This window comes from Manacus vitellinus, unplaced genomic scaffold (genome assembly GCF_001715985.3).
Source record: "Manacus vitellinus isolate BGI_N305 unplaced genomic scaffold, ASM171598v3 scaffold_6_pilon, whole genome shotgun sequence".
NCBI lineage: Eukaryota > Metazoa > Chordata > Aves > Passeriformes > Pipridae > Manacus > Manacus vitellinus.
The window spans coordinates 38,352,803-38,634,638 of NW_021940750.1; the positions used below are offsets into that span (position 1 = coordinate 38,352,803).

The 281,836-nt window shown below is 46.6% G+C and overlaps 5 protein-coding genes and 1 pseudogene across 6 annotated transcripts; 4 read left to right on the forward strand and 2 right to left on the reverse strand.

Moving 5' to 3' along the window:
• Positions 1-14,329: 14,329 nt before the first annotated feature.
• Positions 14,330-135,133, forward strand: RTN1 (reticulon 1). 2 transcript variants are annotated; one of them, XM_008922195.3, is made up of 9 exons: positions 14,330-14,888; positions 81,752-82,489; positions 87,024-87,806; positions 130,088-130,295; positions 131,109-131,247; positions 132,128-132,197; positions 132,583-132,629; positions 132,720-132,778; positions 134,301-135,133. In XM_008922195.3, the coding sequence occupies exons 1-9, from the start codon at positions 14,699-14,701 to the stop codon at positions 134,341-134,343; spliced, it is 2,277 nt and encodes a 758-aa protein (XP_008920443.3). In that variant the 5' UTR covers positions 14,330-14,698; the 3' UTR covers positions 134,344-135,133. The 2 variants fall into 2 exon arrangements, with proteins under 2 accessions (XP_008920443.3, XP_008920445.1); XM_008922197.3 differs by lacking the exons at positions 14,330-14,888; positions 81,752-82,489; positions 87,024-87,806 and adding an exon at positions 118,284-118,699.
• A 10,157-nt stretch (positions 135,134-145,290) lies between these two features.
• LOC112841296 lies at positions 145,291-162,675 on the forward strand (annotated as a pseudogene).
• Positions 162,676-164,772: 2,097 nt separating this feature from the next.
• Positions 164,773-169,613, reverse strand: JKAMP (JNK1/MAPK8 associated membrane protein). The gene is made up of 6 exons (XM_008922198.3): positions 169,466-169,613; positions 168,740-168,894; positions 167,295-167,501; positions 166,395-166,576; positions 165,646-165,722; positions 164,773-165,344 (listed from the first exon to the last, which is right to left on the reverse strand). Exons 2-6 carry the CDS (start codon positions 168,799-168,801, stop codon positions 165,126-165,128), a joined length of 747 nt encoding a protein of 248 aa, XP_008920446.1. The 5' UTR covers positions 168,802-168,894; positions 169,466-169,613; the 3' UTR covers positions 164,773-165,125.
• Positions 169,614-170,697: 1,084 nt separating this feature from the next.
• On the forward strand, positions 170,698-172,986 carry L3HYPDH (trans-L-3-hydroxyproline dehydratase). The gene is made up of 4 exons (XM_008922205.3): positions 170,698-171,024; positions 171,305-171,427; positions 171,986-172,123; positions 172,488-172,986. The coding sequence occupies exons 1-4, from the start codon at positions 170,791-170,793 to the stop codon at positions 172,611-172,613; spliced, it is 621 nt and encodes a 206-aa protein (XP_008920453.1). The 5' UTR covers positions 170,698-170,790; the 3' UTR covers positions 172,614-172,986.
• A 2,004-nt stretch (positions 172,987-174,990) lies between these two features.
• On the forward strand, positions 174,991-177,958 carry GPR135 (G protein-coupled receptor 135). The gene is given in 6 exon segments (XM_029964155.1): positions 174,991-175,434; positions 175,436-175,477; positions 175,479-175,575; positions 175,607-175,665; positions 175,667-176,347; positions 176,349-177,958. Coding segments are annotated over 6 exon segments (1,449 nt in total). The 3' UTR covers positions 176,475-177,958.
• A 9,151-nt stretch (positions 177,959-187,109) lies between these two features.
• Positions 187,110-242,659, reverse strand: DAAM1 (dishevelled associated activator of morphogenesis 1). Its single transcript, XM_018082842.2, is given in 26 exon segments — positions 187,110-189,982; positions 190,592-190,762; positions 193,450-193,581; positions 194,214-194,274; positions 196,734-196,841; positions 197,442-197,610; positions 197,853-197,941; positions 199,829-199,935; positions 200,709-200,793; positions 206,011-206,114; positions 207,497-207,526; positions 211,710-211,817; positions 211,932-212,089; positions 212,092-212,230; positions 212,553-212,740; positions 213,075-213,133; positions 213,504-213,642; positions 213,768-213,885; positions 214,213-214,279; positions 214,695-214,798; positions 214,916-215,026; positions 215,481-215,814; positions 217,603-217,697; positions 219,487-219,558; positions 229,343-229,432; positions 242,477-242,659. Coding segments are annotated over 26 exon segments (3,231 nt in total). The 3' UTR covers positions 187,110-189,772.
• Positions 242,660-281,836: the final 39,177 nt, after the last annotated feature.

A 281,836-nucleotide genomic window follows, 5' to 3' on the forward strand; every position in this document is an offset into this window, starting at 1 on the left:
ATGAAATTGTAGTGCAGGTCCAGAACAAACAAAAGGAAATATTTCTTCAAGCAGCCTATAATTACATTGTGGAACTCACTGCTACAGGATGCCATGGAAGCTGAAAGCATAAACGAATTAAAAATGTGATTAGGCAAATTTATGGATATACCTCCATAAAAGGCTGTTAAATGAAGGATGTGCTTCCAACGTCTGACTCAGGAAATCTTTCAGTAAAGATTGCAGGAAATCTGCAAGGATATATTAAGGAAGGAGGGTAGAGGATTTTCAGTCCTTGTGAAAGAGAGTATTTTTGCTCCTGGTCTCCCTGTGTGCACTTTCTCTAAGCAGCTGCAACTGGATCTTCTCAGAGATGGGATCCTGAACAATCCTTTGGCTTGACTCATTATGACTCTTTGTAATTCTTACTTTATTTCCTTTCTCTTTTCCCTTTATCTCTCTTCAGTTTTTATAACCAAATCGTTGGGTTAATAAGGCTCACAGTAGTGCAGCTGCTGGCTGACCAGACTTCACAACCCCTTTTGGCTCCTGGGAGTGTTGGACAGCTTATTTGTGTCTTGTCTTAAAGCTCAGCACCTGGAAAAAGCAAGGAGGGTTTCTAATTAGCTCTGGGGTATGTGACCTTTGGAATTCATTTTCCTTGATGCATCTTGGAAAGGCTTTTGAAGACACTGCTAGTGTGGGCAGTTGTCTGAGACACACCACAGACTGAAGGTACAATTCTGATTACTGGAGATGACTGCAGTAGGGCACAGGGACAACAGTTGGTGAATTGAGCTAGACTGAAAAAATCTATATCAGAGCTACTCTCCATTAATGAATTTCCATCATCTAAAAGAGCAATTCAAGGCACAATTAAAACAATGTGTGAGTGATCCAGCTCTGGAACAGGATGCAAACACCATCTTGGGGGGGGGGAAGAGCATCTAGGAAATGGAATCTGGAAATTAGTTTTAAAAAATTACCTCTCTCTTGTAAACCAATACTTCTGGAAATTGCTTTGCCCTTCCTCTTCCCTATATTCTTATTCTCAATGGGAGGTAGAAATGTAAGTAGGTACATAGAAAACCAGAGTTTAAGTGAACAGCAGCAGGAAAATGAAATTACAGTGGCACATTGAAAAGAAAACAGGGATGTATTTGATCTACATATACAGAGGCATTATGTCATGAAGTCTCTTAATTTAACCATAGTAAAAGCACATCTCTGACACTGCAGCTAGTTTCAGAAAACTGTTATGCATAAAACCTGAACAAATTGCACAAAGTTTAAAACCTACAGCAAAATGAAAACAGAGAGTGACTTTTGGGAAGCTATGAATACATCAGAAAAGGAAACACCAGAGAGGGGGAAAAGTTGTTTAAACTAAAGTACACTGTTGGCACAAGAACAAATGGCTGTAAACTGGCCGTGAATAAATTTAAGATGGAAATTAGAAGAATTTGTGAGGAGTGAGTTTTTGTAACAGCTTTTCAGTAGAAACAAGAGGGACAGAACACTCTACCTCGTTTTAAAATGACAGTGAATAGTTTATATGATACTGTTTCCTGAAATAGAAAAGTACTGTCTGGCAAGCCAGGAAGTCCCTTATATCATTGTTTTAAGCAATTCTGCATTATAAGATGAAGGTAGATTTGAGAACATAAACATTTGAAGGGCAGAAAGAGAATTACTTTCTTGAGAAAATTCCTGAGACTGGTTATGGAGACTCAAAGAAACTCATGGACGACTCACCATTTGGGTTGTCTAAAATAAGCCTGAATAAAGCAGCAATCCAGGTACTTTCAAGATGTGCCGGTTAATGAACAAGGCAGTCTTGAATGTCACTCTTCAACATGAGCCATGCCACAGGGCCTTGGAGGTATGGTACACAGGGAGGTGGATTCTCTGAAAGTTGCAGAAAAGGAGGAAATAGTGGTCAAAAGTCACGAATGTTGGGCTGGGGATTCCTACTTGCTCACCTCAGCTTGTAGGCAAGTGCTGTTAGGTTTCTGTGTTGTTGGTGTGAGCAGAGTCTGCATCCTGGGAATAAGCATGCAGGAGGCACACTTGTCATGTGGAGGGTTCTCAGGGACCCTGAACAACCTGGTCTAGTGGAATGTGTCCCTGCCCATGGCAAGGGTTTGAAAATGGATGATCTTTAAGGTACCTTCCAATCCAAACCATTCTGTGATTCTATGATTTCAAAAGGAGCTTCAGGACCAGCATTTCCAGCTACATCATTAAAAATGTCATGGAAGAACCTCAGATTCTGAGACCAGGTGGCCTCAGAAAAGTTCATAAAACTAAGGCACTAGCCATGAAAGTCAGCACCTGAAAGATCAGATCTCAGGTATAAAGATTGTCCAGCGCAGACTACAGAATTAGTTTCTAATTTTAATTTTATCTTTAAACAGCTTAATAGTTCTCTCTGAAGATGACTTATTTGGTTGTTTCTTTTTTAATATTAAGTTGCTATTTAATTTCGTGTTTCACTTTGGGAAAATACAATGTTGGAAATGCTCAACAATCCCTTCTTCCCTTTCTTAGGCACACAGAAGGGTCTCCTGTCACCTGAATGACAAACACAGCAGTGGGTTTCTATTTAGAGCTGCTGGAACATGTTTTCCAGATCAATGGTGAAAATGATGGTATGGAGACTGGAACATGTGGAAGATACAGTAGGGTGGAAGAACAGGTTGAAATGTTTTTCTCTGACAAGAACAGTCACTGGTGCTTAGATTTAATGCATTTTTAAAATAGCGTCCTGGATCCTTTGCAGTGGATCACTGTGGCACCAGGGACAAGGCATGTTTTAGAAAGTGTCATTACCACACAAACAGGTAATGGCTTCACAGTGATGTTTTTGGTGAACTAGAACACAGCTTTAACAGAAGATGAAGATACAAATTCTATCTTCATTGATGGTATGTTTGCGTGGAAAATAAGCCAAAGTTAAAGTAGACATTTCTGGGAAATTAAGCTCTCCAAATGAGTTTTCTGATTTTAATTAAAAAGTTTTGACTCTTTACATTTTAAGACTCGTTGCCATGCATATCAGTACAAGCTCCTTTCACTTTTCTCAGAGATGTTTTTTAATCTCCCCCTTGGAAACTTGCATTCCTTGATTAAATAAATATGCACTGGGAGCATTTAGTATCCGACCATGCCCACTTACACAACAGATGTCAAGCAGTTACCCTTTCTTCTTAATACAAAATCAAATTGCTAAAAGCATTGAAATTCTGGGCTCTGTCCAAGAGCAGCAGATGAATAATTAAAGTAAAAAAGACTTCAGGTTCTCACATTTCTTTTTCATGATCTCACTGGAAGTAACTTTCAATACTGAGAATACCAGAGCTGGACAAAGCCCTGACAGCAATACTTTCAGCACTGAAAATATAAGTTCAGAATCATGAATTACCTCCTACTGATTCTGCTGAACTGCTTCAACTGGGAGCTGGAAATGCAAATCCAGAATCCAAACCGCTATTTTGAGATAGTGTCATTTAAAATGTTTAACTTTCACAGAAGTGATTATTTTAATCAAAACTATTTCAAAACTTCTTTTATATAGAACAGGGAACATTTAAAGATGCAGCAAACCCCCTCCCCATGTATTCACCACTAATGAGCACAAAGGCAAATAACCTAGGAGTTTATCACAGCTGCAAGAAGGAAATGCTAAGAAAATTCTGAGAAGTCAGAAAAACCGAGAATCACAAATGGTTCCTCCCTGTTTCTACAAGTCAAACCTCAAGCAGCCTCTTCTCAGCTTTTTAGTTTTCAACTCTATATTGAATCATATGGTCACTTACTATGTGTTCATGTCATTTTGATCTCATCACCGCTGGCTGGAAAGGCAGGCTTCCCAGGATTCCACCCTTTTACAGAAGCTTCTTTACCTTCTGTACATGACATGGAGGAAGGAATCAATTGTGGTTTCCAGGTTAATTTTTTCCAGAAAGAGCTTGTGAAACCTGTTCTACTAACAGCTGAACAGAGACACTGCTGACCTGGAATGCTTCCTTTTAGCATCACAATCCTCCTTCCATTTGGAGTTATCCTTGCTCATGCTGCCCTGGGAGCCCAAATATCTCACTTCCCCCCCTCCCCTAGAGCCCATCTCCAGTTTTCTTTGCTGATTGAGGTCCTAGACCTCACAAAACTTCTGCTGCCTGGGGTAGATGACAGGATTGTGAGAACATGTGGTCTTTCCAGCACTTGAAGGCAGGGTAATCCTTAGGGAAGGGTTGGTAAGACTTCCAAGTGTAAAGCACAGAATATATTCAACTCATTCCACTTGCTTGAATTTTTCTTGCCAACTCCCCAAACTGTGTGAAGGTCAAAAGCTCATTTCCTCTTACAGAATCTTTCACTGGCTCTGATCTGCCTCTGTTTTCTTATCTATTCCTCTGCGGTGTTCAGCTGTAATGAGCTGATAAGCATTCAGATAAAGAAATTACAGTGAATGGGTTGTTGTTTTTTCCTTTTTGGACAGGTTCTTTATGCCTTACTCTGGAAAACCTTCCCTGTAACGTTGCCTGTGAGTCGTCACAGAGATGAGCTGTAATCTGTAGTTCTGTTTTCATAAAGCTAATGTTAAAGGGCAAAGGTTGTATGTTGATGCAAACTCTGAGCTTTGTAAGGCAGCGATTCATCTCAGCATTTTAAGGAAGATAACAATTTTCTCACAATCCACCAGAGGGCCCTGGATCTGATTTCACCTTTTTTTTTTTTTTTATTTTTTTTTGGCCGAGAATGACTTTAATTATACAATGGAGCTGTTCATGTAAAACCAGCAGAGCCCTGCTTTCAGTTCAGGTTTAATTTTTTTGTAGAAGTCCAGTTACATTAAGAAAAGAACATGCCACAAGTTATAAAAACAAGTAATCAGACGTATTTACTCCTCTACTGACTCCACTGCAAAGGGCAGAGAATAAAAATTGATGATTTTAGGGGTTATTTTTATCAGGGATTAATCCTGCTTGGTTTTGCTTTTTCAGCACTGACATCAGCTAGAGTTTGGGGAATGTAGCCTTGTGTTCATCACAGACATTTAGTTCACAAAATAAAGCCACAGATGACTAGAGCTGGTGAGAATTTGCAGGTTGTTCTCTCCAATTTGAATAATAAGATATACAGAATGCACTACAAAGTGATTTTGAAATGTAAAGCAATAATGTTCCCTTTGAAGGGCTGATATCAAGTGCTAAATGATATATCAATTGGATGCAAAACCAAATCCCAACCCTGCAACTATTATACAAAAACAGATTCTTTGAAGTCAATGGGACTAATTACAAATGTAAAATAGAGCCTGGTTGTATGGCACTCTTGTTAACTGGAGTTTAATTTTACGAATTTAATAAAAAATAGATTGAAGTTCTCAGAACAACTTTAGCTTGGCTTCACACTGACAAAACACAAATCCTGCCTGACTCAGACATCTGTGAGTCTCCAGCATCCAAATCCCTCAGGACTGTGTTTGACTTTGCACTGCAGGGCTTTGCAATTCTCATGTCATAGATGGGGGATGGGGGCACTGACTAGGAAAGGGTTGTGTTCAGTATTACAGCCTAACTGTTCACTATTATAACACCCAACCTTCAGGAAGGTAGAGCCAGCTCCAAAGGGCAGCTGGACTCATCCATTATTTATTGTCTATTTTGAGGCAGAGCAGGCATGCTCAGGGTTGACAGGCAATGGCAACAGGCAATGGCGTCTTGCTCAGGTAACTTCTCATATGAAATAAATAAGTGAATAGTTAGAAATGGGGAGTTCTGAGCCTGATTTGGATTTATGGATTGGCCCCAGTGGCTGCTGTAAAGGAGTTCTTGGTTCTCATTTGTATACAAGGCAAGAAAATTAGGTCTGTGCTATAAAAATGGAAGAAAAGGCAAGTATGTTGCTCATTAAGGGAATATGAGTCTCAGCTATCAAGGTTACACTGAGGCAGCTATTGCACTGTTCAGTTTTATTATATTCAAACTTATCTGTCCTAAAACCACTGAGATTAGATTTGATCTCTCAGGTTACCTATGGGCACGGTATCTTTAAATGAACCAATGGCATGCACACAGATATCCTCATAGCAATCTCAGAAGCCTTGATTACCCTCAGGTGACAATTGCTTAGAGGTATCTCTGGGCACAAAGCATTGTTTTTATCTAACATGTGTTCCCTATCACTGCAATTTTGTCAATATTTTCATATTACAGCAGTTCTGGGTCCTAGGGATGGTGGATGTGCCGCCCAGTTACACTAAAAGCAGTAATCTCTTGTTGGTTTTAGAAGTGATTGTAGGTTTTATCTCCATAGGCTGAGTCTCTGATACCCTCTGTGCCACGACAAATTACAAATGAAAACCATTTCTGTTTCCTCCAGCTCACAAGCTGTAATCTTCAGTATCTCTGAGTTTCCGGAGATGTGCTAATGGTACATAATCAACACTCAGAGCCTGATAAAGGCATGTATCAGCATAAATCAGGGCTCAAAAGCCAACCCCTAATGGACTTGCTGAGGAGCTGTGTAAGTGCACAGAGCACTCTGTGCACAAATGCCTTCTGATGTAATGCAAGGGAATAAGAATTCATAAAAAAAGACCCTGTTTCTGCATCTCTGGCTGTACCTTTTGGGTGCCAACCTAACTATCTGATGATGGATACAATTCTGGCTAGACCTTTGCCTCACTTTCTTCAGCTTCTCCTGGAAGAAAATTTGTGGATGTTTTTATTGTAGTTATTTTTGGTTTACTTTCACTGTTTTACCAGTATCAAACCATATAAACTTCTGGTCACTGTGTGATCTGTTCAGAGCTCACACAGACTCTCTTGTCTCATACTTTCTTTTCAGCTGGATCATTAACAGTGAAATTAAGTAGCACCAGACCCGTTGGTGCCAGTGTGAATATTTTTCTCAGCGATGCCTGGCCTCTGAAACTGCTCTGCCAGAGCTTAAAGAAGCAGCTGGGAATCTCTACAGGACAAATTCTAATGCTTCTTTTTTTAATAACCCTGGGCTGGGCTCCCAGGACAAGCACTGTAAAAACAGAAAAATATTACTGTTTTGAAGATGCTCATGAACAACACTTGCAATAGCATACAGACCTTGCTGCCACATAGAGGATACACTTGCAAATAATATCTTAAGGTAAAATCATGGATTCGGATTCAGATTCCTGGTCCAGCATCCTCCAGGAGAAGGAGTCACTTCAATAGACATATATTCTAGAGGCGACTACAGAGCCTTTCAGACACTTGGATGGCAATCCAGCTACCAAGCACTGCTGAAACTAGGCCACTACTGATGTCTTTCATATACAGAGCTCCCACCTACTCACCTGTCTACTCTGCTCAGCTGTCCTTCTCTACAGAGAGGTTGAAGCTGGGAGGAAGGGGGAGATGGCCATGTTCATCAGAGGCCCATTGGGTTCCTCCTGTCTGACACCTGCTAAATACCCACCCCATGGCTGTGCCGGATCACGTGTGCAATAGTTTTGCTGTTTAAGCTCCTGTCACCAGATTTCCTTGTAAAACTCCCTTTTCAGAGAAACAGAGGTAATCCTCACTGCTCCTAGAGCGGCTGTTGATGTGGAGGGGGATGAAGGACAGAGCAGTCAGTCAGGCTTACCCAGGAAAAGCACCACCTTTAATCACATTTCATTACAACTGGAGGGCTAGAGATGCTGAAAGCTCTCTCATGATGTGGGAATTAAAGGGCCAGGCAGGGACTTTGTACATTGCCAGGGGAACCTCAGAGCAATGAACTGTCTGTTAAAAACCGAGGGTGTGAGCTTGGAAAGTGAAGGGGGGGTAAATTACACAATATGCAGTAAAAATGCTCCTATTTAGAGTCTGGCATTTTTGAAATTGCACTTACTAAAGGCCCCACTTGAACCAGTCTCCCCATTTTACAGCATGTGGTAAGAGGTGAGACTCTCCAGGAGATCATTTTCCAGGGCTGCAGTTTTGGACAGCGTACCTGTCTCATCTCTGCAGCCATTCATTATGAAGAAGAGTACACTCCACACTGTCTGGGAAGGCTGTGATTACACCTGTACTCAAACTTCTGTCTTTCCTGGACTTTCCTGCCACTTTCCTGGCACTGGGATGCTTGTGCTTTCAGGACCAAAGTGGGGTCTAAGACCCAATGGGTGGTGCAGCAATTTACTCCAGGTTACAAATCTGTGCTGGGATAGGAGCCTGTGTGGTGGGTCCCAGGAGTGCTGTGGGGGAGGTGGGGAGGTGGATGATGCCTTGAAGCTCAGCAGGAGGTTGGGGTACGTGTTTCCAAACAGGACTGAAGCACTGGCCTTGGCAGTTGTAGCAGTGGGAGGAGTAGAGGACAAGGACCTTGGAGAGGTTGCCCTGCCCTGTTTCATTGCCAGAGCTTGTGAGGATGGAGAGGGAGAAGGTGTGAAAACATAAGGTCCGAGGGACTCTCTCAGAAGGACCACTATGCAAGGGTTGCTTGGTGGATTGAAAGACGATGGATGGCCTTTGCTGTGGGGAAAGGTCACCTTTTGTCTCATGTAATTTGCCTCTCTGTAGTGACAGCTTTGAGTAGTTTGGCTTTCCCAGGAGGAGTCATTACTCTCATCAGGTTTCCAACCTTTCTTTTGGGAGACCCAGTATCACTCTGTGCCTTATAGGGCAAGCATGTGCCTGATTTGCCCCAGAGCATGGCTCCTGGGGTTCCTACCTGTGCCAAAATGGGGTCTGATCGCATGCTCTGGAAGGGAAGTCACGCACACTGGCCAGCCCAGTGCTGCCATACTCTCCCAGAGGTTTGCCTGTTTGAGGGAGAGGATGTGAGACACATGGAAAGCAGGTGGTCTGCAGTACACATATGGTGAATTGAAAACCAGGCTGTAGCTGCTACAGTGCTGAAGTCTTTTCTGTGGGGTAGTGGAGGTTGTTTTACTTATCTTCATTTTACTATTTATGTCAGAAACCTCTTTTTTTTTTCTCCTTTGCTCTTTCCTATTGCAATTCATTTATTCTAAAACCTCAAGAATAAATCCTCAAGGAAGAGGAGATGATTTTTTCTATTGCTGAATTGTTGATATACCCTGTCAGGTTCTATGCTCTTTGCTGGTAATGTTACATCTAAGACCACAAATCCCCTCGAGGTTCAAAGTCACTCTGACCCAGCAGCATGCAGCAGCCCAAAACACAAAGGGCTATAATGGAAAGGGAAGCAATTTGTGTGTCTATGTTTTCAGACTTCATACACTCAGAGGCTTATAATGTCCAAAGGGTAGATCAAGATAATTAAATACCAATGAGCAGAGATAGATGAGCCCTGCACAAGTCAGTTTGCTGCATAATACAATACAAACTACCAGGAGCTTTTGTAAATGCATTGAAAATGTGTAATGAAAATAGAAAGAATTCAGCTTTTCCCTTATGCTGAGTATTACTTAAACTCACACCTGTCTTAAGTACGTATTTGATTAAATCTTCATCCAGCCTGATTTTCCTGTGATAATCTTTAAAACCCCTGTAAAGTAACTTCATACATGACAGCCCAGGTTACACCAAGTTTAGAGGTTTCTGTGCAACAAAATCTATTAATCAAGCTTTTCGAGTATTTTTCTTGTTCCTGTTTCCCCCCTCATCCTGGCAAACCAAAGCTTTGCTATCAGAAATGTATGTACCATGCCTGTGACGGTCAGTAGGAGCTCAGGATTTGTATCCAAGGCTTGAAATCAGACCTCTAATTTCCCACCTGATGTTATGTGGAGGAGAACAGAGTTGATCGTATTGCGTGAGACTGTTCCAGGTCACCTGAGGACTGTTCAGGAACTGGTAAAATAAAGTCCTGGGTTGAGATACAATGTATATCCCTAAAGCAAAAAGCTTTCTTTTCTTTCTTTATTTACTTACAATCATAGAATCATTAAGGTTGGAAAAGACCTCCAAAGTTTTTAAGTCCAATCTTTGGCTGATCAAGGTCAACCAGACCACAGCACTAAGTGCCACGTCCAGTCTTTCCTTAAACACCTCCAGGAGTGCTGACTCCACCCCTTCCTGGGCAGCCCATTCCAATGCTTGACAGCCCTTTCTGTGAAGAAATTCTTCCTGATGTCCAACCTGAACCTACCCTGATACAGCTTGAGGCCGTTTCCTCTTGTCCTGTCCCTTGTTCCCTGGGAGCAGAGCTCAACCCCCACCTGGCTCCATCCTCCTGTCAGGGAGTTGTAAAGTGAGAAGGTCCACCCAAGCCTTCTTTTTTCCAGGCTGGACACCACCAGCTCCCTCAACTGCTCCTCATGTGACTCACTCTCCAGACCTTTCTCCAGCTCCATTGCTCTTCTCTGGACAAATTCCAGCACCTCCATGTCTCTCCTGTTATGAGGGGCCCAAAACTGAACCCAGGATTTGAGGTGCAGCCTCACCACTGCCAAGTACAGAGGGACAATCACTTCCCTGGTCCTGCTGGCCACACTATTTTTGATAAAGGGCAGGATGCCACTGGCCTTCTTGGCCACATGGGCACACACTGCTGGCTCCTGCTTGTCCCCATTTCTATTCAATAAGCAGAGCATACAGCCCACACTCTTTCTTCTTTTACTGTAGTAACACTGTCTGCGTTAGTGCCAGCAGCCCTCAGACCATGATAACCTTTTTGGTCTGCAGAAATGAATCATTCCTAGCTGGTGTGCACACATTCTGATGATGCTGCATTATCAGAAGACCTTTGTGGTCACATATTGCTCACACAAGCAAAGCTGTCAGGGGCTCAGTGCTCTTACAGGCCTTCTCCTGAGCACTTCAGTCCATTGCCCACTCGCACAAATAGTATCACAGGGAGCTCCAGAGAGGGATGGACACAAAAGAAAACTAGAAAATCTGACCAAGGATGTGTATTCAGATCTATGGGAAGACATATTTTTGAAAAAATATTGTATTGTGTATTATTAACATAATAGGAACTTCGAAGTCATCAGAATCTTACCAGAATCGTCATCAGATGCATGACATGGTACATGTCAAAGGAGGAACTATGAATTAGGAAAATTAATCTCTTTTGCTCATGAGGTGAGCCCTAGGTATGGGATTTGGCAACACAAACATGATGAGTGAAACCATTGCTACTGATTTGCAGCAAATATGTCCTACCTTGAAATAAAGAAAATCCAATGAACCTGGGCATATTCTTCATTTTGAGGGTGGTGAGGCCCTGACACACATTGCCCAGAGAAGCTGGGGCTGCCCCACCCCTGGAAGTGTTCAAGGCCAGGTTGGACAGGGCTTGGAGTAACCTGGTCTAGTGGAAGATGTCTGTGCTCATGGCAGGGGGGTTGGAACTAAGTGGTCTTTATGGTCCCTTCCAACCCAAACCATTCTATGTCGAGCTTTTCAATGTTAGTTTTACTGTTGGACTCAATGATCTTAAGGGTCTTTTCCAATCTAAATGATTCTGTGATTCTGTATAAGGTAGGTTGTGCACACTGGAGGGGAATATTTTCACCATTGGTTCCCAAATATGCCAAATAATGTGCTTTATGTTTGAGTTACAGGAGAGTCAGAATTCACAATCAGGGGTTCAGTGGAGCTGCATGGGTTAGGTAGTTTTTTCCATAGTGGTACCCTAGATCAAAAAACCTTGAAACTATTATCAAAGATATGTTTTCTAGATATCTCTGGTATTTTTGGAACATGGATTACCTGGAATTAACACACAAGTAAAGATGAATTTGATAGACCATGCTGTGTGACACTTGCCTCTGTAATTATTTTAACAAAGCAGTAGGTAAATAGAAAATTTTCTGGTAATCAGAGAATCATTTAGATTGGAAAAGGCCTTTAAGATCAATTAGTCCAACTGATAATGAAACAGTGCCAAGCCCATCACTAAACCGTGTTCCTAAGTGCCACATCTACACGTCTTTTACATCTCTCTGGGGATGGCGACTCAATCACTTCCCTCAGCAGACTGTTCCAATGCCTGGCCACTCATTCCATGAAGAATTTTTTCCTAATATCCAATCTGAACCTTCCCTGGTGCAACTGGAGACCATTTCCTCCTGTCTTCTCACTGTTACCTGGGAGAAGAGACCAATCCCAACCTTGCTCCACCCTCCTTTCAGGGAGTTGTAGAGTGGGAGAAGGTCCCTCCCTGAGCGTCCTTTATTCAGGCTGAGCCCCTGCGGCTTCCTCAGCTGCTCCTCACAAGCCTTGTGCTCTAGACCCTTCACTTTCTGTTGCCATCTTCACCCTGTAGATATCCATTTTCAGACAAGATTTTTGGTCTAGCCCCGATGGTCTTGCATGCTGTGTTAAAGCACATGTTGCTCTGAAAGTAAAATTACCTATATAATAATGCTGATTTTAAAAGGGGTGCAAAGCATAGAAAAGTTGGTTTGATGTTGTTTTTCAGTAATTAATCACACTAGGAAGCTTAAAACAAGAAGGAAGTTATTGGTTGTTAGACCCACACTATCTGTTGAGATGTACCTCAAGTACTAACTCACCAATCCATACTTCTGAACATACTTCTGATATACTCCTGAAGGGATTTGTCGTAACAATATAGAAAAAGTCATGTGATTTCCCCTTTTAAAGCCAGATCTTGCTGGTTGTAGCCTACAGATCCTCCACAGTAGAATCGTACCATGCAACACAGGCAGAATAATGTCCTAGTCTCTAAAATCACCCTTGTTGCTTAGAGCTTGAGACAGCAAGGTTCATCTGAATTCACAGCATTCACTCCACTTCTAATGTGGTTTGGCTAACCTGGAGCATGTTGCTCCACTTGCACCTTTGGCTGCAGACCTCCAGAAGGACATTCCCATCCCTGGTCCCCTCCCTGGGTTGAGGAGCCCACATTTGAAGGGCCCTGGTGAGCTGGGACTGAACAGCATGGACTAAAAGGCTGAGAGAATTGGGATTGTTCATCCTGGAGAGGAGAAGGCTTTGGGGTGACCTAATTGTGGCCTTCCAGCACCTGAAGGGAACCCACGGGAAAGATGGAGAGGGACTTTTTACAAGGTCATGGAGTGATAGAACAAGGGGGGATGTTCTTAAACTGAGAGTAGTTTTATTGGATTTTAGGATGAAATTCTTTACTGTGAGGGTGGTAAGGCACTGGCACAGGTTGTCCAGAGAAGTCATGGATGCCCCATCCCTGGAAGTGTTCAAGGCCAGGCTGGATAGGGCTTTAAGCAACCTGGTCTAGCAGAAGGTGTCCCTTCCCATGGCAAGGGGGTTGGAACTAGATGGTCTCTTATGTCCCTTCCAATCCAAATCATTCTATGATCCTCTAATTCTATGACTCAGGCAGCAGCAGGACAGCTCCCAAAAATAGATTCTGGACTGGAGTGAGGACAAGGATGACAATTCCCTGTGAAGATAACACAAATGCAAATGCTCAGGGCTTCTTCTGAGGCTTTTCACCTTGCATTTTGGGCTTACCCTGGATTTCCTCCCCTCTTGCCTGGAAGAAGTGGAAACACGTTAAGTTTTCAAACCCAGGCACAAGCTTGCTGGAGCTGTAGAGGGTCTGATGCCTGCCTAGGGAGGCTGTGACATAAAGATCTCAGCTGGAGTTCTGCTGCTGCAGTGAGTAGCTGGGAGTGAAGTCTGGCTGGGGCAATTACTGTCCACTTTGTAGCTTAACCTGTCACACGGCATGAGAGAGGTCCTTCTACAAGGCAGAGTTAGTTTCTTTGACCTGTCAGTGCCAGAGCTCTGTGCAATGCAGGAATGATCCCATATCATTTACCTGAGTCCGTTTTCCCATGTGTAAAAGGATAGCAAGAAAACTTGTTTCTAGTTCACCTCAGAAGTGGCACAGATTCTGCCCTGTGCTTTCACCTTTCCTGTTTCTCATGCTGCTGCTGCTGCTTTCACTAACAGCCAGGATCCCTGACATTTCCCATCGCCTTGGTGAGCACGCATTTCCTCCGTGAGAGAGTAAGCAAATACAATGGCACAACAGAAAGAAAAAGACAAGAGAAAAAAAAAAAAAGGCACACAGGCACCTGCTGTGAGTTTATTTTGACAAGTGTCATTTAGATGCAATAAGCTGTGATCATGTCTCCGGCGGGGCTGCAAACAGAGAGGAGCCAACAGGGTAAACAAACCCAGGAGCAGAGCGCGGCTTCCCTCGCTGGGTCGGGGCTGGCCGAGACGGGCAGGAATGGGGTGATTGTAGGGTGCTCTTCGCTGAGGGCTGTGTGCCCTCTCCGCCGAGCCCGGCGGTGCAGGAGGAGCCGGCGGCTCTCCCGGCGGGCGCGTTGCCGTGCCCGGCTGCGGCGCCTGCGGGATGCTCTGGAGCGGGAGGGATGCGGAGGAGGGGGATGCGCGCCGAGAGGGGGGCGGCAGGAGAGGAGAGGGAGGCGTGTGCCCGCCTGGAAGGGGGACATTTCTTCCCTTATCCACACAAGCCGATGCGTACCCTGCCGAAGCAGTTAAACGGGGGAGAGCAGCAGCCCGGCTGGCAGATTCCTGCCCTGTGATATGCCAGCCACAGGGTGACGCAAGGGCTGGAAGGCTCCAACTAACAAGCCATTTTCACCTGCGTAATAAGCGCTAGTGGAGATACAGCAACAGCAACAGCAGCAGCAGCGGCAGCGGCGGCTCCCGGTCCCCGCAGCCGGCCACACTCCAGCGCGGCCGCAGCACCGTCGAGCCCGGCGGCCACCGCAGCTCCTTCGGTGGCTCCCGCTGCGTCCCGAGAGCCGGAGATCAGCGGCCGCCTTGCAGGCAGCATGTCAGCCCCGCCGGACCCCCAGGACCTGCTGCTGGCGGGCACTGGCGGGCACTGGGCTGCGGACGGGGCGGACCAGTACGCAACTGGGGCTCCGCTTCGGGATGGCGACGGGGCTCAGCAGCGGGAACATCTGGTTTTTGGCTCCGCCAGGGAACACCCGCCCGTTACCATGGCGACTGCATCCCCAGGTAAAAGGCGAGGGGTACCCAGAGATGCTCAACAAAGGGGCCCTGGCAACAGCATCTCTTGGTTGTCTCGTTTCTATCCCTTCCTATGTTCTTCTCCCAGCCTGGCTGCTTGGAAACATTACTAAGGAGTTAGTGAGAGCATGTAGGAAAACAGAAAATAACGAGGAATTGCGGCCTTTGCAAATAGTTATTTTTTGCTGATGTGGGGGAGGGGTGATGCAGGAGCCAGCCAAGTTCCCTAAAGCTCTTTGCAGTTTGTTAGGCATGGGACACCCAGATTTCAGTCAAATGTTGGAGGCCATTTGATTTCACTTGATTTGATGTGGCTCTGTCCTCGTTTGTCGTACACCTGTTCACACCTGGAGTGACAGATCTCAGCGGAGTTACTTCAGCCATTCCCCCTGCACCTGGAATTCCTGCGTGGCCTCTTACGTTATTTCAGCATGCAGCTTTTAATGGAGTGCCTATTCTGAAGTGTTTGTACATTTTCTGCATGCTTTTGAGACTTGTTCATTTAATTGTGGACTTTTTGGTTGCTGTGTTTTCCTCCTTTTGGCTTTTGAGGTGTGTTTGGCTTCAGTTGCATTTAGTTGAGGGTCTGCAGGTTCACTAATTTTCAGTTTACTTTTGGGAAGTGTTCGATTTCCCTTGGTTTAGGGTTCCTTTCTTTAGTAGTTGTATTGGTAGCAGGTATACCTCTATTAATGAACCCAAGAAGGCTTCAGCTTCCCGTAGCTCCTGGTAGAAATGCTTGGGGGAAAATGACTCTCTTTCCTTCTTGGTGCCACTTTCTTACTTTCTTTTCCGTTGCTGTCTGTCAGAGAACCCAAATAGCCAAATAACCCAGCCCTGAGGGAGCTGATGCATCCCATCTAGATTCCTCTTCACTGGGAAGTAGATGTTTCCATTATACAGCCTGAAGCATTAAACTTGTCTTGAGTAAGTTGAGGGTCAGGGCTTGGGATGGGAATCGATCTCTGTTATGCAATAGCTGCAGGAGCATTAGGAACTGCGTTTTTGGGCTGAGTCCCTTCTAATCCCCTCAGTCAATCAGCACAAAGAGTAGCTGGCCAGAAACAGCACAGCCTGAGTGTCCACATGTGCCATTCTGCTGATGCCCACATGTATGGCTTTCCAGGGTCTGAGTGTGCATCGGTGCATGTGTGTGCTCTCAACATGGATGTTTCCCTGGTGCTTTTCTGTCTGCTTGATGTGACTGAGTTGAGTAGTAAAATGGGATCTAACGCCCATCAGCTGATGTGGGAAATGTTTTGCTGTTTTGTAGCTTTGGGCAGGCAGCTAATCTGCTGATGTGCTGCTCATTCGCTGAGCTGAGTGTTAGGTTGTGAAACGTGACTTTCTACTGGAGAGAGAGGCAGATGGCTGGCAATGTGAGGCTGTTTGACAGTGTGCAAAGAGGGGCAGGACTGGGGGCTCCAGGTAGGGTTACCTCAAGAGTATAATGACACAAAGAAGGGGGAAAAGAATCTTGTGAGATTTTTTTGTTCACCGATGGATGAAAATATGGCCATGCTGAATCTTAGCATACAGAACAAAGAGGGGTGGTCTCTTAAATTGTGTAGATCCCCATCAAATGGAATCACTGTGGTACTGCTTACATTTAATGAAGGCTTCTTCAGGCTTAATCTGATCTGTAGACCAACACTTATAAAATGCAGATTGGACAGGCAGAAAGAAAGAGAAGAAAAAGAAAAAGGAAAAAGAAAGAAAGAAAGAAGAAAGAAGAAAGAAGAAAGAAGAAAGAAGAAAGAAGAAAGAAAGAAGAGAGAAAGAGAAGCAAAGAAAATTTCCAGCTTTTGCAATCCTCTGCAAAGGGGGTTTAGACATGTTTGCATGTGTCAAACTGTGTCAAGCAGGAGGTAAAGTGAGCAATACAGACCTTTATTGGTGTTTGCTGGCCGTGGGTTGTCAGACTGTCAAATTAGCGATATCATAAGACTAGTAATGTGCTTTAAACATTTCCCATTTTGTTCTCCCTGTTCAATAAAGGACTGTTGTGTGGCTGTGTGCATGTCTAGCCAACCATGGCAGACAGAGCAGCATCCCCACCAGTGCAGTCCTGCGCACGCAGTCTCTGTCTCTGTTTGTGGCTGTAGCATCTGTATTTCTGTTCCACACCACGCAGAGACCTACAGCTCCTGCTCCCTTCACCCAGGGAAGTAAATAATTTCTCTGTTCTCTCTGTGTGACTAAGTATTCATAAGTTTCTGGATAAGAAGACTGTAATATTGCTGAACATCTAAACCTGTCAAGTTTTTCAGAAAACTCTCTAATTCTCCTGCTTGGAAAGGGATTCCTGCCTGTTTCTAAGCTGTAGGAATGGACCCAGCAGGAGATACCCAACTCCAGCTTTTTATGACACTGACACAGGCTGCCATAAACTCGAGCACTCCTTGTACAATGGGCCATCTGGGGACACTTGAGACAATGAGCAATCCATCCAAACAAGAGTGAGCTGGACAGAATGTTTTTCAGGTAGCTTCCCAGCACATTCCATATCTTCCTCCACACCTATCAGACCAGTCTTATTTTGTGAAAAATATGGTTATGCTTTCTGAGGCAAGAGCAGGGTTTGGAGTCTGAGAGGTTCTCCCAGCATGAAAATACCTGAAAGTAAATGGTGGGAATTTATCACAGGTTGTACAGAAATTTTCTTATACAACCTAAAAATTTGCAAACTTTCCCTGATCTTGGCTTTTGTTTTAAGCTTGAAAACCAGCCAGGGATTGTTGAAAGGTTCAGGAATATTTTCAAGCTGGCTGTGGGCCCAGCTTTGAGCCAAGCTGGCTTTGTGTCAAAACCTTGTGAGTGGTTTCTGAATGATGAAAAGCAATGGATTTCACTCCCCATTCTCTGGATCAACCAAAATCGGCAATGACTGAGACTGCAGGAAAAAATTCCCATGAAGAGTGGAAAGCTCAGAGGTTTCTCAAGCAAAGTCAGGGCAATGAGAAGTTGCAGACCCCACATTGGCTTCTCCTCCTGCAGAGATCCAATGAAGATAATTCCAGTAGCTTCTAGGCAGGGACAAAGCTGTTTCTCTTGCCCTTATACTTGGCCCCTGGATTTTACTGAAAATGTTTCTCTCCCTTAAATGTGGAGTTTTTCTCCTTCCCAAAAATTAATTTGGTTCGGGATTGAGAGGAGATTGCAGGGAGCTCTTGCAAGGACTGGTGAGTGAAGTGGTCCTGAAAGGCTGGTGAGCAGTTGCATGTTAGTGAAGAGAGCCCCATGCCACCCAACACACCATCTGGTCATAGATTCTGTTATTTCATTTTTATTCATCAACAGTGATTAAAATCCCTTGACAAGAATTATTTTCAAAAATATTACACAGGCTACCAGGAATTCCCCAAGATAAATACATATGGTTTCCTCCAGAGAAGTGGCAAAATGTAAGAACAGACTGTACCTCCATGGTGCAAGGTGTGCTTAGGGGAAAAAAGAGTGGGAATAGGGCAGAAAGTCATAAAAATGACGATTCCTGTGGAAGGATCTCGGAAGCTGTGGGCAGTGTTGTGCATTGGTGGGGTTCTGTGAAGTGATTTAGGCAGTGGTGTTATGCCCCTATGTTCATGTAGGTGAGATTGAGATTGCTGCCAGTGAACCCTGCCTGCTGATATTCACTCCAGGATGCTCTTTGCCATCAGACAGGCCGTAGCAGTCGGGACATCCCTGACAATCCTGTCTCATTTCCAGCTGCCCAAAGGAGAGGTGGCCAGTGTCACAGGGGATGGCATCAATAACTGGGACACTTCTACAGGGACACAATGGAATGGCAAATATGGCCTATGGGAACCCTTCTGGAATAGCAGCCACGTCCCCTGGGGTGCCTCAGTGGCACAAAAGTCCTGTGCTTATGGGACTGAACAGCACCCATGTGGTATGTGCCAGTGAGGAGAGGCGGAAAGGAGGGACTAGAAGCTGCTTGGATGAGGCAGATGAGTTGAGGAACAGCCCCTGCCTGCTGAGGAGCAGTGAGAACCAGATCCCTGGAGTGTTTCATTCCCTGATGGACATAAATACAGCACCCAAGACCATGTGCAAACTTGGCTCTTGCTGATCCATGTCAAGGACAGACTCTCTAGGCTCAGTGCTTTTAGTAAAGACATTTAAAAAGCATCTCTCTAATTTGTAGAAGTTGAGTTTGAAGGCATGTGCTGTGTAGCTTCATGCTCTCACCATGAGCTAACCCACCAACCCTCTGCCCACACGGGATTGCGCTGAGGTGCTCCTGGCAAAAGACTGTGTTTGCACTGATAAAACAATCACCTGTAAATATCAGTTTATTGTTTCTCTCCTGTTACTGGAGAGGGAGAGTTACTGACACCTTTACACCACAGCATAAAAGAAGTTTTTGATGGTTTTGAGGCAGATGAGAGTTCAATGGTTCATCTAGGTGGAGAGAAGGGAGTATGAACATGTATGTCTGCACCACTTGGGTTTGGCACTGACACTTTTTGGGATGTCAGATCATGAACAAACAGCAGGTTCCCCAAGGTAACTGGCTCTTTGTGGCCTTCCCACCCCTTTCCCTTTCCAGGTACTGTGCTTTGTCAAGGGCTCCACTCCCTGAGCATCCATGGCAATGTACTGCTCAACGCCACGTGCACTGTAAAGGCCACAGTCCAAACCCTGATTTTTTCATGTTGCTGTAGAAAATCTAGATCTGGTGGATTCGCTGGCATGTCACAGGGGAGCCTCAGCAGATGTTTGGAAATATATCCTCAGCTGCTAGGCAATCTTGCTCAGATTTAGCCAACTGAGGCCAGATTCAGTCTCACTTTGGAAGAGTATCTATTCAAGCCAATTCTATTATTGACATTTTAGTCCTTTCTGATTTAGGGAATTGAATTTATTTTTTCTCTGCTCCCTGGATTAGTCACTCAGACGTTCTGATCTACTGGTTTTGAGTGAAGGTGACAGAGATTGTTTGATGGAGGCCCTTTGCATTCCCCAGGGCTTTGTAAGTGCAAGCAGATTTTGCAGAGAGAGAGAGAGGAACACAGCGGATTTTTCTTGGATCTTTCTGGTTTTGTAATCCTCATGAAGCTTGACAAGGTGGCCAAAGCCCACAGTCAGCCATCAAAAAAAAAAAAAAATTCCTATTGAAATACCATCCTCTATTTCATAAAAAAAAAATTCCTATTGAAATACCATCCTCTATTCCCACTTGAGTAAAGTAGGAGCAACAGCTGCTGTTGAGCTCCTCCAGCAAGTGCTCTGCATCTGAGGGTGCACTCAGAGGTGCATAAAAACTCCTGGTTTTAAATCTGTGCAGCAATGTAGTCCTCAACTCCATACAGATCAAAATGCAGCTGGTTTTGCCCTGTTCCCAACAGGAATGCAGGTAGCTCCATCCCTGCTTTGGCTTTCACACTGATGAGTTCTCTTCAGCCTTCAGGGCTGCAAATAGGTTGAGGATGATGATGAGGCAGATGAAAGAGCAAAGTAGTACCAGGGAGGGTGATTCACCTGCCTTATTTTAATCTTCATCACTCAGTAATGAGATGTTTTATTTATAGGCAAGAAACTGAGGAGGACAGGTTGGGGAGGAGAACAGCTTGGAGGGGAGAGGCTTTGGATGTCCCAGTTGTGGCAAGCATTGGGTTTGGCATGTTGCGGTATTTTCTGGGCTGTGAATCTCCCCTGGGCTTGGTGGTTCATTATATCTCACTGGTCTAAGGGTCCTGGGAGGCACATCTGCCTCCTTTTTAGTGCTGCTCTGGAAATGCCATTCAATGACATGTTTTATGCCTTATTTTTATGCCTTATTTTTCCCCCCAAAGCTGCAGTGTGCAGTACATGTACACTCAGCACGTGCTCTCTATCTGTCTGCAGATGGTGATCCCAGCAAATGTGTGTTGCCTCTGTCTCAGCCCTCCCAGAAAAGTTTGGGCAGATCCCACAGGTCTGTTTATCATGTCCTCAGAGACTGTCCCACAAAACAGTGCCAGCCCAGTTGTGTGGCCTGGATTGGCCCGTGATGCTCAGGACTAGTGTTAGGCTCTGCTTTAAGCCCTGAGACCTGATTTGGCCCCAAGACCTAATTATTTTGTTTACCTGTGTTTTAGCTCAAAATTCCTGAAATATTCAAGGAGTTGTGCCAGAGATCCACATCATCAACAGGGAATGGAGACTTTTAAATGGGTGACTTCTTAGGAATTTGCCTCACTTTCCCTCCTGAGTAGTCAGTACCTCTAAAATGGGCCAAGTACATACTAAGCTTTTTCATTTTTAATACAGCAGTTATGTCCTTGTGTCTGTTTTTCATGTTCTATTCTTACTGCGGGATCAAGACTGCTTAAAAAATTCTGAGTGTTCTTGTTGTTGGGCTGTTGTTGTCTTTTGCAAAAGAAAAGGCAGCCCTCACACCGTTTCAAGTAATGAAGCATTATTTGTTATTAGTTTTCTAATTTAGGAAAAGTAAATGTATGTGCTTCTGTAGACTTGGCATGATTCAGCACTCAGGAACACACCCTACATTTAGTGTTCTTGTTCTTTTAAGACACTTCTGATTTAGGATCAACCTATTCCTCCAAGAATCCTCCTATCTCCAACAAACAGTGAGAGTAAATTCTTGGCACTCACTTGCAAAACAGGATTCGAAATAGAGGGGACCTTAATCCCCTTTTTCAGTCCTCTTTGTTTCAATCAAGTATTTAAGATCCTAATTATATGGAACATAAGCACATTCTTAACTGCTATTAAAAATTAGGATGCTCTTAAGCATATGCATAAAGGTGAGCATATGTTTTGCTGAATTTAGGGGTAAATGAATTAGAAGATATATCATGGATAAATTGGCTTTATTACCCATTAGACTAAACTGCTTCAGGTCACTTGTCTGTAAAATGAAGGCACCAGCTCTTACCTACCTCATTACAGCACTGTAAAAAATAACATTTAAATACATTGAAAACTTAGAGTGAAAGTCTTTATAATGTTGCTGTTGTTTATTTTGATCCATTGTATGCGTCCCGGTGAGAATAAAAATTGTTGGAAATGACTACAGCCTTCATAAGCCTGTCTCTTTCAAATATTGAGATGTTATCTCAATATTTGTCTTTATACTTTAATATTCCTAAAGAGTGGGCTTTTCCATCTTTATTTAAATAACAGCTGATAAAAGAGGTATTTGAATCTTTCTTTCACTGCTGTAATGAGTCGCCTGCCCTTGATACAGCCTGTAACAGTCATGAGATCTTGTGTTGGAAAAGGTGGATGGTTCTTCAGAGATTATTTCAACACAATTGCCACTATCTGCTGCAGCATTCCCAACATGTCCTTTGAACAGGGTGACTCCCATCCTGGATGCAGTGCTGCAGTGGGGTGTTTGCCTGGGTACAGGTGAGGATGGAGCAGGGGAGGATTCTCATCAAAGGATGGTTTCTGCACGGGGGTGACTCTGCAGACCCTCAGAGTTATGTCATCTCGAGGCTTTACTGTGCCATTCAGGACGTGAATTATGGCTTACTTTTTCAGCAGTGCTGAATTTATTAACTGCAGCTGATTTATTGTTTGTAAAAAGACATAGAAGGGCTTGTTAACTGCAGCCAGTAAAAAGCAAATGTATGGGTCAGCCTTGTCAGGCTGGAAATCTTCCTCCTGCCAGCCCCTGGGGATCTTGTGCTTGTCTCTGAGGTTTTTTTCTGTGCAAATATCACTCCATGTCTCGGGTGCACATGTGGGTGCCCCTGGGTGAGCCCCGTGGCTGAGGAGGAGGAAACACAACACAGCACCAGGGCACAGTGTCTGGCCACTGCTTTGTATCCCAAACACAGCCTGGGGTGCTGTCCCTCACCCCGTGGAAGCACATTCCAAAGCCACAAATGCAGAAGTTACAGATCTGAACGACATCCCCAGCTTTGCCTGCACTGCGCCAGTCACTGGCTGCACGACCAAACAGCCTGAAAATCCTCACCCCTTAAAATCCTCACCCCAGGCAGTCTCTGCAGCACAGCTGTCTGGAGAAGAGCTGCAGACAGCCCGAGCCATCAGAGTTTGTGCTGATGTTCTTCAGCTGAGCCTGATCCCCTCCACACTGCTCCCAAGAGCACTCAGGGGCATCTGTAAAAGCACTGCTGGAGAGACAGGCTGCATTTATGGGTTGTGATCAGCAAGGGAGTTCTGCCATTTACAGGCCTAATCCCATCCCCTAAGTAGGAGGTAGCAAGGCTGGTGCAGGGGGGATGCCCATGCACACCACAAACAGCATTTTGTATGTCAGGGGGGTGGGGAGTCCCTCACCCCATGTAGGTCCTGATGCACACATAACCAGCAGAGCAGCTTTGCTTGGAAATTATTTATCCCTGGCAGGGCAGAGGGCTGGATCCAGAGCACAGCCTAAAAGTTGCTCTAAATCTGCCACCACTGTGCAAGTGTTCACTCGTATTCGGGTCAGCTGCATCCTTCTCCCTGCGTGAAGAACACGCACCAAGGCCACGTCCAGAGTGGGAGGTGAAAACCTGCAACCAGCAGACCTGGGGAGCAGTGTCTCATCTCTCCTCTCATCTCCTGAGCAGCATTCCATGTGCTTTGTTGGGAGGGGGCAATGAGGTTTCACAGGCACCATCTCTCCACTGACTACTGGAGCATGGAGGGCTCTGAATTCCAATCAGTCTTAATTAGGCCTTTCCCTTGTTGTCCTTGATGTGGAGGCTAAATAGATGCATTTGCTGCTCGTGTGCGTAGGAAACGTTTTGCATTGCAGGATATTTTCATTCCTGTTGACTTCAGCAGTGAAGCACGATGCAACATGCTGGAAATTAAATGTGCACTTCAGCTGAACTGGAAGCTGAACTGCTCCATGCAGGTGTAGCTGTGTGATAGGAGCAGCAATCATTTGTTATTTGCCCACTGTAGTAAAAAGGGAAATGTCTCCTGCTGCCCCTGAGAAAAGTTATAAAAATGTGTATCTCAATTTTTTAATCTTCTGGCTAGCGCTCATCTTTCTCTTAGGATGTACCATGTTTGCCATTTTGATGGGTTGGGTTTTTTTTCCTTTTTATTACAAAAGTTTATAGCTTTGGTAAACATCATTGACCAAATGCTCTAAACTGCAGTACTGCTGTGCACTAAACTTTAATTGAGGCAGTTGCCTTTGATGTAGGGCTGACCTAAAGCTGAGGCTGACTCCTCTCTTTTGCAGCTTTTGCAGTTCTTTATAAAGAGACATAATGCAGTATTTACATAGTTGCTGATTTCTCTACTGCTCTAGCAAATGATCACTGGGGTTGAATCTAGAATTGATTTCTCAGAAACTTCCTGGTTATCCTGAAAGTCTGTGTTTATAATCTGTGATTCTCAGACTGTAATTAGTTTGCAGGAAAGGTGTTGGGCCCAAAGGTGAAGCTCCAAGATGATGTGTGAGAGTGAGAAGTCCCAGAGGAGTCATCTCCTCTGAACACATTGTTTATGAAAAAAAAAAAAGAGGGGGTTGGATTCTCTGGGCAGTAACTCTGCTTATGAATTTAATTAAATCCTTGTAGCAAAATGGCTGTAAGTGACATCTTTTGTTTCTGGCAAGATAGGATTTCTGGAGATCCTGAGTAGTTAGTACCTAATTCTCTATGTAAAAAGTTTCATGTGTGTTTAATGTGTGTATATTTCACACAGAACTGAAAAGTCAAGCAAACAGTTAATTGATCACATGGACAGATGTGGAGTCCCTGAGTAAAACCTGGTTTATTTTTTCATAGGAACCCTGCTTTTGAAAATGCATACTTACCTCTGCTGCTGCCAGGAGAAAGGACCGAATTTTCTGAAATTTAAATTTTTTTTAGAAACTTGTCATCAGACCAAAAAAAATGTTTCTGCAAGAGATACACAGATTAAAATAATATTAATAAAAATATATTTTCAAATTATTCTGAAATCAACTCATATGTTTCACCTCATTTGGCTGGCACCAAAGTGTTTAGAAATGTATCTTGCCTACATTTGCTTTTATAGCAGCACATTTATTCCAAATACACATAAATTCCATTTTAAAAGCACTAATTCTGGCCTGCGAGGTCCTTTATTCTATTTTAGAATTGCCATGTCATGTACATTTTTTTGGTTGTTGTTTTTTTTTTCCTATCCTAAAAAATACTGCTGGAGATTAGGGCGGATTATCTGAGCAGTTATCATAGTAAAAGCCAGTTGCCATTTTGGGAGTCCTTTTTTTCTTGAAAGTCCTTTTGACATTAGCCTTTATAATCCAGTGTCTGTGTAGTAGAAGTTCAGGTCAGAGCTAAGGAGACAGGCCTGGGGATTTATGCTCTGTGAAATATATGCAACCTCCTTCCACTTTGAACGTGCTAAACAGACCATGTATAATCCCTGGAATATTTGGTAGATTTGCCAGGCCTGGAAGATGGCATTTGTAATATTTGTCTAGCTACATGTATTTTTACATGGTTGTCCATCCCTATGCCATCCAAACTCTATTCAAAAGTAATGTGAGGAGAAGGGGGCTGAACAAAGAGTGAGAAGAAAATGTATCATTCCCAGCAGGAGATTTTAGAGTTTGGGTTTCTTTTTTTCCCCCCTCCTTTCTCTCTGCCCTTGCTTTTTAATGAATTGTTCTTCTAACCTACTTTAAAATGAGCTTCTAGCATGCTGGATGTTTTGCAGATGAATCACACTGTGCAATGCACTTATGCATATCTGCTGTGCAAGTACATTGTCAGCCTGTATTTGATAACCTACCAGTAAGCAGGACTTTTTTTTTTTTTATGGAAGCATGGGATACTAGCATCATTCTCCAAGTGAGAATAATGCAACCACTGTTAATAAATCAGCCCGGGTCCGAGGATGTCTCACCACTTTTGCTGCATCCTTGATTAGCATTATCCTCAGAGGTATAAATTAAAGAGGAAAATATATAATCTGGGAAGGTTTCCAGCATCATCTTTTGAAAATGAGAGCTCAGTGCTTTGCTGAGATTTCTTTGGTGGAGGAATGCTAATAGCAATGCTGAAGATGTGCTCTGATTGCACCCTAAAGAGCAGGAAGACGCACAGAACAGCTTCATTTTTTTTTTCCTTTGTCATCAAGATAATTTCTGATGTGATCTGCACTGGATGAACTGTTTCTACACTGCTCTGTGAATTGATCCCAGAAGTGCAGCTTCAGTCGCTCCTTCTTCTACTACTTGTTCCCTTAGTCTGATGTCTGCATAAAATCTGGTGCCTGTTTTCCCACCTCAGCCTGCAGATAACTGGCTGCAGCTGTCAGCAGAGAGTGGACACAGTCACTCTGAGATACTGGCCAGAGCCTGAGCTTCAGCAACCAGGATTTCAGGAATTTCTTCTGACTGTTCCATCACAGCCGGATGGTAACTCCCGACACCTCCCTCCCCACAAGGGAAGAAAAATGTGCTGCAGATTGTGCTGATTTGCAAAAAATATTTCACAGGGAAGGTTTGATTTTAGCAATGTTCCAGCTGTGCTAAATGAGCAGAAAAGGGATTTTTCAGCATATAAGCAACGTGCTGGAAATGGAACTGCCACATCTTCCAGCACTTTCTTAGTCCTCAGTTTTCCCCTTCCCTGCCCATAACCCACTTGGGTCTTTGGCATTTACTGGAACTAGTAGTTTGTTGTACTTGGAGTCTTGCTTCATAATGTCTGTGTGTTTCTATTTTCTTTTTCTTGGCCAGCTCTCTGCCAACATCTCCCTTTGCTTTCCAAGAGTCAGTGAAAAGCACAGAATGCAAGACTAAGCTCTTGTTCCTCAGGTTGCATTTTGGGGAGGTGTAAGAAACCTTTATTACTGCTTTGTTGATAGGACAACTAGTCCACAGTGGAGTGAAAAGTCTTATAAATAGTCCCCAAAAGCTGCATTTGAACTAGGTCTGGTTCTGCTGAGGCCCAGGCAGTGCCAGGCTGCTCCAAAAGGGGTTTCAGCTTCACCATCAGTGACTCAGTTTGGGGGGCCTCTCAGGCTGAGACTCCAAAAAGTCATTCCTCTCTCCTGAAAAAATGTAGGGCAGCTATTTTTATTTAGGTTCCTGAAGACAGTTAATTTTTTTCTGCATGTTTTCACTTTTAAATTCTTATTAAGAATCCTTAGTTATGTTTTGCAAAGGCATTCACCCTTCCAGCTCAGCAACACAGAGGGGATACCATGTGTCATTTGCCATCTCTACTGACATTGCTAAATTTGCTGCAGCAACGTGTTTCAACATTTCCAAATGTTTTTCCTGTGGAGCTTTCTCTTCCATAGAAAGGTTTTCTGTTTCCCCCTGATTTGAGATGAAAAGAAAATTGAAAATAATATGAAATTTTCCCACAGGACAGAATGTTTTTTTGCAATAGCTCCACTTCCAGCTAATGTCAGGAAAAACACAAACCACTGCAATCAGTAGGCTTAATTTCAACTCTGCATTTATGACTTATTCTTTGACATTGCTGTCTGAAGAGTAACAACATAAATACTCCTAGCTTGAAAATGCTCTTTAAAACTGAGAGCTAGTGCACCAACAAGTAGGATTTGTGGGCACCTATTTAATGCAGTCAACAGGAGTGTGACCTTGGTTCTCTGTCACTGGTGAAAATGAAATTGCCTCCTGGTCCAGCCCATCTAACAGCTGCTGAACTATAACACCAAGCAGGTTCTTCTCTATGGCAGATGACTTTGCCACTTCTATGGTGAAGAAGGCATGAAGACAACAGTTCCCCAAGCCAGCAGCTGCCCAGCATCCTTGGATTTAAATAATTAGCATAGAATCATAAATCATAGAATGGTTTGGGTTGGAAGGAGTATTAAAGATCATCTAGTTCCAACAGTCCTGTTGTAAGCAGGGACACGTTCCACTAGATGAGGTTGCTCAAAGCCCCATCCAACGTGGTCTTGAACACTTCCAGGGATAGGGAGTCCACAGCTTCTCTGGACAACCTGTTCCAGTGACTTTACCATAAGAATTTCATTCCAAGATTTAATCTAATGCTGCCCTCTATCAGTTTGAAGCCATTCCCCCTTGTCCTGTCACTCCAGGCCCTTGTGAAAAGTCCCTCTCCAGCTCTCTTGGAGCCCCTTTAGGCACTAGACAGGGCACTAAGGTCTCACCAGAGCCTTCCCTTCTCCAGGCTGAACAATCCCAACTCCCTCAGCCTGTCTGCAAAGCAGAGGTGCTCCAGACCTGTGATCCACTTAGTGGCTCTCCTCTGGATTCGTTCAAACAGGTCAACACCATTACATAGTGCTCCCTCCCTTACTTACAAGTATGACTTGCCTGTCAAGGCTAAACAAGGGAAGGAAAGTTTGTGAAGACAGCAAATCAGACTCTTTCTTCCTAGTTTCTATACGAGACAATTTCTTTTTGAAAAGCCCTCCCTTTCTCTCTTTGTGTGAGCAGGAAAGCAATGGAGGTCCTCCATGCTTAGGAAGCAGAGTCTAGAGGCCATTAGGTTCCCCTTCCCCACCCTGAACTTGGAGCTGCAGTGAGAAATGCACCCTCAGACTTTCTGTGCTGCATGTTTTAACCAGCTTTTCAGGAAAAAAAATAGCCTGTTCCAGAAGTTTTCAATCCATTTCAGACCCATTAAGCTGGATGGCAGCAACTGCCAGAGCAGGAAAGATCCAAAGTTTACCAGTAATCTTCTGCTCCTGCCTGCACTCAGCACCAGGTGTCCCAAGCTTTTGTAGCTTTTAGGAATGGAAAAGCCAGATGTGAGCAAAGCACCATGTTGTCTGCAGAGTTGCTTGCTCAGATTTCTGGTGACAACTGCCCTGCAGTGCCAGGTACAAGGCCATCTTTGAGAAGATAAGTTAGAGGAGTTGGTTTCTTACCTTGTCCAACATAAAGTTGATAGGGAAAAGGGTGTTTTCTCCTGTTGCTTGGTGAAACTGGCAGGAGAAATGAGCTACACTAAAAGTCAGTGCAGGTAGAAGGATAAAATCGTATAAATTGCACAGGAGTGTCAAACTGTAAAGGAGAAGTCAGGATAGAGAGAAAAATGAATAGCGAGAAAAATGAATAGCAAGAAAAAGAAATCCAAACTCCTCTCAGGAATTTGCATTTCTCAAGCAATGGATTTCTCATAAATTTATGAAGGGAATTAGGTAATTTGATGCTTACAGTGGCAGGGGGTTAAGCTTATAAACTCTGCAGGTGCCTTTTGGTCCACATCTCCCGCGCTCATGAGCTCTGGAGACGGACTTTGCCTGCAAAACCATCTCCCTCCACCTTTTGTTCAGTTGGAGCTATTAACATAATTGTTCTTAAAAATGCCTTTGAATGCATTTTAGTTTTTCAGTTACTTCTTTTATTCAGCTGGAAGGGCATGAAATCCCCATTCTTCAAGGCAGAGATAAATCTGTTCAACCTTTCACCATGTGAGTAGTACCTGGAGGAGTTCTGTGCCACAGCAGGACCTGGTGCGCTGGCTTCACTTTCCAGACCCTTGGAGATTGGCTGACCTCTCCCAAGTTCTACCTCTAGCACTGGGAAACTACAAGGAATACCATGAAAAATCAGAGTGATCTTGGCCATCTGTATAAATATTCTGAATAAATAGGAAGAGGTTATGCAGGGACAGGGCATCTCATCAGGAAGAGCAATTTCAAAAACACATGATGGGAAACCCCAGACGAGTCCATCAGAGAAGGACTGAGGTTTTGAGGGACACAAGTCAAATTCAAGCCACCATGGGCTGCAAATTTTGTGCTGTTTTGCTGTTGGTAAACAGCAGGTGCCACACTGAGATATGGTGCTGGGTGTTTTGTGTGCATGATGCAGCAAACGGTCTGGGGAGGAGCGTGGTGTCCAGTCTGGAGCACAGCGCCTCAGGAGAAATGCAGAAAGCCCAAAGGAGGGTGACCAGAGTGATCAGATGTCTGGGAAATACGATCTAAGAGAGAAGATTGAAAGAACTGGGCTTGTTTAAGCTAAAAGAGAGAATTGCTGAGGCAGAGCAGTCTGTGAGTACGTTAAGTACATGAAAGCCCAAGCGAAGAGCCTGAGTTAATGTGATGTCCAGGAATGAGTGTGGCTTCAGTTGCAACATAAGAGATCCAAACTGATCATTTGGAAAAAACTCTGAGAGAATGTGGACGTGTAGGACAGAGAAACACAGGTTGCTGGGGGGTGGGTGGCTGCAGCTCCTTTGCTGGAGTGGGCAGTGCAGAGTGGCATCACTCAGATGGCATAGGAAGTGATGCTGCTGCCCAGGGCCAGCAGTGGAACTAAGTGATGTCTTTCAGGCCTTTCTGGCCCTATTTTTGGTGAGTCTATAAGGTGGGAGGAAGGATGGCAGCAGGAAATACGCTGATACCTTCTTTTCTCGTCTTTGTTTGGTTCAAACCAGCATCTTCATTTCTTACCCTTTGAAAGTGCACATCAACCATGAGACACAGAAAAGTAGTAATGGCTGATATTTTTGTGTTTCAGTGTCTTTTGGTGGTAATTTTTTTAAAAGAAAAATAGTTTTTTGTTTGTTTTGCAGGAAAAGCCCTGCTTTCCTTGGGAGGGATTGAATTGCCTCCTGCAGACAAACATAAACACAGCATTCAGTGGCTAATGTTGGACAAACAGAGCAATTTTCAGCTCTAAGATAAATGACTAATAATGAGGATTTTTAAAGAAATGCGGGCTTGGCATGGAGAAATTATAAAAGATGAAGTGTGCAGTGATACTTGGAGATTAAGAGCATAGTGCCTGCATCCAAGGAAGGAGGAAAGGGAAAAAGATACAGCAAGTACAGGCTTATTAAATTGATTTAATTAATATTGTTAAGAACATTAAGGTGAAAGGAAAATGGAAAAAGTGCATCATTGATTTATAAATGTGCACTGTGAAGACAAACTTGATACTTTACTTCAGTAAGACATTGTTTGTTTTTTGACTGGGTTTCAGTGAAGTGTAAAACCCAGTACTACTTGGAGCACCTCTGCTATGGAGACAGGCTGAGAGTTGGGGCTGTTAAGCCTGGAGAAGAGAAGACTCTGGGGTGACCTCATTGTGGCCTTCCAGTACTTAATGGGAGCTTATATAAAAGAGGGATAGTGACTTTTTACATGGGTAGATAGTGATAGGACAAGGGGGAATGGTTTTAAACTAGAAGAGGAGAGATTTAGATTAGATGTGAGGAAGAAATTCTTCCCTGTGGGGGTGGTGAGGCCCTGGCACAGGTTGCCAGAGAAGCCGTGGATGCCCCATCCCTGGAATTGTTCAAGGCCAGGCTGGATGGGGCTTGGAGCAACCTGGACTAGTGGAAGGTGTCCCTGTCCATGGCAGGGGGATAGGAACTGGATGAGGTTTAAGGTCCCATGGAAAATTGCTGGCTGAGCTGGAGAAGATGGAGGGCAATACATATGATGTGTTGCCTACAGAGCAGACAGTTTGTGCTGGAAGGAAAATGCTTGGGCAGTGTGGGAACTGCTGGTGGGGTGCTCAGTCAGTCTTGGGGTCTGTTTTATTAAATACTTTTGTAAAATATTTTTGTGAGAACTCTGTGTTTATTGCAGTGTATCCTCTCTAGAATGAGGTTGTGTATGCTTGTACAAGTGCTGGTTCAGCTTCTGCTTTGACCTTGGGATCATCACTGGTGCTCACACTGCTTATGCACAGAGTCACTATTGCCCTCTGACGAAACAGTGAAAGCAATAAGAATGACTTCAGAGAAAAAGAACTGAAATGTTAGGTACTTGACATTTGGTTTTGATGTTTTTGATTTGCTTTGAAACAGTTTTAATTCAATAAAAAACAAGAAAAGAAAAAAAAGTCCAGTTTCATAGAAATTACTTTTTCCAGACAATTCTCTTAAGTAAAATTTTCCATGCCCCTCAGAGGGTAAAGAAATAACCAATGAACCTCGTTTTGAGAAATATAGCACCTCTTCCCAGCTGTGTTAATATCAGTGAGCAAACAGCACTTCCTCAGACTAGCTCAGGAGCCAAATTTGGAAATGATTCCCTTTATATTTGGGATCCATGGACTGCTCATGAATATTTGAAATGTGAGCTGTACTGCTTCATTGTAGCTTCTTCTATGAGTCACATGGTTATTTAATGAGGATCCTTGATTGGAGGCATGAGCAAACACATCTTTTATACATACTTGACTGTGCCAATTTCAGGGCTTATTTTCTCTTGGTGCTGATACATACACGTTTGTCATTGGCCCTGGCAAACCTTTTTTTGCCAAAAAACCATTTCTCAAGTATCGAGGAAAAATGATACATGGATTTAACAAATATAAAAAACATTTAAATCTGTAATAGAGTCATAGAATCACAGAAATATTTAGGTTGGAAAAGCCCTCTAAGATCATTGAGTCCAACCTTTAACCTGGCACTTCCAAGCCCACTGCGAAACCATGTCCCCAAGTGCCACATCCACATGGTTTTTAAATCCCTGCAGGAATGATGGCTCAACCACTTCCCTATCATCCCCTCTGTACCAAAATTAAGAACATAACACTGAGATTCACTTGTGAGAAACATTTGGGTGGCAGCAGTGTATGTGTCCACCTGTGGGAATTTTATTAGGTGAAGTCAGAACCCTCTTCAGAAACATCTGATTAATTTGCTTTCTGTAAGTTGGGAGCTTGGGTTTTTTTGCAATTCTTGTGTATTTAGGTTTCATTAGGGTGGCTGTAATTCCCTCCTCAGAACAAGAGTGGGTGTTGCAGCTCCAGTATAGCTGCTCCAAGGCCATATCTCCTGCTGATCTCTGGGTCTCATCCTGCATGCAGCATTAATAGGGAATCACAAGGTCCACAAAAGGTCCCCATAGAATCACAGAAAGGCTCAAGTTGGAAGGGACCTCAAAAGTCATTTAGTTCCAACCCTCCTGTGAGGAGTCAGGTAGCTTTGCCATTTGCAACACACTGCTTGTGCAACAGTTTTTCATGGAAGTTTGTTTATTAAGTTTGGGAAAATAGAAGACTTTATCTTTCCTGAAGATCTCATTACAGCATTCAGCTACAACAGACTCCAGAAGAGCCTTCCCTGAAGTACCTTTTCACTGGATTTAAAGCTCTGTTTCATGAATATAAAACATGACATATGTGATCTTCCCTCTGCCTAGCAGCAAAGGCTGCTGCTGATGCAAGACAGTCAGTGAACTGCTGGATTGAAAAATAATCTTCATTTTTTACACTGTAAAGGTCAGTACAGCTGCACCAGTCCACGATACCTGACCTACATGATTGCAGAAGTTATAGATTTTTTTTCATGTGGTACAAAAAGGAGAGATTATCTATTTGGAAAGTGAATCCAGAGGTACAATACACTCATTTTCTGTTCCAGCAATGAATCCACCACTCCAAACATTGATGATTACTTCTCAGTTCGAGTGAATGTTGTAAATGCATCTTGGTGGCATGGTTACTTCCAAAATTCCTCGGTCTGTGGTCCTTGGTGTTGGTTTAAATTATTAACAAACTGTCCTTTCAAACGCAGCTGCCAAGTCAGCCACAATCCCTTGAACCCACAAACATAACAAAAAAGCAAATTCTTTCCAAAAACACAGTAGTGTTTGTTGAATAGATTCTGCTCATTGACTGAAGGGATGACAGATTAAGTAAGAAGAAAAGCGAAAGAAATAACAGGCTTGGAAATCTGAAGCTGGGCATGGATAAACAAGAGGGGATCATGGCAGTTCTTTGAGTATGCAGAAAACATGCATTTGGGAAGGAAAGATGGAGGATGGTTAGGAAAACATCTGGAAGGAGTGGTGCCAGATGGTTGTTTCCTTTTTGATTGGACTAGTATTTTTCTCATAAAATATGAAGACCCAATTTTCATGTTTTTCAATATTTACAGATCTCAGTCTGTATGTAAGAAGGAAAATAAGGTCACAAATAGAACTCTTTGCATGCTTAAAATAATCTGGATATTCTGTGCTTTGCTGACTCAACCTAAATGGACTGAGATTTTGAAGTGCTGGGAACATCTAAAATCCCTTTCCAGTTCCTGGCATCTGAGAATGCTACACCCCTATTACAGAAAGGATTTTATTTAGAGAGGCAAACCGAGGGCACTCATGATTAGAAAATTTTAGCTTATGTTCCTGCCACAATAAAATCTTGCTGAGCTGGTATCAGGGTGGCATTGACTGGAATCAGCTTTCTTAGTTTCTGCTTGGTGGTGGTGGGGCAGTTGTTACTTGAGAGATTTGGGACCCTCAAAGATGTTTTCAGCTGCAAACATACACTTTCCCCCATCAACCACCATGAAAAGCCAAGGACAAAATCCATTTTTAAATAGATCCCTAGATTTTTGTTATGTGGCTTTGAGGCAACATTGTTTTCCACAATTAGAAGGGAACATATCCATTTTATATAACCTTGGATAGCTACGATAAACAATGATTATATTTTCTACAGAATGTTTCAGTTTTCTTTCACAAATCAGTGGTTTTAAACTTATAAGTCATGCTGTTGAAGTGGTGTTGAACTGTGAGTATTTTTTCATTTCATTGTATGCAAGACTGAGAAAAACATCCATCCAGTTTGAAATTCAAATGCTGGGATTTGAGTGGGGCTAATAGTTAGCATCATTATACCATGGAGAAAAATCACGATTTTTGAGGAATTTAGAGAAGTTATTGTGTGATTTTCCACCTGGGACCTTTCGCTGGGGATTTCTCAAAGATATCCTGAGGATGCTCCAACTGAGCCATCACCATGTGGTGTTCCCAGCCAGATGGACATCACCTCTGTAAATCGAGATGCTACCACATCTCAGGGCCCCCCAGGTGCAACACCACCTGCTGAGAGCCTCATATTCTGGGGAGCTGAGGAGGGGATGTGGCACAGTTGTGGGTGTGTTATATCTGGGCCAGCTCCAGGTCCTGTTTCAGCCCTGAGTCCCCCTCCTGTCACATAACTTGTCCTGCTCTGTGGCATGTCCCTGGTGCCACGGGGGTCACTGAAAGAAGGCCAAAAATCTGTCTTATGGGCCACTGAAAGCAAATAACAGCCTATTCAAGCAGTGAATAGCATTAAAAATTTTTAGGGTCTTTCTCAAGGTTTTAGTGGACTTTATTAATTTAAAATTCATTAAAACTTTGCTAGCATGATCTGAATAATGCATTTATTCCTGCAGACATACATGGGTACTTTGCAAACATGTGGTGCAATTGTTTTGCCAGGATGATGTGCAAAGGTTCTGGTGATCAGTAATATGAGCTGGAGTGAGCAGTGTGGACTCAGCAAGAGCCAGGGATTTGAAAGAAGAGATTATTCCCTCTGTTCAGCCAAAGGTGGATAGAAGGAAAAGAATTGGGCAACCTAAGATAGCTTTGAAATACCTCTGCTTTGAGCAAGGGTTGGACTGGAGACCTCCAGAGGTCCCCTCCAGCCTGATTTTTCCTGTGATTCTGACATTTAAGACTCTATTATATCACTGTTTTCTCTGCTGTGCTTCTACCTACTATTCCTGACCACTTCCACCTGTTTTCCCATTATAAATATAAAGGTAATTAGGGCTATTTTAAAAGTTAGCTACTGGCCCTTGAGGGCAATTCTGCACCAACAAAGGGCTTGGGTTGCTTCTCAAACTCAGCTGTGTGTCTTATTGCTCTGCTGAGTAAGGCTCTTCTCTCTTTTTGGTTCACAGGCTGAATAACGAAATAAAAATATATGTATTTCTGCAGGTCTGCCTGAGACAAGGAATTTTCATTTACATCAGAAAAACAACAACAACAACAACAAAAACAAACAAAAAAAAGTTGTTTTTATTAAATCCCAGGTGTTCAATTTTCCCCTTGCCAATTCCTTTCACTTTACTTTGGAAACTACTTATTATTTCTATGAAAAGTCAGCTTGGGCAAAAGACACTGCACATAAATTGCAGTGCAGTCTGCCACAACCACTGTGCAGCAAATTCTTTTTCCTTAGCTAAAATTACTGTCTGAATTTGGCAGAAAATTCTAAACATTGGGGTCGATCAAGCGTGAGCTTTCCACCAAATGACTTATCAAGCCCCCAGATCCCACCCATCTTCAATTCTGGCAGAGCAGCAGGGAAATCCTGTACCCCTAATTTGTGCTACAAACTCCATTTTTAACAGGGTAAAGCAGAGATTTGCACTGGTGAAGCTGCTACTGGCTTCAAGGAGGAGCAAGCTGGTATGGAGTGTTTTTTCTTGTTTTATAGCAGTGAAAGGTTGGACTGAAGCCAGGGAAAAAGGTGAAAGTGCAGTGGTGAGTTTGCTGTGAGGTGATTCGACGGGGCAACTGGAATGGGGACAGGCACCCCTTCTGTGCATGTCTTTTTTCCTGTCCTTCTCCCTCTTTTCCCCATCCTCAGAGAAGAGGAATGGTTTCCTCTTGGAACTGGCACTCTTTGCCAGCAGCATTTTGTGCTGATGGGTGGTGATAACAGAATAAGGGCAAGGCAGTGACAAAAGTGCTGATGTTTGCTCATGTGCTGTGCTATCAGCTCACAGGTGGAAAACTCGATTAACACCTGAGAAGTCTTGATTCCTCCAGAGGAAAAAGTGTTTGGCCACGAATCTGCCCTCTCCGAATGTTACTCCGTTTGCCCTGTTGTGGGATCCAGCTCACACCAGCTGGTTTGGACCAAGGCAAAGGGAGGATAGCAAGAGTGTCTGCCACATCTCTCCTGCTGTGGCTTGGCTTGTTTATATTCCTGGTTTAATTTCCATGAGCCACTTCTCCTGCTGTTCTGCTCACTGTGCGGTTGTTACAACATTTTAACAAGGGAGGACAGAAAAGAAAAAGGAGCACCATTATCTATTCAGCTAGTAGCTGCTTGCATTGAGGGTAGTTAAGAGGGATGAGAGCGCTGCAGATGATGTGGAGACACAAGCAGGATCTCCAGGTAGAGAAAGAACAGGAAAGTGGTAAGAGAGATGCTGTAGGAAGTTGAAACCAGGCAGTAGCAAGCAGTGCCCTATGGATGAGCCACCTCTCCATGCATCCTGGGCAGTGCCATGCTCTGTGGAGGGGCCATCCTGGCCTTGTGAGCTGGGCTTCTGCAGTGCTCTGCCCATCTGCACAAAATAAGCCTCTCAGCAGGACTGAGCAGCTGAGGCTTAGTGCTGTGGGGATGCTGTGCACTGCTGGGGGGATGCAGGGCATTCTTGGGCAGAGCAGATGTGCCCAAGGACAAGGCAGACACTTGCCACCATTCAGTTTGCAAAAGGTGAGTGTGTTTGAGGAGGCAGTCAGTCTCCAGGTTGTGGTAACTGCTCTGCAGAAGGCTTGGGAAACTACAGGAAACTCATCAGGACGTCCTGTTATGGAGGATTGCATGGAGATTGTAGGTCAAGTGGAGGATGGGAATGGCACACAAAGGTTTGTAGGACAGAGGGATTAAGGTATTGACAGAAACCTCCGTTGTGCTTTGCTGTTGGTTTATAGAAACTATGAAGTGTGCAGCCCTGCTGAATAACATTTCATTCTTGAGTGCAGTTTTCCAGAAGTCAAGCTGTGCCCCCGAGCCTTGGTTTCTGAAGTACCCTAATACAGTTTGCCCCAAATATAATCTGCTGTGCCATTTATCTGCACAAAATAGAGTATTTTATAATGGCAGAAACCCCAGCAACCCTTAATTGGATGGAGTGGATGAACACATGTATTTGAATCCTGAACAAAATATGAAGCCTATTGTTAAGCTCTAAATGTGTTTTGAAAGGAGGTTTATATAAAGCAGAAATATTTACCACAGACATTTACTACCTCTTTTTGCACAAATCTGCCTCTCTGTTGTTCCTTTAAAAAATCTCTGCTGGAGTTCCTCCAGTAAGACCAATGACATCCATAACATCTCTGCCACCCCCACATGGGCTGTGTCTTTCCCTGAGTACCAAGGGTGACATGTGGGGTGGCAGACTCAGACCCTTGGTCACTGTAAGCCAGCAGAGCTCCACTGAGGTCTCATCTCTGGTTTTTTGAGTTCAGGTGGACCATGGACTTGCAAAGGCCTATTCCAAAACCTTATCCTTGGGAAGAGTGAATCTGATCCCTTACAGTTTGCACTCTGTTGAATTTTCCCTGCTACATTCCTATCTTGATTTTTCCAAGAAGATACTGGGCAATTGCTTGGAAGGCTTCCCCCCCCCCCCGCCCTTGTGTTTTCTTTGGATTGCAGGCATGGAAAACTGCGTACACAATATGCCAAATAATTTTATTAATTTCACACTGTTTACAAGTTACTCTGCCTCCTGACCCTCCGCAGCAGCCGATTAAGCTGGGGTTGACCTTTCTCTAATCTTCAAATTGAGAAATTTGTCAGCTATATCCCTTAGTTACGAAACTGGGATTATTCCAGAGAGGATAAAATCTGAAGGCCATCAACTGCTCTGGCTGAGCTCCTCGCAGGCTGGGAGCAGGAATACATTTCCCCCCACTGTAAAATTAGCTGGATGCACTGTGGGAGAGTGTACACAGTCTATTTTAAATGTTACGTTCAAGGCAGGATTTCTTTGTTTACATTCTGAGTAGGAAAACAAAGCTCCTGTCACCATGCTCTGTTACTGTAGGAGTTAATATGTGCTTTGCTATCCAGGCCATTTCCAAGGATATGTGATGTTTGCAGGTCATCCCTCGCATCCAAGCGTGTCCTACTTGCAAGCAACCTTGCAGTTCTGCTTCTGCTGGGGACTGTAACTTCATCAGGCTCATTTTTATATCCCTTCCTCCCCTGAGCACCAGCTGAAGATCCCTTCATTTGCTCCTGTAGCTCCCCACATACAGTCACAGGGGCCCCATCAGTGCTTTCCTGCTGGAAGAGCCCCAGTGTCAGACAGGACTCTTCTCCACCAGCCCGTCACAGCCGAACCCTCCCAACACCACGACAGTGTGTCTGAGATGCCTCCCGCTCCCCTCCCTTCCATCTGTCTCCTGGGAAAAAGCACAAAGAGCATCGTTATCTGCTGTGACAGGCAGGGTTATGCAGAGGAGAGCTCCTCCTGGAAAGCAGATGGGACCAGTTGAGAGTGGACAGGAAGATGTGCTAAATAAATCTGGACCGGGTGGTGCGTTGGGCAGGTGATGGGGAGAACATCATGTATACCAGGAATGGAAAGGTAACCACCATCCACAGGCTTGATTTTTGGCTGTTATAAACCGGTAAAACTCCTGTGTAAGAGACCTGGGAACCCGAGAACATTGTTGTGTACATTGTATTTACTGTCCTCTCTACTGAAGGATAAAAAAACTCCAGATCCCCCTGTATGATGCTGTTTCCCTTGTGGGAGTGGCTCCAGCTGAATACTCATGCTGCTCAGCAGCATGACAGGATTTACTCTCCAACACTGAATGCTGTTTTTGTGGCCTCTCTGGCCCACCCAGGCAGGCATCTGGGGCTCAAGAAATAGTTAAATGTATCTTCAAGACAAGCTAGGAAAAATAAATGGCCCTTGAGGCCTATGAGCAAGTTTCAGAAATATTTCTGCTGCTTTCTTTGGTCTGCTCGAAAGAGGAATTAGCTGCTGTTTTTGTGTTTGGTTTGGAAATAAAGTGTGGAAAGGTGCCTCTTCCAGAAGACATTGAACTATGCAAGAAGACTCAAGCTGGGATACTGAAATTGAGAGCAAAACCCCACTCCAACAGTCAGAGCTGCACTCCCGGAGAAGAGTCTCTTTTCCCAACCTTCTCCCCTGTCCCTGCTCTTATGTTAAACTAGGGAGAGTCCCAGGTTGGCACATGGCAGTGCCTTGTACCATGCACAAGGTCACTGCCCTGGTAATCTTCACGGGCATTAAAAAATATCCCTGTAAATACGGCAAGGGAATATTTTCTCCATCCATAATGGGGAAAGATCCTGGAGGTCTTGGAAAAACATGGTATATTTGCTATAACTTTGTCTTACCATTTCCCACAAAAGTTTTCATGTTCTTTGCAGCCAGAAGCCCAAATCTCCAGGTACCTGTTGCTCAGAAAATAAAAATTCTTTCATTTAGGGCTGTTGAAAGCAACAGAGACACAGTGCAGGACAGGGAGAGGGAAAGGGGTTAGAAACCCCTGTCAGGAAGGGGGACAACCTTCCTGGAACAATTTCCATGTCATTGGACAGCAACTTGTTTTGTGTTTGGAATGAAAACAAAAAAGCTTCAACCCAAGAAAAACTCAAAGTGCACCCTGGAACAGTTGCTTTTATATTCTATGTTATTAGGTTCTTATCTCCATTCACGTGTACAGAGAAGGACAACAGAGCTGGGGAAGGGTCTGGAGCACAAGTCTGACAAGGATCAGCTGAGGGATCTTGGGGATGTTTAGTCTGGAGGAAAGAAAACTTGGGGGGCACCTCATTCCTCCCTACAGCTACCTGACAGGAAGGTGTAGCCAGGTGGGGGTTGGTCTCTCCTCTCAGGTAACAGCGACAGGATGAGAGGAAATGGCCTCAAGTTGTGCCATAAGGGGGGACAGGGGGAAGGTTAGATTGGATATTAGGAAAAATGACCACCCAGTGCCTAAGGGTGTTCAGGCACTGGAATAGGCTGCCCAGGGAATTGTTGTAAATGCCGTCCCTGGAAGCGTTCAAAAAAAGACGTGGATGTGGCACTTGGGGATGTGGTTTAGTGGTGAACATGCTGGTGCTGGGTTAACAGTATGACCCAATGATCTTAGAGGTCTTTTCCAACCTTAACAATCCTATGATTCGATGCCTGTTAGACTGTGAGCACCTGGTAACAGCCATTATGTGTCTGACTGCCCGTTCTGTGTCTGACTGCCTCTCCATCACTGGGATGCACAAGTAGGATACTGCAACAAGCAGACCTCAAAGGTCTGTTGGGGTTTAGCCCTTAATGCCCTGACCTGCTCTGAAGCCTATAGAAACCCCTCAGCCTTCTGCTTGTGTCTCACTTTATAAATAGCCAGGCATCTTAAGGCAAACAGGGAAACCCTGCTGGGATGCTGCTATTTTCGCAGTCCTTTGGATTTGAAGCAGTTGCTTTGCAGTTCACCTTTAAAAAGACAAAAATTCTCCTGAGCCTGAGGTCAGGCTGGCCCTTGGACACACTCAGGAGCCCTGACTGGTGTTGATCATGAAAATCTTTAAGAAAGACAAACATGGTCCAGGGTTGCAGTTCTCTGTGTGAATGGATCTGGTCCCCTCTCAAAGCACAGACAGGGACATAGGCACCTGCCTGTATAGATGAGCCTGCAGTGTTGGCCCCTAACATTTATTCCCTATGCACTGCTCCTGTTAAAGCTACTGGGAAGCTCTTAAGAACATTTTAAAATACCTTTTCAAAAGGAGGCTATTTTAAATCAATTGTCTTTCATTGTCTCTTAACATTCAGCGTAAAGGGATGTAGATAGGAAGGGACTTGTCCCCGTGGGGTTGTAATCCTGCTGACTTTAAAATATGCCCATTGTAAGTTTGCCATGAATCGGGGGAGTTATGTGAAACAAAGACTTCATCAAACACAAAATCAGAACAGCTGATCATATAACAGAGGGAGGAGGTTTTTTTTCAACTCTTTTCAATAGAGAAGGTGTAATTTCCAGGAGCAGTTCTGCCAGTTCCTCTGCAACCTGCAAGGAGCCGAACAGATGTATTAAAAAAGAGAACAGTGGAAGCACATTGCACACTTTTGTTGTGGTTTCGCCCTCATGATGCCCTTTGACCACCACTCTTATTGAGGTGGTGGTTTCGTTGCAGCTCAGGGGACCGCACAGCAGGGCTGGGCTTCGTGGTCCCTGCGCTGCTTCCCTCCTCTCTCCTCACCCCACGCGGCGTCTGTGCAGGTGGCAGGCCCTGACTGCTGACTCTGTGTGGGCTGGGGTTTTCCAGGGATGTCTGAGGTGTCTAACTAGCAGCTTTTTCTAGGCAGCTGAGCATGCCAGGCACTTTATCCACCTTCCCAGTGGCAAACACCCTCAGCTGGTCTCTCTTGGGATGGGAAGGGAAGGTTCAGTGGGTCAAATCTGACCCACCACCACCCAGCCCAGGTCTGAGAGGACAGGAAAATTGCTGGACTGTTTACAGCTGGTGAGTGGGTATGTCAGACATGAGTACAAAGGCTTTTTGGGCTGTACCACACAGGGGATTTTGTGCTCTTGGGAGAGCACCCTCCATGGGCAATGCTGCAGGGAAGTAAAGCCTCCATTTACCCATCAGGAGAGATCAGCCTAGCAGGCTTGCATGCCTCAGTGATACACAGGGATGACCTCTGTATCTCCAGCTTGTGCAATATTTATGCAGCTGATCTGGTAAATGGCATGGGTTTTACTCTTTGTTAGGTGGATGAGTGCCCATCAGCTGTCCCAGCCACCACAGTCCCTCCAGAGAGTTCTGTGGCTGCCTAAAGAGAGATTGTGAAGCATCACTTCAACAGCCCTGTGCATATTAATTAGGTTGCAGAGAGCTCTCACACAAATAAATGCTGGTTTGGGAACACAGAGGTTAGCAATGCTCAGGCTTGATAAAAGCTGTGGGGGCAAAGACACAAGTGTTGGCTGAAACTGTACAGTGAGTCTGTTTAACCACCAAGGAAGGAGGGATCCGTGATGAAAAATGACAGATCCTCCCTAAAGCCTAGAAAATACCTGAGGAAAGAGGGAAATATGGCAAGGAGGACAAAACCTGAGCCCTTTGCCTCCAAGCCATGATCTGCAGCAAGACTGGGGTGTCCCCTGGGAGCCCAAGGCATTGCAGCCCTGCCGTCTGCCCTGCAGGGAGGAGGCAGGGGAGGAAGAGGAGAAAAAGAAGGAGGAGGAGGAAGAAATCTCCAAGGCCTTCTCTACAATGTAGTGGGAGGTGTGGGGAGGCCCTTCTCAGAGGGGATGTCCCCAAAAGGTCTCTTTTTGCCGATGCAACGTGCTTCTTGTGCTTCCCCTTTCCTGTGCCGCACTGAAGCCCCAGTTCCATGCTAATGCTCCATCACAGCCTGCTTTCTGTGTCAGCATCAGCAGAGATTTAATCTTTGCCCCGTGCCAAATGTGGATGTGTGGGAGAGCCCCTGCCTTCCCTTGCTGGGCAGGCACTGAACTGCTAATTAGGAGCCCAGGCTGAGGCTGTCAGGACCACCCCAAGGAGGAATTTGGAGACATGCCTTGCATTGATTCTGGTGCTGTTAAAAACAGTAAGTACTTGAGCCTAACACAAGGTACCTGTCCGCATCTTAATCTTGGAGCTGGGTGTCTTACTGTTGCCTCTCCCCCTCTTCCAAAATTTCCCTCTTTGCCTTTCCAGCATTTTGCAGGCTGCACCAAGCATGTTTAAATCCAGCTTTCACCTGTGGAAAAACTCTTTAGGTTATTAGTTGGTGAGCAAAGTGACACACAGAGACCATGCCCCCTCCGAATAACATCTTTTAATGGTGCACTATTAAAGGGAAGGCAAGGAAGCATGCTGGATTTCCACTTTTGTTTGTTACTATTCACCTATGGGAACTACAGGCCATGAACCAGTTAGTGCACAGGCATTTCTCCATTTTTTGCAGCCTGGTTTCACATGACAGCTACAGCACAGATAATGCTGCTACAATAACAATTTTTTAGAATGTATTGGATTCCAAACGTGCTTGGTAGTGACTTCTCTGGCAGAAGGAAGAGCCCCTTTACAGCAGTATATGGACAAATTATGTTGGAGCAAGCAGAGCCCTCTGAACCAGAACCCTTATGCAATTATGTGTGTTTTTTTGACTCCAGATCCTAAGAATGTCTCTCTTGAATAGCATGTTTCTTGCTAGTTCGTTCATCTGTGAATATCCCTGGCAGGTAGCATATAAATAGCTCTGAGACACAAGTGATCCACGAGTTCTTTTCAAAATACAGCATTGAGTCATTTTAAAGCCTCCTACTGTAGCTCTTTTAAAGATTAACTCATTATATTAAGTGTAAGATTTATGCTTGAAAAAGAATGAGAAAATCCTGGCTTAAGTTGTTCTTCCAACAAAGTACCTTGTTTAAAAACCAATAAAGAATAAAATCCCATGGGAGCTGGCCAGTGCAGTGAGCAGGAGACATCTGCCCGTCCCTGCAGTGGGTTGGCTGTTCATCACCAAGAGACTACACTGCTTTCTAGAGCCAGGAATAGAAATCACCGTTCCTTATTCCCAGGAGCGCTTTGCCATGTAGGGCAGAGCAATCCAGCTGGTTCCCCCCAGCCATTCTCTCTGCCTGACCCCAGGCACCCTTCAGCTTTCAGTAATTAGGGCAGAATTAGGGCAAGATCCCCGGGGATGGAGGCTGCTGGAGCAGGGCTTGCACAGAGGGCAGACATCATCTATATATTGAGCTGAGCCTCCTTTCCCACCTGGAAATTTTTCCAAAGAGAATTAGGGGATTTGATACACTTCTACAGGCCTGGTGTCCCAGCAGGTTGTAGCAACAGCTCTGCACCTGGATATCTGAAAATACCAGATGTGTCTACAGTTCATGTTCAGATAAACACCTGCTGTCAGTGCACTGGGGATCCAGAGCTTCCACTGCCACAGGCTGAAACACCAAAGTAAGCAGGAAAACAAAAAAGATCATTTCTGTAGTGCCATTGGCCACGGAGCAGAGAGGAACAACACAATGTGACTGGTGCTGACTGCACACATGTGGTGAATAACATATTGCACTCAAACAGGAGAGCTCCTAAACAGACCAAAACACAGTGTCCTGCTACGGAAACAGACCAAGAGGCTTCTTCACTTGTGCAAAATACCATTGCACTGCCCATGCACAAGTAGTTAAGGGCAGTTTCACATGTTAATTTTTTGTATGGGTATACCCCAGCACAGTTTTCGAGGGCTGTGTCAGGATTTACTTTCCCATTAAATTAGACCAACATTCTTTTTTTCTTTTTTTTCTTTTTTTTTTTTGAGGTGGGGGGTGCAGGTCTGAGACTGTCTGTAAATCTGTAAATATGTGACCAGATTAAACCTGCGAAGGGAGTTTTAATAGAATACCTGGGTGGAATTTTCCTTTCTTTTATCATCAAAACATGCCTGACTGCCCTGCCCAGAGCTTCTATCTCCTTTGCTAGATGCTCTGTGCACATGTATATTGGAATTAGTATTGTGCCTTCAGTCCATTTTCCTGCAACGTGGCATCAGAATTCTGCCCTCGGCGTGAAGCGCGGCAGTGGCTTGTCCCCCCTGCGGGGTCAAAGGAACACAGGCATATCCTGTCAGCCATAAACATCTGACACGTCTCTCAAGGGTTAAGGTGAAAATTAAAAATAGCCATTTGACGCCTGAGACTTCTGATGCATCTTTAGCTTGTGGTTCTGCTGGCAGGAGCTGTGTGAGTCACACAGGTCATCAGCATCCCGCAGTTTCCCAACGCACTTTTAGAGGTACTTCTTGGGACACTCCTGTCATTGCTCTTTCACTGCCACATCTGCTGTAAGCCAGGGGCCACAGAGCAGCAAGATGCAAAGGTGGTTGATTCCCACAGGGACACAGTTTACTTGGGGCTCTTGGGCTGGGACTGACACTGCAAGTGGGATTAATCTGCTGAAGATCAGACGCCCTGTGCTGTGTTACAGGTAGACAATGAGATGCTAAAGCCTGTAGTCCTAATGGCTGCTGATGTTATGATAAAGTAATATATCAAAGTAAAAACTGTTCCTTCTTTAAAACCAAGTGAATAGATTTGCATCCATCTATTATTGAAAAGGCAATAAGCAATATGCTGCGCCAGGGCTCTTACAGAGACATCCTAATGCATTAGTGCATTGCTCCTTGGCTCGGGAGGTTACAAAACTTGAAATCATAGTTACCTCCCTGGAGAGTTCAGGTATCTGGGGGGGCTGAAAATCCGTTGGGAATTCAGTGTGGGCACTCTGGATACAGCAGAGTTGAGATGGAGATTCAGGTGGAGGAGCACGTGGCCTTCTCCATTCACTGCAGCATTTCAATGTGAAGAGAGAAAAAAAAAGAAAGCAGAGCTAAAGATCAGTTGCATTTCATGGATGGAGGATTACTGGTGGAAGGAAATGGTCCTTCATGGATTTAAATGAGAATTAAAAATTGCATCAATTCATCTGACATCCTGCAGAACTCACACTTAAATATTCCATCTTACAGTGCTATGGCAAGGTCAAATTCACTCTGTGAGTAATTATCTTGGAAGGAAGAGTGTGTTTCTGTGCATGTCCATATTTAAAAGGGATGGGAAATAGAAGAATCCTTTTCATTTCTTCCTAGATTTTGGTATATTTGAAATAAGAAACTCCCCCTATTTTGTATGGTTCTTCAACATTTCTATATGGATCCTAATTCACACGTGCCACCTCTTCCCATAGCGGGTGTGGAAGCATCAAGGCCAACTGAATAAAGAGATGGAGAAATTAAGTAGGGTGCCCATAGTCACACAGCTCTCCCAAAATGAGACACAGAATGAGAGTTTGCTGCCTTGCTTCATGTGCAGGCTGCCTGACCCCATCCCTATCTTCTGCACCACACACCAGTATGAAAACACACGGAGACTTTTCTTTATCAAGTCCTCTTCTGCTCTATGGCTCAAAGCAGGAAATTATTTCACAGAGCTTCTTTTAATCTCCTTTGACAACTTTTTTGTTTAAAAATAAAATGGTTATGACAGTGGGATAAAGCAGCACTCACAAGTGTTTGCTTGAGTTCTGATCAAGTGCTAGGTGGGTCATCCAGCCCCCAGTGCACCAGTATGAAAGTGATGCCTTTCTTCTCTTTGTACATGGCTATTCCTTGGTAATGGGGGTATTTTTATTCATAATATGCTGCTGGTTATTCTCATCATCAGCTGAAGGAGACGACATAATGTGAGTTAATTGCTTAGTTCCACAGCGCCTAATGAGTGGTGTATATATTCCAAACTAACAATTTGCCACAGCTCCACAGGAGAGAGTATTAAGTGTTTGGTGACAACATGCAAATAATGAACATATTTATAGAAAGCAGAACTGAGGGACAATAAAAAGGCCCAGGTTTCTGGATAATTTATTCAGAACTAGCAATACGATAGTAAAGGAGACCCAGATTAAAAACCCAGATACGCCATTTGGGAACTCAAATGGAATTCCTAGCTTTTTAAAAAAAGTTCAAGCCTTTCACAGGTCCTATTGAAAGCAGTGGGAGGACATCTGTGAAAGATGTGGCTGTTCAGTGTCTGCTTAAAAACAATCCAGCCTTTTTGTCTGGCACTGGTGATACAGTTCCCTACAAAGTAAGTTTCTTGCCAACAGGGTTTCAGCAAGGCAGTGCTTGATTCTTACTTCCAGCCCTCAGAAAACCATGGATCTCAGGTGAGCACACTCAGAAAATGTCTGTCTTATTATCAAATCTAGCTTATAACATCAATCAAGGTCAAGGCACTATTGAGACTGATACTCTGTGGATATGTAATAAGAGAGATCCTTCCTCAGAGGTGCACAGATCCAAAATAGCAAATGCTCCCAATTACACTGACATGACTTCTTTGTGTTCCCCATTTTTCCTTTGCTTGCTGCCTCTGTCTTTTCAGACTGTAGTCATTTGGGGCAAGACTATCTTCTTTTCTCAGTTTCCAGCACATAGGAATATAAATCACTATTGGGGCTCCTAGAGTTTATTGAAATTCAAATAATTATTAATAATAATAGTGCACTATAGTTAATGGATTGTGTTCTTGTGTGCAAGGGCATGTGTTTTTACAGACCTAAGGTACCATTGCACCAGATGTGCACCAGAGAGGCAGAAGACATTTTTTAAGAGCATTTTTCTTTGGAAGGTATGTCTTGAAAGTCAGACTTGAACCTATTTTGAACCTATTTTGAGCAGCCTGAGCTTATGTATTCTAAGAACAGTATTGTGTGCAGACAATGCATGAGACAATAAACCCACCTGCAATCCACAGTGACTGAGCATGAGTGGGGAGCAGTTGTATCTCCCCACGTAGATCAGCACCAGCAGCTGCTACTGCTCCACCTCTGCTTTTAGCGAGCACAACAGAGCCTTTGAAGAGCTCTTGAAATTCCCATGTTGCTTTTTAGGAGACAGGCAAGGCTTTCTAAGCTGACTTTTTCAAAGGGCATCTCATTGTAATTGTCTGCTAAATCTAAGTTATTAGAGGTATCAGTGACCCCTTGACACAGTGATCAAAGGACGTTAGCCACACTTGATGGCAACGACAGCCACCGACTTCAAGCAGAAGGATAAATGAATTAGTTGGGTGATTGGTTTCTTTCTTTCTCTGAAACACCCGAGCCAGAATCAATCCTTATAGTTGCAAGGTTTAGCGTGCTAAATTCCCTTGGCATTACTAACTCGCTTTTTCTTTCCCTTCCCTTAAAAAAAAAAGAAAAATCCCCAGGCAGATACAGCTAATGCTGTGTCGCATCCCACGCGCTCGTGTTGCTCCTGCAGTCTGTTGCTTTTTCGGATTCACACACACATTTGCATTTGCAAGCGCCACTATTGCTTTGCAGTAAACACTGCTCATGGCTCTCTCCTAAGAGAATACAGATGTCTTCCTCTGTGCATTTATTTTTAGGTTTTTCAGCCCATTGCTGCCTACGTTGGACTTTCTTTGCTTTTTGTCCTCATCACAGATATTGCGTTTTGTGGTGAGGACACTGATGGGGAGTGAGATACTTATCTTCAAAAAAAACCCCCAAGTTTTAATTTCATTCTTCTGATTCCATTAGGTCCCCATGAACAGGTCTGTGCTCTGAGCACTCTTTCCATATAGCTAACCCTGTCTCCATCAGCCATGTGCTCTTTGATTGCACATGGTATGTGCAGGTATTTGCTGGCCTTTGGGAGCTGAATAAGAAAAGGATTTTATTTGTTCCATAGTTGAAATGAAAAAAAAAAAAAAAAGAGAAAAGACATTCAGCTTATTATTTTTTTAGCAAAGGAAGGAACAATCTAGATGAAGGAAGGGGTCAAACTGATGTTGTTGGGGAAGAAATGATGGGTGAATCCTGATCACACTGAAGGCTGGTGGAGTTTCTAGCAAGTGCAATGATCAGGAATCATCCTGTGAAATGTTGCTGCAAGTTCATTGACATCTGGAAAAGGGTGCATGGATTAGTTAATGTGTTTACTCTCCCTTACCCTTCAGCCCAATCTTTATGTTATTGTAACAGCTCAAACTTGGCTGTCAGAGCTGTTTGCCAGAGTCAGAACTGTGCAGCAGCCATGGTGGCCTGAGGATACATGAGGCAGAACTGGTAAGGAGAGATATCAACTTCTAATGGACCAGCTAATATTGGTTGGGAAAACAGACATGCTCCCAGGCACAAGTGCTCCCTCATGTCTCCTCCTGTTTGCCAGGGGCTCTCTTCAGCATCATGGGCATTCAGAACGAAGATTTGCATCTTCAGGGCACAAAGTTCCTGCTGACCAGGATAAAGGACCAGCTCCTCAAGCTCAGCTAAGGCAGAGTGATTGTTAAAAGTGAGCAATTCTGTTGCATTCCTGGGGAGAAACCTTTTTTTTTTTCCCACATGGTTGCCCAAATCAGGACACTAATCAGGTTCAGCTGGCTATTGGGAGCAGACTCACAAGCTGCCTGTTCTGCTGCAATAAAGGAAAGGAGAGGTTCTTTTAGCAGTCAGTAGGCTTTTGCTAGTCCTTCTATGACAGATGTGTGGGAACTGTATTTTCCTTAATCCCACTAGTGTGCCTTCATGGAGGATTGGAGTTATCAGGAAACAGTGGAAAGTCTAGCAAAATAGTAAAAACAAGAGCATTATAAAAAAGCCAGCTGAGTGATGGCATTGTGTGTAGCCTGATGTATACTTGAAGAGAGTTATAAATACATGTTTATGAATGTATCAGCATAATGACTGCTGAATGAGAGACACGAGCAAGGAGAAGATCAAGCCAAAAGATGGGTGCACAGTGGAGGCACTCAAGGACATGGGTTTCACACATAAGACATTTGCAGAAAGGGGAAGAGAGAGAGAGAGAGAGAAAAATACATCCCTATTACAATATTATTTTGCTGTGTTCAAACACAGGCAACCTCCAGTGAAAGCTCTGTCAACCCATTAGGGTTGTATGTGGCCTGGTCACTACATAGGAAGTGGTTTTCTACCCTGTGAATGAAAACACCCTGTGATACACTCTGCTATGCCCTGTGTGCTCACTGATTCCAGCAGTACCAGGGGACATGCAGAATCATGAGGGTAAACTGGAAAGTGATTTGATTTTTGATGCTCTTTCACCCTTTTGTCTATTTTATAACCTTGATGTGCAGGAGAGGAGCTCCTGTAGGAGGAGACCAGGATGACTATGATGTCCAGTACCAGGACTGTATCAAGGAGAGTTAGATTGACCTGTAATGCAGTGAGATTTTATTTGGAAAATACTTATTGTCACTACCAAAGGCCAGTGTTTTCTACCCTGCACAGGCAGTGACTCAGCTGGTCTCATGCATGTGGAAGATCAGGGGCTAAAAAGGGATTGGATTTAGCATGACCTGCTGTTTCAGCTGTCAGCTGGTACACATGGTTTCCATAAGCTCACAACTCATCAAAACATGTGCCTGCAACTGAGCAGAGGATTCACATCTGATCTGTCACTGGGTTGTTAAGTTTGCAAATGGGGATGCTATTGAGGTAACGTGGTTTTGGATGAAGATTTATTACAGAACAAGAGCTGAAACTACCAAAAATGGGGAGCTGAGGTTTTCAATGCATTACTTGTGAATGCATCTGCTGACAGCCAAATACTTTAGCAGATACACTGATCCACTTCATCGCTTGCTGAGACAAAGCAGAGTGGGTTCACCTGCCTTGAGTGGTCCTGTCCTACATACCTCCCTTACAGCACATTGTACCTCAGCAACACACTCAGTATAGACTAACACCTTCGTGTCTTAAATCTTGGAAGCTTTTGCCAGTGCATTTGAAATACCAAAGTCAGGGTTCCGTCCCAACCCTAAGCTTTCTTATGACCTGGACTGTGCAGAAGAAATCAGCCCCATTCCCCTGCACTGGAGCATCAGCACTCCCATTTCTGCTGCACTTGGAGGGTGGACTCCAGGTCCCACAGGAAGGGACAGTAGTAGCAAGGACAGGGCTCTGGGCTGGTCCAAGCCACGCAAAACTGTGCTGCCTTCTGCATTTACCAGGATGAGTAGCTTCTTTAATGCCTGAAATGACTGATTACAAATCTCACTATTTCCCCCTAACAATTACAGAAGAACGGGAATGTCAAAGCTAAAACTTGGAAACTAAAAAAGCATCCTAGATCCTTTCCCAGCATCCCGCCCTCGCCCCCCTTTTCTTAAGTGGTATTGAGGATTATCACATGTGGTTACACATTAATTTCCCCTCACCCTGAGGTTTTTAGCAATTAATTAGTCAGGGATTTGAGGGAAAAGATGTCTGAAACTGTTGAATATTGGCTTGATGGTCCACAAATGTGCCCTATTTTGTTGTAGGTGCTGTTCTAAAAGCCTAAAAAAAAAGATCTTTTAACAATAAAAAAAATCCATAAATCCATGACATAATTTTTGGCTTTAATTTTATGTATCTTTATTCAGTGACCATGGGTAGGGAGGATATGGCAAGCTAACACATGGTTAGCAAGAACACCAGTGCTAATGCCAGCAGGTTGTGCAGAGCCTCCTCCACACAGCCAAAGGTGATTCAAGTACTTCTCGTTCTTACACTGCTTTTTCCTCAACACATCTCTCAGACAAAGCACTTCTGTAACCCCCAGCATGGCTCCAAAATTGCTCAGAGCTGAAGAGTATGAGATCTGCTTCATTCAGCGCCCAAGATCAAAACCATCCAGGTTGTTAACACCATCCTCTGAGCCACATAACAACCTGCTGGGTCAGCCAGAGCCTTTTAAAGCTGCTGGTTCCTAACAAGCTTTGTAAAACCTTTGACTGCTTTGAGATCTGTAGGTGAATTGTGCAATACAGAGGCTCGTTTATTTACTAGAGTCTCCCACCAAAACCCTTATCTCAAGGAGAGGAAAAATCACTGGGATTTCTTGACTCAGAGGGGAAACTCATCTGTGAGCCTAAGGTGTGCCCTGACATTATGGGTATCTACAGAGAGAGCTTTCAAAGCATAGCTGCAGGTTTTTTTCAGCCCAGTATATGCTTTGCTGAGATATTCCTTATCTTTTTGAAGATACCTTCCCTTCTTTCTCCATCCCTCTCCTTTCTCTGTGCTAAAAATGGCTGTAGAGCATCTTTATCCCCAATAAAGCTCTCGCTGGAGGAGCGTTTCCAACTTTACGGGCTTCCCTTCTTATTTCTGCCTTCAGACACCAGCTCACAGCAGTGCGACGAGTGGGTGCTAATTATGGAGAACTACATTCGACAACAGAGCCTCACTGCTGGTGAATACAGAGAAATTGCTCATTAGAGCAGCATGGTATTTAGTCAGATTGGCTTCCCTAGATATTAACATTCCGGCATTAATGCAGGCTGGCAGTGTAGTACTAGAATAAAAATGATCTCAAGATAATGTGTGCAGAAGGACTTGTAAAACTGTTGGCCGGCCTGTGAGGTTTGCAAGGCATTTCTGCTGGGGGCTCCCACATGCTGCTCCAGGAAAAAAAAATCTTTAGATTTCAGCAACTTGCATATACAATTTCTTGGGTGTTTGGGGGTTTTTTCCCCCCTCACAGGGCATGGTGCATCATGCATATGAATTATTTCACTGGAATGAAACACGCTGTGCTTGATTATTTTCCCAAACATCCAACTTTTCACCACATTGTTTGGTGTGACAGTGCTGTGTCCATGATGCAGGTGACATGTATCTCTGTTTGATGGCTCTCTGTGCACAGCAAAGGTGTGTGTGACACTGAAGCCACCCTGGAAAATGCACTGGTTTTACCCGTTGCACAGAATAACATGATAAAGGAAGCTCAGCCAAAGCTCTTGCTTGAACTCAAAAACGTCCTGAGAGCTTTAGGTGCCTTTTTTAGTTCAGGGAGGCTGTGTGTTGGCAGAAAACTTTAGCACCAAGGTTTTCCTGTGCAGTTTTATAAGCAGCAAACACCAAGGCTGCGTTTTCAGTTCAGAGGTGCCTGTGCTTGGACATGGCTCCCTCATCCTTTGCTTGGTTTTGCAGAGCTGTCCACACTCTAAAGCTGTGTGGGGAGAGCCAGCAGCTCTGCTGGGTGCATGGACTGGTGCCTGTGCCTGTGCAGCTGTGGGAGCTGCTGCTGCTGGACCCATAGCCACAGGGAATTCCTTGATCCATGTCCTGCCTTCTTCCACCTCTGAGCTTACAACAGCAATAGCTGCTCCACTGGGCTAATGTAAGCAATAGAAACATACACAGAGAGGACATAAGGACATAGCTGTTCAGTGGCCAGCAGTGCTCATCCTGCCACACATACACCAGAATTTCCTCTCCTACAACCCTCTGGTCTCCCCTTTGATTTGAACACCAGCTTTTGCTAATTAGCTCAGCTTTATCTAATTAGCACCCAAATAGGAGTACCTCTCTTGGCTGCCTCTGCACTTGCAAAGAGCCCAGAGCTAAGGATTTATGTGGAGAAGCAGGGGAGAGCTCTTCTCTGGAGTTTGTGTGGTGTGTCCTCACCTTTGTGCACTGGGAAGATGTGTGAGTGTGTTCTTGCACTGGTGTTACTCTGTTGGCTGATGTAGAAGCTGGACATCACCTACACTAAAATGTCACTGTGCCAGCCAACCTATTTCTTTTCTGTGAATTTACTGTGTCTGGGATTTTTTTTCTTTTTTATAATGGTCATGGTATTTTGCCTGTAGTTTGCCTTGGGAAATAGAGTGTGTCCTACATCCACATCTATTTTAAGACTCTGCTCTGTTGCTTGTTACCAGCTGGGGACATGGCTAGAAGGAGCAATGGTTTCATGTAATAAGAGGAAGCACTGCATATTTCTAGGAGCCTATAACTATGAGATGCTAAATACATTTATAACCCAGGATATCATGCTCTTACTGGTAGTACTCATTTCATCTGTCTTTAGTATTTTAAAAGTTGGCATTCTGGTTTAACTTAATGGAATAAGATCTATTTACAGACAATGGAGAATAAGGCACACCCAGAAAGCAAATTATTCTGTCTCTAATATTTGTATTACATTAAGAAGAATATCCTTTTTCCTTTGTGTTAGTTCTGCTCAGAATTATTTGTGTTTAGGGAGGTCAGTAGAGATTACATTAACTTAATGATAAGAAAAACTCCATTTGCTTAGTGCAGAACTGGGATTTACCCATTTAGGTGGTTCATGTACACTTGATGAATCTGCCTCTCTGTCTGCATGTTGCTGGATGCTTATGTTTGTGGGTAGAAAATGTTGTTTCAGCCCAAAGTGTATCTGCATAGTTTCCTGTGTGAAGGGGAGACAGGAGTGAGCCCCGGTTCTCTGCAGTAGATGATGGATATCTGCAGTACAGACAATTGACCTTTATCATGCTATAAGGGTCTGTGTGGGGCCCATAATTAGTGCTGGAACTGCTCAAATCCTCCTGATTAATGTAACCAAAGCAAGTTGTTTAATGGTGGTGTTGCACACCCATGTTCATGTATGTGCTCAGTAAAGGTTGCCATGTGTGAAGAACTCATGCAGAGCAAATCAGTCCTGCTCTTACTGACAAAGTGCTTGGAGGATACAGTCCTTACTGATGGAAATCTATTAATGTCAGTGTTCTGTCCAGGTTAAAATAGCGAAGGGTCACAGGCATTTTCTTCAAAATTAAAACAGCCAGACAGAAACACTGTTTGTCAGAAAAGCACGAGGATGAATTTCTGCTGGGTGGAAGCAAAAAAAGATTTGAGAGCAGGAATGCTTACTCTTTTCTTTCAAAAGCTTTGAAAATGCCTTTCTTAATATTTCACATCCTGTGTTCATGCCTATGAGAAAAGGCTTTAAAAAAATCCAAAAGAACAAAAACCAAAAACACCAACAAAAACTCTATGGCCAGAGATGGGACAAGAGGAATCCCAGGGCAAGCACTCAGTGGTGTTTCTGAATTGTTTTTATTTTTTTAGTGCTGTAGCCTGGGTGAAAAAGGCACATAAAGGCGAGCAGGTACTTAGTAAACCTGGCAAAAGCTGCTTCATGTTTTGTTCATGGGGGTGGGTTTGTTCACGTTTCTTTCACGGGTGGTTTTCTCTGCAGTGCTTGTTTTTTTGTTAAACACCTCTTTGCTTCACGGAGCTTCACGGTTGGTGGCTCAGAGCTGACTGTGGGAAACTGCAGTGTGCGATTGCTGCTCCAGTGCAAAGCCTGAAGGTCAAAAACGGCCCCCTCTTCCCTTGCTCCTAGTTCACCTGAGTATTTGGTAGCCCTGGTAGCCCCAGCTGTTCCTCTGCCTGCACTGGCAGACAGGAAAAACCTGTTTTCCTGGATTTAAGCCAGTGCACTGGACACAGTGGGGAAGGATCATACTAGTTTTTGTGAGCTTGTCCTGGTGAATTAAGAGGATAGAGGCTAGAGAGGAGTGTTAGGAGTGGATTTGGACCAGATAGGATGATTTGGAGGGGAGAAAGCCAAATTTTTTTTATTGGTGTTCTCCTGTGCTGCAGGTTGCAAGTTAAAGTAACATCTCTGTGTTTATCCAGCGTTCATGTATTATTACTGGGTAACACTTGGTGCTCTGAATGGTCTTTCACTGTGTTCAGTGATTCTCCTGTTCTTCTTCTTTAGGGAGGCCCAAAACTACTTGTAAACCTGTAGCTCACCTCTGAGACTGAAGGGGAGGAGAACTCTCTCAGTCAGAGTTTTCCATCCACTTTCATCTAATATTTAAGACACAGCATAAAAGTTACAGTTTATGCAGCAGTACTGGGGAGTGAATTTTGTATTGATTTTAAAATTAGTCATTTTTTAGCTTGGTGTTTTATGCATCAGAAAATGGCCTTAGCTTCATTAAGAATGTGGTATATTATTAATATACATCATTAATTTATTCTTGGCACCAGGCTAGTAAAAGCACTTAAAACATTGCCCTGTCCTTAAAGCTGGACAAGTGAGATATTCATAAACGTGATGGGGAGTAAAGACATTTCAGAACAGAGCTGTTGGTCCCACCCATGCTTTCTTCAAACACCTCTTCCTTTGGGGGTCACCTGCACCTCCAACTGCATCTGCACAACAGTGGAGGTACTGAACTTGCCATCTAAAAAGCTGCAAGTCCAACTTTGGCACCCAAGCCATTGGCACACAGGTTGCACACCCCAAATAGTTGATGAAGCAGCTGATTTGGGTTGAAGAAAAGGGATGGGCTGGGAATCTGCCCTTGCCTAGGACATCAGTGCCTTATCCTCATTTTTGGGAGGTCTGGGTACAACCTGCACCACATAAGGGTAAGTGCAGGAGCCTGCATGCAGCCAAATTGGAGATGAAGAGTACTAGTGCTTCAGGCACACCTCCAAGGCAAAGGACCCAATTTCAGTCCCTGCTCATATACTGGTTTATTTATAAGCTATTAAAGATGTATAAAGTGATTTTTTGAGCAGGCAGTGGAGCCTGTGCCTCATGCTTCCAAGTGCATGGTCTGACTGACTGGTTTCTATGTGGGGGTTTTTTGTGTTAGATTCTCCCATACTGGACATTGTTGTTTCTTGATTGGCATAAAAATTGAACCTTTGTATGGTATGGTTTAGCTAAAGTGATGATCAACACAACAAATAGTTGTGAGTTGTTTTGTTGTGGTTTTTTTTTTTAATCAGTAAGGAAATGCATCCTGGTAATTCACCAGCCTTTCCGTGCAGGGTGACACTTCCCACCAGAGTTGCTGCTAGCTGAATTCTTGCTAACTGGACATAGTTCTGTCACCCCTGCCAGCTTTGTGGACAAGTGGCACTTGCTAATTTAAAGGCACTTTTGGTCCAACTCTTTCTTGCAAAAGAGCAGCAATTTCAGCAGTAGGTGAATATTGATAGAATGGCTTGCATTGGAAGGGACATTAAAGACCATCCAGTTCCAGACTCCCCTGCCATGGGCAGGGATACCTTCCACTAAACCAGGTTGCTCCAAGCCCTGTCCAACACGGCCTGCAACACTCCCAAGGATGGGGCATCCACAATTTCTCTGGGCAACCTGTGCCAGGGCCTCACCACCCTCATGGTCAAGAATTTTTTTCCTATTATCTATTCCTCTGCTCTAAAACTGTTTTCCTTCTTACAGCCTGGTTGCTTATGGAATCCTGAAATGAAGTTCTTTGTCCTTGGTCTGCAAATGCAATTAGAAGGAAAATGTAGACAGAGGACCTGCTGCATCTGAAGAGTGTACTCATTCTTCTCTGGGAGGAGTGTATTTTACACACGTGTGATACTGTAGCAAGACTAGCTTTAAAAAGCAAAACAAACAACCAAAACCTCAAAGCACTTCATGGGCATCATGATTCATCCAAGAGGTCTGTTGTTGTACAGATATTGAGGAGTGACATCTGAGTTGGACTGATGGGGCTTTCAGCTATCCCGTCCTTCTTGGTGTCAGTTCAAGAAATACGACATCATGACAGATGGCATTGTTCTAAAGCTTGAATGTGTTGTGCAAAACACTGAGAAGCCCTGAAGCTTAGAAAAGGCATTTTTTAAATTGGTCTTTTAAAGTCCCTTTAGTCTGCTGCAGGATCCTTATCATCTCTTACAGCTGGACATGTGACACATGGAAGCGCTGTGGATGTGCCTTTGGGAGCAGACAATGAGAGTTCATTTTAAGCTCTTGGATATATGAGGGTGTACGAGGCAAAGGCGTATTATCATCATGTGGCTTTATTGTTGTAAAAGCAATTGTAGTAAAAGTTACGGTAATCCCTGGTGTTCTGCTTCAAAGCCCCTTGAAGTTTGCATAATGGCTCTGTTGAATGTTGAATTTTAGCAGCCTTTGAGTCGATTTTTCCCATTGTATGACGGTACTGATCAAACCTGCTGCTCCAAAGCTATCTTCAGAAATCCCTCTCGCTGCACTCTCCCTATTCCCCAGGCAGTTACAAACACTGGCACAACCAGCATTTAGAAAGTTTTCTTAGATCTACTGATGAAAAGGACTCTCTAAGAGCTAGATATTATTCTGCCATCACATGTCAGGTTAGTGGGTTACAAAGTCTGTGCTACAGTGAGGAGCTTGTTGCCTTGAATGTCTGCATGAACCCATTTATCTCCACTTTTAAGCTATGGTGATGGAGCTTTCCTTTGGAGGGGGAAACTATTATGATCACACTTTGACCAAGCTCAGTAAACGCTTCTCCATTGCTGCTCCTTTGTCTAAATGCAAAAGTAATGCCCTAGAAGCAATTTTTAGATTTTAAAACCTTCTTTTTTGAAGACCTTGGGTCTGTTCTAAACATGGTGCTGTGCAAACACAGCAGTGTTTGCTGTGGCTGTCAGGAGTCACCTGCTGAGTGCACACCGGTGAAGGGACACATGGTAGACACCCATTTTTTAGGAGGAGCCGTGACTTGAGACATCCATTCACTTCCTTGACACCTCAGTGTGGCTTTGGGCAGGTCATTTTAATTTTCAATCTCATGATTTCTCACCTGTAAAACGGGAAGAGGAAGCACTCTCCTGGGCTGGCCCTGGGTGGGGTCATTCTCTCCAGCAAAGATGATCTGCCCAGTGGCTGCCGCACTGGAGACTTGCTGGTTGGAGACTGTCCCTGCTCTGCCATGCCTGCAGTGCTCCATGGCTTAGGAAAAAGGGGATACAAACCTGTAGCACTGCCTTGTAGAGTTGTGAATTTCCACTCTCTGTACTGTGTGGTGCCTGAGTTGTTTGTGTGCATCCTGATGGAGAGCTTTGCTGTTTGTGTCTCCTTCACTGAGCAGCAGGTTGTTAGATTTTTTTTTTTTTTAACTGTCTGTCTTGCTGGTGTTGCCAGTCACTTGGTGACACCTAAAAATGCATTTTCTAATTTAATTGTTCTGACAAACCCCATTACTGGCTGACTGGGGAGCTTCCACTCTGCAGTTAGAGATGCAGCATCGATTCACTGCGGGTCTTCCTGAGACAGAATTTAAAAAGCAGTGAGCCTCTGCCCACAAAGAGCAATGCCTCTCCTTATTTAATAATGTCTATGGGAAAATTCCCAGCACTTGGCACAGTCTTCCTGTCTGCCTGTGTACTGTTTGGATAATTCCAAAGGGGTTTGTAGCTGGAATGTGTCTTTATACCAGTTCTAGGATAAGTTCTGTAGAAACTTGTTAATTCCTCCCCTGGTTTGTTCCTATGGGGGATGGAGGTGACCTGACTGAAAGCTTTATTTAAGTTGAAACAATTCAAACTGGCTTTGTTGAACTTTCAGTTAAGTCTAAAGTATGTGAACAGCAGCAAAACTGGGATATCATTCCTAAAAAACACTATAGGTGAAAATGCAGTTCGTATCAGACCTGGACTCAGTTGGCTGCAATCAGGCAGCTGGATGTGGAGAGCAGTTTAGGTACATGAGGAATGGTCTGTGGTCAGCTAAATATTTTGCTGAGCCCCTACAGAAACACACAAACCTATAGCATTTGCTTTTCTGTGTTAGAGAGCTACTGTTTAGGTAGCTCTGCATGAAATGTATCTCCAATCTGTCTGCACTGCAAGCAGAGGCTATGGAGACTAATGGGCTGCTTTGGAGGACAGTATAGATTGAGATGATACTGTGAGTAGCTTTTTATTTACAGCTTCTCACAGCACAGCAGACAGCATGTAATTAGGGCAATTAAGGAAAGAGAGGACACCTTGTCGATCAGCAAATCAGAAAGGCAAAAAAATACATGTCTGATGGGATCTAAAAGAGATGTTGCTCTTGGAGAGGGAAGCAGGATATATTTGCATCTTGCCTTCATTATGGATGGAGGAGAAAATACTGCACTAATGGGAAGTTACTGAACAGCCACTGACTGAAGATTTTTAAATGGAGCTGGGAAGACAATTGGCCAAAGAGATTTTTGGGAATAGGGAAAGCTGAATTTGAACCCACTCTGGAATACAGAAGACAGAAAGGACTGGGGAATAAAGCAAACATGGTGGTGGTACTTGTAAATAAGGTAAATCAAGCAGGATTAACCTACAGCTGAACAGAGTGAGTGTTCTGACAACCCACAGAGGGAGGTCACAAATTTGCTCTGAATTTTTGCAGGTGATTCCTATCTCAGTCTTGTCCATTACCTTGTGAAGAAAGAAGAGCTGTCTCTGCTCTGGAGGCAGCTCTCATGGGTTCACATCCCAGGGGCTGTGTTGCTGTGTTTAGCTGGTCTGAAGCTCCTGCATTGAGCAGGCCAGTATTTGAGCAGCTGCTTCTGTAGATTTGTTTTTTGTTTAGAACTTGTCATCTCCTGAGGTGATCTTGAACACAAGGACCCATGGATGCCTTGGAGCATGAGGTTAGCGAAAAACATGTTGATCAGCCTGGGGATCTCTGGAGCAAGAGGGCAGTGAAAATGGCAAAAAAAATGTTTTTATTGAGGATTGCTAGGTGAAGAACTAGCCAGAGGGCTGAGATAACCTAAGGGCAAGAAAATTCTCTGGGTGGGCTTGGAACTGGAGAAGGAAGAGCCTGAGTAGGATTGATTTATAGGCAGCAAAGACCTTGTTATAGCTTGTGAGTCACAGCTTTCTCTATTTGCTATGGCTTAGCAAACCATGAGCTTGTATTCTGGCTATTTCTGTGTTTTGTGTTAAACATGTAATTAAGAGGTCTGAGTAAGAACTTGTGGGCTCTGCAAAAGTAAGCAAGTTGGTGCAGATCAAGTCTATAGGGATGGAAACTCCAGCACAAAGGCTGGAAGAGAGAGCAGAGCCAGGGCAGCACAGGCTGAGAACTGCAACACATATCCAGACATGGGATGCCACAAAACACTGAAGGTTTCTGGGATCTGAGCATTTAACCTGTCCTCAGTTAAATAATCATGATGGGGAAAATGGGCTTCAATTCCATGAAGTGCTGAAATCCAGGGATGGTTATAAAATAGGCAGCACACAGAAGGTGAGGGAACTGGGAGAGGGAGCTTATGGTGCTCAGCAGAGCTGAGGGACCTGGTTTCTAACTGCCTGTGACCTGGATCTCATCAGGCTGCTGAGGTGACTCTCCTGGAGGTGGATCAGGCTGCTTTTGCACCTCCTGAGGTTTGGATCCCACAGTTTGTTGGTCATGGTACCATGCTGGAGGTGGGAGACTCCAGCCAGCTGCAGTTGGTTTGGAGCTGGATATGGACTGGGGCTCTTGTCATGGGTGCTGGTGAAATACTCCTTAATATGACAGTTTATCCTGAGGTGTATTTAACAAAACATGGCTGTGAATGTTACACTGATCCCCTTTGTCCTCTGGAAGTGAGATAGAAGGGAGCAGGGGTGGGGGAATGGATGGGCTCCCTGGATCCCCTGGCATGCAGTGATGGTGACAGAAGGCAGTGAATGTCCCCCTTAAACCCTGGGGTGGTGTGTGGGTGCATGCAGCTCATGCATGTGGGTTTGAGGGGCAGGGGCCAGGCAGGCAGCCCCTGCTGCTGCCTCCGTGCTGTGTCCTCCTGGCCTGAGAGCCAGCGAAGGCAACTCCTCCTCCGCATGCCTGGGGAGGTGATGCTGGGGTCGCTGGGCTTTTCCCTGCAAATTAGGCTTGTGGCTTTGTCAGAAATGACATCATTTGTTAGGCAGATTTCTTCATTAGGAAGCTTTCTAATCTCAAGCATGAGCGACACAGAAACCCTCCCCACCCCCTGGGCACCAGGGAAGCCGAGCTGCACAGCCAGTCTCTGCAGTACTCTGGGCTTATTTATCATTCATGGCATCATGTTTGTTTTATGACAAATGAACTTAATCATGATTTTCACAGTGGAATACACGGAAAAATACGCAGGATAGACATAGCTGCAGGTATAGAAAACCAAACTTAATTTAGAAAGGATATACAGCAGCAGTCTAAGCAGCTGAAGAATTGAATTAATCTAATAAAAAGACTCAGCTATATATAATTCTTCATGCTGAAACAATAGCCCCATGAGACAGGATGGTGCTCAGGTTCTGCATTAAACTTTTTTCTTGTGTGCTTAATGCTCAACCAAATCATTATTTATTGCTGAAAAGTGCATTTGGGTGTTGGGAATATGTTTTTTTTTTCCTCCCCAGTATTTCAAAGGGGAGGAGGTTAGGAATTGCTGATCATTTATTAATGCTCTGTTCCATTGTGGTCTTAATCTCCAACAGATGGTCCAGGATGCTCTGGCTAAAATTCAGTGTGAGCATGCTGACTTTACACAGGGCTTTCCATTTCAAGTATGGTGAGGCAGAGACTGGACAAAGGCACTGAGTGTGGTGGTCATCCTCAAATGTGATTCCAGCAATTTTAGAGACTGGGAGTTAATCCCTCTATTTCAGAGAGAAAAGGATGTGCATGTAGGTGTGGGTGCACACATACACACATGTACATATGGATGTGTTTTGAAGGTTTTGATTCTTTGACATGGTATTTACTGTGTGGCCACGCTCACTGATAAACTGTTTTCTTGACCCTGGCAGTGCTTTATGCTTCCAATTTCAGCATCATTTCTGACTCTTATCAGTACTTTTCTTCCTCTCATGATACCAGAGCAGAAATTATGATGGTTGAATCAGGAAGAACAATGCTTCAGAAACTAACTCACTGCTATCAGTGGATTTTTGTGCTACTTCAGCCAACTGAGATAATGGTGTGAGCTGTCTACGCTGCACAAAAATGCATTTCTGTGTGTAGAAACATCATTAAAGAGTGGCTTAAAGTACATAGCACTAAAGAAACATTTAGGATAAAAAATAGAAGAAACATCCCAGAGTGTGGTACCAGGCATCCTAGACTCTTGATGAGATTTAGTGTCCAAGGGTGGAGAGCTTTCCTTGGGAGAATAGTGACAGTAATTTCTTCAGTCTGGCAAAACGAGAGCTCCAAGGGAATGATTGCTTCCTATAAATATTTTCAAGGGGCAAGAGCTGATGCTGACAAAATAACTAATGGATGTAGCTTGGTGATGAATAAATTTAGTCTGGAAATTTAGGAAACTCCTAAATATCATAGAAGTCCATGTTGTGGAAAAATTTTCTAATCAGTGTAAGGAACCAAAAGTCAAATTGCTTTTTAAGACAGAGGTTGATGTCCTGAAAAGGGCCCTGTGACACTGTTTGTCACTGGGGAAGGGGATGGCTCTACCTAGTGGTCCCAATGTTGCCCACTTATATCTTCAAACTTTGCTGAAAACTGGTTCCATTGCCCATGAAGTGTCCTTAAAATGAGTTGGAAAGCAGCAGCCTCCAAAAGTCTGACTCCTTGGTTTAAAGGTGTTGTAACTGGAGACAAATAAGATGGCCTTGTCTCATCTGTAGACCCCAAAAAGTGCAGTTGAGAAGAAGGTCATGGAGATGCCAGTCGTGGTGGGGCTGGAGAAGGCAGGAGCTTAGCTTAGAGTGTATCACCTTGGGGTATGTCAGCCCTTTCACATCTGGGAGGCATTTACCCCACTTCCATTAGCCCATTAGAAAAGCTATCTTGCCATCTCCTGCCAAGTACTGATAGGAAATAGGTTTATTTTTGAGGGCTGAAGTGCTGATGAGCAGAAGGGACTTTCAGCCATTTCTAAGGCTGGCAACAAGCCTCAGATCTGAGATATCCATCTCCTTCTTTGGGAGGCTGTGTTTGAAACTCTGCAGCCTCTGCCATATCTCAGACCTTCTTAAGGTTTTTGTTCCTGCATTGCCCCTGCTCTGCATGGCTTTGTATGGCAGAGGAGTACCACGGGAGAGACTGATTCCCACCTGGACAGTTGTGCATTCTCCACTTTTTGCATGTGCCTGAGCAGTAGAATTCATTAAGAAAATGTGCTTCCAACCATCAAACTGCACTTCTGCATCTTCTCAGCCTCTGCTGCTAAGCCACAGCCCTGTCTGGAAGTTCAGCACTGCTGCTGCTGCATTTCCACCCAGCTTCACCCTCCTGCCTTCTCCCTGCATCTCTGGTATCCTCTTCTGGCCACGGGACACAGCCCAGCCTGCAATCTCATTAGAGCCATCTCTGCTGCAGTCTGGCCCTCTGGGGCTCCAATCCCAGGGACTTTGGGAATGGACCAGAATTGGGAAACCTACCAGTGCTTTTGAGCAAGAATCTGTACCTTCAGATCGTACATCAATTTAATGAGTATAAACTATTCAGGCACTCACACTCTGATGCACATTACTGATATTTTTAGCATCTGGACTCTCAGGAGGATGCATCTCTGTCAGCCTAGCTGCTGTAAGGCAGTTGAGTAAAGCTGGATTGCAGATGGACAAAAGTTTTGTTTTTACTTCTCATGAAAGTGATGTCATCTTATAAAATTCACCAGGGTCCTTCATACACTTCCAGGTGAACAAGGCTGCACAATTTAGATAATCAATAAAATATAACAGCCAAAAAGAAGGAACATAGAAAAAGGATAGTTGGAAGACTGTTGCATGAATCCTGTCAAACCTTGTTTAGCTCCTGTGTCTTGGCTCATGGCTGTCCCCAGCCACCGCCCAGGGAGGGGGACAGATGTTTTCCAAAGCAGGCTGAATGCACTCTATGGTCCAATGGCATGTGGCTGGGGAAGGGGGTCTGGGGGAAAAGGTGGGTAGAAATGGCTTTGTGCATCTCCACTACTTCATGTGGAGTCACGAGAGCGACTCAACTGGAGTTAGATCAGCCTTGAGGCAAGGCTAAGTTATGTCAGACTTTAGCAGCCCTAAGGGGAACAAACTGGAGCTGATGTTTCCTCAGACTCAGTCCTTGCCTTCCTTATTGTCCTACCCAAGAAGGAATCAGTGCTTTATACAAACTTCTGGGTTCTTGCTCCTGTAACTGGTTAAATCGTCCTCAGCTGATGCTTATAGTGAGGGGCAGAGCAGCTGTAATGTGCAGGAACAGACATAACAGCTCATTTGACTGATTCAAGCACATAGATGACACTGGGGGAAGGTTCAGTCTTAAATCAGCACAGTTCTGCCTTAAGCTAATCCTCTCCCTGCCCAGTGTTTCCCACTGAAAGCCATGTTAGCCAGCAATATCCCAGCCCTGCTGATGAGCAGCACAGAGCAAAGCATCCTTCCTCCCTGCTGCCTCCAGCAGTGTGCCTGCTCCAGCCAAGGTCTCTACACCTGATGTGGAGGAAAATTAGCATCAGTCTGGTGCTGCTGAACCTGTCTCAGGCTGTTATCCAGCAGACTGACGTGGCTGCTTTGGTCCAGGCAGCAGGACCTACATGTGTTCACTGTGCCTTCATGCACATGTACCTCATGCTCTTTGCTGCTCCAGACTGGAAAAGCTCCTTTCCTGCAGGAAGACAGGTAAAATGCCTGAGGAGGCAGGTAAAATTCCATGCAGGGAGGCCACCACCTCCTCATTCACTCCCAAACATCCTCCTCTTCGGGGCTGTGTGCTCATCTGAGAATAGCTCCTTGCCACAGCCTCCTCCGCAGGAACAGACTTATTTATTCATAGGCGTTGGGTTTGCTCTGATAGTCTCTCTGCATTTATTCTAAAAAGAGATTTGCCTTGTGCCTGGGAAGTGCCTGGCCCTTCCTCCAAAATGAAAGTGAGAAAAGCTCCTAGTGTGTTTTTGTACATGGTTAAAAATAGTGTCCTAGAAATGTATGATGGATAAATATGAATGAGGGAAGTGTAGATCAAATGTAGTAACCTTCAGAGTGTACATATGGACAGGTATGTGTGTCCTAGAGCTTCTAAAATTTCTTCTGTTCTCTTCTCACCCATTTCATATTCCAGTTTCTCCTTTCTTCTCTATCTCTCTTGTCCTTTGTTTCCATGGCTTTGCTTTAATTCTTCTGCATCACTCTTCTTTCATTTAACTCTCACTCTGCTCTGCCTATTTCTCTCCCTCCACATCACTGTCCTTCTCCCCCTCTGCTTTCCATCCTGCTCCTCCACACCTCATCTTTGTCCTCCCTCCTAACACCTCTTCCTGTTCTTAGCCAGTGCTCCCTGTTCTTACTTTCGTCTCTGCATCTTTTTCTCTTCATTTCTCAGCTGTTTCCTTCTCATCATCACACCCAAAATCTGTTGGGTTGCCTTGTCCGGGTAGCCTCTGGGGTAGGCAAGTGAAAAAGATCTCTAGTGCAGTTTAGCCACTTGATACAGAGGTGGGAAAAAACTACATGTGAAGTTAAAAGCTGACTTGAGAACTAGCTGAAACACGCAGAGACTGGGTAAACTGGGCTGGGGGATGAAACATGTAATTAGAATGGAAAAGCCATTTCTGCTTTCCCCCTTGAAGACTAGGCTGACCTAGGTCTGCAGCTTGGGTGAGACCCACCTGGAGATACCCTGAGGCAGGTCTGGGCAGGAGATAGGGACTCTTGATCCCCAAAGACAGAGGCCTGGCCTGGGTTGCCAGCATAGCCTTTGGCTTGGGAGCAGGAATGGCAGCCAAGGGAGGCATTTCATTGCATCCTGGATGTGCAGTCAGAAATATCTCACTGGAATGGCTGTTTACACTTGTCAACTTGGTCAAAAGCTGGCATAAAATCCTTAAGCCTGTATCTGATGTATTTAACTGGATGAAAACTTTAGAGCTGAAGAGTCGTCCCATATGTTGTGAGTACCTTACAGTGACAGACCTGAATGTTTATCCACATAAATACCCTTTCACACTACAAAACAGTGTTAAATGGCTCCAGGGTAAGTGGATTCGAGCCAGTGATGGTATAAATAGCCTGCTGGAAATGCTCTTCATGCAGTCTCCCATCCTCAACTTCCCTCATATCTCCCATTTCCAGTTTTTAAGGGAGAAAAGTCATGGTTTGGGTTGGAAAGGGACCCTGAAGAACATCTAGTCCCAACCCCAATGTTGGTTTATTGTCTTTGGGATATTTCAGGACAGTCTGGGAACTGTGTGGATCTCTGAAGCTGGTTTTGTGTTACAACCCTGTGGCCGATGTGAGCATCTGCTGGGCAGTAAGAAAAGCAGCACCTGAGCTATGTGGCATTTGGATAAGAAGACATGATATTTTAAACTTCTTGAAATTCCTAATTTATTGTGGAAAGCCATTGCCTAATAATTAGTTGTATTTAACTACTGAAAGCCAGTTTTCCTCTTGAAAAAAATTAGTGGAAGAATGTAGTGGCTTGTGTTTTGGAGCAGAGTACAGCATGGTCCTTCCTCAATTTCTGTCCATCCTCAACCCTGAACAGACTTAATTCCATGTTTGCTAAGGAATGTGCACTGTTCTAGCATTCAACATTAAGAAAAAAAGGTTGATTGTTCTTTTTAGTGAAAAGGAAGCGTTCAGAAAGGTTCACTGAAAAATTTAATGTCTGCAGGGTCATACTCTAAATTCTTGTGAACAAAGGAGGGGAAAGGGGGTCAGTTTTTCCTTGTTTGCTTGGGCTAATAAAAATGCCCATTGCCTGCTTTTAAATTAAAGAGTATTTTGTTCATTCACTTCTGGAAAATGCATAAGCAAGTTGCTGTGAAGAGGCAGCTTTAAACAGCAGCTGCTTTGGACAAGCTGGGCCTATTGGAAGTGGGGTTCTCTCTGCTTTTGGCCCTCCACAGCTCAGCCCCACAACTGATAATGCTGAGGAAAGACAGGACACTGCCTGGATCACCTGCTATTGGGAGCAAGGGGAATGGAAATCTGTGCAGGCAAAGATGGCTTTTATGTCTCCTGCACAACTCCTTCCAATAGATGGGATTTGGGGACAGTGATTTATATTAATACTCAATAGGATGTTACCATAGCAACTATATAATGTGGTGAATAATTTCATGGGCTTAAATCCAGAACACTGGGAGATAAGATGGGTCTGAGCATCATTTAGGGCTTTGGTCATGAGGGTTCTATGCTGGCCTGATTGGTCTTGGGGAGAAGTTAGGGTAGAAGATAAAAGGTGCTTCTCTGGCTCTGAAGGGAGCTGCAGCCTGTTGGGTGCAGCTGAGGTGGGGTAGGGAAAATTAAGGACACCCTCCTTATGCACCATGTTGCACGTGCTGCCATGAGGGACTCTGATGCACAGCATTTCCCTTTTACATTAAGAGTTTGCTGTAAACCAGATCTGACATTTAGCTTCAGGTCAAATTAAATTGATTTGACCTAGAATGATTTTTATTGGTTTGTTTTTGTTTCACGTAAAAAAAAAAAATCGTTAAAAAAAAAATCTGTTGCAGCTCAGTTCCAAGAAGAATTACTTCCCTTTAATTTTCTCTCTTGCCAGACTGAAGAGTCTCTTATTTGACCAGTTTTCATCTGTAGTGCTAATTTACAAGAAGCAAAATGGGGCTGTCTGCAGTGGTGCCAGAAAAAGGCATCTGGAACCACCTCAAAGGGCAGAACTGGAGTTCATTCCCTGCTAAGGCCCATCCAGATGTAACAGGCAGATGGTATATGGGCACCCCTGTGCTCCCTGTTCCACTCCTCTGCCCTTTTCCATCAAAAAATACACCTTGACATGCAGCCTAATTTTATATCTTAATTCAAGCCATTTTTTCTCCCATCCTCTAAGACTGTGACTAATTCCTTCCTTTTTCTTTTACCAGTACCTTGAGAGTATTTATAGACTGTGATCCTGTTCTCCCCTTCCCTTCCCCCTTCCATACAATATAAATTTATCTCTGTTGTTCCCTCCTCCAGGCTGGTCCCAGGTGTCCTGTCCTCTAGTACTTGTGCCATCAGCATCTTCTGTAGCTTCTCTGCATTTTTCTATGCTTTTCTTAACTGAGTGAAATAAACCACACAAATACCTGGCTCCTGGTTTTCCTGTGCCAGAGGACAAGGAACAGATAAATAGCAGGAGTCTCTTCTCCCTGCCCTGTCCATCTCTGTGTGGAACCTTCTTTGTTTTCTATTGCAGGGTTAGTTCATGAGCTCTTACTTATTTCATTTCTGTTTGTGGGATGCCTGTTGCCTCCTTTAGTGTCCTGATGGGTGTTCAGTCATGCCCAGTCTGCAGCACTCAACATACACTTGCACTCTGAGCCTCTGCCAAAGGGAATATTCTGCATTCCTGAGGAAAGACTTATCCACTCATGCATTTACACTACCCTGGCTGAGATTTTTAATGCAATGAACGATTAGCCAATACCTAATACTGCATGTGAAGACTTCACTCCATGACATCTTAGTGTCTTAATTCTCTTGTTATCACTTTATCCATTTGAATGATGTACTGCATGTATGTTATGAGTTGGTTACCAGAGAGAACTGAATGCCAAAATTACAAGAGAAAGTGAAGTTTCCCACACTCACTATTTTTCCTTTGTTTCCTAATGCCAAGATTATAGCCATGAAGGCTATTAGTTTTAATTAATTTTTTTTTAAGCACAAGACAGAGAGGCTGGACATGACCTGGCCATGTGCACTGGCAGCCCAGAAAGCCAACTGGGCTGCATCAGAAGCAGTGTGGGCAGCAGGCCAAAAGAGGGGATTCTGCCCCTCTACTCCACTCTTGTGAGACCCCACCTGGAGTGCTGCATTCAGCACAGGAAGGACATGGACCTGCTGGAGCAAGTCCAGAGTGGGACCACAAAGCTGCTCAGAGGGCTGGAGCACCTCTGCTATGGAGACAGGCTGAGAAGGTTGGGATTGTTCAGCCTGGTGATTGTTCGGGGTGACCTAATTGCAGCTTTTCAGTACCTAAGGGGGCTACAGGAGAGCTGGAGAGGGACTATTTACAAGGGAATGGAGTGACAGGACAAGAGGGAATGGCTTCAAACTGACAGAGAGCAGGGTTAGATTAGATGCTAGGGAAAAATTCTTTACTGTCGGGGTGGTGAGGCCCTGGCACAGGTTGCCCAGAGAAGCTGTGGCTGCCCCATCCCTGGAAGTGTTCCAGGCCAGGCTGGATGGGACTTGGAACAAGCTGGTCTAGTGGAAGTTGTCCCTGCCCATGACGGGGTGCTGGAAGTAGATGATCATTGAGGTCCCTTTCCACCCAAAACGTTCTCTGATTCTAATGCTTAATCTTACCTAGTAGCAGTGAGCTTCTGAATACCCTCTGGCTCACAGTGGTAGACTCTAAAAATGAGCTTTTCCCAGAAGACACATTGCTTCCCTTGCCCTCAGGTTTTCTGGATGTCCTCTTCTCTCTCTTTGAAAGCACTGCAGAAAAACTGCTTGCCATATTTTTGTATTCCCTTTGGACATTTTTATGATTGTGGCACAAACGTGTGGGTGAATCATCAATATCTGCAGAGATGTCCTGTCCAGAACTTGTCCTATAACCTGTTCTCTTCTCAGCTGAAGTGCAATACCTGCTGTATCTGCTGGGATGGAAGGGTTTTTGTTAGTCATCACAGCCGCAAATCTGACCGTAGCTGTCTCCCAAAAGTAGCTCCTGCTAAAATCTGAAGCAGGAGAGTTGCTGTGGAGGTCATGTATTTATCCTGTCTCCTCAAGCAGGAGCCCCTTTACTGATAATATTTGAGATTTACTTCTGTAACTGCTCTTAAAAACCTTCAGTTGTTTAGGATCTGAAACCTCCCTGGGCTGAACAGGAAACTATTTCAGTGCTTTCTGCCTCTTCTCAGGTCAGGGTGGCAGCAGGGTGTTTCTCTGGGGGAAGGGACATTCTTTGGTGGAAAACAGACCTCCCTGTGACTGAAAATCTAAGTTTTCATTGCAGCTTTTCCTAGAAATCTTCCAGCAGATGTGGGTGAGGCAGTTGTGTGCAATAACCTCTTCACAGGTACTTCAGCAGCACTGTCGGCACACTGATGGGGAAGAACAAGGGGAGAAATCTCTGCTCCTGCCTTTCCCTGCAGCTTCCACAGTTGCCAGCACCTGACCCTTCTCCTGCAGCAGAGGCTCAGGGAAAGCTGCACGAGGCGTCACGATCTGTGTAATCATTCCCAGCTTTTCCAACACCAGACTGTGCTGCTGAATGCAGAGAGAGGCTCCTGACGGAGAGGTTGGTCCTGGCGCTGCTGTCGAGCTGCTGCCCCCCTCCTGCTTTAATTGCACACAGTAATTCCAGCAAATAGGTGGTTTGGCTCAAGGTTGCTCCACCACAACCTCAGAAGCTTTCAGGAGTGCAGCCTCTGCTGTCTTTAAACCTGCAGAACACTGTGATTTAGCCACCAACTCTGACTGCAGGGAGCTGGGTCAGCCTGCAAACAGCACTGGCGGGACTTTGCTGTGGCTTTCCTCCGCTCTTCCAGAGAAGCAGTGATCAGCAGCTGCCTGCCCTAGAGCAAAGCAATGCCCCTATCCCTGCCCTGCTGGCTGCAAGAGAGGGCCAGAGCCAAAGATACCCATATCCTAGGTTTCCTTATCCCAGGAAGCAGTGGGTGAGTCTGCAGTATCCTCAGGTTATCCAGGAGTGAAGAGCCTGTGAGTGACATTCAAGGTGTCTGTGAAAGGTGCTCAAGGACAAGCCAGCCTGTTGACCAGGCCCAAGCTCAGGTCCCACAGCACCCTTGGAAGCCTTCAAGCTTTGCAAATGAAAAGAAATGGAGTGCTGCCAAGTAAGAAAGGAGCAGGAGCACCTCCTTTCAGGGAGGGTGACAGTCAAACTAACCTATGTCAAAACATCTTTAATATCTTAATTATGCCTCCACTTGGAGCACAGACTTAAAAATTTCTGGCTGCTTTCCTGGGTGGATGAATAGTTTTGGTGTCATGTATTCACAGTCAGGAAATGGAAGGGTTTGTAGTTGTATTGGTTCTTCACTAAGCTAGAGTGAGGGGTGGGATAAATCTCAAAAAATGTCCTTCAGGGAAATTAGATGTCTGGGGAGGATTTTTTCTGTCTGGCTTGGAGTAAACTCATATTTTATAGGAGAAGAGAGATAGTGTCAGGTAAAGAAAGGAGATACCTTGAAGGCAAGAACATTTATAGCATTAGTTATAGCACATATGGCCCAATCCTCCTTAAGCAGAAGATGGAGACAGGAGGTTGATGCTGATTTATGACTGCAGTGGCCCTGCCCCACATTCTGCACTACTTTGAGAGGTTTAAGTTTAACATACTTTTGAAAACTCTTTGATTGACTTTCTTATGCATCCTTAGTGCCACCACCTTCTAGAAATAGAGAAATCACTTAACGTGCAAGGAAACCACATTAGTGCTTGGATCAGAGTTTGCTTCCTCACCCGCCTCAGCAGAACCTCCCCATTTTTCTTTTTTTTTCCATTATGCCTTTTCTGATGTTATGTATTCCGGATCCTACTTGATGCCATACTGGGTCTTCTCTCCTGATGTTTCTGTTGCTGCCAGTAGACACCAGGAGCCAGCATACCTGTTCCTCTGGTCTTTCTGGAGCAGGTCTTTCATGGAGCAGGTCTTTCTGGAGCAGGGGAAACCTTGGGTGAAAAGAGAGTTGGTTAGATGGTGATTTTTTGAGCTCTGTCTGTGCCTGCGTCAGCCTCGCTCCGATGTGTGCCCTCTGACCTAGATATCCCTGCTGTCCCTTGGGCATTAGATTTGATCCTGATTTATGGCCAGCAATGCCTTGCCCTCAGGCTGTATTTGTTGGCTCCCAGGGCCTCGTATTTCCTTCCCTGGCGACAGTTTTATGCAGGTGTAACTCTTGTGCCTTTGGTGGAGTCACTTCTGATTTACCCCAGCCTGCAGTGCCTGACAGCTGGTCTTCTCCCTGAATTACTGTGCCTGACACATTACTGTAGGTGTTATGCATTGTCACAAAATTAATTTTCCTCTCGAGAGCCCTCAGTGATTTCAGCTGAACTTCATTGCAATTGTTGCTCTGTCTCCCTGGAAGATTCATGTCGCTGGAGTGGCTTCAACCCTGGGGGATGGGGAGCCAAGATCAAGTGCAAGACAACCCTTTCTGCCTTTTTCCTCAGTTTTTAATAGCTGGGTTTCCATGTGGTCAGGTATAAGTAACCTAGAGAAAACTCAGCAGTCCCTCCAGATTGTATCAGATTCTTACTAAAATACTCGTATTTCAGCAAAAGTCTTTCTCCAACACTGGATTTTACCTCCCTGTGAAAGAGCCTGAAGCTGTAGGGCAATGATTTCTGTCCTGGGTTTATCACAGCATCAAAAGCAGCTGGCATTGGCATTTCTCCCTTTTCCAGGCCGATTTGGAATCTGCAGCCGCATGGCTGGAGATTGACCTACAGCAATTGTGAGAAGCTGAATTTATAAGTGACTGGGACCTAGCAAAGGTGGGGCTGGATGGGCCAAAGGTGCCTGTGGCAGGGCTCTGGGATGGAGCCTGGCCAGGAGAGAGGGTGCTTCTGCAGCTGAGATTGGAGGACAACCTGGTCTGAGTTCAGACTGCTTTGGAGCAGTCTGGGGTTAAAAGCAGTGAGCAGCTGAAGTTCCTGAATCATGCTGGAAAGGGGATTTAGGTGTTTTAGAACTTAAAGATGAATGAGACTTAGTCAAACACATATAGATTTTGTGAGATTGGTGTCTAGTGCTCTAAGGGGAGCTGGGCCCCATTTCAAGTCATTGCAAAGCATGATTTAGATGCTAATTCACTTAGTGCTTGGAGGAGTTTTTTGGGACTTGGAGTTTTATCATTCCAGGGAAAATGTCCCTACGGTGAAATAAGAATGAATTAATCTTATAAGTGGGCTTTAATTATCCTTAGGAAATTGCATTTGCTGATGTTTTAGGTAGTATCTTAGTGTCACTGAACCCTACTGACTAGCCATTTTACTATCACCAGAGTAGAAACCTTTTTTTTCCTGAACCAGGTTTTTGTGAAAGCTCACTAAATGATATTTGTCTCCTTTCTTTTGATAATGTCACACATCTGGCAGGAGCACTTGCAACTTTGTGCATCTTTCAAACTGTTCTCGTACTCCCCTCAAGGCTCCTTTTAAAATGTTCCGGATTTTTCATGCTGTCCAGGGTACTGTGGAGGGCTGTCACGGCCCTTATACCAGGGTTTCACTGCCAGAGCAAATTGGAGACCATTTATTGAAGCAGAAAGCCTGCAGGGCATGTGAGGGTGGGAAGTGTCGAATCATTTACTATGGGTTCACTTTGCACACTGGCTGGTTGGCTTTGGGGCACCTGCTGAGCATCCCCTGCCAGATGCCGTGAGCTCTGTTGGATGTCCATGGGAGCTGAGGATATTCAGCATCACCAAACCAAGCCCTGCTCCTCTGTTTGACTTGGCCTGGTCTGGGTGCACCATGACACCCGCAGTGGCTACTCAGTAGCAGCAAAAAGGTGGACCCTGGTATCTTTTTGGAGAGGCACTGACAGGGAGACAACAGATGATGTGGTGCAGAATCCCTGACAAAAGAGAAGATGCCAGGATGGCAGTGCCGGCAGCACAATGTGTCCTGCGCTCCCCAGAGTGGATCTGTCTTAATCTTATTAAAAGCTCAACAGTGTATCCTGCACATCTCTCCCACAGACAGGGCCGTAGCACTCCTCAGCAGAGCCAGGACCTGATCCATGCCTGCCCAGCTGCTGGAAAAAACCAGAGCTGGCTGGTGCAACAGGACAAACCTTGGGAAGCCACAGGGAAGAACCGAGCTTTGATGTAACATGATGGTGACCTGCCACCTGCTGATGGGGTGTCAACCAGGCAAACCTGTCTCAACCAGGCAAACTGGAACTCCCAAAAGGGTTAGGGCCTCCAGGAACTGGATCCTGAAAGGAATTTGTCCCCTGCTCCAGCCTCTGTGCTTACGAGGAGGTGGGGAGTTGATAAAGGATACTCACCCCCAGCAGGCAAGCTTTTTGGGGCTGGGATCTCAGTTGATCCCCATTCCCCCATACATTTAGCCCATGGAGGACTGAAATTCCTGGAACTGGAAGCTGCAATGCCTGTTTACAATAGACAGCTAAAGATGTGGAGAAGTGATAGAACTCCAGCTGGGGCTGGAGGCTGTAGTAACTCATATCCTCTGCAAAATGACCTGGGAGAGGGGTTTTACATGCATCAAAGCTTATAATTAACTTGTTTGAGTTTAGGACTTGCTTCCATCTCGGGGGAAGGGGGGGGGGAATCAGAAGCCACTACAATGAAGTCAATGGAGTAATCAGGTTGTCAATACTGTTAAGTATGGTTTTTTCCACCCTGTCCTTTTGCCCTCCTACCTGTGCAGGAGGCAGAACCTGCCTTTCTGCATGGCAGCGTTTCCTCTGGTTGCTGCAGGATCTCGAAGGGAAGGCTGAATAACTTGCACAGCTGATGCACTGACTCACTCCTGTCCCCAGGAGCTAAGCTCAGACTGTCAGCTGCTCGGAGACAGCGGGACGCAGCCTTCCTGCTGCTCTGAGTTTCCCCAACACATCCAGGACCCATGCAGAGAACCAGGGGGAAGTAATAACAGAATAGGAGCATGTATCCTTCTGATACATCCGTTTTTCTCACAGCATCTATTGTGCAAATGAATCCAAAAATTACTCTCGGGGTATGGCCATTCACGTTTGCCAGTGTGAGATTTGTGGACTTATACCTTTTCTGCAGTCAGGATTATGAGAATTCTGGAGGAAAAGAAGTTGCTATCCTGTAAAGTGGGTTTGGAAATCCTGAGCTAAAACAAAAGAGCACCATCTCCTGGCAGCTGGGAATAGCTGGCACTGCTTCCAGGGATGCCTGGAACTGCCTGGTGCAGTTCTCCTGCAGGCAGCTTGCTGCTCTCTGCGTCTAAACCTTGAGCATCTGGAGGTGGGGTAGCTCAGGGCTGACAGCTGGCTCTGGACACTGAGAAAGGCTAATCCAAGGGACACTGGGAGCTGATCTAGTGGTGTTATACACAGCACAGTGATGCCTCTGCTTGGCATGGAAGTTCTCTACTGTTTGGGTTTCAAGCTCTACTTTAGTTAATGTACAAGTGCTCAAGTACTATTGAGTTTGGCATGGATATTGAAGTGTTTTGGGTTAGGAAAATCATGAAGAAGGGTCTTTGCAGAATTGAGAGCATGGCTCCCGAGTGGTTATCAATGGGGGTAACCAACCTATTTCGAAGTATTGTGTGATTTGGGCTGGGGCTGAGAGATGCCTCTGCCCCTTGTGCAAGATGCCCTTGCTGCTACCAGGAAGGTACTAGCAAAAGACACTTGGAAATCTGTGGAGCATTCATGAGGTTTGAGTTGGACTTGAAATCAAGCAGAGAGGAAAAACCAGCTTGGTCTGGTTCCAAGAAAACAGAGTGTGCTTTGAATTTGGAGACAGGCTTGGGACTGCTAGTCCCCCTGTGAACCATGAAGAGATGTGTAAAAGTGATAAAACACTGAACATCTGTATAAAGATGTATATGGACAGAGATAAGAACACAGTAAGGCAACATAATATAAGTTTTGAAGAGGAAGGTGGCTGAAGTGGGACAGTAAAAAGAAACAATGAGACATCATGTAACAGGGTCAAAAGAACAAAAAAAAGTCTTTCCTAAGACTAAGTTAGGAATAAAAAGAGATAAGCTTTTCACAAAGAGCATAGGATTTTAACTAGTGGCTGATGACAAAATTATAAATTTGGTACAAAAAAGGCAGGACTGTCTAATGGCTACTTTTGTTGTGTATTTGGAAGAAAGCAGGAAGATGCATTTACATGATGGTCATGGGTGAATGACAAAAATGAAGGAGAGGTTGGAATGTAAAACTGATGGTGTGGGGCAGAGAAACATATCTCTGCTGGTCATCAGAGAGGGCTCCCAGCTGTGGTTTGGTCTCCAGATACAGATGTTTAGGTGGTGTTAAGGTCTGGGCAGTGGGACTCCCCTGCATCGCTGTCAGGTGCAATGGGATGCCCTGATGGCTTCCACAGCCTTGCTGCGAAATCAGCCTGTCTAGGCAATTAGAAAATAAAAAGCTTGCCAAAATGCCCCACCACCTCCTTGAGCCTTTAAGAGAATATAGGACATATTTTTAAGAGTCAGGTTTCAGTCTCAGTGCTGAAAGTTAGTTACTGCATATCCCTGAGTTCTGGGAGTCTTGGATCAGAGCAAAGTTGCTGTGCTGGAAAATTCTCGTCACTCAGCTTTGGCTTCTTTGTTGTCTAAGATCTCTGGGTGACATCTAAAGGGCTGAGGTACTGGAGGTGACACCAGCATGAGAGACCCTCTAGCATCATTTAGGGTCAGGCAAACAACAGTACTCCCCTTTTTTATGCTTTTTACTGTCTCTAGCATGAATTAACACAGGTCAGGGGCTGTCCAAATGGGTCAAGGCAGACCTTGCTGCCAGGAGGCTGTGATGTGTATGGACAGAGGAGAGACCTGGGGAGACCCTGCTTCTGGGAGCTGGCAGCCCTGCTGCCCTGGGGTAGCTGGTGATGGCTCCTGAGGCTCAATATCCAAAGCAAAAGTCAGAGCCAACTCTTTAAAAGACTTACAGGAATTTGCTGGAAGCAGCTTGCTCCCGCTATTCTGCTTTTGTCTGAAAAGGTCGCTGAAACCTTGATTCCTCCAGTTGCAACCAAAGAGCTTTTCTCTTCTCAGCACAGCTCCAGGCTGTAAAAATGGCATCGTCTAATTAAAGACTATTTCCCTCTCTCCTCTTCTGAAAAATTAATGATTTTGACCAAATCACTGACACGCAATAAATATTGAACCTCGCATTGCAGGGCTGCCAGCTGTTCTGGGGAACTGAAATTTCATGTCACAGGATCACAGAAATATTTCATGTCATAGAATCATTGAATGGTTTGGGTTGGAAGGGACTTTAAATATCATCTCCTTCCAACCCTCCTGCCACTGTCAGGGACAACTTCCACTAGACCAGGTTGCTCAAATGTCCTTCTGTGTCAGTCTTGTCTGTGCCATTGAAGTTCAACAGGTTAACCTGAAAACAGGTTATTTTACTGAAAGTTGAACACAATATTCTGAAGTGATCAATTTTAATAAGACTAACACAGTTGGGAAAAAAGAAATTAAATTAGCTCTTTTTCTTGTCTGTGATCCTCAGCTAACTTTTTGTTTCTTCTTCCAGCGTGCTGCAGCAGTTCACCTTGCCTTAATCCAAACTGGTTTTCAGCTGGATTTCTTAAATTAAGAGTTACTCTGCTTGAAACAAATGATTTCTAAATTATTTCCTGTGTCAATTGCTGAATAGCTCTAAACCCAGTGCTGTAGCAGAGGATTGCTGGAGCATTCACTTAATCTGAGGAAACAAAACAGTCATTTTCCAATATTTTTTTTTTCTTTACAGCTGATGAAAACACATGTAACTTGCTGAGCATCTCAGCTGTGCTCTAGTGATTGAATCAGAGCCATTACTTCTTAGTTGGTCGCAGGAAGTGAAATTATTTCCCGAGGGCTCGTGTTACAAGAAAGCAGGATTGCTGCTCTCAGGAGCTGAATAGCTTTCCTTTACCTGAATTGGCAGGCAAGTTTTTTGGGCAGTTCTGAGTGAAATCCAGATTAAAAAAAGCCCAGCTCCTTGTAACAAGGGTAAATTCAGACCTGATACTGTCATCCGTTACCAGTGCTATTCAGGGCTTCTCCTTCCCACGGATATTGAACCAAATAAACTAAAAGTCAGAGAGGGCATTGCTTAATCACCAGGCTCTGAATACACTATTCTTCAGCAAAAACCTGCTCAGCTATTACAGGTTTCCATGTCTTTAATAGGCAGCCTAATAGCTGATAGATTCACGCTTCCCAAATGAGGCAGTTTTACCAATGGCTTTAAATCATTCCCAGTGGAAATAGAGAGTTGCATTAAATCCTATTAATTAGGCAATTTCAGCTGTCTGCAGTGCTTTTGACTCTGCTGTTGCCTTGAGACCAGGAATCCCCATATGTCCTGCTAATGTGAACCCTCTCTCTGCTCAAACGTGCTCACACCCCTGTAAGTTTGTCTCCTCCTGAATCCCAGTAGGAAATGCATTTTCTGGTTTCAGCAGTATTTGCAAAACCACTGCAGGAAAAAAAAAAGGTTCACGGCTGACAGTGATTCCATTTTAAATCAGCTCTTGTGTTAACATTTGCTACAACACTGGGTCTGTACTATTTAAAAGTGTAATGCTTTTGTTGTCTATTTCAGGGTTATTTTTTTTTTCCTGCTGATGAATAGCCCAGAGAATAGGATGATATTTTCCCAGCCTCTGTTTATCACCGGAGCTCTTCTGCGAGCTCTTCTGACTAGCTATAATTCCTGCTATGAAGCACCTGACACAAATGCATCAGAAACCCTTTCACTGCTCTATTGATCAGCATCGCTAAGAGCTGTAAATGCTTGTGCATCTGGCTCACATATACTGCGGACAAAGCGCAAATATAAGCTGCAAAGAGCATCTATGAATATTGGTCTGACAGCAGCTTCAATCTCCTTTGACTCTGTGCTCCCTCTTTGCTAGCAAGAGTGGGATGGTTGTAAAACTGGGTTTTTGCTCACTGATGGTGTTGTGACAGTGTGTTTCTCATGAGCAGGAAAGTATTCCACAGCCATCTTGAGCTGGTCCATAGCCACTCAGGGTCTGTGGGACTTTTCTAGTGAATTCAGTGGGCTTTGGATCAGGTTCAGCAGGCACTGAGGAAGCATCTAATGAAAGAGCAACCCTGAAACCCCGTGATTTAGACAGCCACTCACCCAGCACAAATAGTAAATTACAAACAGCAGATACTGGCAGCAACAGGCACGAATAGTCTGTAGTCAGCAATTCACAGCCTGAGATTTGTTGGCGTAAACAATGCATCAGATAATTCCAGCTAACCAACACATTTGTGAAAATCCAAGCCTGTTTATGGATAATTTTCAAAAGGGCAAGTTCAGCAAGAAAAGCATTTGTGAGGAAAAGAACCTCTCCCTTTTGGCTTGCTGATAATTTAGAAATGTGTCTTAGGTATCAGCTGTCCTTGAGAGGCACGGGATGACCTCACATAAGACCTGGGTGTTGGGCAGCCCAGTTTATCCCATATTCTGCTTTGGTTTCCCTGTGGTTTTCCTCTTGGGCTTCATTCTCAAGTAGCTTTGCTGTTGGGACTGAGTCATTTGAAGCAGTGAGGATGAGAGTTGCCCGCAGCAAGTTACAGAAGGATCTTGCAGCCCTGAGTGAGCTGGCAGCATAATAGAAGGTGAAATTTAGAGTAGGTAAAGTTATATAGATAGAGAGGGAAGAATAAGTCCCAAATTCACATGTATAGGAAAAATCCCTGCAGTGACCCTCTCCACTCTGAGGCAAGATCTTGCCTTGATGATAAATGTTTCTATGAAAAGTTCTATGCAGTGCTACACAGTAGGGAGAACACACAGCTGAAGGCTGGGAATGACTGGGAATGGTGATGATGATTTTTCACTTGCTAGCTGCAGTTCCCCTCATTCTGTGCTCTCCCGTGGCAAAGGAAGCTGCCACGAATCCCTGGGCTCTCAGGGTGTGGGGATGGAGCTGCTGTCAGCATCCTGTGTGCAGGAGCAGATGAGCAGTGAGGGCTGGTGGGGGACAAGCAGTACCCAAAGCCAGTGAGGGTGGGGACACAGGATCAGGGAGCACAGGTAGGCTGAAAAGCAAGGTGTGGCACTTCTGGGTTGCTTTTCCCTTATGCTACCGGGTTTCCCCATGTAAAAGGGGGAACATGCTGTTCCCACCTCAAAGGAGGCCCAGGGAAGAGAAGTTGCTTGCACATCATCGCAACAATGCAAAAATGACGAGGGAAATGGTCACTCTGCCTTTGTGCAGGGCTTGGGATGTGCATGTCAAATCCAGTGAGGCTGTGCAGTAAAACAAAGCCTGCAGCTACAGCCTGAACAGTGTTATGGGAGAATAAACTGCTTCAGGGCTCACTAAATGAGCTGCGTGTGCCTAATGCATGCAGAACTGTGGGAAAAGGCAGTGTGATGGTGTCTGGAGACAGTATCATCCTGTGTGTGGAAAGAGAAAGCAAGTACCCAAATGCAAGTAGCTCAGAAGCTTTCACGCTGGCATTTCCCAGCTTCTGGCTTTGCAACTGCAGCAATGTCCCCTTTAATATATACTGTGAAGTTTGCACTGGGGGGGGCAGTTTGCCACTGTGAAGTTTGCACTGTGTGTGGCAGCCCAGGACACGGCACATGTGGAGCAGGTCAGGAGCACCCCATCCCTTGCAGGTGATGAGGAGAGGTCAGAGAAAGCCAGCCAGCCCCTGTGTTGCAGGGTGCATCAGCACACAAGGGGTTAACAGGCTACGCCCTCCTGCAGGCACCAACTCCTGCAGACACTGGCTTTGTTCCTTCTCATCCCGTTCCCTCAGCCCCTATAAAGATCTGTCTTCCCGCCTCCCTCATGGGGAATCTTGCTGTTCCTGTTGTTGAGCTGTGCTTTGTATGAATGCTGCAAAGCGAGAGTGGCCATTGCTTCTAATTTAATTAGTGTTATCCCCAGGAACTGAAAGCGTGACAGAGGGAATTAGAGGCAGTGTATGAAAATGATGCATGGGTGTGGGTTGAGGTTTAACCACCTTCATGCCAGCATGGTTTGTAGATGATGCACACAGGGTGCAGCTTTCTGAACATGTGGAAATCACTAAATTAGGTTGTTTAGTCTCTGCCTTGGTGTTTTACAAATTTAGGTCGGCTACTCCTAAAAGAGAAAATGAAATCTAAATCTGCCTACCAACTTTCCCTCTTGATTTCTGTCCAGCAGATTTTTTTTCTAAATGAAAAGTTTCCTTAGGATGAAACTCCTCCAATGCTTTGTATTTAAAATATATTTTAAAAAATAGTTTTTGTATTAGATATTATATTTCTTTCAAGGATTAGCTCAGTTGGTAAGAGCATGGTTCTAATAACACCGGGTAGCGGGATTGACCCTTGTATGGGCCATTCACTTCATAATTGGGCTCAATGATCGTCGTGGGTCCCTTCCAGCTCAGAATATTCTGTTAGAATAGAATATAATATTGGATGCTGAGCCCCTGAGCTGGATTGTGGGGGAGGCTGTGAGATTGCCATCACTGGAAGTTTTTATTCACAAGCTGGGAAAACATTGGCCGGGAATGTTAGTAACTATCAGGATCATTTATGGCTATTTTAAGATAGACCAGCAGCTGGAAGCCTTGTCTGACAGATTGTACTACTATGTTGCCCAAAGGTATAAAAAGAGACAGTCCCAAAGAGCTTGCAAGCGAAGCCAAGTCTGGCGCACAGACCAAATATAAAATCAGCAGGGGGTTTGCAGAAAACTGGATGCATGCAGGCACTTGTCTCTTACTGTGCCTCGTTTTTGTGTCTTTGCTTTAGGTGCCACAGCCTCATCTCACCTCTTTGACTATGGCTCCACTGCCAACGGGGGCGACAACTCCTTCTACACCTCTCTGATCTCCGATGTCCACTACACGACCCCACGGGACTCCACCTATTACATGGGCATTTATCAGCAGGAAAACACTCCCATTCCCTGCTCAGGCAGCACAGAGGGGTTTAACACTCTGGGGCATCCTGTTCAAGATGTGACTGGGTTTGAGTCCCGTGGCTTGTTTAGCTCAGATTCGGGAATAGAGATGACTCCTGCAGAGTCTACTGAAGTCGATAAAACCTTAGCAGATCCCATGAAAGTAGAAGGTTATAAATACATGGACATGAGTAGATCAGAAGAAATAAAATACCAAGACAAGCATGACTCTGACTCAGAAGATGAGGGCCCAGGCCTTATCGAGAAGTACCGGGGAGTACCCGCTGGGTCCACCCACACTGCTGAACCTCAGCGGACAGCGCCAGAGGGCACGAAGGCAGCCAAAGAGCAAGACCCTCTTGAAGACAGAAAGTCTGGAGATCAGCACGGTGCCTCTGTGGTTACAGCCCCTGTCAAGATCACACTCACTGAGACAGAAAGCGCCAGGGAAGCTGCCAGCAAAGAGTCCAGCCCCACTCATCCAGAGACTGGTCTGAAGCCGAACCGTGAGGTGGTACCAACGGTGACGGTGTCAGAGCCAGAAGATGAGAGCCCAGGGTCTGTCACACCACCATCCTCTGGCACAGGTAATGCTGATGCTGGGACAGGGCACTGGTTTTTTGCTATTCAGAAAGTGGTTGCAGTTGTAGCCCTGCACACTGGAGAATTACTATGGGTTTGTGGTGGGTGTAAGGGAGTGTGGTAGGACGTTAATGAGACTCCATGGCTCAGGTGTTTCTGCTCTGCTTGGGCACCACTTTATGTTGCTGAACTGAAAGGGAATGCAAACGGAGTCACCCATCACCAACACACCGCTCAGGATGAGCTGCCCTTGCTGTATAGAAAGAGATCCAAGATTGCTGACCCCAGTCTCCCCAGAGGTCTCTCCTCAAAGGGAAGTTGTGTACTGGTGTGTACCTCTGGGAGTGTCTTCATCTAGGCAACATCTTGAGCTAGATCCTGATGATGTGGGGGTCTCTTGGTCACCCTGGCTGTCCAGGCTCCCCAAGGGAAATGAGGTGTGTGGGATCAGGGCAGTGCAAGTGTCTGGGTTCATTTTCTAAAAATTTTAATGGCTGACTTGCCACCTCTTTGCTCTTGCAGAGAGTAAGGTTACATTGTTAAATATAAGTACTGTTTTCATGTGAAAGTGCTGCTTTTAGGAAGTGCTGAGGAGGGAAATGCTGTCACCTCATTTACAAAGGGGACTGGAGGGAAAAAGGGCCAGTCTCTTTTAAAGGCTCATAATTTCTGTTGGAGGGGCACCAAAGTCCCATGTTTATACCTTCTCTTATTGTCTGATTACTGCAGTAGTACATAACATCTATTCCTCATTTTCCCTGTTATACACTGCTAAAATATGTAAGTAGTATATTTTAAAACATCATAAAGTTCTGTGACAGGAAGCAGAGTTTTCAAACTGGAAATTAAATTTCAGCATCTTGGATCAAAATCCTTTGACAATGAGCACTTGACATTTGACAATGGACATTCCCGAGCTGAAATTTTCATTGTTTTGATGACATCTAGGAGCATTTAAAAAACTCAGTTAGAATTTCATTAAATTAACAGTCTGGGATTTCTACCCAGAGAGGAAATCCCTACCCTCAGAGAATTATTTAGTTCCTTAGTGTGCATTTCTACACTTTCACACACGAAAAGGAGATAGAAGGACCCACCACAGCTGTGAGTTTATCCTGCCTGTATCAGCCAGAAACTTTAGATAATGCATAGATTCCAGAGTCCCATTTTTCTTTTATTTGACTGGGTGACATCACACACTACTCCTGAGACACGCCGTTTTTTATCAATTATTTATTTTGCACTTCAAGGTAATTAAGGACTTCAGGCACTGACTGTTATTTATTCAGTTTTTGGCAACCCTTCAAGGCTGCCTTTGGGACACTTGATAAATGTATCCCAGCAAAATAGCTGAACAGTCCGTGGCAGAGCCTCAGGGCTGCTGCCTTTCTGGGAGGCACTGGTGTGGCCGGCATAATTGACAGCACGGAAATGTCCCTCTCCATGGGCAAAGATCCCCAGCACTGCCCAAACAGCCCTGGGAGGTCCCACTGCCTCGTACTGGGATGCTGGAAAGCCAGAAGCACTGTTTATCCATCGCATTAAGGAAAGAAGCAGGCGTCTTCTTCTAAGGGCTGGCTCCCAAGGGGTGTTTCCTCTGGAAATCCCCCCTTTCTCACAGCCTGGGATGTGCTGCGCCCAGACTCCGCACTCAAAAGCGAGGGAGAAATTCAAAACCTGCCCTCGCTATTCCCACCCAGTGACCCAGCAAAGTCGCCGCTCCTCGGTGCCCCTCAAGCATTCTGGCAAAGCCCCCGGCTACCCCCTGCTGGGATCAAGACTTCTGAAAACTTTTTGCTTCTAATTACTGGCCGTCATCTTTCTGGGGAAGGAAGACGCGGCTCTGTTCCTGCGCTGCGCTGGCGCTGAAAGGCCGCGGGTATTTATACGCTTGCCCGTGCCAGCAGTAAATGTGACACCCTGCTGCTGGCCACAAAGGGCTGTTTTATTCACAAGGTAAATGCCATGGCTGAGAGTTACGGACTGCCAGCACAGGCAGGAGCGGGGTGAAGCCCAGGGACGGCGCGTTGCTGCGCTACGAGGGCTGGAAGTCACATGTCTGTTTGGACGTGTGCCGGATTAAGTCATCGCTCAGGGAGAAAATGCTCCTGTGCCGGGATGAGAGAGAGCAGCGCGGCTCATGCGGCTTCCCGCAGCCAGAGGAGAAGGATGCACAAGCTCCCAGTGCAACAGAAACTTCCCAGCATCCAGACAGGAGTGCATTGTTACAGCTCTGACACCTTAATCCCATCCACAGCCATTCTCTGGGGTGCAGACGGACTTTTTTGTGCAAGAGAGATGTGCTCCAAGAGGGCTGTTTTGTTGGAGGAGCTGCAGATATGACAACAATATGTGCTTGAAATTATTGATGACGTGTATTGCTAGATACACAAACCAAAATTGCTTGGAGGGGTTGTAGGGAGGATGTTTTTCTTGCCCATCTCCCAACAAGACGTGATGACACGGGTGTGCCATCATCAAAACCTCCCCCTTTACCTGAATCATCTTGAGGAAGGCATAGGATTAGGAAGAAATCAGCTATACTACTGCCATGAGAAATTAAGTCAGGAAGTATCCAGAAATAATGGTTTTCATAGAATCACAGAGTGTTTTGAATTGGAAGGGAACCACAGGGATCATTGAGTCCAACTCTTGGCCCTGCACAGGACAGCCCCAAGAATCACACCATGTGCCTGAGAATGTTGTCCAAAATCTTCTTGAACTCTGTCAGCCTTGGTGCTGTTTTATCCCAGGTCGGATCTAATAAAGTCTCTTTCCCACCCTCTGTTTTAAAGGAGCTTCCAGATGTAGCCAGGGCAGCTGGATGGGCTTAGGGGGCTGATGCCAGTGGCTGCAAAGCAAGGCTGGGCTGAAGGCAACTACCCACTAGGAGCCAGGGGCAGTTCAGCTCAGGGATCCCCATCTGTAAACAAGGGGCTGGAAACCTTCCTCCACTCTGCTGGGGTACCCAGCTGTGTGGATGCAGGCAGTGTCCTGCCATGGGCCTCTTCACCAAGCATCTGCAGGAGGAAACTTGGGGGTCTATTCTCCTGATGGCTTTCTTGACACACCACAATCTGCAATGCCACTTAGTGAGTGCCATCACATTAACAATGACTTAAAATCAGAGAATGAGCACCCAGGAATCCAAGGGGCAAATTTACACATGTCCTTGATTGGGGAAATTCAGCCTTTTTTTCCCCTGCAAAGAGAGGGTCTCGTGTGTGGATAGCAGGGATCTCTGGCTCAGGAAAGTGCAAGATGGAAATGGGTGATCAGGAGGTGGCAGTGGCCAGGTGACATCAGGGAATGGGTGTAAAACTGCTGCCATGGTCCCCTCTGGGCACAGACAGGCTCAGGTGGCCTGCCTGGCCTTACAGTCAATGCACCAGGTGCAGTCTGGGTTCTGGGGCTGGCTGATGCTCTGTGAATGACCAAGGAAAGCCTGTTCCCCAATGGAGTAACTCAAGACAGCTGCTGATACACCCCATGCTGCCTCTGTCACTGCTTACTGTGAACACTTTACGGGCAAATTCACTTCCTTTCTTATTTCATTACAGAATCTCACATGGTAAAGGGATATACAAGGAGATATATCCCTTCCAGAACAGGATGTGGGCTCCTTGCTAATCCCGGGTGACCACCCAGACCTTTCACTTGCTCATTTTCACTCTCTGATTATATCTTCTTCCAGAGTGAGCCAGAAAATGTAGACTACATTGTTGGTTTTCTTTGTTTTGAATTTTGGGTGACAAGTTAGCAATTATCTTGGTTAACGTAGTTCACAATTATATTAAGAGTTATGGTAAAAAAATTAAGTTTCATTCTTGCACCCAACCAAGCTAAAAATTCACCACGCACACCCTGGGAAAAAAAAAAACCAAACAAAATAAACCCCACGAACCCCAAACCCAAACAACAACAACAAAACAAACAAAAAACCCAGAAACAAACAAAAAAGCCACCAAGACCAAAACCAAACCACAACTGAGAAAAGTTTTTGACCTGGAACTTTCCACACCTGAAAGCTAAATAAAAATAGCTTTTTTAAATAGACAAAGCTATTAGTAACTACACATGGTTTGTTAGGATCAGCAGTGCCAGGAACCCACGAGCCCTGTGTGTGTGTTTGTCCCCAGAGCAGATCTGTATCAGTATCCCCAGAACAGAAAATGTGATGCTTTCATATGTGCCATGAGCCCATGTTCCTCATGACTGGTGATTTTCCTGGTGAAAACTATGTTGCTGAGCCACTGGTCAAGTAGTGACCAGCACTGCCAGGTACCTCAGCCTTTTCCTCAGTAAATGATGTTAATGATACTTCTTTTATAAAGAGTACATGCATGGGAAAACTCTGTAAGGACAAGCTGTTATTACTGTAAGTCATCCCAGATGGGTAGATTTTGTGCCTGTGTTACAGCCCTGCTAGAGGGAAATACGCTGGTGTGAAATCTATTGTGTTTGTTCCCTAAGCAGACAGAAAACATGATTCTTAATTTTTCTTCCTTTTCCCCCCCTACTTTTTTTTCCTGGTGGCAGAACCGTCCGGCTCAGAGTCGCAGGGCAAAGGCAGCCTGTCGGAGGATGAGCTCATCAGTGCCATCAAGGAAGCAAAGAGCTTTTCCTTTGAGACCTCAGAGGCACAGAGGTCTCCAGCCCTCCCCACCGAGAAGAGAGACCAGCGGGCCAAACCCGGGCGCCCCGCGGGCTCCTCACACGGGGATAACGAGGCCAGCAGCGCCGAGTCGGGGGACTCGGAGATCGAGCTGGTCTCAGAGGACCCCCTGGCTGCCGAGGAGGTGCTGCACTCCAACTACATGACCTTCAGCCACATTGGAGGGCCCCCTCCATCGCCCGCCTCCCCCTCCATCCAGTACAGCATCCTGCGGGAGGAGCGGGAGGCTGAGCTCGACAGCGAGCTCATCATCGAGTCCTGCGACGCCTCCTCGGCCTCTGAAGAGAGCCCAAAGAGGGAGCAGGACTCCCCTCTGATGAAGCCCAAGGTCATGGACATTATCAAGGAAGAGAACAGCTCGCGCACCGACGCCTCAGACTATGAAGCCAGTAAAATGACAGAGAACAGGATGAACAGGGAAAACCTGGCAGAGTCCTCGTCCTACCTGAAAAGCTCCTTTGTTGCACCAAAAATAGGTGCTGAGCCCCCGACCTCTGCCGTCAGCACCGAGGAGCTGAAGGAAAGAGTAATCCTGAAGAAACCCATCGAAGAAACTGTTGTTAACCAAAGTAAAGTGTCTTCCAAGGACTTTGGCAAAAGAAGTCCCTTGGCTTCGTTCCTACTGCCATTTTTAAATAAGCAGAAAGGTAAATCCAGATGTTTATGTTGGTTTTTGCAGTGCTGATTAGAAGGGAGAGGAGGGAGAAGTGCCTGTTCCTTGCAGGGGAGATGCTAGTAGTGCTGAGCAGGGGGAGTTGCTGGCATTGGATATCCTCAGCTGAAAGCTGGGTATGCCTGTAACAAATATATCATTCCTGACCTGGCCATTCTCTCAGGGAAAGAAAAAGGAACCAGCAACAATAAATTTTAGGCTTAAGAAAATAGATACAGGATCGTGCAGGAACCACAGTAGGATAAGGCTGATTCATATATCAGACATCTGGAGGACAAAGAGGAACAAATCCTGCCTTGTCCCAGGGAAGGAGTGCAGTCAGGGAGGTGGTGCTGCACCTCTCAGAATTGTGAGGTTAATGATTTTCAGGATACATTTAGGAAAAGAGAAAGATTTGGAGGAGGAGAGGAGTTGAGTTTGATGGGTCTGGGTTTTTATGGAAGTGTTCAAGGCCAGGTTGGATGGAACTTTGAGCAACCTGGTCTAGTGGAAGGTGTCCATGCCCATGGAAAGGGATTTGGAACTAGATATTTAAGGTCCCTTCTGACCCAAACCATTCTGTGATTCTATGACTCTGAAGCTGGTGCAGCTTAAATGAATCTCTCTCATGGTAGCTGACACCCTCCATCCTTAATATAACAAGGGTTTTTGCATATGCTTCCAGTGCAGGGGGATGAGTGGCTCCTCCCAGCTCTGAGTTCCTTAGGGAGCATCCTGTGCACCCCTCTGAGAACCCCTTCCCTAATCAGCACTGGGCAGGACACTTTCCTGGTACTCAAATGAGCTTGAGTACCCACAGGATCCCTTCAAAGCCAGTGCAGAGCCAGCCAGGTCCAGGCTTGCTGTGCCAGGCACTGTGGTCTAACAGGAACCACCAAACCAAACCACCAGGTTTTAGTCTGAGCTGAACCCTGAGGACTAAGGGGCAGCACATGGTCACTGCACAGTGACACTGCCGGGGGTCCCTGCAGCCTGTAACGGGCTTAGTTCACAAAGCACACAAGAGAAAAAGGTACTTTATTCTTTGCAAGACGTCAGCTTTAAGTTGCCAGAACCTCTGTGTGCCTCTGGCTGTCTAGGCTGGTGTGGAAGGGAGGGACACTGGGCTGCCCCATGCCTGCCCCTCTGTTTTCTCCCCAGCTGGGCTGAAGGGCAGAGACTGTCCATGGCTCTTGTCAGGTGTTGTTTTTGCAACTCAGAGAGCTGCTGCTTCCTTGCAAACAGCTGGATAGGGATTGGAGGAGGAGGAGAATCCCACACCCACTGCTTAAAGAGCATCTTTTTTGTCTGTCTGCGTTTGTGCAGAGGTTGCCCACACGATGGCCTGGAGATGTGGCAGGAATGTGAAAATGGCACACTTAAAACCAATTTATCTATTGCTGTGAACTCAACCGTGTAAGTCTAGTGAGGAAACAGCCTGAACTTGCATGATGTGCTGAGGGCTGCAAGATTTGCAACAAAAAAAATACATTAATACTGATTCTTAGCAGTAATGAACTAATGACATTAATAGGTTGAACAAGAAACATATGATTATTGCTCGTGTGTTTTCCTGCCAGATTCTCAGAGCTTGCAATGTCATGCTGTGCATCTCATCTCCCTCACAAACAGGATGAGCTCTGACCATTATTTCCCCCTTCCCAAATTCCCTTTTTTGCAGGACTAGATGAGGCCCTGCCCAAACCACAGCAGCTGTAGGGCTGATTAAATTTACCTTAAACACTGCTCCCGCAGTGTCTGGCATTGGGTCTCTGCAACCACCATGTGTTGTATGTTCTGGGCAGACAACCAGCAATTTGGTCTTGGACTGGGGAAAGTAGTTGGGGACTATCCCAGGGGCAGCTAGTGGCCTGTCCCTCAGTTTTGAGATTTCAGGCTCGGTTACAATTTTCAGTCCCCCTTAATTGTATTCAGATTTTTTTGGGGTCTAACTTTCATGTCTCTTCTAATTTCTGTCATTGCCCAGCCCGATGATAACAGAGACTTGTTCTCATATGGTGGTCAGGGAAAATCCACGTGCATGAGCAGCGTTTCCTTTCTTTATTCCCATGTTTCCTTTCTTTATTCCCATAGGACAGTCAGTAGTGGCAGGAACTTTTCCTCACAGGACAGCTAATTGCTGCTTGGCGGTGCAAAGAAGACTATTTCAGTATGTGCTTTTCTCCCTTGAGACACTCTGGTGCCTAAGGCAAGGAAAACAAAAACATAAAGCCTCTCAAGGGCGTTGCTGCTAAAACCTGTGTATCTTTTTTTAAAGCTGATTTCAAGGTATGGGGAGGTGTGGTCAAGATAAGAAAGTGTGGATGATAGTGGGGTCTGGTTTATGTTGCCTTCCAGTCACAGGTACTTGCTGAGTGGGTTGCTCTGTCTGGAGAGTAGTTAAATTTTTGTGTTGAAGGTAGAGTATGGGTTTCTTCTTCTGGGAGGACTTGTTTCACGACACTCACTCAGAGAATTCACATGAAATCTTTCAGCAGTTTATCAGTTACCAGAGGTAAACTGCAAGATGTGTTAAGTGGCTTGGTGGAACCAGAGCATCCCTCATGGATCCTCCCAAGATCCATCAGCCTGGATCTGCGTTGGCTGGCAGGGAAATGATGTGGCAGAGCACATCCAAGAGGACAGGAACAGCTTTCATAACATCAGCTTGAGGTCCTGGCAGAGCTTTACATCATGGCATCACATATGTATCATACACCAACTCAGATGCACCTGGCAGGCATTTGGCCCCAGCCACACTTGGCCCAAGTGATGAGAACAGAGGGAGATGTGGCAGTGGCACACAGCAGAGGTGCAGCAGAGCGATGTCATCATGCAGGAGCAGTGTCATCATTCATTAAGAGAATTAACTTAATTATAGTTATCTGTCATTAAAAGAATACTAACAAAATGTGAATATGAACTTCTTAAAAATAGAAAACAGAAAAGCCTTCATTGTTTCCTGTTACCTCTTTGTTACACATCACAATGGAAGTGTTATGCTACCACTGCACATTCTTCTTATGGCAAGGTTTTAGAGATGTTCATGGAGTCCAGGTGGGGACTGATCCCCTATGGCCACAGCAAGCAGTGCTAGCCCTGCACTTCTGGAGATTCATTAGGAAACTGATGATCAAATGAAGCTGTTCAACATCCCTGGCTGTGTTTTTGACACCCTGCTATAGATCTTTCTGTGGCCTCTGGCCAGGTATATGTAATTTAAAAAAAGTCAGCCAACAGTTTCACACGGAAATGTTAACTATTTCACTGTTGGTACTGTAATCCCACCAAGTGTTTTTTCACTCCTATCCATGGCATTAAATACACTTTTCATGGCTCATCAGAAGTGCTTGCCCTGGGCTGGCAAGACAAAAATTGATTTTGAGTGTGGGAAATATGTGGAGAAGCTGTGCAAAGGGAAAGCCCAGCGTACAACCTGGCCCAGGGAACAGTCTTGCTGATTGTGTTGCTGCCAGTCTGTGGCTTCCTGCCTCAGAGACCTTTCTGTTGTATCTGCCAGACGTGCTGAAACCAGGGCCATCCCCCTAAATAACAAGGTGGAGCACAGCAAGTGCATGTGTGGTTTGCGCAGCGATAACTCAATGTCTCTGCTTAACGTCTATTGCCATCCAGTGGCAATAACAAAAATGGGCAGTGACTTCCTACCTCCATTTTACTGGGACTGACTGTCATGATTTCATAGAGTGGAGCTCTTCCCATGCCATGAACTGCCAAGCAGCCTCTCCCACTTTTCCACGTGGTCAGAACAATCGCCTTGCTTGATGCAACACAGGCTTGGCTTCGGCCGGAGCTGTGCAGTTGCTACCTGTGTTAGTGCTGCCAACTCCTTTCCCTCCTGCAGAGCACAGAGGGGAAGGCAGAGCTGTGGCCAAACATCTGCTGCTTGGCTGTTGCTGCCCTCACATCACTCCTGGCATCTCCTCCCAGAGGTGGACACAGCCCTTACGCAACAGGGCTTAGGGCACATCTGGCTGTGGCTCTGCAGGAAGGGAGGGTGCCAGCTCAGTTTCTTTTTTATTTTTGTTTCATTATGTTCTGGGCTTCCACACGGCTTGGGCATACAGGCAATTTCAGGAAAAGACCTGCTGTGCTGGAAATGTGCATCCCTTGGCCTGGAGAAGTCTGCAAGAAGCCCAAAAGAAGCCTGGACCAAGGCAAGCTGGGAAGGAGCTTCTTGGCTGAGTCCTTTCCTATCTTCTCTTGTAGTGCCTGCAGGTTCCTCTCTGACAGGGAGGCCTGGCTGGTGTCCCACAGCCTATGGACCTGGTCCTGGGCGGAATTCCCTTATGCTGGAGCAATTTGTCCCTCCTCAGCCTCTCCTTCAGTGACAGTATTAGATTTCTTCTTCTTGATCCATTGCATGAAATGCAGCTTGTTACCTTTCAGATCTGATGTCTGAGCCCAAGTTATAAAAAAAAGAAAGAGATGTGGACATTCATAGTAATGGTAACTTTGTTTTTCTTTTTATTTTATGGCAAAATTTCACTTAGGAAAAGGAAACTACAGGCCTGGGGCTGTTGAGTTGGCTGTCACTCACATGTTAGATGACACAACTGTCAGGACCCAGTCTCCAGGCAAGATCCTGATGAAAACACAGTCAAAATTAATAATTTCAAGTGCATTATTCTGCAGCACAGTCCTATGCCACCCTGCTATGAGGCATTCTGGTTTTGATGCCTTATGCTTTCATAGCATTACTCTGGTTAGTCTCCTACAAGGGCATGTCCTTAAAACACGCCCTTGGTGGCAGCTGTGGCTCTGAGCCCCCATGAGGGACACCAGGGTTCAGGGACACCCATTTTTATGTGGTGGCCTGGTGTCTCTCAGGTGGTGTCACAAGCTGCAGTCAGGATCACTTCTGATTTTGGAGTGACACTGGTGAATTCCCTGGGTTGAAGAATGTGTTTTCCCTTCTCCCTGGTGCCTCTTGTGCTGTCCCATCACACAGTGGGCAAACACTAAGCAATGTGGGCGTTTCTCCTTTGATTTCTCACTGTGTTCCCCCACTTGGTGCCACAGACAAACTGATTTTGGACAGTTTCTCAAGGAGGTGGTTCTCCAGCAGAGATCCAGGAAAGATCTGAAGTTATTGGGAATGATTTTTGTTCAGCTAAACATTGTCTGCATTGCGATAGCACATCCCTGCTGCTGGTGGAGTTGCTAGTGACGCATTTTTCCACGGGAAGGGGGTGTTTGGTTGGGTGATTTAGCAATCTGAGGCTCATTTCTCATCTGCATGCTCTCACCAGGCTGGCTCTGCAATCAGCAGCAAGCCAGGCCAAGGCTTAAGCATACGGCAATGTTAGTTTAATATTTTAGTGCCATCTGCTGTAAGTGCCTCCACACCCTGGCCCATCTGTTTTGCGTGCTTCAGTTTGCTTTTTATGGGGCTCCGGTAGCTTTGCATCCTTTGGAAAGTCCCTGCTTGGAAAAGGTGTACAGGAGAGGGATGTCCTGCCTGTGGGTGGAGCATCTGCACCTTGTGATGCTGTAGGAGGAGTGGGATAAAATCTGTCCAGAGAAGTAAACATGTGAATCTAGTTCTGGCCTTCCCATGAAATCTTGGAGTAGATTGGTGAACCTCTGTGGACTTGCCTCACACATGGAACAATTCAGGTGGGAAGGGACCCGTGGAAGTCTCTGGTACAACCCCTGGCTCTCAAAGCAATTTGGTCAGGTTGCTCAGGGTCTTGTTGGCCTGTCCATCTTCTCAGCAAAGGCAGAGGTTTTGGGATAGCTGAGAGCTGGAGCCTGAAAATCTGGGTCAGTCGCGTGATGATGCCTCAGCACCATTAGCTGCAGGCACAGCACAGAGCAGGGTAAAGAACAGATACCACTCAGTGTATCTTCAGACAGAGTGGGCTGGCAGGAACTTCACAAGGTCCTGAGAGCCCATTTCCTGGCCCTCAGCCAGGACTCCTGGTAGAGCACTCTTGACAGATGCTTGTGACTCATTTGGAAAGGCCTCTGTTGGCAGATCCTCTACCAGCTCCCAGGTCTGTATCAAGAACAGTTGGCTGTTCTTCCATCCTTCTTTGCTTTAGGCTAAGCAATTCTAGTTTCTTAATTTTTTCCCCTATGTGGTCACGTTTTGGAGCTTTCTGAACTGTCTTGTTGTTCCCTCTGTTCTTTTCTGCCAGTGGTTGAATCCTTGGAGGTTACTTTCATGGAGATCATCCATGCTGATGATGGATTACTGCCTGCCCTACAGGCTGGGACTGGGCTTCCAGAGCCCACTGCAGCAGCACAACATTATCCCAGAGAAAAGGAGGCTCAGGGGGTACCCTGTAATTCTCTATAACACCCTGACAGGAGGCTGTAACCAGGTGGGGGTCAGTCTCTTCTCCCAGGTAACAAGTGACAGGACAAGAGGAAATGCCCTTAAGTTGTGTCAGGGGAGGTTTAAATTGGTTATGAGGGAAAATCTATCCACAGGAAGGGTGCTCAGGTATTGGAATAGGCTGCCCAGGGAAGTGGTAGATTCACCATCCCTAGAAGTGTTCAAAAAGTGTGTGGAGGCTCTTGGGCACGTGATTTAGTGGTGAACGTGGTGATGCTGCATTAATGTTTGGACTCAGAGATCTTTCCTGATCTTAATGATTTTATGGTTCTATGATATTGAGTTCCATTGCTGCAAGAGGAATCTCTTCCATATGACTTGGAAATGTCTATTCAGACTTATGCAACAGGCTGTGCTGACCAAAGTTTCCCTACTTGAAGTCATTTGACTCTTAATTTTCTGCATGAGAATAGCAATGGAGGAAATTTTGAAGAGTTGGAGAAGCCTAACAGAAAATTGAAGTTAACTATGATAATTTTGTCTATTTTTGAGAAATTGAGAACTTGAATGTGTTAGATATTAGCTGTTTTCCAAGAATCAGGAACTGGTAATTACAACCTGAAATTATGGCAAAAATGGTCAATTAGCTATTTATTGGCTAGATTGATCAAAATGGCCAATAAAGAGTAAGAAAAGAGTTTTAAATGAAAGCGTCTGAGGCATGCAGAGCTGCAGCAGAGTGAGGGGTGATTGTCTTGCAGACAACAGTTTTGTACCAGGGATTCACCTTTCCATGGTACATTCTTGGTATTTTGGGAGGTTTAGCAGTAGATGGCAGACTGAGAGGTCTTGGTTTCCATCTGCTTTGTCATTCAGCTTTCACTCCATTCAAGGAATCTAAAAAATAACTGAACACATGATAGTACATAAACAGGGAGCTGTGATGACATGGGCTCTGCAGACACACTCACAAGGTCTCACTGCAGAGACTTTTGGACAACTGAGGCACTGGGGAGACATTATCTCCAGCCACTGTGACTGGAGGAGTTTCCTCATCCCAGCAGCAACTCATGGGCATGTTCCTCTGCCCATGGAGGAGGAGGAGGGGGAACTTCACAGCTACATATTTCTGCCTTTGAACCAGGCTGTGGCTCACCTCCCCACATTTCTGGCCAGCTCATACAATTCAGCTGCCACCTTACAGCTTGTTATACCCATCAAGCTGTGATAACTCCACCAGAGCTGAGCAGGAGAAACCTGGAGACGTGCAGGTTGTGCAGGAGAAACCTGGAGACGTGCAGGTTGTGGTGGTGGAAATGAATAATGTACACACCAGCAGGTTTGTGTCGCACGTGATTTCTCTTCACTCCTCTCAGACCCCTTTTTTTCAGGAAGGAAGGAGTGAGTTTGGCCCTTTCTGGCCTCAGGAGTGGTTGCAGAGGGGACAAGAAGAACTGATGGATAGTCAGATGCTGACTGTGGAGTTCTTCCTGGAGTCCTGGTTTGGTGGGAACATAGCAGGGTCTCCTAAGTGAGGAGCGGTCACTTAGAGAAGATGCATGAACCCTGGAAAGGATCAGAACAAAGCAAAGAACAGGGGATTTTCTCCCCAGATAATGGTTTGCCTGGGCAGTGGCTGGGATTACTGCAGTGGTGATTACTGCAATAATCCCTCGAGCAGTTAGAACCATGTACATTTACCAGAGCATGACCTTGATATGACCTTCAGAAATGCCTCAGTAAATCCCACGCCTTCAGTTCACAACCTGTGTTATCCATAGCCTGAGTATTTGGCCCAGTTCACCTCTAGCATCTGTTTACTCCCCTGATTTTTGTTTCTTTTCATGGAAATTCCTCCCCATCTATTGGGTAAGGTCAAACTTCTAATGCGTATGTGTCAAACTGTCTTAACCACAGTGACTGGATGCTCAGAGGTGCTTTTAAAATTGGGCATAGCTTAATGTAGGAGGATCATATGTCTTCTCTTGGGACTGCTCTCTACTCCACTGCCTGTATGTGTTAAGTACTGAGCTATAAAAAATTACAGGCTTTATACTTCTGTTTCCATATATCTTCCCTTTCAGAGCAAGGCGCTGCCTCTGACGAGCTGTCATCAGTCGTAGCACTCAAACAAAAGTGTACAAACCATTCTGATAAATAAGACACAAGACGGTGTTTACAAAACCCTTCTGCCAAGTCAAGATTACATAGTGACCAGTAAAAAACAACCAAACAACCCCCCCCAGAATCCAGTTGTTTAACTCTGTGCAGGCACCTGATGCTTACGTCAAATGTTTAAATATCAAAGCCATGAATGGCCAAGTGTAAGCCAAGCACAGAAAGTTGGTGGGTATCTTACAAACAGGTACCTGCTGACAAGAGGTATGGAGAAGTAAGATGTGTTATGTGCAAAGACCTGTCTCTGGGAGCCCACTGCTTGCTCTGCCCATGTCCATATCCATATCCATATCCATATCCATATCCATATCCATATCCATATCCATATCCATATCCATATCCATATCCATATCCATATCCATATCCAATCCATATCCATGTCCATGTCCTGCCAAGACAAGCACCCAAGGCTGGCTCAGTTCTCTTCCCGGGGAAGGCTCTCTTCAGGAGTGATTTTTCTGTTTATTCAGACACACCTCAACTGCAAAATCACATTTCAAAGGCCAAGATCTTGACACTGTGTCCCTTTCAGTGTCTCTGGCTGTCAGTGATCCATGACTCAGCTTTCAGAGAAGGCTGTGACACTGACAAGCTGATGGTGGCCAGATTTTGCAGAGGCCTTGACGTAGCAATGCTTTGCCTGGATACTCCAGCAGACCTCAGAGATCTGTTATTGACAGAGAAATCTAACATCTCTAAGCCAGCAATGATGGTTTTTCTGTGGCTGACACAATATATGGTAAGGATGGATGTTTATTCTGGGTATACAGAAACATGAAAGGAAAAAAAACCCAAGCTGTATATAATGAAGTAGAAAAGTTATATGACCTGCAAGGCTTTTTTTGTAAATTATATTAAAGATCTTTCATAGAATCACTGAATAATTTGTGTTGGAAGGGACCTTAAAGATTATCTAGTTGCAATCCTCTGCTATGAGCAGGGTCACCTTCCATTAGATCAGGTTGCTCCAAGCCCCATCCAACTTGGCCTTGAACACTTCCAGAGATGAGACATCCACACCAATTCAGGTTTTTAGCTCAGAAGGTACTTAGGGAAGTTTATATACTAAAGTACAGATTAGGTGAAGAAAAAATCAAAACATTTTGCTTTTATTAACACAGAATGTTTTGCTTGTCAATGCAGTCCTCTCCTAAATTTAGTGCTTTGCAGGGAACTTCTGGAACGTTTTGCTTTTTGATCAAGAAATGCTGTTTCTGAATCTCTGCAATGTTTTGTGAGCTGGGAATCATGTGTTTTCACCAGTTTCATTGATTAATTCAAATGAAGAGTTTGGACTCCTTTTGGGACTGATTTAGATTTATGATTAAGCTCTGGGGATACATCTCTAGGCCTCAAGACAAGGTGGAATACAAATTTCTGAGTGTGTCTACCTGTTTCAGGATGGCTCTAATTTTTCAGATGTTAAGCAGACTAAGGACTTCCCTAAGTACTGCTATTTGTGTCTTATAGATAGCATGAGGTTAGAATGAATGTATTTGACTGTAGAGAAGGGTGGGCGTGCGTGTGATAGGTTTCCTTTGGGAATAAAACCTGGAGGTGGGTATTGATTTTACTGGTGTTTTTCCTTAGCTTGTGAGTGCACTGCTGATTGGGACATAATAGCAATATTGACTGAAAAGGGGATTTAGTTTTTTCTTTTTCTTGGGAGGCTGATGAGCTCATGTCAGTTCACAACAATGTAGAAAATACAAGATATATAATGGTCTAACAATCCAAAGGTCTTGAATCCCCCCATGAAGAAAGTGTCTCATGTTCTTGTCACTTTTAATCTTACCTTGGTCACCACTTTTCTTTGTTTTATTCCTCTGCAGTATATTTTTTTCTAACTCTCTTGACCTTTACCCAACCTGGGTAATTTAGTCTGCTATTTTTTCCAGAGAGGTATCACAGATACTCTCCCTTTCCCCTCTGGCTCTGACCAGCAGCTCGGTGGTTACATGGGAGCTGCAGCACTGAGAGGTCATTCTGGTGTTCTGCATTTGCAGCATTTTACTTCTGTGTGAGGAATACAAACAAGTATGGAAAAAAACTAATGCTACAAGAAGACAAGTTGGTTTGGATGCCAATAATCTTCTACCTCCACCACAGGTCTGCCAGACACAATCCTGCCTGTGGTGGGGACGTCTGGGGATGTCTGGGGATGTCAAGGTTGCTTAAATCAGCTGTAGCAATGAAAGTGAAGGTTTGCCATTTTGGAAGTGATGATAGATTTCACAAGTGCTTTGAGTCAGGGAGGCTCCAGCTGAGCATCGTTTATGAAAATTTGGCATACAAAGGTCCTTATGCTTCTGAAATAGGTGTTTCTCCATTCGAGAGGGCTGAGCTTTCGTTTCCTGCTTGTTCAGGGCTCAGAGGACACAAATCATGACTGATTTCAGGCTACCTTACACAGCAGTGAATATTTTGTGACGAAAAAGCCCTGCTAGTTGGGTTGCTTCTCTTAACCATAAACCTCATTCTAGAGTTTATCTTCCTTGCAGCTTCAGCTTAACTCACAGGTCTATGCACTGAAAGCCCTTTGGTGTCACTTTCTCAGAGAAACCCTTTCCCAGCTGGTGCCATAAGGTTTTATTTGGAATTGGTGATCTCTTCCAAAGGTTTCAGCAGGTGGAGTTTGCTCCATGTGCAGCTGTAAGGAGTCCTCTGTATCAGGAAAACTGATTAGGTCCATCTGGGTGCTGCCAGTCCTCCAGTACTTTCATGCAATTCTCCAACATCACTGGAAAAGATGTGCAAGCTTTCTCACAGTTCATGTGAAAATAATCCCACAACTCAGTTCATGAGAGTGCAAACTACAGCAAGAGATGACCTCAGGAGTCCTCTGAGCTGGGGTAACTTGAGAGGCACTAAAAGGACACAGATAATCAGTATTACCTTTGCAAAAATCCATGTCTTAGAGAGAGAGAGAGATAAGGCTTCCAATGCAGCAAACTGAGCTTGCATTAAGGATTTGGCATTAGAGTATTCAGATTGCCAGGTAAAGCAGAAATCTCGGTAAAGACTGTCCCCTTTCAAAATGGATCCTAAAGAATAATTTGCAGGGAAACAGCTTTTGATGTTTGCTGCTTATCTTTTGAATAGAGGGTGCAATGAGATTGTAAAATTCAAGGGATAAAGCAAATTCAGATTTCCAAGGTCTGGTACCATCACAGCTGGTATAAACACTCTGCCTTGCTTGGTGCTACTTGGGATCCACAGTGGTGTAAGATCTAAACCCAGCCTCTGACAATCCCACAGACACTGTTTTCACACCGACTCACTTCAAAGCAGCCCAGGAGCTCTGCTCACTCACTCACTGGGTGATGCTGGCAGAGGCAGGGGTTGCACAGACAGGTTTTTCTGCTCTCCTTTGGAAATACAGACAGTTCCTTACAGAGGCAGGGGAGAGTCCTTGCAATACACCCTGATGAAATCAGCAAAACAAGGGCTGTATCTGGGCAACCAGCAAGGTAGGAGAGCTCACAGAAAAGCCAGAGGAGATCGATAGTCAGGATTTCTGAAGGTTACTTTGTCAGGTAATGTACCATTGAAACAAGCAGCTATGCTTACTTGCTCAGGTTAAGTGCAGTTGTTCCAAAGAATGGGAGTTACTTCCCAAAGGCAGAGAATGGGCTGCCTTCCCTTTTTGTCTGTGATGCCTGCACTGGAGCTTTGCTGCTGCTGCTGCTGGAACAGCAGGACTTCGTATACCCTTAGCTGAAAGTCAAAGGTTTATTGCTCCAACCAGGGAGTCATAAAATGAGTGGGATTTAATAAAAGCCATAGTAGCAAATGTTGCCTTCTGAAACAAGAACTCACCCCTACACTTCATGTGCACAGACAGTCACTGCAGCTGGGTGTTACACACTGACTCTGCTGCCTGGTGCTCTCAGACATGGTGATCATGCAAACTGGCCCAGAACTGTGTGTGCAGTTATGTCTGATGTTCCAGAGAAACAGCCCTCGGTCCTTGCAGGGAAAGAGCCTGTCCATACTCAGTAGTGCCATTTTGGGGGTTTGGAGTAAAGATGATTCAGTCACAGTGACAGGACTGCTGGAAGCAGTGAACTCACAGGTTTTGCCCATGCTGAGAGCCCCAGTTTTCCCAGCACTGCATGCTGGCAGCAAGGGACAGTGGCACTGTCCAAACCTCCAGGCAAAGCAAGGAAGGAGATGAGTATTATCTTACAGACGGGACGCTGAAACACGTGCACACCCTTTTGTCTAGAAAAGCTGCTGAAAAAGGGCTGAGATTGGCTAATTCGTTGTATGATTAATTGATTTGTTGTGTGTGATGAATTGATTTCACTGCAATAACACCAGGAACGCACAACAAAACCGGGAAATGACCTCAGGTTTTTCTGAATTCTGGTTTGTGAAATCATCTTTATCGCCTGGTTATTGAACATTACATCCAATAGATGTCTGTAAAAAAAAAAAAGGCAGCTTTTTCCATCATTCAAAGCAGCAGTTAGCAGGAGCAGCAAGGCACCCTGCATCCATCAGAATGGTTAGCAGCACACCAGTCCTATCAAAGGGGTGATTTCCATATATATAGTTATATTTCCATATATCTATGCCAATGTGCTTTTTACTTGTAGATCTTGCTCCTCCAGCAGCAATGAAAGGGTGATTATGTTGGAATGAAGTTTAAATGGAGAAAAGGACCAAAGAGCTGATCCTACTAAGTGCTGAAAGAGCTCTGGCACGTGCTTAATGGTGCTGAATTATTCATTGAGCTGGCTGGGCAAACTGATGTTGCAAAAGGAAATAAATGAGGGTGCTGGAGGAAAAATGCTAAAAGATGTGTTAGACAAATGTCCCAGTGGCACCGAGTTCACAGAGGATCAGGCTTGGGATCCCACCCCTTAAGTACCATTTGCTGCCTGGTGCAAGCCTTTTGTAGAGGAAAGAGTGGATGTTTTGGCCGTGCACACAGGGGTGACTTTGGTGATGTCTGTGGGCCCAGATTAGTTCCTTTTGGGATGTGAGACCTTTGAGGAGAGGCACTGTAAAGAGCAGGGAATGGCCAGCAAGCAGCTGTTTAGGGTCAGAGGCATTGATGGGGCAAGTCATATAGCAGGTAGAGCCATAAAGACTGAAAGGTTAACCTTTATCTGACACATCTGATTGGGGAACATGCTATCTCTTACCCCTCTTAAAGGAGTCTTGCTTTCTTCTGTTCCTGCACCCCTTGGTAAATCAGTCACAAGTTTTGCAGTGCCTTCTCTCAGTGCTTCTTCTCCAGGTGAGAGCCCCTTTCCCTGACCAACCTGGGCAGATGTCTGGAAGTATTCCCCCTCTTCCCTGCACTTCCAATCCCATGGAAACAGGGCAACACTGGCTTGTCAAACTGTTCTGCATTACATCACTACATTTGAAGGAAAGGGGGGAACTGAAGGCTATTTAGTGTGGTTAGGGTCTGACCCTGTTCTCAGGGACAGTCTGGGCAGGGACATTGCCTTTGTAGTATTCACTGCACTACAACACACAGCAGTAGCTAAAGGAGTATCTTGGATGAGAGTCCTCACTTAACTCTTGCTTGATGCTGCATGGATTGGGGCTGAAAAGATCAATGTGATAATCATTGGGCCTCACAGCCCTGGCTATGCTGTGGTTTGAGTCCTGCCTGGGGAGTAGAATCATTTCCTGGCACCTCTCTGTCTGCTAAGACTAGAAATGTTGCCTCAAACACTGTGTAAATGTCTCTGTTGCATATAGCTGTGCTCTCCTGGGTATTTTGGAAGAAAATATTCAGAGCACTTGGCTTCAGCTCCTGTTGTTGCTCTGATTTGGAGATGGTAGCAGCTGAGATTTTCAGGAATTATTCAGATGCGAGCTATGCTTTTGCCCTGTGGGCAAGGGTGGAGCTCAGACAGCAGTTTCTATTAATGGATTTGAGTCAGGCATAGATCTGTACCATACTTGCATGTATAGTCCTATACCTGAGTTATCTTCTCCTACCTGCTCTGTGCTTGCTCAGTGGAGTTCCCAGTGCTGCTAAATGGAGGTTTAGCACAGAATCATGCAGCAGGAACTGTCTGGGCTTTTGCAAACCCACCATCAGCATGTCCAGCTGTGCTCAGCTGCATCCAAGTACCATGTTTTTTGCTTCTTTGGGCTCCTGCAGAGTCCAATGCTCCTTTCTGTTTCCAGAGCCAAAAGCAGAGCAAGCCTCTGTGCCATCCCCAGCAGACCCAGGGTAAGTCCATCCCATCCACTTCCAGCAAATGTGGTAAAACAGTTGTGGCAGCTGGGGTTCATACCTGACCCATCTCTAAAGACATCCCTGCTGGAGTGTGCTGTGGTGAGTCCTGAGTTCCTGGTCCCCGTCACCTCAGGGACTTGTCAGCAGGACCCACAGTCCCCAACCCGTGCTCAGGTTTCCTCACGATCTCACATCCAAGTCCAGCCAGGTGTGACCAGGCCTGTGGGCCAAGTCATCACCTCATCCCTATAGCACTGGCTCAGGAAAATGAGGTACCAACGAGGAAGTATGCACAGCCACGTGCATCCTAAACCACCAAGGTTTGTGTTTTCCTAAGATTGGTTCTCCCTTCTGAAGGGATAGACCCTAAGAAATAGGGAGTGTCCATCTCTGTTAGCTTATCTTGGTAATCCCCACCAAAGGGAAAAGAGATGTGAAAAATCAAAACACTGAAGAAGGTTCTGCCCCACACTTTAGTTTTATGCATTTTTTTTATAAAAATCAGAGTTAAGTGTGGGGGTTTGAATCTTTCCAGAAGGGTGAGACTGCAACACACTTTTGGCTGTCACTCCAGCAGGATTTCGCTTTTGCTGACCAAAGAGAAGAGTCTGTAAGATGCTGAGGCACCCCCTGTGCATCCTTTTAGCATATTTCAACCCAAAATAGGAAGAGAGGGATTGTAAATATTTACTGGAGTTGTGTATCAGAGAGCACTCAGGGATCCGCATTTGGATAATCTGCATTGCAAGTCAAGGGAATAGCAGATGACTTTGAAAGGCTGTAGTGCTACATGTGTTTCTTAGCACGCACAAAATGCTCCCTGATTTCTTAGGAAAAAGAAAGCTCTGTGCTGATTATTGCTTTTAGATCTTATTTTAGTTGTAGTGCCTGGAGACGCAGCCAAGACCAGGATCTTTTGTTAGCCAAGATCAGAGCAAGCAGTAAGGTCCTTTCCTTGGAGAGTTTGCAGGATGAATTTCAGTATAAGGAGGATTATGAAATGCAGGAAACACCACCATTTTGCGTTGGCTGAGGCACAGCTCTGCTTTGCTTGGTGCCTGCTCCTTTTTTCAGTCCCCCAGTCCCCTCACCATGGTTGTTACCCTTCGGGTGAAGTGGTGGGTGAGGGAGAAGGGAGAAAAATGAGGGATCTGTGGTCTGCTCTGCTGTGTTCCCAAACCTTTTCCCTAATTAGATCCACTTGATCTAATTCCAGAGAATTGGTAAATTCTTGTGTTAGTGAGTCACTACATGCCTGACAATGTCAGTCAGCGCCATGTACCCCAACTGCACCTGTATCATCACAAAGAGGAAAGATGAGGAAACATGCCTAATATTTTCTTCATAAAAACGACATACAGAAGTCTACCCACTGCTGTTGAAAGAAGAGATGTGTCTCTCCTCTTTTTCAGGAACTGTTTTGGCCTTTTACTTGTAAGTAACATGGACATGGGACATTATCTCCAACCCCTACACCCCAAATCTCTTATCTGTTTGATTCGAAGATGCTCCCACTCCTTTCATATTTGGACTCAGCTTTAAATACAGCTCATGCAGAAGGGTGCAGTGGATTTGCTAGGAGATGAAGCACAGCCAGCCCCTGGTAGCACAAGATTCCTCCTGTCACGTACTATAAATGATGCTTCTGCTGTGCATTAGAGGAACGGAACTGCGTAAGGGCCAGAGGACCAAGTGGTCTGCTTTAATTATTCATCATTACCAATAGCTATTATTATTTAAGAGTTGCCTTTCTTAGGCTGACATATCAACTGCTAGCCTCTTTCTTCCCTTGTTTGCTACCATCCAATCTCCTGCTGCATTTGCTCTTCTCTATCAAGCCAGCTCCAAGCCATTGCCATACCCCAGCCATCCAGGCCTCCTGGACTGCTTCTCAGGGCTCTTGTTTGCAGCTATTTATACCAAGCCAGACAGTGCTTTGCTCCTCCTGTTAGTCCCAAGTGCGTGCTGGGTTTCCCTTGCTGTGCTCCATCACTATCCCCCCCGAGTCTGACTCAGATGCTGCACACAATACGTTCACGGGGAGAGTTCCCACCGGCGGTGCCAGCACGCCTTACTATCATCTCCATTTCTCCCTGAGAGGCACAGGCCTTGTTTACTCTTCTTTTAATAACACAGATGGTTTTAATAGTTCTCTGCCTTCGCCCCCAGTTCTTTCTCCTTGTCTGTAGTCTGTCTAATGCCTCCTTCTAAGTGATGGCTTTGTCACTTAATCTCATTAAAACTTCTCTTCATTGAACTCCGTGAGCTGCTTATCAGACCGTAAGCCTAATCTCCTATTTGTAATTAATCTGTTCTGTGCCTCCTACAATTTGGCATCATTAGATAATGGCATCACTCTCAAGGTCACTGATACACAGCATGAGGTAAACACTGTGGCTCCAGTGCAGGCTGCCCTGATATCCTCCTCCTTCCTCCTCTCTTTGACACACCACTTGATTTTATTGACATCTTTCTCCCCTTCCCTCAGCCAATTTCTGATGATGCTTCCTGTCCAGCGTGTGCTGCTGTGTGACTGCAGATCAATATCCCACACTGTCTGGAGGCAAATGACATCCTCCTAGTGCAGACTCATCTGCACTAGTTTTCTGCTCGCCTTTCAGCTCCTTCCTACTTGATCCCAGAATTCAGGTGCACTGTTCTTTCTTTGCTGAGTTACATGTTTTCAAAACTTGCAGAGCCTTGTCACAGAATCACCGAGTCAGAGAATTGTTTGGGTTGAAAGGAACCTTAAATATCTTCTAGGTTCACCACCCCTGTCATGGGCAGGGACAGCTTCCACTAGACCAGGTTGCTCAAAGCCCCATCCAGCCTGGCCTTGAACATTCCCAAGGATGTCCTTGTGGGCTCGAGGTTGGGAATGGGATAGAGGAGCCTTTCACCTTCAGGCCTTTGGGCCCAGTGGACACTTAATGGCTCACTTACCCATGACACAGGTAGAAACAAGCCACAAATTGCTATTATGGTTTGATCAAATCATAAAAATGCACAGATCATTATTACGATTTGGCATCCATATTTAAAAAAAAAAATTAAAAATCCTGGGTTATCACAGTTCATGGTATCAGCCAGTACCACCAGACAATTCACATTGGTATGATGAAGAAGAATACTAAGCACCAACCAGAGATGAAAACCAACCCAGGGCTTCCCTACTTGCTGCTGGTACTCAACACCATGGCCTCCACGGCAACTTTGCCTCCAGCCTGTACATAAAGGTGTTTGCAGGGCCCTGCCCTGTCTGGGTCTGCTGGCTCAAACCCCCTTTAGCAATGTGCTTCACAGGCTGCAAAAGGCAAGAGGGACACCTTTGGTAATATTGCCATTTGCTCAATTGGATTTGATGGTATAGAAATGTCTAGGACCTTTGAAGGCTCTGGAAATAGGGTCAGCCTGATCCAAGCTAAATCTCTTCATTTTCCCCAATAGATTCATTTTCATCTCTCATATTTCCCTGTTGGGATGTAGTTTCTAACAAACTCAAGTTGATTTGACCCATTCTTTCAACTTTTGCTGTTCTCCCCCTGAAAACAATCTACTAAACTTAAGTATTAGATGCACACAGAGCTGTCATTAGATAATAGGTATCGTTATTCAATACAGTATTGATCACAGCATTCAGAAATTCAACATTCAGGCAGCTATAGACAACAGCTCCAAATCCATTACACAGAGCTATGGGGAGGAAATCTCACAAGCACTAAAAACTTGGGATTTTTAACTCACTAGAGCCTGCAACCATGTTTTCTAATTGGCAGTTTTTGTAAGTGTGCCTAATTTTTCTTGCCTGGTAGCCAAGAAAGAAAAAAGTACCTCCTGGTGAGAAATCCTGCTGCCTTTTGGGACAAGGCAGGTTGCTGTAAAACAGATATGTATTTTTTTTCTGAGGGAGGTAAGGGCAGAAAGGACATTTTGCACTTGCTCACATGATGGCTACACACACATATCAGCCCTGATACTTTGCTGGGAGCCCTCATGAGGCCACTGGGAAGATCCAGTTTGGTCCCTCAAGAGTAGCTACATTCAAGTCACCGAGTGCCACATTTTGGGTAAGAAGCAGCTCTTACCTGAGGATATGTGGTAATTACTCCCAGTGAAATGTCCCTGGCTCAGCAGCAAGATGTATTTGCAACTGGTTTGCAAGCTGTTAGGAACTGCATGTTTTCTTTGGACGTGATAATGCCTCAAGATGCTTGTTTGAGGCCAGGAAAACTTCATGGTTATAGTCAAAAACAAGTTTCTGCTCAAAGGACATACTGATAAGAGCAACTGACAGATATTCAGACTGACTTCAGGAGACTCACTCCTGAGATCAGAAAACCAGGTTTGGATCAACAGATAAACCTTTAGCTTTCCTAAACAATTCCTATTTTCTAAACCATCCTTGTTTTGGTCTCTCTCTGCAACACACTCCTCCAAACCGTGCTGAAAACGTCTTTTTAATCCATTTACGTAACTGTCTTCTTGTGTTGCACTGCCATTCTCTGTGCTCACACAACCACTACACCAGTGTGATCAACACAAGAACAGAAATCATTTTATTCGGTGCATACTCATTTCCTCTGACGTTGGGCCCAAGTTTGGTTTCGTTCAGCTGTGATATGCACTTGGGCCTCAGCCCATTGAACAAACTGCAGCACTAAATATCCAGCTATCTACCGTCAAAAGGGATGCTTTAAATTTCAGTTTTGTTTTATTTTTAATGATCCATTTGTCTCTTCAGACTCGGGAGCAGGCGGTTAGATAGCTGTGATTTGCAGCCACAGGCTGCCCGCTCCCTCCTCTGCTTCCATGGAAACACATGTTGGATGAGGCAAAACCAGGCATAGACTTCAAGTACATGATTTCCAAACTATTTGCTTTTTCTTGCAAGGAGTCCTTTACCCCTTGTTTATACAAAACTCTGTGTGAGGGGTAAAGCCCTTTAGGTAGAGGCAACTTTTCGAGGTGCCTGACTGGTGCTGATGTTTTTGTATCATCCCCTGAGCATGTGAACGTGCTGCTCAGAAGGTGAAATGCATGAGGCAGGTTTGGAGCTGGAGTCATTATGGCTGTGGCATCTGGGATCAGGAGGGTTCAGCTTTTTATGTAAACCCTTTGCTATACTTTTATCTCCTCCCTGCAGAGGTGAAGATTGCACTTCAGGACCCCAAAGACACCCAATTTGCACATGTAATAGCTCCGTGTGTTCTCTGGGCAGCCTCTCTCCTCCCTGGGTCATGGCAGAAAGCAGATTATTTGCAGTTTGATGGCAAAATGTGGGAGGGCTGGGAAAAGGGCAGCAGCTCACACAGATCTGCACGGCACAGAGGGCTCAGTACAGCTATTTGGGTGGCCGGAGTGTTTTGTGTGGGGAATTGATTCAGAAAGAAAGAAATTGTAGGAGAAAATGGACCCTAAGTGGCAGCCACCAGCTCCCCCTGCACTGCTCATGTAGCAGTCTCTTACCAGAAGCTCTCTGACCCCACAGGGGCATCAGTTCACTCTGTCACTGGAGGTTAGGCTGGAAACCCACTGGCACAGGCTTGACTCCACAGGGATGGATCCTGCTTAGTGCTCTGGATGGCAGAATCTGAACCTCACCTTGGCAGCTGCACTCCCAGGATTTTCTACTTGACCCCTGTTTGTTGGTAAGAGGGGTAAAACAGCCCTCTTCGATGTAGTGCCTCTAATGAGGCACTGAAGGAAACAAGTTTCTGGGTGATACATATATCGGAGATTTTTCCTATATGGAAAAGAAATGTATTTTATCTTCCATCACTTGCAAAGAGTTTAAATTTTGAGGGCTGCTTCTCTTTGTGGCAGCCTAAGCACAAAGCAGGGCAGAAACCTTTTATTCCAGAATAAACCCCAAGCCAAGCCCTTTCAGCTGCAGGAAAGTATGGAAGCCCCATCCATTCTTGGCCTCTTAACAAAGCCTTGTCTCAGGCATCGAGAGGTAAAAATAAATGTCACTCCATGCTGCCTGATGATTCCACAGGATTCACACTAATCAGAGCACTTCATTAATTATTTAGCTTCAGGGAAACGTGCCAAACGGTTCTGACACTTCAGATATACAAAGTAATTGCCACGTTTACTTCCCAGCTAATGGGGAGGCCAAAATAAATTGTTCTGGGCTGAGTGGGTGCGTGGGGGTGGGCATGGGAGTGAGAGGGGTGAAGCAGGGGCAGGATCTTCCTGCCCTTGCATGTGGTTTAACCCGTACTCCAGAACCCACAGAGCTTCACCATGTCTCAAGGGGCTCAGAGTTGTCCCCCCCTGTGTGTCAGCGTGGGCTGGGCATGTCACAGCGCTCGGCCACGGCCATCTCCATCCTCCCCTCCGTGCAATCTGCCTCCGAGCATCACGCCTCCGTTTGCTTCCTGCCCGCTCCAGGGCTCCTCTGGCTCCTCAAGCCAACACGGGGGCTGCCGGTTTGTTTGCTCCGAGCTGCCAGAGCAGGATTAGACCCTGTGCTGGGAGAAGTGCTGAGCCGCATCCTGCGCGGAGGGCTCTGCTCCCCCCTCCCGGCTGCCGGAGCACGTGGTGACAGGCAGCAAGCAGCTCTCCCTGCTCCAAAATAAGTAGGTCTCGACTGCAGGTTTGCGACCTGAGAAAAACAAACAAATGCAGAGCAGGGTGGCTATATTTATCTGGAATTTAGAAGCTGCGGTTCACAGGAAACTTTGATCACTTTAAATGTCAGGCGATCTGGGAAAAGAACGAGGGGGGGGAAAAAGCACAGTTGAAAAGCAAGTGTTTTGGAAAAGGGAAGAGCTGCTGCTTCCAAAATGAAGTAAATCCTTCTTTTCTGGCCCTCATCCTAAGCTGATGTCTCTCAGCTTCAAGCTGGGGGTAGGCAGAGGCTGAGGTTTCCAAAGCCTGGACCTGCAGGTGCTGAGCACCAGCAGCACTCAGAGCCCTGCCCAGCATTCAGGAGGAGCTGATCACATGTACTGCACCTGTGACAGAGGAGGTTCATCCAAAACAAAATATGGCAATTGAGTTTGGGGTTTGGGTTTTTTTGGTTTGCAAACAAAAAAAGACTGTGATTTTCTTGAATCTATCATAATTTAAAATTAATGTCATGCCATTATGTTTTATCTCTGATTCATTTTCAAGGCATTATTTTAAGTACTTGGCATATGAAATGCGAGGACCTCAGATGGGACACAGGGATATCGTGCTTTTGGTCCCTGGATGCATTTATTAAGAATGCATTTATTAAGAAGTAACTGATGCAGTACAAAGGGATATTTGGTGGTACCTGTCTCAGTCAGGGAGTTTCATCAAAGCCCCGTGTACTTCAGTGTTTTCAAGGAGTGAAACACTTTGGGAAAGCAGTTCTGAAATCCCAGCAGGCCTTCTGCAATGCTTGCCCAGACCTATTTTACTGTTCTCTTTGGAATTCCCCCATTTCTGTAAAAGCCAAACCTGTTGCAAGGGAATTCACTATTCATGCAGAAAATGTAGTATGTTATCCTTTCACCTTGTATTGCTCATGTGCAGTGCTCTGGGATAACAGTTATTTCTGGATATCTGCAAATCTACACAGTTACTCTGAAATTCCTGCTAATTTACCATATTGAAGAGCTATTATTGCAGCAAAGTGGTTAAATGTACTGTCAACAAGAAGAACATTTTTCCTTATTCAGTTTTGTCCAGTGGACTTCCATGACACTTATTAATTGATAAAGATAGCAAAATAACTCTATTTTGCATATATATATATTCGAATTCAACCTATATCTCCTATTATATGCATGCTCATCTCAGAGTAGAGAGCTACCATTTCTTTTGCAGAAGCATTCAGGAAAATGTGGGTTATGGTGTTTAATGATATCATCAGGAAAATCTGAATTCCTTAGTTTTTCTTCCTTTGGTTTTCTAAATGTGAAATAGTTTTGCTGACCTATCTTTAATCCTTTGGCCTTGAGAATGGGAAATTAAATTGTCTTTTCTCAGATACTTGATGTCAGCATCCAAATCAGGACTTTCTCATTGTGTGCAGAGAGGGGGAGCAAGGATATATGATGTTCAAGTACTCAGAGATAGGATCTGTTCTTCAGAGAGAAACCCATTTCCACAATTTCAGTGTGGAGACTCAGTTCTGCATTTTTTTCCTTCTCTTTTTTCCTCATTTTGCATCTGCTTGAATGAGATAACTAGTTTTAGGGATGACTGATCTTAAGTTTCTAATGAGCTGGCTCCAGGGTGTGGATTTTCATTGCATATTCTGCTGATTGGATGCTGGAAGCTTGCTTGACCTTGCTTATGGTATCTTCCATGAGATAAATACGTATTACATATGATCCATCCTTTCCTCTTCCCTCTGCCCCATGTGAGGGGATGTGCCAGGGCAGGGAGAGCCCCTCAGTACTCAAACCACCGCTGTTTTTCTGTGTAGCTCTTCTTCCAACTGATGTCCTAAAATGCCCCACAAAACCATTTTCCCTGTTCGTTTCCCCAGCAAACACAATTCTGACCACTTTTCAGCCAATGCTTCTGGCACATCATTTCCTGATCTAATTCTTCTAAATTACCCTAGAGGCCCATAATAACATTTAAAACTCAAGAGTGCTGCTTCAGTGTCCAAAGCGCTTCTGTAGCCAGTGCTCATACCGACTCTCACCAGAGCCCTGCTCATATTCTTTCTTTGCTTTCTCCCTCCCACAGCCTTGCAGTGACACTCCTGTCTTACAAGCCAGTATTTTATGTCCTTCATTTCTCCTTTTGGCTTTTTTCCCCCCTTGGACAGCACCAATGCACTCCTTATCCATCATCCCTTTGTGCCACGCAGCACTGTTGGCATTGCTGCAATAAGCAGCCACACTCTCTGCCTCCTCCCTCGCCTTTGCAAGTGCTGCAGGGCTGCTTTTGCTCAGGACAGAAGCAGCTGCTTCTTAATCTGCCCCTGCCCAACCTGTTCCCCCTCCCTCTGCAACCTCAGCCAGGATTTTTGCGTGTTAACAGCCGGCTTCCCAGCCTGAGTACGATTTGGGCTGTGGCATCTTGGTACCCAGGTGTCTCGCATCCATGGAGCAGGCGGTGTGGCTATTGGATCCAGCAGTGTATTAGTGATCTGTTGCTGTTTTCCAGGGAAAGCTGGGGTTGCCATGACAATTGTGTGTCGGTCGAGCCTGTGTGTGCATGGCCACAGCATCTGCACACCTCCTTCACTAATGCATTTATTCTCCCAGCCTCCCTGTTCAGTGGGGTGGGGGATGCAAAGATGCCCATGGTGGGATGTTTGAAGCAGCTCTCTAGCATGGTGAGCAGCTCAGAGCCTGCTGGATTACACTCTTCCCTGAAATAAATTATTTTAGGGGAAGAACTGGGGCTGGAGAAAGGGGCCTGCTCTATGTTAAGTCATTCTGCACCTTCTCCCCCCTGCCAGGTTTGGGCTGGCAGGAGGAGCACCATGTACAAGAGCAGAGGAGCCAAGAGAACACTGCAAACCACAGCTCATTTGCAAGCACTCCTGGCTGCTTATGAGAATCTCAACCTGAATTAAGGGCTTGTGGCACTGCTGCAAATGAAACCTCAGTCTCCTGAACCTCTGCCTGCAGGCTGTTAGTTTAGTTTGCAGTCACAGTCACACAGTTTGTAGTCGTATTTTGCACTTGGACAGAGCATCCCAGCCCCTGAATCGGCACCTGGAGCTTCACAACTTGGGCCTGATCCCAGCAGGGCAGGAGCATGAGGTGGCCCATGTAAGCTGGAAGCAAAGCTTCAGGCATTTTTGTGGGAACATCTTTCGTGGGGGTGCACTGGAGCTGCTTGAGCTCAGGACCTGGATATGTGGAGGAGCAGAGGGCAGGACAGGATCTGTCTAGTGCAGCTCTGTGGCAGAGCTGTGTTGGCTCAGCACTTTGTCTGGATTGCAGCAGGGCTGCCTGCCTGGGGCACGGCTCTCTCTGGGCACCATGTGCCATGTGCTTGTAGTGGCGTGGTCCCTGCTCACATTCTTATTTCTCCCTCTCCCAGCAAAGCATCTCAGGGGCTGTGCCTGCCCTCCAGAGTGCCAGCAGCAGAAGGAGAGAGCCGGCAAGATGAGCTGCTCTAGAGCCCTGGTGGTTTGTGGCACTGCCTCATTTCCCAGCTCAGGCACTGTCCACCAGTCCTTGCTTTGAGATTCTGCTAAAAATGCATCATTGTCATCTCTTCTGGGCATGGTTGGCCAGAGAGGAGGCTCCTCTGTCCCCCAGGATCTTTACGCAGCACTAGGCAGGATTTCACCATTTCCAAGAGCAATGCAATCCCAATTCATCTTTACAATCTTGATCCCCCCTGGTCCAAGAACAACAGCCTACCAGCCTGCAAGTTGTATTGCAAAAATGAGTCAGGCTCCTTTGTTAGAGCCGCAGATGTTGTGCTGGGTGCTGCAAAAACAAAGCTTAAAAAGCAGACAATGCCCCAAATTTAAATAGACCAAGCAGACCCGGAGACCTAAGGGAGGTGATTCCCAAGGTCACGTAGGAAGCCTGTGGCGGACGCAAGGACTGAACACAGATCTCCTGAGGCTCAACCACACTGTGGTCTCAGGACTGCCTTTTCTTTTGTCTTCCAGTCCATTAGGAAGATCAGTTAATGAAATGGAATTAATAATGCCAGCTGCAGCACCAGCAATGCTGTAGGAGAGAGAAAAATTTCACAGCACAGTCTTAAAAGGCTTGAAAATGGGAGTAGGCTGTGAGTGCCATGAGAGCCCTTTGTAATGGGGGAGTGCAGGAGGTCAGCCAGAGTTTTAGGGTCTCTTCGGCTTTACTGATCGAATCTTAAAGGAGGAATGAAAATGTAGCCACTACCTTCCCCAGAGGAGAGAAACACACAATTTTAAGGTTCCCAGCAACTGAAAAAAAAGTAGTCCCACTGGAAGGAATCAAAAGACTTTTCTAGGTCAATGGCAGGAATAGAGCCTTTATTTCTATGAACCTCACAGTTCAAAAATAACATTAAACAACAAAGAGAAGTTAATCCCACTGAAGAACCAGGAGTAAATCAAAACAGATTCTTATGTGTAAGTCATGTTGTTACCTGCAGTAATCAGGGAGCTCAAACAGCACCACAGGAGTCCCGGCCATCTCTGGGATGGCCTGTGAAGAGGGTCTGTGCCAGCTCCACTGAGACACATCAGATGTTCAAAACTCAAAACTGTTTAATAACAATAGCGTCAAATCTAAGGACTTGCCCCCACATGGCTCATTTACTAGGATTCAAGGAAGGGCCACCTTGTTGCCTGGAAGGGAAGCAAGTGCAAAGTGTGTCTCACCTGATTCTTTCACACACTTATTTGACTCATGTCACGTGGTTACTGGTGAATACCTTAGGATAATCTCAGACTTGGAGCAAAAAATGGCTACGAAGAATAGTTCTGCCGAGCAGAAAGTGAAAGAGGCAGCAGAGCAGAAGCGTAGCAACGCATCTCCAAATCACACTTCTTGTCCTCATGAACCATCCAAATATTTTGATTGATGATTTAAAAAAACCCTTACAAACCCAGGCATTTCAAGACTTATAAAAGAAATTGCAAGGAGACTGGAACATTGTGTGACAGGCTGGGACATGGGGCTTCTTTTGTTACGAGTATTCAGCTCCAGACTTTAATTGCACCAGTTTAATACCATATTGTCTTTTTTACCAGTTTATTGATTCCTTTTGTGGTCTGAAGACCTGAGAAAAAAGGTAATTCATCACTGCATTACATCTCCTAAGAGAAAATACGAAAGACCTGGGGCAAAAGACAACAAGGACGGAGCTGTCTATGTTCTACCTGCAGTAGATGTAGCGATGGACCTGAAAAAGCCATCGGCTTCTCCCGGCTCATGGCCTTGCCACTTGAGCTGCCTCTGAGTGATTCTGCAGACCACAAAATGTGCAAGAATGAGCACCAGACAGTGAAAAGGATGAAAGCAAAGCCAGGATCTGGCCCATCCCTCTGCTATTGACAGCCTCCTTACAAAAATGGAATTGCTGGCTGCCCTTGGCTTGGAGTACTCAGGCAAAAATTCCCCGTTGCTCTTTAGAGCTTCGAGACATATTAATGCAACTTTTAAAATAGCCTCCTCTCTATTTTTGTTGCTAATGCTAAGAACAAATTAGCTTAGAAGAAAAACCCAATGATCTCCCTTAATGCTATTGTTCTCCTGAAGTGCTAAGTGTCAGGATCTTACAGCACCACGCTGCAGATCTGGCACTGCCCTCAATGTGTCCCACGGAGCGTTGACGCGGAGTGATGCGGAGCGCTGCTCCGAAAAACGTAATCAGTCCAAAGTGCCTTCAAAGTCACTGCTCTTTGAGCAGAACTAGCAGTGGTTTCAGCTCTGCCTTTGGATTTTAAGTCATTAAATAGCCTTTGAAACCCATGCTCATTTCCACCCCCGCCCTCCGGCGGGATTATTGAGGGACAGCCCTGAAGTTTATTTAGTTCCATGTGTGATCCTTCCTGTGTTAGAACAGTGGGTACTTCTGACCTCATATGGACTGTTATGCCAGTTCAAGTATATTTACCTAAAAAGCCTTAAATGTTGCTAACTCTGACCTCATCAGAGCTCATCAGTGGTGCACAGGCAGGCTGGGTCACTATGGAAGTGGGAGGACCTTTGGAGGGAAACAAGGTAAGGCTGGAGTCCTGATGCAGGACTTCTGGTGCCCCTGTAAAAAGCACAACCCTGGTGGCCCACACACCATGGCAAGGTGCTCGTGTCTTTTGCTGAGCTGCAGTCTGCACCTCATCCAATCATCCCTGTTGTGGCTGCCCCATCCCTGCAAGTGTTCAAGGCCAGGTTGGATGGGGCTTTGAGAAACCTGGTCTAGTGGGTGGCAACCCCCTCCATGGACAAGGGGTTTGGAATAGATATTTTAAGGTCCCTTCTAGCCCAGACCATTCTGTGATTTTATGATTCTACGATCCCTGCTGAGGTTGGAGGGATGGAAGGAAACAATCCAGCCATCAGTACCCTACAGATGTGTTAACTTGGCCAGAGGTTTCCAGCAATAGGAGGTTAGAAAGGGCTGAAAACAACCAGGTAACTCTATTTTACTGACTCCTTACCCTACACATCCTACATACACTGGTCATTACCTCTGGCTGAGCTAATTAACATGCAAATACTGATGAGCCCACTTGGCTTGTGGCTGTGCCATCAACACTGCGCTTCATGTGACCTCACTAACACATCTTAAGATCTGCAATAATTTCAGTGACATCCACAGGAGAAGAAAGCTTCAATGGACAGTGCTCTGAAGGGAAGGGAAGCAAATTCCATTTACTGATTTTCATCCTGCTTCTATCCATGATCACAGGAAAGTTTTCTTCCAACACTGCAGTGTCCTGTAGTTGATGCCAAGATCTCTCTCACCCTTCAGATCCAGGCAGTGCCAAGCTTATTCGTGCCTTCCAGTCTGCTCAGTAAAGCTTGAATTGGTGGTCCTGGTTTAGTTCTGGTGAAAAGAAGCAGTTCTTACCCTCAGACTATTGAAAACCAGCTGCTTAGTCCTAATATTGGCTCACTACTTACTGAATGCATAATTTAAATTCTTATTGTGGAAATAAATTTTTTATCAATAACTGTTTCAGTCCTGGATCCACCAGGGCTGATTGGCACTTTTTGTGCACACCTATGTAGTCACACACAGTGTTATGTGTGAGACACTGCCTTTGTCCCTCACCTGCCTCAGCTCCTGGGATAAATGAGTGCAAATGCAATGTTCTTGTTACTGTGGTAAAGTGATGGGTTCTGGTTGAATTAAAATAGTTCTGGAAGTAGTGTGGGACAGTCCAGTCACATGGGCCAGGTCTGAAGTGATGCTTTTCCAAAGGGAAGTAAGAATTGAGGCAGGAAACCTGATGATATGGTTCATTTTAGTAGCCTGGAAGAGGAAATGGAGACATGAAGTCTGGGGCAAGACAAATTCCTATAAACAGTGGAGGCAAGGAGAGATCATCAGTGGGATGTTAAATGTACATGGCCCACTCTTCTGTCCAAAGGGAATTTTTCCTTTATACCTGACTGAGAAATGTGGTTTCCAGTGAGACTAAGCAGATATCTTTTGCCTTCTCTCTTCTGTGTTGCTGGTGGTATGTGCCAAATAGGCATGAATTTCACCTGTGCACTGTGTTTGGGGTCTCTCTGGCTTTTTTCCAGGTACTCAAGGATTTAGGAGTTTCATGTGAGTGATGGCTCTGCTCTACATACTCTGCTTGTAAATACCTTGTATGATGGATTGGTGCTGGGAACCCCATCACAACAGTGTGCAGGGCAAAATGTATCAATAGGGATATTTTCTGCTCCTGCAAAGGGTCTAAACCAATCAGCCATGCTTAGAAGTCATCCCTTGCCAACCTGTTTCTTCCCTTTTTTAACAAAGCCAGGAAGAACGCAAAATCCAGATTTGTGACATTGTTTGTCAATGATTTAATCTTACTATACGCAATGATAGTTGAAGCCAGTTCTGCACCAATTAGTTAACTATTTCACTGTTAGGGGAATTCAAGCCTAAGCAAGTGTTTTGGGGGATATCAAAGACGGTTTAGAAACATGAACAAAAGCTGTTGGCCTCTGTAATCCCAGCAGAGTTTCCTAGGTAAAGGGAAAGATCACAGTATGGTGAATCTCTCCAATTTTGGCTTTCTTCTAGGAGATGGGTTACCTGAGGGAAGGGTAAGTGACCTACTACTGCCAGTTGGAGGATGTATCTGTTAACTCAGGCATTAAAGACCGTTTGGTTTTGGAGCCAAAAGAGCAGAGGTTCAAACTCTATTCCCTGTTCTGATGGGTACCTGACCCACTGTGTCTGCAATGGTGTCTGCTTCTATACAAAAAAAAGCTAAATTAAGCATAACATGACTAAAGTAAAATTATTTCACAAACTGTCATGATCTAAAACATTAAATACAGACTCAGAGAGGAGAGGTCCCCAGCTGGGATTGTTCTGCCAATGATGACTGGACCAAGTCAGATATGATGTATTTCAGGTCACTCTTCAGTGAAGTGGGGTGACTTTTGGGGGAGTTTCTCAGTAATTAATAATGACCCCAAAATCTGAAAATGCAAACAAGTTGGGTGGCAAAGCATTTTTCTTTCCCAGTATTTGCCAAGTATGCTCCAGTGCTTAGTTATGATGTCTCTGTAAGGCTACTTACAGTAGTTTTTCTGGTGGGGTAACTGAGGCAGAGACCATGGGAGGAGTGTCAGGGAGGGTGTTAAAATTCAGCTGTTAGTGGGCTCACAGAAAGGATACATTTTCACGAATTGTCCTGTATACCTGCACACCTACACCTCAAATCCTGGTTTATGCAGCATTTTGAGCAGTGAGTGAAGGCAACACTCACACTGAACACCCAAACCTGGGTGCAGCTGGCAGTCCTCAGCATCCTGGTGTAGCAGGGCTTGGCATGAGGGGCCACATGGGTCACCCTGTGCCTATAGGGGGAAAAGGGTGATCCCCAGTGCTGTGGATACTCTGCTGTTTTCTACTGTTTTTTAAAACATAGCAATATGGGGCTTTCTCTGTTGGGGTCAGATCCTGACCTTGTTTTTTTTCCTGCCTGCTCCCTGATCTCACCCAGCTGGGCAGAGATGGGGGGGAAAGGCGGGGGGCATCAAATCCTGAAGGGGTTGGGTGAAATTTGGCCCTCACCAAAAAAAGAAAAAAAAAAAAGAAAGAAAAAAAAAAGTGAAGAAAACACCAGATTCCATCACTGTCAAGAAATTTCTGGAACACGAATAGTCACAACCGTAGAGACACATAGCAAACACTGCTCACCCTCCGCCGCCCCCCCCTTCCACCCACACCCAATTTGTTTTTATTTCTTTGCCATCAGGTTGCCTTAACCATTTCCATGGCTTAGGGAGGCTAAGCCGCCGAGCGCAAGCTTTTGATTTGAAAAGGGACTGCATCCCCTTTTCAAAGGAGCCTGCTCCCTAGGGCAACCACATCACACTGCTGATTTGCTGCAGTGGAGACCGCAGCGCGTACAATATGCCCTCCCCCTCCGCCTGTGCTGCTTACAGCATCAGTCCGGAGCCGAGCGGGGAGACGGGAGCGATACCCACTAACCCACCCATGCTCGGGAATGCCTGACTGGTAACGCAGTGCCTCCGACGAAAAGGACCGGCAGCTCCTCAGCTCTCCGAGATGCAAGCCAGTGCCGATTCCACCAAGATGGACTGTCTTTGGAGCAACTGGAAATGTCAGGGTATTATATCTATTCTAGTGTTGCATGCTAGAAGGACTGCATGGCAGAGGAGGCAAAGGCAGGATCCATCCATTTTTGCATTGTTCACCTGTGGGCCTTTGCATGCTGTTTTCTCTCCCTCCCCGTGAAGCTTTTCTTTTGGGGTAATTTAAGAAAGAAAGATAAAAAGCCCTTAATTCTTTGAATGCGTTTCTCCCATCTCCAGCTGCCTCACCCTGAAAGCATCCAGGATACAGGTCCTCCCTTCCCACCTTACAGCTCATTCCCAAAGCATCCGCCCTTGCCGTTAGCGGCGTCGTTTCTCATCCTTGACTCTCTCCGTCGGGATATCGCTGGCATGATTTCCTACCTTTCGGGCTTTAGGAAAGCCGGGTGACGGTGAATTGGTGCCCGCTGGGGCTGGCGAGGGTTGGAGGTGGTGGCGTTGGGCGCCTGGGTGCCTCCTGCCCACGGACACACCCAGAGCCAGGCTTAGCCTAGTGTCGACACAAAGAAAACGCAGCTTTAGCAAGGAGGGCGACAGCTCCAGGGCGCCGCGGGATTGCCCCCTGCTTCCTACTTTGCCCTAGGATAGCTTTAAAAAAAAAAACAACAAACAAACAACCAACAAACCATTAATCCTCTCATTATGCTGCCGAGCACTCCGCTGAGCCGTTCGGGGGTGAAATGTTGCGATGATGTTGTCTCTCGCTGCCGCGTAGGCGAGGGGAACAATAGCATCTCCCTTTTGGGCTGATTTTCAGCGTATTTCCAGCGGGTCGGTGTCTGCGCTGGGTGGGGCTGGCCACCTTCCCGGGTGCCTCGGACAGCTTTTCAGCCATTTTTAGTCGGGCTTCACACTTCCCAGGCAGCATCCAGCCTTTGTTTTGATAAAAGAACAGTCTCTGTGACGCTGCTTGGTGGGCAGATTAGAGGGAGAAAAGCTAGCGGCTGATCCTGCGGGGCAGGCTGCTCCGGGCAGGCTTTGTTTGGATGTATTTTTTAATTTTAAAGTGCGTGTTTATGCTGAATAGTCAGTTCATGATGTTGATGCTGACAACAGGGTCCCTGGGAGAGAGCTTACTCCATAGCATCATCTCATTAAAGGGTCCAGGGTGCTTGCACACATAGTTTCATAAACGCAGCTCGATGCAACAGAAGCTGGAAAACCTTCCTCAAGTGTTTTTTGGGTAGGGGGAGATCTCCTCTGACAGGCAGTTGTCTCTGGGGAGCTTGATATTTTTGCAATCTTAATTCAGCATCTAATTGTATTTACGGACTGAGGGTTTTTTAAGGAAGATGAGTAGCTGGAAAGTAAACAGATGCACCTGTTAAATGCCAGTCTCCAGCAGCTCCAGCTTTCCATGCCGTTATCAAGGGCGAGGGTTTTCCACAGGTCTGCCTGATTCACTAAGCTTACACGGGAGAGCCACAACCAAACTTCAGGGTCTTTTCATCTGAGCTTTGCAGATAAACTTCCTCGTAGGGTGGGGCTTGGGGTTTTTGTTTGGTTTATTTTTCCCAAAAATGCTCAATATTTTGCTGATTTTTATAAAAACATTGATTTGCTGAGTCAGATTGTTGAACCACCTGTATTTAGAGGCAAACGAAGTATTTTCTTTATTTATCAGAAAAAAAAAAAATTCATAAAATAAATAAGGGGAATAATGAAGGGCATGCTGCTAGTGTATGATAATAATAATAGCGTGGTTTCTCTCCTTCAGCGTTTTCCTTTTTGAAACTGTGGTAGGTTTGCTGAAAATTACATGACAAAATATGTCCCATGCTGGTTTGAAAAAAAAGCCCCAGGTCTGAAAAAATCAACGCAGCTAAAATAAATCACTTGCCTCACTTCCACTGAATTTGCATATTTTTTTCTTATTTTTGGGTGGTGCTTTATGATTTAAAAATGGTCCTGCAGAAAACATGAAATAGTCACAGAATATGATTTCTGTCAGCAAAATTCTTTGATCAGTCCAGATAAAATAGAAGAAATTTAAAATTCAGAAGAATGGAGACTCAATTCATTGATTCTTTTAATATCTATTATTCATGTAGTCTCTGTCTCAACCCAGAATATCAGTTTCGTGCAAACCTGGAGTTGTATAATTTTGCCAGCTTCGTTCTCAATTGAATTATGGTTCCTCCCTGAAAACTCTGGAATGTCTGTGAGCATAACAGGTGCAGGCAGAAACCTCAGTAAATGCAGAGCGTATTTCTACTGAAATTAAGGAGATACAACACTGAGGTTTACATAAGTTTTAATTACTAAACAGTCAAGCCTACAACTAGCTGTATCATTGGGTTGACCTTAGGGCACTTATAACTGTTTGGGGATCTTGAGGAGCTGCAGAGGCACTTGGTGAAGCTTTGGCTTTGCCCGACTAGACCAATGTGCTGTTATTTTCCTTGCTGTGAAGCAACTGCCGCTGTTGCATATGTTTAGGAATATTGCAGAGTGTTTTACCTGTCCATGCTGCAGGTTCAGCAGGATTATTGCAATGGGAGATCACGATCCAGCCCTTGGGTGAGCAGGACTGTAATTTGGCCCCGCTGGGGGTCTGCTTAATTCAAAATATTAACACAGGTAGCTTTGGGGAGTCGCAGCCGACTTCCACGCCCCAGTCATCTCCCTGCACTGGAAGGTGATGCATGTGAAGCAGGCTGGGATGGGGCCATGCATAATGCATGAGCGTGTGTAGGAACGTCTCTGACTGGGCATTCTGGTGGCTGCGGGCCCTGGAGTGACAACCTACAGCCAGTGTCAGCCGTGTGACACACCGAGTGTGCAGCTTCCAGAGGGGCCCTGCTGGGTGAGGTGTGCCTCCAGCTTCTGGTGCAGCACCTCTGTGCCTTCCCCAGGCACTCGGCCCTGCTCGGCAGGACACAGCTTCACACCCTGCCAGAGAGGTTTCTCTGGGTTAGGAAGGACATAGAATCATAGAATATCCTGAGTTGGAAAGGACCCACTAGGATCAACTTCTGGCCCTTCACAGGACAGTCCGACAATCCTACCATGTACCTGAGAGTGCTGTCCAAAAGTTTCTTGAACTCTGCCAGGCTTGGTGCTGTGACCAGTTCCCTGAGGAGCCTGTTCCAGTGCCCAGCCACCTTTGGGTGAAGAACTTTTTCCTAGTATCCAAACTAAAACCTCCCCTGACCAAGCTTCATGCCATTCCCTCAGGTCCTATCACTGATCACCAGAGAGAAGAGATCAGAACCCAATTTTGCCCCAAATTGGTGGAGGGAGCTATTTCATGTCAGTTCACTGGTCCCCATGAATATTCCCTTTTCCACTCTCTTCTTCTACATGCCAGCTCTTGTGTGGTAGTAACTGACATGCCTGTTCCTTCACTTTCAACCTCCTTCAAGACTTAGTAAAAAAGAAGCATGGAAAGATCCAAAGAAACAGGCCTGTGAAGAGTTCATAGAAATGATCCTGTTATCCACATTATAACTTAATGTGGAAAAGGACTGCAGACTTCATCAAATCCATCTGGCTGACATAACTGCTGGGACTGGAGTTATTGATTAGCATTTTCTTGACAGCTGTTTTTGGAGAACCAGCTTTCTTGCTTGATTGATATATCATTGGTTTCGAAAGGGTGATGAGAAGCTGCACCAGCTGTTCCTGGTGATGTTCCCCGCTTTAAGGCTGAAAGAGGAGTTCAGTGGCAATAATATGGATGCACGCAGTTAATCTGTAATCTTATTGACAGTTGTGAAGCCTGTTTAATTACAGCTTTATAATGAAAACTTAACTTTAGCCAGTTGGTACCTTCAGTGCTTTCCTGAAAATAGTGTGGGCTGATCTCTCAGCTGGGATGCACGCAATAAAAATATGTCCCAGTGTTTGGTTCTTGGTAGGGCTAAAATCTTGTAACCAAGTCATCATCTGGTGTAACCAGATTAACTAATAGTTTCACAAAACTACACTAACTCAGGAGGAATTTATTTCCTAATTTCACAGAAGATTTCCTGTGAAATTTGATTGAAATTTGTCAAGATTTTTTTCCACTTTCAGGTTTACTTTCATTTTAATTCGTGTCAGTTCTTCTTCCAGCACATTCCCGTTGATGGCAATACAACTGTAAGATCAAGAGCTTAAGGTTAGAGGATAAATTCTCTTAGATGTGCTTCAAACTGTTTGTCTGCCAACCATCCCAAAGAACACCTTGACCTAGGAGGTCAAAAAATCCGTGAGACAGTGTGCTCTGCATACCTGCTGTGCATCATAGAATCATAGAATGGTTTGGATTGGAAGGGACTTTAAATACTATATAGTTCCAACAACCCTGCCATGGCCAGGGACACCTTCCCCTGGACCAGGTTGCTCAGAGCCATGTCTTTTAAGAACAGATGGACAATATTCTTTTATTGCTACAACAAGGTGAAAATTCTGCAAAAATAAGATTATTTAAAGGTATTCCCCTCGGAGTAATTTAAATTCCAACAAGAGGCTGATGGGGCAATAGCTGAAGGCAATACTGGAGGGCTGCTTTTGTTTTCATTAGGATTCTGGGACATAAGTTCCAGTGAGGTTTTTTGGTATCAGAAGGGATACTCTCCACATCCCACTTAATTATCACAAATAATATAGGCTTGAACCTTGATTCATTTTGAAAATCTGCAGATTCTCTAATGTTTGGATAGAATTAGAGAGGGTCCAGGTCTGTTATTTTAGTCCAGGGGCATCTTGGGAAAATCTTAGCATTTCCATAGCATTATGTGCATTCAGGGACTCTGCTTGGTCTCTGCTCACTTAAGGTGAGAGCAGTATCATCCTCCACAGAAACTGTCTTAAGACAGGTAATGATACAGTTTGATGAGCAGGAGGTGTGTGTTTCTCTGGCCTCTGTGTTTAATCCAGGTCTTCAAGCACCTCTCATTTGAACATGAAAATAACAACAGCATAATCATTAATAACAGCAAAAACAACATTACTAAATACTAATTAATATAAATAATAAATAATGCTACAATGGGCTTGTGTGAGGTGTGGTTGTAGGGCTGATATTTTTATTGCCAATCCTCCTCTGTCTACCCAAGCCCACTCTGGTGCCTCATGTAAGAAAATTAGTCAATACTTTTTTGCTCACATTCTGATCTCGCAGATGGAGTAGGATATAATGTGGAAGGTATAACTGTTTCAAGACTTTCCATTTCCCTGGTCCTGTTCACGCTCCAGGTATCTTCTTGGTCTGAACTTTCAAGTTAAGTCTTGGGACAGGTAAGGATATAAAGCTGACCTGAGAACAGGAAGTTAATGGGCAGAGCATGTACGAGAGGTAGGAAGAGATTCCTCAAGGCTGGAGATAAAGGATAAGGAGATATGCCTCATGAAACAGCACATATATTCATTCTTGGCTCTGCTGTTCATCGCAGCAGTCTCCTGGAGGCACCAAACTGTTCATTCAACTGTGTATCCATCTGTATTACATTAGAATCAGATCTGTTGTGGTGAGAGGAGCAATGTCCGCATTGGATCCTTCACTGGAGAGAAGAGGGAAGGCCTGGTCCTGCAGCCCGTGGTTAAAGCTGCAAACTGGACTTGCTTTGAGTGTGAGCAATATTTATTTCTACTCAGAAACCTACAGAATTGTTGCATTTTGTTGTCAAATATTTTTGTGACAGTGTTGTAAACAAGATTGTTCTTAAATTATGTTTCCTGCTCTTTTCACTCCCAGTAGGTCTGAGAAATGCTTTATGAAGTCATGATATTACACTGTGTACAGAATTAAAGGCTGTGTGTAGACAGGTTTTCCTCACTTCTCTTTAAAACTAGCATTAGATAAGGAGTGAAGCTGTACAATGTATTGATGACATTCAAGGGTGCTGTTAGTATGCTGAAGAGCATACAACCTTTTAGGCAGTTGTCAAGACCTGTGAGCTTCATTTTAGGGCTGGATACCAGGGGTTTGCCACACTTCTTGTACGGACTTCCATGTAAATGCTGCTTGATGCGTGCTCATTTTTCACACAGTTGTTGCAGTAGAGGAAAAACTTGCAGAACCAGAAGGAGAGAGCAGACGTTTTCAGAGAAAGGGAGGGAGAAGCTGTGAAAGAAGTGAATTGTCCAGCCTGTGCTCAGTTGATCTGCATTAATTTTTATCTTAAAATCTTTCATCTTTCCTTGAGATGTGGAATGGAGAGATCCCCATTTCTCTTACGAAAGTGTATTTTGAAAACATAACCATGTAGGAGTCTGAAGGTGTGAGGACCTTTTAGCTACAGGTTGGTTGAATCCTCTATTTTCCCTGTGGGATCTTCCCTCAGGACCTTGGGCCTGCAGCTGCCCCACACCATGATGCTTCTGGGGACCACGTAAGCCACCAGATCCTGGGGAGAATGGACTCAGAGCATCATTGATTAGTTCACCTCAGCTGTCTCAAATTGTTCACCCCTTGCTCCAGCACTACCCTTTCCAGCCCCCAGGTCTGTCTTTTGGCTTTTTTGATGCCAAATATTGAGGAGCAGAAACATTTTTCTGCTGAAAGCCACAATGAAAGCCGTGAGAGCTTTGAGGCACTGTAGTTAGGAGGCATTCCTTGCTGGCACAAGCACTGTCTGCTGCTGCTGTTTCTTATATTTGTGGGGTTAATTTTAGCTTGCCTCACAAACATGGGTATTTACCAGCTGCTCATATTAACAGGTAGTTGCTTGTATTATAGAGTTCACCTTTCTGCATCGCTGGTCTGGGGTTTGGCCCCAAATGGAGGGTCACATTAATTTAGTTAGGAGAGATGCCATAATGTATAGCTGAGACACCAATTTGGCACCTTTGAAAACTTTTTCAACTAGAAGAACTACGTGAGCAACACTTTACAAGTTTTGCTGTGAGTTAAAAACACAAACAGGTAATAGTTGCAGATAAGTAGCTCATCAGATGCACTTCTCCAGAAAAATTCTTCAAAGGCCGTGGCAGTGACCTGCAGCCCTGTCTTGCAGATGGCTGGCAAGTCCTTTGTAATAAACACAACTAGTTTTGAGTTTGAGACAGCTCTGGCAAAACCCAGAGTCCCTCTGCAAAAGAGTCAGAGCTCTGGTGAGTTGTACTGGAAAGAGTGCAGAGTGACCGACACTGCTTCCCTCCTTCCAAGAGGCCAAAGGGAGATCATGGAAAGCTACAGCTGAACAGCTTCTGCATGTTAATGGGCATGGCCAAGATTTTACAGTAGTGATTTCCAAAACAGCAGGAACCCAACCCTCAGTGAAGCCAAAGCTGGTTTCAATGCCCAAACCCTTTTTACAAATCCGAGCTGCAAACTTTGGGTGGTTCGAAGTTGGCGTTTTGGCTCTCGGAAGTGGATCTTGCTGAGCCAAACAGACTGAGCCCCTGTCCAATTGCATGCAAATCACACATCGACAGCCTCACGTGGCACCAGCCTCCTGCTTCATGCATATTCAGTGTGCACTGCTCAGAATTGTGCCATTGTGGTGGGGTTTGGGCAGCGCCGTGCACACACTCACACACCACCCAGCAACAGACCCAGTGCTTGCAGGACCTTGCACCACACTAGGACCTTTCATTCTTTCCCTGCAGATTGACCAAAGCACTTAATTATTATGTCATTAACCCACGCTGTGAGGGATCCCCTGTCCTTTAATTTATCTGGGGAATGCTGTACCCACCTTAGAGCTGGGCTCAAAGCCTGTCTCAGCCTGGGGCCAGTGTGTACTGGTGAATGTCTCTGCAGAGGAGTGTGTGTGTGTGAAAGCTGCAGCTCCAGCTCAGCTCCTAGCCCTGTCATCCTCATACCCACTGTGTCTCCATGTGCTAGGGAGGCTGGTCTGAGCCTGGGTGGTTGTGTCTTCAGGGTGCCAAGGAAGGGGTGCAGGCAGGAACACACAGCTGCAACCATATTTAGTGACCTGTTGAAGGGCAGTAAACTCCTAGAGTCAACAAATGTTTGAAGGAGTTGTTTGGTATCTTAATCAGTTTTATGTGAATATAGGATGAGGTAAAACTCAAAGGTGATGTATTAATGTGGTGGACAACCTCATCTTTCATTTTCATTCCCAAATTGGGGTTCACCTGCTGGTGAAGGAGCACTCCTTTGACGCTTAGTCTCTATTTACAACACCAGCCACTGATGTGACAGGTATTTTGGCTCTGGTGTAAATGGTTACAAGGGAAAATGGCACTGAGAGGAAGCCAGGCAAAGGATCCCAGCTGCTGCATTCTGCACCTAGTGCACGTCTGCCTGCTTATAAGGGAGATTTGTTTATGTAAGGAAATATAGGACAAAAATGTGTTTGACTACTGACTCAGCAAGGAAGCATTTTTTTACCAAGAGGGTGGTCAAACCCAGGAACAGTCTTCCTAGAGAGATGGTCAGTGCCCCAAGCCTGTCAGTATTTCAGAGGCATTTGGAAAAAGCCCTCAACAGTGTACTTTAGCTTTTGGTCAGCCCTGGAGTGGTCAGGTAGTTGGACTAGATGATCTTTGTAAGTCCCTTCCAGCTGAAATAGTCTACTCTATTGTATTTTAGTCTAGTCTAGTCTGTTCTATTTGATTCCATTCCATTCCAATAATGTAAAAGGCCTTTAGAGTGACTGAAGCTGCAGCTGAAGGAGAAAACATGGCTCTGACACAGCGCAGGTGTTTTTAGCAGCATCTGAATTCCCAGGGAACTGATACGGCTCAAATCCCTGAAGCCTGTCAGCAAAAAAAAAAAAGTGTTTCCTTCAGGGAAGCTCACTGACTGCGCCTGGATTCCACAAGTTTCCATGGATTTCTAGCTCTGTACTCTTCTTCTCCCCCTTCCCTGCCCAAGGAGCTGTGAGGATCACCTCCCTCCTGCATCACGTTTTGCCAAGTGGTTTGGCTCACTCCCTTCTCCTTAAGGAAGAGGATGAGGAGTGGCTGCAGGAGCAGCAAATCCCGCCCAAACAGCTGGACATGGCAGCATTGCTGCAGCTCCCCATCCCTTCAGGGGACATGAGGAGAAGGCAGATGTACTTCCTGCCCTTGAAGATCCTGATGGACCTGTCAGGCTGTGGGTAGGGGGAATGTGTTCCCAGGCTGGACCTGGGCTCTGGGACAACCACGTAAAAATCAGTCAACTCATGTCTCCCTTCTGTATGCTGAGATTTTCCACCTAGCAGTTGGCACACATTCTTTCCATGCACTAGGGAATATTTGCCTCAGGTCTAAAAGGCGCAGGATCCCTCTCTCCCAGATCTCATTTGGCTGGTGAAGGAGGCCAGCTGCCCTTTCATCTGCTCTCTCCCTCATGCACATGTCCCCAGAACTGTGTCATTTGGCCTCTGTCCATCTCGCTCTGACCCTTTCCTTGCCTGATACAGCTTAATAAATACCCCAGTCCTTCCATGGCAGGAACTAAACAACTTTCAGGATATATACACACCTGGTCAAGTCTGTCTTGAGTAACTCAGGATCTTCCTTTTTGAGGGGAACGAGAAAATGCAGTTTGGCCTCTCTCTGCATGAGAATACAGCCCACTGCCTGTCTGCAGGAGGATGAGTTGGAAGATCAGAGGTTTAGTTGCTCATTTTGGGTCTTATCATTAATTGGGATTGACTAAGGGAGCTCTACTGGAGTGAGTTTTGTATTTTTTGGCTCAGCTCTCATTTCTTTGCCTCTCTGCTGCCTGTATCCCAGGGAGTGTTTTCCACTTGTAGGTGGCCTTTTTCTGTCATCAGCAGATGATGTGCCATGTACAGCATCTTGAGCTAGCTCACCTGTGCTTATTTAATTTAATGTGGAGGTTTTGTGTGATAGAAAGTTTAAGTATCCATGCCCCAGGGCTTCTGCAAGAAGGAGACCTGGGCATATATCTGGAAAGACTCCAGCCTAGTCCCTGTTCCATGAAGTCAGCACACAGGATCCCAAAACATGCACCAAGGTCCCTTGTCCCGTGGCTTCCATGCAGCCCAGAGATCTGGTCATGTGTGCTCATGATCACGGGTCTGGTGCTGAATGTTGGCACTCAAAAATAGTAAAAGGTTATTATGTAGTGTATGTTGATGGAGAACACAGCAGGATGGGAATGTTACATGAGGAGAAAAGAGCTCAGTAATACAACAGCAATTTTTGCATTCGAGCCCATCACTTTGAAAAGCAACACTTACACATGAACATTAATGAGTAATGTACCTCATTGACTCAAGGCAAACAAGGCATGGTGACTCACAGTTTTTGGAGATTAGATGATAAGAACTACTAGGCTGGATTAATTTTGTTTCTTTTTGTATCTGTGACTTTTTTTTTTTATTTATTTTGTACAGATTGCAATTTTCCTGAATTTACTCTTTGTTTGGAATGATTTGACAAGAGGCATCTCTAAAATCTGTTTGGCTGGTGCTGTGTTCAAGCTGTTCATGAGGACTTGTGCAGTGTGTGAAATTAAAGCTGTTTTGTTTAGATTGTCATGAGCATGTTCTTTGGCTGGATAGAAAGTCCTCTCAGGAAAAAAGCTGTCGGTAGAAAATAAATTCAGTTCACCTTTCTGGACTAGATATTCCACAGTCCTTTCATAAAACTTTGGTTTTATAGTGTCTGTTCCTGATGGTAAGATTTTTTGCTGGAGAGGTTGAAGTAAACTATACAAAATGTATGAAAAACCCTGTAAAAATTAACTGCTTTACGAATGTAAAATGACATTAGTTGAAAATGGTTTTATGCACTTGTTTTGTTCTAAACAATAGCCCCCATGGAACAACTTTCTCCCATGGAAAGTTACATAACAAGCAGAAAGCGTTTCTGTTTTTAATGTTTCTGAGATGGTTGCAATAGATTAGCAAGAGAGGTTTATTCTGTATTTTAAGGCCTCATCTGAAAAATTCTTTCTTACACATGTGACTATTAAGCGGTGGTAAAACCAGGAGTCTTCTCCTTTCTCAAAACTTAGAAAAGAACAAAATTATATTATCAGAACTTTGAATGGGAAAGTGGTTTATTGTAGCTAGTCCCAAACTTTCTCATTCGTTTATCAACAACCAAAATTGGAAAATGTTTTGATCAAGCATTTGGCATTCGGACTTGTGGCAAAAAAACAATCCGGAGTTCCCGGGCTAAGTAAGGTAGGTTGAAGTCTTCCATACAGCCCTAGCAACAACACAAACCCCAGCTTGCTCTTGCCTTGCTGCTGCAAGAGACCCACCCACCGTGCTGCGGTTGGAGATACTCATCCATCTTATCTAACCCAGGCACAGACGCAAGGAAAACAAGGATTTCAAGTAGGTCATTGGTCGTAATTTCCTCAGAGTGTCGCACAACTCACTTTGCTGCTTCTGTTGGGGAGTTCCCGTTGGTGCTGAAGTGAGCGGGAGCACCTCTCCTCCCTTCACCCCCCTGCAAGCACTCCGAGCGCCGCAGCGGCCGCGCTGGCCGCCCTCGATGCCCTTCCAGCTCCCGCCTTTAACGTATCGGTCTTCCCTCCGCAGCTATCGACCTGTTGTACTGGCGCGACATCAAGCAGACAGGGATCGTGTTCGGCAGCCTCCTGTTGCTGCTCTTCTCCCTGACCCAGTTCAGCGTCGTCAGTGTCGTGGCCTACCTGGCCCTGGCCGGGCTCTCGGCCACCATTAGCTTCAGAATCTACAAATCGGTCCTACAGGCTGTGCAGAAGACGGACGAGGGCCACCCCTTCAAGTGAGTGCTCTGCTGTCGTGGCCCCGGGGGCTGTTTGTCTTACAAACGATCCATTCCCAGTGGCAAATCGCATTTCCGTAGCTTTTCTGCTGGATGAAATTCTCCTCTTGCTCACGAAACGGGAAATAATAAAATATTTTCTGTAGTTCAGTGTCTCGAGAGATGTGAGGCTGTGTTGGCTCAGATCTTGGAGAGAAAAAGGAAAAAAAAGACAACGCAAAAATCGTTGTCCTCTAAGACGTGGGATTTTTTTCCTCTGAAATTCAAAAGTTCCAGAAAATTTTAAGGAAACAGAGAAAAAGGATTTTATTAGAGCTAATGATAATGCGGTATCTCTGCAAGCAGGAGGAGTATTGTTTCTGGGCAGAATCTGTGGGGCACAGAGGGGAAACTACCTGTATCTTTTCTGCAGCAACCCCTTACCTAGGTGATGGTGCCAGCACCAATGCTGGTGCACTCTTGACACTCCACAGGGCCTGGAGGTTTGCTCCAAGAGAACAAGTGATCCATTCTCCTCTGCTGTGCCAACTACTTGGTAAACCAGGTCAGGGAACTAGTGTGGTTTTAAAAAACACACACTGAAAAGAAAGTCTGGTTGGGGTGCTGCCTCTTTCTGCTTCACTTGGGTCAGTTCTGAGCTGCAACTCATGAGTGTAGCTCAAAGAGCACAGAAATTTGTGAGGAAACCCCCCAGACAGGATTTGTATCCCCTTTTGGGTGCGCTAAAGAGACAAATCCCATCAAGACCAGGCTCTGCTTGGGGGGAGGGGGTGAACCTGCCTGCGTTTGTAACCGGACCTGTGTTTCTGGCAGAGCCTACTTGGAGATGGAGATGAATCTTTCACAGGACCAGATCCAGAAATACACAGATTGTCTCCAGCTATACGTCAACAGCACAGTCAAAGAGCTGAGGAGACTCTTTCTCGTTCAGGACCTCGTGGACTCTTTAAAAGTAGGATTGCTTTAAATATTTTTAACCCCTCTCTAGAGGATCAATCTCCATTTCAAAGCGTTGCTTCCCGTGTTGACATGGTTGTCACGAAACCTAGTTTTGTGTAGCTCCGGATATAAAAGTTGCTCTCCTTTTTGATTTAAAAACTGCTTGTTTCCAGCACTTTAGAGGTTTGGGTCTCTGCATTTGAATGTATTGATGCGTAATACAGGACTCATAAATGTGCAGAACCAGCTTAGCTCCACCACAGCTCTAGAAGCTTCTCTGCATTATGCTTTCTGTTACTTTGCCACAAAATGGTGTTTCCCTCTGTTAATCTGTATTTCTTCTACCTGTGGCATTTTCTACTATGAAGGAAGGTCTTTTTTCACTCCCTGCTGAAATAATTATTGATTTTCAGCCTTACACCCAGGCAGGTGTTTGTCAGAGCAAAAGGAAGATCGTTAAGAGAGCAGACGTGGATTAGACTCCTAAATTAGTAAAAACTTTTAGGAAAATATACCCATCTCTCAGCATCAAGGGTTTTCAGTCCCTGAAATTATCACTTTTGGGGCTGTGCTTAACCTGTGTGGGATGACTCCTGCCATCATAAAAATTGGATGCAGAAATCTGTCTGTGCCATTCTCAATGCAGAGTCCTACATGCATGCAATTAAGCCTTAAATATACGTGAAAATCAGCTAAAAGGGTAAGAAGCAGTGATTAGAATGGAGAATGGGGTTTATACACCCAGAAAAACTGCCTAGTTCCTAATGTGCCTTATTTAACAACTCCCTTCCACATTAAAAAAGGCTAATGTACTGTTATATTAGCTAGTTAAGCAATCTAATTCCTTCTTATGCCGACACTGGAGGTGATGTAATGATCCATCTTCAATTTAGTTTGCAGTACTAATGTGGCTGCTGACTTATGTGGGAGCCCTCTTCAATGGCCTGACTCTTCTGATAATGGGTAAAAATCAACATTTCTTTTAAAATCTACTTTTAACTTGAACCCCCTCATGATTTTGGGTTAGACAAAACAGCCTATCCTCGGCATGCCTCCCCCACAGTTAAACCATCAACATTTATTTGCCTTCCCAGTAAATATTCATTATCCCATTACGCTGTCCCTCCTGCCAGAGCTATTTTGCAGTTTATGGCTTTGCAGCTACTAGTCCCAGAGCAATGGGAAATTCCATATTTGGGAGGTTTCAGCAAAGTGCATTTTTGATGCAGAGATCCCTGGTGGATCAGCTGACCAAGTGGCACGATACGTGTTTGTCACTGAAGTAGGTCTCTTCTCTGGAGGAATCTGGTCTGCAGGAATATAACAGTGTGCTCTTTTTCTCCCTCAGCTGTGGTGTCTATGTTTACTCTCCCCGTTGTATATGACAAGTACCAGGTAGGTCTGTCCTCTCGCTGCAGTTCGGGTGTCTGGGTGGTTCTGCCTTGTTGTTGCCTGCTTGACTTGGTGTCCTTTTGCTCCTTGCAGGCACAGATTGATCAATACTTGGGACTTGTGCGGACCCACATGAACACTGTCGTGGCAAAGTGAGTCCAGCAGCAGACTTGGCCAGAACTCTTGCTGTGAGGTCGTGGTGCACTGGGGGTGGCTGAGACCTGGGTGTCAGCCAGGGGACACCGTGTCCTATCAGTGATGTCCTCCCCGGATCCTGGAATGTCAGAGGCTGTGGGAGGGCAGACCCCTGTAGGAACACAGCCCTCCTCAGCTGAGTGCAGACTAAGGCAGAGCTGTGACCCTACATCCTTCTCTTCCTTCTCCTGCCATTTGGGGGAACTGTGGGCAGAGGAGCCCAACCAGGGACTGATGTTCATGTATGAAGTCCATACATATGTACATACGTGGCCAGGACAAACAGGAAGGAATGGGTTAATTCCCTTCCCCACTGAGCAGTCTAAGCCTGGGTTTTTGCATTCAGGGAATTAATACTACCATTAGTGAACTAAGTGGGAATTAGAGCACCACAGCTGTTACAGCAAGAAAATACCTGGAAGCACCATCATCTTTAGTGTTTCAAACCCCTGTGGAATGGATGGAGCACCTGGATGAAATTTTTGATGCAGTCTGCTCTAGTTCCCAATGCATTGCCTTTACCAAAAGCTTTCATGGGATCCCCAAGGGCACAGGGAGGGTCTAAGCATTACTCTCAAAACTTGAGAATTACTGAAGCAGGGGATAGCTGGTCTGGAAGGTAGATCCATACATCTCAGCAGTTTTTATCCATGGCTTTGCAAAAGCTGGATGCATAACAGGTACCCAGTGGAAGGTTACAAAATGGTGAGGTACAGAGAGCAAGTGACTCACGAGAAGCTGCTGAGGAAAATGGGGTTATTTAGCCTGGCAAGGAGGGGGATAGGGAGTGATTTCACAGCAGCCTATAAGTACTTGATGGGAAGTTACAAGATGATAGAACCAGCCTCTTCTCAGCAGTGGCAGATGTTGCTTATAACAAGGAGCAACAACATAAATCCAGTTTAGGAGGTTGTTGTTGAACATTAGGAGAAATTTTTTCACTAGGAGATTGGGACTGGAGCAGACTACACAGAGAGGACCCAAAACCTCCTGCCTTGGAGGTTTTCAAGAGGCAACAAGAAAAAGACGTGGCCAACATGATTTAGCATTGGCAATAGTTCTGCCTCATGTAGGAAGCTGAGTCAAAGATTTTTAGGGTCTCTTTGTAGCAAACATTTCTATTGTTCTGCAAAATCCCTAGCCTTAGGCAGGACTAAAAGTTTGTTCTGAAAATTTTCTTTTTAGTCTTCATTCCTGGCTTCCAATAGACAATAGACCATGGAGGAATAATGAAGGGGTGGGGGAGAAGATCACTGAGAAAATCCCATGGTTACATGGACCACCAAAAACCAGGCCTGCAAGAACACCTAGATGGCCATAATTTCTTTTTCTTATTACACTTTAGTCCACCTGTTGAGACAACACACTGAAATTGAGCTAGAGGTTAACCCTGAATGAGAATCCAAGTGGTGGTCCACTGGGATGGGATAACTGCCTCCCCATATAATCCTTCTTTTTCTTTTTCTACTTTATTTCTAGGATTCAAGCTAAAATCCCAGGTGCTAAGAGAAAGGCAGAGTAAAGCAGACGTCAAGAATTCGTCGACCACAGTAGTAAAAAATGGGGAAATCTGGAGTGAAACAGCTCTGTTCTTACACTTTACTGCAAATTTATCATTCTTTTTTTTTTCTCAACACCATAATCTTAGAAACATAAAACTCAGAAGCAGTGCTTTTCCCCTGCTGCTTCTGCACTTAGAATATTTGCAATCACTTGTGTCAAGCACTAAAAGTATAGTAAAGAGAAAAGTGTACTAGATGTGGTTTTTTGTGTTGCTTATAAAGTGCATGATGGTGAGAGCCTAAATAATATTGACCTTTTTATTTTTATTTTTTTTTTAGTGTTTTTCCTTCTTCTATTGGCATTGCTTCTATAACTTTTAATGTTACATGTGGCTAGGGGCTTTCCTGCTTAGCGCACTTGATGCAATAGTTAAAATTGCTTCTACGTCACTGGGTTGCTGGTTGGATTCATCTTTATTAACTATATAGAATTGTAGACTGATGTTTTAGTGTTTTCCAGCACAAATAAAATAAACAGTAATCGGTACTTATGGTAATCAGTTTTGTATAACTCAAAAAAAAGAAAAAAGAAAAAAAAGAAAAGAAAACAAGACCCAGTACTTTTGTCGTAAAGGATTGACAGGCTGATTTACATGTATGGTAACTGGAAAGTTCCAGCATGTTCAATTTATTACGATTTGTATTACATTCTCTGTAGTTCCTAATGGACTTAATTATGGACTCTGAATATTTGCACTTATGTACTTGATACCGAATGCAGAAATAAATGTTACTAAATGTAAAAAGTTCTCACTCTTGTTGCCACTGGGTTTATCTTGATTTTTGCAAACTGGACACATACTCTGCAAAAAGGAGCATTTTCTCTCTCTTTCTCTCCCTCCCCCCCCGGACATCTGCACACACTCCCTGACCACAATGGTGCAGTCCAACAAGTAGTAGATGCATAGTAGTATTTAGCTCATCTAATATTTTCACATCCTGATCCTTTTACAGCAGTAAAAGAAGGATCTTAGCACACAGTTTGGGCTTTTCTGGTGTAGAAAATATCAGAATAAATGTCTGATGCTCCGTTTGCAGGTCGTGCAAATCATGAGCAGCACACTATGGAGGCATCAGCACAACACAAAGGACTTTTCAGTTTCCTTATCACCAAGTTACTCTCTTATCCAAAGCTGTTTTTTGAAACCTGCTTTAAACTGTGGAATCTATACCTAATCCAGAGGCTGGGAACTGAAATAAACATTTACTCTTGTTCAAAGGTGAAGGTTTTTAAAAATCAGCATTTGCTGTTCGAGAACCATCAGATGAGAAAAATAGCTGTTGAGTGTTATCCAAAGTGCTTCAAAACAAACAGTTGGTTAAGTGTTTGGTTTGTCCATTTGTGGAACACACCTGTGGATTTTTTTTTTTTTTGCATAATAATGCAAACATCAAAATATTTTCAGCCGAATCACCGTTTATCTCTTTTTTTCTATCACAAAAGTTTTTATGCAGAACTTTTTTTTTTCTACAAAAAACTAGATCTTTAAACACTTAAACCCAACTTTTTGAATTTCAAGTCTCCTTAGATTTGTTCATTAATTCACCATCTCAGTTACACATGGACATGGTGATATCTGTCCTAGGTCAGGCTGCACTTCTGTTCGTGTGTGAAAGCACAATCCAACTGCTCATGAGGAGTTGTTAGAAAGAGTGGTATGGCTGTGGGCTAATTAATTATTGTGATGAGTCTCAAATAACCTTATTTTCATTGATGCTTTATGTTAAAAATTCTTTTTTTTTCATATTTAAAAATACTGGGCCGTCTTTTAAATGTCACCTGCAGCTGGACAGGACCATTTTTCCTCAGTGAAAAACTGCCTGAAGCTATACAGGAACATTTTTACTCAATGAAAAACTGTGTGCCTTGAAGGGGCAGAAGTTGCTTTTAATCAAATGGAATGTGTTTGTTTTAGCATGTGCAGTTTACAACCAGGAGTAAAAATTCAACATGTACCCCCAGCTTTTACTGCCTTAGAGTTCCCTGCGTCTCTGAGGAAGATAGTACAGACCATACAAGCATCTTTGAGGATAAATATTGACCTTCAGAATTCTTATTCAGATGAGTACGTGGGCTCCACATGTTGATTTTGAAAATGAGACCATTCAACATCCCATCCTGTTGGTCCCAGAAGTGTTTTCTTCCCTCACACCAAGTCATATCCAAGACTGGCCTTTTGCAATGCTGAACCCTAAGCATGGTTTAAAGGCTATATCTCCTTCATACTTGGAAATAAAGCAAAATAAAACCTTCTGGCAGAGTACAAATATTCTTAAGAACCTAAATCAATAGAGTCCAAGAAGCCCATTCTTGTCTCCTCCAGAATCACGTTCTCTTAAACCCCACAGTCCTGCAATCCAAGCCCTCATCACCTCGATTGCACACACACCTCTCAAACTCATACATTTTATCTTTTCTCACATCCCACCTTGCAAAGCCACCTCCCAGACTTCCCCAGAGCCCCTCTGACTTACCACATATTTGGCAGTAACAACCTGCAAGTTCTGCTGAGCAGCTGGGGTGGGTTAATCTGGTGGGTGGAACCAACTGGGAACCCATTCTGGGATGTGGGAAAAACAGAGGGCTTCAGCCAGGGTTTGGCTTGCTCTTGTTGCCCATGGCCATTATCTCCTTACTGGGATCACAGCAGCAGTTTCCATGATACCTTTGAACATGGAATCTTGGAGAAAGCCAGCCTCTACTAACTCCTGGTCCTGCTACACAGCTTGCAATCCCAGAGTCCCTGTGCATAAGGGGAATGAAAGCTTGTGATACCCTGATAAGTCTTGTTCATAGAGCAGCACCTGAGGAGGTGGTGTACATCCATCTCTTCTGGTTTTCAAACAAGTGCAGGGGGAAATGACCAACAATGAGCTCTAATTTTTAGAATATTTTAGTGTGATTACAGTAGGTAGCTGAAGGTAGCAGAATGAGCTGAGCTGTTTTCTGAGATGCAGAGGCTGTAAAGCCATTTCTGGTCTTCATTTGCAATCAAAGCAAAGAGCAACAGCAGCCAAGTTTGCATAGTAAAACCAGCAAACTTGTGAAGGTTTCTAGGCAGGTGAAACCTGGGAAGCAGCTCACTCTGCCTGACTAAAATGCAGAGGAGGGTATTAAACCATTCTTTTCTCTTCAAAATATTCCTTGCCTGAGAAACCTGAACGTCACAGCACATCATGGGTGATTCAGGAGTCAGCTTGTCCTCCTGGTTCAGAGGCTGCTTTAATGAGATAGGCAAGTGATGGATGTTTTGAAGACACCCCCCCTAAACAAGTGAGATTGTTCAGGTGGTTGGAGTTAGGTGTGTGCTAAATACCTGTTCCAATGTGCCAGGTATTATCCTCATCTTATCCTCATCTCTGGAGAGTTTGAAATGACGTTCCCTTTCTGGAGAAGAAGGTAAGAGGTCTGTCTCTAAGGTGGATGTCACAGCTGGGAGGCTTGTTTAGATGCAGGGGCAGGCACAGACCAGGCCTTTCCATGGCTCGGAACTAGTTGGCTAATGTAAATACAGCTGCACTTTGATCTGCTCAACATGGTGCTGCCTTTCAAGGAAGGCAACAGGTCTGCCTGCTGAGCTCACCTTTGAAATCCAGCCCAAATGACTGTGCTAATTTGAGCTGAAACTAGTTTAACTCTGGCCGGGGGATATGAAATCAGGAGTGGCTGGAGTGCTGGCAGGAGACAAAATTTTGTTAGAACATCTACATGTGTCTTTTTTTATACTCTATGTCTTTAAAATATCTTCTCCACCATTTCACTTGTACCTTCCAGAAACTTTATAAGCCTGGTCCTAACCTGCTGCCTGTAAAAAAGAGGTTCAATGGTTATTTAGGATTTCTGTCAGAGCTTTTTATTACTTGAATGTCTGTCCTTGTACCTTGAAATGAATACTCCATCGGTAGTTTGATGTGAAATTTGAATACTCTCTAAGATCATTTGTTTTGATTCCCTGCTTCTTGGTGCCTCAGCAGTATTCTACTATTCTTTTAGCCTGCATATTTGCCTCTGAGCTTTTACTGATTTCTTTTAGGCTCCCTCTGCTCTTTAATACTAATCTAGTGATAGTAGGATCATAAAACACATGAGTGTCAGGAAAGCCCTGGAATTGGGAGGAGATAAGAATGATATAATATTCTGTGAGCAGCTAATCCAGTTAAAGAAAATCTGCTTCCCCATAGCTTTTGCTGTCTCCCTGCGTGCTTTCAGATGTCACCTGGCCCCCATCCCTGTCCTGGTGGGCTACAAGTCAGTCAACTATGAGCTTATCAGCCTTGCCTTCTCCATATGGACCTGGGAAAATGTGTGGCAAGCTTGTGCTCAGTGTTTGCCCAGTGCAGCTTTGAGAGGACCAAGTGTGATGTATTTCTTCCCGGCTCCTCTTAATATATTGTTTTCTTAGGCCCAGAATAAAAAGATGCTCCATTAGGGAGCTTGCATACAAGCTTCCTGGAATGCTGGGAATCAGGGGAGTGAGGCTGCTGGCATGAGGGAGCCTGGTAAGACTGGCTGGCACGTGCAGGCACTATGGGACATATGGTATTTGGATAGGGCTGAGATATGTCCACTGATAAGAGTCAATAGCTGCAGTGCCTGAAACGGCAGGAGGAATGGGCTCTGTTCATTCCTGCCAGGTTTCCTTGCTGCTCAGCACCTGCACAGGAGAAAGGGTGGCAATACCTTGCTCTCTGGCACAATAGGGGGAAAGATGCTGAGCGTGGGTGGCCTTTCCCCAGAGGTGCACAGGGAAATGGGAGTTGACTGTAAGTAGGTACGTGGGCTTGACCTGCTTCTTCCACTTATCTGAGCTGTTCATTTCCTTTTCTTTGGTGTTTGCTCACAAGGGAACAGCCAGCTCACTGTCTGTTGGAGCTCCCCCCTCATCAGCATCTGATCCAAGTAACTGCCAGCTATCTTCACTGCTTCTGTAGCTCTCCTAGAAAGTGCTAAATCTACAATCTATGACAGATTTATAATTTGGGGACATCATCGTGTGTGTGCAAGGCAAGATGGGTACGTGGGTAGACTGTTCTGTCCAGCACTCAGGCAAGCTCTCTGTAGCTGGGATGTGCTCATTTCTGCATTGCCCATGTTCTCATCTTTCCTTTCACTCCTGCTCTGCCTCAGCCCAAACACCGGGAGATGCTGCAGGGACCAGGGTCGGGATAAGAGGATGGATAGAGCTGTAGAAGGAGTCTGTCTAAGAAAACCAAAAGACAAAGCGCTACTGTGCTGGCATGCTTTCATTGCTTCTCCCTCCTCTCTGCCCTTTAACCAGCAAGTCAGGCTCATTTCTTGTGTTCATTGAATATCAAAGTGTTTCAGCCTCAAGGTTGCAATTTATGCCTCCTCATGGGTCTTTTTGTTTTAGGTGAAAAAATAATTCAGTCCAGTGAAACTAATTGTCATTCAGAGTAAGGTCCCCCTGCATATATTTCCCTTTATGAGGGAGCTGAAAAGAGGATTTAAATACATTTTTATTTCTTCTGTACAGTCCTCTAATTTAGCTGAAGTGATGTAAAGTAGCCCAGACTGGTCAAAAAAGACACAGAATCAGAGAATCTCAGAATGTTTTGGGTTGGAAGGGACCTTAAAGACCATCTTTTTCCGACCCTCTGCCATGGACAATGAGACCTTCCACTAGCCCAGACCTTCCACTTGCTCAAAGCGACTCCAGCCTGTCCTTGAACCACTCACAGGGATGGAGCAGCCACAGCTTCTCTGGGCAACCTGTGCCAGGGCCTCACCACCCTGACTGCCAAGAATTTCTTCCAAAGATCTAATCTAACGCTGCCCTCTTGCCAGTTTGAAGCCATTCCCTCTTGTTCTGTCACTCCAGGCCCTTGTCCAAAGTCCTCTTCCAGCTCTCTTGGAGCCCCTTTAGGCACTGGAAGACACTGAGGTCTCCCCAGAGTCTTCTCTCTCCAAACAGAACAACTGCAGCTCTCTCAATCTGTCTCCATAGCAGAGGTGCTCCAGCCCTCTGAATATCTTCATCACCTCCTCTGGAATCACTCCAACAGGTCTATGGTCTACAGTATCATCAAAAATTACTGTAATGTTTCATAGCTGTGACAAAAAAAAAAAAAAAAGGATATATAACATTCAGGCAGTGGAGTGATTTGAATAGCAGATGTCTTTACACAAAATATTCTTCATTTGCCAAGTTAGACATGAGGCCTAATTACATTTCTCTTAATTCCACAGATGCTTACTTGGAGAAACCATCCACACAATTGTTAGGCTGAGTGAAAAACTATCACTTTTGGCACAGACTGAACATAATTACTGAACCATTATCAGCAGAACATCAGCTTAACTTGTCAGCTATCAGCAAATTTTGAACCACTTAGTTAGGAAGAGGTGGGCTGTAACCTTCTTAGAAGAACCTGTCTGGAGAAGCACTTCTTGTATTCCTTCTTGGAATGTCCTGAAGTCCTGGAAACCTTCTTCACATCTCCCCCCCCAAAAACCCTAAACAATTTACTATTTTTCCCAGCTGAAGTATAGAGATGTGATTATCTACAAAGAGCAAAACTGTCAAAATGTATACTCCAAGTTTTCATGTGCCAGCTTAAAAAAAAAAAACTTAAGGACTATAAAATTCTGATACTACTACTGTCACTTTTAAACACCAGACTTTCAGGAAATCGGCTTAAATTTTAATTCTGACATCATCATATAATCAAGAATCTCTCTTCGTCTCAAGTGTTTTATCTCGCCCACTTTCCCCTCAGCAATCACAAGTCTGTGACTCACATACTACACCAATAGTGCAAATTAAAAGAAAACATTGTTCCTGCTGCCACTTAGCCAAAGTACTCCTACAGCTCTCCAGTCACAAGAGACTTGAGTAAGTCGGTCTTCCAGAGGGAAATGCTGTGGTCTCTGTTATTCAGGATGAATTACAGTCTCATACCTTAAGTTTTACAAAAAACAAACAAACAAACAAAAAACAAAACAAGCAGAAAAGCTGCTTTAGGGTCATGTTCCTGGAGCTGTGGTATCATGGATATGGTGCCATGAGAGAAATTACGAGTGAAGCAGATAAAACATCGATTAATAGAAGATTTTAAGGAGATCTTAAGGAGAAGATGGTAATTGGTAGCTTTAAAATTGAGAGGTCTGTACTGAAGTTTCCCAAATATCAGCCATGTTTCAATTTTTCCCACGTAAAATGAAAATGAAGGAGCTACTGAGCTTTGTTCAAGATAAGAAGTGGTGAGGTGTAGAGAGGAGACCATTGGGATGTCATATGGGAAGAAGCTGGACAATCTTGAAACCTATGAGCAGTAAAAATCAGGTGATGTTTTTGCATCACAGGGTTCTGTCCTGGACTGATAACAGAAAATTCCCTGTTGGCTAGAACACTGGTGGTTAGAAACAAATATTGATGAAAAAAACTGGTCAAACACAGTATGAAAGTGTTCGGTGGGGCAGAGAAGTGCTGCCAGGGGTATCCAAGGGAATGTGGGGGCCATAGCAGGATTGGAGTCCAGAAGAGTTCAGCTTCATTCCTGTAGCAAACCAAAGCCTGGGAAAGGGGGACACCATTGCTCTTTACATATACACTGGGCATAAAAAGCAGGAAGACTAAAATCTGTTTAATCTGGTGCTTAATTAAGCTGCTATATGATGACACAGGGGAAAAAAAAATTGCATTCCAAGGTTTTGGTTTGTAAATTGAAATTTATTATTGGTTGTGGAAATTAACACTTGCTCCAAAATAGGAGTTAGAAGCAAGCTCTGTGAATCTTTGAGTCATTCCAAGTGGGAAATAGATTACATACAAATGTAAGATGCTGAGCATCTTGTTGATAACATAAGCAGGTGGCAATTCCCCATGTGAAAACTGAGTTTACAAAAAGTGAGTTTAGCAGGGATGGTTGAAAGGAATCACACACATTTTCTTTCCCCACAGCAATTATTGTGCACCAGTGCATCAACCATCAGAGAGCCTCTGTCTATATTTATCAGGAAAAGGATATTACATGGATATGGACAAGTAGACCTGCTGAAGTCAGAGAAACTCTCTCCAGATCACATGAATTCAAAATTTGACCATTGTCTTTGGGAAGAAAAGATTACCTTTGCCATTTATTATTCATTGGTAGTCTTTGTGATCCCAACAAGGGTATTCCAGGCTCAGCAGAGACATCCAGGCACCAGTGATGCCATCCTTAGGCTTCTGACAAACTTTAGTGGCTTCTCAATTCTTGTGAATGCAGGTGGGACTTCATACCTCCTCTTGTTTTCTGAGAGTTAGCAAGATGCTATGAAGAAAGACTGGTCCATGTCTCCCTCTATGAATCCTGTTTGCTCTGACATGATTTCATTCTCAGGGAAAAGGGTAACCAGATTAGATTCAGGTTGTGATGGATAGGTTAATAGAAATGAGTGCAAACAAACCCAAAGGGGTTTTTTGGCATAAGTAAATAAAAGTGGAAAAAATATACTAGAATTCCCTTCTTAGCTTTTACTCTAATAAAGCTTTCAGGAAGCAGGTGATTTATTAGAGATGTAAATTTTCATTTACATTTGCTTTATCCACGTTCAGACTGTGAGTTGTAGGACAAGGAAGGAGAGAGCAGACCCTCTTAGACAAAATTACCTCTGCTTACTCAGGCCTAACATCCTGGTGGCTCTTTTAGCTGGTGCTGCACTGTCCAGCTACTCTCACCTTAAGGCTGGGCAGGGATTTATCTGTCCCCATTTGATGATCATTGCAGTAGCTAAATTTATTTCAGATACAGGGCAGCAATAAATTCCTAGAAGTCTGGGGCCAGAAATCAGAGTATTTCTTAGCTGAAGTGTCCTTCAGCAATAGTAAAACCATCCCAATTCATGACTTATCCTTTGCTTATGCACTTTATGTGTCTGCACCTTATTTACTACCCTCATCTCTGACAGGAGTTTGAAAGCAACACCTGCAGATAAGATTTTATTCAACTTGCAGAGGCAGCGTGACAGCAATGGAAAAGGTGTGTCTCTAGGAGAGGAGAGAGCCCTGTGGAGGGCCTTTTGTGCAGGAGTCACTAGACATCTTCATTTAGGTGTTAAAGGGCTTGAAGTCCTTTGTAACTCTGCAGAAGTGTTTTAAGTTCTAGTGAAGCCCAGGTTTGAAATATCTGCAGGAAAAAAAATTACTATTTCATATCAAGTCCTGATTTTCAGGCTGTTTTTGCAGATAAAAAAGAAGGTTATATAGTTCATAAAGAAAAAGGAAAATTACTATTATTTTTCCATTAAAATCTGTAATTCCACCAAAACATTTTTACAAAGCTTTCTGTGCCACAACAGTGTGACCATAATGTAACCAAAAAAAAAAAACCTGGGAAGAGCAGATAAGTTTTCTACCTAGAAATGCTTTATTGTTTAAAAAGGAAACAACCTATAGTTCTTCCTCAAATGGGATTTCCCACTGAGGGACTAAACTCACCAGGAAAATTAAGCACTTGCCCCCAGTACTTTGGTATTATATTTCTGAGTTAATGGTTGGGCTTGATGATCTTAGAAGTCTTTTCCAGCCTTAAAGATTTTATAATTCTATGATTCCAAATGAATATTTACTTGGCCCAGAGATGCTTGAATTTCAGTCAGGTACAAAACTGCAACCACCAAGCTCATCGAGGCCGGAGTCCTGTTTCAGAATTAAAAAGATATTCATAAGAAGAGGGACCTTCCATTCTTCCTAGCAAAGTTGTAACTTGTAGTTACCAAACTGGCTGTCATACAATGACTTTTTTTTTTTTTTTTGGAGACAGGTAGGATAGTTTTTTTTTTACTAGTCCAGGTCTATGGGCAGGTCTTCTGCTAGTCCAGGGATTATTATTATGTTCACCCAGATAATGGTAAGGGATTACTGTTTTCACCCAGACAATGATGTTCCACCTGCAGGGACCTGAAGACATCTCGTTTGTGGGTGAACTGGAGATATTTTGCATGTTTATACTGCAGAAGAGCACTATGACAGTCTGCAAGGCAGTGGACTCTGATTTCCCTCATCTCTTGCAAACATGAGGGGGAGGGATTGGGAGGGTGCTCACCTCGCTTGGGATCAGGTCCCGTGTGTGTGTGTGCCCAACGTAAAGGTTTAACAGCAAATCGTTTAACACGTGGCTGTTCTTGGCACTGCTCAATTTCCAGAGCAATTTCTCGGAGTGCTGGAGGTGAAGGATGGCACCGACTTTGCTGATTGTCCCTTGCTGAGCTGTAAATCGATACTGATTGGGAACAAAGGTCTCCAGGAATAGCTTGGCAAGGTGGCAGCAGCCATAAATATGATGTAAAGGAAGGGACCCATGTCCTGTCAAGCTGGTTGTCTCCAGAGGAAACCTGCAGCACATTTTCTTAGACTTTTTTAGATAATTAAATCCTGCTGATTCTTTGCCTCTACGAGCTTATTTCACACAGAAATAATCAGCAGTGCCACCTGATATTCCCTCATAGAATCACTATTCTATCTACCATCTTGAATAGAGGGTATTTGTTCTTAGACCCCCTTTTTTTACCATGAAAAATCTAAAACACAGGTGACTGCAATTAAACAAATCCATGGGAAAGCTTTAAAATGCAACTCAGCTGCAATGTGCAGGCTTGGAAAAGAAAATAATCTAAGCTTTATTATTTGTATTTTTAAATCTTGCATGTTTTGAAAGGTTGGGGTGCCACCGTAGTCTCCAAAGCCAGGAATTATTTCATTTAACTGGTAGAACCTAGAGGTACTGTATGCTCTGTGTTTTGTAAGATGATAATTTCCTTGTATTATAGGTGTTTTCTAACGCAGGGATGTGTAGAGCCGAAGATTAATAGGGAAATGGATATTATTTTGCCTTACTTTTTTTTGCCATTTTAAATATCTGCCAAAGAAAATATGGCAAACATTATCCCCCTGGCTACTGTGGCCATGGACTGTCTTTTCCTGTCTTCTGGGGTTGATGTTGAAGATGTAAAACCCAAAGGGAAGGGTCACTGTGAGTGTTTAGTGGGGAAGAGCCCATGTGGAGGCCATGTGTTTCTAATGAGATGGCTGCTGTGGTTATTAATGCATTTCATCCTTGTCCTTTTGGTTTTACTATCACATATGGGGCCATCTGGTTCCTCTGTGGGACTCCCAAGACTTTTTCGCAGGCACGTACGTGAAGATGTCTGGGGTTTTTCCTCTTCGAGCCTTCCTGCTACATCTTATTTCTGGAAACCCTGCTTTAAAAAGTGTTTTCATGGGCAGCTGCAGCCTCTACCTGTGACACAAACCTCGCTGTCACCAGTGTTGATGTTGTAGGGCAGCACTGAGGAAAATTCTCCTTCACCTACAAGTCTGGTGGCACGTTGAGGAAGCGACTGCACCTCGCACGGTGGTTCAGGTGCTGTGGCAGGTGGTGTGAGACAGATGCTCCTTGTCCCCTCCGCCTCTGAGGTGAGCATGTGGCGTGGGATCTGAAGGCAGGAGGAAATTTAAATGTGCTCCAAGCACAAATTCGTTCTTTTCAGGTCTCGGGAGGTTGGGAGCTCTCGAACTGTCTTGAATGTTAATTTCTTTTTTCCTTGTGCCGTATCGGGCAAGAACCTGCTTATGGAGCTTCCTTGGAAGATAAATGTGACCTATAAAATCACATTTATCACTGTGACTCCTGTAAGAAATACAACCTGCTGTCAAGGTACCTTGATGGATTACAGGGATGCCAAACTGGAACAAGTCGCAATCAGCAACTCGGTGTGAAGGCCTTCGTGAAGGAGATGAGGTAATGGCTAAAAACAGAATAAATTTGTTTTAGAAGGCAAGATTAATCATCATGCAGAAGAAGGATTGCTTGAAATGTAAGCAAGGAAATTGCACTATGAGTAATAAAGTTGCCGAGAGAAAAAGCACCAAATAAACTAAGTACCAGGAGACACATTTCAAACAAGTTTTATCTGGCTCTAAAACGCTCTTTTTTGAGATGTAGAGACAAATGTATAGGTCTCAAGGGATGGATTCCACACTGCCTCTGGTTATCATTCCAAGTTGTCCAATTTCAGAACATTCAAAACTTTCCATCGCTGTCAAATCTGCTTAACTGTAATGGCAAGTTATTCCTGTCTAACAAAACTGGTTTCTTACAAATAGTGAGGATTGGGCACAGTTTGTGCTTATAGATGTGTATGACAAAATAGTCACTTCTAGAGCTGTCAGGTTAAGGACTGCATGGAATGGGGCCTCGAGCTTCCCTCTTGCCTTTGGGATGAATCGCAGGGCCTTATCCCACCAGCTCGATTTCAAATGCTGTACATTTGTAATGTCCCTCAAAGAGCTTATAACCAGGAGGTCAGAAAAAGGCATTCACAGATGAGGCAAATGGCTTGGGGTGAGATGAGCTGTTTTATGAGATCTAAGATGCTGTGGAAACACTTGACCAGTAAATTTCCATGATCTCAGCACTCCATCCTCCTGGCCACTGTCAGGCTGCAGCTCATCCCATGCCCAAAGGAGCCAAGGGAGAGGAGGAGGAGGGATTCCAAGTGGGACAAAGCAGTGACTCAGTTGTGTCCATGAGAGTGATGCCAGTGAACAGGCTGCCCAGGGAAGTGATGGAGTCAACAACTGCAGGAATTTAAAAGACATGTAGATGTGGCACTCAGGGACATGGCTTAGTGGTGGGCCTGGCAGTGCTGGGGGAACCACTGCACTTGATGATCTTAAGGGTGTTTTCCAACCTAAATAATTCCATAATATTGAGAACGTGATGTGCAAGCTGTGCAGAGAAGAACTGATGATGTTCTGAAGCCAGAAGTTTGTGCCTGTGGCACTGAGTGAGTGAGTCCAGGAGGGATGGAAAAGGAACTTTTTTTTTGCATATCACCTTGGTTTTTATGCCACCTCTAAAAGGCTTAAAGGTTTGATTAGGAGAAAAACTTCGGCAGTGAAGAGATAGGCATAAAAGGCTGGCTGGATTTTAGAGCAGGATGTTGGGGAAAAATGGCAAGACTTTTAGGAGGAATGTTTTTTTTAATAAAAACCCTGCATTTGGGAAACCTGTACTTCACAAATGTTAGTTTACATCTGGCACTTAGTTTCAGCTTAATAACAGAAGTAGAAATAAACCAAAAATACCTGAATGCTTTGTCTCCATTTTTTTTTTTCTGAAGGAGAATGTTTCCCTGGGAAATATAGATTTTTGTGAGAGAAAATATTAGTATGAAAGAGGAGGAAATAATCAAACAGATAAAAAGAAATCAAGAGGGACTATGGAAGAGAGATAACCTAAAGGACTGGAAAAAGAGTCTTCACAAGAAGAACTTAAATGAGATTTCAACATGGATTTTCATTTATACACAATATGTGTTGAATTTTATTTTCCAAGTAAAATAGCTCCTAGTTCTGTTGATTTGAAGGTGGTAAAAATCTGTGATTTCAGACTGCTATTGTTAGAATTGCCTGGAATTGCTACTAATTGGTGAAACTGGTGAAATTCTGCCCTTACAGAGCAGTAACTCTGCTCTTACAGAACACACACTCTGCTGTTTGCTGCTTATGTGTGTTTGTTTTCCATCTCTCCTGGTGACAGTTCACAGAAAATGCTGTGCTGTAGGGTGGTCAGGGATGAGGAGGGGCAGGTAGAGCTGATGTAGTGGCTGCTGCTGTCCTCTGTTCCCACCAGATCCTTTGGATCCTCTGGATAAAGATCCCAGTGAAATGGGACAGCTGCTACTTTTCAAACGAGTTAGTAGGTCGGATTAAAAAACCAGATCTCAAATCTCAGCTGGCCGAGTGCCTCATCTTCACTACAAATTCACTTAGTCATGGATTACAAATTTTCTTTCCCCCCCTCCTACGAGGATTTAGACTCTGTTACAAAATTAGAGTATAAAAAAATTTCATGCCACTGTAACAGGTACAATAATCTTTTGGATGAATTCAAATCCTTGCAATTATTATTCCAGCTCAAGCTAAATTAAAATTTACAACATGAAAAGTAGCTTCTGGAGTAATGTAAATCTCACTTCAGGGTTTGATGAATCCGGATTAGTATTTTTGGTTGGAAAGAGAAGTAATGAAGACATGACTGCTTGGAAAAATTCTAAAGATTAGGTACACCCTACTTAAAGGGAAATTATTTTGATCCACATCTTTTACTTCAGTTTAATAACCTCTGTAAACTTCACTGAATGACTATTTTAAAAGATTATTTTGGCAAAATTTTAGTTGCAAGCATTTTGTGTCCGAAAATTTTACCAGGTCCTGTGGACTTCAAAGGCCACTTGTGCATCTGCCTTTTCTGTGCACCAGGAAGAGGAGGAGCATGAAAGATGCTGACCTACTTTAGAACAAGGGAAACCAGCTTTAGCAACTAATTAAAAAAATAAATCCTCTTTCAGAATAATTCTTGCAGAACAATAGAGCAATATTTGACACTTAAAAACCATACATTCTAATTTCACTGTATTTTTCATTTAGCAGAACACTCGGAAAATGAAGGCTTTGCGTTCAGTGGGGAAATCGTGCAGTGTCTTGAAGATACAATTGCTTCTATTAAGAAATTGGTAGGGAAAATTTAATATTTAGTCTCAAATACATGGGAATGAATTAGTTGGTAACGGTGGAATTAATCTTTCATGGCTGTACTATTAGAAATGGTCTCTTGTGTGAGTTATATTCTCCCTCCAGAGCGAGAGAGGCAGTTTTGGATGAAGGTGGGGGGTTGCTTGCACACGCTTTGCTGCCTGCAGAAGTTTGGCTGTAACAGAACCAGCCAGCCTGACTAGTGTAAGTCACACAGCTGATCCAAGCTTTAGCCCAGCTGCTGGGATTTAGTGGGGGAACAGTAAATGCCATTTAAGCAAAGGGTAGGGAAACTTGTCTGAGTGCCCAGACTTTTGTTAGAATAAAAAGAGGAAAGTTCTTATGGTCAGCAAAGTAAATTGGGACTCAGGGTTGAAGTTCTCAACTCTATAGTGTCTTCATGGTCTACTTTTGTGCTCTGAATCTGCAGCAACTTGGTAGAAGCATCACAGAAATCACTTGAAGGCAAAGGTCTGCTTGTGTAGAGCTTTTTACAATTTAAGGATCTTAATGCTGTCTGTGCAAGGGAGCAAAACAACACTTCCCTCTCTCAGGGCTGCTGTGAGGATTTGCCCACTGATGTTAGCGGGTTCTGCAGGTGCATAGAGTTCAGCAGGTGGGTGATTTGCCCTATGACTGTTATGTGAATCATAAATTCACAGAATCATAGAATACCCTGAGTTGGAAGGGACCCACAAGGATAATTGAGTCCAACTCAAATGATTTGCACAGGGCAAATCCAAGAATCCCACCGTGTGCCTGAGAGTGTTGTCCCGATGCCTCTTGAACTGTGGCAGGCTTGACAATAAAAGACCTGACAGCAATTATGAGCTGAGAATGGCTGTTCATAGGTAACTGCTGTAGGACCTCTGAAGCCATCAAAGCCAGAATGGCTTCAAACTGAAGGTGTTTTAAAAGCATCTCCATAATGTATTTATCTAGGTAGGTGTAAATCTGCTAAAACTTTCCTTTCTCCCTCACTGCATCTCTAAATCATCTATTTCAGACTGCATTAGTCTACCAGGTGAGTGTTTTATGTAATGTGCTGAAATCATAAAGCTGTTTTCTTTTTCAGTGCTTCAGCTAATTGAGGATGTAACTCTTAGGAAATTAAAACCTTTTACACATTTATTTTACACCTCTAAATATTTCACCTTCCCAAGGAAATGAGAGTAATTTATGTGCATGCATACGGAACTGGCTCTGTAGACAGCAAAGTTCAACAGTATCATTTCTTCCCACAGTGTCTCAGCAGGTGATTGTAAATGCCAGAAAACTGAAGGAGAAGGACTGGTTTGGATTTATACATAAATTGTGATGCCTTAAAGACCAGTTCTAACCTAGTTCCAACCCTCTGCCGTGGGCAGGGACACCTTCCACTGGACCAGGTTGCTCAAAGCCCCATCCAACCTGGCCTTGAACACTTCCAGGGATGGGACAGCCCCAGCTTGTCTGGGCAGCTGAACAAGAATAACAAGGGGAATGACATGGAAAATATCCAGTATCAACTAATTTGAAAAAAAAATATATATTTAGTAAGGAAAACGTGGTCTTTTCATCAGTTGTGTTTCATCATTATCACTTGGTGGATTTTTTAATTATCAGGAATAAATTTAAAGTCATACATTTGAATGCCTAGGAGAGACTGTAAATAACAGCAATCTTTGCTTCAGAATGCAGATTTTTCCAGGAGAGATTATTGCAGAAATGAGAGGTAGTATTAACTTAACCCGCCCCGGAAAAACAAAGCAAAACAAACCAACCAACCAAACAAAACCAACAACAACAACAAAAAACCAACCAAACCATGAGAGAATTGAATTTTATGTGTATTTAAAGAATTTGAAGTATTCTATAAAATCTTACTGCTGAAAGTAAACAGCTTCCAATATTAACTTATTAATGGAAGAAGATAGGAGTTTGCTGATGATATTACTGTGAGGGGTTATTCTCTCACCTAAGAGTGGAAATGAGAGAAATCTTCACTGAAGACCATGCACAAGCAGTAGAGGAATGACTGGATAACTGCAGCACTCGATTCTGATCTCAGCACTTGAGTGTTCTGTGCTGCAAGTTTCCTCTCTGTGAAGGAGGAATAATAATACTTACCTGATCTGACATTGCTTCTGGGTGGGGTTCACCTGACCAAATAATTGCCAACTGTCTCCTTTAGACAGTGAAGGGAAAGAGGCACTTCTAGACATCCTTCATCACAGAATAGATGTTTAAAGCGAGTCAGAAGAATCATAGAGTCACTTAGGTTGGAAAAGACCTCAAGATCATCAAGTCCAACCATTAACCCAGCACTTCCAAGCCCACCATTGAACTGTGTCCTCAAGTGTCACATCTACAAGTCTTTTAAATATTTCCAAGGACAGTGAATCTAACACTTCCCTGGGCAGACTGTGCCAGTGCCTGACTACCCTTTCAATGAAGAAAATTTCCCCTAATATCAAATCTAAACCTCCCCTGGTACAACTTGAGGCCCTTTTCTCTTTTCCTATCCCTTGCTATCTGGGAGAAGAAACCAACCTCCACCTGGCTACAGCCTCCTGTCAGGGAGTTGCAGAGAGTGATAAGGTCCCCCCTGAACCTCTTTTTCTCTGGGCTGGAGCTCACAGTGAGCTGGAATTTCCTCTTACTCTCCACTGACTATGAAAGGAGGCTAAAGCTTTAGCTCAAATATAGATGTCCAGATGAAATAAGGTTTGAGCTCTATTTCTCTTTTTTTCTCAGATGTGTCTTGACTTTTAAGATGATCAAGGCATATTCTGCCACCACCCTTCTCTTTGCACTGTAGTCACAAAACAAATTTTTCAGGGAGCTGATCTAGATAAAAGAAATGTCAGGGTTTCTTTTTCCTGGGAGAAGCAAGGGAGTTGGAATTGTTCATCCAGTGAACCATGAGGCTGCATGACTGTTAGTGGTGGCACGGGAGGAGGGAAGGGAATGTAGCAGTGCAGCAAGGGAGGGTGGGACTGCTCCTTTTTGGAGTTAGAGATCAGCTTTAAGTTCATCAAGATGCAACAACCAGATCTTTCCTCTTTTCTTTTCTTTTTTTTTTTTTCTTTCTTTGTCCTCCCAGCTACATTCTGTGTTTGTTGTTTGCTTTCTTACAGGCAGTTCCCTCCCTCACCTCTCTCTGCCTACAGCAGAGTGGCTGCTTTGCAGTCAGCTGGTTGTTTGTACTTGCTGCTCCCATCCTGCACTCCCAAAGTGTTTTTGCAGGGTGCATGCACCCTGAGGAGACTGTTATCTCCAAGGCTGAAGAGGTGCTGTAGTACAACACCCCTTCACAGAGGAGTTTCATCCCCAGTGCCTCCATGCAGGCTCTTCCCTTCCACACAGCAATGGCTCTTCTGGGAGTAAAGATACTGAATTCCAAGCCGAGTGATCCTGCTCCTTGTCCCTGGCTCCAAGAGCTGGCTGTGCAGAAGATTTTTTTGGGGGGAAAAGGAGTAATTTTTATCAGTTTTCTATATGTCTAGAGAGTTTCTTAGATAAATAGTATGAAGAGCAGTTGTTCAGTGAGAACACAGCAGGCCTCTTCTCGTTGATAAATGCAGATGACTCGGGAAAAATGTAGTGAGACTAAACTGCTGAAATAAGTGTGTGATTTCAGGTGTGTTGGTGTCTTAGAGTCACAGCTATCCCTTACCAGCTGACAGCACCAATAGTAGAGAATTACAGATTATGAATCAATCTCTTAATGCTTTATCTTATATATCTATATAGCTTTTTATAGCTAAGAAGCTTCTGCATGTTTTGCGTTTATTTTTTAGCCCTCGCTACTGCTGCTCATGAATCCAGTGTGGCTCAGATGGATCAGCTGCAGCCTGCATTGGAAAGCATTGCTTATGGAATCGAATTCCTGTGGGAGAATCAAAGAAACCCTTTGGAAAGAGGGAATGCTGCGTTGTGGCACGTATGGAAAATCATACCGGCGAGATTATAAGGAAAACAGAAATGTTATCAGAACAGGGTGAGCAGTGCTTGACCCTCACCCCTGCAGGTAGCCAGTGATGTTCCTAGGCAACTCTCTGCTGCAGCAACAAGCCAGATTTTTAGGATCTTTTTTTTTTCTGGAACAGCAGAGCCTGCTGGTTCTGCCTGCCCTCTGCAGCCCTGCTGAGCTCGCTTAGGGAAAACTGTCTGCAGCTTTGCTGCTCACACTGTCAGGGAGAGTTTTCCCTTTCAACATTTAATTTTAAGGACCCACTGCAGACAAATATCACAGAGATATGGGATCTTCAAGGTTGGAAAAGCCCTCTAAGATCATTAACCCAGCACTGCCAAGCCCACCGCTAACCCGTGTCCCTAAATGCCACATCTCCATGTCATTTAAACCCCTCCAGGGATGGTGACTCCACCACTGCCCTGGGCAGCCTGTTCCAGTGCCTGAACACCCTTTCAGTGAAGAAATTTTTCCTAATATCCAAGCTAAACCTCTCCTGGCACAACTTGAGGCAATTTCCTCATCAAAACTCATAGCTTTCAGTTAAAAAATAAGGTCAGTAGACGAATTCTGAACCAGTAACTGTGCTGGAGATCTATCTTCCTCTTCAAGAATTGCTCCAATGGAGACTTGGGAGATATTTGTTTTCTCCCTGCCAGATTTCATGTTACTGTCACCTTCTGCCATTCTGCTAGAGCTGTTTGAAAATAAATCACAATGCCCATTCTTCAGGGAAGCCTGCTCCTGCTTTCTTTGTTCTTCCAGTGCTTGCAAGCAGCCCTTCCATTTTTAATGAAACCGGTGAAAATGACCATATGAGAAAAAAAAAGTAAAGCTTTGAAAAAGTTATAATGGAAATAACCAAAGGGTTCTTCCTTGGAATGCAAGGCCTTAGATAGTCTTATCACAAGTACTGGTGCATGTCATTCTTTATGGCATGTATATTACTATTGCTAATGAATGGATAGGCAGGGATTCATTTTACCAAACATAGAACCATAGAATGGTTTGGGTCAGAAGGGACCTTCAAAATCATCCAGTTCCACCCCCCCACACCCCCCCTGCCATGGACAGGGACATCTTTTGCTATCCCAGGTTGCTCCAAGCCCCATCCAACCTGGCCTTGAACACTTCCAGGGATGGGGCGGCCACAGCTTCTCTGGGCAGCCTTACCACCCTCACAGGCAAGAATTTCTTCCTAAAATCTAATTTAAACCTATTCTCTGTCAGCTTAAGGCCATTCCCCCTTGTACTATCTCTACATGCACTACATGCTTCCAGACTTTAAACCTGAGTTAATTCTGCAGTGAGGGTCCCTTAAATGGCAGATGTCTTAGGTTATTTTTTTAACATCTCTTTTCATTACCAAGCTGCATTGATTATTTTTTTAAACTCTTTTAGTGATTACATACAGTAAATACAGCCTTAACCGCTGTTCCTCCATATTCTTTCTTTGTAGGCTGTAGTTATTGTCATTTTTATAATTTTAACTGTGAAATCTCAGAGAGGCTAGAAAATGATAGTCTCATGCAGATGTTATGAAATCTTAAAAAATACCAAAACACCAGTGGCAGTAAAGGGATTCATTATCTGCTGTTTTGGAAATTTCATTTGTTTTGACATAGCCTGTTTCATTTTTATAGGCTAAATAAATTGTACCTTGGTGGTACTTCTGCTATGGCACAGAGATTCTTCTCTCTGTTGTCTGAGATAAAAGGCATTAAAAATTACGTGAACAAACAAAATAATCCAGATATCCTGTGGGCTTGTCTATGTTACAGTCATGGTATTCTATGTGGAGGTCCTCAATTTAGCATTATCCAGGCTGGCTCCATAGTTGCTTGTGTCCTGATCTGCCATAGGCCTTCTGGAGGATTCTATGACCAAAGTGAAGGGGGAAAAATGTGAGACTCTTCCCAGTGACTCGAACTTCGTGTTTCAATCCATTCCCCTGTACAATCTGATCCCCACTAAGAAGAAAACACAAGTTCCTGGAAACTTGGGTGAAATCATTGCTCCTAACTCTGCTATTTTTCTTGATGGCAGAACTAATTCATTAATGTCCTCATGACATTAATTAACAATGTAATTACTGTAAAAAATGAGCTGCAGCCAGCATCCGGCCATGGCCCTTGATCTTGTAGGCAGTTATAAATGTCTTATCTTTACTCTTCTGAGCCTTAACTTCAGTAGAAACATTTTTCCTGGGGAAGCTGACCATACACATGTTTCAAGGGTCCAAACAGTTATGATCTGGTGATGACCAGAGAGCTGTAGGCCATGCATTTCATAGCCTGAGTGTAACAGAAGCATTGTCTTTCTGTTATCTTTTTTTTTCCTCCATTTTTATAGCTGCTCAGTTGAGTTGAGTTAAAGAAAGTATCTGGTCAATTTTTTTCCTTCACAGTGTTTGCCACATGCTCCCAAAGCCTGGTCAGTATGGATTTCTGGTTCTGTATTTTCTTGCTATAAGACTACTACCTGGGGCTTCTTACTCCTCTTTTTCTCTTTGATATCTTCTCCTCCTCTGTATCAGATTTTGTTCTTCAAACACTTCTTCAGGTAGGCTCATGCTTCTTGCCTGACTCCTGTTTTGTGTGGGAGATAAAAGAAGAAAGCAAGTGTGGCTTATCTGAGTGCATCCTGTAAAACACACAAATGCACCATGTTCATCCAAGAAAGAAGTATAAATCTGTGCTTAAACTTCCCCATTTTGTCCTGTAGAGCTGCTGCTGGGAGGACTTACCTACCTAAAAGCCTGTCTGCTTTCTTCTCATGTAGTTTAATATCAATTTGTCTATAGAAAATATTGCCTCTTCTCACAAGCCTTCCTTGGTTTGTAATTTAAGATCTTGTAGTAGAAATCATACTAGTTCTGTGTGTCCTTGCCTTCTTTGCAAGCTTTATTCTCATCAGATATATTAGAGGGAATTAATGAATGGAACAGAACTCAAATGCATGTAAACGTAGCTTACATTCACATGAGGGACCTGAGAATAGGAATGCATAACTTTTTATTTTTTTTTTTGTTAATACCCTCTTAAATATGTCTGCGTTGGCTTAAATTAATTTAAATTCAGCTTAATTCTGAGTTACTGCTTTTACAATCAAAAATTGCCCAAGAAAAGGAGAATTTCTGTAAGGAACTTGGAAAGGTAAGAGAGATATTTTTATTCTGTCTCAGAGTTTTTACTACCACAGGCCACAGGCCACAGGCTGATGTTGAAAGACTTAAAGGGGCACTGGGAGGTGGGATGAGCTTGAGGGTGTTGTTTTGTGTGCTGGGATGTGAGGGAATAGAAGGAATGAGATTAGGATATTGATTGAGAGGGAGTATACGTGCAGTAAGAGAATGGGGCAGATAGATGGATGTGGGAGGACTGTGGGGAGATTTGTCAACAAGGATGAGGTTGGGTTCCTGGTCTGGAAAGCCGAGTGTGCAGTTTTCACAGTCGTTCTTGCTGACTTGCTCCGAGCTTTTTGGACATTAACTTTCATTGCATGTGGGGAAAATCTAACTAGTGGTGGCTCTACTCACATCTGCCCAAGGGTGGTTTCCTGGTTGTGTCCGTAACTTCTCCTCCAGAGGTGTAAATATGAAACAAGAGGTTGGTCCATTAAAAACTCTGATGAACTGGTGTTGGGCAGCTCTAGGTGGAAGCCACGTTCTCCCCATCCCATGGCCGCTCCACCTGCTCTTATACAGCATTCCTACCATCAAAAGTCCTGACTCCAGTCATCATCTTCCTATTTCCTTTTTAATCTTCCTGCACTTGCCTCCCTCAGCCTGGACCAATGACTCCTGCTTCCCTCCACTGATACTGCATTCCCACCGTCCCAGGATTCCTTCATCATCAAGCCTTCCACATTTTAGGCACTGGTCGAAGTTTCCTCTGAGTTACTGTTGATGTAAATCTATTGGAGGGAGTGATGGTGGTCAAGACATGACCCAAGGCTACTTAGTGTCAATGTTCCCTAAAATAACAGTGAGCTTTCTTTCCCAAAGAAAGTAGGGCACTGAAATGCTGAATATGAACTGTGCAGCTTTCAAAGATTCCGAGTGCTCCTTTAGCCTATAGCACATACTCCATCCCCAGGGAAACTGTCTGACTCCAGGTCAATAGTTTGATTTGAGAGAGGATAAATAAATCAGGTGCCAGGAGTGCAGGAAATATCCTCTTTGTATGTCTGACCTTAGAAAGCTGGATTTACAGCGGGCCCTGAGGATAATTCTCATTTTGCTGGTGGAGAGGTTGTGCTCCCACATCACACAGGACAGCTGTGGTCATGTAACTCCTCAAGCTTCCCTAAAAACCAAGGATGAGATTGTCATTGCTAAATAAACTACCCTGCTGGACTCATTCTGCTGTTCTTTGTGGCACCTGAGCTTTGCAGAACACACAAAAGAGATGCTAAATATACCTTGGTATTCTCTCTGTTTTTTCCTTAAAATGATCCATTTTACTCTCATCTAATACAGTGCTGATGAGCCTGTTATCAGAGGATTGGCCTTTCCTTTGTAGCATGGACAGAACCAGTTTGAAAAAGCAACTGTATATTGTTTAGTTTTATTTGGTGACACATTCTAATATTTTCTCCTTTATTAACTGTTTTCCTCCTTTGCTTTCATTTTCTCCCATGTTTGACAAAAAAATTTAAGCTGCTTTTTCTTCCTCCTTTTTTTTAAGAGGGGGAGGGCAAATTTCAGTATTTTCTTGCACTTGCCCTCTACTATTTTCATCTACAAAATGATTCTGGCTGAATGCTATCTCATGAAGGTGATAAGTGTGAGGGGAATAAATTCCTTTGCAGGAGTCTGATCAAGCTCATTCTGCTCTGGAGCATTACAATGATGCACAATATCAAAGTAGTTCATACAAATGAGACTCACCTTTCTCTGCCTGCTTCACATACCTGTTTCTGCCAAGGGAGCCATTTCATCTGTTCTCCATATTTTACATTTTTAAAATTCTTTTTACTCACTCTTCTGCAACAGTCCTTAAAAAGAAAATTTAAAAAAGCAAGCTCATGAGAATATCCAAACATCTATACTTTATACTTTGAGGTTTTCTGATGTTTCTAGTCTTTGATCACAGGAGTGGATCTGACAGGTTTACCCGACTTCAGAGTCTCAGAGGGAACAAAAACATGTAGTGCAGCATATTTGACATTAAAGTCCTGTACAGAAGTGAGCTCAGAGTCCTGGTGTTACTTCACATCCTGAGCCCAGTTTTGTTCCTTTGTATGACTTTATTTCCTTGGTATCATCTTGTCTCTCTGTTGTTCAAGTCTCCCAGTCTATACAGATTGTTCCTGTTCTCCCTTTCTGTGTTTTTACCCACTGCAGCAAAACAGAACAGATGTATTTTTCCAGTGAAAAGTCATTAAATTTGTGACTTGTGTTTCCTTGGCCCTAACCAAGGTGAGATTCCACTATGCTGAGAGATGCACATACATCAAATTAGACTTTTTTTTGGCCACTCAGAGCTATTCATCATTATATTTAAGTGTACATCAGGAATAGGTGAGCGAAGCTCAAATCAGCTTCAGTTCCCAAAATAGCCATACTGGGTAAGATTCAATGCTGGTCCTACCAGTGATCAATAATCCTGCTTGGAGAAGTAATGTAAGAACAGTCAAATATAGAATGACCCTTCTACTGTATAATCTCCATGACAAATGGAGTGTCAGGAGCTTCTCTGGATGGAGATGATATCTGCATTTAAATAGCTTTTGATGGAATTTTATGCTATGCTGGATCTTCAGTGCAATAATTCTCCTATCACTGATTGATTCTTTTGGCTCACATATACATTCATCCTCCCTAACAATTTATATATAACATATAACTTATTTAATAAGGACAAGAATTCTCTTTTGTTTTAAACCTGCTGTCCTGAAAGTTTATTGGCATCCTGCAGTTTTTATATTATGAGAAACAGTAAGTGTTATCTTCTCATCTTCTCCTGCAAAGGTGTGTGTGATTTTCAGACACCTTTACTGTATGTCCCTTCAGTTGTCTCTTTTTCAGGCTGAACAAAATCAGCTGGAAAAATCGTCCTAGATAATTGTTACCCATGCTTTACTGACTAAATAAAATAATGGCCCCTGTTAGTTTGTGAGAGGTCTGTTCTCATACTGGAATTAATCTGTATTTTCCTTAAGGAATCAGATGATGGGATAGAGCAAATGCTTATCATATCTGCAGATGACAAACATGATAAGAGTGGGAGCACCCTCTGCAGGGCAGAAGTAGAATTCAGAATTATTTTAGCAAGTGTGAGATTTAATTTGAGGGAAGATAAGATAATAATAATAATAATAATTTTTAAAAACCCATATCTTTGCATGTAGGTTATTTGTACAAATCCACCATGAGGGAGATATTTAGGGTGATAAATAGAATTAAAGCTGAAAATTTGAAAACACAACTGTCAGACTACTCTATATGAAAAGGCAGGTAGCCTGGCAAGGCTTAAGGTGTATGTTCTCACCTCTATCTGGCTTTGATATAAGACACAGCTGGAATGTCTGGTATTGATCATCTCTTTTAAAGGACGATGTAGATTATTTTGAGATACAGGAGGAGTTCAGTAAAAGTTATCAAAAAAAGGAAGGATTGAAAAAATGGGCAGCTTTTCCATTTAAAATACCTAAAGGTAAGAGAAAACATGGTAGTAACTACCAAAGAAATAAATATTCATAGCAAGACAATCAGCTTTTCTCCTTGAACACTTGTGGAGACAAATAACAGGGAACAGGACAGATTTAACGTAAGAAAAAGGCCTTAAGAAAGCACTGACAGCTCACACAGTAAATCCCTGGCATCAGTTGCCTGAGCATTGTAGAGGCAGAGTATTTCTACCACTAGGGTTTTTAAGGACAAATCAAACATCTGTCAGGGGTACTTAGGTCTAATTGATTCTGCTGTGGAGCAGAGATGGACTAAGATGACCTCTTGAGATTACTTTCAGTATTCTTTTCTCTGTGTTTGTTTTTTTTTTTTCTTTCCTCTGGATCTGTTAAATTATAAATGCATTAAATGCTGCTTGGATAGATTATTGATTAATATTTAGTTTCATTAAAGAATGACATAGAAACTGCAACTGAAAATCTAGTTAAAAAAGAAGAAAAATTGAACATAAGCAGGCTAACCTTGGAAGAAAGCCAGAGAGAAATAAAAGAGAAGTATACAAGATTAAAAAAAAATAAATAAATTAAAAAAGCCAGACCAGTTAAACAAGTCACTTACTGATAGACCTTGGTTTAATTTATAACAACCCAGCTCTACTGTTCAGTCACTGCACTGTCTAAAAACTCTTCCTCTGCTTTGTAGAAAAGAGAGATGACCAGGTCAAAAGAGCCCATTCAGCAGCCAATCAAAACTACTGGGAAGCTCAAGGAGGATGTGGTAATAACTTATAACTTGGCTGTGCAGCTTCTGCACAGTTTCCACCCCTGCCTTTAGACAGAAAAGGGATGCTCCTGTCATTGGGTGGCCCTGCAGCAGGAAGGTCACTTCGTGTCAGAGCTGGTTCCTTTCTTGGGGACCATAAGGAATTGCTTCCCCACTCTGTATTTCTCCCTCCTCGTTGGTAAGAGGGCAAAGATACCTGTCTCAGATGGATGTTTGAAGTTTTCAAATGAAAGCTGCCAGGTAACAGAAACTCTTCACACTTTATTTTAAAAAATCCTGTATAAAGCTCTGTTAGCAGCAAAGAGTTTATTACTAACAGGAATGAAACGTGGACCAAACATGATGCTGCAATTGGCCAGTTGAAAAATCATCCAGAGACTATGAAGCTGCTGGAATGAGACAAATAGGAGATCAACAGGAAACCTGGCATTGTGAACACTGAGAGCTGCAGATGCAAATTAGTGAGTGCATTGAAGCTTGACAGTGTTCCTGCTCAGTGTGAAATTCTGTGCTCATTTTTTGTTACACAAAGTGCTAGTCATGGAAGATGATGAAACGTAAACATCACAGAGCAAACCTGGCCTTTTAAATGAGTGTGTGGGGCTGTGTTTAATTTGGAAGGAAACAAAGAGGAATATCCAAGGGCCAGGCACCTGCCTGAGGCATAATCAATATGATGTGTCTGCTGCATTCAGTCAGGGGTTGTAGGAAAAGGCTTCCCTGCCACATGAAGGGGGCTGAAATGCAGGTGAGATGTGGGATAGGCTTGTGAATGTGGAAGAGATGCTTTTGAAAATATTCTGTGCACCTCTCAGGCCCTCGGCTATCAGCTCTATCTGATCATATCTGTCTGGAATCAAAGGCTTCCCTCAGGAAAAGAATTTATCTGAGTACTGGTAGAGCTGATCCATCATGAATGAGTCCACCCAATTTTGTGGGAGTGAGGGAGGAAGAGTTTCTCTGCTTGTGCATGACCTGTGCTGCCCTGGCTGTTCTCAGCACCCTCATCCATTTTATTTGATAGCATAGACACAGGTGGCTTGTGTTGATTTTGGCATCTGTTAAAATTTGTTCAACAAAGTGAAATGGATGATGTTGTTGAAAGAAAAGGTGTCTTTTTAATGTCAGAGGAAATGTCCAGAGGAATACATTAACCTTTATATTTCAATAAGCTGAAACTCATTTTATTCTTCCTGGTCTCTCTAGAAACACTGAAACTCTTTGGAAAATATTTAGAAAACTGTGATAATATTCAGTTGTAATTATTTTATTTTTTTTCACAGAACAATGTGCAGATAAAAGAAGATATTTTTGCAGTGAACTCTGAAGCAGAAAACCACAAGTCAGCATAGGCTGATGGTGTTTCACAGCAACATGTTAATAACTACTTCAAAAGAAAAAAGGTGACATTTTTAAAGAATATCTTTCAGTTCTAATGTCTTTTTTTTTTTTGGCACAGCGATTTATCCCATTTTAACGCTTAACTCTTTGTAGATCTTCTGAAGAAGGGATGGTCAGAGGAGAGCCTTATTCAAAAGATGAGTTTCAATTTTCTGTTGTACTTGATTGCATAAATATAGTTCAGTTACCATGTAAAAAATAAAACTGCATTTTGCAAATAAGACACTACCATCTTTGAAGTCACAAGGGGCAAAGTATTAAACCTATGTTTTCCAGCTATAAAAAAAATTGGCTATAAAACCAATTTTTTTGATATTATTCCTTTTGCTGGTCTGATAGTTAAACTTCTCTTAAGTTTAACTTCTGTACCTTATAATGTTCTTGATGTTCTACATTCAGCTCATCAGCCTTGTAATATTTTTCTAGTTGGGATTTGCCTTCATTTTGAACAGGAATTAAGCCAAACTATAATGTAAAAAAGTTTTTCACCAATTATTCTGTTAGAAAGGCAAACTTTGGGGTTTTTTTATGCAAGGATTAGGTACCTGAAAAAGTTGGGTACTTGAAAAATACCTGCAGAGCTACAGGTCTAGTGGCCAGTCAAACTGTGAGAAAACTAGATAAGCAAATCAAGTTTCTTAACATATTGTGAGGGTTTGTTTTTTTTCATTATAAGAAAAAATAAATTGTACTCTGTGTCATTACAGGAGTTTCTGGAAAATGAGCAGGAAATACTGAACATGGTGACAGCTCTAAAAAAAAAAATCCACAATGAGAGGAAAAGATCAGTGATGGTAATAGCAGGGTACAAAACAAGTTAGAGGGGCTGGATTCTCTGGTTGTCAAAAAAGATAAGCTAAATATTTTATTTTTCACTCATTTTTCTCCTCATCTAAATCTGTTCATTCACAGCAGGAATTGTAGTGAAGGGACAAAGGGGAATGGCTTCAAACTGAAAGAGAATAGAATTAGATGTTAGATTAGATTAGATTAGATATCTGAGGGTGGTGAGGCCCTGGTACAGGTTGCCCAGAGAAGCTGTGGATGCCCCTTCCCTGGAAGTGTCCAAGGCCAGGTTGGACAGGGCTTGGAGCAACATGGGATAGTGGAAGGTGTCCCTGCCCATGGCAGAGGGCTGGAATTAGAGGTACATTTATTAGAAGAACCAGGAATACTTTATAACACAGCCTGGATATGATCATCTTTAATTTCCACTTTCTGGAGAGCTGTGATAATAACAGTGAGGGGGCTGTAAAATAGTCTGAGCATCACTGATCTTTCCAGAACTGTGTGTTTGCTTTTCCACAAAGGATAAATAAAACTAACAGACCTCAGCTCCTGCAGCTTGTGGTTTCGCAGTTATCACTCCAGGACTATATGGTTAATTAATGTTTATGTGCTTTAGAATTTTAGTATAAGCAATTTTTACTTCTATTTCCATTTAAATGAACAATATTGTATGTTATCGTCTTGGGAAGGGGTGATATCACACAGGGTACATACAAATTGCTTGCTTCAGAGCCTATTTAACTCAAATCCTGTAGATATCACTGAATCACAGAATGGTTTGGGTTGGAAAGGACCTCAAAGATCATCCAGTTCCAAGCCCCTGCCTTGGGCAGGGACACCTTCCACTAGACCAGGGTGCTCAAAGCCATCCAACCTGGCCTGGAACACTTCCAGGGATGTGAACAGTTGCCAGATATCTGCTTTACTTGTTGAGTCACAGAGGTCTCATCTGTAATGAGTCACAGGTTTGGTCACTGTATGACCATCATCTGATTACAGAATGTGGCTTTTTAATACATTCAAGCTGAAAGGCAATGGCTTACAGGTTACTTTGGAATCATTGAGTCTGGATAATGTGATCAGGAACCAGGGAGAGAAATGATGGATTTATAGAAGAGAATGTCAGAGGAATCAGGCAGAGAAGAGAAAGATGGTGAACATACAGCAGAAGAGAATCCTACTCCATCTGAAAGCCAGAGCCAGTATTTTCTGTGTGAAATGTTCAGGGCAGGTTTCTTCACAAGGAGCCACTATAAAAACATTGCTTGGTCATTCCAAACTGTGTGTATTTCTCTCTTTGGTTGCCATTATATATATAAAATTTTTTTAATGCTACTGAGAAAAGGTGATAAGAAGACTTTATTAATTTGTATTTCACATTCCAAGTTTGGCTAAAGCACTGGAGCCAAGCTGTAAGGTCAGTGGTTGGGGATTTCAGGCAAGGTCCACGAGGTGCACTGTCTTCCTGTAAGCTCTCCTTTTAATAGAATCCTTCATTCTGCTTTCAAAAGAACAGATGACTCTCTAGAACTAGCAAAAAATGTACTCTTTACTATACCTGATGTTACCTGGGAGCTGTTGTTATCTTTTCAAAAACAAGACACAGCCCAACATTTAAACCCAATGCATATAGTCCATACACAGAAATGCCCATGAAAGAGGAACAGTCCTTAGGTGTGGTGTTCTAACATGAGTTTTAATCCCTTACCTTTAGAACTGTCCTCTAGATCAGAGTGTCTGCAAATTATATATTGTACATGGCAGAAAAGACAGCATTTGATTTCCTTATGATGCTCAGTTACTTCTTTAATCCCTAAAAGCAACACAGAGAGAAAACTAAGTCTGTCAGTGGAGATTTGACTCAGCAAGGCCAAACACTCTCCTCTGAGCAGCCTCGGGAGTTTTAACAATATTTACCAAGGTGTTCACTTTAGGATTTCGAGGAATGTAAAGCAGAGATAATGGCATTTCATTAAGGAGACAAAGAATCTCCAATTATTTTTATTAACCAAACTACCAAGAAAAGAAAACCTTTAATCTGATCTATTTAATGCTCTCCCTACATGAACAGGTCTCCCTACACGAAGCTCACAGAGCATAAACTATACTTTATAGTGAACTTTACAGTGCAGTTCTTCTCCTTTTACCCAGCAGTCAGACCCAAACATCATGAGGAATCATGCACAACATGTTTCATCTTTTGATGGAAGGAAGAAGACAGTCTGTTTCCACTGGTGGGGGATAGAAACTAGAGTATGTGATGAGAAACAACAAGCTCTCTGGCATATTCAAGCTCTATTTTTTTAAATTTAAAGTCTATTGAAAACCAGGTTCTGTTGTTTTATTCAAATATTGTATTAGGAAATGAACATACACAAGCAAACCACTGTACTAGAACGTGTCACAAGCTTTTTATACAGATTCACAGTGATAAATAGATACAAAGACATTCCCTTTGATCTATACCAGATACTTATGAGGAATACAAAGTGCAGCTTTCTGATATTATACAGTCTCAACCAGAGGTGTTTCACCAGAAGTCTGGCACATGAACAACTTCCTTTAAAACAGGAGTTTCCAAAGCATGACTAAATTGCTTGATCCAGATCAGTGGGATGGCGTTGTTGGCACAGGTTCCTTTTAATGTCCATTTCCCCCTTCCGAGAGGATGCGTGATGGCTCCGTGTACTTTGCTGTCATCAGGTAAAAGAGGGCAGGGGCAGGAACCAGGGCAAGCAATGGCAGGTCCTGCTCAAGCTTATCCAGTTTGGAAATGGAGATGATTCCATAGGCATGAAGCAACCAGTGGCTGAAGAGGACAACGAGCCTTTTCTTCCTCACCAGAAGATCCTTGAAAGACTTGTAAAATAAACACAGTATCCTGTTAGCATTCAGCCTGTTCCCCAGTTCCTGACATTTAAGAGATGTTACAGGCAGAACACAGGGACTGTATGAAGGCTCCTGTGTTTGAGCCCTTCCAGCAGCAGTGCACCATGAGAGGGAAGTCTCACAGGAGCTTCCTCCAGCCAAGAGGAGAATGCATAAAGGAAGAGGCTTAAATGCAAAATACACTGCTGAGAAAAGGCAAGAGACAAAGTAGTCTCTGCTCACTCAGGTCTTTTATAATCTGAGTTTTAACATAGGAAACATGTTTACCCACCTCCACTTCAGAAGCAGACATGTAAACAGCCAGAGTAACCAAAGACAACACCAGTATGATGTATGGGAAGGCATAATCTAAAGGCAAACATGGAAGACATTAGCAGGAAAAAGGCATGATTTACAGTTCAGAGAAAGTTTTTCCACATATAACCACAGGTATGAAGTAAACTCCAGCCCATCTTTCATCAGCACATCACACGTGCACAGCAATAGGGGTCAGCCAAGCACAACTCCACAACAGCTCTCACTGAGCTTTTCAAACTTCTACTGTTTCTTGGTGGAGTTATTGTACACTTAAACCACGAACTGAAAAGGGCAGATAATAAGAAAAGTAGTCAGGCTGAGAGATGATTTTGTGGCACCTCTCCACATGTGACAAGGATGCTGGAAGCTAAACCAAAAATACCCTATCTTCACAAACCTATACTGTAATCCATCTCCAAAATCAAACTCTGCCTTAGCAGAAAGTGGAATTAACTCCCTCTGAAGTAATTTCCTCTCATAATGCACTCTATTCCTTTTTTTGGGAAAGGGACAGTCTCTAGCAGCATTGGCTGAGGCAAAGCAGTGGGTCAGGAGCCTAGTGAGGTCAGGGCTACTAATGAGCAACCTTTTCAGGTCAGAGTCCTCACAATAAACAATGTCCTTATTCCCAAAGCAAAAAGTGTCCCTTCCCTCCCTCCCATAAATCACTTCTTAGTGTGCATTTACAGGTATGTTTATGAGTGTTATTAAGAGAGAACTCACAGAGCAGGCCTCCTCCCACAGCCTGCAGCACAGTGAGGATGGGGAAGAAGTACAGTGCTGCATAAATGCTTTTGAATCGATCAGACTTTCCCAAGCCACAGGCAATTTTCTTAACCAGGAGAGGCCGAAGGAGCATCATTAGCACAAGACAGAATGCGTAATATATAAACACAATGGTGTACCTGAGGAGAAAAAAAACAGAAATTCCTTCAAATGTGCAGTTTTCTCATGGAGACTCAAGTCACAACCAGGGAATTTGGGGTTAGTCAGTGAAGTCTAAAGAATTTATAACCAAAGGATGTAAACACGGAATGATGGGCTCACTTTTCCAAGGGGGAAATGGTCAAGATGTAGCAAAGGAAAAGAAAAAGAAATAAAAAGCAGCTTTGAGCTTCATAGCTAAATAGTGAGAGGATGAAAGGACATAGTCCCAGGCTGTGTCAGGGGAGATTCAGGTTGGACATCAGGAGGAATTTCTTCATAGAAAGGGTGATTAAACATTGGAAGGGGCTGCCCAGGGAGGTGGTGGAGTCTCAGTCCCTGGAGGTGTTTAAGGAAAGACTGGACATGGCATTCAGTGCCCTGGTCTAGTTGACAGGGTGGTGTTGGGGCACAGGTTGGACTCAATGATCTCAGAGGTCTTTTCCAGCCCAGTTGATTCTGTGATTCTGTTTGACAGCCTGGACTGTGCCACCTTCTCTGGTTACTCAGAAAGTCATTAAGTGGTGGGAAATGTTTCTCATATAAAACAGCTCAGTGCATCAAAGACTTCAGGGTATTGATACTCATTGATCTGAGCTGCATCTGAACACTTTCTGCAGTGTTGAGAAGAGGCACAGACACAAACACAGCTGTATAAAAGAGAGGGACACACAGGAGCACAAAAGCCTTCACACTCACAGGGGGTAGACAGCCTCGTGGGTGCAGTGCACTGTGGTGATGTAGTCGGGGCTGGGGTTGTAGAGCATCGTGTACCAGTCCGAGAGCTTCTTCACCCTGCAGGAGCGGATGTGCAGGGACCCCACGGGGTCACTGACCAGCAGGGTGACCACTGCTGCAATGCTGCACTCCAGCAGGGCTGTGATGTGCTGCAGCAACGCGCTGGAGCTGAGGGGCAACACAGAGAGTTACTGGTTTTCTAACTCTACAGGAAATCTAAACACCGACTGAAAAGCAGAGGCCTGTGCAGGACAGAACCTCCTGCAGAGTTAATATTCGCTGTGACCAACGTTGGGGCAGCTCTGCCTGGATAAATTCAGTGTTTGAAGCTGAGTGTGAAAACTCATTTACAATCTCAGATGGTTTGGTGTGTAAAATGGGCAAAGAAAGCAGCAGTGAGGATAACACACCACATGTCTCAGAAGGGGTAATGCTGTTACATATGATATAAGAAACATTTTCAAAGATACAAGTCCTTTTTAAAGACTGTCCCTGGAGGTGTTTCAGGAAAGACTGGATGTGGCACTTAGTGCCATGGTCTAGTTGACAAGGTGGTGTTGGGTCATGGGTTGGACTTGATGATCTCAGAAGTCTTTTCCAACCTAACTGATTCCATGATTCTGTATATATTCATATATTAAACTCTCCCAGTCCCCTATGTTTTCAGTGTTTATAGAATCACAGAATGGTTTGGGTTGGAAGGGACCTTAAAGATCATCTTGTTCCAACCCCCTGCCATGGGCAGCGACAGTTTAGTACACTCCAGTCACTACTTCTTAGAAGTTCTAGTCTAGCACCCAACATCTCCAAGTTCTAGTCTAGCACCCAATGGCCACATGGTAGCTGTGGGTTTAAACCCCTTTTTAACAGAAATTCCTTGATGTACCATGCCCAGAATACATATTCCTAAAGAGAGAACTCAAATCCATTCTCTGGCACTGACCAGGGCCTCTATGGGTAAGAGGTCTGACCCAGGATTGAGGGGATGACACAACCCACTACTCCTGCCTGCTGGGAAACCCAATCCAGCCCAAAGTGGCAGATGGAGTGGGCATCATTAAACAGATACAGACCATGCCCCGAGGGCACTGACTGGCAAAAAGGATCTGCAGGACCCTTACATTAGCAAATAAATCCCCCTCCAGCTGCTCAAAGCTTATGTGCTACCATATCAGCTCGACCAACAGCCAGCCTGGAGAGGGCTTGGAGCAACCTTGTCTAGTGGAAGGTGTCCCTGCCCATGACTGGAGGTGTGGAAACAGATGGCCTTTAAGGTCCCTCCCAACCCAAACCATGCTGGAACTCTAAGAACTGCTGGACAGTTAAATTCATCATCTCTGACTGATCACTCGTGGATACAAGATTTCCATTTTTAAACAACATATCTACAGAAGGGCCACACAAACCTCTTCTTTCCAGAATACCACTCAATAAAGAACCAGTGTAAGACCAGGGGCAGCATGGCCATGAAGCCGAGGTAGAGCCAGTCATAGCGGTCTGGAGATCCTGTACATTCCCTGCAGATCTTGTTGTCATCAGTCCTCTGACCTCTGGGACACACCTGCAGAGAGCAGAGATGGGATTTACAACCCGAGGAACAACAGCACATCATTGCAGTTCCTGGACAAACAGCGTGAGGCAGCACTGGGGCAAGAAACTGATCAAATGTTTAAAGAGATGAAACAAAAACATCAGTAATGTCTCAGCTTACACTGGCCTTGCTCTGTCTGGCTCCTGCTTCTTAATAGAAACAAGGGTGAAGCATGATTCAATTTACCCACCAAGCTGCTCACAACCACTGTCCCCCAGTTTCTTACTCCCCTCCCTGGATCTTGCTCTCCCTCAAAAATAAAATCCAATTAAATCCGAGTGATTTCAGCACAGCTCTCCACCTCATCCCGTCCTGTTCCAGTTTTTCCAGCCCCTCCGCTCAGCTCTGGTTTGGGATCGAGTTTCCAGCACCTCCTTCCAGGGGACGTTCACGGAGCAGTTCCTGTTTAGCTCAGGGACCTCTCCCCGCCCTCGGCGACCCCAGCGCCCCGATCTCGAGGGGATCGATCCCATCTCACGGCGGGACCCGCCCCAGCCCGAGCTCGGGGCCACCCCGTGCCCAGGCCGAGCCCCGCACTTACCCCGCAGTCCCCGTTAGGTCTCCACGGAGCCGTTCACCGATAGGACGGTCCTGCCGCAGTACAGCCCGAGGCAGGCGGGCTGGATGTCCACGGCTGCGGAGAGATCGCGGCGGACAGGGGCTGTTATCGAGAGGCGCACCGAGCCCACTCCAACCTCATCCCCATCGTTACCCCCACTCTCTTTCCCATCCTCATCCCCATCCCCATCCCCATTCCCAATCCCGGCCCGTCCTACCGGCGCGGAACATCGCTGTTACCCGGCAACCGCCCCGCCACCACACTTCCGCCTCGGGCGCTTCCCGCTTCCGCCCACGGGACGGAGGGCCCTGCTGATCAATGTGAGGCGGGCCACCCGCAAGGGCGCGCCAGACATGGGGGCGTGGTATAGAGGGGGCGTGGCTTTGGGTTTGGCTCCGGCGGGGTGGGCGCGGCCTCAAACGGGGCGCGGCTTTCTGACAGTGGCTCTGTCACTGTCGAGTGGGCGTGGCCTTCTGGTGTGTGGCGTGGCCTCGACCGTGCCGGGCGCGTCCCCCGCGGTGCGCATGGCGCGCGGGGCGGCGGTGACAGTGTCGTTGTCGCGGTCGGTGTCGGAGCGGAAGCGGGCGGGCCGCTGCCGCCGCACTCGCCCTCGGCCCGGTGCTGCAGACGGTGGAGATGCACACGTGGCGGGCGAGCCGCTGCCGCCATCATCCCGCGGCTGGAGGCGGCGGAGCGGGCGGCGGCGCGGCCGGGCTGTCGCTGCTGTCCGCTGCGGCGGGATGGTGGCGGCCCGCGCAGGACCACGTGCGGCTGGCGCTGGGCACGAAGGCCCGCCGCGCGGCGGCAAACTGCCGCATGCTACGGGCCGTGGTGGTGCGCGGCGGGGCGCGCCGCGGAGGGCGCGCACCTGCGGCGCTGTCCTGCCACGGGCCGGCTACAGCGCCATGTGCGGACACGCACGTTGATGGCCCCTCGGGAGCGGTTCGCGCTCGACTACGGGCTGTGCCGCGGAGCCCGGCCCGCCCGGAGACCGCGTCCGCCTGCGCTTGCCCTGCGGGCTCGTCACCGCCTGTTCGTGCCCTGGGACGCCGCGCAGCGGCAACCCGTGCGCTGCCACAGCGTATGCCCGCTCTTCGACCGCCGCTACCGTGGGCAGCCCGGCCCGCTGCAGTGGGCTTTGGGGGGCTGGGGGCTAGTGGCCTGGCTGAGGCGCATGTGGCAGATCCGTCCCTGATTCTGATGCTCTTCAGAGGTTGTTGGGGTGGCATAAGGCATCACATGTATGGGAGCACCTACACATCGTCCCAACCACTGCCCTTGCGTGAAGTGAGGTTCCTTCACTCCGTATGCAAGCAAGCCCATGGCTCAGCACGGTTTGCCCTGCTTACCTCCCTCCCTTTCTCTGCTCAGACTTGGCCATTGACGTCCCTGGCCATGGGAAGGTGGTGGTTGACATCGGCTACGGCGGCACTTTCTACGCCTTCCTTAGCGCCGAGCAGCTGGGCCTTGATGTGTGCTCCTCAAAGACCAGAGACCTTGTCAGTGCAGCGAGCGCAGTGACAGAAGCGGTGAAGAAACAGGTATGGGGGAGCACCGTGGCACCCCAGCACATTCCCTTCGAGGTGACTGCACCAGACTGAGACACTCAGGAGGGGGGGGAGTCCCATCCTTCCAACCTCATGGTGAATCTCAGAGTCCTTACAAGGACGTAAGAAGGAGCTCCTGCTGCGTCCATCTCTGTTACTGCAGAAGCAGAGGTGGAAACGCAGCAGTGTGGCCTTGCCCCCTTCCTCTGGTCTCTCATGGAAGCTGTACTGCACATGCTGCTGCTGTGTGTGACCCTCTCTGTGCTGTTCCCAGTTCAAACTTCATCACCCTGAAAGTGAAGACCTGGCTTTCCTCTACGGCACCATCCTGACAGATGGGAAAGATGCCTTTAGTGAGGAGCCCACCACCAACATCTGTGTGTTTGCAGATGAGCAGGTACAGAAATGGGCTCTCCTCAGGCACATGAGGCACCACCTTTGTCCCCTCTTACGTCCTCTGCAGAGAAGAGGGACAGTTCTGCTGCTCAGTTTGGGCAGTGATTACTTTTTGCTAGTCATGTCTCTGAAGAGCCAACTGTCATTTCACATGTCCTGTTTTAATTCATAATGGCAGAAATACTTCTGTGCATCTTAGGTGGTGACCTTTTAGAAAGGTTTATACCTACAAACCCTTTGATAGGAATGTCCCAGGGGCAGGGTGGCCTTAGCCCCTCTGAGTCCTTTTGTTGTGATGCTGGTAAGCTTTCGAGTGCTCCCTAAATAGCCTCAATATTTATTAGATCATCCATCCCTATAAGTGTGCCAAAGCTAATCGCAATCCAGAAGTACCCCAAACCTCCCGCTGTGATATATCCAGGTTCTGCACAAAACCCTGGGCTAGAGGGATTTCCCCCAAGCACAGTATCAAGGTGCCAGAGAGATCTGAGGGGAGCCATACTGTTTTCTATGAAACTCCAGAATAGTAGAGCTGGTTCATCATCTCCTCTGCATGTAGGTTGACCGAAGTCCGACAGGTTCGGGTGTGACAGCTCGCATTGCCCTGCAGTACCATAAGGGACTCATCCAGCTGAATCAGACCAGAACCTTCCGGAGCAGCACCACAGGCTCCTTGTTCACTGGGAAGGCAGTGAAGGCAAGTGGCTTGTGCTGGTCTTTCCCCCTGTCTCAAGGACTGCTGGAAAATTGCTGTTGCCTTGGCTCAGTGGGGAAGCAGAAAAGCCTTTCTGTTGCCTGAGGAAGAGCATGTGGAAAGGGGGAGGTGCCTGGGGGTCTTGCCCTCCCATAAACCTCATGCTTCAAGGATTTTAATCAGAAAAGCAAGTGACAATAAGTCCTTGTTGTGTTGCACGGCTGCTGCACACTTTGTGATGCACTTGGGCAGAGCACAGTGCTCCAAGAGGGGTGTCTGCATAAGTGCCAGGTAGCACTGGCATTTTCTGGGGTTGGGAGTGTGGAAACCTGCTGTCGCCTCTGTCCTGATCCTGATCCCTCTGCAGGAAGCCAAGTTTGGCGACTACAACGCTGTCGTTGTGGAAGTCTCAGGAGAAGCCTTTTACACTGGCACAGCCACCTTCACTGTCGAGGAGGAGGACCCACTCAAATACGGCTTCTTGTTCAAGTGACCCGAGCCACGGGTGATGGCAAAGTCTCGCTGGTGGTGCTGTGCTTCTCCTGCCCGTGAATTTCTGTTCTTGCTGCGATATGCCAGAGCAACGGGAACAGCTTTGGGTGGTGTGACAGCATCTGCCGTGTTTCAAGATAACAAGCTGTGTTGCCCTGTTGTGATGAGCATATTGGGTGCGCTGTGATTAGCATAAACGGGCTGCTCTGAGAAGCCATAATATTTTTCTTCTTTTTTTTTCTTTTTTCCCCAGTAATTACTCACAGAAAACAGAACTGATCTTGGAGAGCTGTCTTCAAAGTTATGTGCCTTCTCTATATCTGAAAATTATGAATTTTAAAACCAGATTCGTATTAAATGCCAGCTGAAAACACTTCCTTTCTCCTCTTATTTTCCCTCCCAGAGCACATTTCCAGGATTCTACTGTGTGTGTCATGGCTGTTGGTTTGAATCCTTGTTGTGTCCTGCGCAGCCAGCCATGCTGCTCTGTCTCATGCCCTGTCTTCCCTTCTTAGGCCTGTCCAGATACCTCCTTCCTCCATTACACCTGCTTCACTCCACCAGATCTCTCCTGCATCCCAGAGCTGGGGATGAATTTCCCACTGTCCCCACTGCGTGAGCGTGCCATGCTGCTTCCCTAAACCTTCCTCTCTGGCTTATCTCAGACCACTGGCTGCAAATACCCCATGGTTAACTTTCAACAGGAGCAGCTGTATTCAAAGGTCTGAGCTATTATGACCTTAGGTAATTATTTACTGATGATTTTGTCTCAGTCCAGGGGCAGCTTGTGCAGTGGAGTGCAATCAGTGTTTGCTTTGCCAGAGTCCTTCCAAGGGAGGATTGCCAATGGAAAAACCAAACCAAGCATTTGCAGTGGCAGGAGCCAGAGCTTCAGACCACTCGTGGCCTGTCATTTCCACTGTGTCTCTGGACAAATTGGTGCTTGTTTACTGAAGACACTTGTGGGAGTGTCTGGGTGTACTTGTTAAAATGAGACATGAAAATGAGAATGATCATCTCCCAGGAGCTCTTGCAGCAGAAGGGAGAAAGTCATACTGGTGAGCTTGGAAAACACTGGCATCAAAACGCCTGGGAGGAATTTCTTCTGCCAAGTTGAAAATTATAACTTTGGAATGGGAATGAACAAAAATCATCCCCTCATTCAGAGAATGCCTGTGCTGCCAAGAGAGTTTTTATAGGACAGTGTTTGGAGCTCTTGCTCACAGCTTTCCTGTAACCCCTCAGTAAATCCTGTACAGCTTCTGGTCCTGAGGAGCAACAAGTGACATGCACACCCTCCATGCTTGCAGGACCAAACTCCTCCATGTGTTTTCAGCTTCTGGGCTTCTCCCTTGTGATCAGCCCCCCAGCCTTGCTCGCAGGAAAGAGCTGGGACAGCAAGTCACAAAGCCCAGCACAGAATGTTTTTAAGCTCTTCAGCCATTAATTGGGATGCAGCATTCATTAGCTATTCACTAGCCCCATCCCTAGGAAACTTTTCAGGTAGAGGCAGGCAGCTCCAGCATGGCTGAAAGAAGGGGGACAGGGTCCTGTGCCCATGTGGGGGTCCCTGACTGGATTCCTCAACCCTACAGCTGGTGACATCTCAACCTCCAGCCTGGAGAGTGGGAAGGGGAGCCCTCATCTCTCTCTACAACTACCTGAAAGGAGGGTGTAGCCAGGTGGGGGTTGGTCTCTTTTCCCAGGCAACTGTCAACAAGACAAGAGGGCATGGTCTTAAGCTGTGCCAGGGGAGGTTTAGGTTAGATATTAGAAAGAATTTCTTTACAGAGAGGGTAATCAGCCATTGGAATGGGCTGCCCAGGGAAGTAGTGGATTCTCCGTCCCTGGAGGTTTTTAAGATGAGATTGGATGTGGCACTTAGTGCCATGGTCTAGCAACTGCAGCGGTAGTGGATCAAGGGTTGGACTTGATCTCAGAGGTCCCTTCCAACCCAGCTGGTTCTATGATTCTATGAAGGGGGGTGGTCCCAGCCTCTGCCAGTGTCTGGGGGTAGCTGGTCCTTCATGATGGAGAGGGGGACAGGAGGGGAGAGGGATGTGAGGGGAGAGGGATGTGAGGGGAGAGGGATGTGAGCAGAGGGGGGGGTGACAGGATCTGCGAGTAGAAAAAGGTCTATGGGGACCCATCCCCGACTCTGGGATGGGAATGACGCCAGTGTGGGGTGAGGTGGTCCTGGCCTCTGCCAGAGCGTCTGGGGGTTGCTGGTCCTTCGTGATGGGCTGCGGGGCTGTACGGGGAGAGCAGCCAGGAGGGGAGAGGAGTTGACAGCGTCTGGGGGGGTCCCATCCCGGACTCTGGGATGGCGATGACGCTGGTTTGGGGTGAGGGGGGATCCCCGTCCGCAGCCCAGCCGGATGCCGGCATCCGCTCGGCCCCGTGCCCGGCTGTGGGGCCGGCCGGGCGGGCGGGTTCCCCGGCAAACGGCGGCCGAGCGTACCGTCAGCGGACCGGCGGGGCCGGCGAGGGCGGGCGGGCGGCAGCCGCCCTCTCAGCCGCGGAGGGCGCGGGGCACGAGTGCGCATGAGCGGGAAACATCTCCACGGGGCAGAGCGGCGGCGGGCAAGCGAGAGCGGGCCGGGGGGCGGCGGCGGCGGGGCCCCGGCCGGGGTGGGGGGGGGGGTCCCCCCCTTGGGGGCGGCGGGGCGGCGGGGGGGCCGGGGGGCCTTTTTTTGGCCTGCAGGGCGGCCGCGCGCCTGCTCATTTCGCCTGTCGGCGCTGGCAAACGGGGCGGTGCTGCTGGTGAGATCGCCCGGCAGCCGGGCAGTCTCCGCACGGTCACCAACGCATTCGTGCTGTCCGCTGTCGCTGTCGGAGCTGCTGGGCGCCTGCTCTGCCCTGCCGCCTGGCCTTCCTCAGCCTGCTCAGCCGCCCGGCCGGCTAGGCCTCTCGGGCAGCGCCTGTGCTGGCCAGCGCCGCCTGCACGATTGAATTCGGTGGATGTGTCCGGAGGGGGCCGGGCTAGGAAGATAGGCCGCACGCTCACCATGGCCCTGCTCTCCTTCGACGCTACTGTGCCAGTCGTGCGCCAGCCCGGGGCACAAGAATGGCCCTAGCAGTCGCGCTGCGCCAGGCCTGCTGGCGGCCGTCATGGCTGTGCGCGGCGCTGGCGGGCTGGTACGGGCTTGGCGGGTCGAGGGGCAATCGCGACCGTGGCGTGCTCCTGTGCTGCGGCTGGGGCCGCCCTACGGCGCGGCCCTCATCGTGCTCTGCTACCTCCTGCCCTTCGCCGTCATGTGCTTCTGCCACTTCAACATCTGCCGGGCGGTGCACCTGGCCGAGAGCCGCGTGCGGCCCCTCACCACCTACGGGCACCTGCTGCGCGCCTACGGGGAGATGCGCACGGCCACCACCGTCCTCATCATGATCGTCTCCATCATCTGCTGCTGGGGACCCTACTGCATCCTGGGGCTTGCCGCCGCCGCCGGCCACCTGCCCTTCTCGCCCACCATGGACGCCGTGGCCAGCGGGATGGCCTGGGCCAACGGCGCCATCAACCCCCTCATCTACGCCGCCCGCAACCCCAACATCTCTGTGCTGCTGCGGCGCAGCCGGGAGGGGGGCTACAGGACTCGCAACAACATGGTCGCCTACCTGTCGGTCCCAGGCCCCCAGCTGGAGCCCCGCAGCCGGGCTGACCGTGTCCGGGAACGCTACATTCAATCGTCACATCGCCCCCCTGGCGCGCCCCTGTCCTCCTCTAGCCCGGCGAGCCGGGGGAGAGGTGGCCATGTGGGCCTGCAAGACTCCTGCTGTGCTCTTCTGTAGGGATGGGCAGCCGGACACCATTTCTGAGGCCACCTTGAAGACCAAAGCAGGCGCCATCGACACCAGCCTCTGAAAGGACAGGGGTCCGGGATGGAGGCATTGGGTCCCGGGGCTGTCTCCTTGAGGAAAGGCGGGGAGAGTCCCAGTGCTTGGAGCCCTTTGCAGCCAGACTACCAGGAAACTGGAGAGATGGGACTGCGCACGAGCCATAGTGTGGTTTCTTCTCCATTGTGTGAGCGAGCTCTGGTTTGGTGGCCCAGACTGCGAGCAGCGAGAGCTCCACAGGGAAAGGAAGCCCTTTCCTTTCAGCAGGCCTGATGCACTGGTGACAGCCTCCGAGCCCAGCCAACACAAGAGCTCGACTGCAAGAACAAAACAGTGTTTGCTCCAGTCCTGCAGAAAGTGCCACAGTGAAGCTCAGAGGCCAACACACCACTGCAGCCCAAACTGACTGACTGACTGTGTGAACTGTTTGTTAAGTGCCAAAAAAGCTGTTGAAAGCTGAGCACTGGCAGCTGGAAGGCACTCTGAAAATATCACACTGTGAAAAATGCATCATGGCAGGATAATGTTGCTTTAACCCATTATATGTGGAAGTGCCAATAGTTATAAAGTCATGTAAGACTGTAAGACAGGCTAAAAAAGGGATCTATTAAGGTTATTTTTTTTTTTTAATTTAAACTCTGAAGCGTAAAAAACCAGTAATTTTGAAAGGGAAGATGTATGATACTGGGAGGGAGGGAAAGGAAGATGAAACCTCAGTTGTCAGAATTTCAGTGGCCTTTTCTGGTTTTTTTGCAGATATTTTTTTTAAATACTGTGAATATGAGAAACATGAGTTCCTCAGACAGACTGAGGAAAAGTGTGTGACCACAGACTGTGGTGTCACTGAGTTTGTGCTCAAAGGTGTGTGTTTTCTTTTTGAACTCACCTGAAGTGTCTCTTGTCTCTAAGTGTTTAACTGTGTTTAGAGAAGCTGTGTGGGAGAGGTATCTGAAAGGAGAGGTAAAGCAATACCATGTGCTCCCTGTGTGCTCTTCAGCATGTGAAAATCTGTATATGCAGAGAACAGGTATTATTGTATTGATGGCAGCAATCCGTTGGAGTATAATGTATAAAAACCACCTCTGTTTGATGTTGAAAAGGAAGGAAAATAACACAATAGAAGTGTGATTGTATGGCATAAATTTGTATTAATTTATCAGTGTAATCTTTTTGTTCGAAGGCCTAAAGCCTTAAACTAGTATTTTGAATCAGAAACTAAGATTGGGCCTTCCTTTGTTTTTGCCACAGTTAAGTGTGAGAGGTGGGCAGTGTTTTTCCGTGTACAGGCTTTAAAAATACAATGTTTCAGTTTTACCGGATTTTTCAACTGTTTGTGACGCAAGTAAACACACTGTCATTATTCTGTGAGACAAGAAATAAATTGTCTTTTATGCAGGACATGAAAGTGTCTCAGCCTGTCATGATTCTCAGGCCAGCCTTGAGAAGGGAACTCCTCTGAAAAATTGCCAGATGAATGATAGTAGAGAGACATAATTGTTTGTGAAATTTTAGTGCAGCTGGTTTCCATGGTCTAAGCATTACTGTAACTTTCTTCTGTGATGCTCCTGAAGTCCACTAGGAAAAGATTTGACCTTTGACTACTCAGCACTGCTGCTTTGCCCTGCAGCTACTGGATTTTGCAAGTTGAGTAGTGTTTTCTTGCTGTTTCAGAGAGGAGCTGTGCAGAAGAACCACAGCTTTTCACAGGAGCTGTTTGACAGCAAGTGAACACTGGTGGCTTGTTGGAAGGGTGGGACAGGAATTTCTGGCATACCTGCCCTTCCTTCCACATGGCTAGTGTAAATGGAAAAAGGTGGTTGTGAATGGCGAGGTTAGATTTAACTCCTACCTAGGTAGTTGCAGGGGGTAACAAGGAGATTGGTGTGGGATAATTTGCCATAGAGACCATGTGGCTAAAAGCCCCTGGAAAGGGGATTCCCTCAGTGCTTGGCTCTGGCCACCTTTCTTGTCCCTTCTGTCCCCACCACGCCAGCTGACTCTTGCTAACTAGCTCAGACACTAAACAACCACTGACTCCCTCTTTTTCATGCTGGTTTAGTTTTCTACTGATTTGATGCCCTGACCAGTGCACCACAGGCCAGGTAAACATCTCTGTGGCCTTTCCTTCTGGCAAGGGCAAGATTGGGGATGTCAGGACTGAGGTCGACCACAAGGTTTCAGAGGAGCTGCTCCAGGAGTGGAACTATCACAGCTAAAAGGTGGTAGTGAAGCTGGAAGTAATATTTTAAAACGTTTTTAACAAGCATTGGTCAGTGCCCATATGTTAGTCTTGTATGTGAAGAGTTGAATAAGGACAGCAGGCTGTGGTCTTTGAGCCATCACAGATTAGCACATTTCTGTGAAACACTAAATCAGGCTGTATTCTTGACTAGATCCTTTTTGACATGGACCTGCTGCAGCTCCAGTAGAGAGCCAGCTTGTGTTTTAAAGCTGTGCCTGGCCCGTACTTCTCATAATCTTAGAATCATAGAATCATTTTAGTTGAAAAAGACCTCTTAGGTCATTGAGTCCAACTATTACCCCAGCACTGCCAAGTCCACCACTAACCCAGGTCCCCAAGTGCCACTGCTACACATCTTTTAAATCCCTCCAGGGATGGTGACTCCACCACTTCCCCCGGCAGCCTGTGCCAGTGCTTGACAACCCTTTCCATGAAGAAATTTTCCATAGTAAACAGTTTAAACCTCTTCTGGTGCAATTTGAGGCATTTTCCTCTTATCCTGTCACTTATTACCTGGGAGAAGAGACCGATGCCCACCTGGCTCCACCCTCCTGTCAGGGAGTTGTAGGGAGTGAGAAGGTCCCCACTGAGCCTCCTTCTTCCCAGGCTGAATCCCACCAGCTCCCTCAGCTGCTGTTGAACTAGTGAGGTACACGGGTCTCTACAGCCACATTTTTAAAAGTTTTAAATGTTTTAAAAAAACCCAACCAAAGGGTGAGGGGTCTTAAATAAACCACAACCAGCAGAGAGAGACACAAACCATGCTAAAGGCTGCAGGTTGCCTGCCAAAATGGTACTTTAAATGCTGCTGTGTCCCAGCTGTGCTGAAGGTTTCTGCCTCTCAGGCAGCACTACAGAGTGGGTGAGGAGGCCTTTGCCATGCTAGCACACAAACTAGTGTGTCAGTCTGTCCCTGTACCTAAAAATAGCTCCATATATTCATCCGTGAGAAAGAAACCAGAGGATTAATTCACTGTTTAGCTCTGAAAACTCTGCCTGTGGTCACAGCTGCTTGTTCACAGGTGAGAAAACATTGCAGGGCGTGGCTCCTGGCCGAGCCACTGTGGGACATCACCCCCACATCTCTCACGTGCCCATGTTGGTGTCACCCTGCTTAGAGAGCCCCTTTCTTTGGGCTGAAGAATTCAGAAGACAGCAAGACACTGAGGTTTTAGACACTGTAAAGCTAGCTCTGAGGCTCCAACCCTCCAGCCATGGCTCTTTCCTTTTCTCTCCCTTGAGATGAGCCTGGACAAGGTGCATTGCAATCTCATTTCCACAAGGATGTTGGGACACTTTTTTAGTTCAAAATTCATGTGAGTTTGTCAGTGCAGGATGTTTGGCGTAAGAGGCATAGCAGTTAACATGATTTGAAGACCAGTTCAACCCTGAATAACAGTGACAACATTAGTCAAAGACAAATTAAAAATGAGTCCTTGGGCTCTTAGTCCCTTGTTGACTTTCCAGCATACTGACCATCAGTTTAAGAGTGCCCTATTATTTGGCAGTGATACACATGCCACTGATTTAACTAATGCATTATATTTTAGAAGAAAAATATGGTCTTGATGAATGACAAGCATTTTAGAAGGTACTGCTCCAACTGCAGGCAAGTGGTAGTTTTCCTTCTGATTTAATCATTAGATTCATCTAAGTAATTATTTTCCACTCCTTTCCTAGGCTCTGGATGAAGTCTCTGTTCAGAACAAATGCTGTGTGCATAATTTGTGAACTGTGAACAATTAGCAGCCCGATTAGCAGTATTTATAAGTGACAATCCGATGAGCTGTAATACCTGTCATCAATCAGCAGAACCGGGATAGCTTGGGTGTAAGATCCCCAATTGCTGCTTCCCTTTCAGCACTTGGTGTTGGTTTGTGTATCCAGTAGATGCCAGCAGAGACCTAAGCACAGCTTTTCCACTAATGATTCTAAGAAAAACCTCTTTCTGTTAAATGAGATCAGCCACTCTGCCTTCAGGACTGCTGCATCCCAAATACAAGCATTCAGAGCAAAGGTTGCAGCTGATGCAGTGAAAGCCCTAAGGGCACTCTCCAAAACCCGGGTTGAAGGACAGATTCCACACGTGCTGCTCTTTGCAAGGTTTGTTGTAGAGTCTGAAATGAATAATTTGGAATGCACATCAGAAAAGTTTGATTTTGTGCAACGCTAGCTAATTAACGGCCGTGCTGCACGTGCCCCAGAGCCGCAAAACCTGCAGCTGGAGGCCTGGTGAGATCAGTCCTGACGCTGACAGGGTACTTAGTTCAGCAGAAGAGCTGCCTCTTCAGTCCAGCTGCTTTTGTGTTTTTATATAGTGACTCTGACTGTTCACAATAAATAGTGGGTGCACATCTAGACCTGCTAAATAACTGTAACTCTGCAAAGAGTTACAGAGCCACAAGGTAGTAACTAAGCACCAGAAGAATAAAATGGTCCCAAATCCCGCAGTGGGATCTAGGCTTAGGTGACCCCATGCTCAGCTGTGCTATGCTGGCTGGATGGGGGAGGACAAGGCTCTATCCATACCATGGCCAGCCCTCTTGCTGTTCCCAATTTGCAAAGGAGCAGTGGTTTCTCACGCCGTGCCGCTGGCAGCACACTGCCTGGGTCTCGAAGCATCTACAATCAGCCCAGCTGAACTGCTTAGGGAACAACTCGGCATCTCTGGATATTTTTTCCTAGGATATCACCACTGCAAGAAGCAGGAGGAAAAATGACATGGAGAGGCAGACTGTAAATCCCCCTCAGTGGCATGAAATGGATGAGTCACTGAGGAAATCAAAGTGAAAGTAGTGGGAACCCCAGGGCACAACACCAAGGCCTGCATTAGTCTAGCTGGGGAGTGATGGATGATCTCAGCCAAGAAGACCCCCAGGAGGCTGTGACCAGAGCCAGAGGAGATTTGACAAGGGGGACTCAACAGCAAAAGGAATTCCCACACAGCATGATGTGTGCTGAGGGTCAGATCCAGCACGGGATTCACTCGCAAAGACCTCCTCCTCTCCAGGCAGCTGTGCCAGAAGGAGGGCAGGTGGTGACACCCTCCAGCACTTCTCTGTCAGGGAATCAAGCCCTGAAGCCTTGCTGGGGCTGTTTGTGCTGGGTGACACAGCACATCGGTGTGCCCACAGGCTTCTGGGGTGATCATGGAAGATGAGCAGGATACAGCCATGATTGACTAGAGGAAGAACATGCACTCTGAGAGGAACCACTTGTTATTTGTGTTATTTCTTGTCTTGCTGGCACTGAGATCCTCCAGGTTCCTCTGCAAAGCCAAGCACTTCCAGAAGCCCACAAAACTGATTGGAGAATATATATATGATACTTGGGATCCTTAATTTTATGCACCTATTAGTCCTCCCTTTATAAACTATTTTTAGTCTTATCTCTTGCATAGTCAGATCAGAAGCTAATAAACAAGGGGAACATCCAAAGGGATTCACAAACAGAACAAAGATTTCGTTTTTTTTTTAAAGCTTTGCTCAGAACAGAGGATTGCACCTTTCCTTGGTGGGAGGGTTATTTTTGTGTCCACTGAAGAGTTACAGGTGTTTGCAAACCTCAGTTTGCTCCAGATGTCTGCTTTCCCTTCAGACATGGGGATGCCCTCTTCTTCTTGAGGAGAAGCAGAAAGTTGCAGCAGGGGTGACTTTGGGGAGGTCACTTGGGAAAATTATATTCCTCAGTTCCTGGTAGTTCAGGAATGGAAATACTCAGTGCTGATCAGGCTTCCACATCCGGAGGAACATCTCTCTTTCTCCCAGGGGGTAGAGCAAGTCTGGCTGAAGGTGGCAGGACTATCTCCACCAACTTCTGCCAGCAGTTCTGATGCACAGGGTGAAACACTTTGCTTACACCTGGGGCTTGACCAGAGGGATTCACTGAGATGTGCACTCTCAGAGCTGCAGGTGAAAATTTTCCCCAGGTTGGGGCTGCACATGGATGCTAGGCTGGCTCCCAGGGGAAGCTGGTGGCCAGCACCAGGCTAGCCCACCCCACCACAGTGCAGGGCAGCTGGGAGGATGCTGGTGCTGCATCTGGTGAGGAACCAAACTCCCTGGATGGGTCCTACAAATTAAAATCCCTCAGGGTCATAGATGTGGACAAAAGCACCAAGATAAATCTCTCTTTAAACTCATCTTGCTCTCCCAGCAATTCCCTGCGACCACGTAAATGTAATTTGCTTACCTGATTTAACAACACACTCTGAATTAATCTCAGCATCAGGGATAAAAAATGCTCTGAGTAACCAGGTCACTTATTTTTTTCCAGTGAAATCTAATGTGCTGTGCAGCACTTGTGCTTCTCCCTGACCTGCGCCTGTGGCTTCTGTGCTCAGTCTGGTGCATTTTACAGAACATTTGGTAATATACCATCCCTGAGGTCATGTCAAGTTCTGAATACAGCATCTGAATTGTGAATTCTTTCCAGAAAATATAACTCAAATGGTGATCGCCTCCTGCTATTAAATTGGAAAGATTTGCCATAGAAACTAGGTCTTGCCTGAGTGCTTCTCACTGATTTCACAGTAAAAATGGGTTTTAGGCAGAGATCGGGAGCTGGGAGAAACACAAAACTGGGACTTCCTCACCTTTCCTTGAACCCAGGGGATGCTCTGCACAGAGCTTGGCAAAGTAAAGCTGTGTGAAGGTACACAGGCAAAAATTCAAGTAGATGGAAAAGCTCCCAGTAGTCCTCAGCACCCAAAGCCCAGGTAAAGTCATGGGCACAGTCCCAGCCCTTCTTAGAGCAGTGTCCTGGAAGGCCAAAGGGGTGGGTTAGGCAGCAGGAACAAAGCTATGTCCTCCAGACTTGCTGTGCCCAGGATAGCCCTGGTTTAGGGCAGCTGTACTTGCTGTTGCCCAAATACACAGTGTGTGTGTCCTACCCCTGCACAGCCATGTCTGAACTGAGAGCTCAAATGCCAGAATATGGGCAAGAAAGTAATGGAAAAATGACAATTCAATGACTTACCTTTAGAGATTTTGTCCTGGGAACTGGGAAACTCCATCTTAATTTCAAGTTCATGCAAGGTGACAACAGAGTGCAAAGCTGGGTTTTAGCAAGGGGAGCCTGCACAAAACAGGCTCCCAACACAGACCCTGGCATTGGCACAAGCCCTGGGGAGGCACTCTAGTGGAGTGGGGCACTCTGTGATAATTTCAAAAGCCATGGAAGTAAGTTCAAATGACCCATGAAACTGTTTTGAGTTAGTTTGTCTTATACAAACGTGCATTTGTGTTGCCTGCACGTGCACACATAGTGCACCAGCCTGAAGGTCAGGCATTGTCAGAAGTCACAGAGAAGCCACGTGCTGTGACCTTTGGCTATTTGACTTGAACTATGAGGGACAGAATTAAAATTAGCCCTCTTCAACCATGCTGGGGGAAACTTATAAAGAAAATTTAGCATTTATCTGGAGAACTTTTCAGACCACAGTAGAGATCACAGAGGAATACAAGAAGCATAATTGATTTTGCACTTGACAGCTCTAAAATGGTGAAATTGGAACGTGCCAGTAGATGGTGGTGCTGCCTTTGCTGAGGCTCTGCTGGGGCCCAGCAGCACAGGATTTCTCCCTGGCTCACCTGCACACTCTCATCAAGCCTGGTTTAAAGGCTAAAAATAATATGAAATGCTCAGGGGTTTCAGATCGGAGCACTTCTGATTCAAACAGAGAACTCTCCTTTCTACATGCATCTATTGGAGAACCACAAGCAAGGCCAGGGAGAAAGATCACAGGAGAGATATCTGGCAGGATTTGCTGCACAAGACAGGATGGAGATGGGGCTCATTACCTCCTTCCTGCATCCATTGCCTTTGTGTCAGCTTGACCTCTCCTGTCCCCCCACAGAAGCAAAGTTTGAAGGGCATGTTCACCCACAGCACAGGTTGGTACAGAAATAATCAGCTTTTATGGGGTTTGAGAATCAGAATCACAGAATTGTTTAGAATCACGGAATCATTTCGGTTGGAAAAGATATCTAAGATCATTGAGTCCAACTGTTAGCCCAGCACTGCCAAGCCCAAGTGCCACATTCACATGTCTTTTAAATACCTCCAGGGTTGATGACTCCACCACTTCCCTGGGCAGCCTGTGCCAGGGCTTGACCACTCTTACCATGAAGAAATATTTCCTAATATCCTAAAACCTCCTCTGGTGCAACTTGAAGTCACTTCCTCCTGTCCTGTCTCTTGTTCCCTGGAAGCAGAGCCCGACCCCCACTTGGCTACAATCTCCTTTCAGGGAGTTGCAGAGAGTCAGAAGGTCCCCCCTTGAGCCCCCTTTGCTCCAGGCTGAGCTCCTCCAGCTCCCTCAGATGCTCCTCATCAGACTTGTGCTCCAGAAGGGATATTGAAGTCTGACAGGAGTAAATAATTATTTTTGGACATGAAATCCAGCCAGCTCCTGCTGTCCCGGCACCCTGCAACTCCTTGCCGGTGGCACAAAGTGGCAGTGCTGCCAGTGGGATTGGGAGCCATGCCTGTCCAACTTGCTCAGCTGAGCTTTGCATGCGGTGCTGTGTCTGCATCAGGCCATTGCCTCAACCTCTTGACTCATCTTTTCCAAGCTGGGGTGTGATGCCACGGATAACAGGTTGAGTGCAGGAGATGACATCTGACACTCCTCACTCCTGCAGGACTCCCAGTCACCCCAGCCTTGGGCAACAGGGAAAGCCACTGGGCTGGAGAGGAGCACAGCCGAGGCTGGCTCAGCAGGTTTGGTGCCACCAACTCGGGTGGCCCCATGGGGCAATTCCTCCAGGAGTGCCATGCCCGGCAGCTCCCCTGGCACCGGCGGGTCTGGGCAGGTTTGGCTCATCCAGCACACAAAGGTGTGCTGGCTCATGGCTGTAACTGGAGGGAACAACCAGGATTTGGGACACAGAAGCCTTTTTTCAGGTGAAACCCCCCCCCCAGCCAGGACATCAGTGGACTTGGGCTCACACAGCACAGCTGTGCCAGTCTAGCACAGCACCCACCCTGGTCCCCTTTCCTCATGGATGACAAGCATTGTATCTGACATTCATATTCTTAGGTCATAGATGCTTCTAATCCAGCCCTGAGGAAGGGTTTGAAGGCTATGAAGTTTGCAAGTTACTATGATTTTTTTCTTCCCTCAAATATCTTGGTTGAATAAAAAGCTATGCACTGACATTGCTTACATCTCCCACTGCCACCCCCCACCCTGGGGACCATCCCTTGTCACAGAGTGGTGTGACCCAGGAAATCTGCCATTAACCAGAATTTCAGGGCCTCATCAGGTTGTGGCTGGCTTGTTCACATCCATTTATGGATGAACCCCAATCAGCCCTATGCTGGGGACACGGGGATTTATAACGGAAAGAGCAGCTGAAGCCATTCTCCCCTTCTCCTTGGGCCCTTTCACCACAGCCCAGGGCTGCTTTCCCCTGGCATCACCAGCCCACATGACTGCTGGGTGCTGTGATGGAAGCCATGCTCTTCACTGTATCCCTGTGCTCCCCACCAGCCTAAATCTGGCCAAAACTGGGGCATAAATACGCTTTGTGGTAGGAAAACACCAGCAATGGGATATAAATAGAAAAAAGCTGCAGTGTCTGCCAGTCCCAGTGCTGGGTGGGATCGCACCAGAGGAATCCCCAAGAAGCCCAGGGATGTGTTAGATGCCCCATCTGTGCTGGTTCAGTGCCAGCTTACTGGTTATTCTGGAAAAGCCCTGATCAAACGGGAAAGCATATGGGTCTGAGCATGGTGCAGATGCTCCCACTGCTACAGACAGCAGAGTCATGAGTGCTGCAAAGATCACCCATGCAAAGAGCATTGGGAAAAGAAGAAAACAGCACAGAGCATGGATGGGAAGGTGTGTGGGAAAGGCAGCAGTGAGCGGGAATAGGCCAGGAGGCGTTTGGGCTACTGCCAAGAAAACATCTCTGCTGTGTCTAGATAGGCTTGCTAGAGGCACACCAGCCAGCCCAGCCAGCACTGTCTCCTGCAGAAAGGGAGATGATTCAATCCCATGATGCAAAACTGGCAGCTGCCTCGATGCAGGATCCTTGAAAAGCCCAGGTGGGCTTTTGGAAAAGTTCCCACCAAGGTGGGAACAGCCATTAGAAACAATGCAGTAGGGAGAAATGAATGGGGCTGTTAACTGGGAGGCGTTTCAGAGCCCACAGCTGGGTGAGGACACGGATGCTGCAAGCCTGGAGGGTGGAAAAAACCCTCATTGCCTAAAATCCAGCAGGGTGGAAAACACCTCAACCACCTAAAACCCAGCATGCAGGGAAGGGGTGAAGTGAGGTTATCAGCCAACCCCAGAAAAGCCCGCAAACACACCCGAAAAAGAGCAACCCTCAAAGAGCCTTTTCTTCAACACCTGTCTCAATCCCCAATTATCCCATTATTTTCCCCTAGAAAATAAGTCATGCCTCTGCCATGTACACTCACCGAAATCGTTTTTCTTTATTGCATATTGCCATCTTAGAAAATGTACAGTCTCATAACATTACACAGCATTTCCCACTAGCTAAGACTACTAACATCCTTGCACCTAACAGACTACCTTGGTCACTATGAAGCTAATAAGGTCCAAGACATATACTTTAGTTTACAAATTATTATGGATTTTTTTTTTGTTTGTTTGTTTTTGGCATTATTAAAAAAAAAAAATCATCTTTAAAATACACACCCAAGAGAAAAGAGTGGCTACTTACACCAGCACCAATCTAAAAGTAGTTTTCGACAATGGCACATGGAATTACCTGCACACAGCCTTTGTATTTATTTTTACAGATATAATATTTTTTTCTTTTTTCCTTTTTTTTTTCTGGAAAGAAAACAAAGAAATGGCAAAGTCAGCCTAATAACCAGGCTGTTGTAAAACAATTAAAAAAAAACAACAACCCAACAGGTTTGGAAGGGCAAGAGGAAATCTGTCAGGAAAGGTCCTGATGTGGCACTGGGGTTGTGGAAGCAGGAGCTGGGGTGGGTGCTGGCACCCAGGGACCCCAGGAGGGGATCACCCTTTCCAACTCCCACTGCCTTTCGAATTAAACACGTGTGACCAACCATTCCTTAAACCATCAGAGGCCAGACTTTTCTTTTTTTAACCTTTTTTTTTTTCCTTCTTATTTTTACATATTTTCAATTCCCCCCATAGTCCATTCCCTCAATTGTATCAGCCCCATTTTTTTTCAGCCATAAATAAAAAATATAAATAGAGGCACTTTAGTTAAGGAATAGTATTATCATTACCTTTTGTCCTTATTTCCCCCTCCTTCTTAAAGCAAAGTGCTTAACTCCACCTTTGAACACAATCTGCAGGTTTTGCAGCTGCTTGGATACGAGGTGCTGGACTTTTATTTTTGCGCTTACCTGCTTTATTTATTACTGCTTTAAATGCTACTCAGAAAGTCTTTTTTTTTTTTTTTTTTTTTTTTTTTTTCTACAGTGCGTTAAAAGTTGCAATGAAGAAAAGAACAAAATGGTAAAACCACAGCTCTTGACAACTCTGCTTCGAGAGAGATTTCACAGCTTTCACTCAGCACACAGACCCCGCGGCCTTCAGGTGCTTAGAACCATATTTTTTTTATACAAATTAGTTTAAACAGCACTTTTGCTATACAGTACATATAGTTAACTGACATCCCATACCCCACCAGTAATACCGATTATCTGACAAAAAAAAAGAACAACCAACCTTATTTCAAATAGTGTTAATATCTAGTGCAACAGGGACAAACTCATCTCTCCACAGGAAAAAGAACAAACAAACAAAAAAAAAGAAAAGGATCACAAAAGTATTGGTGGTATAAAAAGATTTTGTTTTGCTTTCTTAAAAAACATACCACAAATAAATAAAAGTAAAAAGTAACAGTCCTCTATATACTCAGCATAATTTAAGAATAGAAATGTTAATATGTTAATGGTGGTTACTTTTTATTCTCCAATTCTTAATTTTCTAAACCTTTAAATTATTACTCCCTGAGAGCTCTGAATTATTTTTATTATTGTTTTTTCTTTTTTTTGTCTTTTTTTTTTTTGGACTGACATTTGACAGGTAGTTCTGCTTACAAATTTGCAATGACAATGAACAGCAAACCAGTCGAAAAAGGACCTGGCTAAGAGACAAGTGTTTCTTGGCATCGTTGCTTCTGTGTGTCCGAGAAAGAAAAAGAAAAGAAGGTGGGTGAAAGCTGGTGGGTTTTACCCCAACCCCTTTGTATTTCAGAGACCTTCGGTCCCGACCCACCTTGACAGAGGATACAGTTTGTCCCATTGAACAGAAAGCAAGAATAAAAATTACAAAGCAAAAGTTTATGCTCTTCGTCTCCTCCGAGAACAGACCTTTCCCACCGTCTTGGGCCAGAAAACGTTGCAACAGTATAAATACATCTGTGTGGCGTTACAGCGATAAGCACTTTGGGGTAAAGTTTGTCCTTTAGCAAGGTGGTGGCAAGAGGAAAAAGAGCGTTCCCCGAGGCTGACGGGAAGAGCATCGCTGGGAACGCCCACGGCGCTGAGCTCGGGAACCAGCGCGAACGCACGGATCTGCGAGTTTTTGGGAATAACTGCGACAATGAGGAAAAAAACCCAAACAAACCATGGATTAAAGTTCAGTCAACTTTGCTCTTTTTTTTCTTTTCTTCTTTAAACCGCTCGGCTTGTGTGCAAGGCGTCCCCTGCAAGTGGCCCCGGGGGGAAACCGAGCAGGAGAGCAGCAGGGAAGCGGCTTCCCGTTGGTTTTGGGGCCACGGGGACCGCCGGCGGCTCTGGGTTGGGTCCTCTCTTGCTCCGCGGACGCGGCATTGTGCTTGTGCATGGGGAGAACTACTTTTTTGGAGCGGGGAGGAGGCGGTGCTGGCGCTCGCCAGTGCAAGAGCCGCCCCACGTACCTCCACCCGCGCCCCCCGACCCGACTATATACACAGTATATACACACACACACACTCGCCCGCGGGGAGAAAGAGCGTGCCACTGTTTCGCTTTAAATCGCAAGGCAGTGTAATGGAAATAAAAAGGAAACCTCAGCCACTTCAGAAAGACCAACCCGCGGGGTTTTTTTTTTTGTTTTTTTTTTTTTTTTTTGTGCTGTCTGTTTTTCAGAAGTTGAGCTTGGTGACGGGCCTCTCCCGGCCGCTGTCAGCCAGCTGGTTGGTGATGCGCTTGCGGTTGCGCTTCAGTTTGGTGAGGTCCTTGTCGAAGACTTCGCCCGAGCGCAGGGCCGAGACGAGGTCATCGAACTCGCCGCTCTCCTCCCCGGTCTCCTTCGCCTTCCTCGCCTTGCGCTCCCGCTCCCGCTGCTCCTTCAGCTACAGGTCGTAGAGGGGCAGGGAAAGAAGACACCTCACTCCCATGCAGGTGGTTGTGGAGTGCCCAACACATGCACGGGGACCCCCAAGCTCATGGAACAAGAGCCGTTTCCCACCCCAGTGCACAGCACACGAGAGCTGGTCAGGGTTATTGATATACCCCCTCCTCAGAAGTGTTCAAGGCCACATTGGGTAGCGTTTGGAGCAACCTGGTCTAGTGGAAAGTGTCCCTGCCCATGGCACAGGGGTTGGAACTAGAACTAGGCCCCTTCCCACCCAAACCATTCTGTGATCCTGAGATTCTATGATTCTGTGATACAACCCATGGGCTGAGGGTCACAGTCCCATGGCTGCTGCTTGTGGGTCACAGCAGCCCACAGGCAGCAGCAGCTCTGTTGCATGTTTCAGCTCTAAGACCTCGCCAGCATAGCTGGTCATGAGTTAATCAGGCAATCAACAGTGAAAAGTGAGTGGATCTAAGAGCAGAGAAGCTCCCTGCCCAGTCTTCAGTGCTCCCTGCGCCACCATGGCCAGCATGGGGACAGCATGACATGGCTGCCATCCCCAGGTGCCCCAAGGATGCTGCCGGACTCGCCGGTGTCCGCTCACCTGCGCCTCCATGCGCGCCCGGCGCTCCTCCTCCTCCTTCCTCCTCCTCATGTTCTCGTTCTCCTGCTTGGCCTCGGTCACGGCTTGAAGGAACTGGTCAAAGATGCCGAAGAATTCGTCAGGCTGAATTTTGTCCGTGTCTTCTCCAAAGTGCTTCACAGCCTTGGAAAACTGGAAGAGAGAAGACAGGGGTGCCTCAGTGTTGGATGTACCCACTGCACTGGTGAAACCCCCATGGGAAACCTTCGACCTGATGGAGCAGAGAGAAACACTTCCAGCAGCCACAGCAGATAGCAGGGCCTTGCTTCATCAAGTCTTGCTTTAAACATGTAATAAATCATCTGATGTTTTACCTGCTGCCCTGTAAGTGCCAACCTGGTTTACTCTCAAGCCCCCTCTCCCCATCTTGCCTCTGGCTCTGCTAAGCCTCTCCTGCCCCAGCTCCACTTTGTTAACTAAGCAGCAGTAAAAACAAGGAAGCAAAATACTGTGGGACCAAAGACATAAAACTAATAGTAAACACGGCAGGGGAAGGGAAACTCGCACTTTTAAGTTTTTCTTTGAAGTATTTTTGGGGTATTATTTATCATTGCCACATGCTCTGCTATTGAAACCAAATGTGTTGGTGAAACTTCTAAAAGAGATTTCTGCCCAGGCTCAGGCACAGCCCTGGGCAGGGAAAGAGGGAGTTTTCCGGCCTTTTGTGCTGTTTGCACACCATTAATACAAGGGAGTCAAATGAGGCCTTAGCAAAGGTCAGGACAGGACATCCATGATCTGGTGATGCACCCCAGTCCCCAAGCAGCCCGTGACTTGTCCTTGGGACTGACATTCTTTGTTCTCACTTCCAGTTTGAAGGAGACTCTTTGTGCATAGAAAGTTTGTTAAAATTGTGATGGCATGTCCTGGAGATAAGCAATCTTAAAAGAAAGGAAAAACAAAATCAAAGCACAAACAGATTTATTAGTTGCTTTGATTTTTCAGGGTAGACCAAGAGGAACATTTTTAAAGCCTGCTTGTATGATTTAATTTTATTTGCAGGGGTGCCCCACGCTCTTCAAAAGACATTTAGGGCATTTTTATTTCTTTGTTTACTTAAGAGACTTAACACTTCAAGATGCAGGGGGGAATCGGAGAGGTGTCACTATATAAGTCAATATAATTGAGGTTATTCTTGTTGATTTTAATCAAGATACTAAATTCTCTGCCACGTTACAAGAGATTCTGGTGGGGGAGGGAAGCCTGAAAATGTTATCCTCGTAGGATATAAAGTTTACAAAACAGGGATGTTTCTGTTTCTGATTTCCTAAGAGAAAGCAGTAACACACTTTGAATCTCCACATGTGTTTAAAAAGCGAAGAGCTGGTGAGCTCCCCACAGCCCAGCCCATCCAGTAACCATGACAACAGCTGCAAATGTCTTCAGAGTGGACTTCCATGGACACTGGGGACCATGACCAGATCCACCCAAGTGAGCAGAAGATGATATAGTTTGGAAAGCATATGTCACCATTTCCACAGTCCTAACTCACTACAGGGAAGATCTGCCAGGTTACTGTCAACAGTCCAAAAGGGTGGCCTGGTTTAGGCATAGCCTCAGGAAGGCAATGGTCCATCATAATATGCCCAAGCATGGGTGGATGGTCAGAAGGACAGTGCCAACTGGACACTGGTACAGCCAGGGAGAAGGAGATGACACATGGACACATACTATCTTTGGAGATGTAGCTCATGCAGTGGGACAAGGATAGGACATCTAAAATGGCCTTTGCTGGACTATCTCCCTGCCACTCCCATCAAGGTGAAGGCCAGGCCAGGGAGGAGATACTGGAGGACTTGGGGGAATGGAAATCAGCTGTGTGTCCCTTTGCTGAAAGAGGGGAAGCAAAAGGTGCTTGGGAATCATGGGTGTCAGCCAGTGGCCACCCCTTTGCTGTGAGTTAAACCAGGCTTTGCTGTGAGTTAAATCAGGCTGGTGGGAAGAAAAGGACAATGTTGGCAGGAGGTCACTGCATGTGGCTGCAAAGCTCTCACCAAGGCACTACTCTGGGAACAGAAAAACTTTTGAGTAGCTTCTCTAACCAGGTCTGAGTTTGGTCTCAATTCATGTCACTGAGCTCCTCTCTTCTCTGGAGAGAAGAGCTGGGCAGGTCCTAGACCAGTTACCCCTATAGAAGTGGGGTTGGTCAGGCAGCCTCAGTTGTCTCCAGTATCAAACTCTGGGTGACCTCATGTCCAGCTGAAGACCTGATTGCATTTTTCCTCCTCTTCCAGATGAGGATTTTCCTCCTCTTCACCCCCAGATGGAACAGCCTGCTTTCTTGTCACCTTCAGTCTTCACTGGCCAAGATGCCCCAGCAGCCACGCTCTTAACTCCAATGCCCCAAAATTGGGATATTTCCATTTTAAGACACAGAAAGCAAAGCAAGCCCTTTAGGTTTGCATGAAAGCTCTTCACCAAAAGCAAGACCCTCATAAATGACCTAATATCTCCTTCCCTGATGGACATCACTCTCCCATGCCTAGCCCTTACCTTGCACTTCCAAAAGATAGACAGGTATCTCACGGCTTTCTACAGCACATCCTGTGTCCCAGAAGCTGTCTGTTAGCTGGACCTGCAATCCCCTGCCATGATGGGTTGTGAAGCAGGAAGAAGGCCCTGGGGACAGACAGGGATGTACCCACCCACCCACTCCAAACAAAACATGAAGAGCAGCCCAGCACCCTTCTCACATGAGAGTCTCGGCAGGACACTCACATGACTTCATGGGGGAAGCACTAGAGATGTTCACACACAGTTGAATGTGCTCTGGGAAGGCTGAAACACTACCCAGATCTCAAGGATGTTGGTGGCCTTACCAGCTCTTTTGCTTCCATCAGAAGATCTTCGACATCTGAGAAGCTGAAGCTGGCTAATGTGATGAACTGGCTGACGACAGACACAAACTTGTCACCTGTTTGCTGAACCTGAGACTTCTGGAAGTCCAGCTCCTTGGGAAAAAAAAAAAAAAAAGAAATCTGGTCAGGTCCTGGCTGATGAAGGACACAAATACCATCAGCCTCTGGTAATGGGGAGTGTGCCTGCATCAGTGCCCAGGGTACTGCCTGCACCACCACTGCTGCTCCCCCCTGCCATACATGACACCCTGGATTAACCCGTTTTACAATGCCTGCAGTAAGCTTTTAAGCCAAATCCTGCAGGAAAGCTTGTGGGAAGCAGGATAATTTAACAAGACGGTGAGTCCTTTGGGATACTCCACCATTTCATCACCATTCCAGCTGGGTTGCAGAAGTGCTCTCCAGCCCTCTGCGGTTTTACAGCCGAGGGGAGCCCCCTCTGCACATCACAGGTCCTCCATGGGCATCATCACGAGCCTTACTCACCCTCCCTTGATGTATTAAGATATAAACCATGCACGTGCCTAAACACACATGGTAACTTCAGTGCCAAAACAGCCCTGAGAGGACAGGAGCACGTGCAGGGCAGGAAGGAAAGGCAAACAGATCTCCAGGATGTGAGATAAAAGCAGCTTTGCTGGGAGCTCCCTTGCCTGCCTCCCCAAGGAGGGATGCCGTCCTGCTTGGAGCCAGGCTGGACTGTATTTTATTTAAGTAATACTCACAGTCTCCACCGCTCTCAGGCCGCTCCTCAGAGTGTTTATTTCTTTCTCCAGCTCAGTCATGCTGTTGGAAATAGCAGGATGTTAATTTTCAGCCTTCCCCAGAAAATTTTACAGCTCTCTGACCAACTCGACTGTGTTTTTCCACTGAAAAGACCCCAACACTGCACACTTTGCCTCTTTTTTGCAGATCAGCATGTCTCGAGCTGCAAGTCAAGCTGACAGCCTCTAAGCTGGGGCTATCTCAAAGAGGCTGCAGTTGCTTATTGTAAAGCAAAGCACTTTTCTGTATTTTTAATCAAGGGGACTGTGCAGGTTTAGCAAGCTCAGCAGCCTCCAGCCTTCTCCAAGCAAAAGAACAGCTCAGGAAAGGGCTTTGCTGGGCACAGATTCCTCTCCAGTGCCAGCAGCAGATGGGCTCATTGTCCCAGTGCACAGAGGACAGTTTTACAGGGTGCCAGAGTTGGGTGAACACCAGGCAAAGCATCTTTCCTAGCGGCGAGGCTTTCACAAAAGGAGACAGCCCAAATATAGAGAAATAAAAATAAATCATCACGTCTGGCGCTGACTTTGTTTACACAAGGCTCAAGCCCCCGATGAGCTTCGAATTCAAGTGCTTACGGGTTCCTACCACTACATCTGAGGGGGAGCTTTCTCACAAAGGCTCGATGACCACAGGCTTGATGCCTTTCCAGGGGTGCCTGTGCGAGGGCTGGGGTCCCTGGAATTGCTGACGCCGGGTCATGGGGTAAGCATTCCTGGCAGGTTTAGTCTGGGAAAATGCAGTTTTGGGAGCCCTGTGCTCCAGCAGTTCATTACTAGCGGTGGGGATTGACAGAGGCGGCAGTTTTTTGCTTCACAGCTGCAGGGCTGGGGGGAATTCAGGGTTTTCCAGAACTTTTTGGTTTCGCTCTGGATTGGACCAAACCCAAATGTTACATATGGTGTCCAGTTTAGAGCAAAATGATAAAGTTTAGGGGGGTAAAAAAAAAAACCCTCTATGCAGACGTTTTCTTTCCCACACGTGTGTCTGTACAACAGCTGCAGATACATGGGCATGAGAAAGCAGGAGTCTCCATGGGAGAGGAGCATCTCCTGCTCAGCTGTGTTCTCAGATGATGATGCCTACAAACTGAGCACCACACACTCATGGAATATCCTGAGTTAGAAGGGACCCACAAGGATCCTTGACTCCAGCTCCTGTCCCTGCACAGAACCACCCCAAGAATCCCACCATGTGCCTGAGAGTGTTGTCCAAAAGCTCCTTGAGCTCTGGCACGCTTGGTGCTGTGACCACTTCCCTATGGGGCCTGTTCCAGTGCACAACCACCCTCTGGGTGAAGAATACTCTTCCTCTCACACCAGGATTTGTCCTGTCATGGGTTTAATCCTGATGGCTGATGATTATTTTACATTTTAAACGTGAGGATGCTTGTTTTGTGCATTACACATCTTCCTTGGGAACCCACCATCACTACAAGAGATCTTTGAAACTAGAAATACCCTCGAGCCACTGTAAACTCCATTTGTATTTCATGGAATCACAGAATGTTTTGGGTTGGAAGGGACTTCAAAGCCCATCTAGTTCCAACCCCCTGCCATGGAGAGGGACACCTTCCACTAGACCAGGTTGCTCCAAGCCGTGTCCAACCTATCCTGGGACACTTCCAGGGATGGGGCACCCACGGCTTCTCAGGGTAACCTGTGCCAACTGCATCTTCTCTAAAAAGGGGCAGTTTCAGGCCCTTTTCCTGTCCATGGCTAACAAGAATATGGGCTGGCTGCAGAAACGTGTGATCTGTGCTGCTCACATCCCTGGAGCAGCAAAGCCCATAAGCTCCTGCTGAACTTTAAAACCAAAACAGAGCCTCATTGATTTCAGAGGTACTTCAGCACATACTTGAGGGCTTTGCAGGGCAACAGCAGATTCCTCTTGCACTTAAAGGTTCATCATGTGCTTAAGGGCTTTGCTGAGCAGGGGCAGCCTGCTCCCAGCAGGTCACCAGGAAGGATTTAAAAGCTGGTTGCACACACCAGAAGCTCCACGTTGGTGGTAAAACAAGGAGCAGGCAGGACCTGGAGGCAGGTGAACCCCTTGCAGGGCTGCCTGGTCCTGCCCATGCTGCAGGCAGAGCCTCCCTGCCACAGGAAGATAAATAGCTGCCCTTTATCTGCAGCCACACCGCAACCGCTTCCTCCCGGATTACTTAACGTACCATTAGAAATTAATTAAATGCCTCTGCGGTGAGATAACAACAGGAAACGGCTGCTCCAAGCAGCTCTCCTCCCTCAGACTCAGAGGTTTAGAGCCTTTGCTGCAAGGGCTGTGATTTAAAGCCACCAGGTGATGTTTGCTTCTGTGTCCTTGGGCATGCTCTGGTATGGCCACAGCAGGGGGTACAGCCCAGCAGCCAGGATCTGGCCAGGAGCATGAGCTGGGGTGGGGTGACATGGAAAGGCAGTCTGAAACGAGGGGAGAGGTGCTTCCAGAGCTCCCTAAGTGCCACCTAAATCTCTGCTTACTTGACTTTGGCTGCCTGTGGAATGTCTCGCAGCTCCTCGTGCAGGCGGAGGACTTTGGGATATTTCTTTTCAACGACAGTGATGAGATAGTGCAGAAGGGTGATGTTCCTAGGAGAGAGGAGCAGTGAGGTCAGTGTGGCAGTACCATGGGGAGCCGAGTGCTCAGTCAAAAACCCTGGTTAAATCTCAACCCTGGCAGTGAACTATTTGAGAACTTCTGCAAGGATGCTGAGATCTGACCCAGCTCCTCTCCCTCTGAAGGTATGAGACCCTCCCAGCTCTTCTCTTGCATGGAGCTTGGAAGGAGACAGCAAACCAGGCAATGGCTCTGTGGCAGCTTGCAGGGGTGGCAGAGGCAGTTCCCATGGAGAGAAGCCCCTGGGAATCCTTTCTCTGGCTCTTGGCTTCTCAAAGGGGTTAAAAAGCATTTGGAAGATGATCCTCCTAATCAGCCTTGGCTGAAGTTTAGCCAGGCCAGGAAGGAAAGTCCCCATCAATCCCTATAATGATCTGCAGCTCAGCTTCCCTCGAAAGCTGTTGTGCTCAAAAAATGGACACTCACCTCACTGGATATGCCAAATTGGGCAGGAGAAGGAGGGACTGCTCCCACCCACCCACTTCCCAGAGGCAATGCTAATGACCCCTCCATTCCCCCAGCATCCCTGGGGCCTGCAGATCCCACCAAGCATAAGGGCAGGGGCTGCTCACTTGTCAATGCTGGACTTGGTGTCCGCGATCTTGTTGAGGCTGGAGATCTTGAAGCCGAAGGCGTTGCCCCTCTGGCCCTTGTTCATGTAGTTCCCAAAGGCCAGGACCACCTCCAGCAGCTGCTGGAGGCTGCTGCTCTGCAGCACTGCCTTGGAGCCGGCACGGATGGCTGAAAGCAGAGAGGGGTGGGACATTACCCCCTGCCACAACAGCACACCAGTCCCTTTTTCTTGCAGCAACCCCTTCAGTACCCCCAAAGAGAGACCACCAACTCCCTTCCCCTGTGTCACTGTGTCACTTCCCCTGTGTCCCCTCCATGCAGACCAGGCTTGTCCTGGCACGGAGGGATGCTCTTCCTACAAGTGCTCCCTTGTGCTGGCACAGAGTCCCTGAGCAGGTCTGGTCACTTGCCTTCCACCTTGGGTTTGACTTCTGCAACTCTCTCTGCAAATTTCTTCTTGAAGTAGAGGGATTGCAGCCTTTGCTGATAATGGTTTATCCTGGAAATAAAAAAAAAGAGATGCAAGTTGAGCTTTGCTTGCTCCAGGGCAGAGCTCTGCTGCTCTGCTGCTCACAGCTGTGCTTACAAAGCACGCTTGAGCCACAGTGATTAAAAAATAATGACCCCTTTTCTCCCTGAAACTGTGCTGGATGGGAAAAAATGACAACTGAAGCTACAGCTGTCCTGGATCCAGGTGGGTTCTTAACCACATGCTTAAGCCTATCCTTAACTCAGCAGGTTTAACAAGTGGATTTTTACACCCTATTGATATGAACAAACCGTTCTTTTACAGCCACTCCTTAGTAAACGTGCTGATGAGGTCTGGGCTCCCCATGGCTTTGTGATGAGCTGCAGCTGGACAGAGGTTTGCCAACGACCACCACTAATGAAACCAGACCTTCAGATCCTCAAAATGATGGCCTGGGCTGGAAAGCCCCTTTCCTGGGCAAGTCAGGGATGGCTCTGCTCATGTCATCTGTGTTTAAGCTAAACAAGATCTCACTTGTATGCACATGGCAATCTGATTTGAGTCATTTGGACCAAGGACCCATGGGAGACGTGCTCAAACACAAGGCCATGGGCTACACTGTCACTGCACTAATCAGAGGTGACAAAGACATCACACTCAGTTACAGACCACAAGGCAAATTAAAAAGCCGTGCTGGAAATCAAGGAAAATATTTGCATCAGCACGTTGTGCCTTCCAAAGGATGAAGGCATGGGAGCAACACTTGGGCGAGAGACTGTGAAGAAGAAAGGTGACTTGCGACAGGAAAGCTAATTCTGAGCATCATTCAGCCCCGAGGGCTCAGGTCTGAACTTCACAGCTCCATCCTGCCTGCCTTTGACACTCAGCAACCACACGGCACATCACCCCGGTGTTCATCGGCGCGTTGCTCAGGGAGGACGGCAGCATTTCTATTTTTGATCTCCCAGTGCGAACTCAAATTGTAAAACTCGCTGACCTTGCCAACAAGTGACTTGCTTGAAGTTCAGTTAAGAGATTCAAAGAGCTCAGTGCTCACTTTGATTTAAATAAGGAGCTTCAAGATTTTAAACCGGCACCTCTAGAGGATGTGCATGCAATAGATAAGGTTATTCATCCCTGAAGACTTCTAAGTCTTAAATGATTGCTACCAGGAGCAGGAAGAAATGACATTTCCTTTCCATCTCTCACATTCTCAGGAGCCCCAGGGATGAGTCAATTCTGAGGTGAGGACTGGGATTCATCTACACAGCAGGGCAAAATGTACATACATCAGGCTCAAGTACTCATTAGGATGTGATCGTGTGAAGGGGAAAAGGAGCATCATGTTATCATTCAAACAGCACTGCTCACCTGGGCCACGATGCAGATCACAGAATCATAGAATCACAGAATGGTTTGAGTTGGAGAGACCTTAAAGATCATCTAGTTCCAACCCCTCTGCACTGTGAGGACACCCTCCACTAGACCAGGTGGAAAGGAATCACAGAATCATCAAGGTCAGAAGAGACCTTCAAGATCATCTAGTCCAACCATCAACCCAGCACCACCACAGAGGTCCCTAAACCATCTTCCCAAATGAGAGGGGAAATGTGTCGAGACATGACCTGGGAAGCCAACACCTCACTCCAGAGGATCCATCTCCCTATCCCTTTACCCTCCTCTGTCCAGCTGCTGCTTGTCTGGGATGCACACCCTGATTCCAGGAGCACAGCATCACAAGTGATCCTTATGAGTGGGAGAGAGCACCTTGCTTGCCCTCCCATCCATCTGGCTCATGCATTTCTTGATGGGAAAAGAAGAAGGGCTTATTTCCCAAGCAGGTTTTCCATGAAATAGCCACCTCCCAACCAGCCTGTGCAGCCACTGGCCAAAACACATGTCCCCTGAGGCACCAACCTGCTCATTTCGAAGAGGAACCGGTCAGCCTTGGCCATGCGGTCCAGCTCGTGCTTGTGCTCTTCCAGCAGGTCAATGTCACCCTTTTCAGGAACAAACTTCAGGAGCTAAACAAGAGAAAGCACAGTGGTGGGTGTGAGGTCCATGCACAGTTTTTCAGGAGCCAAATGGTGATTTATTTCCTTGAATTTACTACCTTTACAGCATGTACAGACAGTGACCCCAAGGCACCTGTGAAATAACTGTTATCGCTGTCCCTGTGACCTTCCTCCCTTTACTCTCACATTAGTGTCTCTTGCCTCTGCCCTGCCATCACTCTGGTTTTACAACAGATGTACTACGTCTGCTCCAAGGTTTCAACATCAGCTCTGCCAGAGGAGATGTCAGTCAGGGACTCTCATTTGCTGCAACTCTACTTATTTGCAGATGGAAATTCTGTGCAATGAATCCTCCCACGTGCAATTGCCAGCTCAGCTTTAAGGACAGGTGAATAATGTGTTCCAAAGGGATTCAGAGGGGGTGAAAAATGGGATTCCCTTTTTGACCACTGCACAAACACTGAACAAGCTTTCAAAAATAAACCTCCACGGAGCACAAACTTCAAGTTGCAGTCACAAAGCACGGAACTTGTGCAGCCTAGAGGTTCTCAGGGCAGACCTGAGTACAGGAATGGCACATGGAGGCCATGCTGCTCCCAACACTGATGCTGCAACTGAGTTGCTTTCCTGCTGCCCTGACCCACCTGGGTGGTTTTTCAACATGTGGTTGTTAAATAATTTGGGGCCTGACACTCTCGAAGTCACACTTTGGTTCTGAGCACCTTGCACAGCATCATCTCAGCATGAGACAACCTCAAAGAAGCATGAGACACGCTGCCCACCTGCTCCAGCATGTCTTTTGGGAGGTCCTCCTGCTCGTCCATCGTCAAAATCGCTCGTTTGATCTCCTCGTTTGAGAGTTTCAGCCTGGGAAGTGGAGGGGTAGGAGAGTTATTCCCAGCCCAGCAATCAGGGAAGGTTTCCTTACACACCCATGCAACATGAACAGCTTAACTCCCAGCCAGCAGCAGCATCACCACAAATAACTCCATACAGTGTGTTATGAAGAAGGATAAGAAGGATGTGTGAGAAACGTGGTAGGAGTGTGCTCTGCCAAGGCACAGCATAGCACAGAGCAGCAGCCCTGGCCCTGCTGCAAATGGGGCCCAACCCCCTGCAGCCAATTCCCTCACCCCATTTTATGTAAGTGTTGTAAGTAGTATACTGTACACATATTGAAAACATCCAACTTTCATATGTAGCTCTTGCCTGCAGCAATGCTGCTCCTGCAGTGCCAGCACCCCTAAATGCCATGGGGCCAGTGAGGGTCATGGTCCCACTGGCAGCACAGCCCAGACCAGGCTCAGCAGTGCAGCTCAGCACTGCTCCTGAACCCGCTGCCACAACCCTTCAGGAAAATTTGGCCAATTTCTACTGCTGTTCTTGGATTTAAGCATTGCCCCTCCCACCACCTTTGGTTGGAGTCTTCCTCTAGGAAAAAATGAGAAAGAAATCCAGAATTCAGAGAAGCAGATGCTTAGCATCCCAGGAAACCCATCAGTTTGGGCTTTTTTGGAGGGGTGGGGATTTGGTGTGCTTCGAAGTGTAAGAAGCTGGAAACCAGCTTGCCCTCCACCTTTTTCTTCCTTTGCTTCACACAACAGGAATTGAACACGTAGCCTAAAACCACAGACCACTGTATCACAGTGAGCACCACCAGGCTGGGCTTCCCTGGCAGTAGTTCATCCACCAGCAGTCTGCACTGAGCTGAGGGAACAAATAGATTGAAAGACACCCTCAGCTCCTCCTGGGCTACAGAGCCATTAATTACAGTTTAATTCGTCTGCAGCACTCCCCGTAACCGCTCCCTGCAAGGACTTTGATTGCAAAACCACACATATTCTTCTTCTTTGCATTGTGGTCGATAAAATAATTTAAATTCAAAAGAGGGAAAGCCCAGAAACTCCTGCAACTCCGTTTGCCAACATCCTCTCCCTCGCCCAGAGCGCAGTGATGCTTAAAACCATTGCAATATTTAGTTTTAAAAGAAAGTAATCCCCTGTACTTCCACAAAGGGAAAAGTCAAAGAGTTGAAAAGACCTGTTCATGGGCTTTAGGGAAACCCATGGGCCCAGTCTTGGCGATCAGTGCTGTTGAGGGATGCTGAAACACTGGATGTGGTTCAAAGGAATGAGCTGAAACCAGAAACACACTCTATGGCAGGATGTGAGACCCTGGAAATCAACCTGATCAGCAGATCAAAAAGAAGATCAGGAGCTGACTTGATCACTCTGAGTAATTAAATGAGGAGGATGTTTTTCATCCTATATCTCTTCAGGGAACAGACAGACTGTGGAGCTGGCTTTTGGAAGCTGAAGCTAAAGCAGGAAGGGTCCTGGTCTCTAAGACCAGTGTAGCAAGGGCTTGGTTTAGCTTGAAATCTTTTGCTCAAGACTGAAAGCGAAGGATTAGCTTTATTGAGGCAGGTGGATCTTACAGACCTGGTAAGTAAATATTCATTCCTTATGAGCCCAGGTTTCTCATCCTGCACTCAGTCCTCTCTCACCTCCTGCTCAAGGGAGCACCCTAGAGAGGGTTTGCTAATTAAGGAGTGAGTTAAAAATCTACCCCAGCCAGAGGAGGAAGCTCAAAGATTGTGCTGAGCAGCGACCAGGACAATTGTTGGGGATGTCATACAAGGAGCAAACCCAGGATCCACGGAAAATGTCTCCTCTGCTTCTTCCAGTGGTGAGACCCATCCTAGGCTCACTCTACCTGTCCCATACGAGGGCAGTGGCTGGGATGGAACATGACCCGGGGTAGGATATGAACTGCAGGACTCCCTTTTCACCCAAGCAGCAACAGGAATGTGCAGACCACCAACATCGCTCTCCATTCCAGTGAAAAGCAGACACTGGCTAAGTTTGGACATTTAGAGGGATCCCTGGGAAGCAAAAATGCTCCTGGGAGAAGGGGGTGGGCAGGCAGCTGCCCCCATCCATAGCTAACACCTACATCACACACTTTTACCATGATCGTCTCCAGGACGGTGGTGAAATCGAGGGTGACTTTTTTAAGCCCTGCTCATTGAAAGCAAAGCCAACAATCAAATACATTTAAAAAGAAAAGAGGTTGAAAAAAACCCCCCACTTTTCTCAGGAATCATCACAACCCAGTGCCAAGAACAAGAGCCTGCCCCAGCATCGGCAGAGAGCAAGCGCGGGGCGCCAGAAGAAAACAGCTTCTCAGACAATTCGATGGGAAAGGGGCCAGTGAAAGCTAGAAGCTTATCTATAACCACAATAATTATCATTGTTGGCAGCAGCTGTCGAACGCGAGCCGTCTGAGAGGAACGGGGTCACAGGACTTGCTGTCACAGGGATTTAGAGCCGGCAGCCCGACGATGCGAAGTGACAGCTCGCCAGCCCGGCGAGAGCGGGGCTGTTCTGCGTGGCTTTTGTCGAGCCCCGCAGAGGACGTAATAAGTGTGAAGGGGGGGGAAAAAACCCGAATTCCACCGGGAAAGGGGACGCGCCCTCCTGAAAAGCCACATTCATTTGAGAAAAATGCTTCGTGTCGCCTCGCAGGGAGAGGGGAATCAAACGAGCCATTCACCGCCAGCGCGAGGCGGAAAGCGATGGAGCAAGGGGTGGATTTGCATCTGGCACAACGCAGGGCTAAAAATACACACCCATGCACGGGGAGCAAAAAGCAAGGACGTGGTGAGTTCACAGAGGAAGACACGACAAGGCACTGACATCGGCAAAGCATTCTCCGAAAAACAGAAGAAAAAAAAGCAAGCGTTAAAAATATTCTTGTGCTGCATTACAAGCCGGAGGAAAATCCAATGATCTCACTGCGCAGTAATTTCTCCCAAAGCAAGGGAAACAGGCAAAAAAATAAATCTACAGAGAGAGATAAAGTATCTCACTGGCCGTAATCTTTCCACGCTGTGAGCCAGACAATGCCTGGTGAGCTCACAAATGTCTGGGCTAAATCAGGGGCCAAGCCTGCAGGTCCTTTCGCATGTGAAAGTCTGCTTGGCCCTGTGGTGGCCATGAGAGCAAGGCGGGGAGGGCAACAGCCCAGCTGCCAGACCAGTCCCTCTGGAACACTGGGACCAGGGAACCGCTGGTCTGCCCAGCTTTGGGATGGGCAGCTGGGGTGGGCAGAGATGAAAGGATTTGCTCAAGGATGCACAGAATCTGCTGGAGATGCAGGGGCTGTACCTGAGTAAACTAGAAGGATATTTGGGCTTTATCCCTACACCGCCGTTCCTTTTAGCCATTTGGCATCAAGAGTAGATCACCCAAAAGGATTTTGGGGAGAGATACTTGATTGTGGTCCTGGGAGCACCATGGGAAGAACCCCAAAGCACTTCCAAAGCAGCGCCTGGTACAAGTCAATGCAATCTCAGAGCCACCTGTCCCTGCAGGGCCCTCATACTGCGGGACAGGCCTGGGAACAGCCATGTAAGAGGCCTGGGGACCACCCTGCAGAGCAAGTCTGATCCTGCTTCTCCCCTAGGAAACGACCCACAGGGGAGGGCAGGCAGGCAGCAGCCTCTGCCATGCCCTTTTTGTGGAATTAATTACTGGCGATTCGTTTCCAGCCATTGCTTTCTTGGAAGAGAAGGGTTTGCTGGTGAGATGAAATTGAGACCTTTACTCAGTAAGACGTGCAAGATGCCTTTGAAGTTAAGTGCTCGGGTCTTTCCCCTTCCCACCAAAGGAGCTATTTGTGTGCTTAACTTTCAATTACACACTTAAAACCTCTGGCTGAATCACACCTAAACCCACTCAGACTACGCTCAGCCTACGTATGCCGGGAGCACCCCAGCCAGTGCCCCGAATCCCATCGTTTTACTTGCTAATAGCTGGCTGCCACAGACATACTCATTTGCCTGCTGTTTTTAAACTCTGCTTTCATCGTCATCCCTTTTTATTTGGACTGCTAGGAAGCACGAAAATCCCCAGAAGCAGCCCGGAGCAGAGCCAGCCATAAACACGGCAATTTTACCCCCAAAACGCTGCGGCACACGGCTCACTGCACTCATCGCTCCCGCTGCCCACGGGGCTGCCAACCACGGAGCTGGAAGGAGCACCAGGGACTGTGAGTTATCCACCCAGAGGTTTTTTGGTTTTTTTGCAGACATCAGCCTCTCCGTGCTTTCTAGGGAAGGAAACCAGCTGGGCTGCCCAGACAAGGCACCATCTCCACCAACCCATGGTCTGGGAAAACACAGAATTTGGGCGCCGCGGCTGCAAGCCCAACCTGCCAGCAAGGCTGCTCCATCCTGGCCAGCCCTGGGTGGCACAAAAGCTTTCGTGCTTCCAGGCAGCACCATGAATATTTCTGAATGAAGCTAAATTTTGCTGCTGTTGGGATCTTTATTGTGTGAGTTAGAAACAAGTTGCATTTTCTGCTGCTATTTGGGTGGTTTTCTTCGAGTAGCTACACTGATAGTTCATCCTTTCAGACCACTGCAGCCTGGCTTCCCTTTTCTCAGGAGTCAGTCTTATTGGTGTAGTTTATCTTGCTAAAAAAAGGTCCTTTTTATCCTCTTGGCAGCAATCTGGGGATTGGATTAAATTGCTGGTAGCAGTGCTGAGCCCACCTGGCAAGGAGTGTGAGGGAGTCTGTCATCCCAGTGGGGCTGGGCAGATTAGGAGAGGCACATCCCCTTCCTAAAATCTGGACGTGAAACAGGGCACTGTGTGGGCAGCAAAAGGCCATGGCTGAACTACTGCTGCTCCCTACACCTTGCTGATACCCAGTGCCTTACCCATCTCAACAGAGACCCTCTTCAACTGCCAGCAAAGAGTAAACAAAACCCAGGCTGAGGAAGATAAGAGATGAAATCAACACTCTTCGGCCCCCTGTGAAGGCTCATGGGGTACCCCAGCCCCTCGGGGGCTTTTCATGGACACTAAATTGCCATGTACTCCGTTAATGGCATTGCCCCTCTATGTCACCATGCCATGAACGATGTAAGGCTATAGCAGGGTTCAGGTGTCACTGGCTCTCCTCCTGTCCTGGTTCCTGTCATTAACCTCTTGCCAGGTATCAGGAGCACCCCCAGCCCAGGGCAGGGTATCGAGCACCCCTCCACCCCCCCAGAGGGCAAGAAGGCATTAACCATACCTGGAGAGGAGGATATTGCAATTCTGAGCTCTCCGGCCGTCTATGACCGAAAGCTCCTTGACTTTATGCCGGGAACTCAAAGTGTCATCGATAGCATCTTCCTTCTACAAAAAAACAAAAGAGAGGAAAAAAAAGAAAAGCCTGGAGAAGAGCCACGGAGCAGCAAAGACATTTAGTACTCTCAGCACATAGCAGTGTGATACACAACGGGCCCCCATTAATCAGGAGTGTCACCACGGGTTACGGGTAAGACCCACTGCCTGTAAACGAAACACAGTAAGTCATTTCATAAACCAGAGCTGGCTTTGAAGCCACTGGTTAGAAATGTAAATATTTTCTCAGACAGGGAAGATTTAAAAATCTGCAAACACACAGGCGCTGCTGAATAAATAAAGCCGGGCTTTCTTAGCATACATACTTGTGATACTTCATTAAACCCTCGCATGAAATATCTCATTACGGGCTGCTGCACACACTCAGCATCACTCTTGTTCCTCACCCCTGCTCCAAACATCTGTAATCGCCCTTCACACATCAGTCCTCCAGAGCCAGCTAACCAATACATGCTACCAGACTTGCAAAAGCAATCTGCAGCTTTTTCAGTGAAATCCTCCCCAAATAAGGGATTTGAAAGCAGGAATCGGCAGAGCATAAGCACCTACATCTCCTAAGCAGCTTAAACACGTTACCTCCAAATGAATAACAATATTGTGGTTGTGGGCAAATGGGCAGATCTACACAACAGCAGTTTTGCAGGGTTGCCCAGGGGGTTCATGTTGCCCCAGGTTTTAATTTACCATATTGCATATTTTAGTAAGGTTAATCAATTAAAAGTTGGCTATTCAATCCCTCTGGAAGGAACACAACCTGGAGCTGCAAGGTCCTGTGTGTTACAGATCTGCACTAAACATCCATGAGTGTAGGAGACCTGGCACGTGGCCACTGCACGGGTTGAGAGTGGGCACAGAAATTCCCATTTTTTTATGGGTTTTTCTTGTTTGAATGAAAAATAACCCACAGCTATGGGAATTGCAAAGCTGCTGGGACAGGCAGCACAGAGGCAGGTGATGGAAAGTGAGCCCCAAGTCACCCAGCACCAGCTGCCCCTCTCCCGTGCCTTGCCTGCCCTGATCACAACCAAGCAGAGAGCTTCAACCCGTGAATTTATTTCCATCTTTTGTAAAGCAAAAATGCCCAGGGGTAGGAGCTTCTCCGTGTTCAGCTGCAACTAAAAATTCAACCTGTGGACTTCGGTCATTGACTTTTGACCTCAGGCCAGACAGCAAAGAGGGTGTCTTCTGACTTACCAGCCTCCCCAGCATCAACTTTCAAGCTGCTCCTCCTGTTGCTCTTTGTACCTCTCTGATTCAACCCTGTCTGCCACACATTAACCCCCCTCAGGAGTGCCCACGTGCCCCGGTGTCCCCAGCCCCGCTCTTGCCCTGCCCTTGCCCCCCTGCCCGGGGTCCTGGAGGTGCTCTCTTACCTGTCTGGGGTTACCATTCAGAAAGAAGTCCTACAGCCATAGCAGAAGCATGGAAAAAGGCAGTAAAAACACATGCAGTTCAGTGATCTCGGTGAAACCAAAAGGAATCAAAGCACAGAGAAGTGGAGAGTGCAACGTGGGGGAGGCTTGGGAGCACAAGGGAGGCACTTGGGGGTGCCAGTCCCAAAACAGGGGGGATGCAGGTGAAAATGTGGATTAGAGGATGCACAGAAGGGGAGAGCTGATGGGAGAGGCGGTTCCATGAATGGCTCAGGCCAAGGTGCTGGTGTGCACAGAGGTGAGGAGGGGACACGGGATGAGGTGGGAGGACGCTGGCCAAGCCCTGCCACTGGCCCAGAGGCACAGAACTGCTCAGCCTGCCGTGCAGAGGAGGAAAATTGCTGGTTCTTGCACATCTGAGGGACTGAAATGCCAATGCGACTGCCAGGAAAAACAGGGCTTTCAAGTGGAAATAACAAGAGGCTCATCCCGGAGCGAATCTGGCCACAGCAAAACTTTACTGTTTGCCATGGCAACACGTTTCGCCTTGACTTCTCCTCCGACAGGGACATCCCCCCTTCTCCAGCCTGGACAAGTGCCATCCTGATGCCACATTGGCACTGTGTTCCTCAAAGACCTGGCTGTCCTGCTGGGCTGCCCCCGCCAGACTGGAAGCACGTGCAGTAGAGCTGGCATCACACACGTGCACACACACACATGAAGGTCTTCCCTCCTCATTCCCTCAGCTGAGCTGTGCCTATCAGGAGCCTTGTGGTTAAAAGTCTCTGGTTCAGCTAAGGTTAAGGATTGGTATTTCATAAATTAACCTCTTCCCAGCAGTCTCCTTTGTGGGACAGGCACAAAGCACACCCACGAGCTGCAGTGGGTATCTTCTTCTTTGTTTAACTGGTCCCTAATTAGGAAGCCTTCCTTCCATTCTGATGCTCAGACTTGTCCCTGGCTGCTGGAGAGAAGGACATGGTGGCCTCCTATATTCCCCTGTTCTAGGAGAGGGAGGGCTCCTCATGTATTAAGGCAGAGAAAAAGCTCACTACAAAACCCCTCCGTCTCTTCCTCAAACCAGCCTCATCCCTGCCCCTTTTTTTTGCAGGGATCGTTATCCAGCCTCTGCTGCAGGATGGTATAAGACAGAGCAGCTTTAAACATGCAGTCACCATCCCCACAAACATTTCCCAGCCCTGCTGTCCCTGGCCCCTGTGCAGGTCACTCTCCCTTGCACAGAGGAGCTGGAGGCTTTCCTTCCTTCATCCTTTTTTGGGAGATGAATTCTTTCCCAGCTCACTGCTAAGCCCCCGGTTCAACAACACGTATTTTTTCCACTTGGCCCTGACTCTTTTACATCACTCACCGCTGCAGGACCTGCCAGGACTGCCCTGGCTGTGTCACTGCTACTTATCAGCATCACTCCCAGCCTCTACCCCCTTGCAGGCTCTCAAGACATCCCTGACAGAGGCACAAGCCCCTGTGTAGTACATATAAGCCCCAATGGCCCTGGACTTGCTTTTCTCCATCAATGCATTTACATCCTTACAGAGCTCCCCCCAGTCCCATGCCACGGCCTGAAACTCATAGCTCCTGTTGGTTTTTCTATTATATCTATCAAAACTGGTAAATGCTGGTATGGTGCACAGCTGCAGGGCTGAGCCCTTCTCTGGGGACAGGGACATCAGCAGAGCCTCAGCAGGGAGAAGAGGGAGGATACAAGGCTCTCCTGAGAGAGGAGATGAGACAGGGATGCTCCCAGGCTGAGCCCCAGGAAGCCCAGAGGGTTCCTGTCCTCCCCACATGGAAAGGGCCTTTCCAGAAAACTGCAGAGCTCACTTTATAGCCTGCATTTACATCCCAGCCTGTGATGTGGGAAAAGCATTTAAAGAGATGCTTAAAATTAAGTACATCATTAAGTCCCGGGTCTGTGCAGTACTTAGGGATTCCCAGGTGCTACGTGGCAATAAAACCAGCCAAATCCCAGCACCAGCAGCCCCATAACAGCCATCTGGGGGTGGTCAGAGAGCTCTCTGCACTGCACACACCTCTGCCCACTGTCCCCAAAGCCTGCTGGGGCACTGGACATAGGGATGCACCACTTCTGCAGCCCTGGTTTGCTTGGGGCATGGACAGACGGGCAGCCCCATGTCCCGAGGATATCATGTCTCAGGACAAGTGAGAGGCATGATCACTGAGCAAGTGGCTCAACACAGAGAATAGGCAGGAGAAACCCCTGCTCCTCCCCTGCTTGTTCAGGACAGAAACCAACTTCTGCTAGAGCTTGGTAATGCTGTGAGTTATTAAGGAATTAGTTCATTGTCCTTCATGGACAGCCTGTTCACTCCCCGAGCCCCCCACCATGTATAAAGTGCCCCGTGGTTTGCCTGTGTTAGAGAATTACAGAATGGTTTGGATTGAAAGAACCTTAAAGACCATCTAGTTCCAACTCCCCTGCCATGGGCAGGGTATGTTCCACTAGACCAGGTTGCTCAGAGCCCCATCCAACCCAACCTGGAACACTTCCACTTTATCTCATGGAGCACATCTAACCCTGCGTGCTGGTGTGTGCACTGCAGCTGCCTGCAGAGCTGCGCTGCCAGCAATGTTGGGGCACGCAGTCAGGCACCCCCTGCCCACACTGGGACTGCCAGTGGGAGCACTCTGGGGACTTCAGGTAGGCAACCACATCCCTCAGTCCCAGGGACATGTGTCCCATGGCTCCACTCACACAAAACAGTGCTACCACGAAGCCAGGGTGAGCCTCAAAGAACTTGTGCATCACATTCCCAAGGGTGGCTCCAACCCCAGCAGCATCTCACAGGTGGGACTTCACCTTGTCTTTCCCATATGCCTTCCAGATGCTCTCATAGCATCTTTTGCCAGTCCTAACCCAGATCCTGGTTCCTGTGTTCAGCTTCCTTTTGGTCCTTATCCCACCCAGGGCATAAGCCCATGTCACAGCTCTCCTTTGCAGCATCTCCCTGTTCCTGCTGGTCCCAAACCTAACCAGACGCTTCACCCAGCAGGACCTCAGCCAAGCCAAATTATTTTTAAATTCCTGCCTGGCAATAATCCACATCACACCAGGTGACTCATGGACTCGGGCAGGCAAGCCGGAGGGCAAACCGTCCCGCTGACACACAGGTTTCTATTCTTGTTCCTCTTCCATTTCCATTTCTTGTCCTCAGACGTGCCCTCCAGTAGACATGAGTCAAGCTCCAAAAATGCCGAGGGAAAGACAATGCTGTGGTCACCTATTCCCAAAACACTGGGGCAGCACGTACTCCTGGTGGGCTACTCTTGGTATTTGCCCTGCTCTGATCCACCCTGATCTTTCCCTCAGTTAGCCTCTGGAAGAGATTAAACTCTCGCACTGCTTAATGAGCTTATGGGTCAGGTCCACTCCTTCCCAGCCCCGTCCTTCCGCCTGAGCCTGGCACGAATGAGACAAGCTGGTCTCTTCTCCCAGTAATACAGCCAGGTGTTCAGCAACTGAACATCCTTTTTCAGCGTCTCTCCTTGTTTTTCCTCCTGCCTTCTTGAAAAAGTCATTGCTTTTGCCCATTTTCATCCTGCCTGAGGTGAAATAAGTGTCTAATTTTCTCTGTGTGCTTTGATGCCTTCCAAACTGTGGCTATACTGCTTGAACAGGAGATTAAAAAGCAGAGACTTTTGCCTGCAATGACACTATTTTGGTTTGGGATTTTTGTTCAAAGCTCACATTTTGCTCTTGGCTCACTACAAAAATAAAAGAAGAGATCCACCCATGGTAGATGTGGGCAAAACTTAGTCCTTCTTGGCCAGAGAGGGATAGAAATTTTCCACCCAATACAGAGACATGGAGCAATTGCTGTTAAGAGCAATCCAAAAATATTACCCAACTGTGGCCACATCTGGGGGTTATTTTCATACATTCCCTGTCTGGTTTTTTTGTGTTTTTTTGGTGATCCATCTTCACGACACAGATGGTCAGGTGTGTGGGCAGGGGTGAAATCAGGCACACCGAGCTGTGAACAGCCACCTCGCCACAAAAGGCTCTGGCATGTGGATGAGAGGATAAAGCAGATCGAGCTCATCTGGGAAACACGGTGTCGGTATGAAATAATGGTGGGAGATGTGTTTTGAGACCACAGGTGAAACCACGTGATCCCATAATGGTGGCACCTTGCCCAGGTCCTCACGTTGCCCACCCCGGGCCAGCCGTTACCTGCTGTCTTTGGTAAGCGGAGAACGTCCTTTCCAGGTCTTCGAGGTCCAGGATTTTGAACACTTTTGTGTCATCTATGTTGGTCCAGACGGTGCCTGCCAGCTTGTTCTGCAAGACAGTGGGAGCACTGCAGGCTGGGAGTCCCCTGCCCACCTGCCCTTACATCACCAGGTGGCCATCCGGCACTCCCAGTTTCACTGACGGAATTATTGCCCAGCTTACCTCTGGCAGCTTGGACCAGTTGAAGGATTTGAGGGCATTTGTCGGCTGAGGGATGCTCTTCTTCTTGAAGGCCATAGGTGCTCCGAGGGAAGGCATCATCCCACCCAGGGGTGGGGGTCCAGGGGGAGGTGGGGGACCACCTGGAGGGGGCGGTGGGGAGGCGGTGGGGGACATCCCCCTGGGAGCGGTGGGGGGGGTGGAGGGGGAAGAAGAGATCCAGGAGTTGGAGAAGGTGCAGGGCCACCAGGAGCTCCTGGTGGCATGGGAGGTCCTCCAGGGCTGGCAGCACAGATCGCCCTCTAAGAGAGAAAGAGGAGGGGGAACAGGTCATATGGGGCTAGGGGACACCACCTAAGAAACACCCCCACGCTGATTTTTAATCATTTTGGCTAGAATTTAACCAATAGAGGAAGCACTCAAAGGCTTCAGCACTCCTGACTGAGGTTCAATGCATCTGGAGAGGCAAAATCACCCCAACAGCAGGGACAGACATCTTGGTGGCTCTCCTAGCAAGCATCTTTCTCAGTTCCCCCATGTAGCTCAGCCTTCTGGAATCACCCCATAGCATTTGCAGGGGGTTTGGGACTGAGCCCACAACAGGGAGTAGGTCTGAGGTCTCACCCTGCTCATCTCGTGGAGCTGTGCTGTGAGATCTGCCACTTGCTGCTTGACCTGTTTGTGCTCGCTGGACTCCTTCTCCAGCTTCTCCTTCATCTTGTTCAGTGTCTGCATCATCTCTTCCTTCTCCTGGGCCTTGGCATCACACTCCCGCTCCTTCTTCTCCAGCTTCTGCTGAAGCTCAGTGTGCTCTGAAACAGCCCCATGAGACCACTTTATGGTGACTAACACTCCTTTTTGCTAACAGCAGCCTGCAGGGGACTAAACCCCACACTGCCCTGCAGAGAAGCTGCACAACTGAGAAAAGGGAGCCTTAATAAACCATTTAAGGTCTCTTCGTGAAAAAATTGTTATTTGCTTTTCCCATTTCCCTTGTCAGCCCCATGGCATGGTATTATCTCAGCCCCTCAATAAAGCCTGCAGACACATGTACAAATAAATGTATAAATACATGTATAAATACATGTCTATGTTAACTGTTTAGCTAAGGTTAAAGTTGACGCCATATATGTCTCCATCACTCACCTTTTCTCATTTTTTCTGCTTGCTCTTTCCACTGTTTCACTTCATTTTCATTGACTAACCTAAAAGGAAAAGACATGTAGCACATGAGACGATCCTACTGCAGCAAACAAGTGACCATCATCAGCAAGAAACACGACTGAGCTTCCAAACTGATATATCTAACACCTCTGCTCTGCCTCCTCCCCAGCAGGGTTTCGCAGTCTGGAATGCAAAATTTAGCAGTGAACATGTCAAAACTCCTAAATCTCAAGTATTGCTTGCAAGTGCTACCTATCAAAATGGATGTGCTTCTTCTATAAGGTGGGGTTGTAGTGAAGTCAACTGGGAAGTCAACAGCTCCAAGGATGTTGGCTTGTCCAGCCAAGGAGCAGGAACATCACTGTGTGACAGTCAGTGGTGAGTAAGGAACAGTGGCACTTGAGCACTTACATTCGGACAACATTTTTAATGTTGAAGTTCTCCAGGGGAGTGGCGTCGGGGTCCTGCCCTTTGTCACTCTGGATGACGATCTGCTGCACGATCCTGTCGAGCAGCAGCCAGTACTGGACAGTGTTGCCGCTTCTTTTATCTGCAGGGGGGAAGATGGGGAGAGACTGAGGTGAGCAGCAGGGAGGCCGTGGTGCCCCTGGGTAGAACGTGTGGGTAGGACATGTGGGCTGCCAGGTGGGTTTCCTCGCCTCTCCCGGGACTCACAAGGCATCTGGAGACAGTGGTGCAGGATGGACATAAAGTGCGGGTACGCCTCGCTGTGCGTCAGCCTCTTCCTCGTCAGCTCGAACATCTGAGTCGCACTTTTGGTGTCAATGTGGACCTGTGGAGAGGAGCAAAGAGAGGTCAGGCCATCAGACTGACAACAGCATCGCCTGTTTCCCAAGTCTCAGCTCCAAACCCCATGAGCCACCCCCCCCCCACGCTGGATGGACAGACAAGCCCCACTGCCCAGCGAGGGGCAAAAACACTGGTTGGCAGCCAGAGGAGAAGAGGGATGAAGCAGGCTCTAGGACAGAGGTTGGAAAAGGAGACAGATTTCTAATTTCCAAATTTTATCCAGAAGTTTGCCCTTCATCCCAGGCCGTGTGGGCGACTTTAAAAGGCAGAGTGATGCCGTGTGCCAGCGTCTGCAACAACTGGTACTCACCAGCTCAAATCTTTTGGCAAACTCCAGTTCGTCTTCATTTCTAAGCATTTCAAAAAAATCTAAGTGTCTGAGGAAAGAAAGGGAAAAAAAAATAGACTGTTAAAAGCAGATATAAGTGTGACAATTAATAAACTGCAGGCAGTCTGTCAGCAGCCCAGAGACAAACACTGCTTGAACCATCAACATGGATCTTCGGTCTCGAGTGCCCAGTCACTACAGCCTGTCCAAGAAGCCTTTTGGGATGAGAAGAGAAGGAGAAGGGCATCATCCAGGCCCCTGATGGCACATCCTTCCCAGCTCAACCCCATGTCAGAGCAAAGCAAAACCATGCTGGGATTTTCCCCTCCCTCTCTGGTGACAGCAAAGAATTTTCATAAGAGAGGTGAGTTAGAGCCATGTGCTTTCCCCAGAGACCAAGTCCAAAAACCAGAGAGCAAGGCCACAAGGCAAAAATCACAAGTGGGCTGGGGGTCACTACTCACCGGTCAAGGGTTGAATTTTCATGCTGTCTTAGTTTATCAATGACTGGTTGGATCCCAAGCATGAGGAATTCATATCTCAGATGGAGTCTGAAATCCAGGCTTTCCTGCAAGGGACAGTTGTGGGGTTAACACAGCAAGGTGTACTCAGAAAGACTATTGAAATAAAAGCACCCCAAACCCACCTAAAACCCATCCTCCTCTCCAAGAGTCCCAGCACTCACCACACCTGCCCCCTGGCTCAGGACTGCGTTGATGAAGGACATGATGGCTGTCTTGAGGCTCACTTCATCTCGATACCGTCCTGTGCTCTTGTCCAAGTCATTGATCAGCGTCTGCCAAACACACAATACCAATTAAATGCCCCTGACAGCCCCAACACTGCACAACCAGGGGACACACACAGGAACAACTCCTTGTGATGCTCCTACAGCCCCTGTAGCTAGTGATGAACCATCAGCTGTAGCCCACCCCAGCACCCATTTGGGCTAACATCAGCCCATCCAGATGTGCTCCAGCCTTGCAGAGCCATGATCTCAGTGACCCTGCACAAGCAAGCATTTTTTTTTTTTTGGTGGGGGGGGTGTTGCCTTAAATAACTGCTTCCTCCCTCTCTGCCCAGCTGCAGATCTCATCAGACACGGTTCTGCGGTAATTCCCAGATTTTTTTTAAGTTGCAAACGGCCATAACAAAACATCTGCAAGCGGCATTTAGATATCCAGGAGGAGGAAAGGACAAGAATGCTGAATTTCAGGAGCCATGGGAGAGGTAAGCCAAGACCCACCTACCTGAAAACGAGTCCGTTCGCTGGCGTATTTCTGGTAGTGCAGCATCGCCTCCAGTACCTTTTTGTGGCCCCCGGGAACCAGGCACACAGCGCCCATGATTTCCAGCACTGCCACCTTTGTCTTAATATTCTCCGTGCTCAGACTCTGAGCGATTACGTTAATACTCTCCAGGTGGGCCAGGACGTGGGCCCGGCCCAGGGAGTTGTTCATTAGTGCTTTTATACATCCAATGAGCGAGGTATGTATTCGAGACTCTGCTGTCTCATAGTCCATGCTTTTGAGAAAGTTCAGAATACACGTTAAGCCATCCAGGTCGATGAACCGGGTTACGAACCTGTCAGAAAGAGGAGTTGTAACGTTAAAACAAAACAGTAAAGGACCATTTTATCCTCAAACAGGGCCAACTTGTCGGTTGATGTAAACCCAGAACCTTCCTATGTACTTTTTCTTGGATACCAGAAATCCTGAAGGAGTCCTGTGGCCCAGATACAGGGATGGGGTTGCAAAAATCAATTTAATTGGTGTTCATAGTGTAGGCAACTAAGCATCATCTGCACAAGGTGGTCCAGAGTGTGGATATTTGGAAGAGGACCAGCTAACCCAGCCATCAGCACAAGTCTCAGGGTGGAGAATGAGAGTTTGCAGCTACACTGCTGCAAAATCTTCCCAGTCTTCAACCTGTGTCTTAAAACCCACTCACTCAGGACCAGTTTTGCACAGGACAGGAAGAAGCTCCCAAGTCCTAAAGTCACCTCCTCATCAGCTGCAGACATCCCAGTGTCAGCCCTTCTGCCTTCTGCTACCTCTCCTGCTTCACCATCCACATCCTTCTCTTCCCTTAGGCACATTTCACCAGTTTTAAGGGATTTCTGATTTTTATGATGACTTATAACACCAATGAACACAAAACAGACAGCAAATGTATGGCAGTGCCCCAGGCAGTTTCACTAGAGCAGGCAGACACAACATTTCATGCTGCTCAGGCATTTTAGGACCTCCCTGCCCAGTGCCATCCAGGCTGGGTGTCTTCTGGTTTGGCAAAAGGCACAGGCTCAGAAAGCAAATGAGCCAAGAACATCCCAGCACTGGGATGATTTTAATTCGAAACAAGCCATGCTGATGCGCAGCAACAAAAGGGGTAATTGCAGGCTTGGGAAAAACTGATTCCTCTGCTTCAAAGCCTGCTCTTCTTCCAGCCAAAGTCAATAGGAAAGTTGATGTTCACTTCCCTGGGTGCAAAAGCAGGTCCAACATGTAAAATTTTCTATAGAGCCTGCTGTATCACTCAAGAAAACACTCAAAACCCACTTTCAAGAGCTTGAAAAGTTTCATGCCCGGGTACCAGCCCTGCTCACTGCAGGGGCCAGCACCCACGAGGCCCAGGTGCCACAAAAATCAGGTGCTCACCCTCCACCCTGGGAATTTCTTACCAAGTACCATCACCAGAACCATCAAAAGAGAAATGGAAGAGGGGAATGTATTTTCAAGCAACAGAAAATTTGTCAGGTATTTCCTAATGAAACATATTCCCATCAGAATGTGTCAACTTGAGGCATCTTAAAGATTTTGCAAATGTGCACGCAGACTCCAGAGAAAACAAAATTAGGGAAAACTACAGACATTCAGAAAGAGTCCCACCCTTCCTTTATCCTCCCCATCAAAACCTCCAAGCAACAGTTTTATTTTTGCATTTCACAAGAGCCTGAAGACTCATGTGATTTTACTCCTTTAAAAAGTACAAGAGAAACTGAAGTTGAAACAGAAGGCCTGGTTGACCAACAAAAATTGCTGTGTTTTTTTTTAATTCAATCTGGAAGGAATTCTTGCATTCTCTTGCAGTAAGAAAAAAGGAAAATTTGGGGGGAAAGAAAAAAAAAAAAGTTGCTTGATTTGCCTGAACAGACAAGAAGGTCCTGGTGTCTCTTGGTCATGAAAAGGACCTCGAAAAACGAACAAAATGACAAAAGGTGAATCAAAAAGAGCAATTAGTGCCTGAGGGTCCTCAACTCCCTCATCCTGTGCAGCTTCCATTTATATTTCTATTTAACCCCCTGCTCTGCCAGACAACTCAAATCCAAAGCCACAACCGCAGCGACAAAGCCAGGAAAGGGAAGGGAATTGCCTCATTGGTTTCGTCCGCAGTGCAGTCTTCAAACTTTCGATTGTTTTATTTCTCTCCTCTTCATCTTCTTTTTCCAAGGCGATCAGTGATTTCCTCTGTGGAAGGAGGAAGACAGACATTAGAAAAACCCGTTCCCGAGGCCTGGGGGGCAGTTTTGGGCACCACCATATAAAAGAGACATTAAGCTATTAGAGAGTGTCCAAAGGAGGCCAGAAGGATGGTGCAGGGTCTGGAGGGGGAGTGTATGAGAACTGGCTGAGGGCACTTGGCCTGTTCAGCCTGGAGAAGAGGAGACTGAGGGGAGACCTCAGGGCAGTTACAACTTCCTCGTGAGGGGAAGCAGAGGGGCAAGTAGAGATCTCTTCACTCTCATGACCAATGACAGGATTTAAGGAATGGCATGATCACTAAGATCATTAAGAGTTAACACCCTGCAGGTAGGAGTGTTGTTACTCCAAGTCACTGGCCTACAACTCATCCAGACAAGCCCATGTTGGAGGATGCTGGCGACTGTCCCGCTGGAGCCCTCAGACTCAGATAAGAGAGAGAAATGCTGCAATTCAGGCAGGGGTCATCCCAACTCATGGGCTCTGGATGCAAATCCTGTCATGTCCCCTACAGCCCAAAACCCTCCAGGAAACACGCTTTGTAAAGGAAAGAAGTAAATACATGCATCACAGTGTCCTGAGGTGTCTGGCTGAACCCTGCTCAGAGGTGTTGTGGGTGACATCTGGGTGACGTGAATCTTGATGTGTTTCCAGGGGGCTGTGAGGGTGCAAGGGGCTAAGCCCATGCTGATTATGGGCCCACACAGGGAAGGTGCTAAATTTGGGCAAGTGAGAAGGAGGGGCCCTTTAGCCTCTCTCATGCAGCCCAATAGGTACCCATGTGCCTCTGCAGAGGAGGCAGGGGCTTCAGGGGACACTCCACAGCCTGGAGGGGATGGAATGCTGCATCCACACTTGGGGTCAGCCAGGTGGGTGCTGCCAACCCTGTCACTCCCACGTCTCCCAGTGCAACCCACCAGTGTGTATCTGGGTTGGGGACAGTGGTTGTATGCACAGGATGCATCTCCCACACTGGATTCTGCTCTCCAGATGGTGCTGGAGGCTGGGATTTTGACTCCTGCACCTGGGTAGCATGGCTGCCTGCAGCGCTGGGCATGCATGGGCTCCCTCCAACTCATGCAACCAAGGCCACAGCTAAAGCAACATCCTGGGTGCTTCCTGCACCACCCGACAGCACTGGGCCCTCAGAGGTGTCAGGGTGAGCCCTGCCAGAACCAGCTGAGGCTAATCCAAAGCAGAGAGAAAGGGTCCCAGCAGATATAAGGAGCTGTGCTGACCCCTGCCTTTAACCCAGCTCTTCTTCAGCAGCGCACTGGGGAGATCAAAGCCACCCTCCAGGCATCTGGCAGGCTTTGATCACAAGCCCAGCCCGGCTCAGGGCTTTGCCTGGCTGGCAGCCCATGGCCAGCACTGCATGTTCCTGCCTTCCTGGAGGGGAGCAGTACATTCCCTCCTGCCTCACAGCCCCCTGCTCACCCCTCTGCCCCATCCCTGGAAGTGTTCTAGGCCAGGCTTGATGGGGCTTGAAGCAACTCGATCTAGTAGAAGGTGTCCCTGCTCACGGCAGGGGGGTTGGAACTGGATGATCTCCTAGGTTCCTTCCAACCCAAACCATCCTATGATTCTGTGATTATATGAAAAGCCCTGTGTGCTGTAGGAGCATCTCCACTTTGCAGCTGCACCTGTTGGTCTATCAGGTGATGTTGCCTCTACAAACACTGGTCACCCTCTCAGACACAGCACTGACAGATTGTCACCACTGTGTTGCTGCCCTGTGTGGGGTTCACAAGCACCAGAGCATTGGGGAAATACTTACAGCAGCCATTGAATTCAGCTGATCAATATAGAACTCTGGCCAGCTGGTGGCTCCTTTGTTTTCTTCCTGGTCCTGGTGGGGGATAAAAAAGTGAAACGAAACCAGAATATTAGTAGAATAGTGTTAACGTTCCTTGCCCTTCATGATCAACCACCTCTAAAGAGCCCTTTGGCTCTTGCAATACTTTATATGTGTGACTTTCTACATTCTGAGCTCACCCCTGACAGCTCCAGCTATGGGAACATTATCTGATTTATTGAACTAGCAAACTTTATATATGATTACACCATCTGCCTGTGACCAAACATTGCCCCAATGATACTGCATCGGTCTTGTGACCATCAGCTTCAGAGAAACCACACTGAAATTTTATATCCAAACTTCTCATTTCAACTCTACAGTGCCCCTGAAGCTTCGGCTGCCAAGCCTTGATGAATATGCTTTGAGGGGGGAAAAAAAGTCTTTTACAAGCAATGGAGAGTGTTTAAACAAGACATGAACTAGGCTCCACTCTTATCAACATCCTAAGAGAGAGACTCCAGGCACAACAGACAATTCCTCTGGGGGCTTCATAAGTCACTAGGAGGGAACACACACCTGGTAATATTCCCTGTTAAAGGATGTCATCTCTGGGCCTGTAATCTTTGTCACTGAATGATGCAGCTCTGCATTTGATCATCCTGGTCTACAATGCCCTGAATCTGTCGTTACTCATGAGGGGTTTACAGGTTCTACCTTGTTCTTGTAGGATATGGCTGAAGGACCTCTGAGCCCAGCTCAGATAACTAATGCAGCATGTCCCCAGGGACTGCATGAAGCAGGCAGAATTTGAGGGACTATTTCAAAATCAACTCTTTTCCCCCCTTTATTTTCCTAAAAAATGTATATCAAAAGAAGAGGGTTTCACAGCAGAAATGCCACACAGGTCTAGGCTGGAGTCAGCAAATACTACACAAATCCCAGACATCTTCCATCGGTAACCCTCTTCAGTTCTGAGCCTGACTCTTCCCTAACTTAGGAGATGTTTGCAAAGCTCATCCTACACCATGGTTGCCTACGATGGTGGGAGCTGGATGACCTTCTCGTCTGCCCCCACGTGTGTGCATGCAGACAGCTCCCGATTCCCTGGCTGATCTCAGTGAGCCCGAGGAGCAGAGTCCCAAATATTTACCACAGCTCAAGAGGTATATGCTGGAAATGTTTGTGCATCCAAACTTCCCAAGGTGCAGTTTGCCAGGAAAAGGACACACGGAGTCAAGGATAGGTAATTCAGATGAGACTCAACTCACCCCCGGGCAGCACAGCCTGTGCCCACAGATCTGACCTTTGGCTTTCACTGTGCCTGGCTCCAGGGTAGGGACAAAAGGAGTTTGAGAGCAACAAGGGGCCTGCAAACCTCTGCCCTTTGCTTTCATACTTCTCCTGACCCCCACAGTGGCTCAGAGGTGCCAAAGGGTTGGGGTGAGACTCAGGCCACCTGTCAGCTCAGCGTCGATCCTGTCTGACACAGGCAGCCAGGTCTTTCCAGTTCTTCAGCTGAGCCCTGTGCACATGTGCCAGCCCACCCCTCCAAGCTGTCTTATGCTCCAGATCCATCAGATCCCATGCCATGGGAAGGCTCTGCACAGAGCTTGTGGGCGTTTTGATTTTCCCAGCTTTTCTGCCATGCTTTAGAGACTGGCATGCAAATGGTACTCCAGGGGACAGCGGAGGTGGGACACCCACATGGGCCTTGAACATGGTCCTGTCACCTCCCGGAGATGTCAGTGGAGGTCCTCCCCAGGATACCATCAGCATCTCTTGTAAGGAGCAGTGGTCCCAACAGAGGCACCAACTGGGAAAGGTCCTCACCACACCACAGTATCAAGAGGTGTCCAGATGCACCCAGCCAGGAGATTGGCGCAGGGAGAGAGATCCATGCTGAGGAATGGCGAGGGAAGGCAGGAGGGATGGGTCATCCCACATCCCCGGACCTTCCCACGTGCTGTGAACACCTGTGAGGCAGGCAGGGATCCGGACCTGCTGCTCCTTTAGGGTTGAAAAGAAGCAGTGGAGCAAATAAAGGTCTCCGGGGGGCGGGGGGGAGGCTGAACAACAAAATTGGCTAAACTGCTCATTTATAATTAACGTGCTGCATTATAAATATTTCCCTTTGCTCGGCTCCCTCGGGCTCTTGCATTTCCTCCCTGAAACCCCCAATTTAGAAAGTGCTCTCAATTAAGTGCAGCAGAACCTCATTAATTCCGATGAGCAGCTGGGCAGGCTCCTCGGAAAGCAGCTTCCCAGCAAAGGGGGACTGAACAATAAAGCAGGCAAAGATCAGGGCACGGGCTTCCCTCCCCTCCGCTCGCTGCAGGATGTTGCTCAGTGGTAATTACTGGGGCTAATGGTCTACAGCACACTGATAAGTGTCCTTTGGTGTATTCCTGGTGGCAAAGAAATCTCCTGACAAAGCGACAGCCTGGAGGGAAGTGAGTCACAAGGCTCTGGTCAGCTCCAGGAGGAGGGAGGAACCTCTTCAGGCATCAGGGTTTGAAAGGGTGAATTTTTAAGATGGTTTCCCAGCACCCACGGTGGGTTTTGGGGATGTGAGTTTTGCAGCCTGCTTTTGGTGAGGGATGCCCAGGCACACACAGCTGAGCACCTCCAAGGTCAGCTTTCCAGGATGCTCCACCACATCCTGCCCAGCTAGCACTGGGGAAATGAACATCTCCCAGTTCCTTATTCGCTGGGCTGGGTTAAGGTCTTTGCTGCGTTTGCTCTCAAGCAGCACAGAAGTGAGGGCTGATCCAAGACCCCCTGGCAGCCAAGTGTGAGCTGCTCTTTTAGAGGCAGGCTGATGGCTGTAATTGCACAGTGCAGGGACAGGTATCCCCTCTCTTTTGTAACATTTGCATCAACATCCCTCACTGTCCACTGGGAAGTAGCTCTAACTGCCACCACACACGTGCTCTGCTGCAAAAATTAGGAAATGCCAAAGTTGTGCCACCAAGGGCAATCCTTGCTCTGTCCCCTACTTTGTTCCCACCTGGTACCCCCACCTACTTCTTCTTTCCAGGGCCTGAATAAAAAAATACAAATCCCATCAGCTGCAGCCCCGGTGTCACCATGCCCTCTCCTCACCTCTGCTGTCCCTTCCTCCATGTGTGGGGCTGACAATGCTGTCACTTGACTGTTTTGTGCCAGGGTGGCAGTGGCAGGGGGCCGTTGTGATGTGAGCCCAATAAACAAGCTCCATCCCCTCTGTCAGGGCCGGGGTGCCACCGGAAAGCAGCGCCCAGTGAAGATGCCTCATTAGCAGGAGATTTTCCAAGCAAAGGTCATGGATCTGCCAGCTCCAGACATCCCTTTGCTATTCCTGGGGAGGAGATTCCATGCTCCCCAGCCCTGTCATGTCTTGGTTACATGCCTGACACTTTCACAGCCTACGTGCCTTCCCCTCAGTGTGTCGGCAGCTTCCACAGACAGACTGTCCTTCTCTTCCCAGTGACCAGCCATGGGACAGAGGAGGTGGTGGCTCAGCCAGTAGTAGCTCAAAGCAATTTTCAGGCTGGTCTCAGGCATGTTTGGGCACTGTTATTGACACCTGGAAGGTGCATTTCCACAATCTCCTGCCACTCTGGCCTGTAAGGAATGCAGCTGCGGGGAGCAATGCACCCTCCTCCTCTCAGTGTGTCCCCACGATTGTGGGGAGAAAAACACTTGTGACGCTCCTCAGTGCTTTGTCACACCTGCTTTGCTTCCAAATCAAGCTTCTGGTGATATCTTTCAGATGCCCAGTCTGCAGGTGACACCTCCATCTGATCCAGCAGCCTCCTTCCCACACTCACAGCTCGTGTGGTGGTGATGGATCTGGAGCTGCTTTGGGATCACTGAAACTCAGACGGTGGCTGGCTGATTTCCCCACCCACATGATGTCCAACACACTCAGATCCCACAAGGTGAAACCACTCAGAAGGAAAGGGCTGGCTCAGAGCAGCCAGCTCCAAGCAAACCCCGAGAGCCCTTCAGTGACTTTTCTCCCAGGTGGCTTTTCTCCCAGGTATCAACTGATATCAAGGACAAGAGGAAATGGCCTCAAGTTGTGCCAGGAGAGGCCTATACTAGGAAAATTTTCTTCACTGACAATGTGGTCAGGCACTGGAACAGGCTGTTCAGGGAAAGTGGTGGAATCACCATCCCTGAAGTGTTCAAAGAATGCGTGGATGTGGCACTTGTAGCCATGGTTTAGTGGTGGACCTGGCAGTGCTGGGTTAAGGTTGGAATTGATGATCTTAGAGGTCTTCTCAACTTTAATGATTCTGTGATTCTATGACTTTGATGGTTCACCTCCCTCTTGGTACAACCTGCACGGCTGATCTGCCCCAGGAGAACTTCATTCCAGGAAAGTCACAGCAAGGGGTTAAAAAAAATCCTCTTCAGTTGACACCTGCTGCAAAACCAGAAACAACACCCTTCATTTTTCCACATTGTCCTGACATAATTTTTATTTTGCAGTGTTCCCCACCCCTCCTTGCTGCTACATAAGGGCAGAGCAAGGCAAAGCTGGCAGCAGCTGGCAGCCCACCACATTTTGGCAACCCCTCCCTGCCTGCCAGTGGTGGATGATCCACCTGGACACTGTCTGCAATGCCAAAAAGGAAGTAAGCAGTGGCATGGATGGGTTTTAATGACAACTGGTTTGCAGCATGCACAAGACATTTAAATCCAACCCAGCTCCATCAACACAGCCAAACCTTGGCCAGGCACATGCTGGTGGAGGTTTGGGCCCACAACAGCCCTTCAGGGCTCCCTCATCCCTCCAACTGCTCGGGTCACCCACCTAAATGGTTCAACTGAAGCTGCTTCCCTGTGGAGCTAAGCTGCAAAGGGCTGGAATTTCATCAGACTCTCCCCAAGTTGGGATCTCAGGGTCTGAACCAGCCCAGCCCAGCCCACTCCAGTTTTCCATATGCTAACACTTCCTATACCCTCTCCTCTAAAAATACACACATGCCCTCGTACGCTTTTCCCAGGGTTTAAAAATTATGCTCCCCATAAGCAAATACAGCATGACCAGATGCCTTTCGTAGTCAGCTGGTTCATTGTTTGAAAAGCTTCGCTTTAAAATCCAAAAAGATTGCTAACAGATGCATTTTTTTGGCTGGAGAGGGAGAAAAACCTTGCTTAAACAAAAGTGTGTTGTGATTGGAACTAAAAAGGGAATTACCTTGAAAGACAAAAACTATAAACATTTCCTAGTGAATACCCCCAGCCATGCAAACAGCCAGTTTCTCTCGGTCAGCCCGAGAAAGTGACACCAGAGATGGTATTTCAACCTGCTGCTGCAATAACAGCAGGTATATCTGGATGCTTGGAGGCCATGAAATCCTTCTCATCCATCCCAGGTGACCCAGGAGCACGGCAAAATGCCAAGCTATTTTATTCTCCTCCCTCTGCATGCCACCTTAGCCAGCTTTTGCTCTTAGTTCTGCTACTGCAGCAAAAATATATAGAACTGATGATTTTTAGATGATGGAAATAGGAACACAAGCCCCACGAACGAGCTGCAGGACTGAGCAGGACAAGTGGAAGAGTGAACTGGAAAGAGAAGCTCTCTGGGGGGAGTGGGTGGAAGGCGCAGTTGGAGGGGAAAGAGACTGCCTGGCTGGGAAAGAGAGGATTACTAGAGAGCCATCATTCATTTCCCTATTTATCACATTTTTCCCCATCCTCCCCTAAAAAAGCACCACTGCTGCCTTTTCCTGCTGCAAAGGGATCTTGGTTTTATAACTGATGTCTGAGGAAATTTTAGAAGCAAGTTCTGCTTGCAGGGGACAGTTTAACACTGCTGAGAGCAACGCACCCAGTGTTAGTGATGCCAACGGGTTTTCAACACAAGCTTAAAGAGCACAGCATCACTTGGCATCCCTGCAGGTCATTTTTCCTCTACCCTGGCTTTAGAGATGCTCAGCTGGATACGAAGGGAGAGGGGCAGAGCCAGATTTTGTATTTGCATGAGCTGGTTTTCACTACTGATACCTTCCACCTGGTTATTTATGCTGAGCTTCTGCCTGAACACCCTGTATCTGCCCAAATTTCCAGGTCCATAAAAACCATTCATCAGGCTGCTATAACAGCTTGACATGACGTACACGGGCTGGCAGGAGCCAAACCTCCTGCAGACAAGAGGTGCTGCAGACTAAGCACAAAGGGTTAATCATTAACTCCCTTTGGAGCGTGGCCTCTGGAAAAAGGTCATCCTGAGTAACCCTCTTCCACCGAGGCAAACCCACAGCCAAAGAAACAGTAAATCTGGAAGCCCTCCTGCTTCCTCCCTGCGCTTCCGAGCAATATCCTCTCCTGGAGAGCGGGGCCAGCAGGGAGCGAAGTATTTTGGGATGAGGTATGAAACGAGTCATCGTCCAGAAATACCACTTCTAAAAGCAGATTTCATCCCGCTGTTAATGCATCTCCGCCTTTGCATTTCCCTGCTTTATTCCAGGCGTAGAGGGGGCTGACGACTTCAAAGAAGGTCTCTCCAATAATCTTTAAATCTCTCTCCTGACCCGAGCACTGCACGGCTGCTGGATTTAGTGCAGGCTTCAGTTCCTGCCTGGGTTGCTGCCGACAGACTCACCAGCCCTCATCACGAGATGCTTTTCATCTCTAAGCCCCCCTGAGCATCACAGGGGGATGCAGGTGGCATGGGACCATGAAGAGTTCATCAGAGCAACCCCCGGCTCTGAGCATGGTCAGGGCTGGGATCAGCCCCAGTGTCTCCACGGATGGAGAATCAGGGAGGACAAAGCCTCCACCCTGCCAAGCCAGTACTGTGGGCTGGGATAAAAACAGCTGCTAGCAGGGCAGAGAAACCAGGATAGAGGGCTGCAGGCCAGGGGGGAATATTCCAGGGAAAGAAATACGCCTGGGGAATAGCTGGTTTTCCCCTATTTCCTCTCAACAGACACTGCCAAGGCCAGGTGCTGTCAGGTCCCTTTCCAGGACAACCCAGCAAAACAAAATGTCTCATTTTCTCAATGATCCTGCCTATCATGGGAATATATAAAAACATGCAACATCTGGGATGCACTCTGGAGTGCTGAGTGTGGTGGATGACACTGACAGCAAAGCAGAAGCATCAGCCAAAATTGGCAGCAGAGGAAAGAGCAAAAACTGCTCAGGGGACAATTCTGGAGTGTTGGTAAGTCAGGCAGCTGCCTGTGACTGATGTCCGCCTTTGCCAGCCTGCTGGGTCTTACCAGGTGAAACTGGGTGTTACCAGCATCTCAAGCAACAACTTCCTGCTAAACACAGGCGGGCCAAAGGGCTTGGGAGCATCCTGGCCATCCCAAATTGCCATCACTCAGACTGCAGCCAAGCCAGGGATATAGGACCACTGCCTTGCCCCCAGCTCCACTCCCCTGGCCAAAATGCAGACACTGCTCTCTGCTAGAGAAGTCCAGCCCTCTCCTCGATGCCAGGCTACTACGTAGGTGATTTGTCCCCACAGAAACACAAGAACAAGAGTAAGATTTACCACAAGATGCCAGGATAGCAACTGGTGTTCCTACTGCTCATCAGTTCTCATCACAGAGGGGCAGGACTGCTTAGAGCCTGCCGTGCACAGACACATGTTCTTCAGCCCATGTAATTCCTGGTTTCCTCCACTGCTGGAGCCTTCATTGATATGGTCTTGCTCATTTTTAATTAAAAAGTAGGACAAATGAATTTGCCTCCACCAGCACATCTCCATCAAAGCAAGCAATGGCATGTATGCTCTGGAGATCATGGAGAAGGAATCACTAGTAGGGAAGGAGCAGCTGAGAGCAGTCAGAGGAATGAGGACCAGAGCAGAACTGCAGCCAGAATCCAGCCTCAGATGGGTGCCCAATCTGAGGACCTCTGAGAATGCCACAGGGTGCTCCTTCCTTCGACCCCTCCCCATGAGCAGGGAGTTTCACAGCTCAGTTTTCAAAAAAAACACGAGCGCAAGGAGGTTCTGAAACGGGAAAGAGCCACCATCAGCTCCATCTAAACCCTCGCTCAGGAGATTAGATAGAAGGTAATCTCCACTCACAATAATAATTACAGGGCTTTGCTTGATTTAAGTCTGTGTTGTCTCCCATTATCCAGACACACCAGAGCACGGCTCTGCTCATCCGCCAGGCAGTGACGAGCGAGCATCCCCTGCCCATTTTCTTGTTGATCCAGAGCAGTGCCTGTAATTTGTTAACATCCCTTCTCCCCTCCGATTTAAATTGCGGGCATGGCAGGCCTGTGTCTAACAATAATACAGGGATTTCAGGGGTATTTATGAGAGGCTTAAAACTTAATCCTACATGAGCAAGGTAAGCCTGCTCTTGGCCTGAAACACGGCTGGAAAATCTGGTGCCATCGCTACAGCGGGAGAAAAGAGACATTAATGGCAGCGAGAGCCCTTCGAGTGAACCAGCACTGCCCAGACACCTCCTGCAGCCAAGTTAGGGGCACAGCATCAAATCTGGGAACTGAACCACAGAATCCCAGAATGATTTGGGTTGGCAGGGACCTTGAAGATCAATTAGTTCCAACCCCCCTGCCACTGGGACACCTTCCACCAGACCAGGTTGCTTCAATCCCCATTCAACTTGGCCTGGAACACTCCCAGGTATGGGGCAGCCACAGCTTCTCTGGTCAACCTGTGCCAGAGCCTCACCACCCTCACAGTCAATAATTTCTTCCCTTTATCTACTCTAAATAAACTTCCAGGTTAAAACTTCTATCCCTTGTTCTATCCTACTGCCCTACTATAACGTCTTTTTATAATCCCCCTTTAGGCACTGGAAGGAGCTCTAAGGTCTCCCCAGAGCCTTTTCTTCTCCAGGCTGGACAACCTAAACTCTCTCAGCCTGTCCTCATAGGACAGGTACTCCAGCCCTTGGATCATCCTCGTGGCCCCCTCTGGACCTGCTCCAATTGGTCCACGCCTACAACTGGGGGCATTTCCCTCGCAGGCCTCAGCATCCTTCCTTGAGGATTTTTGACACATTTCTCCCCACAGTGTCATGTCCTGCAAGATCTCTGCTTTGGCCAAGGCTGGGAGGTAATGCAGGTCCCAACAGAGATATCTGGAGGTAATTCCTGCGCCAGCATACAGGAGCAAAAATGTTCAGGTTACTGAGGAAAAACAGAGTGATTTTGGCCACCTTGCAAGTGGGCAGCCTGTGGTACCAAGAGCTAAGTAGATAGATCCATGACTCTTGAATCAGCACAGTCTCAGTTACACTGAGGAGCCCTGCATTGCCCCAGGGCTGACACAGCTGTACCCTAAAAGCAATCCTCGTGCCCCTAGGCCGAATCCCTCGCAGGCTGTGCTGCACAACTTCCCCAACAGCATTTTCCACTTGTGCAATCCTCTGAGAAGAGCCAGTGAGAGGACAAAAAGTCATACCCAAGCCTGTTTCATGGCAGCAAACAGGAAGCCCAGGGGAGGGGTAGGCTTTTGGGCAGGCTGCGACTGGGCTCCCAGACATCAGCAGAGAAGAGCAGGGCCATGACAAATGGTGACTGGAGCAGCACCTTGCCCCTGCAGTGCCAACTTGAGAGCCCACAGAGCTCCATGTGGCTCTGCTTGTGCTGGCAGGGATGAGCATGGGGTGGAGGACACCGGTGCAGTGTGTGGTGACACCTCCTCCAGCCTGAATGGGCTGGGGAGGAAGGGCTCTGCATTCTGGAGACCAAAGACATTCCTTTCCCAGAGTCACCCCGTGGAACAGATAGACTTCTGTGACACCCCAAATACCACTTGGCATCCCAAGAGAGGTGTGTCCCTCCCCACACATCCTCCCCACCCTGCACGAGAGGGAAGAGGCTCAGGACCCAACGAGTCTCTTACTTTTTTCTTGCTGCAGTAGATCTGCCACTTCTTCTCTGCTGGCAGCGCAAACATGGCCTCTCTGTGCTTGTCTGTGAGGTCAAGTTCATCCTGGACAGGGGGGAAAAAAACCACAAAACATGCAACATGAGCATACAAAGGGGTCATGGCACAGATACAATCCCCCAGATAAGCAGTGTAAATCAATTTGGGTCCACACCATAGTCCAACAGTGATCCCACAGGATCGCTCCATGACTCCCGATTTGTCAGGGAAATGATGCTAATTCCCATCCTGCTGTTGCTGACCTTCCCCTGACTATGGGCTGTTGGGAGGACGGGGCTGCAAATTCTCTTCCCTTGTTCCTCCCAGGCAGTACCTTCATTGCTTTTAAAGGCTGCAAGTGTTTGGGAAAGGACATCCACGAAGCCATCACAGCTGCCCACAAGACTGCCTCACACAGAGGACTGAGACTCCAGGTGACTGACCCCATCTAAGACACGTACAGCAAAGAAAAATTCAAACCAGACCTTTCTATTTTAACATCACTGCTTCACTGAGCACCTCACCCTGAGTGGTCCAGCCCATTTCCATCACTCATATAATCAAAAACTGCAGGTGTTTTGGCTTTTGCTTTGTTTTCCCATAACTAAAAATAGAAAGCTTTTTTCCTAATACCTACAGTTCATAAAGAGGTACATCCTCTCCATCAAAAGTGGATCACGTACTGCCTGGCAGAGATAAAGCTGTTTACTGACTGAAGCCTTTATTGGTTTATCTGATGTTGTTTTAAAGGACACATCCATTTGCAACTTGGAGGCTTGGTTAGCAGCGTGCCCTCCACTGGGATGCCCGAGTATTATCAAAGCCTCATCGCTTCCTGGTGCTAGATGTAGGTCAAAGCTTTTATCAGGGAACTAAATAAAACATTCAGGCAGGGCTGAGAGGCTCGTTGCTAAAGCCAACATTGATCTTTCAGCCATGGATGTCTCTTAAAATCACCACCATTGATGACAAACCTCATGCTGGAGTGGTTTTGGGGTCGCAGTGAGATGCTGGAGATGCTGCAGATGCTGCAGAAGGACTGAGGAGAGCCCTGACATGCCCTCCAGCCAACTCATCCCACCCAGACAGTAGATTTAAGTAAGGGGATCCCCATTAAAAATTACACCCTTCATGCCAGCAACTAAAAAGAGACCTGTTAAAGTTTCCATGCCTGAACACTAACACTTATCAACTAAAGCTGGTAGCTCCTGTACCCCCATCAGAGTCCCATTTGGGGAAGGCTGAGCAAGACACCTCTGGGAGAAGATGGGTCCCTGCATCAGCAAGTCTGCAGGCCACCAAGAAATTCAGCTGATCTAATAGAAGCTCATATTGCACCCAGTAGCCAGAGCAGGGAACCTTCAGCTACCTTGTAACCCAAACCCAGGGCCCTCCAGCACAACACCCAGTGACGGAGAGCTGCAACACCTCGGAAAGGCTTATATAGCCACCGCAGGTATTGATTGCACTTCTTGATGAAATTACTCCTCAAAAGGAAGGGTATTGTGGAGCTTTTTCCATTGTATATGCATGGAGAAGCTCTGCTTTTTCCTTGACATTTTCCCCCTCATACTGACTGATTCTTCAAAACCACTGTGCTGCACAGAGCTGATGCTGGTGGAGCTCTGGAGGCAGACTTGGAAGACAACCTTAGAACAGAACTAAACATGCTGCTGTGACAGTGACTGGGAAAAAAAGCAAGGACTGGGAAAGCCTGAGCCCAACGCGAGATACACCTCATTCTCCTGGACCCAGGGAGGAGAACCTGTGCTAGGGACTCCTCCAAAGAGTGCCATTGCCAAATCTCTCCGTGTTGTTACAATCTGGGAGGTCAGAGATTCATATCAAGCAACCAACCTCCGCCCCAGCCTAGGGCAAGTTTGAGCGAGTGCAGAAAACTGCTTCCATTGTGACCCCACTTTCTGGCCACGTGAATCTGATAATCAGGCATGAAAGCACCAGGCACACACATCTGTATATGGCTCCTTAGGAAAATATTTTTTTTAAACTTTCAAAATACCCATACCCTAAAAAGACATCTTGAGCAAACGCAAAGATTTATCAACCAAGGGAAAAAAAACCACCAAACTGAGCTGAAGCCTAAGCGGGAGCAAGAAGGGACAAAGCAGAAGAACATATTAGGTATCGGTACATGACAACGTGCAAACACATCCAAAAAAGGTGCAGAAATGCTTCTGAGTCTCACACAGTACATTTCATTGTGCCCCAGCTCTAACATGTTCAGTCACCGCAGCCCCGCATCACTCAACGACACCTACCTAAATGATATCTTGCAGGATGCTTGGGAGAGGTGTTTAAATAAATACTGTGTGGCACCCAGCGAACACAAAAATCCTCATAATCAAACAGTGACTAACGACTGTTATCCTGAGTCCTAACAGTGACTCAACCGTGAAGAGTCAGGTCTTTGCTGGTTTTAAGGGCATGGGGATTCCTGCAAACACCTCCAGCCCTTTGCTTATGCTCACTGATACATATCTCAGTGCTCCTTCGCCCCAGGAAGGCTGCTCAGAAACTGCCCTTCAAACTCCAAGGAAGGAGAGGACAGGAACATCAGTAGTTTTCCAGGGGCTCACAACCCACCATACAAATGCAGCTTCGATAAAGGCTTTAAAAACTGCACAGTGGAATTGTTGCATAGCAGAGAAGCTGTGCAGAACCTCAAAGCCATACCTGCCTTCAATTAATAATCACAAGCTCGATAGTTAAGGTGATTTTAACTGGCAATTCATTTTATGGGCCATTTGCAGTCCAAGGACTCCTGCTACAGTGTGCGATGTTGGCTGCTGAAGGGTGAGAAGATAAACAGTGGGTCAGTGTCCATCACCCTCACAGCCTTTACTTCAGCCTCCCCTTTCACAGCTCTGCCCCTTCCACCTGGCTGCCTCCCATGTCAGAATCTGCCAACTTCACTATTTTTAGTATTTTTTTGGAATCGGGTCAAAGGCACGTAAAATAACAGCCTCATTTTGCTACCAAAAGGAAGTCTCTGCCCAGAGTGTTTTTACTGGAAGGAGATACACTACTCTTAAATATTCATCCCATACAGTTAAACTATTCACCTTTACATCAGGAAACATGTTTCCACATTAAATCTTCATTTGAATATGGTTTTCAAAAAATCTCATAGGGGAGCTTTGAGTCTCTGTGTGTATTTTCTATTTCTAGGAGGTACAACAGTTCTGTACAGTTTGCTTTGCTGATGGCCCTCTGTTCTAGCCAAGAAAACCTCCCCCTCTCTCTGAGTACAGAACGAGCTCCACTGAAGGTGATCCCACACTATCCTCCTAAAGTTACCTCAGAAATGTGCACACTGTGAGCACAATCCCATGGGCCAAACAAGTTCTTATCAAGTGGTCTATACCTTTCCCTTGGAGGACACACAGTGCCACTCAGGGGCAGATATTGCAATGGTCTGTACCTCCCTGAGCTGGCAACTGGGAGCCTGGGGTCATCAGGAGTCCCCTGGTCCAAGTACCTGATCAAGCAAGGCCACCAGAGCTGTTGCCCAGGACAATATACAGATGGCTTTTGAGTATCTCCAAGGGGGGAGACGCCACAGCCTCTCTGGTTTGCAGCCACTGCAGTCTCCCACCACCTCCTGGCAATGCCAGATCGAGCCAAAAAGTGAGGTACAGCCACCAGAAGAAGTGTTTGGCCCTCCCAGCAGGAAAAGCATCAAGTCCAGCCTCAGACTCACAGCATGGTCCTCAGTGCAAGCTTCTGTCCCTGTCGCTTCCCTCACACCATGGTGGATGTTTTAATGTGCATCTCCCATGGGCTGACTTTAATGAGGGCAACAGCAGGAAGGCAGCAGGATGCTGCAAATCTCTTGACTTCAGAAACGACTCCCTAAGACTTCAGAAACAACCTCTAGGATGGGCTCTTGGAGTTGGGTGAGCCCAAGTGCTGTCCAGCCATGTCCACAACATCCTAGAAAGACCATCGTGGGGTTTTCCCCTACATCCCACAGGTCCTTCAGGCCACCAAACATTCTGAAAGAAGCAGCTGGAGAGCAGAGATTAAATATGGGACAACTCCCTATACATGCATCTGCAACCCCAAAATATCCTTAGAGGTTGTAGGAAAAAAAGATGAAAAACCTTTAAATCTAATGGATTTTTCTGGCTGACAAATTGTGTAACTGTAGAACATGGAGGAGATGGGAGGGGTCATCCACTGCCATAATTGGAATCACGATTAATTAAAATTTGCTGGCTTGTTCTGGGTTTATATATACATACATATATATGTATATAGAATCACAGAAAGGCTTGTGTTGAAAGGGATCTTAAGGATCAGGCAGTTTCAACCCACCCACTAGACCAGGTTGCTCCAAGCCCATCCAAAGTGGCTTTGAACACTCCCAGGAATGGGTCATCCACAACTTCTCTCTCTCTCTGGGTTTACATATACATACGTATGTGCATATGTATGGAAAGACATCACTGGATCAACAAATGATCAACATAACAAAGAGCAAGTGAATTTACTCCTGATGGATGGATACAGAGAGTTTAGAAACTTCTGTAAGACTACAGCACGTAAAGGCCAAATCTTCTGCATCCTCAATTAAAGCCTGAGAGCTCCGAGATTGTTTTAAAAAGGAAAAAAATGGCAAGAAAAAAAAAACAAGCGGGAACTTTTTGGCAACATTTGGCATTAGCTGGTCTAGCATGGGAATTCAAAAGTCAACAAATAATGGCCTTCTGAAGCCTGCATCGGCTTCCTTTCTCAGGGGTCATATCACTTTTTCACTCTCTTCCAGGCATTCTTCTCCAAGTTCATCAGTTTGATTTATCCCAGAACGCTGTGGTGTCAAGGGAAATGGCAATCAGCATTTTCTCCCCCGTTCCACATCTAATCTTCTTCCTCCGCGGGACGGCACTGCCCGCACGGCCGGTGGAGCAGCTGCCTTCCCGCCCCTGCCAGCCCTGCAACTGGCACACAGCAAACCTCAGAAGCTTGTTCTGTTATTTTTAAGCTGTTTTCTTGAAAAGTAAGACATATTAATCAGTGGCTGTTACAGTGCGAACAAGCAGCCGCCTTCACACGCATCCTGTGCCGCAGGAGGAGCTCCTCTAGCTGCAGCTTTATTTAGGCAATTAGAATTCTCAGTGTATGCAGATTTAGATCCGTTTTTTTTTAAAAAGTCTTTTATTTTTAGTATAAGTAATAAAAACGCCTCCTCCCTAGCACTGGAGCTTAGAAACAACCCCTCAGACAAACCAACCCCTGCTAATATTATCACTGTGTATTTTTAATTCACCCACGAGAACCTGCAGCTGCAATTACAGAACATGAACAAAAATCAACTATTCATATTTCTTAATGAATAAGCATAACAGATAGAAGATTATTATTCATTTTGCCTTTATCATGTAATGAATTTCCTGAATAAAGGAAATTGCTTACAGCAAGGGAATGAGTAGAAGCAACAAGGAATAATGTGGAAGCACTTCAAAGTGCTTATGCCTACTCAACCTCTTCCCACATTCAATTTTTAGTCTCAGATTGGAGAAGACCATAATCCACCCTGCTCAGTTATTGACCTGAAAGCATTGGACAGGCATAAATAAAAAATGTATTCCCTTCTTCTTCTGCAGAAAGATTATGGCCATCAATAGCTGATTTAGCTCTTCAATAAACTCCAGCTGCAGCTGGTTCATGCTCCCATCAGTTCAAACACCTAACTGAGGCAGACAGCATGTAATTCTTTAATATTATTTAATTTAATTAATTATTTTAATAGGCTAAAGGTTTTAAAGGTGTTTATATTTTAATACTAGTGTATTCTACGAGAAGTATCTACTTAGGTTTCTCATTCTTTTTTGTTTTGATATATATCTATAACGTCATATATACTTTTTTTTCACTTTATTTATTGAGCTTGGCCTCCTGTGACCTTTACACTGACCTCATCTGGAAAACCTTTCTCCCATTTTAATTAACCCAGGATACTTTTCCAGCCTGAGTTATTGATCCACACCGTTTTACCCTGCAGAGCACTCTCAGATCTAGAAGCCCTGCAGGTGCATCACCAGTGCACTTTTTCCAAACAGTCGTACATAAACTCTGAAAACAACAACAAAAAAAAGTGTATCAGCCCATTATTTACTACTGTGATAGCTAAAATGGATTAAATCAAATCAACCAGACCCGGGGACGACTGTCCTTTGGTGGATGCATCTCCTATCAATAAAGCACAGAGCTGACAAACAAATAATATTTCAGATGTGAGTTTCTCACCTATTTAGAGAACCAAGGCAGCAGCTCCATTTTCAGTCAGATTTTAGATACTGCCTCTGCTGTTGGCACCTCTGAGAGCTACTGAGGCTGGCAGTGAAGTCAACAGGTCAAGTGTGGCTTCGGATGTGCCTGACAGGGATATCTCATGTAAGGAAGCTGTGTATGGTTGGTCTGGGGCTAAACCATGCCAAGGTTTCCCCAGATAATGCCCTGGGAAGGGCTTCAGAAGGGTGCTGGATGGGAATTAGAGGCTGCAAAGCCCCAACCAACTTGACCCTGAAAGTTTCCCACGATGTACCACTGTGTGTGTGGATGCAGCCACGGGAAGCAGAAGGCAGCTACAGCCTGATGCTGATGAGCAGTGGAAGATGGAAATGGACTCCTTGCACACACATGGCTTGGGTGGGACACAAGTGATCCTTATTCCCCCACAGCCCTGGCTTTAGTCACACCTGGCGTCCTAAAGACATTTTAAAGACACTACTCAGGTGCAAAACAGAGTCCCCCTGAGAAGAGCTGACTTCTGACAGAGGAGGGATGAGACTTGGAGCAACCCGGTCTAGAGGAAGGTGTCCCTGCCCATGGCAGGGGTGTTGGAATGAGATCATCTTTCAAGGTCCCTTCCAACCCAAATCATTCTGTGATTTCTATGATTTCAAGGTCTGACATCCAGCAGGATGCCTAGTGTAAAGCAGGCGTCGGACTGGCTTAGAGATGTTGAGTGTTGCAGGGAAAGGGAAGCTGATCGCTGTAAACAACAGTGTGGACTTGAACACTGGAGCTGATGGGAATTAGGTCCACTGGGGGGCTCAGCAGGATCCTGCCTGCAGGGCTGTGGAAAGCCTCGGCTGCCAAAGCTGACCTCGGTGATGTTCCCACGCTGAGGAACACCCAGACTCTGCCAGCAACAGATACTACAGTGGTAGGAACAGCTTCCATTTGTACCGGCAAATGGATACAAGGCAGGCACAGACTATTCCCAGCAGGAACACTTCCAGCTGAGGTTGATGATAAATCACAACTCACGTGCTGGTCATTCCTGCTCATAATCCTCCAACAACACCACCCAACCATTGAGCAGTCAGGAAGAAGACTGCTGCTGGAGCAAATTCCCCATCCAAAGGGCCTGAGACTCCATGGTGACCTGTGCCAGAAACACTGAGCAAATGCCAGCCAAAAAATCTTAATGCCCCAATTAAGGTCACCAGTGAGTTACCAAACGAGCTGCCCAGGCACCTCCCAGGGATGTGGCCTCCTCTTTTACGAAGTGCAAAGTGGAAAGCATTTAGCAGGTAGACCATATAATTTTTCCACTTCAGTTGTACTTCTCCTGGAAACAAAGGGGTTCCTTATGTTCTCTCTGCCTTCAGCTGGGGTTGACATTGTGCTGTAACACGGCTCCTTTGTAAAGTTACGAGTTGGGAACAACATGGTTTTTGGGCAAACCCCCACACTAGTTTGCAGCTGTAACAGATACTGCAATTACAGGAGTGTTTCAGCTGAAATATAGCGTTCTCGGTGGATTGCTTCATTCAGGGCCGGGGAATCCGTGTAGGCAGAAAACCCTTATTTTCTCACCAAGTAGGTGTGCAACTTCTCTATCAAACGCTTACCCATCAAAACACACATTTAAGAGATTATCTCTGAGGGTGTTAACTCCACGGGGTGATGAAAACCAGCGCCGCGAGCAGCGGGCTGGGACAGGAGCGTGGCAGGTCCAGGCTGTTCACATCCAAAGAGCAGAACCTGGGCAGCCCAGTGAAGAGTGAATTTAAAAGCAGGCATTACTCAATCATTTAGTTTTCCTCCTTAAAAGTGATTCATAAGCCAAGGGAGCTTGGTCTTGGGTGACAGCAGTGGGATGGGATCAGGAACCTCACACTGAGTGTCTGGCCCTGGACAGACTCTGCAGAAAGGGGTAGTTTGCCCAGGACTCAAGGGCAAGTTGTAATTTTTTTTTCTGGGTACCAACCACATGCTTTTATTTGCAGATATAGGGGAAATGGTTTTGGTCACCATTAAATGGCTCTCAAAATCCTCAAGTCCTTAATGCTGCAAGGACCAGGCAGCAAAATAGACAGCTGACCTGCAAGCATGAAATGCAAAGCTTGGCTTTGCAGCTGATCCCTCAGCTGCTACTTAAAAGCCGTGTTGTTTTGCAAGGCCCAAAACCTCATACTTTCTCCTTATTGGATTAGATACCGGGGAAAAAGCACATTACTGAAGTTCCTAAGTACAACTGGATATCACTAGCAACGAGCTCCCAACCTGGTGCTGTTACTGACACACAGCACTCACACTGACTCCACCACCAATTTCTCCTCACTCTGGGACTGTTCTCTGCTCCCTGTTCAAGCAGCATATAAAATAGCAATCATCCTGGCACGGTGAGAGGAAGGGATGGCATGGCTCCACAGGACAGTTACACATGGAGCATTCTACCCAAGCACTGGTGAGCCACAGACCCGTTGCCCATCATGAAGCTTTCCAAAGGCAATAGAATTAATGTCTCTGACAGGGGATGCTATCTCCCTGACAGGGGATGCTATCTCCTATCTCCCAACTCACGGCATCCAGAGAGCGGCGAGGATGAAATGCATCAGTTGCCCCAAGTATAGCAAAAACAAATGCTGTAATAAATCTTATAAGCTGCCAGAGACCTTTTTATTGTTCCTCAGGCTCCCAAGTTTCCACTACTTCATAAAGCAGCAGGGAGGGATACAGCAGCCTTCCACATCGCGGGAGGGGAAGGCATAAAGCCCAGCACTTTGGAGACCATGTGTGAGTAAGGGGCAATGGTCTGCTCCCATCCTGAGCCTGGGGGGCTGAAGACACTGCACAGCCAATTAACTCCTGAAGCCACCTCCCCAGGTCTCTGAAAACTTGTCAGCTGCTGGAGTCTGCGTGGAGGGACACAGGGAAGGTTACCTGCTCTGGTTGCATAGGTTAAAAATGGGCTGCTGCATATCACAGGGAGGATACAGGGCTAGGGCTGAATGGAGACTGCTCTAATTTCTTCTGTGTCACTAAGTCAGAGCTGAAAAGTCTAAGAAGTCCCATCGGGAGCAGTAAATGTAATTTCCTCAAAGCCTGGAGAGGACAAGCATTGAGGAGCATCTGGGGCAGCATCTCCTCTGAGCCCATTCCCCTGCCCGCAGGGATTCAGGCTGGGAGCAAGGTGTGGGACCAGGGAGAGGCAGCACCTTGTGCTCCAGGGGCAAGCAAAGCCACAGCAGGCTCAGCAGCTCTTCTGAGCATTCAAGCTATCTGAGGAGTCACCAGAGCATCTCTCCCATACCGCTGGGATGGAGATGCTGCTGTGACCCAACCTTACTGTGAAGACAGTGAGGGGCTCCTGTACCCTCTCCAAATCAAGCCATTCCACCCCCCTGCCCAGTGCACGTCCCACGGGGCCGATGCACAGCACCACACACAGAGGTTTCATTACAAACCTCAGGGTGACAAGGAGTGTTAAGCAGATATAAAGGACATCAGTCATTTACCCATCTGGTGGAAAGTCTAGTTGCTGGCGGAAAATAGAGAGGATTGTTACAGCAAGATCTACCATATGGCACCATTATGTGGAACTTTGCAAGTGCTTTCTCTGAGCGTGCAAGCAAGATTTCAGCCTTTGAAGAAATGCTGTATTGTTAGCCTGGATACGCAGGAGCCTCTTGAAAGAAGCTGTGGCAGATGGCACAGCTTTGTTCCCTTGGTTCGCAGGCAGGTCGTGTAACCCCAGATTTCCTCACCACCAGGGCTGAGCAGCCCCACAGCACAGCGATCCTCCTGATGTGTCCTACGGGAGGACTGATGGCTCCTGAAACTCCTTAAATCCAGTGGATGTGCCTGGCAGGCCCCTCACCCCTGCACAAGGAAGCAAACACCGCCGACCCGAGCCGGCAGGACACGCCGGTGTCGATGCAAGGAAAGCTGCACAAAATCATAAAGCCCTGTCCCAGCCAAAGGAGCTGCAAATCAGTAAATCTCGTTGAAATACCCCGCTTTTGTTTGTGCCTCTCTGCCAGCACCTGCTCCTCCCTGGGTGGCTGAGCCTGGCCGGAGCCCCGGCAGGACAGCGGACAAAGAAAAGCCTTTCAGGCAGGGCCGGTGCCCGCTTGAGCGACATCCCAACAATACTCCAACAAAAACCATTCAGCCCAGGCGAGGGGAAAGGAAGGGAAAGGGAAAAGGGTCCTCCGGGAGGAAGCGGTGATCAGTCATTGACCACAGCAACAACATCTGCATCTGACCTGAGCCAGGGAAAAGCCCCAAACTGCTGCATATGGACGGCTGGGACAGGGAGCATCATCCCTGCAGCCTGGGATGAATAGCAGGCATTTCTTACAGGCTGATTGCTACACTTTGTACCTAGGCAAAAAAAAAAAAAAAAATCCCCGTTTGTTTCCCTGTTGTTCCTCCTGAAAAACCCTTCCACAGCCACAGAGTAACCCCCTCAACTATTTAACGATTCTATTTACCTATTTTAATTAAAATCCAAAGTGTCCATCTAACATAAATCAGGCCAAAAAACAGACATTGGGAGAGCAGCCCAAGCCTTTAGCTGACCTTGGGAGTCACAGCTGCTCCATGTCCCTCTCCAGCTCAGGCCCTCATCCTCTGCCGCTGGCACGGGACAATCAATGATTTCTCATGCTACGGATGTTTCCTGCCTCAGACAAACAGGCACATTTAAAAACACACGAAGCCCAGAGAATATTTTGCAGGATGGTTCTAAAAAGAAAGAGATTTTGCCCTCTGATTTAAGCAGCAGGCTGGGATTTGCAAAGCAAGGATCCTGCTTGGTTGTTGATGTCTGCGGAAGGACTGTACATCCAGGTGACCAAACCCTCTGCTGCAATGTCCCAAAAGATACTCTCCATCTCAGGCCTGATAGCCTCCATCCCTGCCACTCTGAGTCCCTAAAGGGAACAAATGGGGCAGAAAAGTCACTATTAAGCTGCAAGAGAAGAGCTGGCCAAGGACCAACTCCAACTGGGAAAGCCTCCGGATTCCCTCCGACCCTTTTGACTTCCCTCAACCCGATTGACTGAGACAACCAAGGACTTTGGAGGGAGCCTTAGTCCCACAGAGCAGGCACAAGCCATCCCACCCTGGATGGCCAAGCATGACAGGCCGGGTGGCACCGAGTTCCTGCAGGCGTAAAGATCAGCCCAGCACCTCTGAGTGCTTTCTCTGTCTCTCTTCCAAATGTTACACAGTGGGTTTATACAGGAACAGTGGGATGCCTTCCAAACCATTTAACTAATGCTGAAATTTAATACCCGACACCAACAGGTTACTGAGAGCAAGAAGGAGCTGTTGTAAGGAGGGGGGATTTGCAGCTTCCCTCCCCTGAATGGGAATCTGCCCTTCTGTGCCCACGGGGCAGTTTGGCTTCACCCTCCCTCCCACCTGGTGCTGGCTTGGGTCAAAATCTGCCTGTTCTGGGGGAGCCAGGGGTTGCAGCTGCTTGCACAGGAGCATGGTGGGCACCCGTTGTCCCCCTCCCTATATGATCTCAGTCCCCAGGGAGCCAGCATGGGTCCTGCTGCCAGCATGCCCTGGAGCAGCAGCTGCCTCCGAGCCTTTTTCTCACCCTTGGCTGGGGGGAAAAAAGTAAAAATCTCAGCAGCACAGAGCAAGGGCTGGAGAGCAGAGGGGCCATACCAGGGCATGCCCTGGGCTGGATTGGTTCCTGCTGGGACTGCTGGGCTCCTGCCTCGCTGCACTCACAGTGGTTCCCTGTGGCACTGCCACTGAACGAAGCATCTGGATGAATTTAGGGGAGACACTTTGACAATCCTGGGCTGAGATGAGGGTGCCACAGGCTTGGTGGAGCTCCAGCACATGACCCTCCTGCACAGATGCCTGCTTCAGCCTGGCTGGTGACACCGAGCCGCAGCGCAACAGGCCTTTGGCTGGGGCATGAGGAGAGTGATCCATGGGAAAGAATTTCCCCAGGAAAACCTGATTTGGCCAAGTTACCAGTGGACAATAACATGCGACAGAGGCAGTCACTCCACCTGAACAGACCCAACCTGACCAGTGGCATTTTGCAGGACTGCTGCAAGAAGAGTCCTCCTTCATCCCCACTGTGCTGTGCTGGTGTTCCAGTCTGCCAGACATCTCATCCTACCCATGGAGAAGGATGTCTGGGCAAAACGAGCCTTTATAATACAACCTGGAGCTCTCCTATACCAAGAGGCATGGCTCACCAGAGCCATGCTGCCTGGCATCTAATGGGATATGCTATACCACCAGGTGTGACCAACCAGCATCAAGACTCCCAGCTCCCTCTATGCATCCAAGCACTGTAGGGAAACCCCATTTCCCAGCTGAATCAACTCAAAGTAGAACACTATCCATCATATCACACCAAAATGTTTTAAATTAGAGAAAACTAAAGTTTTTTTGGCTTTCAATTTTTTTCTTAATCCGTGTTTTCCCAAGTTTTGGAACTGAGGGATAAAGAAACAATATCCTGACTTTACAAATCTCAATTTAGCCCACACCTGAGGATTTCTGTGAGGCTGAGTGCTCAGCAAGTAAAGTCTCTTTGCACCTACGGGGGATAACCTGCTTTACCAGCTTGGGACTCCCCTCATTAGAGCCTCAACCCCTGCTCTAAGAAATTAAGGCTTTCTAATGAGAAAGAGAAACCACCCCAAACTGGCAGGACTTCAGGGAGGAGCAGAGCTCAGCGCTCAGCACAACACCACTTGCAACAGCATCGCCTGACGCTCCCTTCACGCCCAAGTTTGCCCAAAAACTCCAAACCAAGGCTGGGGAGGCTGCAAAGAGCGAGCAAAAACTAAAACTAAAAAGCATCCTACTTACCACCAGCTCGGTGAACATGGCATCCAGCTCCTCCACCGGCGGCATGGGCAGCGAGGGCTCCATGGTCTGCAGGGCGAAGCTGCTGTCATTGCGCAGCCGGTACGTGATCTCGGGGTGGTCGCTGCTGCGGAAGCAGCAGAAGATGAAGGAGATCCCCCGACCGCTCCTCTTCCTCGGGGCCATGGCCAAGATCCTCTGCGTCCCTCCCTCCCGGGCACTAGATCCTGCAGGGAAGAGAAGAGAAGAGAGGAGGCTCGAGCGGCCGCCCCGCAGCGCTGCGCTCCCGTCCCGCGGAGGGGAGGAGGAATCGAGCCACCCACGCGCTCAGCACGGAGGGGAAGAGCAGAGACGGTTTTCGTGCCAAATATTTCTGCTCAGATTTGACGTTTACAGTCCTGGCAACCTTGACGACCACGCGAATTAAAAAGATGCATTTGCTTCGCCTTGTGCCAGAGCTGGCAGCGGCAGGGGGGTCACGCCACCGCTCCCGTGGGATGAGGAGTCCTGGGCTGAACCACTGCTGCCAATCCCAGCAAGTCTGCGCCAACCTCCCCGTGCCACGGCAGCCAGGCCAGTCCCTGTCCCATACCCCCACCTCATACTCCCTCATTCCACGGGTATGGCACATTTCGGAGGCTGCTGTCAGGAACAGCTGGATGTGCTTGGGGCCACCAGGTTCCCACCAGGGGTGACTCAGTCCTTGAAGACCTCATGTGGCACATGATGCCCCGAGCCAGAGACAGCAGCAGAGCTGAGAAAATATCCTGCACGCAGCTCTTAAACGTGCCCCTAAACATCCACCAGCAACCGCCGGTAGGGCGGCTCTTCTTCATGGAAAGTTTTACTTGGCCTTAATTAGATAAACCCTACTTGAAATTCCAGTAAATATTTACAAGACGCGACTTCAGCTGATAAAAATCACACGGTGCCGGTAGCTCAGATTTTCCTATGCAGTGCTGACGTCGGGCACCGCTCGCGCCGGTGCTCAGCTTGGGTTTTGCTGATTTCTGAAACCCAGGTTGGGAGCAAAGCTCAGGGCAGGAGTCACGTGTCTTGACTGATTGATAACAGCAAGGACCAGGCAAATACTGCCTCAAAACTGAGACTCAAGAGGAGGGCCACCTACGAGGAATGAGGACGGAGGAGAAACACTCTAACGCGACAAATCAACCAGCAAAGTAGGGAATTTTTGAAAAGTCTAAACATTTGCCTTACAAAGCTACACACCCACATATTTTATCCCTGCGAAACAAGACGCTGAGATGCTAAGAGACGGGACAAACAGCCAAGGTTAACGCAGAAGGTTGAAATATGGATGACTCAGATTTATTAACAAAGCTATGAAGAGACTCGGGGAAAAAGAGGTCAGCATTTGGAGAAGAGTGTCTGATCCCCCTGGAGCTAACCATTCCCTCCAACTACGGATTTATACACTCAAGTAAACAGTTGCTGTGCCCTGTGGAGAGCCAGAGCTGGGGACAGACTAGGGGTCAGACATTGCACCACCATAGCATGGCAAACACGGCCCTCTCAAAATAGGGACCTTGCAGAAAATTCAGGCTCTACCCACAGTACTTTAACAGAGGATACAACCCTTGAAATTATCTCCATGGCATGTTTTTAGCACATGGTGTAATCATCTGCTGAGCCACGAATGATGGGAAACAGCTACTGGGTTTTCACGCAGGATAATCCCAGGCTGTGCAACTGCTCTGTGCCCAGTCCAGTGGGTCCCCCTTCCTGAAGGGCCCCAAATCTCATGTCTCTCGGATGTAGAAATACGCAGCCACTGGAGGAATTTCAGCTGCCATGAAAGCTCTCTCATCACGGCTCCCTGGCTGCCAACACCGCAGCAAATCCATTAGCAGCCTGCTGGCATCCCTTCGGTGTCAGGAGGGTTCTGGGACCTGCTGGGGAGTTTCTTTCCTAAAGAAGGGAGGGAAACAAAAAGCCAAAGGCACACAGACCTCTTTCGCTCCAACGTGGAGGAAAACACTGAAGGTTTGGGTTTTAAAAGCCACAGGGGGCAGGGCACAAAAGAGGATGCTGGCGGCTGCCCAGCGTTTTGTGCCTGGCACAGGTGCTCTGTCCCAACCCACGTGTCCTCAGCTGTGCAAAGTTTGGTTACCTGGTCATTGCAAGTCCATGGGTACAGACACACTCTTCCCAAAGCAGGGCCTGATCCTGCTCCTGCAGCTGGTCTGGAGCAAATAGACCCATTTCTCCTCTTCCAGTGAGCATTTTCCATCTCCTTTTCAACACCACGTCAGCCTCGTCCTTGAAACCTGCTGCTACGATACAAGCTCTGACTTGGGCTTACAGAAATGTATGGAAAGCTTTTATGAGAACAACACCTGCTCTTCAGAGATACATGCTCCTGACAATGTTCTACGAGGAGTTTGAATGACAGACCAAAAGGCAAGGTTTTATTTTGGGTTTTAAAGCAGACAGTCATGTAGCAATGAAGACAAGGTATTTTTGAGCTGCTTCCAGTTCTGGAGCTATTGAGGTTCCTCATTTTCATCTATAAACAATTTAAAAAACCAAATCACCCTATAATATAGGCTGAGTGGGCTGTAAATTATTAGCAACCAAGGCTAAAAAAAGGTTAGAGAGGGAATATGTTAGCTACCAGGCAAATAGCATTAAACCTTCAAAAGTCTGATGAATATTCATTGACATGATGGATCAAAATCAAAACACAGCACACTGGCAGGTCGTTGGGAGCTGCAGACAGCGCAGATTGCATCGTCAGAACAAAGTCCAGCTACACAGCCTCCTCCTTCCCTGCAAATCCTACAGAAATTGGTTATTCAAGGAGAAAAAGCAGCAGCCCCTGGCAATCTGGAGGCTTGCGTTAAGGAGAACAGAAGGGACAAGTTCTACACAGCATCATATGTTAAGTGTCCTGCCCCCACCTCCTGCTTGTACCTTTGACCGCTAATTAGATCAATAAATTTAAGTCAGATTGTGATCTAATGGTGCCTTCTGGCCTCTTCTATTGAACGGGCCAGAATAAATTAAGTTTAATTGCCCCTGTATGTACAGAGCCAGGGAAGATAGGATGCGAAGAGTCATTGAGGGAACTTGTAGCCAAGTCCCAAATCCCAAGGCAGGAGTGGTGGGGCTGAATCACTCCCAAACAACTTTGCTTTCACAGAAGCAAGGGTGGAAATGTGTGTGTGATGGGCTCAGCCTGGAAGCTCAGAGAGAAGAGGATGAGGAGCCCACGTATACAACCAGAATGGACTGAGGTATCCATGCAAGACAGAGGCTATGGGCTCAGTGATGCACAGAGATACAACTTTAGCTTTCCCTAGCCCTAAAAAAAAAAAAAAAGGCATCAAGCCTACATTGCCCTGAGCAGTGTTTAAATGAAATCAGTCATTAAAAGAAAATTGGACCCCGGTGTCGCTTCCGCCTTTGCTTCAAGGAAAGGAGAGCAGCAATTACCACTTGCATATTCAACAGCCTCCTCAGTAAGCTAAATTAAACTGCGTGGAGCAACGTGCTGCCAAAGCCTGTCTGTGACCGATGCCCCAACAAGCTGGTTTGAAGCCAGCACTGGTATTGCAGCATTGCGGTCTGCAGCCTAAAAATACCCAACAAGGGTACAAACACATGCAAAGGAGAGCGCACGCTCCCCTTCACACCCGCCTCCTCCAAACCCACCCAGGAGCCAGGAGCTAAATCCTCAAATATGAATATTAGCGTGTTGTTTTTCTGGCTCCCCTCCCATCCCCTCCCAAAATGAGGATGCAAGGTCCTGAGCGAGCTCTCTCTCAACAGGGAGCTTTATTCCAGTGCACTGCACTTGTTTTTGTGCAAGTACAACAGCAGTCACTGACCATCTCTGCAGAGTCCCAACTGATTTTGGTATCTTGGGCCATGTCAAGCTTTGTCTCCCTCCACCCCATAGAGGTTTGGCACAGCCTGGGATGCTCCTGACTGATGGAAATATCCCAACTCTCTTCCATCTTTGCAAAGTGGTGGCTGGGAGATGATTTGCCTCAGCAAGCACTTCTGGAAGACACTGTCACCCCCAACAAGTGCCAGTGCCAGGTCTCCTGGACCCCTTTTTACAGCATGCAGAAGGCAGCAATTTGGCATCCCATACATTGTAGGCCGTGCTTGTCACATCCCACCACTGAGCAACGCTGCATCCTTCATCGGTGGTTCTCCCCATGAATATAACACCTGGCCCAGGGCATGTCAAACCCACTAAATAAGTTTTTTAAATAAAACAATTCTAGGTGATTTTCCTCCCACTGTTAGTCGTGTCCAGACCTCCACTGCAATAACAACTGGATGCTCCCACAGCATTTTTCAGAACGGCTGTGCGTTTGTGGCATCCCCTGAGAACCATCAAAGCCTTTCCCAGGCACATTTTGGTTTTTCACCTTATAGACCATAGACAACCAGCACCCTCCCTGGCTCTGCTCAGTAACCTGACCTCTTCTTGGATTTGGTCCTGACTGTGAGCCCTCAAAAGTGTGTGCATGGTGCTCTGCCCATCTGATGAGGCAGCAGCATTTGGGCTCATCCCTCTCAAGAGTGAGAAGTGCTGCCCCATTTCATGTTTGCACCAAATCTGGTGTAAAGGAACACTTTTTAATGAGGAGGGTCTAAGCATTATTCAATTTTAAAAATAACAGGTTTGACATTGAGCCCTTGCATGGATGAAATGCTCAGAAACAGGATTGCCTTCCCCTAAGCAGGAACCACCTTCCCTCCAACACAGAAGCTCAAAGGACCTGAGCCCATCACCAGCACCTCCAGTGGGACCCCGTGCTGAGCATGGTGCTGACATCCCAACACAGCTGTTCCTGTTTAAAGAAACCAGGATAAATTTTTGGCCAGAAACTCCCATGCTGATTTCCAAAACCCCCTTTCTCCAGTGTAAAGCTGTTTTCGGGCACAGACTGTACAGGAGAGGAGTGCTTATGTTTGGTGGAAATCTGTGCATATCGACAGAGGGGGGCAAAAACCCCAAAACACTTGGTTAAAAGGCTTTAAACTATTTGATGATTGTCTTTTCTCCATCCACCTACTCTCAACACAGCAACTATAAAAGGGGATGGGGACAGGACCCCTCCTGTGATGCAGCTGCCAGGAGGATCGTGAGTCATCACTACTACATCACAAGAGCTGTAATTCTCAGCATAAGCAAATCTCAAAGATTTGGGTTCCATGGATTTATAAATACATCCACCAAATCCTGAATTACCCCAGGTCCTCCTTCCTTTTCCCAGAAGCTATACTCTCCAAACCCAACAAAGAGAGTTCTGCATCTCCAAACTTTGCTTAGGTTCCCTGGAACCCAAAAGCCACCAGCACACCACCCCTGATGCCGACCGGAGCTGGCTGCAGCCACAGGCTCTCGGCTTGCTTCCAGAAAGCCCCATCTGCCAAAAAACCAATGCTCACCTAAAATGTGTCACCTCTTTCTATTCTTTCCCTTTATTGTGGCATTTGTCACATCCTGAAGCAGACATCTGGGCCTGCTGTCTGGCAAGAAAACATTTTGCTCTGCTCAAGGGCAGACGAGCTTCGGGGGCTCGACGGTGACATTTAGAGCGCAGGAAGAAAAATCAGACCAGTTTATTCACAGAGCCAGCAAACACTGATGTGCTCACCAGGGCAGGAGAAAACATAGTTTCACGAATTTGTAACACACAAGGAAAGCCCTCCTTTTTCCACTTAAAACTTACACCTATCAAAAGCAGAAAAAGTGTTAGTAGAGACTTTTTTTTTTGTATGTCTGCACGGGGCTCCCACCTTGGAGGTGTTGATGATGCTATTCAGGGAAAAGAGCAACAACCTCCATGGTGCTGCAAGAGTATCCCCGCCCAGCTTGCCAGTCACCTCTCCAGCACACGAGTGAGCTCCCTGCCAAGGGAAGCACACAGGCTGTTGCCTCTGTAATCCAGTTTTAAGGGGTAAGAGTGTGGCGCACAGCAGGGTGAGACGGGATCTGTCTTAACGCTCTCCAAGTGAAATCAATCCTCGGAGCAGCGCCGCTCGCTTTGGCAAGCCAGCAAAAAAAATCTGGAGCAGGGGATGGTTGATGGTGTGCTGCAGGACCACGTCTGTCCCACGGCATGGAGATAAGCTTGGATGCAAGGAGAAGGTGCTGAGGGCTTGCAGCATCTATCCTCCCACATCAGGAGCTGGCCCAGGGATCCCCACACAGCCCAGTACCCCCTGTGGTGCACAGCTCAGTGCACATATCCAGGGAACATGCTGCTGGAGAAAAACGTTGTTTGGCTTTTGAGGATTAAAAATGAAACCTTGCTGGAAGTTTCCTAGTCATATAGACCGTGAGTAACACCAAAGGAGGTCATGAGTTCTCCACTAAAAGGGTAAATTTGATCAGGGACGAGCTGAGCACTGGCACTGGATCCTTCAAACCACTCCAGATTGCTTCTTACAGGAGCTCCAGCAGATCAGCTCAGGCTAATGCCATTTATTTCAGGAACAAGGGCAACAAGCATGGAACCACAGACAAGACCCAGTTTGGGAACCTATATAAAAATATACATATTTCTTAATACTCACCAGGGTCCTAAATGACCCAGTTCTACAGACACACATATGCCTGTTTTTCCAGCAGCCGGGAGGATTTGTGGTCCTTTCTTTTTCAGAAGCAAACCAAAAAAACAGGGTGGGTGGGCACTGGCAGGAAGAAAGAGTTTTCAAGTCACATATTGCTCCCTTTAAGATACTGAATGATTTGCATCCTGTAACCCAGGCCCAACACTTGTCAAAGTCCAAGAGACTTCCCAGGAAGGCAGGGGGCTCTCCAGGAAGGATGCTGGGGCAGTCCCCTGCCCTCCCCTTGCCCCTGCTCGGCTTCAAAAGGCAGAAGAGAAAAACCTAACAGAAAGGAAACGCAGTGGGAGGGGCTGTTCCTCCCAGTGCTGCCCCCACCCCCTCTTGTTTTGGGGCGGCAGCTGTCAGGGCTGCATTGTGGAGGGGCTCAAAGGGGCAGAGAAGGCCCTTTCAGAGCCGAGGTTACACGCAGGAATGGATTAGCACCGACCCGGGACTCTCCTGAAAGCCTGATGCCTTGCAGAGAAGAGCCTCACAGAATTTCTCCTTTGCCATTTGAACCTGCTCTCAGGGATCCTTTGAGGGTGTCCGGGCTGAGTGATGCCAAGCCTTGTCGAGGCAGCCCTCAAGGACAACACCAGACAAGAGGGAGGGATGCAAGACCCCCTGAGCAGCTCAGAGGGCTCCTACAGCCCTGCTGAGCATTCAGGGACGAGCATCCTCTTCCACACGGGCTCCATTCCTATCACCCAATGCAAACACAAGCACCATCCAGCCCCACTCCATTTCCATCGCTGGTTTTGGCCCCAGCTGAGGGAAAACGCTCATTCAAAGCACAACACACCTCCAGAAGGTGATAATACCAACTGAGAAGCCCAACCCTGATATCACAAGTTCTTTTAACGATGCAAATGCTATTAATATAAACTCACCAGCCTGGCAAGCGAGGAGAGAGGAGTTGTATTTCCCACTGGAGGAGGATATTTGTTTGCCAATTAGCCTTTTCCTGGAGAACAATAGTTCAATCAACCTTCCTTTATTTTAATTCCTCCTTTTTTTCATTCCCCCAGCCTCAAGCCCTGCTCCTCCAATGAATATTTGGGCTGTGACTATGATTTATCGTATGCAAAGCCTCACTGCTGAGCTTTCCATTTCACTGCTCCCCATTTCAGCAGTAGTTCCCAGGGTGAGAAGGGCTCTCCGAGTATAAAAATGAGGGGGGAAGGCAGACAGGTTTTTCCTCTCTTGAAGCCTCTTAATTTGGCTTCACAAACTGGAGTTTCCAAGTTGCTCAGCAGCAAATGCTTCCAGTCCATCAGCACAGCAACATCTGCCATGGGGCCACCACCACAACAAGGCTACAAGGAGCTACTGGCTGAGTCCTGTAAGGCTCGTTTTGGGTTGCGTTTGGAGATTTTTAGCACTATCCATGCTGAGGGTGAGGCTACTGAAACCACAGGTGTTCGTGTATTTTGTGGTGAGTGGCAAGCTGGTTTCTTTCTCTTTCAAGATGGAAACTGGGTGGAGGCTGCTGTAAACAGGAGTCCTTCCCAGCAGGGACCCCTGATGGGTAAATATCATTAAACTTCAAGATATCATTAAACTTCAAGACATCATTAAACTTGTAGTCTGGAAGGTGCCCAAAGCAAACAAAACACACTTGTCAGATCCCTCAGATTGCCTACCCATCTGCAATGCTGATTTCCTTTTAAAGGTTTTAAATCCTGATGTTAATCCAGAGTGATTTTTTCCCCCTGAAGTACAAACCTGGGGTTGAGAATTCTTTGATAAATATGTCTAATGGCAGAAAAGGCCCACTGGCCACTTTCCTTCCAGTATGACACTGATACCTCACTGTGCTTCAGCAGATGAACACAGAAAAACAATGTGAGTTCACATCAAGCACAACACGATCCCAACAGCTCCAACGTGATGCTCCCACCCCGCCTGGGAAAAAAACAGCAACTTTTATCACATTTCACTGAAGGACTGTTTGCATTTAAACATAATAAAGAAAAGCAGGCGTGCACAGCAAGTGAGATTAATTGGAAGGCTTGATTATGTTTTTTTAATGTGGATACAACACAATGTAGCTGATGGCACAAGCCCTGCTCTGACCACAAGCTCTGCTGCACCACCCTGTGCCACGAGTTTCCAGGACAGCTGCTCAAATCCACCACCTGCAATTCAGAGACCTGGCTTAATAGAGGCACATGGTTTTAACTGCCTAATTATCCGGCCTCCTACAGAGGGCAGGGAGCAAGGAAGGGCTCACACTGAAGTCACCTGACACATCACTGCCAGGCGTGGACCAAAAGAAGGTCCCTCTTTCCCAGCTGGAGCATCCAGAGGGGAATGTCAATCCAGTGGAGATCCCAAGGGGATGCATTTAAAAATCAATAGAGGCTATTTTAATGCTTAATCCGGGAAAGTATCAGCATCAGCAACATCAATACAAACCAAATTTAAACACACTGAGTACATGCACAGGGTTGTCACTTTTTCCTTTGTGCATTGATTTAACCAAATCTGGTTTTCCCCAGACAGTGTGAACTCTAAATAGGGCATACATAGCATCCCTAGTGCTTCAGACAACTTGCCAACCTCCATCTCTATATACTGTTTATAAAATAAGCCTCTCCACCCCACTGGAGCAAATGTTTCAGTGAGGAAACCCCCTCAAAATGGCAATATCACAGCAACAGTGGCCACCTCCCTGCCAGGGCTATATACAGAGTGGATTTCTCATCTTGCAGGTTTTCACACTGCACCCATTTTGCAATACAAGCTTCCCATCCCTGCAGATATTTGTACAATCATCTCCCTTTTCATTAAAAAAAAGAAGCCTTGCAATTGCAAAGAACTGCTTTGAAAAAGTGACCCAAGGGGATCCTGAGAGGCTCAGACACCCTGAGAGAAGATAACTGTGTTTGATTTTTTAAAATTGAATCTCATCTGCAGCAGGAGGGCAGACTGGATGTTTACATATCTGGCACTAACCACACTTCAGATGCATCCACGAGCACAGATGTACCTTCCCAGAGGCCAACACGGGCATGACATGGGCTCAGACAGCCACAATGTCACCCCCTCCTGCTGGGGTGCAGCACCACACTCTCTAACCCACCAGCACTCTCTGTGTACCCACTGCTCTCTGCAGTGGTGCTTCATGGCTCAACACCACCACTTTGCCCACCTTCCAGAGCCCTCAAACCAGTTCTGCCCCTTCCCAAGCTCTGCTGGTTTTGGCTGGAGTAAATTTTCTTCACTGTATCTGGTATGGGGCTGTGTTTTAGATTTGTGTCGCTAATTCAGAGATGTTTTAGTCCTTGCTGAGCAGCACTGACACAGCCAAGGCCTTTTCTGCTCCTCAGCCCACTCCACCAGCCAGGAGGCTGGGGATGCACAAGGAGTTGGGAGGGAACACAGCCAGAACAGCTGACCCCACCTGACCAAAGGGATATTCCAGACCATCTGGTGTCATGCTCAGCATTTAAAGCTGGAGGGCACGTTTGCAGTGATGGAATTTGTCTTCCCAATTCACCATTACACGTGATGGAGCCCTACTTTCCTGGGGATGGCTGAACACCTGCCTGCCCATGGGAAGTGGTGAATGAATTCCTCATTTTTCTTTGCTTGTACGTGCAGCTTTTGCTTTCCCTGTTAAAATGTCTTTATCTCAACTCATGGGTTTTCTCACTTTGAGTCTTCTGATTCTCTCCCCCATCCCACTGGGGGAGAGTGACAAAGATCCTGTGTAGGGCTGAGCTGCCAGCTGGACCAAAACCACGACACAAGCTCACAACTCCTTGCAGGTGGCCTCTTGCTCAGGGTTGGCGTTCACCACTCCAGACAGCAAAGTGAAAATACTTCTCCCCATCAACACCAGTCCAGTCTACTCACAGTCCAAAGTGATGAAGAACCTCTTTGAGTTTCCTGAGTCCTGGGGCTCTTCATATCTTCACAGCGCTCTTCATATCTGCCACCTCGGAAAGACTTCAGGCACTGCTGGTGATCAGTGCTTTGTGACATTCCTTCAAAGCTCACCTCCTTTCCTGGCTCCAGGGTGATGTATCTGACTGACACAGCTCTGCCAGCTCTCCAGTGAGAAAGTGCATCCCCAACACTCAGAAACACACTCCCATTCCTTCAGCAGCTTTGAAGCTGAAACACCTCTATGAGCAAAGGTGGCAACTGAGTTGGCTGATAGAGGCGGCTCAGGGCTGCAGCTTTCCATTCATCAGATGGTGAGATCGTACAACACAGCCCAGACAACACCACTGATAACAAAGTGGGGCCCAGCAGGTCTAACCAAGCTTGAAACCCAGTGCCATGATCCCTGTTCCTCAATTCTTGCTTCCTCATGCTCATGCTAACAAGGGACACAAGCAAAGGCTTCAAGCGGGGCAAGCCATGTTCATTGGGCTCCCGAGGTACCTAAAGCAGAGCCCTGACAACAAAAAAGCAAAGCCAAGCCACTGGCTCAGGGACTGCAACAACGTCAGAGCAGCTCTGCTGAGACATCCAAAGGTACCATTGCTCTACACTTTGTCACAAGTCAGAGGTCACCTCTAGAGAGGCTAGGTGAGGCTGTTTTCTGCTTAGCTCTTCCCACAAACACATCCATCTCATATCCTGAGATGGATGATACAAGAACATCCAGAACCTTCAGCATCCAGAATCTCCAGCATTCAGAGCATCCATCTCAACACAGAGCCTGCAGGGTTGCTGCCTAGCCACTGCCCTAAACCTTGAAAAACATTTTCCCCTGAGTCTGACCTCTGCATCCCATTGCCCCAGATTAACACTGCAGTTTGGGTGCCCTAAACACATGGTAATGAAATAACTCAGAGAGAGACTGACCCTGAGATCACCCACAGTCTTATGCTGTCCACAGGGGAAGGAAATTAAATGGCTTTTGGATAACAGATCTTTGCAGCATTTTCCAGCATAAGACCTTGTAACATTGCAGAGAAAGCTTGAAAAAGCTGCAAATTGGATTTAGGTACCTGAAAATTCCAGGTTCACTCCACCACTGCCAGAGTTGTAACAGGAAGAGAAAACACCCTGAAATAATTGCCTCTCCAGGCAAAACTTTCAAACCCCCATTAATGCAGATTTTTAGAGCTGGCACGAGCTACCCATCCTTATGAGCTACCCATCCTTATCGACTGCAACATGAGCCGTGAGAGTAGGCAGAGAGGAGAAAAAGCATCTTCCAGGCAATCACAGGCATTTTTTTCCCAGTTGAGTGCCTAGTGAGGAGAGCAAGCCATGCATCAACAGGAGCACTTGACGCCTGCCAGCGCTTTCTAAATTCACTTTCAGTAGATTTACCAACACGTCCTATGGAAAAGGAATGTGTGCTATGCAAATCCAGCCTCAGACTGCTCCCTGCCTAATCTAGCTTTGGATTCAAATGCTTATTACCATGGCGCCTAATCGGGTCATGTGTAATGGACAGGTTTAGTTTGGGCTCCCAGTGCTTCAGCCGTGTTCTTACTAAGGAACCAAAGAAAAAAAGAAACAAAGAGGGAAAACCCCCCAACACTGCAAAGAATTCAAGCTCTGGTGGAAACCCAGCGTGGAAAGAAGTATTGACACCTACCAGTGAAAGCCAGGCTGATATGCAAACATTTGGCAGCTCACCAAGAACACACAATGTCAAGTCCTGTTTGCACCCCATCATACCCCTGAAGGGAAGTCAGTGGCTCGTCTTTCAGTGTCTCTCCCTTCCCCCCAAGACATAAGGTGATGAAATGATCTCACACCCATGCAGGACCCATCTACCAGCAGCACCAAGCCCAGCTGGTCACACCATAACCTCCAGACAACCTTACAGATGCTCTGAGCACCCATGCCAGCACTTCCAGAGCCTCGGTAACACATGCCAACCAGGAGCTGTTGCTGGTGTGGGGATTAAGGGGGTCCATTACTGCATCAGGGTCTGCAGCAGGACACAGGGACCATGGGAATGTCATTCCTGGAGGCCACCACATCTCTGTTTGCTGGCACCAGCCACACAGCAAGGCTCACGCCACAGACAAGGTAATCTCTGTTCTAACCTGCACCAGACAAGGTGATTCATTTCACCTTGAGTTTGTCAAATACAGTTGGTCTGTCCAAGCCATACATCACCCCTGGTACCTCCAATATACCTCCACCATGCAGCTACAACTCAGCCCACTGTGCACCAGAAATAACCCAGGTGCAGGGACCCACCACTCAGGCTTGACAGGTTCTCCTCTCCCTCTGCTGCTCATCTGCTACACTATGCTTTCCTGCAATGAAGCATGGGGAGGTTTCCAACAGCATTAACCAGCTCCCACCTTCAGGATGCTGAATCCCAGCAGCTTGGCCTCCCCTGCCTCAACAATGCCAAATGCCACATAGACTGGCAACCAGCTCCAGCAAAGGTTTAAGACACCCAAATGTTAACAACAGCCTCTAATGACCCTACAAGACTTCACTGAGCCTGCTACAGAAACCACTCTTGGTGGGGTAAGCAGCAGTAGGAATACCAAAAGGAACAAAAAAGATTTCCCCCTATGAATATAAGCAACATAAGGCACTTTTATATTAAGGCTGCAGGATGAACTGACTTTTATTAGACATCAGAGAATTCACACATAGGCGAACATCCCCACAGCAACACCTACGTGTCTGTGCAGAGACCCACAGCGTGGGCTCTCTGGTGTCTCATAACATGGTAAATCCAACTAAAGCACTCTTTATTGGCTTGGATGTTCATAACATTTATGTGTATTCTCTGGTCTCTGGTATGGACTGAGGTTTCATTGCATCCCTTAATAAAAAACCTCCGCAACACCCTTCTAACGTGATGCCTGTTTTGACAAAACTTGAAGCAGCTCCATGTATTCGAGATGAAAACCAATCTGAAAGAAAGGACAAAACCAGCCAACGGGCCTGATGGATTGTCTGTAGTAGGGGAGGAGGACCAGATGGACAGACTGACTTTAAAGATTCCTTTCATTAGGAAACTAAACTAAAATAGCTTTCAATGATACATGCTATTACTGAGGAAAGTGAGGCGGCTGATATTCTGCCACTCAGGCACATGTGCTCTTTGGTTCATCATTTACTGAATGAATATTCAAATTCTTTGAAAGGAGAAGGGAAAAAAACCTCAAAGAAACCAGAGGTTGCAGTATTCTCATAAGCCTGTTCAAAGACTAAGCCAGATTTACCAGGGACTGTATCACTGCCTGGCTGTGTGGGCAGCTGGCCAGGCTCTCCCTTCCCAGCTTACAGCTGCACCTGGAGCTGGTCTGGGGGACTTTTTTTCCTCACTCCTGTAGGAAAAACGACAGCAGGGATGGTTAAATGAGGTGTAAGGATCCCCATTCCCAATGCAGCCCAGCCTGCATCACAGAAAGAAGAAACTTTGCACAACACCCTGCTCAAGGACATGGATGGAGACTATTATGGAGGAGCCCTTCCCAGCACTGAAGGAGCCACACAAATAACATTTACCAGGCTGCCCAGCAAAGTCATACTCACTTGTGAGCCAAAAAAGAAAAACTCACATTCTCATATTTACAGCTACTACCACTTCAACTGTTTCTGCCAGGGCTGGGTGATTCTCAGTGATGCCTGTGAGGAGGTCCCAGGGAGGAGGTCCTTCATCCCACCACAGCACAGAGAACTCATGGACAGCTCACACACATGTATTTCCAAGTGAAAAAATATTTCAAGGCGTCAGAAGCCTGGAGCTGTGAATAATACACAGGCAAAGAACATGGTTTGCTTATGATAAGCCGGGATGACAACCCACTGGAAATGTAAAAATAATTTAATGAATAAGTATATTTAGATTTATAACCCCACAGCAGCTTTATTTATAGGGATGCCAATCACTTTTACACAGATATAAAATTGGCTGGCAGAATGCCTTAAACTAAATCCAGAAACCCATCTGTAACAAATCTAAGCCGTGATATCTCCACGTACGTTTGGCCAAACAATAACACTAATGCCAGTCATCTTCACTTTAAACATACAGATGGGCTGATGGGGGATGTTGCCAAGACTTCCACGCGGCCAAAGATGGATGAATTCCACTATCACCTACTATAAACTGGTTGGGAGAACGACCAGATGAAGGAAAAACAGTCACCATCTGGGCTGTGTGTATTCTAATACCAACGCGACGCTGGCTGGAGGGCAAGCCCGCATCCAGCTGGCTACAGGTGAACCTCTATCAACACCTTTCATCCCTGAAATGGAGAGGTATAAGCAAGGAAAAAAAACCATGGAGCTCTGCAGCACCTTTAAAAGATGGTGAGATTAGGACTAGGACTAGTTTTTTTTGATCCATTGCTCAAGACACAAAGCTGGGATAGAGAAAGACGCAGGAGAAATTAACTGAAAGTCATCACTTGGCACTCAGTCTCAAAGCAGATGAGGATTTCTAGTGATCCTTGCCCAGGATCTCACAACTTTATCTAAACCTGCAGATGTCAAGGGGAGCAATTGCTGTGGATTTCCACAGGGCTGGCGACCACCTGGAAAACTGAAAAGTCACAAGTAATTCCCAAGCAACGAAGAAAAAAACTGCTCTTTGTCCCAGTGGGGCTTCTGGGGTCTGGTTGTCTCAGAAATGGGGCAAAACAGACAAAACCACATCTTGCCCATGAAATTTGCAGTATTTTGGCAAATGCCAAAACAGAAAAGGTTACTCTGGAATATTACTTTGAATAGCTCTGGGAACAAACCCAGCATTAATTTTCAACACTTATTCAGCAAATGATTTGAATAAACTGGGGAAGGCTCACACACACATACTGACAGCATTATTTTGTAGATTTTTGCCTCTGCTCCCGAGATAATTTATGACAAAACAACTCCCAGCACAGACAATCGCCTTCCAGGCCAATGCATGGATTCAACTGACCCTGCCCTGGGGACAAGGTAACCTCTCCAGATCCCTTCCAGCACAATTTCAGTACTATTTTACACCACAGACTATTTTCACACTGGCATTTGCTCTGATTTATCCTTGGAAATAAGTATGTCTAAAAGAATAATTGATGGAAAGAAAAACACAAACCCAACAGCAGTTTTCTCGCTCAAGGACAAAGCAAAGGGAAACAACCAAGCTCAGAGCTACAGCATCCTCGATCCAAATGTTTTCCAAAACATTTCCAAATGTTTCCCAAAGCTTCCAGATGAAGCTTTCATAACTAGGCTGCAACCCCACCAAAGCCTCAGGCACTGAGCGCGGCGTCAATGGTGCGTGGCAGTGCCCGCCAAAGAGATGGCTGGTGATGACTTTGACAAAGACACACGTGCCAGAACACAACCAAGACCCTTGTGCAGAAGAAACAACAGCGTCCCAAAATAAAACTGCCTCTGCTTTCTCAACGGGTCACCTTCTACAGCTCCATTGCTGCGTGGGCTTTCAGGAAGAGTCAGTCCCCCTGTGCTTGTCACTGGTGAGGCCACACCTCGACTACTGTGTCCAGTTCTAGGCCTCTCACAATAAGAAAGACACTGAGGTGCTGGAGCGTGTCCAGAGAAGGGCAGTGGAGCAGGGGAAGGGTCTAGAGAGTGTCCTGTGAGGGGTGGCTGAGGAAGCTGGGGGTGCTCAGCCTGGAGAAGTGGAGGTTCAGGGGGGACCTTACTCCTCTTTACTACTACCTGAAAGGAGGTTGTAGCCAGGTCAAGAGGAAATGGCCTCAAGCCACAACAGGGAAGGTTCAGGTTGGACACCAGGAAGAGTTCCTTCACTGGAAGGGTTGCCAAGCATTGGAACGGATTGCCCAGGGAAGCTGTGGAGTCACCATCCCTGGAAGTGTTCAGGAAACCACAGGGTGTGGCACTTAGGGCTATGGTTTAATTGACAAGGTGGTGATTGATTGGTCAAAGGTTGGACTCAATGATCTTGGAGGCCTTTTCCAACCTTACTGATTCTACGATTCTATGAATACATGAAGTCAGATGTCCTCACCTTCATGACAGGCTTTTGAGTTTATTCCAAGCACCTAAGGAAATTCCTCCTCTGCCTCTAATACACTGGAATGATGACAAATAATAAATAATAGAATAAAATAATGCAATAAAATAATTAAAAAATATTTTTTAAACCCACATAAATGTGGAAAGGTAAAGAGAGAAAACCATACATTTTCTATACCTCAGCAAAAAATGCTGAAGTTTTGTCCAGACATCAACAAATGTGGACATTTATGGTTATTACACAGCCAAAACTGAGACAGTTGTGGGAGATGCTGGTCTGAGCAGCTGGCCATAACCACAGCAGCCAAAGGATGAGCAGTGAGGTCTCAGCAGTGCTCAGCTGCAAGAACTGATCTGGGGACTGGGGAGCTGGCACACAGCAGGTCTCCATCCTCAGCCTCCTCACCCCTCTGCTGACATAACTTCTATCCATGCCAATGGCTTGTCAGAAACAGCAGTGTCTGCAGAGCAGAGTCTCAGAGTCCTTCAAAGCCCAGAGCTGATCTCCACCTCTTTCAACATGCTTCTGGACACAATCAAAGTCCAGAGCAGGCTCCTCTCCAAAGAAGGCCTCCTATCAACTGTACATGGGCTTTGGATTAGACCTTTTGTAGAGTAGAAAAAAAAAAGGCCTTGCTCAAGGATGATAAAGTCTAGACACTACAATATATTTTCCAGCTGATGCAGCAAACCTAAAAAGCCCTCCCTTGATCTTTGGACTGCCACGATCAAAGCCATTATCCCATTCGGAGCCCTTCTGAAACTTCAGCTTCCAAATGTGCAAGTTATTTTTAAAATCTAAACCAGGCCAAGCCTCTTGTTTGGAGTTTTATGAGGAAAATGGGGTGTGCTCTTCCCAAACCTTCCCCCACCATGTCTGGAAGAGGCTGGTGGGCACATGGTGGAGGACAAGAGCAAGGAAGCAGCCCCGTGTCTGGAGGTACCTCAGTGGCCTCTGGTGGCCACGATCTGCTTGCATGGAGGGACGCAGCTGGTCTCCCCAGGGGGACTACCCTGTGGGGAATAGTCCCCATCCTTGACAGAGATGGAGTTTTTTGGAAAGCAAACATCCTTTGTATTCCCATCTTTAGGATGTACGTCTGCCTTTGGCATCCTCCATCACAAAGGTGCATTGTCTAGAGAAGAGCAAGGAGGCTGGTGAAGGGATTCAAGCACAAGTCCTATGAGGAGAGGTTGAGGGAGCTGGGGTTGTTTAGTCTGAAGAAGAGGAGGTTCAGGGGAGACCTCATCACTCTCTACAACTACCTGAAAGGAGGTTGTAGCCATGTGGGCATCGGTCTCTTCTCCCAGACAACCAGCAGTAGGACAAAAGGGCACAGTCTTAAACTGTGCCAGGGGAGGTTTAGGTTGGATATTAAGAAGAAATTTTTTCCAGAGGGAGTAATCAGACATTGAAAGGGGCTGCCCAGGTGGTGGATTCACCGTCCGTGGAGGTTTTTAAGATGAGACTGGATGTGGCACTAGGTGCCAAGGTCTGGTAACCACAGTGGTGTTGGATCAAGGGTTAGACTTGATGATCTTGGAGGTCTTTTCCAACCTGGTTGATTCCATGATTCTATGATTATTCTGGAGCCCAAAAAAAGGAAACAGCTTGAAATACTTTCATTTTCTACAGAAATTAAATCAAACTGAGTACAATGAACTTTCTTTACCAGGTAGCAGGATGCCCAAGTGCACAAATAACATCCAGTTCTGCACCAAAGGACAACCAGGGAAATAAGGTATTTCAGGGGGAAAAAAAAAATCATTCTCCAGTCTCTTGGAGAAGTGTTTCAGGTGGCTGACAGAAAAGAAGAAATACACAGCCCTGCCAAAGGGGCTTAGCTCTACCTTAAGTGAGATGCTCATACAGAGGTGGATGGAAGACCAGCCAGCTCATCCCAAACCAGCTGGTGCTGTGTGATGAGCACCAAAGCTCCTGGAATGCCATGGCCTCTGTGGGAGAGGGGACTCATGGTCACTCCCAACTGCCAAAGCTCGCAGCAGCCAGACTGGCAAAAGTCAAGAGATGGATGGTCTGGAGTGATGAGGAGCACGGGGAGAACTGGAAGGGCTTTTTGAAAGCATATGGCCACCAAGCTGCCCCTCCCATGACCCAAAGTCGACTTTTAACAGGGGGACATTCTTCAAAGAGAGATGGGGACAGGAGGTGGCTCCCGCCACAGAAAGCAGCACAGAGCATTCACACGCTCCAAAGTTATTTAAAAGCCAAATGAGGCTCCCTAGTGAACACTTAATTTAACTGAGCAACTTCTAAGGCACCAGGCAAATGAGCCACGTCATCTCCTTTTCCTCCCAGCATCCGTCTCCACAACTCTGCCCACCTCCCTTCCCCTTTGTGCTTCCCCCCTCCTCAACTCCCAGCAGCTCTGCTCCTCCTCCCCACCTCTCACTCTGCCCAAACTAAACAGACCTGCAAAAGGCTCAGTGAAGCAGGCAAGCACACACCAGTAGGATGGGGATTAGAGACCTGCCACCCCCTCCAGCATCCCTCACTGTGGCTGGAGGGACCATGCCAGGCAGGAGCAGTGGCTGTGCTGCACATCACACATTCCCAGTGCTTCAAGAGGTGTTGTCTGAACCTCCACCAGCTTTCCAGCTGGGTAAACATCAAGATAAAAATCAGGTTGACAGGCTTTCTTAAGAATATTTCCATCAAATAGGACTTTTCCCACCTCCACACACACCGGAGCAGAAAGTGCGAGGGCCACCAGCAACCCAGTGCTGGTTGTGACAGCTGCCACGTCAGTCCCAGAGGGGACAGAGGATTTGTCAGCATCTCTCCAAAATGTTGCTCTGGAGCTGGGTGAGGCAGACAGGACGTGGGAAACATGCCCAGCAGAGTCCAACACATGACCCATGACTGTGGCTCATCTTTACTCTCCCAAAAAAACGCTGAGAAAAGACAGATTTCAACCTCAGCCTTCACGCAACAGCATTTCCCTGGGTCTAGTGAAGCCACCAAAGCCCTGCAGATCCCACTGGTCCCACCTTGTCCTCATCATGGCCCCCTCCCTCTCATGAGCTTCTCCCAGGGAAGGAGAGCAGAGCCCAGTGAGGCTTCCCAGCCATCCCATCCTCCTCTGCAGTGATTTTCTGTGTCTTTCTCCTCTCCCGTCTATGTTAGAAGAGTGTGCATCACCAGTCCCCCTTCCCAAACCAAACATGCAAATACAGGCTGAAAAAACACCCAGTTTCCAATCATGGTCAACTTACAGTGGTAACTAATTTCCAGACAGAGCTGTGATTTTTATAATGGATACCACTGGGTATCCAGTGGAGTCAAAGCCATAACCATATGAATGAAAGCAAAAGCCCTTTATTTCTGTAAGGCCATTTTTTCCCCCCTCCTCCTGGAATGACAGGGAGTAATACAGCTCTTGCCAGTTTACTGGGGTATACACCAAAGCTTGGCTGAAAGCAACCTCATTAAACTGGCTGGGTTGTCCAGCACCAGTCCAAACACACAGTCCTCTGATCACCACATGACGGGCTGGGAACCAAAGGCAACTCACAATTAAACCCGTGACAATCAGGAAAAATCCTTACAACTCCCCCCCACAAGCAGAATCCACCAACACCAGCCCCACCCTCCCTGCCTTTTTTTTATTTATTTATTTACTTACATAAGCAGCATGACAGATAACTTGGAGGAAATCAGATGCTTTAATGATTAAGCGACACTTAGGCAGCACACTGGAAGGTAAATACGCCCCTTGGAAATCCTGCAACAAAAACAGAAGGTATAAACAGACAGTAACTAATTATTCTGATTAAATCTTGGAAGACCTGAAATACCCGACTGCAGCAGAACAAAGCCAACTGTGCGCCGGGGCTGCTCGCGAAAATAAAGTCACGCCCTTTTTTAAAAGAATTCACCCAAATAAACCCAAGTGCTTCTGTGTTGTTTTTGTTTGCGTGCATGATTCTTAAAAGTCTGAGGCGGCCGATAGGAAACCTCTGCTGTACCCTGGAGGGATCCCGTCGCCTTCAGCCAAAATTAGACTTCAAGGGAAGCAGGTGAAGGCGGGTGTCTCCGACCTGCTCCGGCACGGCGAGGCTCCCACCACACGCTCGAGGAGCGGCGCGTTGGGGTTTTTTCCTCCCTTCCCATCGAAACCAAAAAAGAAAGGTGTTTTGGGACTGAAAGAAATTAAGGAAAATAAATAAATAAGGGGTGCTCCTAAGGAGAGGGGAAAGGGCAGCAGGTCTACCCCGCTGCCAGGCTCGGAGGGATCCGAGCCAGGAATGGGATGTGGGCAGGTGAGGATGCAGCTGAGCCACAGGGACCGGACAGGATGTAATGGGATTGCTCAACATAGCAGTGAGAGGAACTGGCAAAGCCCACCAGCAGCTCATCCACCATTGTGGATGCAGAGTAAGGCACTTGCTTTATTGTGGCCCACGATACCAGTACCAGGAGCCTCTGTTACAGCAGACAGCATGCAGGACAAGACAAGGGGATGTGCTCAGGAGACATTCCTGTACTCTCTTTGCCTTCGAGGAAAACCATCATTTTCCTCCGCCCCTTCTCTCTGCCCTCCCCCCACCACACTAAATGCCAGTGGAGCTCAGGGGAATATTTAATCTCAAACCTCAGTAATCAATCAGTTCACCCTCACGCATGAGAAAGAGTCACAGCGGTAAGCACCAAATCCCATTTCCATCCAGCAATACGACGGTTTAATTACGTACATAACAATTTCCCTTTTAACATAAATCCCGAGCAGATCCAGGCAGCCTCCAGGTTGTGGGTGGGGAAGGACACGGTGATGGGGAAGAACACGGGGATGGGGAGGAAGAAAGGGAGGAGAAACCATTATGGCAATTATTTAAAATGACAACTTTATACAGCTGCTCCAGTTTGCCGTTGGCACAGCGATGCTCTGACCTTGCGTTTGCTGTCCCAGAGGATGGGCAGCAAGCCCACATCCAGCCCTGCCACCAGAAGCTGCATCTGTTTCATCCCAACACAGCAGCAACCATGCGGGAAAAAGGGTATGGAAAATGCAAGATGGGCACACATGGAAAGGCCTGCCCAGGCTGTGATACAAATAACAGCAAAGGAGTCTCACCGCCAGTACAGCAAGACTTACTCCAGAGCCTGTTCACATCAAAGGGAGGCTTTCTAGCTGAGTCTGAGCAGGTTTGGGATCACTCCCTGCCAACACCTGTTATTTCCAAGCGCAAGAATGGCCGGACCAGCAGGACCATCACACAGCTGCCAGTGCAACAAGTAGGCAGCTGTGAGCAACATCCCTCCTTCACCCAACCAGACCAGTCCCGAGGGGCATAGCTCACAAACAGCCATGCTGAGATATATACATATAGTTTTTAAATATAAACACATGCACAGACTTTTCTAATATACAGGAACAAAAGAGGGGACACCCCACTGAAACCCCATGTGCAGCTCCGCTGCGCTCACAGCGACGAAGGAAATGAGAAGCAGAGACCAGGCACACACCCACTTTGCCGTGGTGTGTTTTGGCTCTGGGAATGTTTCTGGATTCTCCAGCATGAGCTTTGACCTCCAAGAGATGCAAAATCGCCTCGCAGCCTCTCTGGAGGAGGAGTGGAGGGGTCTCCGGGAGCTCAGCCAGGCAGGTGGAATGGGATGGAGAGCTGGGCTCCAGGTGCTCACAGCAACAGCTGGCCCTAGTCCACGCCCCACCAGCTCAGAGATCCCCAAACCACCCACTGTGCCACAAGAATGTGTCAGGAACAACCCCAAACCCACAGTGCACAGAAGAAAGCAAGGTCCCCTCACAGGTCTTGGCAGCAGGATGAGCCCATCCATGACCACAGTTCCAGCCTCACCAGCCCACAGTGCTCAGACAAAACAAGGAAAACAAGCTCGGGAGTGGAGCTTTGACTCCTCTGACTTTTCTATGGGTAGCAGAAATGTGTTTCTGAATCCTCTTTTTTCAGGTAGATCCAGTGACAGGCTTTGTAAACAAACGTGCAGTGCTTTCAAGGGGCTTACAAAAGCAGCTTTTGGAAGGGGAGGCGGCATGGAGCAACTGGAACTCTTCAATTCCTCTTCAGAGGAAGCATCACATGGAGATGTGAAAGGGAAACCTACCTGTAACCCAGATTCCTGCACTGTGGTCTCCTTCAAAGGCTGATGCTCACTCCTCTCCTTTTTTTTTGGCTTCAGTTTTCCCAAGATCTGTAACATCAGGAACCCCTTGGCACAACAGACCAAATCCTCAAACTGCACACATAGGGAAGCTATTGCCCTTACACCCTCCCTGATCTCTTTAGCCCACACCAGGAGGTGCACAATTAAGACAGATCAGGCACCATTAGACACCGGCAGCACGTTTCCAGAGGATCCAGCCGTATCCCCATCCTCTCCTAAAGAGCAGAACTTCACAGTGCAATTCAGGACAGAGACACTCCGTGAAGTATCTAGAGCAAATTAAACCTCCCAGGCACAGCAGCAAGCATGGATTTATTGATTCATGGAAAACATCCTTATAAATTACTTCATTCAGATCAACGGGACAAGACAAAATGAGGACTATCCTCAGCAGCGAGAGGCTGAGATTTCAGTCCCTCATTCTAGAAGAAAACACTTGTTCAGAGCAGACAGATCTTACAGGACTTCAGGGGGCTGGCACAGGACGATACAGAGGCCAGTGAGGATCTGTCACATCTCACCTGGTCCCCACCTCTTTGCCCCACAGCAGGCAGAGACAATGGATGATTTTTGCAAGTAGGCAAAAATGCTGCTTGACATCAATTTCACATCTGCAGATGCTCCATCCACACCTGCTTGCTGGCTTACACAGGGGTGCAGCCACTGGGTGGGATGGAACACACAGGGGATGCCTCCAACAGCATCCTGATCACTGCCCCAGCCACCCCTCCAGCATTGGTTCACCATGGGACAGGGAGGTGGGACTGCCTGCCCGGTGAGATGGGGCACAGATCCATGCACATCTCTCCTGCATGTCCTCCTCCAGCCCTGTGAAGCTACACTAGAAGTGACTGCTCTGAAAGTGATTTCTCATGGAGAATGGGGCTCCCAAATGTTTCAGCTTCTTAATCTCATCTGCTTCTCTTGCTAATGATGGCTTAATACGCCTTCATCAAGCTCAAACTCCCTTCAGGGCTACCTGTGGTCTGGATCTAGGATGCTGAGCCAAGGCTAAGGCCATTTTCTGCAAGTGTTTATTCCAGTGGTTAAATGCAGCTAATAAATAAATAAATATCCAGATGTACCTGTGCCCTGTTCAGGACTGCACACATCTGTCTTTTGCTTCCAGGCGTGGGCTGTTTGCTGAAGAGCTGCTGATTGCCCACAACCATCCCCCTGACAAAGCAATATACACTTCCATTTGATAGTTTCTTGATGAAGAGGAGAGAGGAGCGTTCCCATTCCCCAGCACGAAGCACTTCCCCAGCTTTTATGCACTTGCAGCATTCCCCCACACCCTCATCAGTCAGACCATGGTCAGGCACTGCCCTTCCACCACGGGGTCAGCAGCAGCCCTGCTCCCAAACTGCCTTTTACAAGAGTTGGCGCAGCTACTCACAGCTCAAAATGCTTTCCACAGCTCCAGATCACCTCCTGGGATCAGTTCCCAGGTTCCCTATCTTCAGATCATCTCCTAGTTTTTAAAATCAGTGCAAATTTGAGACACACTTCAAAACACCATCAGCGAAGATGCTGAGTCACACGGTTGGATGCCTCCAGGATGGTACCCACAGACGTCTTCTAGGAATGCCTCTGCCTCCCGTGAACTCCCCCGCTGGAAACATTAAAACTACAATTATTGCAGCAGATTAATAAAGAGTACAGCATCTCTGGCAGCAATCTGAGGCAGGGACTCTCAGCAGCAATGAGTTCAAGCTATCAGGGCACCTGGGCACACACAGCTGTGTTTGTGGTCCCCCAGTGATCCCAGTCACCTACGCCCTGCCACGCTGCCTCACCTGTTCCCCAAAACACACCCCATTTCCCCAAGCACTGATTAGTATTTTGATAAATAAACGTGTCTCATCACATCTATTCACTTAACTCGCCATCGAGGGGTTGCCATTCCCACGTGCATTGGCTTTGCGGGATAAAATGCTAATGGGTTTCACAGCTCCGGTGTGATGTGGTCCCTCACCTCCTCACAGCCCCAAGGGCATGGCTCCTGGCACCCCAACATCCTCCTGGTGCTCCAGCACCCTCCTGGCTCATGGAGCAGGAACTGCTGCTGTGGATGAGCCATCTGCCTCCACCCTGCTATTCTGCATCTGGTGGGGAGAAAATGGTCCCTTCACTTGTTGAGAATTTAAAAAATTAACGGGCTTGCACCACTGCAGTGTTTGCAAACGTCCCCTTGCAGCAGATGAGCTGTGCATGGCACTGAGGGGCACAGGTGATGGAAACAAAGGGTGCCAGCTGCCACTCACAGCTCTTGGGGTTACAATAAATAACACTGCAGTGCCCAGAACTGAGAGTTGGGAAGGCTGCAAGCTCTGTCAGCCCTTCCCAGCACAGATGAGAGGGAGAGTGAACTGGCATGTGTGCTTTGTGCAGGTCCCTACACCCCTGGCTGATGGGTCCAAGCACTTTCTGGTTGCTCTGTCTCAGAAATCACCCTCATTGTGAATATCTTTGAGGTCAGGCACAGCAGCATTGAGGACTATCGCTCTCCACTGCAGTCCTAAAATGCTGCAGTCTTGCTGTGGCACAGCCCAAGAGCATCCCTGAGCACTGCACGCTTCCTTCAGCTGCTGGTATTGAAAAGTGAGGAAAGGGGAGGAAGCAGGACAAGGAAGGGGAAGACTCAGTCCTGTGGGCTTTTAATAGGCTTGGGGTTAGACCAGCACTGGCAAGCTGTGAACATCCAGCTGAGTTGGGCACTCCATGAGCTGGAGCTGGTGCTGGGAAAACATCAAACATCCCACAAGCTCAGGTGAGAGACCACCCTGCTGCTTTGCCCAGATGTGAGGCACCCTCCCTGCTCCTCTGCCCGTGCCAGGGGCTCAACCAACACCACAACCCAACTAGGAGCATCACATGCTTCCCCTCAGCTGCTGCCTGTGCACACCTGAAGTAACACAGAACAGTCAGTGTCAAATAGGAATATACCCATTCCTTCACTCACAGGAAATCACTTAAAGTGGCAAAGAGGAAAGGCAGAGCGTGAGGCTGGAGCCAAGCCCAACAAACACTGCAGGGATGGAGGGGCAGAGGACATGCCACCACCTGCTGTGGCTTTCACCCTCAGCAGGAGACCTCCTTCCAACAGTACCTGTGGGAACACCTGTGCTTTCAGAGCAGCCCATTGAGGGCAGGGAAGTGAGATCTCATCTTTCTGAGCTGAAAACTCGACCTATGGTGGAGTGCTGCTCTGCTCCTGACACACCAGGAAAGCACAAACTGCCCTGCCCCTGGAGACCAGAGAGTTCTCTGCTTCTCTGAACTAACAAATTTGCCACAGAAGCCAAGGAGCTGATCTTTCAAGGGTGAAGCTGATTTCCCCTACTTTCATCTAAAATTTGGGGCAGGCACTGATCTCTTCTCTCTGGTGGCTAGTGATAGGACTCAAGGGAATGGCATTAAACGGTGTCAGGGGAGGTTTAGGTTGGGTATTAGGAAAAGGTTCTTCACCCCGAGGGTGGTTGGGCACTGGAAAAGGCTCCACGGGGAAGTGGTCATGGCCTGACAGAGTTCAAGGAGCATTTGGACAACATTCTCAGGCACATAGTGGGATTCTTGGGGATGGTCCTGTGCAGGGCCAGGAGTTGGACTTGATTATCCTTGTGCATCCCTTCCAACTCAGGACATTCTATGCTTGTATGATAATTTTCCTTCCCTCTCCACCTGTAAGCCAAATCAGGGATAAAGCAAGTCAGTGGCTCATTATTTTGGACCACAACGAGATATATATTTTTTTCTTTTTAATTAAAGGGAAACTCATTAACTCAAACACTTCAATCAGCTTAATTATCCCAATCCAGGAGTTTGCTGTTGTTTTTGGTTTTTTGTTTGTTGTTTTTTTTTTTTTTAATAACAGAAGCAACCATCCCAAGGAGGTAAAACACCCATTTTCCCCAGAAGCCCCCACCACCAGCTGTGGCTGCAGCTATCCAGGCTCTTCCCAGCATGCAGTGACAGAGGAGTGTGAGAGTGCAGTGGGCCAGCACTCCACACCACACCAACACCGCCAGCACAGAGGTGGATAAGAGGGTTAAATCCAGCTGCTCAGAGATAAGCAGGCAAGCAAACAGGGAATAGAGGTTTTCCAGCCTCCAGTAAATACCTGCACAAGGCACTTGCACAGCTGATCCTGGGTATTTAACTCAGGATTTGCCAATATTGGAGACCCTGATGCCACATTTCACTAATGCTCTCCTGAAGAACTGCTTTCTTGGCTCCTCTGAAGCCTGTAAAAGAGAAGGCTGAAAAGATAAAGCAACTCTTGGCCTTGAGGCTGGCACCCTGGGGAAGATGCAGCAGCCCTTTTTAGCTGTTGTTGGGATTTTTTGGCCTTTTGAGGATTCTTGTAGGGCCAAACACAGAAGAATCTGAGATGCTGTCTCACACAAGACAAACCTCAGGAGATAAAACAACCAAAGACTCCTGCAGCAGCTCTGGCAGAGCAACCACACAGCCAGACCAGGGTGCAAACAGGCATCCCACAACACACACATGGCCACAACTTCCTGATCTTAACCCCAGGCATATAAATTCCCAGGTGGCACCTTTGGATTAATACATTACATTTCACCACTGGCATTTAATTTCTCCTTTTGCCTTCCAAGACTAAAACTACTTCCAATTTCTGTTCCAGCTGACCAACAGCTTTTTATTCCTCTTGCATCCAGAAATGCTGAACTGCTGCATCTGGGAATTCTGCAAAGATGGAGAGGGCCCTCTTCTCTGTGCTGAAGCCACTAGCCATGCCCAAGTAGCTGCAGCACCGCCACTAAACTTTAAAACCTGTCAGGCAGTGGAAAGCTTATGGCTATGCTGGAAGACCTAGTGCTTCCAAAATCTGCATCACACAGGTCCCCAGAGCTAGAGACCTCCATGGAGCTGCCCATGGAGCATCCCACACCTTGGCTGTGGTCCAGATACAGGTAAGCAGGAGAGAGCAACACCAGTTTTGGCCGTGGGATGCCCCATCCCGCTCCCCTCCCGGCTCCATTTGGAGGCAGCCAGCTGCATCCCGTGTCACTGCGTTTTGCATAATCAAAAAGGGAGTTCAGCCTCCATAACCACAACCCAAAGGGTATATTTAGCTCAGCTGGAAAACAAAGGAGATTGGGTCCACCGCAGATTAAATTAGCCGGGCCTGCTTACGCCAGGAGCGCCTGTCTGCCATCCACCGCACCTCCCACGGGTTTATTCCTGGCTCCACGATTCAGTGGTCCCCCCACAGAGGAACGGACCTGCTCCGTGAAAGCACTGAAAAGGAAAATACACAGCAAAGAGGCGGAAGAGTGGGTCCAACAGGTTCCCAAAGCCTTGGGCAGGAGGACACAGACTTGCAAGGGTTTGCATCACCCGTCTCGACCGCGGAGCCACGGCACGGAGCCACGGCACGGGATGAGGTGCAGGAGCCCATGTGGTACTGCACCTCCTGCAGTCCACAGGGAGGAAGAGGATGACAGGGGACAACAGGGGACCCCCTCAAGCTGCCCCCAGAGCCCAGCTCCACCTCCTCCCCTGCACAGTATGGGAGCAGGGCGAGGACATTTCCCTCATGGTCTTCAGAACCTTTTCTTTGCTTAAGATCTGCCTCCCAGGGAGAGGCTCATTTTTCCTGCCTAATTTCCATTGATATAATTTCATCCCCCATCTCCTTTGCTGCCGTCTCACGCAACTCAAAGACGCAGCCAAAGACGTGGTTATTTTTACATTTTCCTCCCAGGAGATGGTGTCTCCACGGGGCACGGCTGCCATGCCACATCAGATCACTGCACCCAACCGGCTCAGCCCCACGACAGCAGGATGAAGTCTGGGGGACACCCTGCCACCAGGTATTTTTCTGTCTCACTGGCATTAAAACTCCCCAGCTTTTCAGTCAAGGGCATTCCAAAAAAAAAAAACCAAACCCACAAAACAGCCCCAATCCTGAAGGCAGCAAGGTGCTGTCCCAGCCCCTCTCACCACAGCCCCCACCCAAGCACCAAAACCATCTTTCAGTCATCCCAGTTTTAGATTTTTCTATGGTTTTTTGCATTTATCATGGGACCCTGCAAGGCAACTTGCCTCCCCTGGATCCAGGTCTTTGTGGATTCACGATTTCCAAATTGACCCAAATTTCCCCAGCATAGGAAGGGACTGGGTTTGGTAATCAATGCCAAGACACTGAGGTCCACAAGATGACCATTCTCCTTGACCTGGCACAATGGGCTTCAGCATGACATGGATTGTCTTTAGACCCACATCTCTTACTGGGCACTGGGAGAAGAAAAAAAGCAGCATTCTCACAAATAACCTAAGAGCTTTTGGAATTTATAGAGTGGGGAGACGGAAAGCAAAGTGTGGGGCATGCAGGGAGAAGCTGGTTTGTACACCCCTGGGAGAGGACAAAGAAGGGCAGCAGGATGGTCTCCTGCATGCTACAGCAGCTACACCCTGCAAGTTCACCCAGTGTTTTCCTTTCCTCCTTCCCTTGAGATCACTCTCACCATCATTTGTCCATAACAGCAAAGCCAGGAACGCAGGGAAGAAGGTATCAGGCTGTGCACAGCTTGTCTGTACTTACTTTACAAATAAAAGTGATCACAAAAAATGTTTGCACCCTGAAAGGAATCCTAGTACCCTTCCCCCTCCTACACCTCCCAAAGCAGAGCACAAATCCAGCTGCTCTGCAACCTTATCTTGACGCAGAAACAGTCTGGGACAGAGATAGAAGGGTTCCCCGAAGGCATGGCTTATTAAAGGCATCTTTACTTAGTAGGTTCTCTTCAAAAAGGCCGCACTGAAGCGCCGTTCCCGGACTGGTTTTCATCACGGCAGCAGCAAACACCACTCAGGCAGGGTCCCCAGACTGGTCATGCAATGTGTGCCCTTGCAAAGCCACAGGCTTTTTTCCAGGCTAAAAAGCAACCCAAGACCAGACAGATACACCCAGGCCAAGGCACTTCGGGGGACCCACAACTGAGAGCCACGAGGAGCTCCCAAACACGCCCTGCTCTCGCCCCAGGGATATTACAGGAATGGGGACCAGCACAGTAATGAAGTCCACAGGATGTTCCCTGTTTATCCAGCAGCTTTTCCTCCGACCCCACGCCCCGCTACCGCAGGAGATTGCACACTTGCAGTCAAATGCTCCTAATCCCAGGTTTCAAGAACCGGAGCTACAAAACAACCACACAAAGAGGCAGCAGTTCGCACGCATCCCGGGAACCTCCCCGCAGCCAACGCCTCGCTTGTTTATCCAACACGCGATCTTTCCACGTTCAGCTATTTTCATCCCACCCTGCTATTAATGGATGCAGAAGGCGGTTGGGTAAGGCTGTTCGACAAAAATCTCATTTAGGGATCAAGACAAGCTTAATTGGTTTCTAGCCAGACCTGCACAAAGATGGGTTACTCCACAAATACAGTTGCTAATCTGCCCATTATACTCCCTAAGCTCCCACCCACAAAGAAAAAGAAAATAAAGCAAAGATGCACAAAGGAATGCAGGATTTTGAGCGTGTTACTTCCAGTGAGGAACACATCACAAGTGATGAATTCTGCGAGAACAAGGGCATTGCTTTTCATTGAAGGAAAAGGATAACGAAGCGGTAAACAAAATAACAACAAAAAGACCTAACATAGATTAAATCTGCATTTTCCACAGGCAGTCCACAGCCATTTCGGGTTCTTGAAGAGCATTTCCAGCAGCTATTGTTTCTGTGGGCAGAGAGAAGCAGGGGAAAAGCTTACACGGCCAAGGAGACATCACGTCACAAGTGACAGAGTAGAAAGGATGGGGAACCTCGTGATTAAAAAGCACAGGACTGAATCCCTGGAGAGCTGAATTCACTTCTGAACTTGGTTGAAAAAAAAAAAAAAAAATATTGCGAGTTTCCTGTATGATCACATCCCAGATGATTTATTCAAAACCTGGTGTTGAAAAGCAAGGGAGGGGGAGGAAACAGGAGGAGGAAGGGGAAGACTCGGTCCTGTGGGCTTATAATAGGTTTGGGGTTAGACCAGCACCGGCAAGCTGTGAACATCCAGCCGAGCTGGGCACTGCATGACCTGGAGCTGGGAGAGCACCAAGCATCCCTCGAGCTCAGGTGAGAGACCACACGTCTGCCCAGATGTGTGTCACGGGCTCAACGAACTCCACAGCCCCACCAGCAGCATCCCACAAGCTTCCGTAATGTGGTGCTCCGAACAGAAACACAGCCATGTGGAAAATGGAAAGGTTAGGGATTATTTCCCCGCTTGGAGCTACACAAGAATTTAGAAACAAGAACATAAAGCTGTCCTCCAAATGCAGCGTATTATAAATTAGACAACAGCCCGGTTCCAGCACAGCAGAGCAGCTGCAGCGGCGGCACAGGTAGAGGAAGGCGATGAAAGAGTTGTTTGGTTACAACCTTCTCCCCTTGTGCAGCAGCCCAGGACTCCCAGCTCCAGCTCACAAGGCCTGTTTATTTTCCCGAAAGCGAGCCAATTCTGCTGGGCGGGAAGCGCTGCACCCAAGGGAGAGCTGAGCTGCGGATCCTTCGGCAGGACAGAGCCAAAAACAAGGCCAGCACCGGAAAGGATGGCTGTCATGTGTTTTGGACCTTTACAGCAACGTCCCTTGAGCCCCAGAGCATCTTTGCAAGGGCCTTTTGCAGCAGGAGGGTTCACTACAGCGCAGAGAGCCACAGAGGAGTTTTTCCAAGACCTTCCTCAGTCACATTGGGTGCTCACAGATCCAAGGCTTGGTGAAAGCAAAGGACAGCCCGGTCCCTGGCCTTGGACAAGGGCTTCCAGCCACGGAGATACACAGTCGGTCCTGTCCCAAAAAGCTGCCGTGGGAACCCCAGGGTGAACAGATTCAAACTTTTCCTTTCAGCAGCGAGACAAGCTGTAATTAGCATCACCAAGTCCAGCCCAGGGGCTGGGTAAGGACAGCCCCGTGACATTATCTGACAAGGCGACTGTTGGATGTGTTTTCCTTGGCTTTTTTCCCCCCCTGGTAAAATGAGCAGCCATTTTGCACGGGTGTTTTTGCCCCCACTCCATGTTGCCCGGAGTCAATTTTCCAGAGTAAGGACATGCATTTCAAAACACACTGTAACAGCCCATTGCCACAGCTGAAGCTCAGCTCTTGGAATCCTCAGGGATGGGTCCCTCCTCAACTGTCCAACACCCCCATGGCATATCGGGGTTGCCAGACCTCAAAGACTTCCATACTGCCTTCCATCAAAATGAAAAACATAGTCCAAAACACAAGGCAAAAGGAAAAAAATATGAACATGAAGAAACAGAGCTACAGCTGCAACACACATCATCACCACTGCCTCACACATCTCTCACCTAGTTCAGCCTTATCCCCTGAGCAAAACCAACAGAGCTTCCTCTGATGCAACCACAAGCGATCCCTTGGAAATAAATTCAGAGTATTTTGAGGTTAAAGTCCCTCTTTAATCTCTTTTTCTCATGTTGAAAACTGTCATGTGATAGGATAGCTTGAAAAGCCTGGCTATAAGGTAAGTCCTGGTCTGCCAACTAAGGGAACGGCACAATTTCACCACTAGGTAACCCAAATCACAGCCCCGTCACACATCACTGCAGTTTGAACACAGCTATCACCACTGCATCAACTAAGAAATGACAAATTTTCTTGAACCCAGTGAATGGAAGAGCAGCATTTAATGCAAATGTAAATGGGAGAAAACATTGAGCATAAAGGCTCACTTCCAGCCCCAGTCCCAAAAGCAGACTCACTTTAGGGATTTCAATATTTGGCATGCTCCAAAACTTTTCCTCAACATCTTTTTGCTCTGTGTGATGGCTAGAGATTTCCCATGGTTCCACAGCCACCTGATATTTCACATGCAATTTGCCAGGCAGCACTCTCCATGGAAAAGGAGATGGAGGCCATAAACGGATCTGAGTCATCCCCAGAAAGCTTCCAGTCTCTTTGCATGATGTCTCCAAAGTGCCGGAACGAGGAGATGGCACATGGGCTGAGGTCTGAAAACCAATCTCTCAGACCTAGAGAGCTTTGGTAAGCAAATGGCTTACATAAAATATCTGTCAGAACACCCATTTGAAGCACTGGCTGTTGTAAACAAGGTTGCTCCAGAGGCACCAGGGATTAGCACAGTTCAAACAGTCCTTGGCGTGACTTACCGGAGCGCCCAGGAACAGATTTGCAAGTTCAGCTTTTCTCCTGCCTGACGCTCACCCAGCACCACTGAACAACACCGAAGCTCCAACACCCTTAACCCTGCCATCTCCTACAGGGAGGCTGAGACACAGGGATGGGGGTGGCAGAAGCCCTGTGCTCGATCACAGGACCTGATTGGAAGGAGAAAACCCAAAGAGACATCACCGTGGGGCTGCTTTTTTCCCATGTAGCTGGAGGAGATCCAATACCGGGCTGTTCGTGAGCAAGCTGGGCAAGTATCCCTCAGCAGAGGCACGGCAGCCCAAAGTTATGCATGGGATATGCAAGGAGAACAATGCCAAGCAAAACAGGGCAGCTGAAAAACACCAGGCACCCAAAAGGCTTACCCTGATATTAAGGCAGAGAGCAGCCTCTCTTCCCTGCACTGGGCACACAGCCACAGCCAAGACACTCCTAGTGCCTTGGGGGCAGAGGGAAGGAAACCTCAGTAAATGAAGTGTCCTTTGCATTCGATTCCTGTGAAAGCCAGGCAAGGGGATCCACCTTCCCATCTGCATCTCACCCATCCTCAACTCTAGCGAGAAGGTGCTGTGGTTTCCAGGAGCAGCAGAAGCTCCCATGAAACAATGGGAGCACGAAGGGTGACTGGAGTCACGGGAGAAAAAGCTTTACACAAACAGATTTACAGTCACTCACATCCACACAAGCATCCTTGAAGGAAGCAGCTGCACCGGACCGCAGCTGACGCAGACTCTCCAGGATGGCACACACGAGTTCACAGCTCCTCCGAGCACTGTTTATTTAGAAGATACTGAGGCCAAGCGTGGAACAGGTACCCCCAAAAAACCCTACCTCATGACTGGGTGAAAGTCAGATGGATGTGCAGCTCCAGAGAGCTGCCTCAGAAAGGTCTGGACAAAAGAAACACTGAGGAGCAGCAGCAGGGCAGACCCACCACAGCCTAAGCTCTATGTCACGCAACCCATCGGAGCCAGAAAACGTCCCTCTGCGCTGCCTCCGCCTGCCATAGCAAGCAATCCATCTTGCTTCTTCAGGGTGAGGAAAATGGTCTCTGGACTGTTCCTCCATCCTCCTCCTCCCTGCTGGAAGACCTGCTAACAGAGTTTGCCTGTAAAAGGCACCAAGCTGCTAGAAAATCACCTGAACAGCACAAAACATTGTGGGTCTTTCGGCTCCCTTAACACGCTCTCCCTCTTACACCCCAGACCTGAGTGACTGCAGATCCCATGCCAGAACAATGCCCTGTTGCATCCCCCATTTTCACACTCCATTTTTCTTTGATTTTTAGGACAAGTACCATCCCCTCCTCCCAGCCCACGCAGTGCCTCATGGGCACAGAGCACAGTCCCGGCTCCCCTGCCCTGCAGCCTCAGCGTACCCACAGTTGCGTTCCTGTCCAAAAAGTGTGTGCACTTTCCTGCTTGGTGACAGTATACACTCAAATGCTACAACCTCAGAGATGCCCTGCTCTCTAGAAGGGAAGGCAAGCTGATCCTCACTCCTGCAAAGCATGTAAGGAACCAACACCCTGCAGAACCCTCCCCAAAAGCTGCCAATCTCCATAGCTCAGTTTTGCATATTGGTACAGAGCCCAGCTGCTGGTGTTTCACACACCACCCCCCCAGTCAGCCTCTGAATGGCACAGTTTTGAATTGCTTCCTCCTGCCACAGTGCCCCGGGGCAGGATCTGCCAGCAGCCCAGCCCATCGCCACAGGAGACAAGATGAAAGCCCTATGAGAAAGGCGAGCAGCAGGGAACACCAGGAGATCCCACTGCATTCTGCTCTGCTCCTCTGAGGATGGGCACAGGTCAGGTGGATTAATTGGGTCCTTCCCCTCTCTTTATCTCACCCATCTCTAGCTGCTGCCAAGTTGTTTTGAGCTCTGGCGTGGCTGCTTTCCACCCAGGGCCCAGCACAAAAAAAGGGATGAGGAGCCTCAGTACAAAACCCTTGGCAACAGTCCAAAATCCAGAGGTCAGTAATTGGGTCACTGGGTTCAGCTTCTGAAAACCATCCCTTCAGGAGGTGTGGTAAAAGCAGGAACAGCCGCCTTCACCACTGCAGCCAGAGCCGGACGCTCCTGCGGCTCCTCCACCGCACCCTCCACACCTTATTCCATTTACCCTCCCGTAAAAGCACTGGCACACTGACAGAGCAGCCAGGAGAGGGAGAGCCCTGACTTCCACACAGCTTCACTGCGTTGCACAGGGCAGACATGACTCAGGTAAGCAGCACGTAGGTGAGAGCGCATCGCTATGCAATGCTCACCCCGAGGAATGCAGGAGGGAAACATGAAGCCACTTGTCTGGCACGGCAAACAACCCTTCAATCATCCGCCAGGCCCTGCAAGTGCCGGGAAGCTCAGCACTCCGGGTTGGGAAAGATGAGGATGTCTCCAACCAGCAACGCACCACCTGTCACCAACCGCGCTGCAACGCGCTGCTGTGCTTCCTCCATGCCCACTCCATGAGAGCTCCAAAAACACGTAAAAGAAGAATCCAAACACCAGCAAAGCAACTGGCGCGTCCTCCAGGAAGGCAAGGCTCAAGGAGCAGCCCCGCTCTGGTGGCTTGACATTTCCCCACTGCCATGATGACCAGCTGGCGTGTGCCACGGTGGGTGAGAACGTGCCTGTCCACCAACACTGCCCTTCCAGTGGGTCAAGGCAATGTTTTGAACACAGACTCTCAAGGCAACTCAGCCCATGAGGCGTAACACTTCGAGTAACTTACTGAGTCACGGTAACACTGACTCATCAGCGAGTGTCTCTGCGTTGGGCAAACCCATCCATTTGGCTGATTTTAGGAAGAGGCCATGAGCAACCTCCTCGGCCAGGTGCTCCAAGCAGCACAAGCCTCTTCCATTCAGCAAATTTACAACAAACACCTGCAAAGGGCTGGGGCTGAATGCAGGAGGGAGCACAAACAGGAGGGGATTATCAGAGATTCAGGTGGAGCGCACAGAGGTTGCTCCAGACCTGGGCACAGTGTGGGATGGGTGCCCTTGGGAATGACCCCACCCAACCTCACCACGAGGAAAACATAGGCCAGATGTTCAGACAACTTCAGGCGTTAATTTGGTTAATTTGCTGTAATTCAGGTGGCTGGTGTTCAGACCACACCAATCATGAAAAAAAGCGCTGTCAGCTCAGATCATGAAACTCTCCAGTCAACTAACCACGTCTTCATGGTGTGCCAGGCCACTTCTCTCATTTTCATCCCCTTTGGTTTTCTTCTCAGTGGCCACAAAGATCTGAAAGCTTTATGACTCACTGAGCTGAGATTTTCTATGCTACCCCAGTACTCCTGGTTCCTTAGCGTATTCCGAAACCTTATGACACGCCACGAGGGCAGGAGATACCAAGTGCAAATGATCTCCTGAGAGGGCAGGAGGGTAAGCAGGCACCAGCACAGCTTTTCTCCCAGCCCAGTCTGAGGAAGCAGCAGGAGCAAAGAATAATCAAAAGCAAACAACAAATCACAACCAGCAACTGTCAAGGGGCTGAGGAACCTCTAATTTTTGCAATAAATACAAAGTTGGAAATCATAGAATCACAGAAGGAACGGGTTGGAAGGGACCTTAAAGATCATCTAGTTCTAACCCCCATGCCATGTGCAGGGACACCTTCCACTAGACCAGGTTGTTCAAAGAATATGTCATTAAGGATGAGGGAACTAAGGCAATAAGCAGAAGAGCTTCTGCTGGAATATTTAACTACTTTCCAAGCCTTTACTAGTTGTTTCTCTCATCCCCTAGTATGGTAAGCACAGAGGGTAAATCTGTATGACTGAGCATCTAGATTAACCAAGACAAAAGTCAGAGTCAGACATTTAGTATTTCTTCCTCAATTTACAGCCCTTTGTTCAGATCAGCTCTTTTTTTTTTCAGCATGGTGCTGACGTCTGTTGTGGTGCAGGAGTGAAAAGTACACGTATGATTATCTTAAAAGGGAGGGGGGAAAAAAATCAATACGGACATGATATGAATTTTATGGCATTCAGCTGCCACGACTTGCAAATAAACAGCTGTCCCAGCAGGTCCATGCAAGCTTAACAGCACAGCAGTAAAACACAAGGCTTTTCTTCCCCTTTTAAAAGGGTTCTACCCATATAAAAAAGTATATTTTTATAATAAAATAAATTGCAGGTTGAAGGATCGTAGTTAGGTCACACTCAATTCCAGCAGAACAAGCGCATCCTGCTTCACACGGCCTCACCAGTCACTCCACAGCAGTGGCAGCTTTCTGAAGCCAAGTTAAGATATTTAATTACCAGCATCAAGTCAGAAACCAAAGCGTACAACAAAATCCTCATTTGTGAGCGAAGCCTGCAGAAATGTCGTTGAGCAGGCTTTGGCAATCTCCAAAGCTGACAGCTGGATGCCCTGGCTTATCGACTGCTAGAGCACACATGGAAAAAAACCCCTCTGAATAGTTGCAGTGCCGAGCAAGCCTTCAAGGCACCCCCGCCAGCCTCTTAAAAAGGCTCACAGAAATAGGCAAGCTCCATTTATTAATACTTCAGAGATAAAACTGGCCGTGTAGGAGCAGCTCAGTGCGTGCCTGTGCCGGAGGAGGATGGGCAGAAGACCACCCGCTCCGGGTGGTGCATCCACCAGCATCCCCACTCAACCAGTTCAGGTAATGAATGCAGCAGGTACATTTGCTACCTGTGCACGTGGTGGGCTGCTGCCAAGTGCATCGGCCAAAAACCTTCAGGCATCAGCCCAGCATGGGTGGTCAACGCATGGAAAAGTCAGAGCAGGAAGATGGAGTGAGAGGAGCCACTGGCTGGCTGGCTGACAAACAGTACTTGTGGGAAGCCCATCCGCCCAACAGCTCCATGTCTCCCCTGTGCTGGGTTCCTCAGCTGTGTGACATGACAGCGCGGGAAAAAGAGGAGGAAGAAACCAAAACAAAGCACAGAAGCAAAAGGAGATAAACATGACCCAGTTAGACCGGCTGTCCTCAGCTCCTGCCCATCCTCACGGGAGGAGCCGGCCCACCGTGGCTGTCCCTTTCCTGCTCCCTCCCGCGCCCCTGCCGAAAACAAAGGGTCAGATAAGGAGCCAGCTCAGGTCAAGACCGGTTTGACTCCGTTTCAAGCCCAGGGGAGCGGATTCAGCACTGATTTTACACCTCACCCATCCTGTTTGCCTCCCCGGGGCGGAGGCCAGGACACAGAGCAGGGGGCACGCCTGGCTGGCTGGACCCAGGCTGTGGCAGGGCACCACCGGCAGAGCCACACGCCAGCTGAGCACTGGCCAGAGCCAGGAAGCGTCAGTGCTTCCTCCTGTCCCGGTGTCACACAACATTGGGCGGTCGGAGATCCTGGACTTTGGCTTTTGCTTCCTGCTCCCGACAGAGCAGGGGCAGGTCCCGGTGTATGGCCACGGGGAGAGCAAGGTGAGTCAGTCACTCATTAATCGAGGAACAGCAAGGTGGTTGTCTGACCTGCGGGGTTTGGGGGCAGTGCACGCCAAAACAAACCCCAGCGCCCACGGAAAAGGGTCCAGATGCTGCAGGACCCATTTACTCCTAATGAGACTCAAAGAAGGGCAGGCCAGGAATGCCAATACCTTTGGAATATGTTGTTTTTGGCAAGGGAGGATAACAATGTTCCATCACGGTTCACCACGGAGGCATTAACACACACCAGCACCCGGTTTTGCATGCAGTATCAGAATCAACCTCTAGAGAGGGAAAAAAATGAAAAAGCCGGTTTCTCCCTCTGGGTGCTGCTGGGAGAAGCCCAGTTGTACAATGGCTGTACAATGCCGGGTGTCTGCAGTGCTCAGGCCTGGCTGAAACCACCAGAGCAGCCTGTGCCATGGTTTCCCCTCTCCCCAGCACCTGGCAGAGGGGGCTTGGCCACACCCCATGGTCTTCCACCCACTTCTGATTTCCTCAGGGAACCCCTCGCCCCTGGTTTGGCAGCCCAGCCCCCCCCCCCCAGTTCAAGTGGCTTCTGTCAGGAGGCAAATTATCATCTGTCTTTGCCTTAAATTAACCTTGATCACTTAAAGATGCAGAAAGCCTGTTTCACACCAGCACCAATGCACCAGGCAGTGCAGCCATCCACCAGCAATGTAGATCCCAGGGATAAAACCCCACTGTGCCAAGCAAGTCAAGATCAGGATGTGACCACAGCCATCGCACAGCAACGGCAGTGGGTGCCAACCCCCGAGGCTCCATGCAGCAAGGGAGCAGCAAGGGTCCCTCCTACATGGAGACCCCTGACCTGAATCTCCTACAATTTTTAGGTGGGCGCAGCAAACGACAGACCCGACCTCCCCACCTGGTTCCTGAGCCACAAACCTGCCTGTACCGAAGCCACAGCCCAACACCGGGACATGCCAAAATCCCACTCCCTCCCATCCCGGCTCCCACACTAGAGCATCGGCTGGACCACAGCACACCCACAGCAAAATGTGTGACACCAGCACCAGCGGCTCGGCACACAGAGACGATGGAGCAGCCCCAGACT

Coding starts and splice junctions, on each gene's coding strand:
- RTN1 (XM_008922195.3), top strand. CDS start 14,699: ATGTCAGCCCCGCCGGACCCCCAGGACCTGCTGCTGGCGGGCACTGGC. Junction 82,490..87,023: donor ACCACCATCCTCTGGCACAG/GTAATGCTGATG, acceptor TCCTGGTGGCAG/AACCGTCCGGCTCAGAGTCG. Junction 132,779..134,300: donor ATGAACACTGTCGTGGCAAA/GTGAGTCCAGCA, acceptor CTTTATTTCTAG/GATTCAAGCTAAAATCCCAG.
- JKAMP (XM_008922198.3), bottom strand. CDS start 168,801: ATGGCCATGCTGCCCCTGGTCTTACACTGGTTCTTTATTGAGTGGTAT. Junction 165,723..166,394: donor TGTGGGAGGAGGCCTGCTCT/GTGAGTTCTCTC, acceptor GTTTGCCTTTAG/ATTATGCCTTCCCATACATC. Junction 165,345..165,645: donor TGTCTGCTTCTGAAGTGGAG/GTGGGTAAACAT, acceptor TTATTTTACAAG/TCTTTCAAGGATCTTCTGGT.
- L3HYPDH (XM_008922205.3), top strand. CDS start 170,791: ATGCAAGCAAGCCCATGGCTCAGCACGGTTTGCCCTGCTTACCTCCCT. Junction 171,025..171,304: donor CAGAAGCGGTGAAGAAACAG/GTATGGGGGAGC, acceptor TGCTGTTCCCAG/TTCAAACTTCATCACCCTGA. Junction 172,124..172,487: donor TCACTGGGAAGGCAGTGAAG/GCAAGTGGCTTG, acceptor ATCCCTCTGCAG/GAAGCCAAGTTTGGCGACTA.